This window comes from Corythoichthys intestinalis, chromosome 12, assembly GCF_030265065.1.
Source record: "Corythoichthys intestinalis isolate RoL2023-P3 chromosome 12, ASM3026506v1, whole genome shotgun sequence".
In the NCBI taxonomy this organism is placed as follows: Eukaryota; Metazoa; Chordata; class Actinopteri; order Syngnathiformes; family Syngnathidae; genus Corythoichthys; species Corythoichthys intestinalis.
In genome coordinates, this window is record NC_080406.1 from 30700902 (window position 1) to 30989259 (window position 288358).

General features: G+C 39.3%; 13 protein-coding genes across 22 annotated transcripts in view; 8 read left to right on the forward strand and 5 right to left on the reverse strand.

Annotated features, from left to right (window-relative positions):
- hcn5 (hyperpolarization activated cyclic nucleotide-gated potassium channel 5) overlaps positions 1–9564 on the forward strand; it is a 20024-nt gene extending 10460 nt beyond the window's left edge. Inside the window, exons 8-10 of the mRNA XM_057853198.1 lie at positions 1195–1341; positions 1436–1673; positions 7956–9564. Coding sequence (XP_057709181.1) covers positions 1195–1341; positions 1436–1673; positions 7956–8122 — 552 coding nt within the window. The 3' untranslated portion in view covers positions 8123–9564. The remainder of the gene's footprint in view (positions 1–1194; positions 1342–1435; positions 1674–7955) is intronic.
- Positions 9565–17176: 7612 nt separating this feature from the next.
- Positions 17177–20276, reverse strand: LOC130927385 (immunoglobulin lambda-1 light chain-like). The gene is made up of 4 exons (XM_057853190.1): positions 20237–20276; positions 19833–20163; positions 18613–18659; positions 17177–17496 (listed from the first exon to the last, which is right to left on the reverse strand). Exons 1-4 carry the CDS (start codon positions 20274–20276, stop codon positions 17177–17179), a joined length of 738 nt encoding a protein of 245 aa, XP_057709173.1.
- Positions 20277–26992: 6716 nt separating this feature from the next.
- ska3 (spindle and kinetochore associated complex subunit 3) lies at positions 26993–35328 on the forward strand. Its single transcript, XM_057852731.1, has 11 exons — positions 26993–27356; positions 27447–27508; positions 27930–28101; positions 28202–28622; positions 28689–28744; positions 29992–30188; positions 30255–30440; positions 30569–30688; positions 33356–33396; positions 33522–33643; positions 33745–35328. The coding sequence occupies exons 1-11, from the start codon at positions 27242–27244 to the stop codon at positions 33903–33905; spliced, it is 1653 nt and encodes a 550-aa protein (XP_057708714.1). The 5' UTR covers positions 26993–27241; the 3' UTR covers positions 33906–35328.
- A 9389-nt stretch (positions 35329–44717) lies between these two features.
- LOC130926569 (uncharacterized) lies at positions 44718–53635 on the forward strand. 2 transcript variants are annotated; one of them, XM_057851512.1, is made up of 2 exons: positions 44718–45006; positions 50025–53635. In XM_057851512.1, exons 1-2 carry the CDS (start codon positions 44829–44831, stop codon positions 51269–51271), a joined length of 1425 nt encoding a protein of 474 aa, XP_057707495.1. In that variant the 5' UTR covers positions 44718–44828; the 3' UTR covers positions 51272–53635. The 2 variants fall into 2 exon arrangements, with proteins under 2 accessions (XP_057707495.1, XP_057707496.1); XM_057851513.1 differs by having other exon boundaries at positions 44859–45020.
- Positions 53636–58209: 4574 nt separating this feature from the next.
- lats2 (large tumor suppressor kinase 2) lies at positions 58210–83927 on the forward strand. 2 transcript variants are annotated; one of them, XR_009066390.1, is made up of 10 exons: positions 58210–58390; positions 62300–62918; positions 75204–75336; positions 75459–77017; positions 78252–78479; positions 78571–78925; positions 79680–79862; positions 79948–80054; positions 80401–80969; positions 83610–83927. XR_009066390.1 is itself a non-coding variant. In XM_057853026.1 (9 exons), exons 2-9 carry the CDS (start codon positions 62556–62558, stop codon positions 80902–80904), a joined length of 3432 nt encoding a protein of 1143 aa, XP_057709009.1. In that variant the 5' UTR covers positions 58211–58390; positions 62300–62555; the 3' UTR covers positions 80905–83927. The 2 variants fall into 2 exon arrangements, 1 of the variants encoding a protein (XP_057709009.1); XM_057853026.1 differs by having other exon boundaries at positions 58211–58390; positions 80401–83927.
- Positions 83928–88329: 4402 nt separating this feature from the next.
- xpo4 (exportin 4) lies at positions 88330–151430 on the forward strand. Its single transcript, XM_057853125.1, has 24 exons — positions 88330–88456; positions 95200–95305; positions 97277–97418; positions 97496–97634; positions 97717–97833; positions 101738–101891; positions 115481–115593; positions 122598–122755; positions 127625–127799; positions 127911–128087; positions 128166–128308; positions 129645–129790; positions 129871–130048; positions 130125–130284; positions 131278–131447; positions 131504–131678; positions 139843–140049; positions 140122–140208; positions 140286–140466; positions 141504–141625; positions 141707–141837; positions 141929–142046; positions 142112–142204; positions 150263–151430. The coding sequence occupies exons 1-24, from the start codon at positions 88391–88393 to the stop codon at positions 150458–150460; spliced, it is 3456 nt and encodes a 1151-aa protein (XP_057709108.1). The 5' UTR covers positions 88330–88390; the 3' UTR covers positions 150461–151430.
- Positions 151431–156189: 4759 nt separating this feature from the next.
- eef1akmt1 (EEF1A lysine methyltransferase 1) lies at positions 156190–165263 on the forward strand. 3 transcript variants are annotated; one of them, XR_009066435.1, is made up of 7 exons: positions 156190–156315; positions 156407–156562; positions 156657–156739; positions 159940–160220; positions 161120–161254; positions 164318–164436; positions 164815–165263. XR_009066435.1 is itself a non-coding variant. In XM_057853327.1 (6 exons), exons 2-5 carry the CDS (start codon positions 156413–156415, stop codon positions 161251–161253), a joined length of 648 nt encoding a protein of 215 aa, XP_057709310.1. In that variant the 5' UTR covers positions 156190–156315; positions 156407–156412; the 3' UTR covers position 161254; positions 164318–165263. The 3 variants fall into 3 exon arrangements, 1 of the variants encoding a protein (XP_057709310.1); XR_009066436.1 differs by having other exon boundaries at positions 165050–165263; XM_057853327.1 differs by having other exon boundaries at positions 164318–165263.
- LOC130927468 (uncharacterized) lies at positions 164933–170164 on the reverse strand. 3 transcript variants are annotated; one of them, XM_057853325.1, is made up of 4 exons: positions 169364–170164; positions 168291–169274; positions 166260–166379; positions 164941–165357 (listed from the first exon to the last, which is right to left on the reverse strand). In XM_057853325.1, the coding sequence occupies exons 2-4, from the start codon at positions 169191–169193 to the stop codon at positions 165205–165207; spliced, it is 1176 nt and encodes a 391-aa protein (XP_057709308.1). In that variant the 5' UTR covers positions 169194–169274; positions 169364–170164; the 3' UTR covers positions 164941–165204. The 3 variants fall into 3 exon arrangements, with proteins under 3 accessions (XP_057709309.1, XP_057709308.1, XP_057709307.1); XM_057853326.1 differs by lacking the exon at positions 168291–169274 and having other exon boundaries at positions 164933–165357; positions 169413–170164; XM_057853324.1 differs by having other exon boundaries at positions 168291–170164.
- A 2988-nt stretch (positions 170165–173152) lies between these two features.
- Positions 173153–191386, reverse strand: LOC130926982 (intraflagellar transport protein 88 homolog). 4 transcript variants are annotated; one of them, XM_057852382.1, is made up of 24 exons: positions 191159–191386; positions 191010–191081; positions 190778–190837; positions 190648–190701; positions 190449–190512; positions 190286–190355; positions 186263–186353; positions 186085–186189; positions 185916–186018; positions 185510–185856; positions 185374–185444; positions 185228–185314; positions 185031–185130; positions 184869–184955; positions 184615–184801; positions 184442–184550; positions 183475–183625; positions 183249–183364; positions 179897–179949; positions 179761–179826; positions 179593–179699; positions 178081–178147; positions 177919–178014; positions 173153–177841 (listed from the first exon to the last, which is right to left on the reverse strand). In XM_057852382.1, exons 1-24 carry the CDS (start codon positions 191237–191239, stop codon positions 177720–177722), a joined length of 2466 nt encoding a protein of 821 aa, XP_057708365.1. In that variant the 5' UTR covers positions 191240–191386; the 3' UTR covers positions 173153–177719. The 4 variants fall into 4 exon arrangements, with proteins under 4 accessions (XP_057708365.1, XP_057708364.1, XP_057708363.1 ...); XM_057852381.1 differs by having other exon boundaries at positions 190449–190515; XM_057852380.1 differs by having other exon boundaries at positions 173153–178014.
- A 1464-nt stretch (positions 191387–192850) lies between these two features.
- il17d (interleukin 17d) lies at positions 192851–195541 on the reverse strand. The gene is made up of 2 exons (XM_057852384.1): positions 195068–195541; positions 192851–193842 (listed from the first exon to the last, which is right to left on the reverse strand). Exons 1-2 carry the CDS (start codon positions 195394–195396, stop codon positions 193527–193529), a joined length of 645 nt encoding a protein of 214 aa, XP_057708367.1. The 5' UTR covers positions 195397–195541; the 3' UTR covers positions 192851–193526.
- A 46-nt stretch (positions 195542–195587) lies between these two features.
- LOC130926983 (intraflagellar transport protein 88 homolog) lies at positions 195588–227674 on the reverse strand. The gene is made up of 24 exons (XM_057852383.1): positions 227504–227674; positions 227332–227394; positions 227099–227158; positions 225794–225841; positions 225657–225720; positions 225502–225571; positions 225332–225422; positions 223597–223701; positions 223419–223521; positions 222511–222857; positions 222373–222443; positions 222224–222310; positions 222006–222105; positions 221606–221692; positions 219742–219928; positions 219556–219664; positions 216349–216499; positions 216091–216206; positions 215977–216029; positions 213848–213913; positions 213666–213772; positions 201785–201848; positions 197138–197248; positions 195588–197068 (listed from the first exon to the last, which is right to left on the reverse strand). Exons 1-24 carry the CDS (start codon positions 227582–227584, stop codon positions 196947–196949), a joined length of 2463 nt encoding a protein of 820 aa, XP_057708366.1. The 5' UTR covers positions 227585–227674; the 3' UTR covers positions 195588–196946.
- Positions 227675–228354: 680 nt separating this feature from the next.
- cryl1 (crystallin, lambda 1) lies at positions 228355–271752 on the forward strand. Its single transcript, XM_057851484.1, has 9 exons — positions 228355–228482; positions 228610–228717; positions 233031–233157; positions 233324–233485; positions 237638–237733; positions 238069–238167; positions 263162–263270; positions 271336–271442; positions 271545–271752. The coding sequence occupies exons 1-9, from the start codon at positions 228457–228459 to the stop codon at positions 271647–271649; spliced, it is 939 nt and encodes a 312-aa protein (XP_057707467.1). The 5' UTR covers positions 228355–228456; the 3' UTR covers positions 271650–271752.
- An 11819-nt stretch (positions 271753–283571) lies between these two features.
- Positions 283572–288358, forward strand: part of gjb8 (gap junction protein beta 8) — a 13516-nt gene continuing 8729 nt past the window's right edge. The window contains exon 1 of the mRNA XM_057853503.1: positions 283572–283773. The gene's annotated coding sequence lies outside the window, so the exon portion shown is untranslated. The remainder of the gene's footprint in view (positions 283774–288358) is intronic.

A 288358-nucleotide genomic window follows, 5' to 3' on the forward strand; every position in this document is an offset into this window, starting at 1 on the left:
AATCGACAGTCAGAGAAGTTGTCTACAAATGAAGAGAGTTTGGCACCAAAGATGACACCAAGAGTTCAGCATAGAATACTCAGTGAGGTAAAAAAGAACCCTAGCGTGTCTGCTAAAGACTTACTGAAATCACTGGCAGAGTCCAATATCTCTGTGCACACATCAACTCTATGTGAAACTATGGCCAAGAATAGTGTTCATCGGAGGACTCCACAGAGGCAGCCATTGCTGTCTAAAAAAAAAAAAAACATGGTTGCTCGTTTAATGTTCGTAAAAAGGTACTTGGACACTCCACAGAAGTTTTGGCAAAATATTTTGTGGACTGTTGAAACCAAAGTTGATTTTTTTTGGAGTAACACACAACGTCATGTATTCATGTATAGAGGAAAAATGGAACAGCTCACCAACATCAACACCTCATCCCCACCGTGAAGCATGGTGGAGGGAGCATCATGATTTGGGGCTATTTTGCTACCTCAGTGCCGGGACAACTTGCAATCATTAATGTAAGAATAAATTCAAAGGTTTATCAGGAAGTTTAGCAGGAAAACCTGAGGCCCTCTGTCAGACAGTTGAAGCTAAAAAAAAAAAAAAAAAAAGTATGGATACTGCATAAAGACAATGATCCAAAACACAGAAGTAAATCAACTTCAGAATGGTTTCAGAAGAACAAAATACACGTTCTGGAGTGGCCAAGTCAAAGTCCACACTTGAACCCAACTGAGATGCTGTGACATGACCTAAAGACAGCGATTAATGCCAGACATCCCCGTAATCTGACTGAATTACAGCAGTTTTGTAGAGAGGAACAGGCCAAGATTAGTCCTGATCGATGTGCCAGACTGATTTGCAGCTACAGGAAGCGTCTGGTTGACTTTATTGTTACTAAACACAAAATATTAAATGTGATGGTTCACTTACTTATTTTTCACCCTTCTATCATTGTTTGCATACTATCATCATTAACATATGAAAACCTATAAATGTTTGGGTCGTTTTAGTTAAAGCAGACACTGCTTTTCGTCTTTGTGATTTTGACAAAGAACAGATCACATTTGATGGTGATTTTATGCAGAAATGTGAGAAATTCCAAAAGGTTCAGATACTTTTTCAAACCACTGTAGAGGAAAGATGTACAGGTACAAGAAAATGTAGTCTGTTTTGTCTGAAGGGATAGTATATATGTTTTGACAGATGAGCCGCTTGGAGCACTACATGGCTTTCATGAAACTTCCACCAGAGTTGCAGATGCGGATCAGCAACTACTACCAGGCCCGCTATGGAGGTAAATGGTTCGACGAGAAAGAGGTCATGCACACCGTATCGTCCGCCTTGAAGGAGGTAACAACGATGACAGTTCGCATCATTCGTTATCTACCAACCCAAAAGTAGGTTCACCGGACCACCGATTTCCTTCTGGGTTTATTTTCGCTAGCAAATCCTGACGGTGATGTGCAGTCGTCTGCTCAGGAACATGCCACTGTTCCGGAACAAGGATGAGAATGTGATCGTTAGCATAGTACAAAAGCTGGACTATGAAGTGTACCAGGAGGGCGACGTCATCGTGCGGGAGAACGCACCCGGGGACCGTATGTTTTTTATAGAGCACGGACAGGTTTTGGAGGAGAACAATGACTTCAGCAGGGAACTCTGTGACGGTGACTTCTTTGGAGGTACAGTATGTTTGCATCGCTTAGTTTTTAAACCAGTAATTACAATTAAGAGAAACACATACCCAGTTACACACATGGATACACATAAAGTACAGAAACAGAAATGGATGCAGTCAGTGGTAGTAGGAACATACAGAACTACAGTACAATGTAGAATCAGATAACAAAGACATGTATGGCGGTAGATAAAGAAACATGTACAGGCACAGGTTGGGGTACAAGTCTTGGTAGAGAAACAGTATGTAGAAGTATATTTAGGTGGAGCTATACACTTACAAAAAAGTCACTGATAAAGCAACGGATACAAAAAACGATGCAGAAACAGATAAGGCAACAGGAACAGACATAAATATGTGTCTACAGGTACAGAAACAACAATAAAGAAACAGGTATAGTGGGGCAAATTAGTATTTAGTCAACCACCAATTGTGCAAGTTTTCCTACTTGAAAAGATTAGAGAGGCCTGTAATTGTCAACATGGGTAAACCTCAACCATGAGAGACAGAATGTGGAAAAAAACAGAAAATCACATTGTTTGATTTTTAAAGAATTTATTTCCAAATTAGACTGGAAAATGCGTATTTGGCCACCAAGAAAAAAGCAAGATTTCTGGCTGTCAAAGAGGTCTCACTTCTTCTAACGAGGTCTAACGAGGCTCCACTCGTTACCTGTATTAATGGCACCTGTTTTAACTCATTATTGGTATAAAAGACACCTGTCCACAACCTCAATCAGTCACACTCCAAACCCCACTATAGCCAAGACCAAAGAGCTGTCAAAGGACACCAGAAACAAAATTGTAGACCTGCAACATGCTGGGAAGATTGAATCTGCAATAGGTAAAACGCTTGGTATAAAGAAATTGGGAGCAATTATTAGAAAATGGAAGACATACAAGACCACTGATAATCTCCCTCGATCTGAGGCTCCATGCAAGATCTCACCCCGTGGCGTCAAAATGATAACAAGAACGGTGAGCAAACATCCCAGAACCACACGAGGGGACCTAGTGAATGACCTACAGAGAGCTGGGACCACAGTAACAAAGGCTACTATCAGCAACACAATGCGCCGCCAGGGACTCAAATCCTGCACTGCCAGACATGTCCCCCTGCTGAAGAAAGTACACGTCCAGGCCCGTCTGCGGTTCGCTAGAGAGCATTTGGATGATCCAGAAGAGGACTGGGAGAATGTTTTATGGTCTGATGAAACCAAAATAGAACTTTTTGGTAGAAACACAGGTTCTCGTGTTTCGATGCAAAAGAATACTGAACTGCATCCGAAGAACACAATACCCACTGTGAAGCATGGGGGTGGAAACATCATGCTTTGGGGCTGTTTTTCTGCAAAGGGACCAGGACGACTGATCTGTGTAAAGGAAAGAATGAATGGGGCCATGTATCGAGAGATTTTGAGTGAAAATCTCCTTCGATCAGCAAGGGGATTGAAGATGAGACATGGCTGGGTCTTTCAGCATGACAATGATCCCAAACACACAGCCAGGGCAACAAAGGAGTGGCTTCGTAAGAAGCATTTCAAGGTCTCGGAGTGGCCTAGCCACTCTCCAGATCTCAACCCCATAGAAAATCTGTGGAGGGAGTTGAAAGTCCGTGTTGCCCAACAACAGCCCCAAAACATCACTGCTCTAGAGGAGATCTGCATAGAGGAATGGGCCAAAATACCAGCAACAGTGTGTGAAAAGCTTGTGAAGAGTTACAAAAAACGTTTGGCCTCCGTTATTGCCAACAAAGGGTACATGACAAAGTATTGAGATGAACTTTTGCTATTGGCCAAATACTTATTTTCCACCAAATAAATTCTTTAAAAATCAAACAATGTGATTTTCTGTTTTTTTTTCCCTCACATTCTGTCTCTAATGGATGAGGTTTACCCATGTTGACAATTACAGGCCTCTCTAATATTTTCAAGTGGGAGAACTTGCACAATTAGTGGTTGACTAAATACTGATTTGCCCCACTGTATGTACTTTATACAGGTGTAAAAGTAGGGAATGTAACAAAACCAGGTGTAGTAGCGAAACCTGAACAAATATCTACAGGAACTGCTCCACAAATACTTAGATACAGAAACACCCTCTCTCTTTGGGAGCAAGCATGATAATCCAGATTGCCATCTGAAGAATTTTTATTTCATTGTTTTGCAGTTGTTGTTTGAATGCGTGTGTCGTGTCATGTCCAAATTTTCCAATCTGTCATCTGCCTACCCTCAAATTGTTTCCAGCAAAACTCTTTGCTAATCCTCAAACACGGCCGTGATTGAAGATGTGAACAGCAGGATTTAATGGATTATCTTCTCCATTGGAATGTTGTTCCTGCTGTTGTTGTCATATGACAAAGAGCCTTGTTGTTTTGGGAGGTAAATTAAAATCAAAATATAGTTCAATAATTCAATAAAATTAAAAGTTAAAATATAAAAAAAAGGTGCAGGAACAGCTACGAAATCAGAACCCACCACAGAACAAGATATAAAAATAGACAGAGATATAGAAAAAGATACTGAGGTATACAGATACAGGTACAGAAGAAAAACGACACAGAAACAGGTACAACTGAAACTGCTACAAATTTATATAAAACAGGGACAGAGACAAATAAACCATTACAGACATAAATAGGGTACATAAAGAGAAAGGTACAAGAACAATTATGGTGTCCAAACAATTTTTTTTAAATAACAATATGGAGGGAATAAAGGCAGGAACAGAAACACATGTGCAGAGACTGCAATAGCTACAGTAACAGGTACCAGTGGAGAGACATATACAAAGAGGTGCATGTACTGAAACAGGTATAAAAACAGATACTGGTAAACGTAGGTTTTGAAAACAGTTACAGATGGATGAACCCATACAGAAAGATTTCACTTCAGTTGACAGGACACAGGGCTTGAGGCCGATCTGTAGAGGGCCTATTTTCCAAAACTTTAAATATTTTCAAAACCAAAGCCGCTAGCAGCCTAAAACCAAAACAGGCACCTCCCTTAGGCATATTGTATATGAGTCTCCATGAGCAGCGACATCAAAAAATTCAAAGTCGTTCCATAATAAAATCCCGATTAATTATTTTTTTGTATAAGTACTGGTATAACAAAACTTAAAACTGCTATACAATTCTCAAATTTTACACTAGATGCACAAAAATCACCAAATGCAGAGATAATCACCTGTATTTTCAGGATAAATAGCAATATTTAAAATATCATATAAGTTTTTGCCCAAAATAGCGACTAAGGTTTTATTTTTAAATTTTGTACTAGGTTTCAACAGCTAATAAATCATTCAATTTTCACATCAGAAACTTAATACTTGAGGAAAGCATGCAGAATCATCTTAATTTTACTTATGAAAAGCAAAATTTGCATTTTTCTATATATAATCAAAACTTATTTAGGTTTCATTCCGATGTTACTACTGCCTCAGCATGTCTTACAGGCTATCTGGACCTCGTCGTTTTTAGATTGAAATGTTACATAAAATAAAACACGTAAAAGATTAATTCTTTTTTGTATGGACGCAGAAATGTCTAAATCACTAAGTTTTTGCCAAAAAACGGGCAATTGGCTGAGAATTACTTGATCATTTGAATGTAAAGTTACGCTATTGTGTATGGCGGCCATCACTAAACAAAGAGCATTCTATGTTGAAAGTTCTTGCAAATAAATGCGTAAATCCCAGAATTTCTATAGATATGAACGTAAAACAGGCTAGATTCTTGGTTAAAAGCAAAAAAAAAAAAAAAAACAGGCAGTTACCATTCATTTTACGTAAATATTTCAAGCTGAAGTCACGCTAATTTTTTTCCCATTCATTTTTTTCACGTTTCAAAGTGCATGCATGGTGCTTTTTTTGTATAATAATTACCTTGAATCCTCAAACAAATAACCAGGGGTGAAAGTGGCCAGAATTTCTTGCCGAAACTACCCGACGTGAAGGTCGCCACGGAGCCAGAAATTATATTTATTTTTTTATTTATTTATTCATTTTTTTCCTTTTTGGGGAGGGGGCAAACCTCTTAAACTACTTAAATGCAAAGAAAGCTGTTTTAGCACAGTTATTGCTATAACACATACAAAAACTGATTTTCATTCAAAATTGTATTTTTTCAATGATTTGCAAAATAAAATTTAACAAAAACAGCAATAACCCCAACCTACATCTCCTAATTTTTATTTTCCTTCATTTCCTCACACACTAAATGCCAAATCTCAATTTTAACTACATAAGAACATAGGATATAAATTAAAATTGAAGTTAATGTAAACATTTTTTTTCTTTTTTTCTTTTTTTCTTTTTTTTTTTTTTTAAATAATAAAGATATAAGTAACATACACTGAGAAAAATAAGTACAAATGACTTATATTATGCAGATTGAAATGGAATATATTTTGAAGACTGCGCAAACATTGACTTTTTTAAATCATAAGGAAATGAATAAGTAGCCTAACATAAAAGAACATATATAAGTCCAAAGCGCACATTGACAGCCAAGATGTTCTGAACCTCCCCATCTGAGTAAATCAAACTAAATACGATAAATAAGCCTCCTCAACTCTTTCGTTGTTCTTAAATGGTAAACGGACAGTACTTATTTAGCACATTTATCTACATGGTTACCATGCCCAAAGCGCTTTACATTAGCACACATTTACCCGTTCATGCACACGCCAATGGTGCTGCTGCCATGCAAGGTGCTGCCAACCCATTGGGAGCAAATTAGGGTTCAGTACCTTGCCCAAGGGCACTTCGACAGTGGGCAGTCGTAGTCGGGAATCAAACCACTGACCCTTCGGTCCAAGGACAACTCCAGCTACCAACTGCACCACGGCCGCCCGATAAAGATTTGATCCATTTTATGTTCCATTGCCCTTTTTTTGTTGCATCAATTCAACAAGCTTTTTTTTTTTTTTTGCTCTTCCAGAAAACATGCACATTTGAACCAATCAGAGCTAACCATCTCTGCTAATCACATGTCAGTATGTCAGCCAATTGAACGGATAAATGAGTCCAAGCGTTTTGATTCGCTGCGTGCATTCGCATATTGACGTGACTCATCATCGTCAGACTCAGATAACTGCAGCAGCTGGGGAAACCTCCATGCCGTCCGTGGAATAAAATCAATAATAAATATTGGTGGAAACGGATTACGCTACACAAGCACTTTATTATGCTTGTTGTTAACACTTGTATATGTAAATCTGATGTTGGTAGATTGTTTTCTTCTTGGAGCTGAAATGCATGTGTGGCAGCTTAGCATTTTTTTTTTTTACATAGCGTTTTGACAGTTGCTGTCATATTTTCAGAATCAAAGCACCGTTTACCGTAACAGCATTCCGGCCCTTAATCTTATACCGGAACAGCATTCTGGCCCTGAATCTTATACCAGAACTGCGTTCTGGCCCTGAATCTTATAACGGAACTGCGCTCCTAACCGTTCTGGCCCACTTTCACCCCTGCAAATAACTGTTGAGACACTTCTGCCGGCTTGTATGCAGTAAAGGTTTCGTCCTTTTCCAGCTAAATCCGGCGTTTGAACGCAGGGTTTGTTTGAGTTTATAGTAGTGAAAGCTACACGACACTCTGCCTGGCCCGACCTACGGGAAGGCTTGGTGCAATGTCTGTAGGAGCTGTCCAGTCAACTGATGGTGAAATCTATGAGATACCAGAGTAGGGATGGATAAAGAAACATACAGTATATGAACACATACAAAACCCAATGTACAAATTGATATATAAACAAACACAACAATAAAGAGCTACACAAACACACACCAAAAAATGGTAAATATAAATATATTGTAACACATTGAGAAAGAGGAATGGAAACAGTAAAGGTGTACAGAACCAGGTACAGGTACAGATATGTGTTATGTTTTAAGGAACAGGTCAGTTTTTTGGGAGAAATATTTGAACTTATGATCCTGATTAAATAAGGCATTAAATGATAATTACAACTTCATAATGTATTGCACAACTAAATGGTGTAAAGAACACTCACGTACTGTAATGTGGAAGTCATCCTATGCAAGTGGCTATGATGTGAGCATCTGCTCAAAGCTAAATAAATACCTCATCTTTCCCAGTCGGAGGGCGGGGGTGTTATTTAATTCTCAGACTTTAAGTCCTTCTTCTAGTTTAGCAGGCTTTCCACATTAGGAGAAAAAAAGTTATTTATTTAATTTGGGATTAATTGTCAGTTCTGCTTGCCCGTCAGTGCTTGCTCATTAACTGTAACTCGGCTTGTGTGTGTGGTGTGTGTGGAGCAGAGGCATGCGTGCTGACCAGAGGCAAACATCTGGCCACGGTGAAGGCTCTGACAGACTGCCAGTGTTTCAGTCTGTCCTGGGACGACTTTCAGGAGGTGCTGCAGGCCTATCCGGACGTACGCAAGGATTTGGACAAGATAGTGGAAATGGATGTGGGATTTGCGTGAGGAAACAAGCAACATCAAATAACATTTTACAGCAGGGGTGAGCAAATTTAAGTGCTCAGGGGACACATTTTAGATTTTGAAAACGGACTGATTCATAGATGATTAAAAAAAGACTATGTCAGATATAGTGTATATTGTATATATCATAGATATATATATCAATTTGAAGATATAGTTGTATTGTAGTTTTCCTACACTTATAGATTAGTCAAAATTTTCTTTTATCCCAGACTCACAAACATAAAAGTACAGAAAGCTCATGCTCATATCACATGATGTCATATCACTCTTCACTAAAACACCCACACAGGCCACCATACATATAGTGCACGACAGGTTAATTGCAGACAGAACACTCAAAAAACACACAAATCTAACAGTACAGGACATCACTCAGCTACTTCATTTCATCACCGCTTCCACATACTTCCAATTCAGAAACACCATCTACAGACAAAAAGAAGGATTCGCCATGGGAGACCCACTGTCTGCCATCACGTGCGGTTTCTTCACAGAGGATTTGGAACAGAAAGCACAACAAAATCAACCCAGAAAACAAATGTAACTCCATATATGAAATTCCATACAAATCATGCAATAAATCATATATCAGAGTGACAGGGAGGAGCTTTATTACAAGAAAAACAGAACACAAGAATAAATGTGAAAAAGAGACAACAATGAGACAAACAAGGGCAATAAAAGAACAAGCACAACAAGAACATTACAAATCAACCATCACTGATCACTGCAAAAGTGAAAACCACATCATGGACTGGGAAAAGGCCGGAGTCATCCACACCGAAGAAAACAAACATCAGCGCTGGATCATGGAGGGCCACTGAGATCCGCAAGCGGGGCCCGAGGACCATCAACAGGGACGAGGGGGTGTACATGCTCTCTACGACCTAGACCAAGAGTGAATGGTCAGCAAAGGGCGGGACTTGCCTGTCAATCTGACAAGTGAATCACGCCTTCATCCATCAGCTGATAAAGACGCGTCACATCAACACCAGTGACCAACTGACAAAGGCGGAAGTGTTTGCCTAAACGTGTCAGATAATTAAATCACCTACTATTGTCTGGGATAAAAGAAAATTTTGACTAATTTGAAGTTATGTATCGGGAAAATCTACTACAAGAGCCCTATAGACCAAAGCATATTCATTCCATTATTTTTTTTCTGCATTTTTTAAGGGGTGCTGGAAAATGCTTATTGGAGGTACAGTATAATCAAGAATTATTTGGCTTTGAAAAAAAGTTTTTCCTATGCAATTGCAATGCAATGTGTTAATTATTTGTGGGTTTTCGCTATTCCCACGAATAGCCGGAAGTCCAGTGTAAATACATATATTTTTAGCATACAGTGTATCACAAAAGTGAGTACACCCCTCACATTTTTTCAGATATTATTATATTTAAGTATATCTTTTCATGGAACAACACTGACAAAATGAAACTTTGACACAATGAAAAGTAGTCTGTGTGCAGCTTATACAATTTATTTTCCCCTCAAAATAACTCAAAATATAGCCATTAATATCAAAACCCCTGGCAACAAAAGTGAGTACACCCCCTTGAAAAAACATACATCCCTAAATGTCCAAATTGAGTACTGCTTTCATTTTCCCTCCAAAATGTCATGTGACTCGTTACAGGAGTGCTGTCAGCATTGCTGCAAAGATTGAAGAGGTGGGGGATCAGCCTGTTAGTGCTTAGACCATACGCCGCACTCTGCATCAAATTGGTGTGCATGGGTGTCACCCCAGGAGGAAGCCTCTTCTGAAGACGGTACTCAAGAAAGCCCACAAACAGTTTGCTGAAGACATGTCAACAAAAGCACATGGATTACTGGAACCATGTCCTATGGTCTGATAAGACAGGCAGGCTTTCTTTGGTCTAAGCACTAACAGGCTGACCCCCCCACCTATTTAGGGATGTACGTTTTTTCAAAGGGGTGTACTCACTTTTGTTGCCAGGGGTTTAGATACGTATTACTGGCTATATTTTGAGTTATCTTGAGGGGAAAATAAATAAACTCTAATTATATAAGCTGCACACAGACTACTTTTCATTATGTCAAAGTGTCATTTTGTCAGTGTTGTCCAATGAAAAGACATACTTAAATATCAGCAAAAATGCGAGGGGTGTACTCACTTTTGTGATACACTATACAGTATATATATATATATATATATATATATATATATATATATCAGGGGTCGCGTTAACCGAATATTTTCCAGCGTTGACCGATTTTTTTAAACGGTGACGGAAAAAACTGAAGTCCATCCATCATTTTGACAGGTTGCAATTCACACCCCAGACCACAGGGTGACGAGTGAGCATATTAATTAGCTATTGTCTCTCTTGATGCATGACGTCATTGGCCTTACTCTGAAAAATGTCAAGGCAACTGAGTGTCCGAAGTTTCTTCAAAAAGCCCCAAAACGACGATGGTGTTGATAAAAGAGGTGAAAAAACAGGGACTGCACAAGCGGGCACGCAATTCAAGTCCATGCGCACCAGGAGGAAGGTGTGAAACTACGTTCAGGCCACAGCAGGTGAACTGTTAATTTCATTGTTCCATATGCTACATATGGTAGGCTACCTACCTATTGGGGCCACAGTCTGCTGTTTTTGTCACTGCGGAGAAAAACTTACATATTCATCTGCTTGATGTGTGATGGCACGGTGTGGATTCTCTGTTAAGCTTGTTCGGACAGAATATTAATTTAAAATGAATGAAAACTAAATACTATTGAATATGTTGAAGCGGTATGCAATGTTAAGAGTCTTGTTAGCTCGAATTGCTGTGTCCAGCCGCTGTAGCTCTGCGGCTCTCTGTGTGAACTCTCTATTCAAGCCGGAACGCGCGCGGCTCTTAAAGTGATCCTCGATTTTAAAGACATGTAGGCTCTAATAAATCACAATTGTTCTCTTGTATTAAAATATGTCGTTAGAAACACATAAAATGTTAAATCAATGGAAATATTTTATAATATTTAGTGCATATTTTGACCGATAGTTGGCGCCATGTTCTGCGGGCGCGGAGTGATGACGTAGATGATATTTTTCCAATCGTGTAGCGTGTGTACAACAACTGTGTATTACTGGCTTAACTCGCGAAGTAAAATGCCACGATTTGCTGCTTATGGATGCAATTTCGAGTCAAATGGAAACAAGGAGAGTGATGCGAGTCTCCACAAATTTCCTGTTGACAAGAAGAGGAGAAAGGTTTGGAAAAATGCCTGTAGACAAGCAAATCTCCCCAAACAACCAAGGCTTTGTTGTCGCCATTTTTCTCCTACCGCGTTTGAGGATTTTAGTAGATGACAACTAATGAAAGATCTCATCGGAGCGGCTAGATATAAGCGCAGACTAAAACCAAATGCTGTTGCAACTATTTTCCCGCACAAGAAGCCTCAGCCTGCTCGGATATCGAGTGAAATGCGCGCAATGAAGCGAGACGGACGAGACACTCTGGCCGCCCTCTTAAGCACCCAAGCCGCTCCTGTCGCTACAGTGGGAGGCGAACCTTCGGGCGTACCGCTAGTCACAGAGGAAGCTAATAATTCACCTCTACTGTCAGTTCATCAGGCAGTGTGTGTTCAGTATTCAGCTAATATGAGTGATGCTGCCACTCAAACTGATCAAAGCACGTCCAATGCAATTCATTCAATGCAACACAAATGTCCCAACCCCATTGATAAAGCAATAAATTCTCATCGCCGGAATGGCATACATGTGAAGTCAAAATCCATTTTAGGGGACTCCCTCTGAAAGCTCATCGCGAGAATGGCAAGAGTGCCAAACAGTAATCAGAGAAAAGGGTGGCTACTTTGAAGATACTAGAATATCACACGTTTTTAGTTATTTCACCATTTTTCTAAGTACACAATACACACGTGTGCATTTGCAGCAAGTTATAACAGAATTCACCGGCGGAAATTATGTTGGCACATTGTGTGGTTGGGGGGGGTACTTTGTGAAGGGAACCGCTGGAAATAACTGTTACCTTCCGCGGGTCGCATGCCAGACAGACATTGCTATTTCTTGCAGCCTAAATGTCAATAAAACAACGCGGATTAGCTCCGTGGTTTGATACTCCGCATCCTTCCCTAGCTCGCCACACATTCATAGTTTTATTGCCTTCAGTGAGAGTTTATAATGTCAATGGTCAAGAAAATAAAAAGGCACGAATGCCAATGTGTTTTGGCTTGTACTGTATGTAAAGCATACGACAGCTATGGATGCTAACAATCTACACAATTATATTGGAATGAGTTTGATGACGCAATAACTCACCTTGAAGATCTGCTGACAAAAACCTGAGTTCTCGACAACATACGCTCTCTCGCTCCGTTGTCATCGAGATGCACTTGCCGCAAGTACACCAGAAGTTTAGCCCAACTCTTGCCTCATCAGGTATTTCTTGCTCTGCATTTCGCCTTTGCTGCTCGTCTTGTGAACGACCGACAGTGCTGTCCTGCTCTTCACTTTTCCGCTCTGGTTCAAATTGGAAGGGACGAACTGACGAGATGTTGCTAATGAATGACACGCTGAAGTCGAGAGAAGTCCAGCAGCGGGATTTGTGACGTCACAGCACTGCGACGTCAACAACCATGGCGAACAATCAGTTAAAATAATTTTACAAATTTTATTAAAACGAAAACATTAAGAGGGATTTAATGTCAAATTATTATAACTCATACTAAGATGTATCTTTTAAGAATTACTTGTCTTAAAACTAGAGGATCACTTTAAGTGTCTCTGTCACGTGACTGTGTCGTAGCCGCTAACGAGCTCGGCCAAATGGACACACAAGTACGGAAGGTGAATTATGCCAAACAAAGGGTCACCACAATGTCATTATCATCATTTTAAAAATTTAAGTGACGGGTAAGAATAGATTATGACCGGATTTTTATGACCCTGTCAGTCAAAATGACAGACAACGAAAAAGTCTAGCGCAACCTCTGATATATACATATATATATATATACACACATATATACATATACAGTATATATATATGTGTGTGTGTGAGAGAGAGAGAGAGAGAGAGAGAGAGAGAGAGAGAGAGAGAGAGAGAGAGAGAGAGAGAGAGAGAGAGAGAGAGAGAGAGAGAGAGAGAAATAACCCAGAAATCTGATTTCATTAATAGTTCATTTTGGATTTACCAATTATTTTAAAATCTATTTTCAAATTATTTAATGTGTAATCAGGTGTTCATTTTTATGATAAAATCCAGTTTCATCCTGAAGCGTCTTGATTTACAAGTGTCCCAATTTACAAATGTTATGAGATGCTAAGCAATGTATAGTGTAAGTTTTTACCTCATAATATTTCTCTGCAGCGGGCCCTACTTTGCTCACCCTGTTTCAAATGCATCCATCATTTCACTCATCACAGCAACCATAATCAATAAAGACCATCAAAACTCTCTGTTCCCTCGTGAGTATTGCTGTCTTTTTTAACAAACATGCACAGATGGCACAAACTATTTTGGGTAAAATTAATAAATAAAAGTACACAAACACACAAACTGGGCACTGTCAACAATTAAAGGTAATATGGACCTTAATTGCTTGGTAATATTTTATGCAGCAGGGACAGACCCTTAAAAATGTGGAATAATTCAGAGTGCAGGTAACATAATATACAACAAACATACGTAGTATGAAAATACAGTAGTATATACTAATTGTTTTGATGTAATTCCCATTGTCAATACAGTATTCAAAATGGAAAATGCATTTCATTGCCATTAAAATTTGAAGTGTTCATGGAGTTGACTGTGAATTTAAACATATACAGTACAGTATACAGATAATACAGTGGGGCAAATAAGTATTTAGTCAACCACCAATTGCGCAAGTTCGCCTACTTGAAAAGATTAGAGAGGCCTGTAATTGTCAACATGGGTAAACAGAATGTGGAAAAAAAACAGAAAATCACATTGTTTGACTTTTAAAGAATTTATTTCCAAATTAGAGAGGAAAATAAGTATTTGGTCACCTACAAACAAGCAAGATTGCTGGCTGTCAAAGAGGTGTAACTTCTTCTAACGAGGTCTAACGAGGTCTAACGAGGCTCCACTCGTTACATGTATTAATGGCACCTGTTTTAACTCATTATCGGTATAAAAGACACCTGTCCACAATCTCAGTCAGTCACACTCCAAACTCCATTATGGCCAAGACCAAAGAGCTGTCGAAGGACACCAGAGACAAAATTGTAGACCTGCCCCAGGCTGGGAAGACTGTAATCTGCAATAGGTAAAACGCTCGGTGTAAAGAAATCAACTGTGGGAGCAATTATTAGAAAATCGAAGACATACAAGACCACTGATAATCTCCCTCGATCTGGGGCTCCATGCAAGATCTCACCCTGTGGCGTCAAAATGATAACAGGAACAGTGAGCAAAAATCCCAGAACCACACGGGGGGACCTAGTGAATGACCTACAGAGAGCTGGGACCACAGTAACAAAGGCTACTATCAGCAACACAATGCGCCGCCAGGGACTCAAATCCTGCACTGCCAGACATGTCCCCCTGCTGAAGAAAGTACACGTCCAGGCCCGTCTGCGGTTCGCTAGAGAGCATTTGGATGATCCAGAAGAGGACTGGGAGAATGTTTTATGGTCTGATGAAACCAAAATGGAACTTTTTGGTAGAAACATAGGTTCTCATGTTTGGAGGAGAAAGAATACTGAATTGCATCCGAAGAACACCATACACACTGTGAAGCATTGGGGGTGGAAACATCATGCTTTGGGGCTGTTTTTCTGCAAAGTGACCAGGACGACTGATCCATGTAAAGGAAAGAAAGAAAGAGACTTTGAGTGAAAATCTCCTTCCATCAGCAAGGGCATTGAAGATGAGACGTGGCTGGGTCTTTCAGCATGACAATGATCCCAAACACACAGCCAGGGCAACGAAGGAGTGGCTTCGTAAGAAGCATTTCAAGGTCCTGGTGTAACCTAGCCAGTCTCCAGATCTCAACCCCATAGAAAATCTGTGGAGGGAGTTGAAAGTCCGTGTTGCCCAATGACAGCCCCAAAACATCACTGCTCTAGAGGAGATCTGCATGGAGGAATGGGCCAAAATACCAGCAACATTGTGTAAAAAGCTTTTGAAGAGTTACAGAAAACATTTGCCCTCCGTTATTGCCAACAAAGGGTACATAACAAAGGATTGAGATGAACTTTTGGTATTGACCAAATACTTATTTTCCACCATGATTTGCAAATAAATTCTTTAAAAATCAAACAATGTGATTTTCAGTTTTTTTGTCCACATTCTGTCTCTCATGGTTGAGGTTTACCCATGTTGACAATTACAGGCCTCTCTAATATTTTCAAGTGGGAGAACTTGCACAATTAGTGGTTGACTAAATACTTATTTGCCCCACTGTATGTGTCCATCCCTTTTCGCATTTCCTTGTAACAACAACATCCGTGTCAGCCCTTGTGCATTTGGTAAATGTAATATTATTTGGAATTTCACCTCATTTTGGTCACTCAAGTGGCCGGTGTACAAATTTACACCTCACGTTAACACAGGTTGTTATAATTTTGTCCACCAATGATCAACGAAGTGATAAGAGCAAACATACAATCTTTTAGGTGGATCCTTAGGTACATCCTTAACTTATTGTCTGCAGATGGTATCAAGGCGTATAGCGAAGTAAATCCACACTGGCGCTTTGAAGCTGGACGCTGTTTAAAACATTCGACTTCCAACCATATATATAGGCGCTTCCAGGAGTTCACGCACAGCATAGAAAGTCTTAGAGTCTCATCCACGTCGTGCTGAATCCATTTTTGGAGGTTCCATGGGTTCCTCTAGTTTGTTTTTGCAGTTTTAACTTTGTCAATACACTGCTTACTTCAACCGTACTTTATGTTGTTCTCTCTAAACCGGAAGTTCGGAGCAGAAATTGTCAAAGATGGCGCCGCCCATGTTTCGCTGAGGAAACGTCTGTATCATAGTTTTTAAGTGTGAAAATACCTTTACCAGCATCCTACCCGCTCATCTGGAAGGGCCCGCGAGTGATGAGCTACTAATATATTACTTTTTTTGATTAATATATTTTGTTTATTTAAAAATAAAATAAAATAGAATACATCATCATACAATTTAAAAAAGCTTTTATTAATTAACATAGTCATTTGTCCTAATTAGGGCTAAACATTTTTAAAGGTCTTTTTTTAAGTTCAGTTTTTATGGATAACTTTTACTTTAACTACTACTTCTACTTTAACTTTTGCTAATTTTTCAACACCCATTTCCGTATATTGTTGTAGCAAGCCTAAAAAAATATTGTTTTCATTCATAAACAGATCAAATAAGGACATAAATGGAAAACTTATAATTGTTAATTTTAGGTCTTGTTTGCTCAGGTTTATGAAGTAAAAGTATTTTTGAGCCTTCATATTTATCATAATTTGTCTTTTTAAATTAAATAATTTTAGGAGTTATATGCAAAGTTTCTTCCATTCATAAATGCAAAAAAGTCACATGACAATTTTGTTCATTCATAACTATCTGAAGCGTTCATTCTTAAGACTAGATATTCCTATTTTTAGTAAGGCTTTTCTGTAACAGTGAATGCTGTGAAAGCAAAGTATTCATGAATAAAACATCATACATGAAAGATTAAAAAATGTTCAACGTTGTCGACATTAATTAATAAAACAATTACATAAATTATTAATCATTTTTGTCAAGAAGTATTTTATATTTTTTAGCTTGTCGAGTTGTCAGTGCAGCACATCAATCATTTTTAGCTGGGTGTGTTACATCATTCCAGGGAACTGCTGACTGAACATACACAAAATAGCATTTTGGATGAATAATAGTGCTTTATTTTGCATATTTGCAAAGTTCTGTGAGAAAATAGGCTCAAATCTGAACATACTCAGTCCAAAAATTGATGATGAGATTTTTTTTAATTGAAGAACATTGATGCGTTCTAGTAAGATCAGAGTAGAATACATAAGAAAATACTACTACAAGCATGCATACACATCATTGGTATGGTGTTGCTAAGTTGCACACTTGGACTTGCTGATGGTGTTTTGAGCAGACTGGGAGCCCAAAGACACATTACATGTGTAAGAGACGTCCGAGTTCCATTCAGACGTCTGCACAGTGAGATAGCTGCTGATTTTGTAGGTGGCGTCTGCTTGTCGCTCAGCGGGACCGGTGGTGATGACGCCCGGTGCCAGAAGACCTCCAACCAGCCAAGTGACTTTAGCATATGGGAACGACTGGGTGGCCACGCAGACTAGCGTGGCCTCTTTGGATTGGAGCTCTTCTTTGGCCGGGGGGAAAAGAATCACCACAGGGGGCGCCAAGTCAGACCCTGGAGGAATCCGATCCGTTCGGGTGGGTTAGTTTTACAGCACCAGGACTCAAGTACTAAGGTTAATCGGTAGATTTAATACAGTAATGCAATGCCATAATGTTATGGCTACAAGAAACATTTTTGGCCCCTGAACCACAGTTTGAGAACCCAGGCTCTAATGAACTCTCAAGGCTGTATAAATTCATGTTCAGCTTCATCTTATCTTCATCTAAATAGTTTTCATTTAGACAGAAATGTACTCATTCATGTTGAGAGGCATTCTGAACACTTTGTCATTATAAATTTTGAAAAACACAAGAACAAAATCTTAATTTTGGACATAGTTTATAATAAATATGGCATAAGTAACCACACCACTAACACAAATTTAGTCAAGATTAAAAATTAGATTAAGTGGAAAATATTTAAAGACTAGAAATAAAATGTATTGTTATAATTAAATAAATATGGGGAAAAATACATCTATGTATATACTGTAAACTTTATATACTTTATATATCGTGTTTACTGTACCTGTATTACCAAGATATAGTACAAAAGAAAAAGCACTACTAACTTGAAGGAAGTTAATATTAAAGAATATATGAACAAGAAATTTAAAACTTGAAATAATAGTAAAATATGGCACATAAATAAGAGATACTGTATATTGTTATAATTTATAGTTATGGTAACCAAACTTTTCATTATGAAAAACACTGAAGAGAAAATGTGTAAAAATCAATAAATAAATAAAGTTATTGTGTCACTTACTAAATATGGTCTCATTTACAATTATGGCAATCATACATATTAGTTTTTTAAAAATGTGGAAGAACAACATTTAATTATGATATACATAAATTAATTGTGTATCAAAGATTGTGGCCAAAAGCTGAATTAAAAATGATTTTTGTAAAAAACATATTAGTTACCTGTAGGCTGTAAACATTTTATGTGTTTTTTTGTGTGTTTATCTACTCATTAGCTTGCAATAAGATGAACTATCAAAACAGTGGAAACTGGAATAAAACCAAAAATTAACATTATTTCCACAAATGTATTCAATTAGACATTTATAGACTGGTCGATGCATAAATGTACCTCATTTGATGATGAATTCGAAGTACTTACTTGTCACAAGCAGCTTGGTGCCTCCACCGAATACCACAGTGGTTACGCTTGTACAAAAACTGCTGAGACTGAACACAACTCCTTAACGTTGGCGCTGGAGTTCTTTTGTGCTATTTTCTTTGAATTCTAAATGCCAACATTCACTCCTGCGTTTTTTAACTCCTCGTCTGCGGTGGTGCTGGAACATCCACATGTCTGTCAAGTGGCTACCGTGATGGAAACGTCCCTGGGAGAAGCCTCGGGAAGACGGACCTTGCAAGAAGAACAAGTCAACCGATTAGAAACAACAATGACGCATTAAAGCATGAGGAAAGCCCTGGACTGGTTACTGGTCCATGGCAGGATGAGCAGGTAACAATATTAACATTTGGTACACAAGTGTGGCCTACCGACATGACCCAATATGTGGATGCCAGGTCTCAATTAAAATTTTATTGTTGTTTTATTTGATTTTATCATCAATCATTATTGTATTTTTAATATGACTGCATTTTTTTTAATAGTCATAAATGAGTAAAATTTTAAAAACAACATTAATAAAAATAATTTGAATTCAAACAGATAAACACTCCATAAATATAAATATTGTCAATGACGTTCAAAAGTTGATCTTTTTTTTTTTTTTTAACTTTCATTGTATTTAAATTATTTTTTTGCCATTGACAACAAGTGTTTATTTAAACTGGTTGAAGTGGCTATGAATCATCAAGATTGAGTGCTATCAACGGCACTGGAAGTCCAATCCATTTTGACTGGGAGGGTATGACACGATCATTCACTGCCAACCCTGTCAAAATGAATTGAATGACCAGCTAGCACTGTCAATGTCAGCCAATGAGTGTCCTATTTAGGATTAAGAGGCTCGAAAAAGAGGACTTTTCGATCAACTCTATCTCCAAATAATTTATCGACTATTAAAATAGTTGTCCATTTTTTTGATAATTAACAAGTTCATTGTCAATTAGTCGATTCATCGCGATAGCTTTAGTTAGCCTTCCGAAGGAAACCAGTAATATGATGTGGCCAGCGAAAAACATGCGTTCGACACACCTGGATCAGGCAAAGTCCAGTGTCTCCTTTAAAAGGTTAAAATATCCCCAAATTGTACATTCTATCATTCTAAGCAGCATTCCCTCTTCTGCACAGGTAACAATCCAACGTGTCGACTCAACACAAAAGCAGAACTAAGAGGAGTCGGTTTTTGTCACAGCGTAAATCACTGTGATACTGTTTCACGAACAGAGCTATCCCATGCGCTACAATAATACTCAGCAGAATCTTCTGCTTCTGCCGTTTTAATGATTAATTGGTAATTTACATTGGAAGTCGTTTTGGCGCCAAACCGACCAGAGGAGAATCCATCTCCAAAGCTAGGTGAGGAACTTAAATGGTAATGCTGCAGAATAAGCTGAGGAGTGTCTTCAGGAAACTGTCTATAAAAGCTTACGCTACTCTCATCCCTCTGAACGTTGCAATTGAGAACAACCTCTTGTCCTTCACCAACTGTCAGAATCGCCGGCGTCTGGGTCACCACCTTGGCCGCTTCGCCATCTGTCAACAGACAAAAACAACAACCGTCAGTTGACTCGAACGCATGGAGGAAAGATGAAGAAGAGGGTCTCACGAGTTAGCACGGCGATGAGAAAGCAGAGACTCCCCAACATGGTGTCGCTGATTGTCAGTGAAGTAGTACTGAATGGGCTTCACAGCTTTTAAATTAGAAAGAGAGGAAGTAGTCAGGGGGGCAGGAAAGCAAGGGAAGCTTCATACGCCCATCTGTTTTCTTTTGCCTAACCCTTAATAGGGCAATTAACTACAGTTGGTAATTTAACTTCACTCCATTAAGACCGGATGTATGCATACGTGGACATCACATTTTGGGTCATGTAGGCCACAACATTAATATTTGGTATAAAAGTGTGGCCTACATGACCCAAAATGTGTATGTGGACCCCAGGTCTCAATTAGAATTATATCATTACAGGCTGAAGGCCTGTCAAGTCGCCACTCAGGTGGCTGTTGTTCTTTGGGACACCAACTTTGAAGTCCTACTCCCCTGTTATCCATGAACCGATCGTCTTGAAACTTGACGGCTCTAGTATGTAGCATGCGCATTTCTTTATCTATGTAACCCAGCGGTCTGGTTTCTTTTACTTTTTTTGCATCAGGACTGATTAATTAATTACATAATTATATTTTGTTTCACTGTAGGTTAATAGTTAGACAGTGGAGGGCATGCGCACTTAAGGTTAGGCTTGTCACAGCCTTCAGACTGTAGTGTGCTGCAGCACACTCGCGCTTATTTGGTTGATTATTAATTATGATTTTCACCCGTGCTCTCCCAGCGATTAGAAGTGGCCACCACCGCCAGCAGGCTGGCTTCATGCCGAACCGCTCCACATCACATCTCTGTCTGTCTGGTCATTGAGCAAGTCTATGAATTCTGGAAAGACCAGCATCTTTACACTGGATTCCTAGAACCTCAAAGCTTCATTTGATAGAGTCCACCAATCAACACTGTGGAATATCCTACCAGCCCTTGAAGGACCCCTGAGAATCACCACCCTCTTCAGGCTGCTTTACAGCATCGCACAGAGTTGTGTCCGAGTCAACGGCCGTGAATCTGAGTGGTTTCCCATCTCCTGTGGTATCCGACAAGGCTGCGTAGCTGCTCCAGACCTTTTAAATTGTGTAATCGACCACCTGATGTGCAGGGTCTGTTAGCGAGTACCCGGAGTGTGCCTTGGCAACTACCAACTGACCAACCTGGAGTATGCTGACGACACCATCTTGCTCAGCACCTCCTACAACCAGCTGAGGGACGCTCTGGTATATACAGTGAAGAGGCAGAAAAGCTTGGTCTCCACGTGAGCTGAGCCAAGACCAAATTCATGCATGTCAGTGGGGGACCTGATCCACCCCCATACTGCTTGGTGATGACACCGTAGAGCCTGTGAAGAGCTTTGTTTATCTGGGGTCCATGGTGACCCATAAGGGGTATTTTAAAGCAGAGTTTCTCCGCCGGACAGCCCTGGCAGCCTCTGCCCGGCAGTCTCTCGGGAAACCACTCTGGGGGCACCAAGCCATCTCACGGAAGACAAATCTCCAAATTTACAGCACCGCTGTACTCTCTATTCTCCTATATGGTTCTGAAACATGGCCCTTAAACAAGACACTGGCTGCAAGAATAGATGGCTTTGATAGCAGGGCTCTCAGAACCATCGAGAACATCAAGTGGCCTCAGCAAATCTCCAATTAAACCCTGCGAGCCCGGAAAAATCAGCGCAGAACCTCCCGCCTGGCAACACAGCGCCGCATCCGCTGGCTTGCCCATGTTCTCTGTCTTCCTCCTGACCACCCAACAAGAGCCATCCTGAAGTTTGACTCAAAGGCTGCAGGCTGGAGACGACCACAAGGAAAGAACCCGCACTCGATGGCTTGACAGCATCGTGGATGACCTCCAACAACACAGAGTTACCTTGAAGGATGCAAATATGCTGGCACAAGACCGTCAGTACTGGAGGGGTCTAGCTCAGGGGTTTTCAACCCAGTCCTCAAGGCACACTGTGGGTCCTGGTTTTTGTTCCAGCCGATCCAGCAGAGACAGTTGAACCAATGAGGCTTCTGCTAAAACAAGCCACACCTGACTGCAATCAACTGATTGCACTTGTAAAACACCAGATTGGGGAAAAAGTGTTGTCATCTTGTTTGGTAAGAATGAAATCCTGCACCCACAGTGTGCCTTAGTGGAATAGGTTGGGGACCCCTGGTCTAGCTCACCTGGTCAGCTGACTCGGCTCTATGCAATGGGACGAGAAACCAGCCCCAACGTAAGAGTCTTGATAATGATGATGATGATTTTCATGATTTTTTTTTTTAATCCTAAATTAAAGCCATTAAGTAATTATAAAAACAGAAATATACTCTGGTTATGACCTCTAGAACACTCCAAAGTTGATACATATTTTTTTTCTATTTTATTGTATGTAACTCAATGACTGCTGAAGAAAAAAAAAGAGTGGATTTACTCTTTTCACAGGTTCTTTCATTCTCTTGATGAATATGAGATGATGACACACAATTCAGGAACAAAAAGAAAGCAATAATCACCTAAGAGAAATACATTTGTTAAGCAAAGAATAATTAAAAACTGGCCAGCCAGGACAAATGTCATTTAGGGCCCCACCCAGCTTCCTTTGAGAAGATCCGCCCCGAACTCTCAACACATACACTTTTTGTTATTTCAAATGCGAATAGGCAGGCCCCCATGTGAACTCATGAAGTGGCTCACAAGAAACTAGAATTTTACAAGGAAGCTGTGTTATCTTTTTATGACCTTGCTTCAGAGAAGAAGCTGAGAGCTGCATAAATCTTATCGAATCAGAAAGACAAAATTAAATCGGAATAAATCTACCATGGAAAATGAAAAAACATATGGGAACAAGTATCTCTACACTGCCATTGACTGCCATTGATGGCAAAAGACATCAAATTCATTTATATTGGGAGGATTGGCTCTGATGCTCATCTTTCAGTGCCATTGATGGTGACCTTTCAAATCTATTATGACTGTGAGAGCTGGAAGCGACCATGAGTTCATCAATTGCCCTTTAGACAAGTTTCCTGAGCGAAACATGGGCGGCGCCATCTTGGAAAATTCCTGCTCGGACCTTCCATTTTAGACAAAACATCAAGAGTTGCCTTTGAAGTTAGCAGTGTGATGACAAAGTCAAAATCAAATCAAAGGAGCACACTGATTCTCCAAAACTGGATTCAGCACAACGTAAACGAGGGTCCGGGACTTTCTGTGCTGTGCGTGGCTGTGCGAACTCCTGGAAGCACCTAAATATATGGTTTGAAGGGGAATATTTTTAATCACCGACCAGCTACAAAGGGCCACTGTGGATGTAACTTGCCTTTCACCTTACATCCGAAACAAGCAGCAGACAATATTTCAAGAATGTGGATCGCTTCTCTAAACTTAAAGGATCCACCTAAAAGATTATAGGTTTGTTCTTATCACTTCGTTGATAAAGACACCCACCAAAGAACATTCTTTTCCGGAACTTTCGTTGTATTGTTGTAGTAGCAGCTACAGCAGCAGCAGTCGTGGTAAAAATTATTAAACTTCATAATTACAATCATCATCCTAATATCAATAGCAAAGGCAACAAGTCATTTCATGCGGCAGATTTTAGGTTTCGTGTTTTTGGAGAACGTACCTTCGATAACACAGCAGCAGCATGACTACACGAATACCCGCGATACATGTACAGCCTGCACTATCCATGCTTTGTGGTACAGAGCATTGAGGCACTGGCTTGGTTCCACATCTGCCTTCATGATGACAAAATTCCCATCTTGGTGTATGAGGACACATCCAACTTTGGGGCTGTGCAGGTACTGGAATGCCACAGAGCTTTTCAGGTTCCTGATGGCGTTTCCACCCACTGTCATAGAGTCAATAAAATAAAATAATATTTTACTTGTGGTCACCCTCGGCCAATTCTTTCAGTTCATCCCAGGATGAACCAATGCATTCTCAGCCCTGACAAGATATAGCCTCCCAGAGTGTTTTGGATTGTCCTTTGGTGGGTCATGCCTGGAATGCCTCACCAAGCCATTCTGGAGACCATAGGCGGAGCTTGACTTTTGGGGCGGGGGGGGGGGCACAACATGTTGATGACCCCGAAACGCAGTGTCAGCAATAAAATTAACCTACAAGAATATTTATAATAATATGTTGACAATGTGCGTTTTTTGTTTCCCATCATTCGTGAGGGGAATTCTGAATCAGGCTGCTTCGGCAATACTTTTCGCCAAGATCGTCAACCATTGAATATGGTACGCCCGCCGGTGTCGTGCCAATGTAGTTACTCCAGTCAAAAAATGTATTCCCCGGGCGGAGCCATATGTAGGTAGATTTGTGTCTTTATTATTCAATGAAAAAAAATGCTTCAATTTAAAAAAAAGTTGCTTAAATCAAAATATATATTTTCAATCCAAAAAAAAGTCGCTCCAATAAAAAAAAAAAAAGTGTTTGAATGGAAAAATAAATTTGAAACTAAAAAAATGCATGTGAAAGCCTTTTTTTTAATTGTTTTTTTTTTTTTTTTTTTTTTTTTTTTTTTGGGGTCAAGTTTTTTTGATTGAAGCAACTTTTTTGATTGAATTAATGTTGATTTGTGTGTGGGCCACATTTTGGCTAGGACATTTTTGTCTTTATTATTCAATCAAAAAAATAAGTTGCTTAAAAAATATATATATTTTCCAAAAAAATCACTTCAATCAAAAAATGAAAAATTTCAATCATAGAAAATGTTTTTAAATGCGAAAAAATATTTGAGAAAAATTTGCATTTTAACACTTAATTTTTCATTGAAAAATTTTCTTTGATTGAAGCAATCCTTTTGTGTTTGGGCCACTTATGGACAGGACATTTGTGTCTAAATCATTCAATCCCCAAAAAAAGTTGCTTCAACCAAAAAAAAAAAAAACATTTTCAATGAAAGAAAAAAATCATTTGAAAAATAAAATTCTTGGATCAGTTGCGTCCTTTGAGAACGCTTGGAACCCGTTTTTTGCATATGTCAGAAGCACAAATTGCCATCTCTGTGTGGATTCTTGAACTATGCCTGAAAAATTACACCAATATAAAGGTGTATATATATTTATATATGTGTTTTTTTTCCCGTTTCTTGGTCTGTGCTCTTCCCCTTTAAAGGGAAATAACTATATTAACAATATATTGCTTTTTGAGGATATGTGCTATGGGTATTGGTTGGGTGAGGGTTTTTTCTGTTGTTGTTGTTTTTTTTTATTTTATTTTATTTTTTTTTATTTAGGTTCAATGGGGGAAAAAAATGCTCGAATGTTGTTACCTCATTTGCTTGTACTATATTGCTTCAATAAACAAAGTTTTTAAAAAAAAAAAAAAAAAAGAAAGAAAAATAAAATTGCCCTCCCCTAATTTTTTTGGGGAGGGGGGGAATATATGCAAAGCAAATGATCGTCTAAGGTGCTAGTCACATGATCTGTTCGAAAAATAATTTTGATCCATTATATATATTTTTTTCATTTCATTGATTTTTGTGGTAGTTTTATTGCTTTACAACTTCTATATATATATGAAAGTCAATTTCATGCAATGACACTTTTTCGCCCACCAGGGGGCGCCTGGCCCCGCCTTAAAATCCGCTTATGCTGGAGACATTCTAACCAGATTCCCGAGCCATCATCAGGCTGAGTTCCTTCTGGAAGGTGGAGCTTTATTGCTTGTTTAAAAAAAAAAGGCAAATGTTTCATCAAGAAAGCAAGTCCCTTTTTCTTTTTAGAGTATCAAATGTCAATTACAATGCAAAACCCCCATTGGATATTCTTGGAAAATTGTCCATCTCCAAGCAAGAATCCCATTGACCTTCATGAGGATAAGCGGTTCAGAAGATGAATTAATTAATGAATAATTAGTCCCTTTGATTTTCATGGATATCACTGGACAAGTTAGTAAAAATGGCCTTCATGTGTTTTGTCAACATTATTCCATTTTTTAATTGTCTTTTGCAATTTTTAAAGAATTTTATTTTGAAATGCCACATCAGTTTTTCATAAGAGTACTTTAGTCTTGTGTTAGTCTAGTATGCAATATTAAATAAAGTTTAAAAATTACATAAACGCTGAACAGGCTATATTAAAGCAAAGTTGAATAAAATATCCTATCATTTGCATTTGCAATACATTTTTTGATGAAGAGCCTTTAAGGAAACCCTGTATGATTGTATATAAATTCTGATGTTGTTGCTAGATTGAGGAATACGGGTCTAATTAATAGAATATAGATTATTTTAGTTACACAAATAAGTGTTGTTGTTTTTTTAAATTTCTTTATAGTTACTATTGTTTTAGTTAAATCGAATACAGAACTGTAGTAGTTTCAGTGGGGAAGCAGTTTTGGGTTAGGCTCGAGATCAGCACTCCGTACCAGTTGGTGGCAGTAATGCACAATTAAATGGTCTGCCAACCGTCCCCCCAAAAAACATGAACCATAAATATCAAATTGTAACGATAGATGCAAGTACGCACGGTGAGCTAACGAAAGAATGACGTCGTCACTCGTCGGCCAGTTTGCATCGGTACCATTTGTAAATAATCTAAGGAGCGGGTACTATGAAATAGCCTGAGATTGCTCAATTTTTGACCGATTTTCAAACGGCTTGGTTTGTTATTAATGTCAGAGATGCAGTAATATTGCTACATGCTTTAGAATATTTATAACGTTTTCTCAACATACAGCCTGAATAATAACTACGTTAATATGGTTTGTTATACACCAAATTGTTTTTAAATTCGTCAAGAATCCAGCGAGTTAAGCGTATTTTAGTGAAGAAAATCAGAAAATTTACGTGCGCTGCTTTCCGACGCAAGATGGCCGCCAGTTACCTACGCCGCGAATCTTGACCATCTAACCTAATACGTTCTATCTATGACAAGAACAAGAAGAAGAATACGCTACACTTCCGGGTTAGCGGAAGCGGCGCCAAAAACGAAACATCGGTTTTTCTGACGTCAGAGGTCGGCGGTGGTAGTCAAATAGAATTTTTCTTGCATTTACGTGGCCGTGAATGCTGTCAGTATGGACCCAACGAAAGAGTTTTTCGCAAAGTTGAAGAAGTTGTGCGGGACTCTGGAAACGGAGACGGCCCGACTCCAGCAAACTTTCGAGAGCCGTCACGAGAGCGTCGACAGCGGTCAGTCACTTGAAAGAAATTTACATTGGACGCAATTGAGACAACAACATCGATAGATGGCGTCTACTGTATTTCCTTTTCTCCCCACAGATGTGGGAGCAAAGGCTAAGCAAGCATATCACGACATCAACTGTGAGACGTTGGACCTCAAGGTAAGAGCCAAAATATCCCCAGCAACGTCTTACATAATCTTTTTTTCTGAAATTTAAAACTTGATTTCCTTGCATTAAAAAAAGAGGTTGTGTTCAAACCTTTTACTCCAATGACCAACTGCAGAACATTTGAGAGTCTATGGCCACTTTAACATCTTAGACTATAAGTTATGAAACACTGTAAAGACATTACTGACCTTTCCAATATTATTAACAATTGAACACGTTTTAAGATTAAACCTTTAAAAAGGCAGGGATTTAACTCATTGGCTGCCATTGATAGCAGCGGACGTCCAATTATAAGCTGGCAGCTAAGGGCTGTCTCTGTCAAATGGTAACCAATGATTTAAATTTGAGGACTTTACACATTGTCATGTCACAAAAGAGTGAGTAAAGTGCTTTGTGTGGTTGTGGGTCGCAGAGTCAGCTGAAGGAATCGCTGAGGAAGCAGAAATTACATAAGAAAGACGTGGAAACTCTCATTCACACCTTCAGGGCGGTGGAGAGCACTGTTACCCATGATGTCCGCGCAGTCACGGAGCTCTTTGAAAAGTACGGATACCAAGTTCCCACAGGCTCACGCACGCCAAACGGTAATAGTGGCAGACATACAAAGAAAGCACAATCATTGCCCTGGTATGTTTTAGGTCATATTTCTTGTTACTTTAACTGATGTATGCATACAACTTGTAGCTGAAGGTGAGAAATTGGAAGACAAAGAGTCGGGCGAGAATGAGCCCGAAGGAGAAGGAGGCCAACATAAGGAAGAGGAGGAGAAGGAGGGAGGCAGCAGGCCAACATCACCGCCTCAGGGAGTGCCATCACCTGACAGTGCAGCCCACATGTGCACCCCAAAGCTTTCCGACTTTGGCCTGTGCGAGTTGCAGCTTCGCCAGAAACTTTTCGGGTGCAGCCAGTTGCCCGCCATGCCTGAGATCCACCTCCCCCGTGTAAACATGCGTACGCCGCTGCCCCCCTCGCTCAAATGTGCACTGCTCAAGGACGAGGATGAGCTGCAAATGCCGCAATTGATGGACTTCGGCATTTCCGAGGACACCTTGTGCCTGAAAAACGACTTCACCATGGATCTCTTCAGGAAGAAGGCTAACAAAAAGTATCAAAAGGCATTTGCAACTTTTAACACTTCCAATATACTTATTAACACTTTTGACTTATTCAGCTGTAGGCCGGCGGAGAACCAGCCAGTCATCAATGTGATTGACATACTGAAAGAAGGTAAGAACGCGCATTCACTGTGTGCCCTCACAGTTACTAGCAGTTCAAACCAATTTTAATTCACAGCAGAATGATGAAAAAGAGCCAGGTGATTGGACTAACTATTAGAATCTAATATCAGTGGAACTGAAAGAGCTAAAAAGTCAGAAGCTTAGAGAAAAGGAAATCATGGAAAATGTTGCATACTTTTGATTTTTAAAAACTGTTATAAAGGACAAAGGTCAGATTTTATTGAAAGACCCTATATTTCCAGAAAAAAATGGATCCCTCTTTTTCTTGAGAATTTTAGAAAATATGTTTCTAAATATATTTTATATTCATTCATTTTCCATGCCGCTTTTCCTCACGAGGGTCACGGGGGTGCTCGAGCCTATGCGGGGTACACCCTGAATTGGTTGCCAGCCAATCACAGGGCACAATGAGACATACAACAATTAACGAACACACTCATACCTTTGGACAATTTAGAGTGTTCAATCCTCCTACTAAGCATGTTTTGGATGTGGGAGGAAACCGGAGTCCCCGGAGAAAACCCACGGACAAAAGATGCAAACTCTACACAGGAAGGCCAGAACCCAGGGGTGAACCCTTGATCTCAGAATAGTGAGGTGGACATGCTAACTACTCGGCCACCGTGCCTCAAAATAATATATTTAAGGACTACGAATTCTTATTGTAGGAAATGTGTTTAAGAACGCATATTTTTAAAGAAAAGCATGAGAAAAGTTTGTCTTATCACCAGTAAAATCGATTGTTTTGAGTTTTTTTTTTTAAATAGTTTTTTTCTTTTAAAAAAAAAAAAAAAAAAACTTTTTTCAGTAAAAGAGTGTGTATTTTCTGTAAAATAATGATAATAAATCCTATACTTAAGAAACATGGTTGTATATTTTTAAGCCAAAAAGTTATTTCTGACTGGAAACCTTTTGTATATTTGTAGTGAGGAAAAAAGTTCAAGTGTGTCTAGGTGGCAAAAGCTACATTAAACTGTTGCAGAAATAAAAGTCCTATATTTTCGTGGAAGAATTCATAAAATTTAAGAAAAAGAGCTTGGATATTTTAGAGATTAAAATGAGGCAACAGTCCCCTACAAGTCTGCAGCGGCCCGATGCTCACTCATCGAACGGAATTTCGTTGCATCTGTTGTCATTTCTATGAGCTGATGTCAATGACAAATAAATCTCTGAATCTGAATTGTATTATTTTTCTGTTGTTGCTATTTTGAAAATGTTTTTTTCTATTATTTGTAGACAGTTTGGTGTCTCCTGAGCCACCGGTATTCTGCACACCTGGGCTTCAGATAAAAAAAAGAAATGGCCACTGTTCCCCACCACCACAAGGGGGCGACCACACCCAACTTCTGAGTGCCGCCCCAAAACCTATCACCATCCCTGAGGTGCCGGCCTTCCAAACTCCCTTCTTAAAGCGTATGCTCAGCAGCAAAAAAGTACAAAGAATCAAACGCACTGCCAACAAAGTTGCGCGGTTCGGTTCAGGTTGATTTGTATTGCAGCACGAACCCACGGTCGCCAAAAACGACCACAGCAATTTCATACTGCATTCCGAGACGCCTCACGACGGCTGCGTCAGAGACGGACGTCCGTGGGAATACGACGTACCGGAGTGTAACATCACAGGCGTGCACCCGATGCCCCTCACGCCCGACCTGAAGTCCACTCTTGATAATACTCCACGTACTGTAAGTCATTAATTTGTCAACACTTTTCGTGATGGTGTTAGTTTAAGCAATGGCCTTCAGATGAAATAGAAAAAGATTGCAGCTGCAATCATTTGTCTTCACTCCTCACTCACTCTTCACACCTCCAGTATTCGGATGGAGCCACACAGGACTACTACCTGAGCCCACCTCGATGCATGGGGGAACCCCATGAGATCGGTACCCCTGAGATGCCTGAACTCAGCTCCGTCACGCAGGACATCTGCAATGTAAGTACCCATCTGAGAAATGGTTATTATTAAAAAAAAAAAAAAACTCACAAAAATGATCAACTCATCAGTCTCCGAGGATGTTCACTTACAGTAGTTCTTTAATCGTGTAGGAGGAATAGAGCAGATCATTGGCATGACCCAAAACTAGTCATTTCAAATGGCAACTTTCTGGCTTTACAAAACACAAAAAGAAATCAAGGGAAAAAATTGTTGTGCTCGGCAACGTGTACTTTTTCTGACCAAGCAGAGAGAAACAATTATGGAATCACTCAATTCCACGAAAAATGTTATAGAAGCACTCAATTTTGAGGAAAATAACATGGCATGATCAAGCAATCACAGAACTCCTCTATTTTTTTGCAGCACCTCTGGCTTCCGTCTTTCAGACATGGACTTATTGAGTGAAAAAACATTGCTTTTCATCAACCTGGCTCTAACTTTCTCTGATTGCAGTTGCCAGATCAGCTTTGCATGTTGGAGCCTTGTCATGGACAGTTTTCTTTAGGGCAAAAGTTTTGTACCGTATTGGCCCAAATATAAGATGGCCCTGCTTATAAGACGACTCCCTATTTTTCAGGACTCATGTTTGAAAAAAGACTTTTTGAACACCAAATTGATTTTTATACAGAAAATAATTAAATCTGAAACAAATAATTATAACAGTATATTTCAGAGAAAACGCATGTTATTTTGCCTCATTCAAATCTTAATATCTGAACATTTAAATATGTAAACTAAAGTGCAATCACATTCGTAAAATAATGGCTTCAGGTTTTTGAAATGTAAATAAACCAATCTGTTGTGATAAAACAACAAAATTGCAATAACTGCATTAACCATCAAAGTGAGGTCTAACTAACTGTAGTCTTGAAACAAATCTAAATAAGGAAAAAAATTGCAATAAAATAATGCAAACTGGTTAAACTTGAGAGTAGCTGAGATCTGTCATGACAGAACATTACTCCTCAAGTTCAGCATTTGCTTCCATGATATCTGGCGCCATCTAGCGTCGTGAATGGGTATGTCTAGACACTGAATATAAGACGACTCCTACTTTTTCAGTCTTATTTCAATGCAAAAAACTCAATCTTATATTCAAGCTAATATGGTAATAACTTAGCATTCATATATTTTCTTTATTTTCATGACTATTTATACTGTAGTTTCTCACTGAATGGTAAATGGTGTAATACATATACAGTGGTACCTCTACATACGAATTTAATTCGTTCCAGGACCTTGTTTGTAAGTCGAAATGGTCGTATGTCGAGCAGGATTTTCCCATAGGAATACATTATAATTCCATTAATTCGTTCCAAAGCCTAAAAACATACACTAAATTCTTAATAAATACTGCTGGCACTGTTACAAATGGCAATTAAACATAGAAAAACAAATAAGTTATAAATAAATAATTCAGAATAATATAAGAAGAAGAAGAAGAATTAATAATTATTCCTGAAAATAATGTAACGAATCGGATTCTAATATGGCGGACACTTTTTACTGTCCCTGAACGCACCGCGAAGGTGACGTCTCCAGTGAGATAGGTCGGTGCGGTAGAGATAATACTTTCGTTTTCCTGAGAGCAGTCAACTGCTTAAGACAATGAGCGTTTTGTGTTGGATAAGTTCTTAAATAAATGATAAAAACGTGACAAAGCTGGCGATTTCCTTGGCAATGTTACCACAATAATAATTGTCACCTTAACTTATAAATAGTGGCGAACGGTGGTCATAAGAGGATCATGGAGCTGTATTGTTGAGCCAGTTCAGGGACGCGCACCCCAAGCTCATATTTTTCTATAACTTGCATCTTCATTTCAAAGGTAAGCATCACTTTTTTCCTTGTTTCTCCAACTGTATCAACTTTTTTTGAAAACTGTGTTGATTTCTCACATAAGAAAATCCACCGTGGGTTCGTTTGCAGTGCTGTCATGTCGTCGTATTTCGAGCAACTCGTCGGATGTAGAAACAAATGGCGGCTCAAATTTTACGTCGGATGTCGAAAAGATCGTGTGTCGAAGTGATCGTATGTAGAGGTACCACTGTATAGCGCTTTTCCACCTTTCAAGGCGCTCAAAGCGCTTTACACTATCTCGCCATTCACCTACGGTATCAAAACTATGAATAAACCTGTGTGGAATTCACTTAACAAAAAAAAGTTGAGATAACTGAAAACCTGTTTTATATTCTAGTTTCTTGAAAGTAGACACCCTTTGCTCTAAAGACATTTTTGCACACTATTGGCATTCTCCCGATGAGCTTCAAGAGATCGTCACCTGAAATGGTTTTCGCTTCATAGATATGCCTGATCAGGGTTAGTTAGCGAACTTTCTTGCGCTATCAAAAGTTTTGGGACCACCGTTTCTGTTGCATTGAATGCCATGTGTCCAAACTTTTATCCTGTGCTGTATTTTGAATTGAATTGAGGTCCGGAATGTGAAGGCCATTGCAATGGCGTTACGTGTGCACTCTCACCATTGAAAGTGAATGTTGCTGACTACCGCAATTTCCTCTTGATTTCTTTTTGTGATTCTTAAAGCAAGTATCATTTTGAAATGACTTGTTTTGTATCATGTCAATGTCTTGTTTTTTTCCAGGAGTTGTATAATCATGTATGATGACGTCTTTACTTGTTCAAGTATATGTTTTCTGTTTGTAGCTGGTGTTGCAGTCTCAGAAAAGAACAGTACCCCAAAGCAGGTACTTTAAACTCAACACCTGCACGTCTTACATCCAGTTTTTTTTTTTTTTTTTTTGATTGAGGGACGAAAACAATTTTTCTCCTCTGACGTACATGATGACTGATAATTGCTTTTTGAACTCAGATGTATGACTACGGTTTCTGAGCACGAGTTTCGCAGCTTGTCGGCATTTTTGAAGCAGATGACATTGAATGACCTAAACCAGGCAATCTTCAGCATCAACAATTACCTGGCCCAGTCTCCAGGTCGGTTTACGCTAAGCGCATCCACAAATGATTCTCCTATTCGACAGTTTCAATGAAACAAAGGCACTAAATATCCTCAAATGTAACTCTTGATTATTTAGGGGAAGACACACGTGAGTTTGGGCTAGAGGACCTCAAGATTATGACGAACGCGGGCATCACGGCACCAGTCTACATACTGTGCTTGAGTGCCCTCAGGAGGCTGGAACATATAAGGGGAGAGCGGAACAATGCTGTCTACAAGCTCAATTTGCACAGCTGAGGGTTGCTATAGTCATGACCGACACCTATTTAACACGATAGTTAATGTTTGTCCTTTGCACTAAAGTGACGCGCTCACATGTGTAAGTGTCCTGTAGAGAATATGAATGTGCCTACATGGTTCTTGTTTTTTCGAACTGTCACTTCTATTTCAAAATTTTGAAATATGACATTGAAAAAACCCATTTACAAAAGTGTTGTTGGCAGCCTTTTTCGGAGAATTTTGACAGATGAAGAGTTAATTTGCCATACCTGATAAAAACCAGTTGTGAAAAATTGATGACCTGATTTTTGCAATTTAGTCTTTGCATGAGGCAGCACCAAAATCTATTTTCGTCCAACATCTATACATGCTGTTTAAATCGTTTCAAATTTCCATTTAGTGGCAGAAGGCAAGACACCACAGGTGTTTCTAAGCAAAAACCATCAACTTTCATGCCAATTGGCGCAACGCATTCAGAGACAAGCACATCGCCGTGGGCTGACACAGCAGAGAAGCTAACTGCTTTGCAAAAACTGGACTATTGTTAAATAAAAGACTTATAAAAATGAACATTAACGACATGGAGGAAGTGGTCACTTTCGTCACGTGGAAGGTGAACCATTGTGAAATATTACCTCCAGGTGGCCAAAAGAGCACAGTTTATAGGCAGAAGAGCACCTAGCATAGCCTGTGACCACGACAACAACGCGTTAAATGGTCAAGCTGTCTTCTGAAGACATCGCCTATATAAATCTGAGTTTGTACTGTACTACAAATAAGGTCAAACAAGATGCGAAGTACTCAGACCTGACCAGTGAACAAAACACTTTTCTTCTGCAAAGCCTCATTTAAGTCTTATTGTGTGTATGAGAGTATTTAACCACTTTACACGTGTCTATTTTAGGGCTTATGTCAAAAATTAAATATTGTAATTAGCCCAAATTAACCAAGCTAAATTGAAGCTATTTGGCAAGATAAACTTAAATAATAGAATAAAAAACCCTAGCCGCGTTATAGTATTTAAAGAAATTACCGTATATCTTTTCTGTCGTTGTTTCTTTTTTAGAATTGGAATTTAAAAAAAAAAAATAATTGGCTCCTTTAATATATTTTAAAAGACATTAATCCAAAAATACTTTTCAAAACCTAAATTATGGTAAACCTGCAAACGTTTGCAGTTATGAGAGATTTATTTTTTGACATGAAATGCAAATGAACAAAATTTTTTGTTATATATATTTTTTAATACCTCAATTTTTATCAATAGTACGTAGTGAAACCACTCATTTTTACTTTCAAGTGTTATCTGTTTTTAGTAGAAACTATATAATTATTAAAAATGGAAAACTTTTTGCAAAAGAAATCTTCAGATTTTCAAGACATTAATCTACTAGCAAAATCAAACAAAATACCCAGTCTTTCCTAATGAGCAGTAGAATTTTTTTTTAAAAAAAAGTCCTTTTGAAAGCTGCTCATCTTTTTCGTACAGAAAACTTTTGACACCATAACCTCCATGTTTAGGGCTGAAAGTGAGATTGGTTATGCGAAGATGTTTTGTGCTGCTCTAAACTGGTGACATTTAGATCTCGAGATAAATAGTGTTGAAGTAGGGATAAGGAAAATTTGTGATCAGTTAAACCATTTATTAATCTTTAAGTGTTGAAATATTGTTAACTACTTTTTCCCCACTGTGTAGCAAATTCTTGTGAGTCAAGTAACAAATACAACATGACAATGACAACTTTTAACGTGTATTGATAGCTGTGCTTCATCCAGCTAAGACTGTAGTTTTTAACGATACACATTGCATGCAGAATTTGTTTAATCCAAACAAAGTGTCAAGCAAATTTGTGATGTTTTCAGATGACAGAGAATAGTAATGCACAAAATGTGTTTAAATGTTTATGGCAGAGTTCTTCGTTTTATGAATTTTGAGTTGATGCTAATAAAAAGGTCACAATAAATGTGGCTAGCATTTTCCCAGTTTTTATTCTCAGCTTAGAATTTTTCATACAAACATCTACATAATTATGACTTTACTGTTGTTACCTGTGGTCATGTTGCCATTGTATGATGGGAATTTGTCAAATTTAGGACACTTTGCAATAGAGTTCATAATGAGCAACAAAATGACACAAATGCCTACGAATGGTGTAAGGACTGTGCTCTGCCCCTAATTGGAAATATGAGTACATAACACAGCCCCTAAATGTTAACAACTGGCAATATTGAGTTAAAACTACATTTAACACAGTCATTTCAAACTGGTCTTCCAACATTACTCTTAAAAGGAAATAGATAGGATTACTGGATTGTGACTCCCGACGCCTTCATTTATGTATGTTGCTGGTCAAATTGACCTTGGAACTTTATCGCTGTTCCTAAGAAACAAAAAAGAGTGTTAATTGTAAATAACTTAATGAGCAGTTATTAGATTAATATGCATATTCCATCAGAAATTACGAGAATACAAGAACCTTTTGCAAATTTGACATAAATCATTTGGGTAAATGGTGAATATATGAGACAAACATTGATCAGGATTTCTCAAAAATCAAGGAAAAATGGGAAATTTCATCCAGTTGTCCTGTTTTGACACTTTTTTTCTCATCAACCAGAGTTTTCTGGATTTTAAAATTCTGATATTAGCTGCTCACATATTGGCCTAAAGAGTCTCACAGGGACTCTCTTGCCCCGGCCGTCCTGAGATTAGAGCCTGGGGTGGTGGCTTTTCCCCTTCTTTCTTTACATTTTCTGTCTCGCCAACTTCCTGGTTCCAGGCAAAATTTGCTTTCTCACTTTTTACTGGGACCGTCGAGGGCATTTCAATGTTAGGGTCTTTGTAGGTCTCAAGAGTATTAATCAAAGCATCCAGTAGGGTGTTTGAGAATTTCTTCATGGCTTCATTGAAGTACTCCTCCAGGATCAGTGGAGCCTTTTTCTGCTGTGTTTCGTCCCCCGAATCCTTGTGCATAACAATGTCCTCCAATGAACTCAAAGATGAGACTCCGCTAGATTCCTCTCGTGGTGATGATACTAAGCTTTGTACTTTTGATGGTATGCCTTCTGTCAAACAACCATCATCCACACGTTCGTTATCAGTTGAGACCTTGTCTATTGCTGCGATAGCCTGGATGTCGTCCTCATTAGTCTTGAGATTGCTGTTTGGTGGTTCAAGGACTTCGCCGCTCTTTTCTCGTGGTGGTGAACATAAGGGTTTGAGTTCAACATTACTGTTCTGATCAACAAACAAGTTGTCCTTACTGGGAGAAATCAGAGCAGACGTGACTGTTTCTTGTTCCTGTTGAGATTCTATTGATGGTTGGGTCAATGACTTGACTGCTGCGGTGTTGTCCTCTTTTTCAACTTCATGATCTGATCCCTCACAAATAACAGTAAAGTCTGTTGTGGAGCTGTCTCTGTGCTCTTGTGTTGTTGAAGAACACAAGGATTTGGATGCAGTTTCCGTTTCTTGTTCGAAATCTGTCACCTGATACAACTCTTGACAAGTGGAGAAAAATTGTGTTACCTCTTCAGGTTGCCCTTCTCCTGGAGCAGAACTTAAGGGTGTTGACACCAGCTCTTTTGGTTCCACGTCATCTTGCTTGTTGTCCATATCCCAATCACTACAAATTGGCTGGACTGTAGTCTCACCTGTACCCCCCTCCTCTGCCGATAATGAGCTCAAGGACTTTGATGCTTTGTCAGCTTGACCTATGTCATCTTCATTTTCACCTTGTGCCACATTATCTTGCGCAAGATCTAAATCTCGACATGTGGGCGTTGAGACTGCAGACACATCTGCGTCTTCCTCTTCTGGCCCTGATGGGCTCGAGGGTTTGTAAGCAAGGTCCCCGTCGGCTTCTTCCTCATCTTGAAGGTAGAATGCCTCACAAGCGTCTGCTGTCTCGTCTGCATTCTGGTCCTCTAGCGGTAAGAGGCTCGACAATTTTGATGCTGTACCTTTAACTCCGGTGTCATCCTGGACGTCTTCGTCCATGCATGCCGAGTTTTGGGAGAACGTCTGAAGGACCGTATCTTTTTCTGATGGGTCTGGGGTGAAATCCTTTTGCAAATCATGAATCTCCTGAGGTTCCTGGGTGGAATCCCTGCGCAAATACAAGCCATTCTCGTGGTCTGGGCTTGAATCCTTGCGCATATCAAAACCAGACTCATGGTCTAGGCTTGACTTATTGTGCATATCAAAACTAGATGCAAGTTCTGGGCTTGAATATTTGCAGACATCTGAACCAGACCTCGGCTCTGGGCTTGAATCCTTCTGCAAATCAAAACTCGACGCCAAGCAAGTAGAGGAGGCAGATTCTGCTGCTTTGTCTCCAGTCCGCTGGCCCTGTGGGGATGGGTTTAGTGATTTTGATACCACGGCTAAGTCTTGTTCGTTTTTAACTGCTTCAAGCTCCAGATTTACACCAGGGGCCGTTAAGGGAGATGGCCGAGCACTCTCAACGGCACCTCGCGCTGAGGTGTCCAGAGACACTTGGCCACTCGACTCGTTTTGTAAGGGCTTTCTGGTGGGATCAATGCACAAAACAATGCTACCATCTTTTATTGTTGGATCACTGAATCTGTCAACATGACGGACTAAGCCCTGGTATATGGTAATGGATGCCATTTTTATTGCCGCCTGAATGTCTGGAGTCAAGTGGATTGAGTTGGGGGAGGGAGGTGGAGAAGCCCCGTCATCTTCCTGTGAGGGTTTCCGAGTTGACTCCCTGCGTGAAGCAATTAGAGCAGATAGTTTTTCACTCTGCTCTTCTGAAGATAATCTTGAATAGTTTGACAACAGCCTCTCCAGTACCACGCCGCTATCCTCCGCTTGACTCAATTCTTGACTAGCTGAGCTCCAGGTGGCCCTGATGGCAGCGTGAATCTCATCCTCCGAACACGCTGTGCTGGTGCTGCCCACATCAGAGTAGCTCCCAGTCATCGAGGTTCCTGACAGGTCCGGTTGACGGACCTCCTTAGTGAGAGAGTTTTCATCACTCTCCAATGGGCTGGATGCCCCCTCGTTACAAAAGTTCAACCCATCCAGGAGCCCGGAAAGGAGCATGTTTGTAAAGTCGGTGGCGTCAGCAAAGAATGGATTGACATTTGGATCCATCACTCTCTCACAAGATTTTATCCAAAGTTCCTTGTACTCCTAAAGTATAAAAAACAATTAAATTCTGACATGCAATCAAAAGTTTTTACAAGCGCTGACCCCGAATGTTTTGCTAACATCCAGCCCCCCACAACTTAAGTCCATAACTTTATGACGCCAAACATCTATCCTTCGATGATGCGATGCCAACCTTTATGATTTGCCATATGTTGCCTTAGATGACCAGAGTTCAGTCATCATGACTTCGGCAAACGGTTCACGTCTAATGACCAGAGCCTTTATGACTTGAAACATTCACCTGTGACGGGCATCATCACGGTGACATCATGATCACCAAAACATAGATAGTGCAGTACAGTTGATCTGAAAATTCTTAAGTGTGCCTAACATATTCTAGGAATCAAATGAACTCTTATTGAATCCAAAATTTGAGCCGAGTGACATGGCCACCACCCAACTGTGATAAAATCCAATTGAGATTGTAAAGCTTAGCTTTTATTTCTACTCAAACCTCCCCCCAGCATTAATCGCACCACCATGCACAAGAATATTTTATTACTTTTTTTCTTCATAGCTAAAGTGAAAATAACTTTTTTCTTATAAATCAGGGGTGTCCAAATTCTTCAAGAGACGCGTTCAGAAAAATCAAAGGATGCAATGGCCAAGTTGAAATCCTTCGACTTTTATTTTGTTAAACAGAGGATCGGAATTGGATAAAAAAGATTGAGTTCTTAAAATGTGCTATTTTTTTTAAGTATCCATGACCATAGATGTCTAATCCATTTTGAATGGGAGGGATGGCAGACAGCTACCATTCCGCCCATTCAAAATGGATTCGACATCTATCTCCATCATCGGCAGTGAAACATGGTCACTCAATGCTACCCTTCCCAGTTAAAATGGATTTGATAACAACTGTCAGTGGCATTGATTGGGTTAAGAATAAATAATCCAGAGGTATAAGGATGTTGCAATATACAGTATATATTTACAATATTGAAAAGAACTTAATAAACTGCAGGACAAAGAGATGTCCAGCGACAGCAAAAACTCATGAAAATAACCAGATTTATCACATTGGATTTTTATTTTTTGTTTATGTCAAACAAAATTTGGAAATTCTACACTGTTTCCAGCACTGATTACAACATGTCATGGTTTTACCCTAAGCCAGGGGTCCCCAAACTTTTTCATGTAAGGGCCACATATCTTTTCCCTTCCCTGATGAGGGGCCAGGGTCAGTTTGTAACAGAAAATTGTGACGATTGCAGGAGTGCCTAAATGTAAAAAAGTATTGTTTTTCAGAAAGCCACAATCAAATAACCCTTTCTGGATTCTTCACAGAACAAAAGTAAATAAAATAAAAAATACATATAATATAATAATAATAAATAACAATAACACTATTAATTAAATTGATAATAACCAAATAACCCTCTCTGAGTTATTCACAGTAAAAGGCCAGGAAATAAATAACACTATTGAGAAGAAGAAAAAAAAATTCAAAATGCTCTCTGATATTGTTCAGGGGGCCGGACCAAATGTGGAGGCGGGCCTTAGTTTGGGGACCTCTGCCCTAAGCCAGTGGTGGGGTACTGTTTAAGTGACTTGCTCTATCAAGGGTTAAAACTGAGTAGTGCAACAATTTGAATTTAAGGTTCTTGTGCAGGCCATGTTGAATGATATTTTCATAATTTGCTGCTGGCCAATAAAAACTGCAGCAGGCCACAGTTGATCCGCAGGCCATAGTTTAGATATTTGTGTTTTAAATCAATTGCTTCTACTCCCCCATCTCCCTCCAACTAATGTTTTAAAATCTTGTTTTCAGGATGGCTGGTTGTCAGAGGTAGGTAGTAACGCGTTACATGTCCTCCGTTACATTTACTTGAGTAACTTTTTGAGAAAAAAAATACTTCTTAGAGTAGTTTTACTAAGCTATACTTTTTGAGTTGATTTGTGAAAAAAAAAAATGCTACTCTTACTCCATTACTTTGGGCTACACAGGAGTCGTTACATTTTTCCTCGTTATTCTACATATGAGATTTTTTTTCTGCCAGTGATGCCAAGAGTAGAGACGTGTCTGGTGTATTACCGGGCTACCTCTACAGATTTCACCAATCAGACGTCGCAGCAATAATCACATGACTTCATTATACTAATCAGACGCAAGCTTGCCATTCTATCTTCACACCAGCCTGTTCAATCATGTGGTGTCTTTAAACACTAGAAGTCCCAGAGAATTCTGGAGCATGAGGATTTGCCTTGGGAAAAGCCAAATCGGCCTCTGATGGGCATTAGCGCAGTAAAAAAATGAAGTATTTGATACAGAGCGCTGCCAACATGACTCAAAAGTGCGGATTTAAACCTCGCTCCCAGTTTTTATTTGGCACCGATAGACTTCGGAAAACCGGAGATATGATCCTATTAAATTCAAAATTCAGTGTTTTTTTATTTTGTTTTGTTTTTTTATTTACTTGACTTAATACACACAGACGGGGGGGAAGAACTGCAAGCCATTAACATCAGCTGCCTACAAAAGCCTGATCGTCGTTGCCACTCGTCGCCAGACCAACTCTTTCGGCATTCCCGTCAGTCACGTCCAGCACTCAGGTATTTACCGACATATATACTCCCGGCTAATCTGACCTTTGTTCCGTCCCAGGATTCCCCGTGCCTGCTCCCTGACCTGTACCGTTGCCTGAGATCACAACTACGCTTTCCAGCTAGCACCCAACGTGCACGCGCGCTACTGTGACCATCTGCGCGCACCTGACAATAAAACTTGTGAATAATTACAGTCATCCCCCTTGTCTGCTTTGGGGTCCAATTCCCCAGCACAACCTAACAGGGTTGTTATCCAGTATCATTATAACAGTCCATATAGATAACTTTGTGCTCAGAAAAAAATACCATTACTTGTGTTTTTTTGTTTTGTTTGTTTTTTTGTTTTTTTTTTACTTGTACTGTAGTACATTTTTTGGACCACTGCTTTTACTTGAGTAGTATTTCGAAGTAACGCTATTCTTGAGTAAAAAAAAAATTCTAACTCTACCCATCTTTGCTGGTTGGCATGTTGTAGTCTTTTACTATGGGGCACCGTTTGTAAAGCAGCACATGCTCAAAATTACGACAACATTTTCTCACATTTAGCGCCACACAGTGTTTAAAATGGTGTGAAATTTTTAGTCACACTTTTTTTTTGTTTTTTTTTTTGTTGCACATTTACAACATTATTTAGCAACTTAAATATTTTTATATAAGAAGTTTTAGACCTGATTGTTTAAATCCAGAACTAAATATTTAATTTAAATCTTAAACATATATCCTATATCCTAAATGTTAAATCAGGAAACGGTCGGAACTAAATATTTAGCTTAATATGCAAATTCACATGACTGGAGACCGGAAGTAACAAAATAAAAGCTGGTGGAGCAGCTCAGACTGTCTATTTACGCTGCTTGAAAATGAATAAAACCTGCTCAAAGGTGGCAGTCTTCTCTTGGACATGAGTCATTGCGATAATAACAATATATAGGTAAAATTCATATTTAGGAGAAACTATTTAAAGCAGGGGTCCCCGACGACCGGGCCGCGGACCGGTACTAGTCCGTGGCGCATTTGGTACCGGGCCGCGCAGAAATAAATAATTTATTAACGACTGTATTCTGGCCGATTGACTTTGACCTGTGCCGCTTAACACACCAATATCCCTGTCTACTCTAGATATACAACTACAGGATAGGAGGTCATCATAGAAATGCATTGATTGGACTGTTAGCAGTACATCTTGTTTTGTATAGGGTTAGGTGAGTGAAAGGATCCCTCCGATTTGAGGAGGGGAATGCACGGGCCATCCCTTCATTGGTCGTCTGGTAGCGAGCCAGCCGGCGACGCTTACCGTATCGGACTTCTGTCCATTGTTTGTCCTCCATTTGTGTTGTTTTTAGTCTTTAAATGTAGTTATGAATTGTTATTTGTATTTTTTATTTTAAAAAATTTTGAAAAAATGACCAAAAATTAATTGGCCAAATGTATAGTGTGTGCCTGACAACGTTTCGGCTCTGCAGAGCCTTCTTCAGGTCAGTGGCACACTAAGAATATTTATCTCAATTGTTTTTCTATTATATTTTCTTTAATTAGTCTTCTCCTGTTGTTTTCAATGATGTTCACTGTTTGGTGTCTTGTCTGTAACTGGGGTTAGGGTTAGGGTTAGTGCGCTTGGCCTCGATAATAACGTATGACGTACTGTAGGTCGTCGCCCATCACATTTGTTCTCGGAAATAATTAGCCCCCAAAATAGAATGACTGTTTTGGGACAGATTTTTTTACGGGGAAAAGGGAACCTGACGAGCCAGAAGATGAGCCTACAACCTCGAAGAAAACAAAATCTATGCCACTTCCCAATCACTGAAGACCCACGAACTGCGAAGGAGTGGATTCGTGACCCGTATGTGAATAAACCGAGTGATTCGAGCATGTCTGTGCTTGCAGCGATCACAAATGACAGCGACCTTAAACGTAGATTTGAGACAACAAATCTACCGAGGTTAAAGTCATTTCGGAATGTCCTGACATTGCTAGGAGAGCACTGCAAACTGTGCAACAATTTCCAACATAGTATGTTTGTGAAGCGGGCTTCTCTCACTCTCCAATCTCGGGAATCTCGTCGAAACGAAACAAGCTCAGGCCTCCCACTGATTCAGCGGGTGATTTTCCCTGCACATAACACCACAGGGCTAAAAACAAATGTTATTTTATATTTGCTGTATTTTTCTGCCACACATTGCCGGGGTTCTGACAAATTTGGCATCCGCGTAACGTTAAAAATGACTGCGAATGCAGAGATTCCAAAGTACACACTACGAACGTTCTTTAAAAGAAGGAATATTAACTTACGTTTGCCATGATAGCTGCAGACAACAACTGCACACAGCTCTCTCACTTAACGACTTTGCCGTGTCGTTAAGCATTAATTTACGCCATTTTCATGTTGCACATGTATGTTTATGATGTAAATAGTTTTTTTGTACCGTTGGATAACATTGAGAGTCCAACTGAATATAAAAGAGGGCTTTTTTCACAGCCACAAAAGCTTTGGGAGCAAACTTTTATAAGGGTGCAGAATTTGACAGAACACCGGTCCGTGAAAAAAGACGCAAATCACACCGGTCTGTGGTGTAAAAAAGGTTGGGGACCCCAGTATTTTGTGTGCTCCAGCTTTTATTTTGTTACTTCCGGTCTCCAGTCATGTGAATTTGAATATTAAGCTAAATATTTAGTTCAGACCGTTTCCTGATTTAACATTTAGTATATAGGATATAATTTTAAGATTTAAATTAAATATTTAGTTCTGCATTTAAACAATCAGGTGCAAAACTTCTTATTTAAAAATAAATATTTAAGTTGCTAAATAATGTTGAAAATGTGCAAAAACAAAAAGTGACTAAAAATTTCACACCACGTTTTAAACACTGTGTAGCGCTAAATGTGAGAAAATGTTTTCGTAATTTTGAGCACGTGCTGCTTTACAAACGGCGCCCCATATTTTACAACCATGCTTTGTCTTCGTGGGCGGATTTTTTTTAAAAAAATGCAACATAATTTAAAATGATTCGCGGGGTGTTTATTTATTCATTTATTTATTTTAATTTTTAACTGCTCACGGTTGACGTCATGTCATAAACCACTTCGCTCCGCCTACTCCCCCGATCACACGAATGGCCTCCATTTTGGGAGTCAAAAATACCAGCACCAGCAGCTAGCGTGTTAGGCAAGGCGTTGCTTGCAGGAGCCCTACGCACCCCCCGGGTGGCCTGGCTATGGTCCACACGTGTGTGGTGGCAGGCTGTAGGAACCGCAGGACGCCCGGCACTGGTCTGTCGTTCTACCGCTTTCCGCGAGACCCTGAGAGGAAGCAGCGGTGGATTGCGGCCGTTAACCGCCAGGGCTGGGCGCCTAACGACGGCAGCCGGCTGTGCAGTACTCACTTCATCTCTGGTGATACCTCAGCTGTACTGCATCCCTTTTATTGCTCCACTTACACGTTTTTTGTAGGCCTTTCCAATGTATTTGCTCTTGCAAACGCATTTCTTTGGGTTTGAACATTTTTATTTTTAATGACGACAGTCAGTGGCAATACCTCACCACAATTAACAAGTAGTTTCTCCCAGTATCCATAATAAGTCTTAGGTAAGCAAGCAGCACTTCCTGTGTGGGGGCGCTCAGTTTGCCATTAATATTTTTCCCATTCGTTATAGCACACGTGTTTTGAATACAATTTGCAGTAATAATGTTAAACACTGTTAGCATATTAGGGGGTGGCGCGTTTGACTTATTTTTGAGGTAGTGGGATCAAGTCAACTCCTTGTGTTGAGTTTGGTAGAGAGTGTAATGATAGGCAAAGCAATTATAGGTTCATCCACTAGATGGCAAATACCTTTCTGCATCATCTTATTCCATTGATGTAGCAGACAGCTTTGTTTTCAACTAAGGCCAAGAGCCCAAGACCATAGGCGGAGTTTGACTTTTGGGGCTGGTGATATGTTGATGACCCCAAAACGCAGTGTCAGCAATAAAATTTACTTATAAGAATATTTAAAAATAATAAGTTGACAATGAGCGTTTTTTGTTTCCCATAATTCTTGAGGGGAATTCTAAATCAGGCTGTTTAGGCAATGCTTTTCGCCAAGATCGTCATCCATTGAGTTTGGTATGCCTGCCGGAGTCGTGCCAATGTAGTTACCCCAGTCAAAAATTGTATCTCCTGGGCGCAGCCATATGGAGGTAGATTTGTGTCTTTATTATTCAATCAAAAAAAGTTGGTTCAATAAAAAAAAAAGTTGCTTCAATCAAAATATATATTTTCAAACAAAAAATAGTCGCTTCAATTAAAAAAAAAAAAAAATGCAAAAATTATTTTGAAATTTTAAAAAAATGCATGTGACAGCTGTTTTTCTTTGATTGTTTTTGGGGGGTGGGTTTGATTGAAGCAACTTTTTGATTGACGTAATGTTGATTTGTGTTTGGGCCACATTTTGGCTAGGACATTTTTCTCTTTATTATTCAATCAAAAAATAAGTTGCTTAAAAAAAAAAAAAAAAAAGATTTTCAAAAAGAAAAATCACTTCAATCAAAAAAAAAATTCAATCATAGAAAAAAGTTTTTGAATGCAAAGAAATATTTGAGATTGAAAAATTTGCATTTGAACACTTTTTTTATTGAAAAAAGTTTTCTTTGATTGAAAAAATCTTTTTTGTGTTTAGGCCATATTATGATTAGAACATTTGTGTCTAAATCATTCAGTACCCCAAAAAGTTGCTTCAATCAAAAAAATGTTATCAAAGAAAAAAAATCATGACTGTCTAAGGTTTTTATATTATATATATATTTGTTAATTTCATTCATTTTTGTTGCAGTATTATTGCTTTACAACTTTTACAGTGCCTTGCAAAAGTATTCGGCCCCCTTGAACCTTGCAACCTTTTGCCACATTTCAGGCTTAAAACATAAAGATATAAAATATTAATTTTGTGTCAAGAATCAACAACAAGTGGGACACAATCGTGAAGTGGAACAAAATTTATTGGATAATTTAAACTTTTTTAACAAATAAAAAACTGAAAAGTGGGGCATGCAATATTATTCGGCCCCCTTGCGTTAATACTTTGTAGCGCCACCTTTTGCTCCAATTACAGCTGCAAGTCGCTTGGGGTATGTTTCTATCAGTTTTGCACATCGAGAGACTGACATTCTTGCCCATTCTTCCTTGCAAAACAGCTCGAGCTCAGTGAGGTTGAATGGAGAGTGTTTGTGAACAGCAGTCTTCAGCTCTTTCCACAGATTCTCGATTGGATTCAGGTCTGGACTTTGACTTGACCATTCTAACACCTGGATACGCTTATTTTTGAACCATTCCATTGTAGATTTGGCTTTATGTTTTGGATCATTGTCCTGTTGGAAGATAAATCTCCATCCCAGTCTCAGGTCTTGTGCAGATACCAACAGGTTTTCTTCCAGAATGTTCCTGTATTTGGCTGCATCCATCTTCCCGTCAATTTTAACCATCTTCCCTGTCCCTGCTGAAGAAAAGCAGGCCCAAACCATGATGCTGCCACCTAGGCCTGTCGCGATAACAAATTTTAGTGTGCGATAATTATTCTCATAAATTATTGCGATATGCGATATTATTGCGCCCCCCCAATATTTTTTTTAACCAATTTACAATAACACAGTGAGAATACAGTATATATTAATAGATTAAGTACACCAATTTAAATGCGATAAATATTTACTCTCAAATTCAAAAATACTCTTAAAGAAATCACAATTAAAACAATAGACCATCCCTCTTAAGTAAAAATCAACAATATTGATACCGCACAGAAACACAGAATAAATAAAATGTGTTTTAAAAAAAAAAAAAAAAAATGCACTTAATAACTTAAGCATTTAGGCAAATGAAAACTTTTCCCGTCATAGCTTCTGCAATGGTGTTCCATAGGGATGCAACGATACAGTTATGTCAAGGTACGGTATGATTTTTGATACGGGGGACACGATTTTGGATCCGATTCAATACATTTAATGCTCTGTAAAAAAATAACAATTATATTTTTTGTTTCGTTTTGTTGTTGTTGTTGTTGTTGTTTTGGTTTGGGGTTTTTTTTGTTTTTGTTTTTTTGGGCTAACGAGCAAAAATTAAATTGCCATCATATAAACATGCATTTTAGTGCATAATATTTCTGTGCTTACTTTTTACTGATATGAAAAAAATTTATATAAAAGTGCTGAGAACAATCTTTACTGTTTGTAAAGTGAGGCAGGGCACACTGTTGATTGCTACAGCTCTCTTAGCAGCTAGGTTTACTACATGAGCAAGACATCCTATTTGTGGTCAGAATCCATCTGTGTCACGTACTGAATCAACAATATTTGCAACATTATCTATAGTCAATGGTATGGATTGATTTGGCCCTCTTAACTTCCATTCAGTCATGACAGTTTAGAATTCATCGATGTAGTATATGGACTACGTGTCCCATAATCACTCTGGGCTCACGTAGCCAATGGCATGGGACGTAGCACATCTAGTTTCTAGTGTGTGGGCGCATTGAAAAAGTTAGCAAGCGCAGCTGAAGTCACCTCTGCTCATTACTACTCACAACCAGCATTTGACAATCGACTTTCATAAACAGGACGCGTTTGAAGCACAGCGCTCTTAATTTCATTCAGCTGTTCGTTGTCAAAGCGATGTTGTTCGTCGCAGCCAAGTCGGCAACAATGTTTTGGCGGACTTTGTTGTAAATATCCGGCGTTGTGCTGAAAATTAGCCGCCCCGCGTGAAATGTCACTCCTGACGGGAGTGGCCACACGTCAACAGCACCGGCGCGCCGTAGATGGTCCACAGTCACTCCGGAGCACTGACGTGGCCGGTATACGTTGAACAATAGGATATAATGGGAACGATTGGCTCCGGCGCTAGTTTTTGCCGGACCTGGAACGAAGATGCATTTTGCGCAGTTGGTAACGAGGAATCCGAACTTTTAACAGCACGTCTGCCGTGCGTGCGCGCGAGGCGATAAATCGCAGCGGAAAAATTACCGCCTTCTTTTTTATATATCGCGCGATAAATGGAATTATTGCATATTGCGACAGGCTTACTGCCACCACCATGTTTGACAGTGGGGATGGTGTGTTCAGGGTGATGAGCTGTGTTGCTTTTACGCCAAACATATCGTTTTGCATTGTGGCCAAAAAGTTCAATTTTGGTTTCATCTGACCAGAGCACCTTCTTCCACATGTTTGGTGTGTCTCCCAGGTGGCTTGTGGCAAACTTTAAACGAGACTTTTTATGGCTATCTTTGAGAAATGGCTTTCTTCTTGCCACTCTTCCATAAAGGCCAGATTTGTGCAGTGTACGAGTGATTGTTGTCCTATGGACAGACTCTCCCACCTCAGCTGTAGATCTCTGCAGTTCATCCAGAGTGATCATGGGCCTCTTGGCTGCATCTCTGATCAGTTTTCTCCTTGTTTGAGAAGAAAGTTTGGAAGGACGGCCGGGTCTTGGTAGATTTGCAGTGGTCTGATGCTCCTTCCATTTCAATATGATGGCTTGCACAGTGCTCCTTGAGATGTTTAAAGCTTGGGAAATCTTTTTGTATCCAAATCCGGCTTTAAACTTCTCCACAACAGTATCTCGGACCTGCCTGGTGTGTTCCTTGGTTTTCATAATGCTCTCTGCACTTTAAACAGAACCCTGAGACTATCACAGACCAGGTGCATTTATACGGGGACTTGATTACACACAAGTGGATTCTATTTATCATCATCGGTCATTTAGGACAACATTGGATCATTCAGAGATCCTCACTGAACATCTGGAGTGAGTTTGCTGCACTGAAAGTAGAGGGGCCGAATAATATTGCACGCCTCACTTCTCAGTTTTTTATTTGTTAAAAAAGTTTAAATTATCCAATAAATGTTGTTCCACTTCACGATTGTGTCCCACTTGTTGTTGATTCTTGACAAAAAAATTTAATTTCATATCTTTATGTTTGAAGCCTGAAATGTGGCGAAAGGTTGCAAGATTCAAGGGGGCCGAATACTTTTGCAAGGCACTGTATATATAAATAGGAAAGTCAATTACATGCAATCACATTTTTCGGCCACTAGGCTGCCCCCCCCCCTTAAAATCCGCTTATGGCCAAGACTTCAAACAATTTGAAAAATTTGTGATTTTGTGTATGAACGGGTAAAACTATTACTTCAGTACACGTGTCTTGTCCCAATAAATTTTGAGAAACTACTGTGTTTATATAATTATTAAAAGCTACATTTGATTGAAGAAGTTTTGACACTTTAATTAAATTTTGTAAAAGTTGTGTTTGTGGTTTTAACAGCTATCAATTGATATTTCATCACTTCACTGGTCTCATGCCACACATGAGTCCTAGATTCAGCTAGCATTTCCCTATGAAAATTAAACAGATTTTCCTGTATCTGCTGTTTTCATGCAGGTAAACAAGTTAAGAACCCTCGGTCGGCGGACTATGTTCCCTCTGTATTTACGCCCCATTCCCCTAAGATGAAGGAGCCTGGTCCACCCGAGGTCCCTGACAAGCAGGAAGCCCGTGTAGAGGCGGCCAACGCCCTTCTCTTCCTGCAGCGCCAGGGCGAGTCCAGGCCAGAGGAGCCGATTGAGCCCAACGTTGAAGGAAGTGCGTTGTCACTAACAGATGATGAAAATGAATTTCTGAGTGACAGCAAGGATGAAACATTTTCACAGACTTCCAATGTCAGCTTCGATGATGTCCTCCAAGCACTCAGACAGGAAAATCGAGCATTGCGTGAGTCTGTAGAGAAAATGTCCCTGTCGGAGAACTCCTTTAGGAATGATGCAGAGAAAGTCAAGTTCTACACTGGCCTGCCCAACTTCTTTGTATTGGAGACAGTCATGCTGCTACTTGCACCACACATGGACGCCATCAGGAATGCCAAGCTGTCCAAGTTCCAGCAGCTTTTGCTCACGCTAATGCGTCTGCGCTTGGACCTTCGCAATCAGGATCTGGCCTATCGCTTCGGTGTGAAAGTGGGCACAGTGGTCCGGACCGTGCATCACGTGGTCAACATCATGTCTTCCACGCTGGTGCCCACTGCCGTTTTCTGGCCCTCGCGAGCCGAGCTGCGAAAAAATCTCCCGGCGGCCCTGCGCTCCTCCTGCCCCGACTGTGCGGTCATTGTGGACTGCTTCAGCGTGCCTTGTGAGGGACAAGCTGTCAGTGGCAATGATCAAGGGACGGCGACAACTTGCAACGTCTTGAACTATCTGATCGGTGTTGCCCCTCAGGGTGTTGTCACCTTCGTGTCTAGGGGTGTCCTAGGAGACTTTAGCCCTCGAAATTTGGCAGAAGGTTCAGGACTTCTGTCCAAGCTGCTTCCAGGGGATGTAGTTTTAGCCAGCAGGGATCTGGACATCGCCGATTCCGTGGCCGCCCATGGGGCTCGCTTCGGCATCGCCAGTTGTTTTCAAGACACCGCAAGTTGCAGGGCAGAGGGCCCACTACCCGACACGCTGAGTGTGAGGGCACACGTAGAAAAGGTAGTCTCCATGGTGAGGCAGAGGTACGCTATGCTCACCGGCCCTGTGGAGAGGCCGTTTACCACCGCCACAGAGCGTACCTCCAATCTATCCACTTTTGACAAAATCGTGCAAGTAGCTTGTGCCTTAAACAATTTGTGTATCTCTGCTGCACCTCTGGAGTGACTTCACACCAAACAAGGACATTGCCATCGTAGTCCATTGTAAACTGTATACGTAGTCAAGGAAAAGTTTATTTTCATTTAACTGTATGAATGGTGGTGTCACCATCTCTGAAGCGTTTCTGGGAAGGGTCAAACCTTGGAACTCGGTAAAATGTTCGGAGTTTCTGTGCAAACTTTCTCGGAATATGGACATAATACATTACTTGTTCCAAAGAGCCGTTTTTTTCATGCTCCGGTTGCTATCAAGAAAATCGGGGTTGTATCACCCCAGACATAGTTCGTTGTAATTGAACTCTAGTAACTGTTGGCTATGTATAAAGAACAGCAGCAGGGTTGAGGGAAGCCTCTAACATCGCTTAGCTTTGTTGCCAGTGTAGTTCGGGGAGTTTGTTTAGCTATCACAACATGTAAACATTTTCTCAAGGTATTAACTTGATTGCAGCTGGACTGTTCTGGTTGTTTTAGAAAGTTTGCTAGTGGATCGTCCTACCTGAACATTTTTACATGAACAGATTAAGGATACTCAGAGGAGAGGAGCAATGTCCTCTGAGAAACGGAACTGTCCAGTTGCAGTAGATTCAATAGCCTGGATAAAAGAAAATATTACAAACCAGGCAGTTGCAAGGTTACAAATTTCCATGCAAGATTTTCCTGGGTGAAGTGGTTTCTACATTTTAGGATCTGGACATCACCAATTCCTTACCAATCAATGGGGCGCTGTTTGTGATCACCTGTCACAAGGACAGTTATATCCAGGATGCACTGACTCACTTGAATTGAGATGTGTTGATTCACTATGATGGTATGAGTTGTGCCTTAAACAGCTTTTGTATCGCTGCTTTGCCTTTAAATTATTTTGTTGCGCCTTGGTGCAATTCCTTTGAGTGTGAACATAATCCAACTGGTTTCCCTGTCTTCGTCTAGTTCAGTTATATGGAGAAATCGATTCAATCCGTTTTCAAAAAGTAATATATGTTGGCTTAAAATTGAGTCTTACCGAACATGCCTTCTATATAGCGTTAGCGCAATTTCACCAGTCGGTACAGGAAACAAGAAGGTTCTCAAATAAGAGTGGAGGGAAATGTCACATACAGTGGGGCAAATAAGTATTAAGTCAACCACCAATTGTGCAAGTTCTCCTACTTGAAAAGATTAGAGAGGCCTGTAATTGTCAACATGGGTAGACCTCAACCACGAGAGGTTGTCAAAGAGGTGTAAGTTCTTCTAACGAGGTCTCCACTCGTTACCTGTATTAATGGCACCAGTTTTAACTCATTATCGGTATAAAAGACACCTGTCAACAACATCAGTCAGTCACACTCCCAACTCCACTATGGCCAAGACCAAAGAGCTGTCGAAGGACACCAGAGACAAAATTGTAGGCCTGCACCAGGCTGGGAATCTGCAATAGGTAAAACGCTTGGTGTAAAGAAATCAACCGTGGGAGCAATTATTAGAAAATGGGGGCTCGATCTGGGGCTCCATGCAAGATCTAACCCCGTGTCGTCAAAATGATAACAAGAACGGTGAGCAAAAATCCCAGAACCACACGGGGGGACCTAGTGAATGACCTACAGAGAGCTGGGACCGGAGTAACAAAGGCTACAATCTAACACAATGCGCCGCCAGGGACTCAAATCCTGCACTGCCAGACGTGTCCCCCTGCTGAAGAAAGTACACGTCCAGGCCCGTCTGCGGTTCGCTAGAGAGCATTTGGATGATCCAGAAGACGATTGGGAGACTGTTATGGTCAGATGAAACTAAAATAGAACTTTTTGGTAGAAACACAGGTTCTCGTGTTTGGAGGAGAAAGAATACTGAATTGCATCCAAAGAACACCATATCCACTGTGAAGCATGGGGGTGGAAACATCATGCTTTGGGGCTGTTTTTCTGCAAAGGGACCAGGACGACTGATGAGTGAAAATCTCCATCAGCAAGGGCATTGAAGATTAGACGTGGCTGGGTCTTTCAGCATGACAATGATCCCAAACACACAGCCAGGGCAACAAAGGAGTGGCTTCGTAAGAAGCATTTCAAGGTCCTGGAGTGGCCTAGCCAGTCTCCAGATCTCAACCCCATAGAAAATCTGTGGAGGGAGTTGAAAGTCTGTGTTGCCCAACGACAGCCCCAAAACAGCACTGCTCTAGAGGAGATCTGCATGGAGGAATAGGCCAAAATACCAGCAACAGTGTGAAAAGCTTGTGAAGAGTTACAGAAAACGTTTGGCCTCCGTTATTGCCAACAAAGGGTACATAACAAAGTATTGAGATGAACTTTTGGTATTGACCAAATACTTATTTTCCACTCTAATTTGGAAATAAATTCTTTAAAAATCAAACAATGTGATTTTCTGGGTTTTTTTTTTTTTTCTTCCACATTCTGCCTCTCATGGTTGAGGTTTACCCATGTTGAAAATTACAGGCCTCTCTAATATTTTTAAGTGGGAGAACTTGCACAATTAGTGGTTGATTAAATACTAATTTGCCCCACTGTAACTTACTGTGCCAACCTGCAGTTCATAGCAGTTCTCAGTTTTACAGTAGTTTTATCACACTGGCAAATGAAGTATCTGTGTAATGGCAAAATGGTATTACAGTGTGCCCACCACCAAAAAAAAAAAAAAAAAAAAAAAAAAACAGGCTTCAAATTTGGATAGGTGTCATTCATTTTTTGTCGGAAAAAAAGACTCGCTATAACTATGGTATTAATATTTTTTAGAATATTAAAAAAATACTTTCACTTTTTTTTAATCTGGAGAAAAAAATCAAGTCATAAGGCCGGTCAAAATTTTAGGACTGTTTTTTTTTGGGGGGGGGGGGGGCTCGGCTCACTTATATTGATGAATTATTTGATTTCATTCTTATTTCACAAACGCAAGATTGTTTTTTTTTTTTTTTTTTTTTTTTTTTTTTTTGCTGGTTCATACAGTATTCTTTCTAATTGTCCTGGTTTAGTTCATTTTCAAAACAGTTTTCCTGTTCTTGTGCACATTTATGTAAGAAGCACTGTTTTCAGGTTGATATCTCAGCTCTGGTGACTTACCTATAATAGGTTAAAGTAGTTTATAAAGGTTTAGTGTGCCTTAGATGCCTGCATGCTGCTTTAAACATATACAAATTGATTATTTTGTCACTGTAAGCAACTGTTGTTCCGACAACGGTGACAATCCATAGAAAAACTAATAGTAAGCGTTTGTGATTTGTAATTTTAGCGTTATCTAGTGGTAGACTGGAAGAATGCAGGGCTCAATTACTGTTCTAAATTCTCTCCTAAATTCTGACTGCTTACCCCCCACTGGATTTGCAACCCAACGTGACCAAATATATACACAGATCTTTTCATTCTGCACGCTAAACCTCAAGTCACTTTTTAGTTTTTTTTTTTTTTCTCCCCTCTAGGCACATTAGATGCTTAACGTTGTGTATTGACTGTTGTCACTTTTTAAAAAAATGTTCATTTGAATTAAACATCTTAAAATCCACGTTGTAGATTTATTTTGGCTCAAGTGATAAATGCTTCCTTTTTCCACCCGACAACTTGATTGTACTGTGCAACAATTAGAAACAATCTAGTGACTAATAAATTAACATTTTGCACCTCTTCTGCCCTCTTAAAATGTCAAAGTGAGACTAGATGCGTTGTTGAGCATAGAACCGCTGCTATTTATCAGATGGAAAATATTCATTACCGATCCCTCGCTCAAATCAGCCAATTTCATTATGTCAAATAAAACAATATTCTAATTCTTGATCCTTTGCAAAATATGGATATGAACATTTATAACTGCGGGGTGAAAGATACAAAATGTGTTATTTAATGTTAAAAAGATGAAACTGTCTACATTCATTTTGACGGTTGGGTTTAATGGAAAGTCGTAAATATACTGGTCCTTCTCAAAAAAATGGCATATTGTGATAAAGTTCATTATTTTCTGGAATGTATTGATAAACATTAGACTTTCATATATTTTAGATTCATTACACACAACTGAAGTAGTTGAAGCCTTTTATTGTTTTAATATTCATGATTTTGGCAAAAAAGTCAAGAAAAACCAAAAATCCCTATCTCAAAAAGTTAGCATATTTCATCCGACCAATACAAAAAAGTTTTTTAATACAAAAAAAGTCAACCTTCAATTAATTATATCTGCTATGCACTCAATACTTGGTCGGGAATCCTTTTGCAGAAATGAATGCTTTAGTGCGGCGTGGCATGGAGACAATCAGCCTGTGGCACTGCTGAGGTGTTATGGAGGCCCAGGATACTTCGATAGCGGCCTTAAGTTCATCCACAGTGTTGGGTCTAGTGTCTCTCAACTTCCTCTTCACAATATCCCACAGATTCTCTATGGGGATCAGGTCAGGAGAGCTGGCAGGCCAATTGAGCACAGTAATGCCATGGTCAGTAAACCATTTATCACTGGTTTTGGCACTGTGAGCAGGTGCCAGGTCGTGCTGAAAAATGAAATCATCTCCACAAAGCTTTTCAGCAGATGGAAGCATGGAGTGCTCCAAAATCTCCTGAAAGCTAGCTGCATTGACCCTGCCCTTGATAAAACACAGTAGACCAACACCAGCAGCTGACATGGCACCTCAGACCATCACTGACTGTGGGTACTTGACACTGGACTTCAGGCATTTTGGCATTTCCTTCTCCCCAGTCTTCCTCCAAACTCTAGCACCTTGATTTCCGAATGACTTGCAAAATTTGCTATCATCTGAAAAAAGTACTTTGGACCACTGAGCAACAGTCCAGTGCTGCTTCTCAGTAACCCAGGTCAGGCGCTTCTGCCGCTGTTTCAGGTTCAAAAGTGGCTTGACCTGGGGAATGCGGCACCTGTAGCCCATTTCCAGCACACGCCTGTGCACAGTGGCTCTGCATGTTTCTACTCCAGACTCAGTCCACTGTTTCTGCAGGTCTCCAAAGGTCTGGAATCGGCCCTTCTCCACAATCTTTCTCAGGGTGCGGTCACCTCTTCTGGTTGTGCAGCGTTTCCTGCCACACTTTTTCCTTCCCACTGAGGTGCCTTGATACAGCGCTCTGGGAACAGCCTATTCGCTCAGTAATTTCTTTCTGTGTCTTAGCCTCTTGCTTGAGGATGTCAGTGATGGCCTTCTGGACAACAGTCAGGTCCGCAGTCTTGCCCATGATTGCGGTTTTGAGTAATGAACCAGGCTGGGAGTTTTTAAAAGCCTCAGGAATCTTTCGCAGGTGTTTTAATTCGTTGATTCAGATGATTAGGTTAGTAGCTTCTTTAGAGTACCTTTTCATCATATGCTTATTTTTTTGAGATAGGACTTTTTGTTTTTTTCTTGACTTTTTTCCCAAAATCATCAATATTAAAACAATAAAAGGCTTGAAGTACATCAGTTGTGTGTAATGAATCTAAAATATATGAAAGTCTAATGTTTATCAATACATTACAGACGTAGGCGGAGTTTGACTTTTGGGGCAGGGGGGCACAACATGTTGATGACCCCAAAACGCAGCGTCAGCAATAAAATTGACTAACAAGAATATTTATTTATTTATTATTTATGAATTTATTCATTATAAGATGACAATGAGTGTTATTTGTTTCCCATCATTCTTGAGGGGAATTCTAAATCAGGGTGCTTAGGAAATACTTTTCGCCAAGATCAACCACTGAATATGGTACGCCCGCCGGTGTCGTGCCAATGTAGTTACCCCAGTAAAAATTGTATCCCCTGGGCGGAGCCATATGGAGGTAGATTTGTGTCTTTATTATTCAATCAAAAAAAGCTTCAATCACAAAAAAAAATGTGTTTGAATGCAAAAATAAATTTGAAACTCAAAAAAATGCATGTGAAAGCTATTTTTCTTTGATTTAATTTTTTTTTTTTTTTTTTGATTGGATTGAATTTTTTTTTTTTTTTTTTTTTTTTTTTTTTTTTTTGATTGAAGAGACTTTTCTGATTGAAGTAATGTTGATTTGTGTTTGGGCCACATTTTGGCTGGGACGTTTTTGTCTTTATTGTTCAATCAAAAAACAAGTTGCTTCAAAAAATATATATTTTCAAAAAGAAAAATCACTTCAATCAAAAAAGGAACAATTTCAATCATAAAAAATGTTTTTGGATGCGAAAAAATATTTGAGATTGAAAAATTAGCATTTGAACACTTAATTTTTCATTGAAAAAGTTTTCTTTGATTGAAGCAATCCTTTTTGTGTTTGGGCCATATTATGGGCAGGACATTTGTGTCTAAATCATTCAATCCCAAATACAGTTACTTCAATTAAAAAAAAAAAAAAAAAAATTCAATCAAAGAAAAAAATCATTTGAAAAATTGCCCTCCCCCTTTTTAAATTTTTTTAATTACATGCAAAGCAAATGACCGTCTAAGGTGCTAGTCACATGTTCTGTTCGAAAAATAATTTTGACTCATTATAAAAAAAAAAAAATGTTCATTTTATTCATTTGTGTTGCAGTATATATATAGGAAAGTCAGTTTCATACAATGACACTTTTCGGCCACCAGGAGGGCCTGCCATCCCCCCCCCCCCCCCCCCCCCCTTAAAAATCCGCTTATGATTACAGAAAATAATGAACTTTATCACAATATACTATTTTTTTAGAAGGACTATTAATGTTGTTCGCTGAAAAGTGTGAGATCCATAATCCAAACATCATGAAGATAATGCTACAATTTTACTTATTTTTGCTTGCCAAGCTGTTTCTGTCATCATGACCCTCCTACAAAGATTATTGCCATAAAAATGTAACTGCAGAGACTGAAATGAGTGGAATGTTAGTTTGCAAAGATGCCTTACTTTGTACGATAATGTATTCGCTCTAATGTCGGTTCAGTTAATATTTTCCACAGGTATTTAGTAGAGCATCTTACGAATTATCGACGATCTCTGCCCGGCCCCGCTGTGACGCGCGTCGGTGCGTCACGTGACCTGTGGAATGTTAACAATGCAGCGAGTGTCCAACTTTTTTTTAACTTCACTTTCAGCCTGTTGGAGAAAATGGAGGCTTCTACCATCACTACTTCTTCTCCCCCTCTTGTAGTCACATCTGAATCGGTAGGAGGGCTCAAGTTCGTCGTGAACTTTTAAAAAGAAGATTTAAGTTCTGCTTTTACATCACATGGTAGGTAGACTGTACTTTATGGGCAGGGGTTTGTGGTGGTGGTGGGCTTCTTTCACGAAAAAAAGTGACAAAATGGCGATTCCGCGCTGCTTTGGTAATTGTTTCGGCTATTAAATCTGCTTTTTAGAGGCGAGGCGAGAAGCTTGTAAGAGAACCGAACTTGGGGTTTCGCATATTTTCCACCATTCTGCGTGAAGAGGACGGGGGTGAGTTAGGGTGGGCTAGTTAGCAACCTAGCCCACTGTTGTTTTTAGCTTCTGTGGCCAGTATGATCATTGTATACCTCTAATAATATCATCTTGTTGTTAAAGTTCATGTTTTAACATAATTGTTAGGGTTGACATCCTGGTTTGTTTCAAAAATATTTAAGAATTTTTTAGGGGTACACTGTGTAGCTTGAACCCTAATAAATAGCCGTTTCCCCTTTTGGCCATAGAAAAGATGGAAAGAGCACACTTTAGTCCAAGAATTTACCCTTTACAGTACAACATAAATAACATTTGTTGGAATGTTTGTTTTTTTTTTTTTTTCCTCAGGCAAAAAAAAAAAATGTCTGAAAAAGTGCAAGTTTTTATTTTTATGCCAACTCCATGTAGTCACCGGTAATTATACTTTTGTTACATTTGCTCTGATACACTTCAAGAACATATCTGTAACTTCTTTGGATAAAAATAGAAAAAAAAACTTTATAGTAAAATGTTTATCTTTACGAAGGTTTATAATTGACCCCTTTGTTTGCCTTGTTTCATGAAAAAACATGTTTTCAATTCTTTGAACGGCATCCCTCAAGCTATCATGATATTTTGGGAGTACATACACACTCCCATGAAAAAAGTCAGTTTTTGAAGAACGCCAAGTTCTAGTCACATTTCGCCACTTGGTTTAAAAAGGTTTGCAAACTTAACTGTTTCCTGTAGCAATGTCCAAATATAAATTGGGGACTTTTTTTCATTATTTTCATTGCAAAAATCCATTGGTGCCTAACTGCAGACATGAAAATCTCTCACCTTTCGGCGAAATTCGCCGTTTTGAAGTCACAAAGGGTGACCTACGTGAATTGTGTAGATCCGAGGAGAAATTTTTTAAGAGGGGGTCGGGAGATTTTTTTTTTAATGTCGGACGCTTGGTATGCAAGCGGGGAAAGTGGCACAAAGCCAAAAAAGCGCACAAGAGTGGCCAAAGCATTGACTTATTCAGTGAAACAAAGGAGGGTTCACTTGTCCTGTCTCTTCAATGCCAAGCTTGGCTGCAAGTTGGCCGTGAATGAACACCTAAAGCGCCGTCACCCAGTTTGTAAGTCCATCTAACTAACTAACAACATGTTTTATTGACGTTGGTAAGCCTGTCGCGATATGCAATGAGTCCATTTATCGCACGGTAAATAAAAACGAAGGCGGTAATTTTCTAGGCTGCGTTTTGTCTTCGCGTGTGTGCCTACATACATTTGTGCGTCTTGATGACATATGAGACTCAAGTTCCTTTCACAGAGGTTTATTGGTTATCAACACGTCGTAGAATTAAAGTTCAAACGTACAAAAATAAGGAAACGTGTATATTAAACACTGTATACATTAGCATTGCTACATTGAGGCTAATGGGGAAAAAAGACAACCTACTTTAGCCTGCTATAAAACATTGGCAGTCTTCTACAAAACACAAACTTGCGGTTAAAAGGTGACACTTCAAACATGAAAAATCGCTGGTTAACAGCATTTGCAAACGAAAAAAAGATTAGACAACACATGCAACGACAAAAAGAGTTTTTTTTTGCGGAGTATAAAGCTAACTGTGAGCGGTTTAGTGAACGTACTTCCAGTAAACATTTCAAAATAAAAGCACGTCATGTTCGTCATATAAATAACGATTTCTGGAGTTAATCCCACATACAGAGCTTCAGAATTCAGATTCTAAACTAAGAGTAGCTTTAAAATGACACCCTTTATGAAAAATCTGTTTGGCAATGATTATAATACTATTGTAGCATACTGTAATATTAATGCTAGATATTTTTTAAAGAATTGTTTTGAATCATGTTGGAAAGGCGAAGTCAGTGTTCTGAATCTGTACATTCAATTTTTTTGCACGAGTTAATGCTATCAGCATTTGACCTCATTGTTTATTTGCGATTTATTGTTGTTATTTACGTGTTTATTGGTACTTAAATAAAGAATTTAAGTGCTCCAAAATGTTTTTGTGAATTAATAAGCGTCATGTAAAATTTCATTGCTGAATTAGTGAGAAAAAAGGGGGGGGGGGGTATTGGATTAGTCGACTAATCATAAAAATAGTCGGCTGAGTAACTGGGAGAAAATTTGTCGTTTGGGACAGCCCTTGTTGTACAGTGTACCGGTCCGGAACATATTTCCTTCACACCCTTTTCACCTTTTTAACCCCTAACCCATTTTCGTGCCTGTAACTGGAGTTGAGGCTAAATTAATCGAGAAGTGTCACATGCCACTAAGTTTAAGATAAACATTTTACGTTCTCATAAGCAGAAATGTATGCAAAACAGTTAGCTTTTCTTGCCCACATGCAAGGGAGGGCATTACAGTGCCATAATATCACTGGAGCGGTGACTGATCTAAAGCTTGCTTAAATTATGATTAGGGTTGAACAATTTAGAAAAATATTTAAATGCCCCTCCTCCCCCAAATTATGCGATGTTGTTTCCTTTGAACTGTTGTTTGACAATTATGTGGACAGCACTTTTTAAGCAGTCAATTTAATCATAAAATATTGAAAGCCTATTGGCTAAAACACGTATTTTTTTTCAATTCACAGCTTTTGTGCTTTTATTTTTTTTTTTTTGGGGTGGGGGGTCAATTTTTCCCCGTTTTTAAGTTTTCTAGCGCGCAATTGGTAGCTTTTCCCGAACTTATTCAACAGTTTTGAGTTTTAAAACGAAAATCTATTATTTATTTAGGTTTCCTACTATTAGCTAGCATTCAGTTATGTAAATTCTTGATTATTCCTACTCATTGCTGTAGGAAATTCCCGGAATTTCACTGCAGCGTGGCACATACAATCCAACACAAGGTCTCCTGGGACCACCGCAGTGACTCGCAACCTTGCCACCCGTCAAACAAACGGAAACATGTTTTCCCCCCACATTTGTTCCAGAAAGGGGAGGGGGGGTGTCCTTCTCCGAAATGGCCCGAAGCAATGGGAGCAGCCTGCGAGGAGGGGGCAAAGGCTCAGTGTAGTTCAAGGGCCTCTTCTGTGTTACGATTGCCCTCCACCCCACACTAGCCGGGCTAGTCTAGATCACCTCTGGCTGACCCCCCCCCCCCCCCACACACACACCTCTGTGTTACAGAAATAATAATACCAGACTTTTGTCCCTGGCTCTTATTACGGCTTTACGCATTCCATAATTATGTCAGCAAGTATTTTTATTTCGTTTTTTAATGTACACTCATAAGAGCCATGCTTCCGAAGATTTTTTTTTTTTTTTTTTAATACTTATGAGCTGTCACTTTGTATTGTCAATTTCGAATGTCATTTCAATGTACAAATAAAAAGAGCTTCAGTCTTGCTTAGATTGGAACAACTTCAACTTGTAAATTAAGCTAGTGCTATATTTAAATGATTGGTTGTACATCCAACTCGTCGCATCCTCCAGTGGGGGTCGTCGGGTGTTTACCGATGACCACGCAGCACAAGTATGCAGTGACACGCTGACTTGTGCAATTGTGTTCTGCGCTAACGGCGGGTTAGGGCGGGTGACTCCGCTGGGGTGGGGGCCACCAAAGGCAGACACTCAGCATTCCGCAGGCACTTTCCATTCCATCTTTTGCTGTCTTTATCAAGATGGATTCTGCTCCCGTGTTGTTGTTTTTTTCCCCGTCTTTTTTGACGGTGGCAACCAGATCTGGCACTAACTCCTTGCTGCCCTCCTTACTTCTACAGGAGCAGATTGCCAGCATCATGGTTTGGTTTAGCAGCAGTCTTACGAGCGGCTGCATTTCCTGGAATAAGCTGGAACCCGAGCCTTGAAAGTCACACCATGGAGCGCCTGTAGAACCCCCACCGCTACCCCCTCCTGAGTCATCCGACAAACAAACAAGGAAGATCAATCTGATCTGCTGCGGGAGAGTCTTTATTATTGTTTAGGTCCAACACCAAGGGCAGTAACTGGACTGCTTGACCCCTAGGCACCGCGGCCATGAGGCCCAAGACATTTCCGGCGGCGCCATACGTGGGCAACACACGCCAGAGGCTTCAGGAAATTAAGGAGGGCCTGAAGCAGCCGGCCAAGTTAGTGAGCCAGGCCCTCCACGGGGGCAGCCAGCGGGCCGAAGGAGCCGGCCGCCCTGCTGACTGCAAGGGTAGTAAGGATGCGGCCGGTCGGCAGCAACCTGTGCGGCCGCCGCAGAAGTTCAACAACTATCAGAGCGCCTTGCGGGAGATCCGCAAGTCGCTCATGCCTTTCGCCAACGAGTCAGGACCTTCATCCGGGTCGGGGCACCCAGCCGGCGAGGTCAATCGGCAGATGCTGCAAGAGCTTGTCAACGCTGGATGTGACCAGGTGAGATACCCACTTACTACACTTGGTCGGCCACAAAGCTGTGACTTTCAATGAAACTGAGTCAGTTTTTTTTTCTACTCTTTCAGTAGTTTAGGACCAGCATTCTCAAATATGGAAGAATTTTTTGCAAGGACCCCCACATAGTCCCTCGGTTAACTCTCTTCCATCTTAGGAGTCCTTACGTTACTTATGTTCCTTACCCGACACACTAAGTCAAAACATACATTATAAAATGCATGTTTTTGTCAAATTTGCAGTAATATTAAAGTCTTATAAACATAAAAAACAAATATATTTAGTCATGTAATTTATTGAGTATGAGGAAAAGTGATGAACAACACAAAAATTAATAAATAATAATAAAAGCATTTTAAGTAAATAAAGTAGAAATTATCAAAATAGTGGAGTGTTACCATAAAGAAAATTTAAAGATTAAATCAGACGTATTCTCAAATATTTTACAGACCCGAAGTTTAAGAACTGATTTAGGTTAGAAGTAAACATGTGCCGAATACCGGTTTCAAGGCATACTGCGGTATAAAAACGTCAAGGTTTTAAAATCGCAAAAATGTTCTGTCATGCTGTCTCGAAGGTATTGGCTATTTTTTATGTCCCAAAAATGCATGGAGAAATCCCTCGCTTGCAGCTACAAGGCTCAACCCTCCCCCACCGGTTTTTGCTCAGTGTCAGTGTGTGAGCTGTGCTACACGATGGCTGGAGGAGGGGAAACTCATGACTCCATCCCCGCCCCCCATCGAAGAAAACGCAATCGCTGGTATGAGAATACTTCTGCTCCAGAAAAGTTACTGCCGCGGCTTAGAGGAGATATGTCAAACATGTTTGTGGAGGGTGGCCGGCGCCGCCAAGCAGGCAATACCTCCAATATGATTTTGCATTTATACAAAATTAAAGGTTTTTATGTACCGTTATGAACGTTTCCCACCAGCTACGAGAGTTAACTCCAGCGTGTTAAGTGATTTAATGATTTGATGTTTTAAACATGATACGAGTCATACACACGTGCTTTTTATGGAAAATAATTATTTTTGTTGTGATGGTAATAATCATAGGCTACAGCTGTGGTTTTAGGCTCACCTAAAGGACTTCATTTATTTGTATTTTATTTAGAATATATATATGTATTTATATATATATTTTTTATTTTAACATAATATAATACTTATGTTCCAATTTGATATGTTTTGAGAAACATAATTCTGTTCAATGGAAATTTTTTTCTTTCTTTTTTTTTTTTTTTTTTAAGTCAAATATCTCAAAGTAACACATTTTAGAGCTGTAAGTGCAATACCGTGATACTTTGAAACCGTGATATTTTGTCTTAAGGTTATCATACCGTCGGAACTTGGTTCCGCGGCGAAATTATTTAATATCATGACGAATACAATTTTTTTAACAACGTTTATTTTTTTTCCCAAGAGGAACCATAACAAAGACCTATTTGCAAAGTTTACATCCTGCCTGCACTTAATTTTCCTAGATTTTTTTAAAAAACAATTTGAGGGCTCTTTCATAAGTGAAATCAGCAATCGCTGGTCACATTTATAGCCAATGTGAGGCATGCTTCCAGTCCCCTTGCAGTCTGTTCCTCAGGTCTGTCTTCATCTACACAAGAATAAAAATTACAAAAAAAAAAAAAAACGAGATCTAAGAAATGAATACATTCAAGCATCCCTAACTGACATTATACAGTTCTGTACATTGTACAGTTGACCAAATGTTTTACTCTGTTCATTGCAGAGAAATATCTCTCACAAGCAAGGGTACAGGCCTCCCCATTCATCAGTCAGTGATGCTATCTTTGACATCATGCTGACCTGGTCCATATTCTGAAACACATTCAATGGATTAGCCATTAGGACTACACTGTTTCAATCTCATGTTTTCACAGATTACATTAAATTAATTCAATTTGAATTATAACTGAAGTGTCTTTGTGGGAGTTACTTTTGTCATTGTTTTAAAGTTACTCCCTAGTGCAAACTGATATTTAAAAAAAATAATAATAATGATTTGTTTTAATGAGATTAAAAATACTTATTTCGCCATCTGTTTTTTTAGTATTTTGGGGATAAGGAATATGCCAATTTATAAACAATTAAGCTTTTTCAACACTCTAACTTGGGTTAAAACAATACAATTATGATGAACAAAAATAATAGTTGCACAATTCTTAATACTCACCTTGATTTGTATGGTACAGCCAGGGCTTGAACTTTGCCATTTCTGTCCCTGTTTGCTTAGTTCTCCTTCCCTGGACTTAATGCGCCTTCCTGAACTGCATCTTCAGCTGTGATATTGCCTCATTCAGTTTTTAAAAAGAACGTTATTTCAACATTAAAATACAGTACAATGCTTGCCATAACCATTTGGTTATTTCTACTCCTCGGAATGTGAGAGCTAAATGCATTCAGAGCTGAAGGGCACCTGGGAACGTGAGCCTCACGTTACAAAATATTTAATTATCACGCTAATTAAATATTTTAGAACGTGACGGTCTACACCACAATGACAATAAGTATTTTTGTTACCTGACCCTCCTCTTCAGGAACTTTTCTCTTTCCAAAATACTCATCTGAATTTTCAACAAGTGACTGCAGCAATGAACAAATGCTATGCTAGGACGCAAGGATTCGGGTCAAAGACACACCACAAAGTACTTAAAAGTTACGTCAATGTACATGTTCAGGTTGTTTTCACAGGCTTAAACCAGAACTACATTCATTAAGTTGAAATACCTTTTGCGGATTTTTCTCCCTATTTCCAACTCCGTGACGACGTAATCAGGCGCAAGCACTACAGAAGAACCGATGTTATTTTGAAAACAAGGCATGTGAAGGAACAATTTGTATTTGACGTGCTATTTCAGACTTATGGCGAACAATGCTTAAATAATGAGATATATATTTAGATGTTCTTATAAAATTAAACAAAATAAAAAGTATCTTTAAATCTTAGCAAAAAAAAAAATTTCATTTGCAATGTGTGGCGGGGCGCCACAATCTTTTCTATGTAGGGGAAACCTTGCCTAAGTTATGATAAAGCTATTTAATGGTAATGTTTAAATCTGTTGATTTATATTTGACTGTTGTTAATGTTAAATTGTTGGTGAGTTCAAGATGATGGTTTACAGTGATAATTTACAATATTGGCTAGCAGATTGGAATAGTGTTCACCTCTGGGTTACAGTTATTTAAACACAGCAAATCTTCAAGCTAACTATTGAAGTGCCTCCTTATTCATATGATTATACAATGGAGGCCGCTTCCTGGCCCACTTTGTGCTGCTGCCGCCATTGTCAAAGCAGGAAGTCCACATTCAATGGCAGTAGGGCGGATCAGTTCCTTGTCGTCGTCACCAGCGCCGAACCGGCACCCGACCCGTGACTCCCTCTTGTCTGTGTGCGGGACTTCCAGGCCAAAACAATATCTTCATATAGAACAGTACCGCATAATAGCAGTAGAACAGAAAACAAGCTTATGTGTGTGTGTTCTCATATGTTTTGTGTGGTGTGTTAGATATTTGTTTTGGTGAATTGCTTGCAGTTTTCTTTGTTTTGTATATGTGCGTGGTTTGTATGTTCGTTATGCATTAGGTTTTTGTATGTGTTGTTTATTATGTATTTCATTTGCATTGGGTATGTTGTGCACGTGAATGTTGACTGTTGTCTTCTTATGTATGTGTTGGGTTTTTTCTTGTGTGCGCTTAGGGTCAATTCATTTTTGTCACTTGTCTCATGTTTGAAGGCTTTAGTTCTCATTATCAGCGATATATGTCCCAATCAATTTGAACTAGGAGGGTTCGCTGTCACCCCTCCAATTTCCAATGGAATGGACATCTACTAGTGATAAACTAATTGAAATTCACTTCAGAAGGAGGAACAGAGCCACATGTTTGGACGTCCATCATCGTCAGTGGCACTGAAAGAGTTGAGCCTTAAAGTGCACGTGTGTATGTGTGTATTCGTACTGAGTGTCAATATGGTCCTGTGGAGTCTTATCAGCCCAGGTCGTCTTCTGCTCGCTGGACTTCTCCAGCTGCAAATTAGCCGGCAATGTGGCTGGTTGCATAACCAGCGAAGAGGAAATGTTTTAGAGGGGGAGAGAGGGGGGTGGACGGTGGGAGCGGTATGCCACGCATTGACAGCACAGGAAAAACTGTGTTTCTGTACCATATGTACGTGTGGCTGTGTGTAAAAGTGTTTAATGAGCGGCTACGTAACTGTTTTAAGTGTGGATGCTTTTGTGTGATTATAAAGTGTGTCATGTAAAGGTCTATGTGTAATGACTGTATTCTATCCATCGCTATCAACTTGTAAAAAAGTTTATTTGTAACAAGTGTAGATTTTGTGTGTGTAATGAATGTGTCTTCAGTGCTAATGTGTGTGTTTATTGTCAATAACTGTAAGAATATATTAGAGCTGAAACGAATACTCGAGTAACTCGAGTTTAAAAACTGATCCGAGTAATTTTATTCACCTCGAGTAATCGTTTATTTTGACAGCTCTAAGCATCACGTTTTGCTCGGACTACTTTTAATGCGGGACAACGCGCTGATGTGCGTAGAGGAAGAAGCAAAAAAAAAAAACTTACTGCAGCCGACAGCCGCCACAAACAACGCCGATGTTGCTAAATACTAGCCCGCACGATGCTACGTTGGTAGCAGGTAGCGTCTGATGAGTCTCATAGAGATCACATGTATGTTGAACTAGATGCGAAATTACAGACTCGGCCGGGTCTGGGCAGCGTTAGTAAACAGACGCCATCTTAAAGCAGTAGAGCGCTAAGTGCTAATAAAGAGCGCTAAGCGCTAATAAATAAGATTAACGTTACTGTCACTAGCTCAAGTAACGTTAGCCCTGTGGAGGGCTAGGTTTCTATTAATTATGACCACTTTCGATGCGTGGCTAACGTGTCTTACATACAGGCTTTAACATAGCATAGCGTTGTGGAGTGATGAGGGTGTAAAATAAAAACTCAATAATGCTAACTATCAATTTTAGCTCAGTAGTCATTGCTGGATAAAACACCAAGTAGCACTGGTCCCTAATGTGCTCCAATACAGCCTGTATCATACATTTATTTTGAACACTGCAAAAACTCAAAATCCTATCAGGACTTACAGTTTAGACTAACTTAAAACTTAACTAGAACTTAAAAATGGCTTGACACAAATAGAAATTCAATTGAAACACGTCAGAAAAAAGCCTAACTTTTAAGTGATATGTGTTATCAAGCGTAACGGCATTTTTAGGTGTGTATATATATATATATATATTTTTTTTTTTTATAAGATCGAAAGGTTTTTTGAGTGAAAGCAGTGAATTAGTCTTTTTTTATTCTAGTTACATCTGAGATGCAATTGTTGGCTGTTTTCAACAATATACACCGAAAATAAAGACATTGATTGACTGAAAATGGTTCAAGATTAGATGAAATGGCTTGTTTTCGCATGGATATTTATAATTGCTCTTCACCTAAAAATATATTTCTTTTATCCGATTACTCGATTAATCGATAGAATTTTCAGTCGATTACTAAAATATTCGATAGCTGCAGCCCTAGAATATATACAAACCAGATTGATTCAATTTGCTGGGGAGCATAAATATTGGTTTCTGGAGTAATGGAAGAATGTGTTCAGATGTGGTCTGATGAGTCCAGATTTACTATCCTGTTCCAGAGTAATGGGCGCATCAGGTAAGAAGAGTGGTAGATGAAGTGATGCTCCGATCACTCCATTACATTCACTTATAGCGTTAGCATTAGCGTACCGGTGGATAGCAACGTGCTTCTGTTTGATTTTCTGATAGCCACTTGACTTACACGTAAGCATACTGGCTGTACTTTCTTAAAGGGGAATGGACATAGCCGAACAACACATCGTCAAAGCGGGCTGAAAAGACTTACATTATTTCATTTAATTAAAATACCGAATTTACCGACATGGCCAAAATTACTTTGGTCATCATTAACCATCTCAGTCACGGTAAATTTTCGGTAAACCACCCGGCTCTAATTTCAACATATGAATATAATAAATATAAATGACAGTAAATTTGTATTTTTGCTTCTATACTTAATTACATAATCACATAATTAATCCATTTATTATGAATCTAACTGCAGTGTCAATATAGACGTGCGTATGTGTGTTGCAGTGATGTGTGATTTACACTTCTGTTTTTGTAAATGGTGTTATATATTCATGATGTTACTATTCGTGTATTTGTTTGTGTAGTACATTTTCGTGTGTGAATTTCTAACGGATGTTAACGTAGTGGTTACATTTGTGTATCATTCTAATGTGTATGTATTTTTTCCTATGGATTCTGTATCTGTGGCACTTATGCAACAGACAGGATGTGACTTGTATGTGAGTGTTTATTTGCGTGTTGAAAGCTTACGTAAAACTGCCTGTACATTTTATTAACTCACTGGCTGCCATTGACTGCGCGATACATCCAATCCATTTTGACTGGGAGGGCTGACAGCGAATGATCGCTACCAACCCTCCCAATCAAAATAATGTACAGTGTATTGTATGACTAGCGCCGTCAGTGGCATTGAAAGATGAGCATTCACAGCCACTCAATTGCACCTCAATTGGGTGTCTATCATTGTAAATGGGAGGCAATGAGTTAATTATAGTGCTGTTATGCAAGTTTAACCTTGGATGAAGATTGGGTGTGTTGGCCTCCATCTTGAAGGGGGCACATAGTCCCTTGTGACATTAGCATTGATACTGTGCTGATGGGAAATATGTGGACCTATTACTGCAAGGTGGGGGCAACATCTGTCGCCATGGTAGCAAAATGGCAATACAACCAGAGTTGAATCACAAAAGTCTGTTTTTATTACATAATGCAATGCACAATGCTCTGTTAGGGTTAAAAAATCATGGAATTGTCAAAGGTAATATATATTTTTTGACCGACAACAAATTAATGAATCGGAATAAAATACATTTTTAAAAATTAATATCAGATTTTTATTGGAACTTTCATATGATTTCTATTTTGGTATATTTTTGCCCGAACAGTAGTCATTAAGTGCACTAGTATCTTCACTTAAATCATTTTTTGTCATATCACCTAGTTAACATACACTACCACTTGAGTGAAGTGGGGAAAAAAGTGTAAGAACAATTGTAGCTTCTATTGCCCTTGCATGTTTTCGTGTGAATATATGCTTATGACAAAACACACTATGATATTGTTCAATTTCCCGGCATATTCCATGAAAAGTTTCCATTTTGAAATATTTATCTCAACTTTATAAAATTGCCATGATTTTTCTGTTTCTAGGTAGCCTTACTGTTCAAGGACTTAGTCCTACAGTCAAATACAATAGTGAGTCTGAGAGACCATCAGTTGTATGGTCTGTATTTGTTTTTATTTCCCAACTCTCCCCAAAAAAGTGTTATTGAGACAATTTTGAAATTCCAAAGAACATCTGGAGGGTGGCCCTCCTCTGTGCCTCACTTTCAATTATGCACTTCATACATGAAGCGTGTGTGTTGTGTACAATACAGCAGTCACTACAAACACTCTGCTGGCAGTCACGTCAGCTGATCTCCATTTGCTGTTGCCAAGGAGATGTTTGCCAAAAATAAAAGCATCTCAAATTGAATCACTTGATTTTTTTAACATTATTGATTACAGTATAAATGGTCTGGTTTGTTTTGAACTAGGGCTTCAGCTATCGATTATTTTAGTAGTCGATTAAGCTATCAGCTAGTTAGTTTGAATAATCGAGTAATCGGATTAGGAACATTTAATGCAGAATCAATTTTGGGAGATATAAAACAAAGGCTGGCTTGGAATTTCACTTTCATTTAAAAAAATATCCAAGCTTACTCTCAAATGGTATAAAAAAATGAATAAATGAGCATCTAAGTACAACAAAAAACAATTGGCTAACTTGCATAGCAAAAGTCGGCTATCTTAAATGCTAGTGTTTTTTTTTACAATGCTTTTCACAAATCGGTTAATGAAGTTATACTTGTATAGCGCTTTTCCACCTTTCAAGGCGCTCGAAGCGCTTTACACGACATCGCCATCCACCTACTGGTGACGCAGCACCAGGAGCAAAGTGGGGTTCAGTATCTTGCTCAAAGATACTTAGGCGAGTTCATCAGGGCAGAGAATCGAACCCACAACCTCTGGGTTGGGGGACAACCACCATTGAGCCACGCCATCCCCAAATCAGTCAAACACATTCCTACAAAAAATGCCTAAATATACCTATAAACTAAATTACGAATGCATTAAAAAACAAATTAAGGCTAATTAAAACTTACCTTATGTTGGTCTTAACAGGGAGCTGCTGATTTCTGCCATGTTAAATGAGTTGTGTCATATTCACTGTTGCCACTAAAGAGCAGGGTATCCATCCAAATCAATATAACTAAATGTAAACTCTTTAAAGTGATCCCCTAACTTAAATACATGTAGGCTCTAATAAACCACAATTGTTCTCTTGTACTAACATATTTTGTTAGAAACACATAAAATGTTAAATCAATGACAACATTTTATAATATTTAGTCCATATTTTGACCTGACCATTAGTTGGCGCCATGGTTTGCGGGCTCGCAGTGATGACGTCATTGGGATCTTTCCAAATGTGTAGCGTGTTCAACAATTGCTTATTGCTGCCTAAACTCGCGAAGATAAAATGCCACGATGTGCTGCTTTTCGATGAAATTTCCAGTCAAATGGAAACAAGGGGAGTGACGTGAGTGGTCAAGGTGGAATTATTAGTTTTAGTGAATAAATGTGCATAAGTGGAAGCTTCTCCCCCTTTTTGGTCCCTGTATGCATGTATCCTACCCACCACGCGTTACAACTGGCGCCCGAACATTTTTCCTGGATCCTCAGTGAAGTAAGGGATCCATCTATTTTCTGGATCCGACGGTCCCACCGCGTCTGCAATATTGGTTTCGGATCTGTCCATTTTTATGATTCATTGGTCCCACAGCGGCTTTTCGGATCAGTCTGTTTTGTGGAATCGACAGCCTGATCGCGGCTGCGACATTGCCATGGGCTCGGTCTAATTCCTGGATCTTCGAGTGAGTAAAAAACGCGGATTTGGATTACTATTAGAGCTAGGAATCTTTGGGCACCTAACGATTCGATTACGATTCAGAGACTCCGATTCGATTATAAAACGATTATTGATGCAACCCCGTCCTTTTTTTTTTTGTTTGTTTTAATGTTTTGTTCATTAGTTCCAAAATTGTTCAAAAATACTCTCAGGCTAAACCAAACTACTATTTCAGTATCAAGTTAACATATAGCAGTAAACAATTATACAAAAATAACAGTAAATAAAAAACTCCAGTCCCCATTCTGTATCAGCAGCTTTAAACTACATTCAATTCATTTAATGTTGTGAATCAACCGTTAAAGTTGTTAAAATTGCTCCCGTTATTCCATAATTTCCCTTTTGTCTACTTTCGACATGTGAAAGTTTTAAAACTATTTTAAAGATCGATTCAAGTCAATATTTTACCGATTTAGGAGTATTTTAGATAAAAAGTTGATTAGGTTTGTTTGGAAGGTTCGCTACAACAGCCTTGCAGGGAAGTGTACTGCTTTAAGATGGCGGCCGTTTACTAACGCCCGCATCTAGCTTTTTGTAGGTGTGCTGCTAACGCTACCGAATCTATATTGCATCTAGTCCTATATAAATGATATCTACCGCAACATTATGTGGATGTACTTTGTAGCAGCTTTTCGCCAGCAGTCAGGTATGTTGTTGTGTTTTTTTATGTCGTGGCATGAGTTGAGCTAGAGCCGTGAGTTGAGCATTGGCTTTACCCGAGGGGCCGGGTAATGAGAAGCATGATGTTTAGCTACTCTCGCTCCGTTCCTCATTGACCGCGCGGCGCGCTGAGTGTGTTGTACTTCCGCTTTACTTGGCATATTTCAATAATCAGAATTTGGATGTTTGTGAATCGTTCTCGAATCTTCCACGGCCGAATCGCGAATAATCTAAGAATCGGAAATTTTGCACACCTCTAATTACTATTGCTATCTTTTATGTTGACTATTCTTCGTGGGTTTTCCCCAAATCATACTAAATAAATAAAGCACTATGGCACGCTACAGTGACGACGGTGACTCTGACGTGGACCTTACAACAATGTTGGAGTTGGTCAGGGAACGCGTGTTTGCGTACTGCTGAGCTCCCGAGTGAAGAGTGGTCAAGGTGGAAATATTATTTTTTGTGAATAAATGTGCATAAGTGGAAGCTTCTCCCCTTTTAGGTACTTTTATACACGTATCCTAGCTACCACGCGTTACAATGTACAAGACATGGATTACACAAGGTGTGCTATTTGGCCAGTACTGTATGTAAAGCACACGACAGCTCTGGATGCTAACAATCTACATAATTATATTGGGATAAGTTTGAAAACGCAATATGCTTACATTGAATATCTGCTAATAAAACCAGAGTTCCACACAGCATACACTGTCGCTCCCAACCGGAGTTCCCAAAAGCACTTTCTCGCATCACCAGTTTTGCCCAACTTTTGTCTTATCAGGTATTTGCTGCACGCAATTTTCCCTGAAGCTAGTCTTGTGAACGACTGACAGTGCTGTCCTGCTCTTCACTTTTCAGATCTGGTTCAAATAGGAAGGGTAGAACTGATGACATGTTGGGAAAGCTAACGAGTGACACGCTGGAATTTCGGCAACGGGACCAGTGACGTCACGCACTGCGACGTAACAAGAATGGCGACCTATCACTTAAAATAATTTTACAAACTTTATTAAAACAAAAACATTAAGAGGGGTTTTAATATCAAATTATTATAACTCATACTAACATTTATCTTTTAAGAATTACTTGTCTTAAAAATAGAGTATCCCTTTAAAAACAATCCATTACAATAACCCTCTGATTAAACGAATACTCGAAGCGGCAAAATTTGGTTTGAAGCTTTTTTCTAATGTAATTACTTGATATAATAGATTAATCGTTGCAGCACTATTTTGAACACTAGTGTTCAGCATGTGCATTTTCTGTTGTGAATTGCGACCATACAAGAACACAAGTAGGTCACTTCTGTGCCCAAGTTGGAAAAGTATTGGAAGTTAATTGGATCTGAGCAAGTAGCAAAAGGAACGATGGCTGTTGTTCCATTAAACTCTTCAAGAATGCAGACTTTCTCTTGTCCTGCTCGCCAGGACTTGTGAGATTCTTGTCAAATTCTTATCAAATTCTTGTCAAAATTGAAGGTTGACGAGGTGAGCATATCTAACATTTTTCCCCACGGTTGACTGTATATCGTGACGCTTATGCAAGAGTCAAACAAAGGAAAAATGGGATCCGGTCAACATATTTTATATTATAGCTGAATATTTTGTGAGGTGCGTCGTTTTTAATGTCAGGAAATTCCCATTTGTACAAAAGTGCAGTGTTGGCCGCCTCGCAGGAATCTGTTGGGTGGCTCTGCACTCCCCCCCCCCCCCCCCCTCTCTCCTTGGACTTATCAGATCTGGAATGTAGCAAAAATATTCAGGCCACATTATCTCAATGTTATCCAGGAATGACGGTTATGATGGTCAAATCCAAATGTTAATGCTAACTCCGAGACTGAAAATAATCCATTATAGGGAATGTTTTTCCCGCCACGGTTATGGACCGCGCCCCGCCGAGTCGCTCAGCTGTGACGACCGTTGCACATGTGTCATAACAACAGCTATCATCAGCGTGACGATTTCTCTTGCATTCAAAAAATATATATAATTTTTTTCTTTTTTGCATTTTCCTGACACAGGCCATGGATCAGTTCATTTTTCAGCAATGACCCACATTTAAATGGAAGAAAGATCATTCCCAACCCGCAAATTATGCGTCCCGTCTTGAGCCGTTTGACCCACTTGTGCTGTTTGTGTGTTTCCTGGACCATCTGTTGCTGATACACGCTGATTTGGGGAGTTCTCAGATGGATACAGGAATGTTTTTATCTCTTCCCCAAACATTCCAAAACCTTCTGTGCTCTGGAAGCTGTTTAGATATATTAAATTACAGCTGTAAAATAGACATTAAATGTGACCTATTGTAAACATGGTAATATTTCTTTAATGAAGTATCATTAATATGGCACGAAATAAAGATCCAGTCCAGGGTAGAAGCTCAACTTTTGCGGGTCTGCCACGTTAACTGGTATTGGCTCCAGCACCCCACGACTCTGAACTGGATAGAATGCATAGATTGAAGTTAAGGGCTTCCTTGTATTTTGTGTTCACAGGAAATGGCCGTCCGGGCATTAAAGCAAACCGGAAGCAGGAACATTGAAGCAGCCCTTGAATACATTAGTAAGATGGGCTACCTGGACCCTCGCAACGAACTCATTGTCCGTGTTATTAAACAGACTTCACCAGGTATGCATTTGTGACTATTGTGCTACAATTGGAGCATCTTAATATTTCCCATTTTCTCAATGAAATTGGCATTAAACGTGAAACATCCATTTTTGATCACCGAATTGTTTTTATCCTGTTAGGAAAAGCTGGCATGCCCCCCTCAATGGAACACCGCCCCCCACTGGAAGCCTCAGGTGAGGCTGCGGGCGCCATGCCCCCATACCACCCCATGTATGAGGGCGTGGCCGGATACGGTCCGGAAGGCGAGATGGCCAGACCATACATGAGTGCTCCCCCTGTCATGAACTACATGATGCCGCCCTCTGGGGCAGCACAGGGTCCACCCATGGGAAACCCAATGGGTCGACCGCCCAGCATGGGTAATTACCCACCAGTGATGGCCCCTCAGAGTAACCCAGCAACTGCCATGTACCCACCGGGCTCCCAGCAGAAAGGCTATCCTGGTGGCATGGAGCAGCACGGGCCATTAATGAGCTACAATGTCGCCGGTCAACCGTTGCCACCTGGGGCACCAGTGCCGGGACCCCACTATGATTACGGCCCTCCCAGGCCTCACTTAATGGAGCCCACAGGCTATGGAGTCAAGAGAACCGCATCTTTTCAGAACAAGATGGCCCCACCCCCCATGGCGCCCCCAGACAATTATGTAAATATGCAAGGTAAAGGGCCAATGGGCCAGAATGTTCCGGTAGCAGGTGGGGGGGCTTACCCCACAAATCTATACCTGGCCACTCACTCGCATCCACGTCAGGCGAGCCCCACCTCCCACCAGGTTCACATGATATCCCGTTCTCCGGGCGGGGTGCCACCCATGGGCCCAGACTTCCCTGATCTTCCACAGGGGTTGATGACGCCATCCAGAGCGAGCCTCAACCTGGACTTATATGATCACCACTGGGCGGGGCCCCAAGGTCCCGAAGGAGCCCCCCAAGCCAGACAGCCTCAACCTCAGGGGCCATTCAGGGGTGAGGTCCGGGTGCCCAGCAGAGCCAACTCCTTCAACAGCCGTTCCACTGTGTCTAACGGTGTTCGGCCTCCAATGAGCGCGTCTCAGGATCCTTCCTTGGGTCCTCCTAACACCATCACAGCTGTCACTTCTCCTCCCATCCAACAGCCAGTCAAGAGCATTCGGGTGATGAGACCAGAACCCAAGACAGCGGTGGGACCATGCCACCCCAGCTGGATGGCAGCCCAAGCTCAGGAAACGTCAGAACCACTGGCCTACATGCCTGAGGAAACGTACACCCTAGAGCCCCCCCAGGAGCCCCGCTGTCCGCCGCCACCTTACCCCAAGAATCTCATTATCCCAACTTGTGAGACAGGGGCCCTGGAAGGTGGCGGAACCGCTGGTGGGGCTCAAGATCTTGGTAGCCCCAATATTCGAAGCACACACAGTGGGAGTGGCGGCAGTGGAACCACAGAGGATGGATCGCAACAGATTAAGGAGAAGACAAAAGGCAGCAAGACCGAGAAACCAGTCAAAGACAAAAAACAGATCCAGACGTCGCCCGTCCCCGTAAGAAAAAATGGCCGCGACGAAGAGAAGCGTGAATCCCGGATCAAGACCTATTCGCCCTTTGCCTTCAAGTTCTACATGGAGCAGCACATCGAGAACGTCATGAAGACTTACCAGCAGAAGCTCAACCGCAGACTTCAGCTGGAACAGGAAATGTCCAAGGTAAGCAATCGTTTTAGTTGGGGGGGGGGGGTCTCATGAAAAATCGCTGGGTGTCACTTGGTGCTGTTTAGGTTAAACTGAAAAGGTGTCAACCGGTTTAATGTTATATTACCACCACATTATTGAATATATTTATAATCTCATCTCAGAAATCACTTTACAGGGCCTTTAAAATGGATTTAACTATATGGAGACTCTGTATACTAAAGAGTGCTGTACACAATTCTCAACATACAGCCTGTACTGCATTACGAGCTAAATTTAGCCCTAAAATTATGGGTATATAAAATACTTGAGTTCAAAAATTGCTGGAGGGTGACCATGTGTGAGCCCTACAAAGCAGGGCTTTAATGTTATTAAAAGTCACATCATTTCTTCACGCTTTGACATCGCACATAAGGCATATCTGACATTCTGAACGGCCATATCCAGCGGCGATGTTTTATGGCAAGACTAACGCCATGATTGGTTTGCCCCCTAAAGCAGGATTGTTTAGAAATGGTGCAAATTACTAAGCAGATGATCTACAGCCTTAAATTTGGAGAATTCTCCCCTAGGGAGTTTGTTTTAGACAATGAGATTTTTATCTCTAGTGAGCATACCATGAATTTGCCCTGTACCCTTTTAAACTCTTCCAGAGGCATTTTTAGCATCAGACATGGGATTGTCGCGTAAACAAAACTATGTTCATATTAAATAGTATGTACTTAGAACAGAGGGGTATTGAATTCTATTTTTTTTTCCAGAAGTCAGCATGTTCTTGCCAAACTTGAGGTTATTTCTTATTTTTCATCCCCAATTAGAACGTAACATATTGTTCCTCCGCCACATAGCAAATTTTTGTGTCATACTTTTTCAGTGGTTTCCATTTGTGGGCATGAGATTCTGACCATTGAGGAGAAGAGGTCTCCTGGATATGTTATGGGAAGCTGAGTAACACAGCTTTTTGTTTTGAGGAAACTTTATTTCCTTTTTTTCTGAATATAACTGTTTGCGTAACTTTATACTTTAAGCATTACTGCTGTCTAGTGGTGTTTACGGCATAAGACATTTATTAATAAATGCATAATTGTTTCAATTTGATAAACTGAGATATTGGCAGTACTTTTCTTGCACTGGTCCTGTATAACGGCATCCTTAGATCGTTAACACCTGGAGTCAACTTCTGGCGTTTTTTTTTTTTTTTTTTTTTTTTTTTTTTTTTTTTTAAACTCTTCCGGTTTCTTTGTCCTAGGCTGGCCTGTCCGAGGCAGAGCAGGGTCAGATGAGGAAGATGCTTAACCAGAAAGAGTCCAACTACAATCGGTTGAGGCGCGCCAAGATGGACAAGTCCATGTTTGTCAAAATTAAGACACTGGGCATTGGCGCCTTTGGAGAGGTGTGCTTGACACGCAAGGTGGACACGTATGCCCTTTATGCCATGAAGACTCTGCGCAAAAAAGATGTTCTCAACCGAAATCAGGTTTAGAGATTCATGATATCCTTTATATTTTGTGAGTAGTGTGTTTTTTGTGGATTTGTCATGGTATGTATGTGAAATGACATGGACACAGGTGGCCCACGTGAAGGCAGAGCGTGATATCTTGGCAGAGGCCGACAACGAGTGGGTGGTGCGCCTCTACTACTCCTTCCAGGACCGCGATAGCCTATACTTCGTCATGGACTACATCCCCGGTGGAGACATGATGAGCCTACTGATCCGTATGGGCGTCTTCCCCGAGCCTCTGGCCTGCTTCTACGTGGCCGAGCTGACGCTGGCCATCGAGAGTGTCCACAAAATGGGCTTCATCCATCGCGATATAAAGCCCGATAACATCCTCATCGACCTGGACGGACACATCAAGCTGACAGACTTTGGTCTGTGCACTGGCTTCCGTTGGACCCACAATTCCAAATACTACCAGAAGGGTACGTCATTGAATATGAGAAGATTTACACCGGTTATACACCAGGTGCATCTGCGGCTCTTCAACGTTGCAGGCGCATCAACGCACCGCTGACGCTCACCCCCAATTTCCATAGGATGTGTGGCGCAGTTCAATCGGTTCACGTGAGGATTGCAAGATAGCGCGAGAATTGCGGATATTTTGAGATGGCAATACAACAACCGTTGCCTTTCAGACCCCGCGTGTTAGTCAGCCTTCCTTCTGTAAGAAAAAAGAAGTCCTGTGCCTAAGAGAAAACAATTGCAATGACAAAGATCAAACGTGTGTTACAAATAAAATGCTTCAATGAACCATTTTTTTCATAAGAAAGATTTTACAAAGCTTTATTGATGAATTTTCTCTAGTTAAAGCGCCATGCAGAAATTGATCAAAATTATTTGCATGTTATTTTTAAAATTGACCGGATCCACCGTGTTTTTACACGAGTGACTTCCGGTCTGCCTGATCCTAACTAGTTCAATTGAAGCAGGAGGGTTGCATCACTCGACAATTAATAAACTCTGTCGTTAATTTCGGGTTAGACGCGTTAAACCACTTCTGGGGCGCATCTGAAACGTAGCCGCTCTGCAACTGGTGTACACTGGCTGCTTGACTTTAACGGCCGTGTTTCACTGCATTAACGCGGCGGCAACTGTGACACGCCGCAGATGCGCCTGATGTATTCCAGCCTTTGGAGACAGTCACGTTACTCACGTCCTTCTCATCCCTCCCCACAGGGAGCCATGTAAGACAGGACAGCATGGAGCCTAGCGACTCTTGGGATGATGTGTCCAACTGCCGCTGCGGGGACCGGCTGATGACACTGGAGCAGCGGGCCAATCGTCAGCATCAGCGCTGCTTGGCCCACTCGCTGGTTGGCACACCCAACTACATCGCGCCCGAGGTGTTGCTGCGCAAGGGTGGGACCTTCGGACCCAGAGAACCATTCTTTTCAATGTAACGTAACCAAAACACTGATCGATAGATTCTTTTGTGTGAGTTCAGGGTACACCCAGTTGTGTGACTGGTGGAGTGTCGGGGTGATCTTGTTTGAGATGCTGGTGGGTCAGCCGCCATTCCTGGCACCCACTCCAACAGAGACTCAAATTAAGGTAAGTACATGAAGGCCGCAAGGATAGGTGGGCGAAACAGTGAGACATTCAGTTGGAAGTATGAAGCTGCACTATAACTCGAATCTGTTCAGAAATCGGAATATTCCATAGTCAATCATTTATATTAGCTAAAGCAGTTGCAATTTGAGATCCTGGGTATTGAACAGCTTTAATATATACAATTCTCAGCTTTCAACACACCCGACATAACTGAATAATAATTCTTATTAATGACTCTGAAAACACAACACTGCAGCATAATCATTCTCAACGCATATGACACCACAAGAACAGTAACTCAACACATTTCACAAGCTAATCACTCCGAACAATGATGCGTTTGCAGGTCATCAACTGGGAAAGTACACTGCAGGTACCAGCCCAAGTCAAGCTGAGCCCGGAAGCCGTGGACATCATTGGGCGCCTCTGCTGCTCGGCCCAAGACCGCCTGGGAGCCAACGGCGCCGGCGAGATCAAGGCGCATCCTTTTTTCGTAAAGGTGGACTTTTCCAGCAACCTTCGTCAGCAGCCAGCCCCCTACCGGCCCAAGATTGCCCACCCTATGGACACGTCTAACTTCGACCCGGTGGAAGAGGAGGGCGGCCCCGGGGCTTGGAGCGACAGCGGAGACAGCACCCGGGCCTTGGACGCCTTGTGCTCACCACACGGCAAACACCCGGAGCACGCCTTCTATGAGTTCACCTTCCGCAGGTTCTTTGACGACAACGGCTGCCCTTTCCGCTACCCCAAGCCCCCCGAGAGCGGCCCAGAGGAAGAGGACGAAGATGAACAAGATGATGATGACGACGACGAGGAAGCGGGGGAAGGGTGTGAGCCAGTTTACGTTTAGAACGATCGTCTCCGAGACTGACACCGCTCCTGCCCCCTCGCACGGGACCAAGAAGCAACATTCGGGTAAGAATGTCAAAAAGCTGCAATACCCACGTGACCGCTCCCGCTTCCATTCCTTCCTTTCGTCTTACACAACTGAAACACTCCAAAGTGACTTTTACGAAGTGTTTTTTTTTTTTAACACTGAAATATCACATGTGAAGAGGGAGTGTGCTACGTTCAACAGGATGTGGAGTGTGCGGAAGCAGGAACCAAAACGACTCAGAAAGAGGCTGACAAATATCCTAGGAAGTTTAGGAGAGGAGGTTTAGTTGGATATAGTGAAAGTGAGACACTTTCAATGGGAAGTTTTGATATGCTCAGATTACACCGAACAAATTCCCCACCAGTGAGCATCATTAAAAGTCAAGTGGCAGTCTACTATTGTAATTACACATACACTTTAACTTAAAAATGAACTGTTTAAATACCAGTTTTCTTCTACAAAAAAATGTACTTTTTGTCTTTTCTAACTTATCCTGCATTCAAATTCCGTGGAAAGCTTCCAGTTTTGATTTTTTTTTTTTTTTGGTCAATTTTATAATTAAAAAAATCTAATTATATAAGGGTATCTTTAAAAAAAAAAAAAAACACATGATTTTTTTTTTTTTAATTTTCAGGCTTTTTCTCTCAAAAGAACAAAATTAAAACATGGCCAAACGTACCCATTATGACCTAAGTGCAATACAATGTGTGTCCTTTTTCTAAACACTATCCATTTGAAAGTATTGAAAAGTGCCATGTACAAACATTGCTTTATATACCATGTATACAGTTACAGTATATACACTATACTGTATCTGTGTGTGTTTCACTTATGACAAGCTGCTTTTTAGTATTATTTACCTTTTATTATCCCCCATTTTGCTGCGGCGTAGAAATGATGATGATGAATGTGGTACATGGCTGGCCGGGGCTTTGCCGTCCTCTGTCGGGGCTGGCCCCCGAACGCAGCACGGCCGAGCGCTCGGAGAGGCCTCGTGGTAGATAGACGGCAAGTTTGAAAAGAATGAAACGCTTTGTCATATTTTATTTGGGGGGTGAGGCCACATGGGTTTCTATTTGTGCTTGGGTTGAACAGAAACATCACAAGTTTTCAGTGTGATCCCAAAATTATCAAGGAGTATAAAGGCCACACTACTGGGGAAAAACTAAACAACTGGAAGTGTTTGTTTTCTCAGTGTCAAAAATGTGACGCGGGTAAAGTCATAATTTCCTAATTAGTCTTAAGTATGAAGTGAATATGTGGGAGGTGTCATTTTATGAGCCAAAACCAGTTGAAATAATAGATTTAAAGGAATAAACATGAACTGTTAAGTGGCAACAAAAAAAAAAATCCCAATAAAATAAGTCTTGAGGGGAAAGGAGTTAATTACCTGCAAATAAAGTCATCATTAGATTATACAGCTAAACAATTTAATTGAGATAAAATCTTGTACAAGAAAAATAGTTTACTTGAAAAAAAAAAACTAATTTAACAAGATTGTAATTGTAATGTGTCAAGTTTGTAATGTTTTAGAAAATCTCTCATAATATTCGGAACTTTACAGCTTGTTGCTAAAAACATTGGAACATTTGCTGTAATACAAATTTATTTTTGTTGCATTATGATTTACTGCACGTGACCATTGAACTATTCTAATTACTTTTTCAAATTTTACACTTTTTATTAATCTTTGTAATATTGCAACATTTTCACTTGGAACTTAATAAATTAATAACGTAATAAATGTTTCATAATGTTACTTCATTGTCCAAACATAATGACTGCTGCACTGCTCATACAATATGACTTTTTGTCATTCTCATAGCATGACAGCTTTATAAAATCATTTTTATATGCCAAAACTTAATTATTGTAAAACTATGACTTAATTTCCAGAATTTCATGGATTAGCAGTCTCAAAATTACAACTTTATTCTTGTAACATAATACATTTATTCTCGTACTTTCCCAAAAATATTTTCGTATAATATTTCAAATAATTCTTGTAGGTCAGTTGTTTTTTTTCCCACGTGTGGCCCAAATACTCATCCGCTGATAATTTTGTTTTGTTTTTTTTCTTTTTGTTTTTTTTTTTAAACATATATCGCAAAGCCATGGTCAATTGCAATCATTTTATCTTAATTTGAAGATGTTGCCAATTGATTGATGGTTGACAATCTGCGGAAGCAATTGAACTTTTTCATCAGTATTTCTGACTAATCCCTCTCGTGTGACTGGTTGAATGAAGTGGTGTGTTGTTTTTCAATATTATTCTGTTAGGACAATGACTAACTTGTTAGCCTGACTAGCGCAATTGCATAAGGCATTTATTTTTAACTTACTGATACCAAATCAATAAAAGAAAATTATGTTTTCTGAAAACTAAATGACTTGTGCAACTGCGCTATTGGCTTTGCGAAATGTGCCTTGTGTGTGTTGTAAAGCGAGCTCAACAATCCCGACATTTTTTCTCTGTGGCCTTTTAATTTTTGTTGTTACCGCACTTAGTGTAACAGGGGCAGAAAGCACAAAAAAATATACCTGTTCAAAATTATTTTTTGCCATTTTAGCAGTCTAAAAAACATCTAGTTCAGTAACGTTTAAGACAAAATGGCTGTTTTGGAAAGAAAAAACAAAACAAAAACCTGTTAGTAACCAAGTTTTATGTTTTTTTTTAGGGTTACAAAGTGACTGACAATCCTTGACTGATCCCCTCCCTCCCCTTTTGAAATGTATGCATTTGTTACCCATATGGAGCGTGTGTAATGTATATTAATCATGAATTTATATTTTTACAAATATATGTATTTTTTGTACCCACCCCCCACCACCATTTCTTTTTCTTTCCCACTGTGCTAATGTCCAAAACTCTACGCAGTATTATTATTTTTATTTTTTTTTTCTACATTTTTGTTTGAACAGAGAATTTGTCAATGTGGCTGTCGTTTTTTTGTGTGTGTCAAATGTTATGTATAAATTAAATTAACCCACTTGGATTCCTGACTGCTTTTTTTCATGCACTTGCTCATCCACTACATATTCCATTTAAAAACAATGTATAGCTTAACAATAGAGTTAGTTGGTTCCATTAGGTGTAAAAAACAAAAAAACAAAAACGAATTATTTAACTTTGTTAAGAAAAAACAAAGCTAATAGGAACAAATAAGATACGAGTCAGTGTATAAATTTTTGCATATTTCATGACTAATATAAGTATATACTAGTCCTCAAAAAATTGGCATATTGTGATAGTTCATTATTTTCTGTAATGTACTGATAAACATTATAGACTGTCATATATTTTAGATTCATTACAACTGAAGTAGTTCAAGCCTTTTATTGTTTTAATATTGATCATTTTGGCAAAAAAGTCAAGAAAACCCAAAAATTCCCATCTCAAAAAATTTGCATATCATGAAAAGGTAGTCTATAGAAGCTACTAACCTAATCATCTGAATCAACGAATTATCTCAAAACCCCTGCGAAAGATTCCTGAGGCTTTTAAAAACTCCCAGCCTAGTTCATTACTCAAAACCGCAATCATGAGCAAGACTGCCGACCTGACTGCTGTCCAGAAGGCCATGATTGACACCCTCAAGCAAGAGGCTAAGACACAGAAAGAAATTTCTGAGCGAATAGGCTGTTCCCAGAGTGCTGTATCTCAAGGCACCTTTGTGGGAAGGAAATGCTGCACAACCAGAATAGGTGACCGCACCCTGAGAAAGATTGAGGAGAAGGGCCGATTCCAGACCTTGGGGGACCTGCAGAAACAGTGGACTGAGTCTGGAGTAGAAACATCCAGAGCCACCGTGCACAGGCGTGTGCTGGAAATGGGCTACAGGTGCCGCATTTCCCAGGTCAAGCCACTTTTGAACCTGAAACCCCGGCAGAAGCGCCTGACCTGGGCTGCTGAGAAGCAGAACGGGACTGTTGCTCAGTGGTCCAAAGTACTTTTTTCAGATGAAAGCAAATTTTGCATGTCATTCGGAAATCAAGGTGCCAGAGTTTGGAGGAAGACCAGGGAGAAGGAAATGCCAAAATGCCTGAAGTCCAGTGTCAAGTACCCACAGTCAGTGATGGTATGGGGTGCCATGTCATCTGCTGGTGTTGGTCTACTGTGTTTTATTAAGGGCAGGGTCAATGCAGCTAGCTATCAAGAGATTTTGGAGCACTTCATGCTTCCATCTGCTGAAAAGCTTTATGGAGATGAAGATTTCATTTTTCAGCACGACCTGGCACCTGCTCACAGTGCCAAAACCACTGGTAAATGGTTGACTGACCATGGCATTACTGTGCTCAATTGGCCTGCCAACTCTCCTGATTTGAACCCCATAGAGCATGGGTGTCCAAACCTGTCCTCAAGGGCCGCTGTGGGTCCTGGTTTTTGTTCCTACTAATCGAGCACAGACAGTTTAACCACTGAAGTTTGTGCTAAAACAACCAACACCTGACTGCAGTCAACTGATTACACTTGTGAGACACCAGATTGGTGAAAAGATGTCGTCTTGTTTTGTAGGAATGACATCCAGCACCCACTGCGGCCCTATGTGGAATAGTTTGGACACCACTGCCATAGAGAATCTGTGGGATATTGTGAAGAGGAAGTTGAGAGACACCAGACCCAACACTGTGGATGAGCTTAAGGCCACTATCGAAGCATCCTAGGCCTCCATAACACCTCAGCAGTGCCACAGGCTGATTGCCTCCATGCCACGCTGCATTAAAGCAGTCATTTCTGCAAAAGGATTCCTGACCAAGTATTGAGTGCATAGCTGGTATAATTAATTAAAGGTTGACTTTTTTTGTATTAAAAACACTTTTTTTGTATTGGTCGGATGAAATATGCTAATTTTTTGAGATAGGGAGTTTTGGTTTTTCTTGACTTTTTTGCCAAAACAATCAATATTAAAACATTAAAAAGCTTGAACTACTTCAGTTGTGTGTAATGAATCTAAAATATATGAAAGTCTAATGTTTATCAGTACATTACACAAAATAATGAACTTTATTACAATATGCTAATTTGTTGAGAAGGACTAGTATATACATGATAATTCGGAACAGTATTCTATGATTCGTTTTTTTGGGGGCGGGAATACTATGGAACACTATGGAAGCCCTTCATAGTGTTCTACAAAGTTTTTGTTTTTAATCACGGTTTGTATTTTATTTTTATTTTTTTTTTAGGGATTGAGGTTTTAAAAAAAGTGTTTAGATACAGTATTGTAATTTTGTTAAGGTTAAATCACAATCGTTGGTGGTTTAGAACATGTTATCATCATTATGGTGTTGGACAGTTTTGGAAAGTTGGAAAGTGGAACCAGCGGCGTAAGTAGCGAGCAGCCATTTTACGTCGGAGAAATTGAGGCAAGGGATTTTCTCCACTAAAATAATTTAACTCGCTGGATCCTTGACGGATTTGCAAATGGTTTAGTATAACAAACCATATCAACGTGGTTTAATTTTGGCTGAACACTGAAAAAACGTTTTAAGGATAGAGTTAATTTACTGCATCGCTGACGTTTATGAAACATCAAGGGGTTTGAAAATCTGCCTTTTTTGAATGTATTTATTTATTTATATTAAACAACAAACATTACAACATAAGTGGCATGGTACAATGTTAAACAACTTTAAACGAAACAGAGAAGCCTAATTAATAATCATGAATATAACATCAGAAATTACAATTGCATATAACTGCAAAATAAAAAAAGAGAGAAAACTGAAAAAAAAAAAAAAAAAATTCTTGGGTCTACTAGCCAAGTCAAGCTCTTCAACAATTTCACACAATTTCAAAGCATTTTTTCCCTTCATATATTTAAAGAAGAAAAATAATGATATAATTCTTTGTGAAAAATATTAAAATTTGGAATAGATTTGAAATATTTATTCTTATGTAAGAAAAAATTTCCAAGACTTATAATTGTGTTGATGGCTAGGTCGTGCGATGACTCTAATACAGAGATACCATACAAAACATTTGTTCTTTGTGAAACTAATAAATTTGCCAATTTGGGAAATAACCCGTGATACAAATCTTCCCAGAATTAATTAATAAATTTACAATCAAAAAATAAATGGTCAGTCGTTTCAATGTCTTCATTACAAAAAAAATACAGTTCTTGCAGTTCAAATTAAAATGGAGCCTTAAAAATTGTGAAGAGGGGTACACTTTGTTAATTTTATAATGGACTTCTTTTGCCTTTGGTAAAATTGGAACCTTAAAGAATTTGGATCTCATAATTTCAACATCTTTTTTTAGAAAAAAAAATTGCATGATTGAAGTTCTGTTCTACGAAATGGATACACTTCGTCCACAAAAAATTTCCGAATTTTGACATTTGGTAATTTACAATCACTGATATTGTGTCCATTTAACAAAAGCGAAGGAGGTGTTGACTCTAGCTTCATTTGAAACAAATTATGAGACATCTTAATATTTCGACTGGGGTATTGCTAAGATTTTGATACTGCTTTTTATCAATCCAATTATGTTCGGAAAATAGGCTTTCAAAAGATGCTATATTTCCAGAATCATCCGAGAGGTGCATCACTGACCAAATTCCTACCTCTAACCAATTTTGATAAAGTATTGATTTATTTTTTAATAGAATACATCGACAGTTCCATAATGGGGTATTGTGGGGACTGAAATTGTGTTTATAGATCATTCTCCAATACTGCGGAACCTGTTGATGGTACGTAGATAGTTTCATGGGAATATTTTTAAGGTCAAATCACATCTCAAAAGGAATTCAATACCTCCTAACTTGTTAAAAATGTAGTTTGGGATGTGAAACCATAATTTGTTCTGGTTCTTCAAAAAGGATCACAACCAATTAATTTTAATAGTCCCATTAATACAATCAATATCAATAGCTCTAAGGCTCTAAGGCCTCTTTTCTCATAATCTTTAATCAAAGACATTTTCGATACATTTTCTAATGTAGTGTGCTTTTCTATTTCAAATGTAATTGAAATTAGCCTGATTTATTGATTTGATCACTTTTTTTGAAAGTGGTAGAGAATAGGCTGGGTAAATGAATTGAGAGAGGCATTCCATCTTCTTGAGAAATATTCCACTTATGATAGAGATGTCTCTTTGAGACCAGATATTTGAAAGTGATCTACATTTTTCTAAATTGTTCCAGATATAAAGCTTATTTAAAATTTCAGCATCCTTCGAAATGTGTATTCCCAAGTATTTAACTGTTGAATTTACTGGTATGTTATGAATTATTTTCAGATGAGAATCATGAATTGGCAACAAATCACATTTTTTAGGTTTAATATTAATCCAGAGGCCTTTGAAAAGAATTTAATTGTAAAATCACAATCTCCATTGACTACACAGTGACGCACTCTCCATGACAATCTGACGGCAGGGCACATCGGGCAGAAGCATGTTACCCACAATGCCCTGCGCGTTTACGTCATCTTTAAGGGCCCGGCATCCATGATGGCGGCGCTGGGTGCAGCAGAAGTCATCACACAGCTGGAAAGCGCTGCCAAAGTTTTAATGGTGAGACGTGATATGTTTTCATCACGGCCGACGTGACGCGAACTTTGCTCAAATGTTTCGAGGCTAGGCTAGTCTCGCGAGGGTTCCCTAATTGCCATCTTTTAATGGCGAGACTTTGAACCTGAGCGGGAACCGGAGCGATGCGTGGTCAAGCTGCTTCTTTTCACATTTTCCATCCCGAATTCTGGCCACGATATTCGGCCTTGGCTTGAGTTCAGACCCGCCGATACTATACCCGTTTGCCTGATTAACCCTTTGCCACCTAAGCCTATTTTGGCCGAATTTGCATGGCTCTGATGTTGTTTTTATATTTCAAAGAAAAAAAATGTTCACTATGGCCAGGTTGGGTCCCTTTTTTCAGGACACCATAACCTTCATGTCCAAACTGTTGCTTTCTTCACTGACCAATTATAATCAACATTTTGGACCCAAAAATTCCCAAAATCTTTTTTAAAAAATGTCCCATTGACAACCAAACATGCTCGACCAACCGTTTTGAAGCTTGATGATATTTATTCAACTTGTCAGGATAAACATTCAATAGAAAAAATAAGACTGAACAGTTTTATGTTTGACAATTCAATACAAACAGCAGGTATGTTCATATGCGGTTTCTTTACACATACTATGGCCAAAACAGGTTATATACAGTACAAAATAGTGAAAAAAATAATATATGGCGGAAAACACTCAGGTGACTTGAAGTTCCGCTCTGAGACACCCAATTTGACCAGAATTCAAAATTGTCCGATATGACGTGTGATACATCATTGGAAAGCTTAAAATCTCACTTTTCTTGGGGAAGAAAAATTTTGAACAGGAGGGCATTTGGAAAAAAAAAAAAAAAAAAAAATTAAACAGCAAAACCCTATCTGGTGGTGAGAACACGTGAGAGCAGAATTACAGACGCCATGACTTAACGAGATATTATCGCGTACTTATCTTGTTTTGATCCGAAAACTCCACGTGGCATGTATCACTGAGTGTCAAGACACAGCTGTGAATGGCCAAAGCTGGATTTTTGGGGGATTGTATGTGTGAAACATGGTAATATAACAAGGGTCGCGATGCAGAAATCGCAGACATCAAGGAGTAGTTGAGATGTTCTTTTTCATATATTTACCCTTTTAAATATTGTTTTTCAATTTTTCTTTGTTTGGATCGATTATTTTTCATCTAACATATCGGAGAAAATGCGATAGTAACAATAAAAATACAATTAACCGATAGTTATGAGGAAGATATCCGTGACTTTTTTACAGACACCAATTTTTTCATTGTGACATAATTTTTGTAAAAGTTTAAAATATGCGAGTGAATAATTTTTTTTAAGTCGTTTATTTTTTTAAACGAAATATTTGACATCAATTAATGATTCTAAGCTAAAAATGACATTTTGAATAATAAATATGATTACTTGTTTTCATGGGTGGGTTGAAACAAAAACGGTTGTGCGATGTCTGTAAACGGGGGTTTTCAGGGTAAAACGGGCAAATTAAAAATAGTTCTGGAGCTTAATGTGCCATGAATCTGCTATGGCAGCATATAGACATATTGTTCTATCAAACACAACAGTTGTTTTGGCTTAAAATACAGCAGTTTCTTTTAAAGAGAAGTGCAAGAGCAGAAACTGCTTTTTCAGTCTTGACTGTGTTTTCCGCCATATATGTTTGAGCGGGGCATGTGCGTTGTGCTGTATTTTAAGCCAAAAGAACTGCTGTGTTTGATAGAACAATGTATATGCTGCTAGAGTAGATTCATGGCGCATTATGCCCCTGAACTACTTTTAATTTGTCCGTTTTACCCTGGAAAACCCCGTTTACGGATGTCGCGCAACCGCTTTTGTTCAACCCAGCCATAAAATGAAGGTAATAAATTATATTATTCAAAATGTATGTGATTTTTAGCTTAGACACATTAATTGATGTCTAATATATTGTTTAAAAAAAGACTTTAAAAAATTATTCACTCGCATATGTTAAACTTTTATACAAATTATGTCACAATGAAAAAAATGGTGTCTGTAAAAAAGTCACGGATATCTACCTCATAACTATCGCTTAATTGTATTTTTTTTCTTACTGTTGCATTTTCTCCGATATGTTAGATGATAAATAATCGATCCAAACAAAGAAAAATTGAAAAAAAAAAGTTTAAAAGAGTAAATATATGAAAATGAACATCTCGACCACTCCTTGGTGTCTGGGATTTCTGCATCGCGACCCTTGTTATATGACCATGTTTCACCAATAAAATCCGCCAAAAATCCGACTATGGCCATTCACAGCTGTGTCTTGACATTCGATGATACATGTTACATGGAGTTTTTGGATCAAAAAGAGGTAAGTACGTGATAATATCTCGTTAAAATCATGGTGTCTTTAATTATGCTCTTGCGTGCTCTCACCTTTTGTTAGGGTTTTGCAGTTTAATTTTTTTAAATGCCCTCCTGTTCGAAATTTTTCTTCCCCCAGAAAATTGAGATATTAAGCTTTCCAATGATGTTTCACACATGCATATGGACAATTTTGAAATCTGGCCAAATTGGGGGTCTCAGAGCGGAACTTCAACTCACCGGAGTGTTTTCCGCCATAGATGATATATATATATATATAATCTAACACAAAAAGGGTTTGGAGGATATATTTTTATCTTTTTGTACCCATCACCTAACCAAAAGTATATACATGCAATCAAGCTTCTCGAACACTCATATCTATATACAAATTGAAAAGTTTGTTAGTGAAGGAAAAAAATCAAATATAACATTGAAAAAAAGTATTTTCAAAAATATTGACAAACTACTTCAGTTCAATTTTTTCAGGAATGCGACTCAAAGTCTCTTCTTGAACAGGACACGGAGCTACGTCACACAGCCCACACTTCCGCCGTTTGCGCACTGCTGTCAGCCTGTCACTCTTCTAACTCGCCAACTCATCTGAGGAAAACAGCGACAAATGCGGCTCATCCTCTTCCTTGAGTTGATGAAATAATACGTTTACAGCGTTTGCTTGTGCTAAATTTAGTTTTTGATTCATTTCGCACGTTTCAAAGTTGCTCGCTCAATCCAACGGGCCGTCGCTCGCTCCCATGCCTCCCTTTCCTTAGATGGTGCCTCGCTCGGCAAGTTATTAAAAATTTTCACATTCGGTTCGTCCTTCTTGACCTCACAATGGCTCCTGGGATATGTAGTCTTTCGTGCGGCTTTCGGTTTGGAAAATGGACAAGAAATGGTGGAAATATGGAGATAAACACATGGTCCATGCAGCGTTTTAATGCTTATTTATTAGTGCAATAAAACTATAAAACTCAAATGACATTATCTCCCGTTTTACTTGGTCGAGATTGACTTCAGATAAAAACTGGTGTGGACCTCAACTTCCGCACTTTCAAATGAGACCAGCCAGCGGCATGTGGGTGACGTAATTACAGCGTGACGAGGCTTCGGAGATGATATGCATAAACGTGTCACCGCCAACACGTTCGGTGTTAAAGGGTGAAACATTTAGTAGATACTTAAGTATCCTGGAGACCTCGATGCTAACCGTTTAGAGTTCTAGACGTCCATGGAGCATCCCAAAGCTAACCGCATGCTCCCCTGAACTTTCCCTAGGTATCGCCACCTTTTCATATAGACCAGAACAAAGTCGCTCCCTCCATAAAATAGCAATATACTGTAACTCCCTAAGCTAATTATATATACCTCCCAACACATGTCAGCTTTTCTGTGAGAGAAAAGTCAAAACATCAGAAAATAGAATTTAGTGTCACACAGCATGATAATTTTAATCTTATCACATGATCAAACATTTTAATGAGCTTGATTTAGCATTCTAACATGATAAATTTTATGTGTTAATGTGTTATAACTAGGGCTGTCAGCGCGATAATTCTAACGGGCGGTAATTAATTTTTAAAAAATTAATCACGGTAAAAAATTTGACCCAATTAACGCAAATGCCCCGCTCAAACAGATTAAAATGACAGCACAGTGTCATGTCCACTTGTTACTTGTGTTTTTTTGGTGTTTTGTCGCCCTCTGCTGGCGATTGGGTGCGTCTTATTTTATGGGTTTCAGCACCATGACCATTGTGTAATTATTGACATCAACAGTGGCGAGCTACTTAGCTAGGTCTAGATGTTCAATGTATTTCTTGTTGTAGTTTGTGTTTTTCTTTCTTGTGATTCTTTTCTTCTGCTCCCCCATAACCCCTCCCTGTTCGCTGCTTTGTCATAATAAACGAGGTTTGTTGAGTGATCACAATGGGAGTATGTCAGACTCTCAATGTGAAACATTAAAACTGTTCTGACTATCCGGGCACTTAGACTTCCATACTCTGTGTCAAACAGTTGAACAGGACAGGTTTTAAAAAAAAAAACAAAAAAAACAATGGCGAGCTACTTTATATTTTTTCATTGAAAATTTTACAAATTTTATCAAAACGAAAACATTAAGAGGGGTTTCATATAAAATTTCTATAACTTGTACAGTACTAACATTTATCATTTAAGAACTACAAGTCTTTCTATCCATGGATCGCTTTAACAGAATGTTAATGTTAATGCCATCTTGCTGATTTGTTATAATAAACAAATACAGTACTTATGTACAGTATGTTGAATGTATATATCCGTCTTGTGTCCTATCTTTCATTCCAACAATAATTTACAGGAAAGATATGGCATATTTTATAGATGGTTTGAATTGCGATTAATTACGATTAATTAATTTTTAAGCTGTGATTAACTCGATTAAAATTTGTAATTGTTTGACAGCCCTAGTTATAACGTTACTATTATACATCAAGTACAGTACATGTGTTTTTCTCGAACGATGCTGATACCGATTAGTAGTACGTACAGTGGGGCAAATAAGTATTTAGTCAACCACTAATTGTGCAAGTTCTCCCACTTGAAAATATTAGAGAGGCCTGTAATTGTCAACATGGTTAAACCTCAACCATGAGAGACAGAACGTTGAAAAAAAACAGAAAATCACATTGTTTGATTTTTAAAGAATTTATTTGCAAATCATGGTGGAAAATAAGTAATTGGTCAATACCAAAAGTTCATCTCAATACTTTTTTATGTAACCTTTGTTGGCAATAATGGAGGCCAAACGTTTTCTGTAACTCTTCACAAGCTTTTCACACACTGTTGCTGGTATGTTGGCCCATTCCTCCATGCAGATCTCTTCTAAAGCAATGATGTTTTGTCGTTGGGCAACACGGACTTTCAACTCCCTCTGCAGATTTTCTATGGGGTTGAGACCTGGAGACTGGCTAGGCCACTCCAGGACCTTCAAATGCTTCTTACGAAGCCACTCCTTTGTTGCCCTTGCTGTGTGTTTGGGATCATTGTCATGCTGAAAGACCCAGCCACGTCTCATCTTCAATGCCCTTGCTGACAGAAGAAAATTTTCACTCAAAATCTCTCGATACATGGCCCCATTCATTCTTTCCTTTACACAGGTCCCTTTGCAGAAAAACAGCCCCAAAAGCATGATGTTTCCACCTTCATGCTTCACAGTGGGTATGGTGCAATTCAGTATTCTTTTTCCTCCAAACAAGAGAACCTGTGTTTCTACCAAAAAGTTCTATTTTGGTTTCATCTGACCATAACACATTCTCCCAGTCCTCTTCTGGATCATCCAAATGCTCTCTAGCGAACCGCAGACGGGCCTGGACGTGTACTTTCTTCAGCAGGGGGACACGTCTGGCAGTGCAGGATTTGAGTCCCTGGCGGCGCATTGTGTTACTGGTAGTAGCCTTTGTTACTGTGGTCCCAGCTCTCTGTAGGTCATTCACTAGGTCCCCCCGTGTGGTTCTGGGATTTTTGCTCCCCGTTCTTGTTATCATTTTGACGCCAAGGGGAGAGGAGGGAGTTGAAAGTCCGTGTTGCCCAACGACAGCCCCAAAACATCACTGCTCTAGAGGAGATCTGCATGGAGGAATGGACCAAAATACCAGCAACAGTGTGTGAAAAGCTTGTGAAGAGTTACAGAAAATGTTTGGCCTCTGTTATTGCCAACAAAGGGTACATAACAAAGTATTGAGATGAACTTTTGGTATAGACCAAATATTTATTTTCCACCATGATTTGCAAATAAACTATTTAAAAATCAAACAATGTGATTTTCTGTTGTTTTTTTTCCCAGTCTGTCTCTCATGGTTTAGGTTTACCCATGTTGACAATTACAGGCCTCTCTAATATTTTCAAGTGGGAGAACTTGCACAATTAGTGGTTGACTAAATACTTATTTGCCCCACTGTAGTTCAGGAGGCTCATGATGACCAGTATTTGGAGTCGATAGTCATTTTCAGTGAAAGTGTGAAAAACACGTTGAAGAATATGAACAGTTTAAATGGGTAAAGCATGTTTATTTAACCAAACAAATTATTGATTAAAAAAAAAAAAAAAAACTGCAAAATGAGTTAAGCTTGCAGCAACTTTTGTAAAGTTGCTTTGGTAAATAAGCTAGTTTTAAACTGATGTACCTTCAAATTTAAAACTAGCCCGATGTGCATTAGAAGTGCAAATGTTGGCCCCTAGATTCAGCCCATCACAATTAGTATGTCCTGACGTGAAATTGGTGGTCTCAGGATGTTGGAATGGAACTCTATTGGAATTTCGACCAATATTTGTGTCTTTTATCCTTCCAAACTTTTACATCTTAATTTTTATAACTTAACCACTTTTCTCAAGTCATTTAACCAAAACAAGTTGTTTTTTGTGTTTTTCAGGCACCACCGTCAATGGTGAGCACAGAACAGCGCCAACAAGCCGAGCATGTCTTCCTCTCCTTCAGAAAGTCCAAGTCACCCTTTGCCATTTGTAAACACATCTTAGGTGAGGCGGCATGATTATCTTCTTATTAATATACCAACTTCAGTGTCAAGCAACTCACGAAAAAATATTTTTCAACTGTTGGTTAAAAATGTTTGAATAAAACAGAATATAGCCCTTTTCAAGTATTTTTTTATCTGACAAAAAAAAAAGGAAAACTATAAGTAGCCATATTTTTTGAGGGGTGGGGGGAAAAATAGTTTGGAACCCACTACAAAAAAACTTCCACTTTTAGGTTTCCATGTTAGTTTTTTGAGCATGCTTTTATTAGCAGACCCCTCATAAGATTTGAGGAAAAAAGGCAAACTTGAATCAAGTTGTAAATTTTTAAAATGTATTTTTATAACGATAGTCATATTTATATACAGTATGTTAGTAATCTTTTTGTAAAAGATCAAGTCATTTGATTTACCAAAACATGCTCAAAATCTTACTTGAAGTCATTTTATAAAGTTATTTTTCCCAAGTGTTTTTTTTGTTGTTGTCATTTTCGTCCGGTATGTTTTTTTTTTTATTATCGAAAAAGTCATATTTGTTTTGTTGTACGGCTGTCAAACGATTAAAATTTTTAATCGAGTTAATCACACCTTAAAAATTAATTAATCGTAATTAATCGCAATTCAAACCATTTATAAAATATGCCATATTTTTCTGTCAATTTTGTTGGAATGGAAAGATAAGACACAAGACGGATATATACATTCAACATACTGTACATAAGTACTGTATTTGTTTAAAAAGACGATAAATCAACAAGATGGCATTAACATTATTAACATTCTGTTAAAGCGGCTAAATGGCTAGAAAGACTTGTAGTTCTTGAAAGATAAATGTTAGTACAAGTTATAGAAATTTTATATTAAAGCCCCTCTTAATGTTTTCGTTTTAATAAAATTTGTTAAATTTTCAATTAAAAAATAAACTAGTTGCTCCGCTCGCTCGCCATTGTTGAAGTCAATAATTACTAGGGCTGTCAAAATTATCGCGTTAACGGGCGGTAATTAATTTTTTAAAATTAATCACGTTAAAATATTTGACACAATTAACGCACAAATGCCCCGCTCAAACACAATAAAATGACAGCACAGTGAAATGTGTACTTGTGTTTTTCGGAGTTTCGGCGCCCTCTGCTGGCTCTTGGGTGCGACTGATTTTATAGGCTTCAGCACCCATGAGCATTGTGCAAATTATTGACATCAACAATGGCGAGCTACTAGTTTATTTTTTGATTGAAAATTTTACAAATTTTACTAAAACCAAAACATGAAGAGGGGTTTTAATATAAAATTTCTATAACTTGTACTAACATTTAACTTTTAAGAACTACAAGTCTTTCTATCCATGGATCGCTTTAACAGAATGTTAATAATGGTAATGCCATCTTGTTGATTTATTGTTATAATAAAGAAAATAAAAGTACTTATATACTGTATGTTGAATGGATATATCCATCTTGTGTCTTTCCATTCCAACAATAATTTACAGAAAAATATGGCATATTTTATAGATGGTTTGAATTGCGAATAATTACGATTACTTAATTTTTAAGCTGTAATTAACTCGATTAAAAATTTTAATCGTTCGACATCCCTAATAATTACACAAGGCTCATGGTGCTGAAAGCCTGAAACCCATAAAATCAGTCGCACTCAAGTGCCAGCAGATGGCGACAAAACACAAGTAACAAGTGGCCATGACAATGTGCTGTCATTTTAATCTGTTTTAGCGGGGCATGTGCGTTAAATGCGTCAAATATTTTAACATGATTAATTTTTTTTTTTTAAATTACCGCCCGTTAACGCGATAATTTTGACAGCCCTATTTTGTTGTAGAAAAAAAGTTGCACTTTTAGTAATCATGAGTTTAATATGTATTATTTTCTTCCTCTTTTTTTCCCCCCCTCAAATGAACACTCATGTGATGTTTTCACGTCTATTGAGACTCATTTTTGGGCGTGTGCGCTTGGTGTTTCAGAGAGCAGCAAGGTGGATTACGTGCTGTTCGAGGCAGCCACCGCTATCATGGAGGCGGTGGTGCGGGAGTGGATCCTGCTTGAGAAAGCTGCCATCGAGTCCCTGCGAGCTTTTCTGCTCACATACGTGCTGCACAGACCAAAGTATGGAGGCACTACCAAAAAGATCCAGATGTGTTGTTAATATGGAAACTCAAAACAATTTTATGTTGTTGATTCAGCTTGCAGAAGTACGTGCGTGAACAGATGTTGCTGGCGGTGGCAGTCATCGTCAAGCGTGGCACCCTAGACAAAACTGTCAGCTGCAAAAGTATCTTCCTGGAAGTGGGCCAGCTCATCAGCAGCGGGAACCCTAATGTGGTAATGCCCACTGCAGTTAATCGGATGGCCACTAGGTGGCGGCGCAAGGTTGGATTCTGACTGTGTTTTGGTTTAATTGCAGCAAACCCTAGCGTGTTCCATTCTGACCGCCTTGCTCAGTGAGTTCTCCAGCTCCAGCAAGACCAGCAGCATCGGGCTCAGCATGGAGTTCCACGGAAGCTGCAAAAGACTCTTCCAGGTTCAAATTCATTCAGTCATTTAAACAAAGCAAATCAACATCTTGATATCTTGGGCACTAAAACAACTGCAAAGTGAAGTACATAGGCAGGAACCAACAAATTAGTTTTATGGGTGTTGTGAATTAAAAATAAAGTTCATGTATTTCATGAAAAAGATAAAAACAAAATACTTAATTTAAAAATATATCAAATGTTCATTAAAAATCAAGATATTTTCAAAATAAAATTAATTTTAAAGATACTTAAAAAAATTTTCAATTGAAAATATATACTCTGTAAGCTGTAGCTAAACTGCGGGCCAAAAGTATTGGCACCCCTGCAATTCTGTCAGATGTTCAGTTTCTCCCAGAAAATGATTTCAATTACAAACGCTTTGGTAGTAATATCTTCATTTATTTTGCTTGCAATGAAAAAACACAAAAGAGAATGGAAAAATCATTATCATTTTTGCGCAAAACTCCAGAAAATGGGCCAGACAAAAGGATTGGCACCCTTTGAAAAATCATGTGATGCGTCTCTAATTTTGTTAATTCACAGCACCTGGTACTTACCTGTGGCACATAACAGGTGGTAACAATAACTAAATCACACGTGCAGACAGTTAAAATGGATTAAAGTTGCCTCAACCTCTGTCCTGTGTCCTTGTGTGTACCACATTGAGCATGGAGAAAAAGAAGAAAGAACTGTCTGAGGACTTGAGAAGCAAAATTGTGAGAAAACGTGGGCAATCTCAAGGCTACAAGTCCATCTCCAAAGACCTGAATGTTGCTGTGTCTACCGTGTGCAGTCTCATCAATAAGTGTAAAGCCCATGGCACTGTGGCTAACCTCCCTAGATATGGACGGAAAAGAAAAATTGACGAGAGATTTCAATGAAAGATTGTGCGGATGGTGGATAAAGAACCTCAACTAACATCCAAACAAGTTCAAGCTGTCCTGCAGTCTGAGGGTACAAAACGGTCAACCCGTACTATCCGTCGGCGTCTGAATGAAAAGGGGCTTTATGGTAGGATACCCAGGAAGTCCCCACTTCTGACCCAGAGACAATGTTTTGGAAGAATGTTCTCTGGTTAGATGAGACAAAAGTAGAGCTTTTTGGGAAAAGGCATCAACTTACAGTATACAAGGAAAAAAAAAACGAGGCCTTCAAAGAAAAGAACAAGGTCCCCACAGTCAAACATGGCGGAGGTTCCCTGATTTTTCACGTTTGCTTTGCCACCTCTGGCACTGGACTGCTTGACCGTGTGCATGGCATTATGAAGTCTGAAGACTAACAACAAATTTTGAAGCATAATCTAGGGCCCAGTGTGAAAAAGCTGGGTCTCCCTCATGGGTCTTCCAGCAGGACAATGACCCAAAACACACTTCAAAAAGCACTCGAAAATGGTTTGAGAGAAAGCACTGGAGACTTCTAAAGTGGCCAGCAATGAGTCCAGACCTGAATCCTATAGAACACTTGTAGAGAGATCTGAAAATGGCAGTTTGGAGAAGGCACCCTTCAAATCTGAGACCTGGAGCAGTTGGCCAAAGAAGAATGGTCTAAAATTCCAGCAGAGCATTTTAACAAACTTATTGATGATACCAGAAGTGGTTGTTCGCAAATATTTTGTCCAAAGGTTGTGCTACCAAGTAATAGGCTGAGGGTGCAAATACTTTTGTCTGGCCCATTTTTGGAGTTTTGTGTAAAATGATAATGATTTAATGGTTTTTTTTTCCATTCTCTTTTGTGTTTTTTTTTTTCATTGCAAGCAAAATAAAGATATTACTACCAAAGCATTTATAATTGCAATCATTTTCTGGGAGAAATTGAGCATTATCTGACAGAATGGCGTACCGCACGCATGCTATTTCTAGACCGTGACGTCGCATCGTAAAGCGGAAGTAATGCCCAAGTGGGACATTATAGACCCGCCCTCGCATAGAATTAGAAACAACGTAATTTGTGCTACTTTTCACCGTTAATCTTTCAAAAACGAACATGCCGATCACGCATTGCTTTTTTGGAACTTGTAGAAACGACTCTAGACATTACGACACATGAGGATGTTTTCTTCATATGTTTCCGGAAACCAAAAACTCGGGAGGAAAAAATGTGAAGACCGAATCAACTTGCGCGGACTTTAACACCAGCTCAGTGAATCCATTCACATTTCATATGCAGTAAACATTTTGTTGGGTTGGCATGGTCTTTCAGAGGACAAAGAGGTAAGCCATTTTTATATTTTTAACGTATTTCTTTAGCGTAACGTTGTGCCGTACTGCTTCTGTCTGACAATGAATGACCTGAAAAGAATTACAATGGTATCTTACTGCCACTGTTACCGTTTCTGTTGTGTGTGTATATATATATATATGTATATATACATAAAAAACAACTTTAGTAAGTGGGAAGTGTAAATAAAGAATTAATATTTGTTATCAATGAAAAAATTAAAAGTGTTCGTTGGCTGTCACTGAGTAGCATTTGCGATCGCTACACAAACCTAACTAAATTACCCCCAAGAACGGTCAGAGACGTAGGACAACCAGAGGATATATAAGAAAGACAGGGCTGATGGTAAAGGATAGCTTGTTGAAACAGGAGAATGTCATTGTCAGTCGCGTCGATAAAAAACCAAGGCTATGCTTAGGTCGGCTCGTTTTTTTTTTTTCGTCTTTTTCAGCCTTTGACACTCAAGCCATCTCTTTAACTGAACATTTTTATGTTCTTCCACATCTTTGCCAGTGAATTTGGCACCAGGAACATCATTTTCGGAGAGAATTGGTAGGTTTAGCTCTGTAAACATCTCCTTCGTACACGATTTCCATTCATTTCCTATTAGGGACGAACGGTGGCTTGTCCCTACTTAGCAACAGAAGCTAATGTCATGAATATTAATGAGCGGAAGTGACGTGTTGCTTGCGGTACGCCATTGCAAGGGTGCCAATACTTTTGGCCAGCAGTGTAAAATTATTTGTATAACTATTATTAGTGTGTAAAACAATATTATTTAAATGATAGAATCTACAGTATGCATAAATTCAGTCAGAAATTTCTGATAAAATGTTTTTCTTCAAGGAGTGGCGTAGCTCAGTGGTAGAGTAGTCGATCCCCAACCCAGAGGTTATGGGTTCGATTCTCTACCCTGATGTAAGATACTGAACCACATCACCAGTAGGTAGATGGCGCTATGCAAGTGTAACTTTGTTTATCATTTTCTATAGCTAAAAATGCGTTTCATCACTTTTAATGAACATTGAACGACGTCTTTACATTTTGTGTTTAAAAAGTCGCAAGTAAAATTATTGGTACAATAATATGATCAAAAAGATGTTTAAAAATGTACTATGTATTTAATTCCTACTTTAATTTAAAAGCATCGAAAAACTCAACAATCATTATTCATGATTGAAATTCAGATTACATTACAAATGATTTTTAAAAAAATAATTGTAATTACCAGTAACGGGTAATGAAAATAAACATTTTGTTTAGTGGTGTGATAACATAAAAAGTATTATTCTAGTTTATTATGTTTTAATTTTTAAATTTATCTTAATATATCTAATTTATCTTAATATATTCAGTCAAATAATATCCTGAGAGCAAAATAAGTTTGTTTTTTTTATTTTCTGTATTGATATATTTTTTAAATTCTTATTTCCTATATCTGAGGCGTTGACTTAAAAATATTAGTTGTGTTATATTATATTTGTGTGTTTGTGATTGTAATTTAAAACAACCCTGAATTGGAGCAACTCCCCTCCTACCGCATGGTGTAGGCCTACTTGTGCATGCTTGTGTTTCTACCTGATCCAAATATTTGGGTAGTAATTGTATGTGTGTCCTGTATCCACTAATGCTGCTAAAACAATGCAAATTTCCACATTGAGAGACTAAAAATAGGTTGTCTTGTTGTAACAGGAGGAGGGCCTGCGTCAGATTTTTGCCCTGACAATGGAGGTTCTGCAGGAGTTCAGCCAGCGGGAGAACATCAGCGCTCAGATGTCGTGCGTCTTCCAACGGTACCTGGCCTTGGCCAATCAGGTGCTCAGCTGGAACTTCCTTCCGCCCAATTATATCCTTTCTTTCGTTAGCCTTGCATTTCATATCAGGCCAAAGTAGTTGAGTGAGGGAAAATGCGACGTTCATGTTAATTATGGAGATATGAAACCATACAAGGCACAGTGGTTGAGTGATTAGCAAGTTCGTCTCACAGTTCTGAGATCATGGTTCAATGCCGGGCACCAACCTTCCTGTGTGGAGTTTTCATGGTGTTCTCGTGCCTGCGTGGGTTTTCTTTGGGTGCTTCGATTTCCTTGCACATCCCAAAAAATGTGTTTGGTTGGAAGATTAAACACTCCAAATTGTCCTTACCTTTGTGTGTCTGCACGAATGGTTGTTTGTCTCCTTGTGCCCTGCAATTTGTTGGCAACCAATTAAGGGTGTACCCACTTACTGCTCATAGATAGCTGGGATAGGCTATAGCACCCCCATGATCCTTGTGAGGATAAGTTGCATGGAAGATGAATGAATGATGACATGGTTATGGCAAATACTGTTGCGCGTGAAGTGGAGTGAAAGTAAAAACATTTTTTGGGTGGTGTTTTAGAGGGAAAAAAACTTTATATGAACCATTTTTATCTGGATAAACAAATTAATTGCCAAAAATAAAATCCTATTACAGTACAGGGCAAGTGACTATTTTTGATAATTAAAAACTACAATATTATTACTTATTATATATATTTTGAATTATTTTCATTATTACTGTAGTTTTGATTTTTTTAAAAAATACGTTTGTAAAAAAAAGTTTTAAAAAATAGAAAAACATTTAAAATAAATAACAGAAACTGTCGTTATGGCTCCAACAACAGTCTAAAGATGATAGTTTTAATTTTTTTATTTTATAGTATTTAAAAACATCTGGTTGTTTTTGAATGTCGAGACGAGAATAATTTTAGATTAAAATGAAAAAAAACGTACATATGTTTGAATATTGTAGCATATAAATAATGTTTTCTTTGGCGTTTTGAATGTCAATAGTAAGATAATGCATGCTTTTGTTAAATACATTTGGAAAAACTTCCAATATTCTTTATACAGAGTGATTCAAAAAGAATGTGCCAAAACTAATACTAAAAAAAATAAAAACAATAACTGTCTGGATTAGGGCTGTCAAACGATTAAAATTTTTTAATCAAGTTAATTACAGCTTCAAAATTAATTAATCGTAATCGCTATTCAAACCATCTATAAAACATGCCATATTTTTCTGTAAATTATTGTTGGAATGGAAAGATAAGACACAAGACGGATATATACCTTCAACATACAGTACATAAGTACTGTATTTGTTTATTATAACAATAAATCAACCAGATGGCATCAACATTATTAACGTTCTGTTAAAGCGATCCATGGATAGAAAGACTTGTAGTTCCTAAAAGATAAATGTTAGTACAAGTTATAGAAATGTTATATTAAAACCCCTCTTAATGTTTTCGTTTTAATGAAATTTGGAAAATTTTCAATCAAAAAATAAACTAGTAGCTCGCCATTGTTGATGTCAATAATTACACAATGCTCATGGTGCTGAAACCCATAAAATCAGTCGCACACAAGCGCCAGCAGAGGGCGACAAAACACCAAAAAAACACAAGTAACAAGTGGACATTACACTGTGCTGTCATTTTAATCTGTTTGAGAGGGGCATGTGCGTTAATTGCGTCAAATATTTTAACGTGATTAATTTTAGAAATTAATTACCGTCCGTTAACGCCATAATTTTGACAGCCCTAATCTGGATACAAGTATTGTATATAACTTCAAGTTTTAATTTCACGCTTTATAAGTGCTCAATGTGACCACCACCAGCCGCACGAACAACATCAAGCCGATATGAAAAACAACCCAAACTAACTAACGTCATTTCGCCATTTCGAGCGTAAATAAACGAGTGATTTTTCCGACAAAGACAACTTGAAATTGACACCCAGTAAAAACATGGATAATTCATCTATCAAATGACCATTAATTCATTCTATTTCACTGATTTTAAAATGAATAAATGTGTGGTGATTTTGGCACATTCATTTTTAATCACCCTGTGTTTTCAGTTTAAGAAATGCATTAAATACTACAAATATACCCCCAAAACTACTGTATATTCAAAATGATTTTTTAGTAACTTTTAATTCATCTTAAACTCTTCTTAATTGTGGATAAAAATGTCAATTACTTTTTCTAATATCTGAATTCATTTTTAAATTTTATTTTAGATTTTAAAAAATCAATAATTTTCTGCGACTATGACATCAATGTGGATGCACAATTGATAGCATTTTACAAAAATTCCAATAATGTGTAGTTGTGTGTTTGTGTGTGTGTATTAGCCAGTAATGTGTGCATGTACTTTGTAGTGCGTAACTTGCATGCACATGTGTTGTCTTTGCAGCTGGCCTCATGTTGAGAGCACAAATCCTAAATCCTAACCAGCCTGGCATATGACGGGATCTAGATCACTTTCAAAGACATGTCCACGTATGTGTGTGTGTGTGTGTGTGTGTGTGCGTGTGTGTGCACACATCATTCCTTAGATTACACCCTCTTTTTCCAGGCTCCCCTTGGTATGCACGGCGCTTGTGTGTGTGTATATTTGTATGTGTTTCATCTTAAAGACAAACTTGAAAAGTCATCCGCATGTCTTTGCATCCACAGTCAAGGACATCCTCTCTTGTGTTCAAGTGTACTTATAGTACGCATCCAAAGATCACCCTTTGAATTAAGTTTTATTCTCTGAACTTATGTATAATATGCCCCCAATTTTTTGGTATTATCTCCATAATAAATAGATTTCTAAATGAAAGCAATGTTAATTAAAGTTAATTAAATTAAATTAAAATAAATACAAACGAATACATTTTGGGTAAGGCCTTAAGTAACTCTAAAGAAGTTTTTTTTTTTTTTTCATAATAGGACTTGCAGTTAATGCTCATCTTTCACTGCCATTGACGTTGCTAGCCGTCCAATCCATTTTGACTGGACGGGGCACCCTATCCATTCAAAATGGCTAGGACTGCTAGCAACGTCAATGGCAACCAATGAGTTAGTTAAATGAGTACACTTTAAGATGAAAGAAAAAGGTCATAATTAGCGCTGCAGCTAGCAATTATTTTAGTTGTCGCTTAATCGATGAACTAGTTCGAATAATCGAGTAATCAGATAAGGAACATAAAAAATTAAAATACCTAAGCTTAGCCTCAAACGGTACAAAAAAAAAAAAAAAGATGATCTAAGTACAACAAAAGAACTAACTTACATAGCAAAAGTCCGCTAGCTTAAATGCTATAAAATGCTAACTTTTTTTATTTTTATTTTTAATTTTTTTTAACAGTGCTCCTAACAAATGGTTCAAACAGATATTCCCACAAAAACGGCTAGCTTGAGTTGTCCTGGTACCGAAGGGTCAGTGGTTTGATTCCAGGCCACGACTGCCCACTGTAGAATTGCCCTGGGGCAAGGCACTGAACCCTAATTTGCCCTCAATGGGCTGGCAGCGCCTTGCATGGCGGCAGCACCGTTGGTGTGTGAATGTTTGCATGAAAGGTTAAATGTTGGCTAATGTAAAGTGCTTTGGGCATTGTAACAATGTAGATAAATGTGCTATATAAATACTGTCCATTTACCTATAAACTAAATTAGGAATGCATTAAAAAAACATTATTTCAAAGAAAAACTTGGCTAATGTTGGTCTAAACAGGGAACAGCTGGATTCAGCCATGTAAAATGAGTTATGTCATATTCACTGATGCCAATAGAGGTTATTGTATCCACCCAAATTAATGAAACTAAATGCAAACACTTTCAAAAGAAATCATTACAACGCCACTTTAAATAAACGAATACTCGAAGCAGCAAAAGTTAATTCGAATCTTTTTTCTAATCGATTAATAGGTGCAGCACTAGTCATAATTCATGCATGAAAAGGTTAACATTATATACAGTAAGTCACTCCTGAGTATGAGTCACATGCCCAGCCAAGTACCGTATTGGCCCGAATATAAGACGGCCCTGATTATGACGACCCCCTCTTTTTCAAGAATCAAGTTTGAAAAAAAGACTTTTTGAACACCAAATTAAATTTTATACAGAAAATAATTACAGTACATCTGAAACAAATGATTATAACAACTTATTTGAGAGAAAAAGCATGTTATTTTTGCCTCATTCAAATCTTAATATCTGCACATTTAAATATGTAAACTAAAATGCAATCACATTCGTAAATGAATGGCTTCTGGTTTTTGAAATGTAAATAAACCAATCTATTGTGATAAAACAACAAAATTGCAAGAACTGCACTAACCATCAAAGTGAAGTCTAACTGTAACTGTAGTCTTGAAACAAATCTGAATAAGGAAAAACATTGCAGTAAAATAATGCAAACTAGTTAAACTTGAGAGTAGCTGAGAGCTGTCATGACGGAACATCGCTTCAATGATTTCTGACGCCATCTAGCGTCGTGAATGGGTATAATGTCTAGACCGCGAATATAAGATGACCCCTACTTTTTCAGTCTTATTTCAATGGAAAAAACACAGTCTTATATTCGGGCCAATACGGTACATTCATTTTTAAAATTTTAATTGGCTTTTCATAAGAATACTGTTCTGCGTCTTCAGGAGATGATAGAATTGCTCTCCCCAGTTATTCATGGTATCTGCCACCTTGTCCAATGGAAATAAACACAAGTGCTGTTGTTTTAAACTAGTGATGAGCGTCGCCACCTGTGAGTCTATGAGCATCAAGGGAGTTCCGCAGTAATTGTCGACAGGCGCCGCCCTTCAAACACCAGTAAATGCGCTCCAGACGAGGGGGACATGTCTGTCTTCGTCCCTTTTTGCTCAAGTGGAGGTTTAGCATGTCCCCCCACGTGTCTGCACCACGCCGCGTCACTCGTCACCGGGCTTGACTCGTGGCCTCTGGGAGGGTGGTGGTCAGGTGACAGAGCAGATCATCCTCCCCCACCATGCCTGTCACATATCTGTGATATGTAGGCCCGCCATCTGCTTTGTCGTAGACAGGATTGCATGCGTGTTTGATATTCGAGCGTGACGCTCCCTCTTTGGATCTTTCCACCTTGCCAGGTAGCGAAGCCTCACTCTGGTGTTTAGCAAGGAAGGATCGGGCCTCACATTCCGGTATTCTCGTAATGAGTATTGTCATTAGCGTTAGCTTGGGGGGCAAAAGAGGTGAAGGGGTCATCAGAATCTTCATCCGCTTCAGCCCATATTCACAAAAATGTTTTGTTTATTTTTCATGCTCCTATCAAGACATTCTATCCCCTGATTAGAGACAAAGCTTCTGGGGAGCCGCTGACAACAGGAGACGGGTGCCGGATTGTTATTCCATATGGCAGGATTTAAGGCGGGATGCGTTCCTTAAACCCCAGCACGCGTCCTAGCATAGCGCCGCGCGACGGCAAGGCGGCCGCCGGGATCAAGCGTAATGAATAGAGGATACAGTAGAAGCTCGCTAATCTGTTACCCGCACACACACACATACAGAGCACACCCGTGTGGAGATTAGCCGGCTAATCTGTTTGTTGGCTATTTGCAGCGGCAAATAGGACACAATGAGAGCTTGTATGAAGATGTCCAGCTGCTTGCCGTTTAGCTCCTTTTCATATTCAACACGTATAGAATGTCTCAGGGCCGTTAGCGCTTTGCTGAATGTTGGCGGGTGTTTGTTTGGGATCCCCGGTAGGCATGGTTACGCGGCTATGGAAGTGGAAAGCTGTTATGCAGAATAGAAAATTAACACAAAAAAATTGAAATCTTACACGCAGACACAAACATTTTTTTGATCAACATTTTAATCATTATTGAGGTGCAACATTTAATCGATTAATCGACAACTAATCGATTAGCAAATTAATCGATAATTATTTTGAAAACCTATTACCGCATTTTTCAGACTAGAAGTCGCACCTGAGTATAAGTCGCACCAGCCATAAAATGCCCAACGAAGACGAGAAAAACGTATAGAAGTCGCATTTTGGGGGGAAATTTACTTGATAAAATCCAACACATAGAACAGATATGTCATCTTGACAGGCAATTTAAAATAAATATACAATAGAGAACAACATGCGGAATAAGTGTACAGTATGATAATGTTACATGATGCATTAACAACGAAATGCAAACGTGGCCGGTATGGTAACGTAACATAGCTATTAAGAGTTATTCAGATAACTATGGCATAAAGAACATGCTAACAAGTTTACCAAACCATCAGTGTCACTCCAAAACATCAAAATAACATATGACATGATATAATAATGTGTTAATAATTTTACGCATATGTCGCTCCAGAGAATAAGTCTCACCCCCAACCAAACTATCAAAAAAAACAAACTGCGACTTACAGTCTGAAAAACACTGTAATCGTTTATCAGCTTCACCTTAAATTTGTCTCAATTCTTGAAATTATACCATGCATATAACATATAACTTCTCATTTGTAAATATTAGCAGATTTTGTCATTATATTTTTGTTAAGTCAAAAGTAGGACAATTACAAAATTCTGCTTTTACTTTGGAAAACAACAATTCACATTTATGCCAATTTCCAGACATCTTGCGGTCTAAACTAGCTTATTTAATACTGCAACAACTAATTGATTAAATCGATTAATAGATTAGTTGCCAACGAATTTGATAATCGATACAGTTGTAGACTACAGTTAAGTCAGGAAGCTGTAATAAAATATTATTTTTGAAGGAAATAGTCATCAATTTTATCTTCATTGTTACTTACAACATGCCTAAAACAACTTCATGGTAAATTTTGAAGGTAATTTAAAAAATAAAATTATCCGATTAATTGATTGTTTAATTATTCGTCTCATTAATCAATGTTGAAAGTAACCGTTAGTTGCAACCCTAATTATTAATCGCAATTATGTGAAGGGAAACATCTGTAAAATGAATTGGTCAGTAAACTTTGAATTAAATTTTCATTTTATAAAATGAACTACCCGAGAATTTAAAAGTTGGCGAGCTCTAACTGGATATATATGCTATTGCTTGACTAGACATGTGGCAGATTAGGATCTATTCAATCATAGCAGCATGAATCATGATCACGGTTAAAATTCGATTCACTTTGCAGCCCTAGTTCATACTACGATTATGCACTCATTTCCTCCTCTTACATGAACTGATTTACCTAAAATAATAATCTTAATCATAATAATAATAATAAAAAACTCAAAACGTGCACAAATCGTATATCTAAAGTGATACCATCTAAGACATGACAGTGGTTCACAAAGCTAAATTTTACAAACAAGCTGGACAACACCCTCTTCCAGGGGAAGTGTGTTGCTGTCACACCAGTTCAATGTCATGTCACATTATATTTGCACTTAAATTGAAACTAAAGTTAAAACGCGGCATTTACCCCATTTAAGCACGAAACATGGCACAGTAGTAAAATGTAAAATCTTCTACATTAAAACAAAAAAAAAATACTTATCATTAGAATGTTAAAACTTGTGAGTTAAAAGTTGAAAGTCATCCCAATTACAATAAAACATGAAACATATCACTTTAACAAAATTATGTTTGAATTTTTCACACTAATATGTAAAACTTGAGTTAAAATATTAATCACATTACAAAATGAAACTAATATAAATTAACCTTGACTACATGTAGAGCTGTTTGCATCTGAGCTTTAAGTGCACTTGGCTGCTAATGTAGTTTGTGTGTTTGTGTGAAGAGGCTTCTAACATGTTAATGGCTCGTGCTTGTGTCCTCTTCACTTGTTGACCTGCATTTACACATTTGTGTGTCCGTGCCTGTGTGCGTTTGTGCGTAAAAGTGAGGCGTCACCACAGTTATTAGCAGCCCGTGGGCTAGAAGCAGCAGCAGCAGGTGATGTCTTTTAAAAAGCTGGCAGAGTGTCGCCACATGTCTTCGTCACTCCCCTCGCGCTCATTCGTCATCCGGCAAACATGCGCATGACATACATAGGCACACACACGTCCTCCATTTAGGGTGTCCTTTGTTAAGTCTGTGGTGGCTTTCTTTAATGCAGGGATCACAAACTCGGTTTATCCCGGAGCCCCTGGGTGAGTGTAGGCCACTTCAAGTCTTCCACAAAAAGAGGTTTTAAATATTTTAGGAAAGTACAAGTAATCCAGTCCCCTCAATCTTTATGAATAACAGTTGAGAACATGAACGGTTGTTCAGAACAACAACAACCGTTCATGTTCTCAACTGTTTTTCATTTTGAAGTAGATTGTAGATATCTCTTTGCTATTTTACATATTCCTCAGCAGGTCTAGTTGAGTAGTGATATTGTATTAGATTGGTATTATAATTCTGCACTGCAATTTTCTGTGCAGTAATGCACATTAGGGTTGTGATGCCCTTGTAGCCAACTAAAAAAAATATATTCTGTCGCTCATTTTTCCTCTAATTGGCTACGTTGATCGCCAACATTTGTCTTCATGACAGGAATGACTAGGTGACTGGATACATTTTCCTTCCACCTGGAGTCACTTTGGAATTTGGGAGATTTTCAATCGAGTAACGGCTGCTAATTCACTTTGGTTTCTTGACAAACACAGTTGAAAACTGTCATTAGTCTAAGCTATGCTGGCTTGTAATGCAAGCGGTTATTTTTTTATTTTTATTTTTTTTAAGCCAAGATAATGATGCACAGGCTGCACAAACACTTTGCCTACATTCACGCTGTTTTTCCTTTGCCTATATGTGAGACATAGCAGATTTTTTGTCCTACTGTGTGGACACTGACTTTTTTGTCCTAATCCGATTTGGGCTCATTCGGATGGCGATAAAAATCAGATATTCATCCAAAACCTGGAAAGCGCACAAAATACCTTCTTGATACTCCACGTGTAACTATTAGGTTAATAAAATGTTTGCTCTAGTAGCATAAATACCTCAAAAATTGCCACTAAAACACGACTGTGGACAGGAGACCTTCCAAAGTGACCATGTCGCAGTGCTCATACGTGTAACTTCATGGACGCATTCTGATCAAATTGCAATATGAACGTCTACACAAAAATATAATCTGAGTTAATAAAAACGCTGAATTGCGCATCAAGCCCTGCGGTCTGACCGTCGTCTAAGATGTAAAGGAGCACAAAATATTGCCCTGTGGGCTGCAAGTTTGAGACCCCTGTTTTAAAGCATGCTTATTCCTCAACCACACACATAAAGAATGTGCTTTGGCCGACATCCACACACATGAGAGTTACTCTAAAAAATCTTTTTTCCCCCCAAACTCTGGAAGTCCCCCTAAAATATAAGTCCACATGAAAGCAAATGTGAAGTGTGTTAAAGCAGCAGTTGGCACCAGGCCCTTTCAGCCAATCAGAAGCATGAAGAAAGTGATTTTATGGAAAAGGTGCAAAAACCTTAACCCTACTCCATATTGTGTGTTGTCTTCATTTATACAACAGAGCATCACAGAAAAATTGCATGATGTGTTTAGCATTCCTCCGCTCCCCCGAGGTTTCGTCGGACTCGTGTCGCCACCGCGCTCCTTCCCGGGGGAGTGGTCTAAAACGAATCGCATTCTTGCGTCTTCTCCCGAACGGAGCATCTTTCCATTGCCCTCATTCCGTCCCTCCCCGCCAAAGTTCACAGTGAGGTCTTCCGCCTCCGCCGTGGCTATTTTTATTTCGCACTCGGAGTTAGACAGGTGCCAACTTGTGGGCCCAAAGAGCATTGCGGCGTGCGGTGTGGGGCGTGGGCGGCGGCAGCGGCCGGAATTTGCCGGCGACCCAGCCGCCCTCTGCCTCCTGCCGCTCGGCTTTGATGGAGCATTCCTCTGCTGGCTTGTTTGTGAAGTGATGCACATGGAATCTCAACACAGGCCAGCGGTGACAAACTGGCTTGGAGTGCTTTAGACACTTTGATTGACAGGAGATTGACACTTTATTTTTATTTTGGAGCAACTGTGACATGCATCTCGTTTTCCAACTTCCATCTGCGCTTCAAAAATATTCCAAATTTTTAGATTTGTACGAGGGCTTGGCTAAAATGTATTTTCGGAGACCGATGCAGATTCCATTATTTGGCAGGAAAATGTTTGCACGTCATTTTCTTGGTCCTAGTGTTGTCATGTGTTAATGTGAAAAAAATCCAATGTAACAAAATTGGCTGATATTGGCCGATTAAATCTGGTTTTCTGGACTATAAGTAACATGTTTTTATTTAGTTTGGCAGGGCCTGCGACTCATACATAGACATGAAAAATAGTCTTAGATATAATTTAATCAGTGTTGTTAACAGGTGTTAGATTATTTTGGTAGATTATTTTAGTAGTCGATTAATCGATGAACTAGTTAGTTCGAATAATCGAGTTATCGGATAAGGAACATTGAAAATTAAAATACCGGAGCTGAGCCTCTAACGGTAAAAATTTTTTAAAAATTTAAAAAAGGATCTTTGTATAATAAAAGAACAATATGCTAACTTAAATAGCAAAAGTCCGCTAGCTTAACGTTTGCGTTTTATAGCATTTTTTTCCCCCCACAGTACTCTTAACAAATGGTTCAGACACATATTCGCACAAAAAATGGCTAAATATACCTATAAACTAAATTCCGAATGCATTAAAAAGAACATTAATTCAAACAAAAACTTAAGCATAAGTCGATCCTAACATGGATAAGCTGGATTCAGCCATGTGAAATGAGGCAGACTATTGAGGCAGTGTTTTCACCCAAATCAATAAAACTTAATGCAAACACTTTCAAAATAAACCATTACGCCACTTTAATCAACCAAATACTCGAAGCAGCAAAATTTAATTCAAATCTTTTTTTCTAATCGAATACGCGAGATAATCAATTACCATAATTTCTGGACTATTGGGCGCCCCTGATTACAAGCCTCACCCAGTAGATTTTTAAAGGAAAAACCATTTTGTACATACATAAGCCTCTCCTGCCTATAAGCCGCGTGTGCCCACTTAGTAACAAGAGACATTGACAAAGAAATATACAGTTTTCAAAATTTTGATAACACACCTTAACCTTTCGTTCCAAACAGCGCCGGCAAACACGGCAGTTATATAGCAGCGGCACGGAAGTTACATAGCATCAGCATGGCGGTGCAGCACTAATTGTGCTGGTTAATAAAAACATAAAAGTCTTTGTTAGCAATCTTCATCTTCCTCCTGTGCATTAGAACCATGGAAGTCTTCACCCTCGGTGTCGGATATGAAGACGCTCAGATGCACTTCGCCACGCACCTACTCAGTCTCTCCTTCGCTGTCGCCTTCAACGTCTCCCTTAATGAGGCAAATTCACTCCTAGCCCGTGCTGTCCTCCTCGTCACGCAGCAGAATGGCCCCTTCGAAACCCGTTGGTTATGGCGGACTCTTTCACAGCGCTTCACGCTACCAGGCTCCCCCGGCAAACCTGTGCAAAAGCTGCTCTTTGCATGCGGCGAGTCTTGGCATACGATCTCTCGCCGCTCGTCATCAAAGCTTCCCATACAACTCTGATGGCCAATTTAATTTCTTCGAGCATTTTCCATGATGCAAGTATGCCAATTCTACTCATGCACAAAGGCGGATGCACAACGCACAAACTTCAACTACCGGTAATAGTGCAAACTAGCGTCTTCCTCCACACATATATTCCACTTGTCTCACTCCCACATTCCATGCTCGAGCGCCCCTGGCGGCCGTCAGAAAAATACACAAATTGGCCGCATCATTGCACACGCCGCAGGACCCAAAATGAGGGAAAAAAGTAGCGGCTTGTAGTCCGGAAATTACAGTAATTGTTGCAGCTCTAGTCGTTAATAACGGCGTTAGAATATGACAGTGTTGCTAATGGCGTTTTTTTTTTTTTTTTTCTTTCTTTCTTTTCTTTCTTTTTTTTTCCAATTGTGAATAATCAATTACTTTTCTCATCTTGGCAAAGCCGTTACCATTACTGAGGATGGAAAGGCATGCGTTTAAATGCATCACTATGTTGGTTGAATGATGCGAGAAAAGTCTGAGGGAGACGGACTCATGGAGACGACAGAGCAGAGCAGCAGTGGGGAGGAGTCAAGGAAGTTGAGACGCTGTTGCAAACGCGATGCTAGGTGGCTCCAATAATACCTGACTGTAGCCGATAGCCTACAAACTACGCCCACATGATGCTACGGTAGATACCACATACTAGATGCGAAATAACAGACACGGCGGCGTTAGCAACATGTGTAGAGAACTGGATGTGTTAGTAAACAGCCGCTATCTTAAAGCAGTAGACTTCTAAGGAAGGCTCTGTTGTAGAGAACCTTCCTTGCGAACCTAAATAACTTTTGATCTAAAATATCCTAAATCAGCAAAATCTTGACTTGAAACTATCTTTAAATGATGAATCAGCTTTAAAACTTTCACATGTCGAAAGTAGACGGAAAGGAACTAATGAAATAACGGGAGCAATTTTAACAACTTTAACGGTTGATTCACAACATTAAATGACTTCTAAACATAGCAAAGGTTACTATCTAGTTATCGCAATATCCGCAATACCCCTGTGTCTAGTTAAGTTTAGGGTAAAGAAGAATTGGGCTAGGGCCAATTGTCCCAAAAACCCTTTAAACTTCACATAGTTTGACCTGTTTTTTGTTTTGTTTTGTTTTTTTGAGGGAAAAAAAACCCATGAAAATTATCACCAGTTACTTTGCCTAGTAACTAAATACTCTTACATTCAGGTAACTGAGTTACCAACACAATTACTTTTTGAGAGAAGTAATCTGTAACGACCATAATTAATTACTTTTTAAAAGTAAGATTACCAACACTGAAGTTAATAGGCATGGGACGTTACCAGATTCTGACCGTACGATAACCTTGAGTAAAAACATACCGGTATGGCAAAATTAAGTGGTTTTACTAACCGTGAATTTATAAAACCACGGTAAACCTTTAAACCCGTTGTCGACACATGCCAAATTCCTACATAAAATTTAACATTTTTATTCCATTGGAAAATAATTTATTTTGGTAGGTGCAATTTTTGCTTAAATGTCTATCCACTTAAACATTCACATTTTCAACTATTAGTCATTTTAATAATATTTAAAACAAATATGAGAACAATATTAGTAAATATTTTTTCTCCCATTTTGTATTGTAGATATGAAAACGTAAAGATTTTAATTTATGGACACACATCCATCCACTTATACCACGGCCAACAAAAATGAAAACATTAAAGAAAACATTTGTTAGAACATTTATTTACAACAAAGTTTATTTTTCTGTCCTTCAGAGTGTATCAGAACAGATTAAGTCACACAAGAAAAAACATTGTCTGCTTTTACTTACCGGAGTGAATGTTTGAAACCGGTTTTGAATAACTCATAACGTTTACATGGAGTGGTTGGATTAAGAATATCCAGTATGTAGCCAAGAAAGAAAAAAATGAGCGTAGACAAACAGAGTGTCAGCTGATTGGTTGAGGAACGAGGTGGGGGGTGTGTCCCGGTAGTGAAGGAGTCTGGTGGCTGCTCCTTTGTGCACATTTGCGCCGGGCTCGTCTCCCGAGGAGGCAGAGGAGGGGAAGCCTTTACGCTGTGCTTATGCTGCTGTTGGCCTTAACGGGCTACGGATCACTGGGGCGGCACTACATCGCCATGTTCGAGGCAGCGCAGAACGTCATGCTCAAGCCCACCGAGACCTGGAGGGAGGCGCTGCTGGACACCAGGGTCATGGATCTCTTCTTCACCGTGAGTACACACCAACTTCTACTACTGCTGTCAAAGTCAAAGGTTTGCATGCAAATGAATGGCAGTCTTTCTGAACTTTTGAGACTCATTTGGAATTTGCTGTCAGCTCTTGGTGAGATGTTTTAGTTGTATGGGGTTGAAATGGAAGGGACATGTTCGTATGCCGGCAGATATCTGTTTCGTTATTTAGCATACTGTACTTTTGCATATGGTCTAAATTGGCTGTTGTAGAAATAGAGCATGTGATTGTCCCTTCATGAAGTTATTGTATTTAGCAATTATTTTTTCTTAACTCATTTACTGCCATTGATGGTGGTCAGCATCCAATTAATTTGAACTCGTAAGGTTGACAGGGAATTATCATGTTTCAGTGCCATTGACAGCAATAGGCGTCCAATCCATCTGTACTGGGAGGTTGTGCAGTGATCATTCACTGGCATTGAGTTAACTACTACAATCGTATTCAAACTCAACTTGGGTGCCACCTAAACAGGCTGTGGGACAAAGTGAAATCATGGTTCTATTTATTTAGTGCAGTTTGGTTTATTAGTTTAACTCATTGAATGCCACTGACCACAATAAACATTAAATCCATTTTAAATGGGATGGCTGACATTGAATTATCATGTAATTGCTATTGCTATTCACAGCAATAGATGTTCAATCCATTTGGACTGAGAGGGCTGGCAGTCATCGTTTGATTTTTCTGTCACTGTCAATGACAGCTGACTGGTTATTATATCGCCTTACTTTGAGTGCTGTAAATAGTAAAATGCTGAAGTTACTGTGTGCTCAATGTAAAACAGCTCAATTGTAGAGCAGCTTTGATTTGATGGAAGCCAATGAGTTAAAAATATTTGGCATACAGAAAGAACAGACTGTATACCCGCTGTAAGACAAGCAAGCTAAGAGCTACACTGCTAATGATTCAAAAACTCTGAAGGTCCAGAATGCTAACAATGCTAACTTGTGCTAACGTGTGTCAGGTTTCCGCCTCGTCGACCGCTCTGGTATTTCTAGTAGCCCAAATGTTTGTTGTTTTAGATGCCCTCAGCTGTCCAACTGTGTGTGTGTTTGGCAGGGGTGGGTCATGTCAGACCCTGGGGGACTATGTCAATGTTGGCGTGTGTGCTGTCTCCATGTTGTATGTGTCTTTAATTTAATGGACTCTACTGCTGTCTCCAACATACGCACAGGCGGCAGGTGTGTGTCAGAATGTGTATGTTTGGGGGGGTGGGGGTGTTTGGACACACAAGACAAGCCATTGGGACCATTATCCGTTGGCAGGCTTGGAAGTTGAAGCCAAGATTAAGGCCCCTGTTAACAGCCACATAGATGCACCTTAACACTTGATCCACAATCTCCAATTTGCTGCAGCACTTCAGAAGTTTTTTGTATGCCATTGTGATGTTTGATGATAAACTACTAAATATGAAAATGTATTTTAACCTCCGCCACAGTCTCCAATTTGCTGCAGTGTGGTAAATTTGCCATGCTGTCGTCGTAAAATTTAAGAACACTCATAAAAAAGACAACCACAAAAAACCCTCATGCTAATGTTTGCCTTTTTCTTAGTTTGTACTTAAATGGTGTTACCCTTGTATAGTGCCTTTCCAACCCTCAAGGCGCTCAGAGCGCTTTGACACTATATCCTCATTTATCTACTGATGGTGCAGTATCAGGAGAAATGTGGGGTTCAGCATCTTGCTCAAGGATGAGGTCACCTCAGGTCACTCCAGGTTGGGGAACAACTACTCTAACACGGAATCACCTACTCTCCACCCCACAATACTCTTTTTTTTCTCACTGGCGTCAGTCTCGTTCCAGAAGAAAATTCTATGTTGTTGAAATATTTGATTATATGCAAATAGAAATGACAAAAAATAGACATTCAGTACACAGATTGCTGCAGCGCTCACGTTTCTCACAACCATTAGTCTCTTCTTAGGTTTAATTGCTGCATAAAATGTTAGTCTACAAATCACTCATAATTTAAAAAATATGCAAAAAAGTTGTTTTAACCTTTTACAGTTTTGTAGTTGAATGCAAAGTCTCCGCATTGGCTCACACTCATTTTCTTGAAGCCCTTAATCTCAACTTGGATAAAAGTGCAGCATGGTCTTCATAATTTGAGGATGCATTGCTTTACATATTCAAATAGTAAACACATGCTAACATTACCTTTCCCACTCCCCTACTCCAAAGGCTCCCTGTAGGTGCAGCATTCTATTCAAGGGCGTAGGTATGCATAGGGACGGTAGTGACATCACACTACCTCACACTAACTTTTCAGGATGCTTAAATTGTCCCCACCAACTTTTAAACAACCTTATTTGCATTATATAATTTGTTTAATTATATATGCAATTTAGATTGTCTTCCCATATATTGTAAGGATAGAACTGACCCTACCATTATAAGCTAATTATTTTCATTATGTTCAGGCTTACATTTACCCCTTTTCACTTGCTGAGTGTGCCAGTTCATTTTACCCCTCAAGGACACGTTTGATTGGCTGATTACTTAACTCACCCCCGCCACACACACACGCTCACACTCACACAGCACCGACAGAAATACATGTTGACAACATGCAGCCTCCTTCGAAGAGGAGGGATAGCAGATATTAGGCCAGCAGCCGCCACTGTAACTTAAAACTGTAATGTAAAAAGACGTCAATGTTTCGGGGATGGGAAACACAACTAATTTCACTACTGAAAGTCTGACCTGCATCAGAGTTAGCATAACATGAAAATGTGTGAACTTGCTAACCTGCAAAACTTGAGTAGGAAGCTACTTGGAGAGAAGTGTCTTTCTGTTAGTGTTTTCTACTGTTCACGTTAGTTAACCTACGAGAAATGTAGTAAACTCTGCTGGAAACTATAGAACCAGAAAAACTTTAGCAAGAAGCTGCTTCGAGAGAGAGAACCCGGTTTGTGTTTCAAAGGAAAGTGTTGACAGTCAAAAAACACACATGCTGATGTTTTCTTCTTGTAAACAGCCTGGTTTAGAAGGAAAGAAGGCTAGAGCATGTTGTGACTTTACACTTTTGAAACTCACTACATACTACTGAATTTATTTATTAATTAAAATGTATTTATTTTCTACATGATTTATTTAAAAATATTTTTATTTGCAGCCTATGCAGACATTTTTTTCAGATAATCCTACATTAATCATAATCGAGGTAAAAGGTTTAATTAATCCTGATTTACATTTTTTCCATAATTGCTCAACACACTGATGCACTTAGAGATGCTTGTGAAAAAATGCAGTAGTGTTTTACCTGAAGGAAGGTTCCATTTTTATTTATTTTTGTTTTTCCCTGAATAAGTACTTTTTTTCTGTTATATTTAATTTGTTTAATTCGACAATCAATTTGTTAGGTTCATATTCGTGAGAAATGTAGCCCTGACCCACGTTCACCCATTCTATTTGGTCTTATTAATGTCGCGTCCCCAGCAAAAAGTGTACATGCAGGTTATGCTCTTATATCGTCCTTACCAATGTTGACACCAAACATACGCCCTTGGTTCCTTTCATACCTTTGTATTACAAAAAACATTTCCAAAACTAACAAAGTCGCATGAATTTTCATGATTTTACGAGAGTCTCGACGAGGAGTTTCGGGCAGAAAAGGAAAAAAAACATAAACAACAGCGGAAGATGCGGTGTCACTTCCCAGAATACTCATTGTAACCCCTTTTTGGCTCATTGAAGATCATGCGACTTTTCCCCTTGGCAGTGTTCGTGTCTCTTGAGGTTCTTTAGTTTGTTTCCAGTAAATAGATGGATGTCTCCGAGCTGTTGTTTATGTGCACAGTCAACAATCAATTATCAGTTCATCGTTTATTTTGATGTTTCTCATAGCGGAACACTAAAGAAAGCATGTTTGTCCAGCACCCAATCGTTATCCTCAGATTATCACATGTCCGAGACCAAGTACAATCTGGTAGGAGTTGTACCCCAAAAAATTAAATAAAACTGTAAAATAGTGTTTTAAGCCAAAATGTCCCTTCTCAGGCATGGCTTCTTCACTGTTTCTTCACACTACCATACCAATTTTATAGCTATGACGAAAAGCCATCAGATGTTGCCGTCATGCTTTGTCCAGACACAACGACAAATACTGACAATCTACGATTTAGCTTTGCAAATTTGTCTAGTATGTCAAATTTGGTAGCAATCAGACATGCAGGAAGTGATTGATCTGAAATCCAGCGCAACATAACAAGGCTAATTCAGACCAAAATGGCAGGGTTCACGTGTCTTTTGGACTTCCTGAGAGCTTTTTGATCGTCATTTTGCCAAGTGAAAATAGCTTGGGGATTGGTTTTCCAAACAATACAAATTCATTTTTAGTACTTAAAATACTGCTTGAAATGACTTTTTTTCCCCCCAATCAAATTGACTGACCTATATCTTTTGCGGCATAGGGTCTTGAGGCTTTACAGTGGCTCTGCTCATGATAGACATGCCCTCTCATATTTCGTGTTCAGTTAATCATGCATTTTTCACTAATGCAGACCTACAATACATTTAAAGCCCTTTTCTCATATACAAAGACATCTGCCAAGGTCAAACAAGAGTGTGTCAGTCAGCACATGTTGTGATGGAAAGACAATAGGCTGCGAACAAAGTGTTGATGCGAGACAAACGATGGGAAAGATGAGCCTCAGAGGGAACACACAGCAGCCAGGCTTTGTCTCCCTCTATAAATAGCATCCTCATCTCCACTCTCTCTCCTCCGTTACTACCAGCCTTCCTTTTGTTATCCCTGTCGTAAAAGCTGTCCTATTCTTTTGTGGTATCAAATGTTGTTTATAATAAACCCTCATAACCCCCAAAGATTGGCTTGGAATCTTTTTGAAATTCAGCCCTCGAAGCCAGTTTCACTTTGCCATGTGAAAAGTGGTAGGCATGTCTATCATGAGTAGACACACACACAAAAGTCTCTAGAAGCAATGTTTGAAAAGACACAAGCGGTCAGCCATTTTGCTACAAAGCTGACATTTAGGATGAAAATCAAATGGTAATAACATAAATGCATTCTTTCCAAAATTCAGCCCTGAAAGAGTTTAATTAAAACCGTTTTGGTCCAAATTTTATTAGTATTTGAAAATACGGCTCCCAAAGCCAGTTCTACTTAGCAACATATAAATTGATATGCATGTTTATCATGAGTAGACCCACAAAATGTTTCAAGGGGCCACAACTAAAAGCACACAAAAAGTCTGCCATTTTATTGTGAATTGACCATTTAGGAACTTGTTCACATTTTTAACTTGTTTTTTCCCCCCACTTCTGTTTGTACTTTTGGTGTTTATGGCAATTGCTATGTTAGCTTTTCGCACTTCTGGTATGACCGTTAATTATGATGCGTACATTGCTGCCTGTGAATAAATCATGACATCAGATCTCAGTGAATTCCCTACTGTTCACGAACGCAGCATTAGCATGGAATTGGTTACCCTGACGATGGCACAAACAACCCTTCCGGGACTTTGGCGTTTATTGATTAATTAGTGTGCATTAATACCGTCGTTAAGTTCCGGTTTCTCTCGCACGTATACACACTAACAATAGTCAGACATGAGCGGCATGGAACACATCATTCGCTAGTGCAGCTGCTTTGTACCCTCCCTCCCTCCGCCTCCCTGCAGCCTCACTCCAGTCGATGACTTCACATCGTAGAAGCAGCAGGAGCAGGAGTGCAGCGCTACAGCTGCTACGCCGCGTTAGCATCTTAACCGTAAAGGGAACACGGGAAGTTGGGGCCATGTGCTGGTAAAGAGGCGGCAGAGGTCCAGATGTGCGCGGCGTACTTTCAGTGGAAACACATGTTGCTGAGTTGGCCGTGACCAAGATCTCATCGGGATGTTTTTTCCGCTCTGGGTTTGATTGAGGCTGCCTGTGGGCTGGAAGAACTCAGTGGAGGTGTTTGTTTGGGTGAGAACGACTGGGGTTATTCTCCTCAAGTCATCTGAGGGTGAGGCAGGAAGTTTTGTGCTTGAGCATGTGCTTGTACTGCAGATTCTCTTAATTTTGATCAGTTTTAACCTTTAACTCATTGGCTCCTATGAATAATAGATATTAATTGGACGTCTATCAGCGTCAATGGCAGCAAATGAGTTAGTGGACATTTGGCTCTACTAAACTTTTTTTACTTTCTATCTGCAATGGCTGTGTTGAATTAATACAGGTCAAATTTGGCAGATTCATTATTACCGTATTTTTCGGACTATAAGTCGCAGTTTTTTTTTCATAGTTTGGCTGGGGTTACAACTTATACTCCGGAGCGACTTATGTGTGAAATTATTAACATAACATAACACTTCACATGTTATTTTGGTGTTTTTGAGTGACACTGATGGTTTACTAAACTTGTTAGCATGTTCTTTATGCTATAGTTATCTGAATAACTATTCATAGCTACGTTACGTTAACATACCAGCCACGTTCGCATTAATGTTCATGCATAATCTAACATTATCATACTGTACACTTATTCAGCATGTTGTCTTCTACTGCATTTTTTATTTTAAATTGCCTTTCAAGATGACATATCTGTTCTATGTGCTCGATTGTATCAAGTAAATTTCTCCCAAAAATGCGACTTATACTCCAGTGCGACTTATGTTTTTTCCCTCTTCGTTGGGCATTTTATGGCTGGTGCGACTTATACTCAGATGTGACTCATAGTCCGAAAAATACGGTAACTGATTGGCTGCCGTCTGCAATGATAGACTGCCAGTCCATTTCAACTGGGGGAGCTGCTGGCGATCATTCGCTGCCAGCCCCTCCCAATTGAAATGTACTGGAGTTCTATCACTGTCAATGCCGGTGAATGAATTTAGAGTTGTCATCAAATTCCATAAAAGCAGCACAAGATGCCACATTTGTATCTAGTCACCAAAAAATGTCCTATTGAAAATGAAAACACTAAATGAAGTAATTTTGAACCATGACAACTGTAATTGTGGTCTTGGATTTTTTTGGTCCAGGTCCACAGAAAGATCCGCGAGGATTCCGACATGGCCCAGGACTCGTTGCAGTGTCTGGCTCAGCTGGCATCCATGCATGGGCCCATCTTCCCTGACGAAAGCGCCCAAATCTCCTATTTGGCCCACCTGGTTGAGGGCTTGCTCAGCATGATCAATGGGTCAGTAGCTTCTGCATGATCAATATACAATCACCTCAAACTGATGAAACTTATTAGTGAAGATTTAATTTGGTTACACAGTAAAACTAAATATGTTAGCATGCCTTATGAGAATAATATTTTAAGAAGATGAAATTTTTAAGTTGTCCTAAGTAACTTTTTATTTTGAATGTTCTTAACTCATTTTACCAAGTTCATTTTGTGAACTTGATTAAATATGTTAAATTGTGTTATCAGGTTTGGAGTAAATTGAACTTGAAATGATCGTTTATGTAATTTAGCCGAGTCTCACAATGCATTCAAAAGCTCGCCCTGGCAGTCGGCTAGGGTTTTCAAGTGTCTCCATGTTCCGCTGCCATTGTGGTGGCTACGGTTCAAATCCTGCTTGGAGTATCTTATTTATTTAAACTGAAGTACAGTTTACTTAAAATATTGGGTTTAAACTACTTAACGGAATTCCAGTCAACTTAAAATGTTGTGTTTTTACTGAGAACTTATTTTGGTGTTTTTTTCCATCAAAACTTAAAAATTAGAATGACACTTGAAATTAGTCAACTTAAAGCTTTTATGTCTTTTTTTTTTTTTTACAGTTTGCAATTTAAATATCAAGTAAAAGTTGTTTCATTTGGCAATTTAACATAAAAGATTAAACCAACAAAACTGTATATGTCAATTTGAATGTAATGGCTCATGTCAAGCATTTCATTTTTCAGCTTATTATAACCACAAACTTAAAACAAAAACCAAAAAATCATTTGAATACGATGGACAGCTTCAGTTTTGTACACACTTGCCACATGTGTAATTCAAAAAACCCGCAAAAGATTCCTGAGACTTTAAAAAGCTAGTCTAATGTACAAGATAAAATTAAAGCGAGAACCCCAAAAATAAAATGGTAACTCTACACAGAATCCGTGCTTGAGCCCTTGATCTCAGAACTGTCAGTGGACATGTTAACCACTCTTCCTCCGTGCCTCCCTTTTTACAAGTTATTTGGGGAAAATTAAATTCATCTTTACAAGTGTAGAGTAAAACTCTTTTCTTATTTCTAATTAGGTTTAAATTTGATGTACATTGGTCAACTCCTGTGCTAATGGGTGAATTTAAAAATTAAAATATATTATTTTTGCATTTAAAAAAATGCCACTAATTGCAAGTTTACTATTAATAGCATGCGATTAATCGCGATTAAGATACGATTATTATTACAATGTTTCAATACGGTAGGTCATGATATATAGTGGGTCCGGTCTGTTGCATGAAACTCCCGGGCTGAAAATGAGTCTCACTCAGGCCCTGGTAATTACTACAGTATTTTACTATTTTGTTTGTGTTTCCTGCCATTTTTAAGTGTCTTGTCTGCAATAGCTATAATTTATTTTGAAAGGTTACCGTCTTGAGTTTAAAGAGGTCTCACTCTTCTGTGTGAAGTAGGGACATTCGGTGAACAAGTGGAGGTCCCGCTCCACCTCCTTCTTTCATCCCTCTTCCACGTTCGCACTCTCTCCCAGTCCATCTGTAATCACCTATTCTTGGAGCTTTTTTTTTTCCGATTGCCTCATCGGAAAACCATGCGTAGCCAAGCTGGACGGCCGATCTGCGCTGATTGAGCACTTCTGCTCACACTTTGGCCTTTTTTTCCGCACCATGTGTGACCCGGAATGTCGATTTTTAGTGGTGCAGAATAGTCCAAATTGTTGTAGAAGGGGAAAAAAACTTTACTTTTTGTGTCTTTGATGTTTTACTTGCCTGCAGTTCATTATAAGGCAAAAAAGAATAAACCCATGACTTTTTAAGTTCAGTGATGAAATCCCAGAGTGAGGGCGAATGAGGGTCAGCTTTCCGGTTGAGCCAAAAAAGAGTCCTCGAAAATTGTTCCCCAGAATCCAGCATGAGGAAGCCCCAACCCGCGGCGATTTTCCACAGCTGTGCGGCAGTGTGGAGGTCCGAGTTTCACGCAGTTTCCCCCCTACGGACACACTGGAAATGGGGGCATTGCACGCCTTTCCAATGCATTGTGTTGACTCATGGCTTATTTATAGTTTTAATCGGCCATTTTAACGCGGCCTGGCATCTTTCCATGTGCCTTTTGGTCAAGGTGACGAGGACAAAGCTTACTATTGTGTAGCAGCGGCTGGCTAAAAACAAGACTTAAAACAAATTGTAATCGTATTATTTGTTACTATAAGTGGTACAAAACAGGAAGTTTACCGCCACAAATGCTTCACAAGTGTAAAAACTGGTGAAAATAATTCTGATAGGCTTTTTAGATGGAGCAGCGCTAGAAAAATGCCATGACCATTTTTTTTTCTAAATACCTGCCCTGTTCAGCTGTTAAGACATGGAAAATAGGAATCTGAGTGTCCTTATGGTCTGAACAGTTTTAATGTATCACATGGGAGTTTGTACAGCCTTATTCAGGCTCTCACTGAAAACCAGAATTAGTGTGTAGGTGCTCAAGATGAAAAATATTTACAGTGCAAAATGAAGCGTGCGTGACTTAAGAGGCAGGCTCACGATGGCAGGGCCCACCCGCCAGAAGGGGCCCAACCGCCCCAGACCACACCCAGTGCCCCCCCCCCCCCCCCCCCCCCCAGACAACCACCATGCATCCCCCAAGGTGTGCCGCAACAATTCGGCAGCGGCCTTAACCAATTTTCAATGGACAAATCCCATTGAGATAGAAAGTGATGCTAATTTAATTCACTTAGTTTTTTTGTTTTTATGTTGAATATTTTCTATTTAATCAAACTCCTTACAGCTACGGCTATTAAATTATTACATTTTTGTACTTAATTAGCTATTATTTGTAATTTATAATATTTTAAAATGTTCAATTTTTTTTATATACATAAACAGCCCTTAATATAATTTTTTGGGAGCTGTCAGTAAAATTGGCTTTCATCCATTTAGTCAAGAAATCACTTTAAGAAGTGACTATTTCTGGTAAAAAGAAAAACGACAATCTCGTGTAAAAAATTTGACGTGTCAAAGGAGATTTGGGTTAGCTCAGTAATATATACATATATACATGTATATATGGCGGAAAACAGACAAGGCTGAAACAGCAGTTTCTGCTCTTGCACCCCTTTTTAAAATAAACTGCTGTATTTTAAGCCAAAAGAACTGTTGTGTTTGATAGAACAATATGGCTATATGCTGCCAGTTTCATAGCGCATTAAGCCCCCGAACTATTTTTACTTTGTCCGTTCTACCCTGGAGACGCCCGTTCACAGACATTGCGCAACCGCTTTTGTTTCAACCCTGCAATAAAAAGAAGGTAAGTAGTTATATTTATTATTTGAAATGTCTATCATTTAAGCTTAGAATCATTAACTGATGTCTAATATTTAGTTTAAAAAAAAAAAAAAGTTAAAAAATTATTCACTCGCATATTTAACTTTTAAACAAATTACGTCACATTGAAAATAAAAATTGTGTCTGTCAATAAGCCACGGATATCTACCTCATATCTATCGTTTAATTGTATTTTTTTTTGTGCCACTGTCGCATTTTCCCTGATATTTTAGATGATAATCGATCCAAACAAAAAAAATTTTTTTAAGCGTACAGAAAATATTTGAAAAGGAAAATCTCGACAACTCTTTGATGTCTGCGATATCTGCATTGCGACCCTTGTTATATTACGATGTTTCACCAATAAAATCGCCAAAAAGTCCAGCTGTGGCCATTCACAGCTATGTCTTGACCTTCAGTGAAACATGGACTTTTTGGATCGAAACAAGGTAAGTACATGATAATATCTCGTAATGGTGTCTTTAGTTATGCACTCTCATGCTCTCACCTCGAGTTAGAGTTTAGAGGTGTTAATTTTTTTTTTTTAAATACCCTCCTGCTCAAAATTTTTCTTCCACCAGAAAACTGAGATTTTAAGCTTTCCAACAATGTATTACATATGCTTATAGGACCATTTTGAAATTTGACCAAATTGGGGGTCTCAGTGCGGAACTTAAAGCCACCTGAGTGTTTTCCGCCATATATATTCATTATTATTGTAGTTTTCATATTATTTAACCCTCCTGTTGCCCTCATTTTCTGTATACATTCTTTGTCCTCTGGGTCAAATTGACCAGTCTTCATTAAACCCCAATTCAAGCAGTTTAATTGAACTTTAAACACCAAATTTCATATTGCTTGAACCAACATCTTGTCCTTTGCCACAATATGTGTAAATACTCTCCAAAACATAGTGACGTGTCATCTTGACCCAAGGAAAAGTATTTAACTTATTGCTTGCCATTGGCAACGATAGATGTTCAGTTCATTTGAACTGGGAGTACTGAAGTGAATGCTCATCTTTCAATACCATGGGATAATTCGCTATCACCCTCTCCCACCAAAATGGAGTGAATGAAGGGTTAACTTATTCACAACTTTTAACATAGTGGTACTTCTGTCCCTCATTTTTGATGTGACGAACGGAGATTGACCACTTAATCCTTTATCTTCTACTCAACATTTGTGCTGAACCAAATCCAAAGTGATACATTGGCACCATCTATAGGGATCTTTTTCAGTAGTGGTTTACGAACCTAAATATCACTGACAAGCTGGCCAAGAACTTTTTCATGTTTAGCCATAGAAAAATGTACTTGAAGAATATTTTTGTTTATTAATGTTACAATTTTAAGAATATATATTTTTCTTTAAAAATATATAGAATAGTCTTTGTTTTTTTCTTGATGCATAGGACACAATGGAAATGGACATTTTAGATTTGACACTGCTTTGTTTCTTTGCCAGTATTGAAATTGAGGACTCCGAGGCAGTGTGCATCTCCCTTGATCCATAGGACACAATGGAAATGGACATTTTAGATTTGACACTGCTTTTTTGTTTCTTTGCCAGTATTGAAATTGAGGACTCTGAGGCAGTGGGCATCTCCAACATCATCTTCAACCTGATCACCATGTTCCCCAAGAGCGTGCTGACGGCGCTGCCTAGTGAACTCTTCACCTCCTTCATCAACTGCCTCACAATGCTCACCTGCTCCTTTGGTCGCAGCGCTGCACTGGAGGAGGTGGTGAGTGACTACCGCATTTGAAATTGTCACCGACTTGAAGTGTGTTTGTTACACGGGTGATCCCCTTAAAGCTACATTGTAATGGTCACCATGGTTTGTTTGTGCGCACAGTTGGACAAGGACGACATGGTGTACATGGAAGCCTACGACCGGCTGCTGGAGTCGTGGCTGAAGCTGGTGCAGGACGAAGAGCATTTCCCTCGTGGCTGCTTCGTCCAGCCCGCCGTGCAGGTTTTCAACGCCTACATCCAGTGTCACCTTGCTGCGCCAGACGGCACCCGTAACTTGGTAGGATTCGACCCTCGAGGCTTTAAGAACCTGCTAGTCACCCGCGCTAACGTCTTTAATTCGCCTGGCTTTCCTCAGTCGGGGAACGGCCTGTCCACTCATGACGAGGACGAGATTAACGAGCTGCAAGAAGATGACAGAGAGCTGTTCTCAGACCAGCTGTCCAGCATTGGGACGCTAGGCCGTGTGGCTTCAGACCACTGCATCCCCCTTCTCACCAGGTAAACTCAATCATAATACCAAAACGGTGACAAAACATTCCAGTTATAAATTCTAAAAATAAATAATAAAAAATAAAACTCTTTCACTGCCATTGACTACATTGACTACATTGTAATCACTAGTAGACATCCAGTCCATTTGAAGTAGGAGGTTGGCAGCGAATGAGCGTTCGTTCTTTAGCTGCCATCCCTCCTACTTCAAATGCATTGGATTCCAAATCCATTTTTTTAACCAGTACCGTAATTTTCAGACTATAAGCCGCTACTTTTTTCCTTCATTTTGATACCTGTGGCTTATAGTCCAGTGCGGCTTATTTGTTGATTTTTTTTTTTAGGTAACACTTTATTTGACAGCAGTGTCATAAGACTGTCATAAGATCATCAAAATTATGACATGACACTATCATGGACATTACTGAATGTTTATATCATTAAGTGTCATTTGGCAAATTATGTCACTAACTCAATTTTTGTCTTGGATCTTTTGCATCCATTCAAAAGTGAGATCATTTGCCGGATAACACTTAATGACATTTGTTATAAGCATTAATGAATGCTCAGGACAGAGACATGTCATAATTATGATTGTGTAATGACAGTCTTATGGCACCACTGTCAAATAAAGTGTTAGCAAATAGCATAACTAGCAATTGATGAAACAATTGGAACAGTAACTGAAGAAATTTTTAGCACAGAACATGATTTTTGATTGTTATTTACATCTGTAGCACTGCAATGCATGCTAAGAGGCATGTTGGATGTCAACAGCAGGTGGCAGCAGAGGTTAACTGTCTCCCCCAAGAGAGCAGTGATGGCCAAATGAAGCTTCTTGAAGCAATAAAGCTTTGCAGTAATTGGTTCAAAATGTAATGATGGTTCATTTGGTCTTATGACAGTCGGTCGTATGAAAATAAAGTTGTACCGGTTAACATCTTTTGGTGTAAATATCCCATGATACAGTGAGGACAGGTGCGGCTTTTAGTCCTGTGCAGCTTATCTATGAACAAATGCCGTTTTCGTGCCAAATTTGGTGGGCTGCGGCTTATAGTCAGGTGCGCCTTATAGTGTGAAAATTAGGGTATTTGTTTTACTTATAAACATTTGGGGGGGATTTTTCATGATCCCCTTAAAGCTATGCATACAGTATTTTGATTCATTCATACTTGTAAGTTATTTTTATTTCTAATCCACTGTAACAAACATTTTCTATCCGTTTCCATTCTTAATATTTACATTTTCTATGTCTTTTTTTATCCCTAATTTTTCATTTCTTAAAAAATAATGTATATATTTACTTTAAATGAAATGAGGTAATAACGCATGTGTTTAAATTCAGCCTCCTGGAGGAGCGTGTGACTCGGCTGCACGGTCAGCTGCAGAGGACACAACAGCACCTGATGTCCTTGTCAGACCCGACGTCCGTCGATCACAAAGTTCTTGACGATCTCTACGAAGACATCCACTGGCTCATCCTGGTCTCGGGTCAGCGACCCCACCGAAAGGATGAAACAAACGTAGCCTTAAGACGCACTGTGTTCCAATGTGTTGCGCTTTGATTTTAGGTTACCTCCTGGCGGACGACCCACAAGGGGAGACGCCAATGATCCCTCCCGAAGTGATGGAGTTTTCTGTCAAGCGCTCGACTGAGGTGGACATGAACACCACTTTGCAAATCTTGGGCTCGCCGGGCGAGAGGGCCTCGTCCATCCCGGGCTGCGACCGCACCGACTCGGTCATCAGGTAGTCATGTCGAGGCATTCTTTTTCCTTCTCTGCGGACAGTCGACTGTATAAAGGCGTGCCCGTGTGTCCGTTAGGTTGCTGTCAGCCGTGTTGAGGACGTCCGAGGTGGAGTCGAGGGCTAGCAGGGCCAGTTTAACACAGCTGTTGAGTCCTCAGATGGGCAAAGACGTGGTTTGGTTCCTGAGACGCTGGGCTAGAACCTACCTGCTCATGGACGAGAAGCTTTACCAGCAGGTAACGCCACGATCACCTGGAAACGACAACTAATCGACTATCAAATGAATTCACAACTATTTTGGTCGTAAATTTTTTTAGAGACATTGTAAAAAAGAAAAGATCAGAACCCTCTTTTTGAGACTCATTGGCTGCCATTCAAGCCGATAGACATTCAAATGAATTAGATGTCTTCTAGTGACCTACCATTTAAATTGACAGCAGAAGGATAAAAAAAAAAAAAATAAATAAATAAAAAATAAAAACATGTTCGGATGTCTGTCATTGTCAATGGCACTGAAAGATAATAGGAAATATTCTCATATTTTTCCTTTGAATTTTATATACTTTTTTAGATAGTATTCTTTTTATAATTTTTATTTTTTAATAAAAGAAAACACTGACAATACAAAAATTACAAAAATACAATTTAAATTTAAGTTTTTATAAAACAACAGAAAATAATAGTCTGATTTCTGTAGTCCTCAATTTCTTATTGAACAGTACAGAATTTTAAAATTTCATTTTAGCAAAAAATAGTTTTCAATTTGCATTCATTTTTTTTTTTTTTTTTTTTTTTTACAATTCATCGAAACAAAAAGGGGTAACGGTAAATATTCCCTTTTTAAATTTGTTTTTTTAATTTTTCAAAATGTTTTTGACAAGACAAAAACAAAGGAACAAACAGTAAATTTTTTTTTTTTTTAAATTTGAAATATATATTTTTTAATTTTAAAATTTAAAATATATTTTTTAGAAAATCCTTAATTCTTTAGTCCTCAATCTCTAAAGACTATGAAAATGTTATTTAAGTTCTATTTTAGCACACACACAAAAAAGTCGAGGGACATGATTTACTTTGGCGAGCCACACAAAATGACGTGGCAGGCCGGATCTGGCCCCTGGGCTGTAAATTTGGACCTGTGGTTTAGAATCACTCCAACACCAAGTGTAGTCACGAGCAAAGATTTCGTCGATGAATTGGACAAAAATCTCATTTTATCCCTCGGTTAGGTAAGCGTCCCGTTCAGCACGGCGTTCGGCTCCGACACAGAGGGCGCCCAGTGGATCGTGGGCTACCTGCTGGAGAAAGTCATCACCAATCTTTCAGTATGGAGCTCCGAAACGGAGCTGGCCAATGACACGGTGGAGCTGCTGGTGACGCTGGTGGAGCACCGGCAGAGGTAAGGAAGGAGGAAGTGGAAAGACGGTGCCGTTACTGACACGTGCCTCCCCGCAGAGCCAACATGGTGGTGCAGTGCGAGAGCTGGTGGAACCTGGCCAAGCAGTTCGCAGGACGCACCCCACCGCTGCACTTGCTGTCCAGCTCGGTGCAGAGGACCCTCATGAAGGCTCTTGTGCTGGGGGGCTTCGCGCAAATGGATGCTGACACCAAGCAACAGTACTGGGCTGAGGTAACTTCTTTTTAAATCATAAGCTGCCATTGAAGAAATAAACTGTTTTTACATTTACCACACAGTAATTTTGGAACAAGAGCATTTAAAAGACTAAGGCAGCGCAACAGCAACCTTACTTCTGCTCAAAACAGCTTTAATTTTATTTCATGAATTAACCTATTGGTTGCCATTGACTGAGATAGACGTCAAAACTATTTGGATGGGGAGGGGCTAGCAGCGATCATTCGATAATATCAAATTAAATGAATTTAACTGTTTAGTATAAAGTAAATTCTAATTGTGGGGAGCCTTGCTTTGCAAAGTTCCCCACATAGAATATTGGAATTTTTTTCCCGTTCACTTTTTCAGCACACTGGACGGCCCTCACGCTTTGACCGTTTCTCATCATTCCAACCTCGCAATGTTCCAGAAATTCACGCGACAGTCTCTTTTGATTTCACACGTAAACAGGCCCGAAAAGGCTAATTGGGACGAGTCCCGGTGGACGGGCCCGTTAATACGAATATATTTTTTTGTTTGGTATTTATTCATGACAGTGAGTATTACTTACATGCTGTTACCGCTGTCCCTGTGGGACGTCTTTAGAAAAAAAAAAGGCATCCTGACGTGTTCGGGCGAAAAATAAAACATGCAGCTCTCCCTGCTAATCGGAGTCTGTTTGAGCCATATTAGCCACTAGCTCGGGGCACGAATCCTGGATAAAAAGAGCAAGGGGGCCGAAAAAATAAGAATTACAAAGAGAAAAGTACTCTTAAAAGAAACTGAAAAATGTGCAAAAATAGCGATTTTTTTTTTTTTAATTCAAGGAGCTTGCGGCCTCAAACGACAGGAATGTAATTTGCACCGGGTGATATAACAACACGTAACTGTGGAAACTGGCTTGTAGCTCCTCACAGGTACAGAGCAGGCAGGTAAGATTGCAATTTTCAGTGAGTGAATATGAGAATATCAATTACGTTGTCATATGCTGCATATGTGCAGTAACTCTGCGGTGTAGGTCAACTTTTTTAATGCGCCGAAAACACTCGCGCACCTCACACTCGTTATCATAAAACAGCAACCTAGATGTACTAGGTTAGATCCCCCCATGTCCCATGCCATTGGCTGCGTGAGCCCAGGATGATCATGGGACACGTAGTCCATATGCTACATACATATACTACGTTTTCTGATTTTCAGGGCATTTACATTTTACAAGTCACTTGCTGTTCATTATAGACTGGGAACGTTCGTTCATTCGAAACCAGAGCATTCACAGTCATTCTGTCCGTTTTTAAGAGCATTTACAGGTCACTCGCTGTTCATTTTAGGGCATTTACAGGTCATTTCCTGTTGAGTTTGAGTCACTGCCTATTCATTTGAGTGATTCCCAGGTCACTTCCTGTTATGTAACTCAAAATAGACAGGAAGTGACCCATAAAATACCCCTAAATCAACAGACGGTAACTGAAAATCAACAGGGAAATGACCTTAAATGGCCCAAAATGACCTCATTGCCTGGCATTGGCTGCCACTGACGCCCATAAATGTTCAATCCGTTTGAAGATGGAGGGATGGCAGATTGGTTCATTCGCTGCCACCCTCCCAATTCAAATGGATGGACGTCTACTAGTGATAAACTCATTTCAATTCACAGCAGAGGCTTGTTTTTCTGTTTATTAGTTGTTTGTAGGATATATCCTTGAATGATTTCCTGACCAATGTATCGATAATCGTTGTATCACCATATCGTCAGATAATCGTTATCGTGAGCTTTGTATCGCATATCGTATCGTGAGGTCTAATTTTACTTATATCTGTGTGTGTATAAGGGGAAAAGTTAAATGAACAAAATTTGTTAAGTCCTGTTGTATTGAAGCTCACCTATACTTATAGCTTGTAGCTCAAGTGAAGTGTGGCGTCTCAATGGTATTTGAATACCGGCGTCTATTGTGCAGTTGCGTGTAATGCATACATGTTTCTTTGTTACAGTTTCACAAACTTAAATTACTTCATAGAAAAACAAGAAAAGACCAAGCCGTGTGTTTTATTGGAGGACAGCTAGGAGTTAGCTAGCAGATGGTTATTGCACAAAAACTTTGTTTTGGGCAGTACACTTACATATTTTTTAAGAGCTAAAAAGTAACAAAATCAGAAATACAATGGTATTTCCAAAAAACAAACAAAAATATACACATTTTATCCTCTTCAACGTTCCCAGAAAAAGAGGACGAGGAAGTACTGTAAGAAGTTTGGAACTTTTTTCGGTATCTGATCGGACTCTTTATTCTCAAAATTGGGTGACTCGGACGCAGGTGCCATAACATGCGATCGGGACATCCGTATTTTAAATAATATATAGTGGGCCCGTCTAAGGCATGAAATTCCCGGGCTGAAAATGAGTCCCACACCGGCCCTGCACCTTAACTTTACGATGGCGGCAAATGTGCATGTTTTTAGACCCCAAAAAAGCCGAAACTTTGCCATTTAATTATTCCACTGCTTCTAATTTGTTGCCGTAATTCCATTGAGTAGATATTGTGCATCTTTTTTATATGTATTATGAAGCTAAAATTTGCCCCCAGCACTCACAAGCCTTCTCCTATTGCATTACTTGCCTACATTGTCCCTATCTAATATTAGGCGTTAGCCCTATTGATAGGTTGACCCCCCAAAGATGTCGGAATTGTGTTTATTTCTCGCTCCCCGGTGGCTATTGTGAACGGACCAATGAGCGCGCCATGCCCCGTCAGCAACTCGAAGTATCAAACATGTCCCGTCCTCTAAACCCTTGCAGACTGACGGATGCGCTCCGTAATCCGCCTCCAGGGAAGAGAACTCGATCTTCGTCGGCATCCTGGAGGTCTTTTGTCCTAATCGGCCGACGGTAGTAAAAAAGGGGGCGTAAAGCCTCATGTAATTACCGAGGGGAGTCTGCAGCTGCCGGCTTTTGCAGCTGCCGCGTCGGGTCGGAGGGGAACGGGTGCGGCGAGCATCTTCAACTCATCGTCTGCTTGCGTGTGCAATGCAAACAAAGCCAAGCGACTTATTGAAGCTATGCTACATACACAATTATTCATTCATCTTCTGAGCCTCTCGCGAGGGTGCTGGAGCCTATCCCAGCTAACAGCAACCAGGAGGCAGGGTACACCCTGAACTTGTTGCCAATGCAATGAGATAAACAACCATTCACGCACACACTCACATCTACGAACAACTTGAAGTGTTCAATCTGCCTACCATGCGTGTTTTTGGGATGTGGGAGCAAACCGGACTACCCGGAGAAAAATGACGCAGGCAGGGGAGAACATGCAAACTCCACACAGGGAGGCCAGCGCCGGGATTGAACCAACAATCTCGAAATTGTGAGGTGCCCATACACAATCAATCTTGATTATTTAAACAATCCGACTAAAGATGGGACAGTGCTGATTTCATGGAATGTTAATTTTATGTCATGTCATCCAGTGGTGGAATATAACGAAGTAAAACTACTTCGTTACTGTACTTATGTACATTTTTGTGTATCTGTACTTTACTTGAGTACAAAGCATCACTATTTACTTGAGTACAATTTACAGCACGTATCTGTACTTTTTCCTGCACTTCTTTTCAAATTGTCGCCTGCATTACACATTACAAAAGTAATGAGTAAAATACTTTTAATTTTTACTTGTACATTTTATAGCAGGTATTTGTATTTTTACTTGAGTAATTTTATTCTTAGAAGTAAAAAATAAAGAGTACTTCATCCACCACTAACGTCATCAATTATATTAGATATAATTTCCCAATAAGGTTTATTATTCAATCAAAAAATAAGTTGCTTCAAACAAAAAACAAATATATTTTCAAAAGAAAAATCACTTCAATCGCGACGGGGTGTGACATGGGGATCTCACTAGAGTGCCCGCGACGATACGAAGAAGCGACGGGGCTACCCCGGCGCGGAGGCCGGCTGTCACTCATTCAAAGCTAAAGCGATGGGGCTACCTGCACGGACGCCGGTGACTCGCCGGCCGTCCACTCACTTACTCACTTACACCCCACCAGCCTCCGTGCTGGGGCGGGAAGTAATAGCCCCGTCACTTCCGCGACGCAGCGACCGGCCGGGGATGTGATATCGTGGTCCCACCAGTGTGCCCCGACACTCCGGCTGGGCTCCGATTGCCAGCGGTCACGTCAGTGCAGCGGGTGAAGTTTCCCGTGTTGAATCACATCAGGCAGCAGGCTCTCCTCTCGGATCATAGAAGCGCTGCCTCGCATCGAAGTCATCTGCCTTAGGTGCACAATTTCCAGCTTGGGCTCGAGCTGACGGCTGGCTGGGGCCCGACAAGTGGTGGCCATTATTCTTTCTTCATCATGCCTATATGGCTTACGCCAATAGCGTAGTCACTTGTCACTCAAACATGTCTGAAGTAGCGGCGAAGTTCGATTTTTTTTGTCAAAATGATTCATTTAAAAAAAAAAAGTGCCTTCATAACTTTTTCCACTTCGAAAAAAAGTGCCTTCAAAATTTTTTGCACTTAAAAAAATGAGTTCAAAACTTTTTGCTTTTCAAAAAAAGCAGCACTTCAATTAAAAAAAAAAAATCAAATACATTTTTTTTTTTTTTTTTAAATACCGTATTTTTCGGACTATGTCGCAGTTTTTTTCATAGTTTGGCTGGTGGTGCGACTTATACTCTGGAGCGACTTAAGTGTGAAATTATTAACACATTATTATATCATTTCACATGTTATTTTGGTGTTTTGGAGTGACACTGATGGTTTGGTAAACTTGTTAGCATGTTCTTTTTCTATAGTTACCTGAATAACTTTTAATATCTATGTTATGTTAACATACCTGCCACATTCGCATTTCGTTGTTCATGCATCATGTAACATTATCATACTGTACACTAAGAGTGTGACAATATCTCGATACGGCGATATATCGCGATATTTTGCAACCCGATGGGTTATCGATATGCTCCCGCCAAGGATCGATACTTTTATTTAACATATTGGCCATACAATGGAGTATGGATGCTGTAAACTGCTCAATGTTTGTTGAGCAATCCCTTGGCGGTCCACTAGGGGCGCTCGGGAGTGGCGGTGAGGGTAAAGTGCGCACAAGTTGTCTAGAGAAGAAGCTCCAAGTGGGTTGAAAAAATAAAAAAGCTACGTGAGAACGGTGGAGGAAAAAATGAGAAAAATATTGCTACAAATCACACATGGGGACACACTTTAGATTTTACACCAACAAGAAAGGAAGTAAGGTGAACAAGGACTTTGCTGTATGCAAGAATTGTCTAAGAAAAATAAGTTTCACTGGGAGCTGGTGACGTAGTGGACACTGGAGTTTGTGAGCTTCGCTTTCATCACTTGAGGTAAGAAAGTTTTGCAATGTAATTGACTTTTTAATTTACATATATTATTTTGATGACATTTGGTGTTGAATGATATAAAATAAACCAGGACCCTAAACTGGATGAAAATGAATATCGAACAAGCCCACATGAATTTACCGATTTATTTGAGAACCAATTTCCATCTAGTTTACTACACAAACTATTATTACTGTCATTTTGATACAATAAGCTATAAAAATGGTTTGAATAGGTTCCAAGATATATAAAGTGATGTGCATGATAATTAATGTAGCCAACATATTAAAAATAGGTAATTATTGATTTTTTAATTTCTGTACATTCAATTCATATTTTTTTTAAATTCAATACTTCCAACACACACAAAAAATCAGGATTTCAACTCAAACGCTATGAAGTAGCTAATAATTTTTGTTTTATTTTGTTGTTTTTAAGGTGAGGAAGACTGTGACTGAGCAAGTCTGACATCTTAAATGCTGAAGCAGATAGCGGAAGTGCTCAAACCAAGCAACCAGGTCATATACGAAGAAAAGACCCACCAATTTTATCATTGCCCCACTCCAAGCTCAACTGCTGACACCTACGGCACTTTTTATTCATTTATTTTTCTAAAGATTTAAAACTTTAAAGAAATTAAGGGTGCCATTCATCATGATCTCTCCAAGCGATATCAGTGGTCGTGGTTGGTTTCCTCAATATGTGCAGGGGCACAATTTGCAGTAGATTTACATTTTACAGCAATGTTGCACAGAAAAGGTGTCACTGTTTAATAAATGACTTAAACAGTATTTTTTCTATTTTCAAATCTTTTTTTTTTTTTTTTTTCCGTTTCAACAGTTGTATCGAAGAATTTCATGTATCCAATTTCTGACCAATATATCGATAATCGCTGTATCGTGATATAATCGTTATCGTGAGCCTTGTATCGCGAATCGTATCGTATCGTGAGGTGCCCTGAGGTTCCCACTCCTACTGTACACTTATTCAGCATGTTTTTCTCTATTGTAGTTTTTATTTTAAATTGCCTTTCAAGATGACATATCTGTTCTCTGTGTTTGATTTTATCAAGTAAATTTCCCCCAAAAATGCAGCTTCTACTCCGATGCAACTTATGTTTTTTTTTTTTCCCTCTTCATTGCGCATTTTTAGGCTGGTGCGGCTTACACTCAGGTGCGACTTATAGTCCGAACAATATGGTACTGTATGTATGTATATATATATTAGGGAAGGGGAATTTTATTTTGGAAAATTATTTTTTTTCTTTGATTGAAAATAGTTTTTTTTTTTTTTTTTTTTTTTTTTTTTTTTGACGCAACTTTTTCTGGGATTGAATGATTTAGACACAAATGTCCTACCCACAATATGGCTCAGACACAAAAAAGATTGCTTCAATCAAAGAAAACAGTTTCAATGAAAAATTAAGTTTTCAAATGCAAACTTCTGAGTCTCAAATATTTTTTCGCATTGAAAAACTTCTTTTCTAGGATTGAATTTTTTTTTTTTTTTTGATTGAAGTGATTTTTCTTTTGAAAATATTTTTTTTTTGGTTTGAATCAACTTATTTTTTGATTGAATTAAAAAGACACAAATGTCTTAGCCAAAATGTGGCCCAAACACAAAACTACATTACCGGTACTTCAATCGAAAAAGTTGTTTCAATCCAAAAAAAAAATTCAATCAAAGAAAAATACTTTTCATATGCATTTTTTGAGTTTCAAATGTATTTTTGCATTCAAACAATTTTTTTTTTTTTTTAATTGAAGTGACTTTTCTTTTGATTGAAAATATAGATTTTGATTGAAGCAACTTTTTTTTTGATTGAATAATAAAGACACAACTCTACCTCCATAACTCCTCCGTTATTTGCAGACAGATTAAAATGTCATCTGGTTGGTATATTCGAGGCATATATACGCATTGATCATCAGAGCCATATTTGGGATATTCTGTCATTTAGGGCTGATTTATTATATTTATGATCAATTGTGGTTCATTGTTGCTTGCAGGTTCCAAGTTAGCCAGTAGAGAGAGCTGGGCGGTCAAAGTTTATTTTGAATTTGTTTATCACTTTATTTAACATTTTCCAGCTATTTTGTTTTGATTTCGTCATGTTTATCAAAAAGTGTACTGGTTATTTGGTTCACTTTATATTTCAAATTCACAGTATTTGGATTTTGTCTTTTTATTGAGTGTTCTTTGTAACATAATCATTCTTTAATTATTTTTTATATATGTATTTTCTTCCTAAACAGTTAAAAAAAAATTTTTTACTTAGACTTTTAACATACCATTTACCATGCTTTTATATGGTTAGGCAAATTTAGTTCTTTTTTTTTCTGTATTTTTTCCAATTCTAAAGTGCATTCAATTATTGTTATTTTAGTTTTTAAGAAATTTTAAAAAGTCAACGTATTTTTTGTCTTTTTTCAATTTGTCATTGGTTTGTCTTCATATTTCCATTTAATTTTTTTTTTTATAATTTCTTTGTGTCTATCGCTTATTGTAAATCAACCCCCCCCCCCCCCCCCATTTTTTAAAAAATGTGTTAAAAATATATTCTGTTTAGAATTTGTTTTACATTTCAGAGCAATTTTTCCTTTTTTTAAAAAGTTGTATTTTATTTTTATTTTTTTTCCCCAAAAGTTTGAAGAAATTTATACATGTAATGTGTATTTATTATTTGGCATTTTATGTCCATTGTATTTTATTGCTTTTTAACTTTTAAGATTGAAGTTACAATCCTGTTGTCGTTATCCTCTTGATTGTGATGTTAACCACATGGTGCTGTCATTTTGTCTTTGTGTGGTTCAGGTGCTGCACCCTCTGCAGCAGCGCTTCCTCAACCTCATCAACCAGGAGAACTTTGCTCAGATGAGCCAGGAGGAGGCGGTCAAGCAGGAGATCGTGGCCACACTGGAGGCACTTTGCGGCATCGCCGAGGCTACCCAGATCGACAACGTGGCCTCGCTCTTCTCCTTCCTCATGGACTTTTTGACCAGCTGCATCGGACTCATGGAGGTCGGTCTGTCCGTCCGTCCGTCAGTGGGATCCCCTTCTCAAGTCCTTATCATCTCTATGCGCGCATCTCAGGTGTACAGTAACACGCCAGAGACCATCAACCTCATCATTGAAGTCTTCGTGGAAGTGGCCCATAAGCAGATCTGCTACCTGGGAGAGGTTAGTTACTCGGCGCAACACCAAAAAGGAGTGTATCCGAGTGCTCCAAATAACCCAACGCCGCATCATGTGCGCAGAACAAGTCCATGAAGCTGTACGAGGCGTGCCTGACGCTGCTGCAGGTTTACTCCAAGAACAACCAGAGCAGAAAGCGCAGCGACGCCGCGGCTGAGGAAGACCAATACCAGGACCTGCTGCTCATCATGGAGCTGCTCATCAACCTGCTGTCCAAAGAGTTCATCGACTTCAGTGACACAGGTGCGCCCCTCTTTCTGTCTTTGGGAAGTAGGCCTGCACGATATTGGAAAAAACTATTGTTGCAATTTTTTGGGGGTTTGCGATATATTGCAATATTATATTTCGATGTTAAAAAAAAATATTTTTTAAAATAAATTTTCACTAGATGACTTGAATAGCTGTTTGGAAAGACTTTGGATGACTCACCATCACGACAGTGTACAGTGATCCCTCGTTTTTCGCGGTTAATGGGGACCAGAACCCGCTGCGATAAGTGAAAAACCGCGAAGTAGCGCAGCCCCCCCACCCCCCTTTTTTTTTTTTTTTTTTGGTGTGTGTTTTTTGTGCTCAATTTATTTATTCAGATTTAGCATTGGAAAGAGATACATATAAGACATGTTTTTTTCTCACTTTTCCCCCCACAGTGATTTAAAAAATGTATATATATAAATGGTTTTCAAGCACTTCAAATGTCATAATTATGATCAGTTTTAAACATAACTGTCCAACCAAATCATTTTTTAACAAGAATAAAGTACTGTATTAGATAAATGCTTGGCTTTATTAAATACTTCTGTTTATCTACCTTAGCTGTGACCCTTGGAGTGACATGGAGAAATTTCAAACTCCTCGTGATCACTTCTGGCATTTATATGTCTCCAACGTCTCCACACGCACGCACACACACACACACACACACACACATTCATTCCACCGCGGCTTCCTTGCAGAAACTGTTTAACAAGTTAAACGATGATTGACAGATTGCTGCCCCGCTTCTTTGACCAGATCAAAGCCATCGTTAACTTTAATAAGCAAGTGCCACAGTGACTGAGAGGAACAAAGGGCTGGGAGAGTGAGGGTGTGAGGCTGTGCGCAGAGCAGAAAGCAAGGCGTATGTGGATTAAAAAAAATAAAAACTATCGCACGTGCTTGTGATGGGACTATCGCGCACGCGCACATCGCGATGGCGATGTTCAAACGATATATCGTTCAGGTTTACTGGGAAGATTTTTGTTTTTTTAACCTCGTGGATCACCCGCGTCCGCTTTTTCCAGACGATGTTTTCCGCAGCCAAGAGCAAGGCACGCCGACGTCCACTCGGCCGGTGTCGGCCGCCGACGTGGTCCTGTACGGCATCAACATCGTCCTTCCACTTATGTCTCAGGATCTTCTTAAGGTGTCGTATATTTTGTCTTACTTGATCGTCTTTCCTCCCAGCCGGCTAAACTTTTCGTCCTTCACCGCTTGTTTTTCACAGTTCCCGTCTTTGTGCAACCAGTACTACAAACTCATCACGTTCATCTGCGAGATCTTCCCCGAGAAGATTCCGCAGTTGCCCGAGGAGCTTTTCAAGAGCCTTATGTTCTCGCTGGAGCTCGGCATGACTTCGTATCCTCCTCACTTGACGGCCGTTTCTGCTTTTGTGTTGTCCCATACGATACGATATGATACAACGCTAATACTTAACGTACTCGTTCAGTATGGGTTCGGAGGTCAGTCAGCTGTGTTTGGAAGCTCTGTCACCATTGGCCGAGCAGTGTGCCAAAAACCAGGAGAAGGACACGCCCCTTTTCTTGGCTACGCGACACTTCCTGAAGGTATGCGGGCACTCAGTTGAAAATTATGCGTCAGTGCAGTTGTTAATGTTCATCGTTTGTTGCAGCTGGTGTTCGACATGTTGGTGCTGCAGAAACACAACACTGAGATCACAGTGGCGGCGGGAGAAGCGCTTTACACGCTCGTCTGTTTACATCAGGTTAGGTTCTTGGACCACTATCATTAAATTTGAATTGCCCTTGTATAGCGCCTTTTCACCTTTAAGGCCTTCAAATCGCTTTGACATGATGTCCTCATTGACCTACTCGTGACGCAGCACCAGTAGAGACTTGGGGGTACAGTATCTTGCCCAAGGACACTAAGGCTAGGTTCAGACTAGTGCTGCAACGATTAATCGATTAACTCGAGTATTCGTTTAGAAAAAAATATTCAAATTAAATTTTGTTGCTTCGAATATTCGTTTAAAGTGGGGTGCTAATGGTTTATTTGGAAAGTGTTTGCATTTCGTTTTATTGATTAAGGTGGATACACTGCCCTCTGGTCTGCCTCATTTCACATGGCTGAATCCAACTGCTCCCTGTTAAGACTAACGTAAGCTAAGTTTTTGTTTGAGCCCATGTTTTTTAATGCATTGATTCGTAAATTAGTTTAGAGGTACAGTGGGGCAAATAAGTATTTAGTCAACCACTGATTGTGCAAGTTCTCCCACTTAAAAATATTAGAGAGGCCTTTAATTGTCAACATGGGTAAACCTCAACCATGAGAGACAGAATATGGAACAAAAAAACAGAAAATCACATTGTTTGATTTTTAAAGAATTTATTTGCAAATCATGGTGGAAAATAAGTATTTGGTCAATACCAAAAGTTCATCTCAATACTTTGTTATGTACCCTTTGTTGGCAATAACGGAGGCCAAACGTTTTCTGTAACTCTTCACAAGCTTTTCACACACTGTTGCTGGTATTTTGGCCGATTCCTCCATGCAGATCTCCTCTAGAGCAGTGATGTTTTGTGGCTGTCGTTGGGCAACACGGACTTTCAACTCCCTCCACAGATTTTCTGGAGACTGGCTAGGCCACTCCAGGACCTTGAAATGCTTCTAACGAAGCCACTCCTTTGTTGCCCTGGCTGTGTGTTTAGGATCATTGTCATGCTGAAAGACCCAGCCACATCTCATCTTCAATGCCCTTGCTGATGAAAGGAGATTTTTCCACTCAAAATCTCTCGATACATGGCCCCATTCATTCTTTCCTTTACACAAATCAGTCATCCTGGTCCCTTTGCAGAAAAACAGCCCCAAAGCATGATGTTTCCACCCCCATGTTTCACAGTGGGTATGGTGCAATTCAGTATTCTTTTTCCTCCAAACACGAGAACCTGTGTTTTTCCCAAAAAGTTTGTACATGTTATGTACAAAGGGTACATAACAAAGTATTGAGGTGAACTTTTGGTATTGACCAAATACTTATTTTCCACCCTGATTTGCAAATAAATTCTTTAAAAATCAAACAATATGATTTTCTGTTTTTTTTTCCACATTCTATCTCTCATGGTTGAGGTTTACCCATGCTGACAAATACAGGCCTCTCTAAAATTTTCAATTGGGAGAACTTGCACAATTAGTGGTTGACTAAATACTTATTTGCCCCACTGTATATTTTGCCATTTTTTGTGGGAATATGTGTCTAAACCATATGTCAAGAGCATTGTAAAAAAAACTAGCATTTTATAGCATTTAAGCTAGCAGACTTTTGCTATGTAAATTAGCCAATTGTTCTTTTTTAGTACATAGATCCTCATTTTTTTTTTTTTTATACCGTTTGAGGCTCAGCTCTGGTATTTTAATGTTCCTTGTCCGATTACTCGATTATTCGAACTAACTAGTTCATCGATTAATTGACTACTAAAATAATCGATAGCTGCAGCCCTAGTTCAGATTGCAGGTCTTAATGCACGATTCCGATTTTTTCGTGTTTTTCCCGACTCGAGTAAGGCATTAACTTGACTGTCTGAATGGGACCATTTCAAATCTGATCTGGGTCACTTTCGTATGTGGTTTAAATCCGATCTGGGCCACATTTTTCCAGAATGTAGTGGCGGTCTGAACTGTCAAGTCTCCCAAATCGGAATTCATGCAGCAATTACGTCCGCAAAGAGTGAGAGCAGCAGCCAGGTATGTAGTTGTGCATTAGCATTAGCGCCAACCTTGAACTCCGCTTTTACGCAGGACACAGGCTTGACCACAGACATAAAAAAATAAAATGAAGAAAAGAATGAGCCTGTTAAGGCTCAATATTGTTTCTGTGTGCCAAATGAGCAATATTTCAGTATTGCTTGCATGGCCGAGTCGGGGCAAACTGACGCACACGCGTACAGCTTTTGTGCGTGCATGCGTTATATCAATCCATATAAACTTTAAAGAGCATATGACACGAGAAAAAAAGTCTTAAATGGCATTATTATGTGAATTATAATCATATTTTGAGACGATTCGACTATATACAACAATTTAGCAAAGCACAGATGACGAGAAATTAGTTTTTTAATCTGCCGGTTAGCCACGTCTACCATTATAGGGCTTTAGCGTCCCCAACAGGTGGATGACGTCAGCGGTAGACTGGGCTCATCGGTTTTACTATTCAGCCCATTGAGGGGGAATTATTCAGAACAAGGAAAACGCGACGAAGAGAGCGGCAAAATGTCATTGTTTCTGTCTCTTTACTTCAGTACTTCTCAAATAGTGGGGCGCGCCCCCCTGGGGGGGCGCAGAGCAATGCCAGGGGGGGCGCATGTGACCTCGGGGAACATGTTTTATGTGTTTTTTTTTTTTTTTTTTTTTTTTTTTTTTTTTTTTTGCCGTACTGGAATAAAGTGTACTTGCACATCCACTCAGTAGGTGGCAGTGGCGCTCTCATTTTCAGAGTGCGCGCAGTATTTTTGAACTAAGGAAGAGCACTCAGCACACACAGACAACAGATATGAAGAGCAGTGTGCCACCGCCGTTTTCGAAAGCAGTTTTCCGACCGGACTCACTCACGCAGCGACCCACTGTCTTGTCCGGTTCTCACGTCGCCGCCCGAGAAGTGCCATTTTCGGCTTGGGATCGTCACGACGACTGCCCTCACCTACGGTTCTACCTCGGGCGCCGTGAATGCGCTTTTTTCGTACCGTTTGCCTTTTAGCTTTGACTTTTAATACAGTGGGTGATGATGAAAGACCACTGTTTACTGTGTCTAAAAATAATTATAGCAGACAGCAAGAAGCCAAATCAATCATTGTTAAGCCGCTTGATTTTTTCAGTGAAAACGTGCCGTATATTGCCGACAATCGTCCTGCTTTGTCAGTGTTATATCAGTAAGCATTGTTAGCATGCTAATTGAAAAATAACTCCACATCATTGCAAAGGAGGTAAATACTGTGAGCAGCAAAAATAAAAACTGTCCTGTCCAAGGACACTTTTCCCCCCCCTTTTATTCAGATTTGTTTTTTCGGTCAAATTTTTTGGCACATTGTCCTCATGAGTGAATGTTTCTAATCAATTTTAATTTGGTATTATTTACTGATTTTATTACATTTTATTTTTCTGTATCAAATGGTCAAAAATGTACCTTGAGTGTATTTTTTAGTTTGGATGTGAATTTTTTTTTTTAAATTCAGGCAAATTGATGCACATCAAGTCTTCTCTGTTACAAACAAAACAATGTTTATAATAAAGTTATACTTTATTATAAGTTGATCTATGTTACTTTTTTTCTTTATTAGAAAAAAAGGACACAATGTTAGGCAGATGCGTATTTATAATAGTAATTTTATAGACAAATGATACTATTTACAGTGGCGGCAGAGAGTTTGGGGGGGCGCGAAACATTTACGTCTTCCTTGGGGGGGCGTGACAGAAAATAATTGAGAAGCACTGCTTTACTTCAATATTTTTACAGGATATTCTTTTTATCCAAGTATTTTCCCCAACTGCTAAATAAATGGCATGGTCATGACAAATAACAGTCTTGTGCTGAATGGAATATGAAATAATAAAAATGCATTTATTCAGGACGACATGGCAAAATTACTCCATAATGGTCAAAACTGTCGACTTCACCGTTACTGTCGCACCTCCCGAACGATATTTTATGACACCTAAATCGGACATATGTCATTTCCATTCCCCGGCTTCGGAGAATGTAAACAAACCAGAAGGCGTATCAGCTAGCCGACATGCTAACCGGAACCGAGTGATGTTTCAAAGTCTTCGAAGCGGAAAATCACACATAACTATCCTGGATTATTTGACATGACGACCCGGCTGTCGATTGTGTTTGCGGATCGGCAAACCGCCCGGCGGAGAGCAATTTACAGTTCGTTCCCCGGAGGAGGGTGGCTGGAGTTGTTGTGCAGCTAACGTGCTGCTGCTAATGAGCTTTTTACATGCCTATCAATGATCAAACGTAAGTAGTCCTTCATTTAAAGGAAGTTTGTAGTGTTTACTTTGTAATCGCTGTATTCGTATTTGACATAATACAAAACAAGATATTTACTCACTTCTTCGTAAGTCCAATGGTCCCACAGTAAATATCCACGGTGAATGGGAACCTTTTGAAACTCCAAAAAGGCGCATACGCCTCTCCCTCATACAGAATGATTTTTCTGCAGCCGTTTGGCTGGCGGGATGCGAAAAATAAACGTATTAATCCGCAAAATCAGCTGAATCCTTCGTCCTCATACACAACAGTACACTGTAGCGTGAAGAGGAGGTCTTCTACCGTACACGTCACAGCGCCCTCCTCCTCAATGCAAGACCGAAGCCGGAAGTCACTCATTTTCATGGCGCGGGATTAAAAAAACTAAATAAAAATAGCGATGCCTTCCACACACATTCTAGCGGCCCATATCATTCAGGGGCATAAAATACCGCGTGTATTATGAAATAAACATGCTTTTTCGTGTCACAGGCACTTTAAATATAAGACTGAATGGGGATTATTAATGTCTGTTATTTGGGTCCTCTTTTTTTCTTTTTTGGAAATCAAACTATGATCACCCTGAAATGACATAATGCCAGCATGTGTAGTCATTTGTTTTGATGCTTCTGCGCATGCGGGGTCAGTCTGCTCGGCGCGTGTCGGACTGCGAATTAGTGTGCATGCTGAATACTTGAACGGGCTCAATGGACAAAGGCAGCTCGAACAGGCACGCCCAAAAAAAAGATGACAAAAAATCGGAATTGTGCATTAAGACCTGCAGTATGAAACTAGCCTTAGACGAGGTCACCAGGGTGAATTGAACCCACGACCTCTGGGTTGGTAAACGACTACTCCACCACTGACCCACGCCGCACTGGATAATTTCTCTTGTGATACTAAGCATAGTATTGAACCAGTATTGTTTGACTAAAAATTTGGGTTTGCACTCAATAAAAAAAGTAATCTAGTTAATTAGAGTTGACTTGATAATTGGCTGTGCATTGTGATACCATCATATGATTTGCAACTGTTTCGGCTATCGATTATTTAAGTAATCGATGAATCTATCGATCAATTCGTTTGAATAATCAAATAATCGGATTACCAACATTTAATGCCTTGCACAGTAAATTTTAGATGTTAAACAAAAGAAACAAGTGTTTATGCTTGCAACAATACTTTTTGGGGCTTGCTAAGATTGCACGTTCTAAAGAGCATTAAATGCGAATACAAAATAAAATTCCTGAGTGCTTCTTTAATCTATGCAGAATTGCACTTTTATTTCACAAGAGCAAAAAATGTATTTAAAAAAAAAAATAGACATAATAAATGATGATCCTAGTACAACAAAAGAAAAATTGGCTAATTTGCATAGCAAAAGTCCGCTAGCTTAAATGCTATAAAATGCTAATTCTTTTTTTTTAAACTAAGCACTTAACAAATTGCTCAAACACACATTCCCACAAAAAAGTCAAAATATACTCCTAAACTAAATTACGAATGCATAAACTAACCCTGGGCGATAAAACGAGAATAATTATTGTCAAATAATTTTTGTCAACAGAAATAATAAAAAGGTTCGATAAAAGTCAATTGATTTAGACTGTAATTCTACCTTCTGACCACCAGAAGGTGCTGACGCAACATCAACGCTAGCTTTTAGAGGGTATTCAGTACAGGAGGGAACATTATTAAAGCCTGATTTTTCTGGCCTGTAACTTTTAAAGCAATGGCTGCCTTGTTTGTTTGTCATTTTTTTAAACCGAACATTTTCTCTTGTCTATTTTGTTGACATTGCCAGATACCTTAAGACTTCATGCACAAAATATTTAATCATGTTGCTGAATGTTAATTATTTTTTATTTATGGTTATATGCTGATGACCTGCAGCTTTATCTGCCCCTGAGACCTAACAAAAAAACTGCTCTTGCTAAATTGATAGGGTGCATATCTGATGTGAAGCAGTGGCTTGCACAAAACTTTTTACACCTTAACGAGAGCAAAACTGAATTTATTACTTCTGGCACACCTTCCATGATGAAAGCCCTTGAGCCCAACTCTGGCGCTCCGGCTGACATTTTTAAGACACACGTTAAAAATCTCGGAGTGATATTCGATAGCAGGCTTAACTTTGAAAAACAGATTAGTTCCGTTGTAAGAGCAAGTTTTTTCCAGCTTCGTCTCTTAGCCAAAGTGAAGCCTTTTCTTAGTCGGCATGACCTTGAAAAAGCAATTCACGCTTTTATAAGTTCAAGGCTGGACTACTGCAATGCACTTTATGTTGGCCTACCCAAGTCCTCGATCTCTCGGCTGCAACTTGTTCAAAATGCTGCTGCTCGATTTTTAACAGGTACACCTAGACGTGAGCATATTACCCCCATGCTATCATCACTCCACTGGCTTCCAGTCCATTTTAGAATTGATTTCAAACTTTTACTGTTTGTTTTTAATTCTATTAACGGCCAGGCTCCATCTTATCTATCGGAAATTTTAACTTTTCGTAACTCTGGCAGGACTCTTCGCTCGACCGGCCAGCTTCTTTTAGATGTTCCAAGGTCAAAACTTAAACAGTGGGGAGACCGATCCTTTGCAGTTGCTGCCCCCGGGCTGTGGAACAGCCTTCCCCCCGAAATCCGCACCACCACGGATGTAGGTCTTTTTAAGTCTCGGCTAAAAACACACCTTTTTAGACTCGCCTTTTACAAAGATTAGGATAGCCTGGTTTTATTAGCTTAAGGGCTTTTTTAATGTTTTTTCGATTTTATCGGTTTTATTGTTTTACTTGCTGGAATGTTATTGCGATGCGCTCTTTGTTTTATTTTATTTTTTAAAATGTCATTGTATAATATTTTCCTGCCTTTTATTTATCTTGAGCCATGTTTTGTTGTAAAGCACTTTGAGGGCCTTTCGGGTTTTGTAAAGGGCTATATAAATAAATTTTGATTGATTGATTGATTGATTGATTATTTATTTATTACATGTCTACCTCAGATTTTGTGCAATGTTCTGCATTTTATTAACTTTGTGCAACATTACTCATATTTGTGAAATGCTGTAGTAGTTTGTCACCATGCATGCATCTTCGTTCTGGCACTAAAGATTGGTTAAAGCAGCGTATGGTTTTGTCAACTTTCGCTCAGGGGCAAAAATCAGAAAAAAAAACATTTATCGCGATAAGTTTTTCTCATATCGCCCAGGTTTAGCATAAAAAAACATTAGCTCAAACAAAAACTTACAACCTTATGTTGGCCTTAACAGGGGAGCAGGAGAATTCAGCCGTGAGACAAGTTATGTTATATTCATTGTTGCCACTGGAGGGCCGTGTATCCACCCAAAAAAAAAAAAAAAAAAAAACTATATGCAAACACTTTCGAAACAAACCATTGCAATGCAACTCTAATGAAACGAATTCTAGAAGCAGCAAAATTTAATTCAAAGCTTTTTTTCCAAAATTAAATTACTCAAGTCAATCGATTAACATCACTACAATGCTTACAATTTATATCATAAGCCAGTTGTTCTGATTTGAATATTATTTGCTAAGAATCCTTAAATTAACAATATCATTTGTCAAGTATCACAGTACAGTCAATATTTTTGGCTGGATAAGCTGCTGCTATCTATATCATTGACAAGTATTATGATACAGTACTCTCAAAATGTGACATGGTCCCCATACTTTTGGCAAAGTATTGATTGTGAAAGCAAACTTTATTTAATCAGTAAAATTACTGGTAAGTACGCCGATTAAGTACAGGTACAGTTGTGTGAAGTATGGTTTTGTTGCACATCCAGGCGGAGTACTCGGATTTAGTGGAATCACTGCTGTCGTCGCAGCGCGACGCGGTCATCTACGGGCGTCTGGTGGCCGCCTTCAACACGCTGACAGCCAGTAGCACGCCACCCGCCATGGAGCGCAAGCAAAAGATGGCTTTCCTCAAGAGCCTGGACGACTTTGTGGCCAACGTGGGCGGCCTGCTCTGCGTCAAGTAACTGACGTCCGCTGTGAATTATGGGTAAAGAGTCAGGACGCTTATCACGGCGACCCGCTGAACTGTGATGCGGACGAACGGACAGCTGGGAGGTCACTCGACTACCAGGCAAAGCTGCTGAAACCACACACGTACACAACAAACTGTGTAATTGGAAGGTGACAAAGATTTTTGTTTTCTCCCTCAGTGTGACATGTTGAATGCCTTTGAACTTGTTAAAGGACCATTATGTTTAAAGAATGTACACACATTTGGATATACACACTAAATAAGTTGATATGCTTACAGTGTGTACTATATAGTCACACACGTACACGCACTCAAACACTTGCGCCAAAATACACACATTCTTAACCCACTGGATGCCATTGATGGTGATAGATGATCCGTAGTTGCTTTAAAAATGACTAACATTTTGCCACTGATTTACCAAATAGATTGGACGTCTATCGCCGTCAATGGCGCTAAAACAATGGATTCGATGTCTATCACTGTCAACGGCACTTAGAGACAACCACACTAAAAGATACAAGCACGTACATAGTAGAGTCACATAAACTTCTCCAAATCTCTCCAGAGTGCCTTTGTGTGTAGTAAAAATGTGTGTGGGTGCCTTGCATCACGGGTCGCCACGACAACAAAGGTTGTCCGGTTGTGGAGCAGCGAGAAAGCACGCGGATGCGGACATCCCCGTCTGCAAGCCTTGGACATTTTTCTTCTGTTTAAGGAACCACACGATACGTCCGACTGAATTTTTTATATACGCGAGCAGGTGAACTTTTTCTGCATGAGTTCAACTCGAGAAGAAAAGTTGACGGGCTGGATCGGGACGAGTATTTTTCTAAAGCAACACAACCTCAAAAGATACGTAAGGTGCAGAGACGCTTTAACAGCCTTCCTGTGTGTGTTGACCATGTTTTAAATTGTACATAAAATTGGATTGTATAATAAATCTTGTCTCTTTCATTCAAGTCTTCCACCTTGCATTTTAATTGTTGTCTTTTAAGTTTTGTATTGCCACTACATTTTTTTTGTTAAATTACAGTATTGCAAGAATAAATTAAGATTATGTGATTAGTACATTATGTGATGGGTTTCACATTCTGTGTTTTCAGATTTTACTGTAAAATCAATGTTTTTACAAGTATTATTTATAGGCTGAAGGTCTGTCAAGTTATGTTGTTGCTAGTAGGTACATTATCCCTTTTTATATTTTCCTCCGCCATTTAAGGATTGATCTCAATTAAATTTTGTATTTATAATGTAAGCACGTATACATATCGATCCTTGCAGCCCAATTTTTGTTTATTCACTTTTATACCAAAAAAATAATCTCTGATTTTGATTTTTCTGTAATTTAGGGATTAGCCAGTAGAGGGCATATCACAGCTTTCAATCTGGACAGTTTCAGGTTTTAAAATGTTTTTCGTGTTTTAACTAAATTTGAGAATGATAAACCGATACGACCGGATATCCGGTTTTACAGGCGAGAGATACAGCTGTATCGATAGTAAAGTTACCATTCGACAGTAATTAGCCATTAAATATTCAATGAACCGATAGTGGAGATAGAATTCTGCTATCGCGAGCACAAGAATCAGCTTCTAATGCCTCGTTCAATGCATTGCTTAATGGGATAATTAGGGCCCGAGCACTAGGCGTGCGAAGGCCCTATTGTTTTGCAAAGGATTATTTTTTATTTTATTTTTTTCCAGGGCAAATGAAAACGGCCAATTTGGAGGCCTGAACATGCGCGAAAAGTCACCAAAATTTGCACATACGTGCGGAAAATTGTAAATTTCGATAATTTAACAACGTTGCAAAAAAATGTAACAAAATGGCTCAGTGGCGCCCCCTTGAAATTTTAAAATTGGCCTATAACATTAGGGTTTGTCAGCGTAGAGCAATGAAATTTGGGGAGTCTATACCTTGTCTAAAACCGCTTCAAAAAAGCATTGGCACCCGTATTCCAAACCCAACAGGAAATCGGTTACTTTGGATCGAATATGAAATTTTTATCGATTTACAGGGTGCACATTTTAGACCTTTTCGCCGAGGGAGTTAGTTGGATCATCTTCAAAATTGGTGAGACTGTTCAGGAGACATATGAGATCTGAAGTTTCTAAAATGGTGTGTTTTCATTCACGGGTCTGACCTGGGCGTGGTGCCAAAGTCGGCCATTTTTTCGGCAAAACACCGAATTCAGTAAATGGCTAATAATTCCTTGATACAACTTTCAATCTTTTTCATATCTGCCATGTATATGCGGTATCCCAGCCTGAACACGACTGCATTGAAATATTACCCATTAGGCCTAGCGCCCCCTAGTGAGAACAGGAAATGCCTTTTTTTACGAGACAGGTTCCTCCAAGGGAAAAAAATCTGTTGACCTCAAACCTGCATCAGGGGAGCCTTAAGACCTGTGTTCAGGTGCCTGATGAAAAATATTGAGGTTTCGTTGAAGCGGAGGGGTCCAAACATGAAAGTGAAAATGATCGTCAAAAATTTGTCTCGCAAAATACTTTGAACAGTCATAACTCAGCAGATATACAACATATCTGCGCCAAACTTCCCATGCTTGTTGAGAGTCATACCCTGAAGGGTCCTGTAGGGGTCATTTGCATCAACTCTACAGTGCCAACTAGTGGCGACAGAAAGGAGTTTAAAAAAAGGCCTTCCCTATTGGGTTTTTTCAACGTAGAGCAATGAAATTTGGGGAGTAGATACCTTATGCCTAACTGCTCAAAAAAGCCTCTTGCACCCATATTCCAAATCCAACAGAAAATCGGTTATTTTGGATCGAATGTGAAATTTCTGTCCATTTCTAGTACAGTTTACATATGGAGGCCTGGACATGCACGAAAACTCACCAAATTTTGCACATACACGCGGCTTTGTGTGGATTTCGATAATCTTGCAACGTTACAAAAAAATGTAACAAAATGGCTCAGTGGCGCCCACTTGAATTTTTCAAAAAGGCGTTTCCTATTAGGTTTTTTTAACGTAGAGCAATGAAATTTGGGGAGTCGATACCTTGTGCAAAACTGCTCCAAAAAGTCTCTTGCACCCATATTCCAAACCCAACAGGAAATCGGGTATTTTGGCTCGAATGTGAAATTTTTATCAATTAACAGGGTGCACATTTGAGACCTTGTCACAGAGGGAATCAGTTGGATCATCTTCAAAATTGGTTAGACAATTCAGGAGACATATGAAATCTAAACTTTTCAAAATGGTGCGTTTTCATTCATGGGTCTGACCTGGGCGTGGTGCCAAAGTCGGCCATTTTTTCGGCAAAATGACAAATTCAGTAAAGGACTAATAGCTCCTTGAAACAACGTTCAATCTTTTTCATATCTGGCATGTATATGCGGCATCCCACCCTTAACACGAGTGCATTGAAATATTACTCATTAGGCCTAGCGCCCCCTAGTGGGAACAGGAAATGCCTTTTTTACGAAACAGGCTCCTCCTCCAAGGAAAAAAAATCTATTCACCTCAAACCTGCATCAGGGGAGCCTTAAGACATGTGTTCAGGTGCCTGATGAAAAATACTGAGGATTGGTTGAAGCAGAAGGGTCCAACAGGAGAAGTAAAAATGACTGAAGCCATTTCGTATCACCACAAGTTTTGAACAGTCATAACTTCTACAACATATCTGCGCCAAACATATCGTGCTTGTTGAGTCATAGTCTGAAGGGTCCTGTAGGGGTCATTTGCATCAACCCTACAGCGCCAACTAGTGGCAATAGAAAGTCACTCATTTTTTAAAATATATGTCCAGTTCTTTTCAGGTTGGTCATTGTAGTTTCAAGACCTTTTAAAATACTTATTTTACGGCCCATGTCCACATGTCTCTGTCTGTTGCTGTGATGACCCTTTATTCGCTCCTTTTTTGTAGTCCTCTGTCCAATAGGGGTTTTTATCTCTTAGGTGTGTGAATGTAAAGAGGCAACTTTTGCGCATGTTAGGTTCTAATGAGATGATTAGAGAGGACGACCTGCCACCACCCTGACCTGCACACTGTCCGAGTTGCATGACGTCCGAGTTGCGCTAGATTGCGAGGGCCCGTTCAGTCCTGCTTGCAGGCCTAGTTTAGCTTTTACTTCGCATGCTGCGCTTGTGTCATTCACCACACAGCGCACTTAGATTGAGACCGCACACATGATATAATATGGACAAGCACAACTCACAGTCGTGGTTGCCTCAACTTCCCATGCATTTCGGCAGAACCGCTACTAGTCGCCGTCATTACCCGATCGTCATGGGCGTGTCATAACAACGCGAGAGCTAACAAAACCACTGTAATGCACGCTCCGTCACGTTTTCTTCACAGCCCAAAACGAAACTACTAGTGGCAACGAAGCAACATGCTAAAACAATGGACAGTTTGAGCACCGACGTCCAGCGATTTATTTTCAACGCACCCAGAAAACAAAAGTCGGACTTTGAAGTGAGGAAGGCCGCCAGATTTGTTTGCATGAGACAGAGCTACTGTGAAGTGTGGAGTGGTACAGAGATCGTGAGTTTTTAACCCTGAAAAATAACCCACTACAATGGTGGAAAGGGCAGCACGACCCTCTGGAGATTTTTTTTTTTCACGAAACAGTCTACTTAAACATAAACGTGGATTAGTTGATCTTCCTCAAGAAAAAAATCTGCCCTTCAAAAAAGATATGGACAGTGATGAGGAGTAAAAAATGTGGAAATACAAGCATAAGTGAAAGACTTTGCTGTGTATAAGGTTAAAGTAATGATTATTGACCTGTCTGTCTAAAATGCCACATTTTTATTCCCCCAATTATACCAGTGGTAAAGCATAATTTATTATGTATTTATAATAACATTGCAGGTTTAATTCTTTTTTTCTAGAGCTGCTGCATATAATTAATATTTTTTGTTTGTAAGATGTTTACGTTCAAAGTTTGCACTTAAATTACCTCTTGTGTTCAAAACACCAGGAAATACAGTAATTGAATTACTGCACTTTATTGTTGTCTGTCACTGGAGATTTATTATCAATCCCATCCAACAAAATGACGGTCATATAGTAAGCCTTAATTATTTTTTTCATTAAAAAAAAATGAAACATAACATTGGTATGAAATTTTGTTGTTTAATTTTGCTATTAGAAATGTGGTCTTTTTTATATGTTTAAAATACTGTACGAACACACACAACAAATGTTTACTATCGTATCGTTTTCACTCTGTATCGAACCGTATCGTTCTTAAACTGTATCGAATCGCTCGGCCATAAAAACGTATCGTTTTTTTTAATCGAATCGTAACCTATGTATCTAGATACATATCGAATCGGCTTCATGCCAAAGATTCCCAACCCTAGTTTTAACGTGATATGGTTCGTGGCTTTTCACGTTTAACATTTTTAACGTTAAATTTCATGTTTTACGGTTAACATGAGAAGTTTCACAGTTCCTGTCTAATTGAAATGTAAAACTAAGTCAAAATCTTGGTCTTTATTTCGATAGAAAGAGATAATTTTTCTTTCCACTGGCATTACAGCGCCGCACAAATATGTTTAGTAAATTTAATTGCATGAGCAAATATGCAGGTTGAGTTTCCACCACTTCCGAAATGCACACATTCTCCAAGACAATGAGACATGATTTAAAATACATAAGTACAGTCATTTTATGTACTTTTATGATGTGTTTAAAGATAAGAGAATTTTCACATTATTTCCAAAGTAAACTACGATTTTTCTCGACGCTAATCAACGCCGAATTGAGTTCTACAATTTCATTGAACGCCACATCGACTCTTTCTCGAGTGACGTCATCACACAGCGACTCCCTACGCATGGCCATAGTGAGGAGACACCAGCCCGAGCCAGGTGAGATCAATTTTTTCTTTTAATAAAAAGAACAATTCCTTCACGTTCCCATTTTTTGAACAGCAAATAGTTCTTTCTTGGTTCTCCGTAGGTCAGCATGAGCGATAGTGACGACGACGTGCCGACGTTATCCGCTCACACGCTTGCGGCTCTGCGTGAGTTTTACGAGGAGAACCAAGGCAAGAACATCTGCGATGTCTCTACGCCCGCCGACCACTTCGCCGTGGGAGCCGTGGAGGAGGACTGGGTGAGCGCCCTTTTGAATTTTCAACAGCGGAAAGCCCTCGCTTTGTCCCGGCGTACCCTTTTAATTTCGGTGTTTTTGACTTTTGTTTGTGAAGAGGATGAGTCAATTCTGGTACACTGACGACACTGCAACACGATTGGCCGAGGAGCTTGAAGAACAAGCTGGAGAAGGAGGAAGGTAAACAAAATACCATTTTCCAAATCACAAACTCAAAAGATGAAAACGCATCTAGTAGGGCTGAACGATACTGGAAAAAACTAACATTGCGATTTTTGGGGAGGGGGTTGCCATATATATTGCGATATTAAAACAGGAAAAATTTACACTAGATTTGAATAGCTCTTTTTGGGTAGACTTTGATTGGCTCATTAAAACCACATTGTATTTATTAGAGACATCCCGATCCGATCACATGATTACAAATCAGGCCGATCGAGCCATTTTTCAGAGGATTGGAATTGGGTGAAAACGATAGGGCATAGACTTCATAATTGAAGCCACTTAGCACCGCCTTCAAGCAGGGGCCCATCCCACAATCCGCTTCAGTTATTCGCAGTCGGTCGCAGCGACACATGTGGCGATTCAACGCTGGATTTAGGATAAAAGTATGAAAGCTGTACCGCATACAAACAGGAATGATTGTCTCAGGAGTGATTTGTTCGAGGATTCAAGGTAATTATTATATTTTAGTACTATGCATACATTTTGAAACATGAAAAAAATCAATGGGAGAAATTAGCCGCTACGGCATTGGCGTCATAGCTCACAATATTTATGTAAAATAAATGCTAACTGCCCGGTTCTTTGGTCTTTTCACAAATAGTCGAGACTGTTTTACATCCATATCTATTAAGAGTTCAGCATGTATTCACAAGCATTTCAATGGAAAAAGCTCTTTGTTGTGGTAAGGCGGCGCCACACTGACTTAAAGATGAGCAGCACATTCGACATATTTACGTAAAATAAATAATACTGCCTTTTTTTTTTTAGTTTTGTTTTAACAAATAATCGAGACAGTTTTACATCCATATCTATAAAGAATTCAGGGATTTAAGCATTTATTCACAAAAATTTAAACGTAAAAAGCTCTTGGTTGTGGTAAGGCTGCACCACAGTGTCTTAAATGCTAACTGCCCGTTTTTTTTTTGTTTTTTTTTTTATGCTTTTAACCAAAAATCGAGACTGTTTTACATCCATATCTATAAAGAATTGAGGGATTTACGCATTTATCCACAAGAATTTTCAACGTAAAAAGCTCTTTGTCCGTGTCCACTTGGTCAGCTTTGACAGAGATAGGCCCCCTATTAATCGGCCCCTCAGTACCATTATGAAGTCTAAGGATAGGGTTATTAATTAAAAAATAAAAAACGATATCTATGTTTTACTGCTTCATGCTCGTACAGCCTCTCACCGTCCTTCCTTAAAGGGTATGACAACACCTGGGGAAATGCTAATATTCCATCATTTATCCATCAACGCATGCCTTTTGAATTCATATCATGCCACTTCGTGTAACTATACACATCGCAACACCAAGAAAATGATAGAAAATAGGTCGATTGTCAAGCTAAAACGACCCGCCCCCGAGATGCCAGAAATCTAGCATATTGTGTGCGTGACGTCACTATAAGGAAACAACCGGCTCAGTGCTTAGTACTGAATGGCGGCGATGATGGCGGACAATTTTGTTTCTAGTTGCAGCGACGAATCCGACGTAACGAACATTCTTCTAATGGTGACGAGGAGCGTTATGAACCTTTCTTTGGTGTTTTGGGTTATCAATTTGAGCCCAAACGAAAGCCAATGCAGCCTAATGAAAGGATCATTGAGAGGAGCAATCACACTGATGAAACACCGGCGGCAACAGAAACACCGAATGGTTTGTTTTGCATTTCTTTTTGTGAAGCTGATACATCGTGACAGCAAAATAAAGTAGTGTATAGAATAATTATCATTTATTGTGCCATCATCGGTTTTCGCTCTGCCAACCGACACAAATATGAATGGGATTAGAGGATTTGTTGTATATATTTTACGAGCGATATTTTATACATGTGTCCAGTCCTATATCCAATGCGTGATATGTTTTTTATTATAAAAGAGTACTCACTCTGGCCATTTTCCTCCTTTGCTTTGCCTGGGGTGGTGGGGTGGTCTCATCAGAGCCAGTCATCGTCCTCTTTCTTGATATCTCGGGACATTTAGGTGGCTGCGCGTGTAAGTGGGCACCGCATCTGCTTTCAGCAGCAATTTCTTAGCAAAACCTGATTTCATTTGTCCATAGTTCGAATAGCTTTCAGGTGTAAAATGCACACCACACAAAACCGTGCCGGAGGCTGGGTCTGCATAATTAGCCCTCTTAGCACTGATGAACTTTACTCATTGTCTGTGTAGTCCAGCTCTTTTTCTCGCGTTCGGGAACTCATGGGTACTACGTTGCGACAAATGGCTATTTGTAAACCACATAGCATGACAGGTTTGAACCATTTTAGCGATTTTTTGATAAAACACGAACGCAACTCTCTCGTCGATAAACAACGATGGCACCTGCCTCGACCTTTTGTTTCCTTGTTATGACGTCTCCGCCGCATTCGGCTGTTTCCGGAATACTTTCGGAAATGTTCATACTTTTCGATCTATTTTCGATAATTGCTCATGAATGCGATTTTTTTTTGTTTATTTATTAATATTTGTTATCTTGCCACATAACGGTTCTATTGATATCTCACAGCCACTTAGTGTTTTAATACCCTTTAAAAGCAGTGCGACCAAACTGTTTTTCTTGGTCACCAGTGCAGCTGGCGTTTGGTACTTGAAGTTAACGATGATTGACAGGTTTGTAGCTTTGATCTGGCCAGAGATGCCTCGGTAGTTCTATAATCAAAGGCACAAATGCGTAAACCATCGTTAAGCTTGGTACACAGTTTGAAATGTACTGTGGCAACTCATTCATTGTGTGAGAGGCTGTTCTCTGCAGCATTAGCGTCAAAAAAAAATTCTGTATCTGATTGGGAGACTCTCAAAATCAGGTGACTTGGACTCTGATGCAAAAATATGAGATGGGAAATTCTTAGTATTCATATACTACTGATTAATCCAGGCTAAGGGGGTTCATCTGTGAATGATGAAGATTTTTGTATATAAAATGGATCCAGGAAACCATGTCACTGCACAATTGCTGCTTTCATGAAAAAAGAAACAACAATCGCACGGACTGCAATGGGACTGTTGCGCATGCACACATTGTGATGGCGATGTTCAAACGATATATTGTGCAGGCCTAGCATATAGTCTACATTTGTACAACTGCCAATTATCGTTTTCAAAACATTACACATGTAAGGCCCACCTCTGAACTTCTTCTGTACATTTTGCAGAATCGCATGTGTTAGCGCCCCCAGCGTTTACCAGAAGCTAAAGCAGCTCAGCGGTGCCGTATCGGCAACAGTTTTCGAATATGACCGGCGCTTCGCGGTCTACGGCGACGAATTCGTCTTCTACGACTACAACGAGCCGCTGGGTCCGGCAGAACGCGGCGTGGAACCTTGCAGCTTTGACGTGGTGATGGTGGACCCTCCTTACCTCTCAGAGGAGTGTCTCAGTAAAGTGGCCCGCACCGTCAAGTACCTGAGCAAAGGAAAAGTTCTGTTGTGCACAGGTCAGAATTTACAGGTGTAAGAAGTCCAATCCATTGTGACTGGGAGTGTCGACTGGAAGATAAGCACTAAATGCCAGTCCTCCCAGTTTAAATGAATTGTTGAATGAGTTAATTTTCGTTCTGAATAGGGGTGTGACAAAATATCGAAATGGTGATATGCTCCTGTCAAGAATCGAGATATCGTTTAAAAAAGGTGTCAATTAAAAAATTTAAAAAAAAAAAAAAAAAAAAGGCTGCCATTGACAGTGCTCGACGCCCAATCCATTTAGACTGGGAACGTTCGTTCATTCAAAACCAGAGCATTCACAGACATTCGGTCTGATTTTTCGGGGCATTTACAGGTCACTTGCTGTTCATTTTTGGGCATTTACAGGTCATTTCCTGTTGAGTTTGAGTCACAGCCTATTCATTTGGGTGATTCTCACCTGTTCTGTAATGCAAAATAAACAGGATGTGACCCATAAAATACCCCAAAATCAACAGGAAGTAACTGATAATCAACAGGTAAATGACCTTAAATGGTCAAAATTACCTCGTTGCCTGGCATTGGCTGCCACTAACGGCCATAGACGTTCAATCTGTTTGAAGTAGGAGGGATGGCAGCGAATGAACGAACGTTCTTTTGCTGCCACCCTCCCAGTTCAAATGGATTGGACGTCTACTAGTAATAAACTCATTCCAATTCACAACAGAAGCTTGTTTTTCTGGTTATTAGTTTTTTGTAGAATATCCTAGAATGATTTCCTGACCAATGTATCGATAATCGTTGTATCGCCATATCGTCAGATCATCGTTATCATATCGTAAGGTACCAAGAAATTCCCACTCCTAGTTCTAAATGCGTCATGTTTGGATTCAGCTTAGCATATTATTGAGTATCAAATTTGTCTTGTTTTCAGGTGCTGTCATGGAGAATGTGGCCAAACAACTCCTGAACGTCGACATGTGCCGCTTCCTGCCGCAGCACCGCCGCAATTTGTCCAACGATTTCCGATGTTTCGTCAATTACCCGTCGCGTCTTCTCTCTGGCTGAGGTGCGGCAAAGAGGGGGCTGGACTATGGGATGAGATGAATCTCAAAATTTTGATGTTTACAAATCGTCAACCTCGTTTTTTCAAAAGGATTACAAATGTTTTGTCTATATATATATATATATATACATATATATATATATATATGTATATATATATATACATATATATATATATATATATATATATATATATATATACATATATATATATATATATATATAAACACGTTCACGTTTTTGGTTTCCTGAAAACTGAAACAGCAACTTTGGCCAATTATTTAATGGTGTCGAAATATACATTTCTGTGATGAAGGAATCCGCAAAAATTCTCACGTTTTTAAATGTTGGAACTAGGGCTGCAACAAATGATTATTTTCCTAATCAAATAATCTGATAAATGTCACTTTCAATTACCTTCACAATTTATGTTGAAGTTGTTTTTCGGCATGTTTTAAGTAGCAAAAAAGACAAAATGGATGACTATTTCATTCAACTGTGTCAATGATCAAATTCGTTGGCAACTAATCGGTCGATTTAATCGGTTGGTTATTGCAGCCTTATTAGGAAGCTAGTTTAGAGATGTGAACTGTTGTTTTTCCACAGTAAAAGCAGATTTTTGTTCATGTCCGACTTTAAAAAAAATATAATGAAGAAATCTGGTAATATTTTCAACTGAGAAGTTACAGTGCCCTCCATAATTATTGGCATCCCTGTTTAAGATGTGTTTTTTAGCTTGTAATTCTTTTCCCCCCAAATAATATGGGACCTTAATGGAAAAAAAGAGAAAAATCCAACCGTCAATACAAGTGCATTTATTCAGTGGGGGAAAAAATCCCACATAAAGAAATAATTGACATCGAATAATGTGTGTCACAATTATTAGCACCCCTGGTGTTAATACTTTGTACAACCCCCTTTGGCCAACAAAACAGCACCTAATCTTCTATAATGTTTCACAAGATGGGAAAAGACAGAAGAGCAGACAGTCCCAGTGCTTTGGTCAGATGAGACCAAGATTGAGCTTTTTGGCGACAAACACACTAAGTGGGTCTGGCGTTCCACGAAAGATGCGCATGCTGAAAAGCACCTCATACCCACTGTGAAGTATGGGGGTGGGTCAGTGATGCTGTGGGGCTGTTTCGCTTCCAAAGGCCCTGGGAACCTTGTTAGGGTGCATGGCATCATGAATGCTTTGAAATACCAGGACATTTTAAATTAAAATCTGTTGCCCTCTGCCCGAAAGCTGAAGATGGGTCGTCACTGGGTCTTTCAGCAAGACAATGAACCTAAACATATGTTCAAATCTACACAGAAATGGTTGACCAGACACAAAATCAAGCTCCTCCCAAGGCCATCTCAGTCCCCAGACCTTGTTTTGTTGGCAAAAGGGGGTTGTACAAAGTTTTAACACCAGGGGTGCTAATAATTGTGACACACATTATTTGATGTCATAATTTTTTCTTTGTGGGATTTTTTCCCCACTGAATGAATGCACTTGTATTGAAGGTTGGATTTTTCTCTTTTTTTCCATTAAGGTCCCATATTATTTGAATTTTAAAAAATATCCGAAGCTAAAAAACACATCTTTTTCAGGGGTGCCAATAATTATGGAGGGCACTGTATATGTACCTTAGCTGGGGATTTCCTTATTTATGAAGCAGATTCTAAAATATAGACTCAGGATATTCACAACATTATTCCAATTCACTATTACGTCACTTACCCGTATTGGCCTGAATATAAGACTTTGTTTTTTGCATTGAAATAAGACTGATAAAGTGGGGCTCGTCTTATATTCGCGGTTTAGACATACCAATTCACGACGCTAGATGGCGCCAGATATCATTAAAGCAATGTTCTGTCATGACCGATCCAAGCTACTCTAGAGTTTAACCAGTTTGCATTTTATTGCAATGTTTTTCGTTGTTCAGATTTGTTTCAAGACTACAGTTAGACTTTTCTTTGATTGTTAATGCAGTTATTGCAGTTTTGTTTCATCACAATAGATCGGTTTATTTATATTTCAAAAACCAGAAGCCATTCATTTACGAATGTGATTGCACTTTAGTTTACATATTTAAATGTTCAGATAGTAAGGTTTGAATGAGGCAAAATAACATGCTTTTTCTCAAATATATTGTTATAATTTGTTTCAGATGTACTGTAATTATTTTCTGTATAAAAATTTGGTGTTCAAAAAGTCTTTTTTTTCCAAACTTGAGTCTTGAAAAAGAGAGGGTCGTCTTATACTCAGGGCCGTCTTATATTCGGGCCAATACGGTACATCGTAAAGCTTTGACGAAGTGTTGGTAGCCTATAAATTGATAATGATTTGATGTAGATGAGCCAAAATATGAAGAATTTTCTTTTCCTGATTTGTAAAACATTCTAAAACACAAGATGCTTTTAATATTGTGGATTTTAAAGGAGGCGAAGCACTACGTGAAGTAAGTAGCAGTTTATTCAGCTACTTCTCGTAGTAATAGTACGAGGAAAAAGTCATACTATTACTACGAGGGGGAAAAAAATGGAACTGTTAAGAGTATGCTGTCGAGAACTCGTTTTTGTTAGCAGGTGTTTACGGTAAGCGATTGCGTGATCAAATTTATTCCTATACAAGTATGTAGATCGTTAGCATCCAGAGCTGCCGTGTGCTTTACGTACAGTACAGGCCAAAAGTTTGGACACCTTGTTGGATATACCTTTGTATTCTTTATTTTCATGACCATTCACATAAATTCTCACCGAAGGTAATAAAATTATAAATGTTAATATAAATTATGTACTTAGGAAAAAAAGGTGAAATAATGAAATACATGGATAATATTCTAGTATCTTACTTTTTTTGCACTTTTGCCATTCTCTTGATGAGCTTCAAGAGGGAGTCACCGAAAATGGTTTATGACTTCACAAGTATGCCTTTTCGGGGTTGGTCAGATGAATGTATTGCTTTATGGGGTTAGGACCTTCATTTAAGTTGCATTGAACTAGGTGTGTCCAAATTTGTGACCTGTACTGTATAATTAAGATGTACAGTGAAACAGCAGTTTTATTATTTTTGCAGATATCCTGTGGTACTTCGATGCGGTTTGCCTTAACAGAGACGTTTTTGTGGGCTGCTCTTGTGAGCCTCCATGACCGAGACAGTGCTTCCTTACCCAATCGGAACCGGAACTCCAATAGGTAGCCTTCTTTACACGCAAACGCGCTGTCCAGAATTTTTTGCATAGTTCCTCTGTCTGCGTGGGTTTTGCTGAATACTCCACCCACCTCCTTTTCTACATCAATAGTATGTTTATTTTAAAGTCGTCCGATGAAAACCAAAAAATTTTACTGTCAAGTATTAATCTGCATATGAAACTTTACTGTGCTACTTCAGGCAATGTTTGTAATTTATTAGATTTATGGTTGTTAGTTTACCTATGCACACAGTGAACCATACGGCACAATTCCATTTTACAGTTAAAAGCAAATGGCTTTTAGCATTACTTCATAAATTAACAGTAACATTTTTAAATGAATGCTTAGGTTGCAATTCTTAGATATGCTTTCTATCGCCAGTTGACGTGGTGGATGCATTGCAGACTGGTGAGAAAAATCCACAGTGATTCCTGCATGTGCAGTTCAAAAGACAATACAAAGGTTCAAATATGTAGAAAATGATACAAAAGTAGATGAATCATGAAGAGATTTTATTCAGAACTTTAATATTTTGTATTGGAATTTTGAAGTCACTGGATTTTAAATAAACGCTGGTGTGAACATTGAATTGAACACCTTTAATGTCATCATTCAGAATGCACAACGAGAAGAGAACTACGGCGGATGATGTTGAACATAGGTATGTAATGATAGGTGAACTACTTGTAACGTGAGAATTTCTTTGATCTGTGCAGTCTTTTCTTTTGGCGCCATATGAGTTATAAGTTCTGTAACGTCCCTGCCCGGGTTTTAATCTGATACAGAGGAGAGAACATCTGCCATCATAGCCATCATGTATCTGTAGTCCTTCTGAACAGCCGCTGGTCTTTCCCTCAATCTCTTCTGGCGCCATGAGATTTTGAACTTGGGTTCACTGACAATCTCCCCATCTTGGTTAACAGCCTGTTTAAAGACGTACATGGAAAAAGGATTAAAAAAAAATATGTGAGTATTATTTAGAAGATTTGGCATTTTGCACTTGATTTCAGCTTTAGTTTGTATATTGATTTTTAGTTGTATAGTTTAATAGGGACAGCTATAAAACACAGACCAACTAAAAGCAGCAATCCCACACAAGCATCATTGTATTTGTGCTAAATTGAAACACCTGTCTGTATTCTGTAGAGCGGCATTTGTAAAACAATAACGATAACATAAAAAGGTGAGCGAAACATAAGGATGAACTTGGCAAAAAGGTTAACAATATAACATACTGTAACAGAGTCGCAGAAAATTGTCACTTTTGAATGAATGTAAAAGATGCGGAATGGAGATAAATGGAGTTGGTGACAAAAATTTGCCAGATGACACCTGATGACATTAATACTCATGACAGTGTCATGTCATAATTATGACACTTTCATTACGCCACTGTCATAGTGGTACCAAATTTGTTAACTTATTGATGTTTTCTCTGGTCTGACTCAGTCATCTGCTTGCACATGCATTACTCCAATTGATTAAAATGGTGGCTCTGCCTTTTCTTTGCCTCTTGCTTTATTTTGACTCGAGTGTTTAAACTACTGTGGTTCCACAGGGACCGCGACTTAACCTGGGACACCACAAAAAGTATACGAATTTTCAGCACCATGGAAAGCGAGGTGACCACTACCTGTTTGTAACCTCCTCCTGCCCGTCTTCTTTCCAACCCCGGAACTTACACTACTGTCTGGAATACCACCCTGGGTTATAGCTGAATTCAAAAGGATTTAGTTGCTTTTTTAGAATTGGTAAATAAATGAGTTTTAAGTGATCACATAGTGAGATTTCAAGTGACATAACCGAGAAAATGATAGTTCACCCACCTGTTCCGCGTTTGCATTGTTGTTATGATCCAGAGCAGCAAGCATGGAGGCATGGATCATCACGTCATATCCAAAATGAGTTCTCTTTGGAAGGTATTTGAGGTACATGGAGCGGTATGCCTGAAACAAATTCAAATAGACCAGAATAGATACATGAGTCACATGCTGCCTTACAAATTATATTAATAAGGAATCTTTTTGAACATTTATATGTTTGAACTGGACGTGTGCCAATTACCGGTTTCAAGGTATACCGTGGTATGAAAACGTCACGGTTACAAAACCGCAAAAATTTTCCATCATACAGTCTCTACAGTATTAGATATTTTTCATGTCCCAAAAATGCATGGGGAAATCCCTCGCTTACAGCTGTAAGGCTTAACACTCCCCCACCGGTTGTTGCTCAGTGTCAGAGAATCAGCTTTGCTACACGATGGCTGGAGGAGGTGAAACTCCTGAACTTTTTCCCCCCATCGAAGAAAACAAAATTGCTGTTATGGGAATACTTTGGTGGCAGAAAAGTTACAGACGGCCGCGGCTTAGAGGAGGAGCGCCAGCCAACATGTAAAACATGTTTGTGGAGGGTGGCTGCCGAGGAGGCAATACCTCCAATATGTCGCATTTATACAAAATTAAACGTTAGTAATCACAAGGCCTGTCGCGATAAATTTTAGTAGTATTGTCTCATAAATTATTGCAATATGCGATATTGTTTTTTTTTTTTTTAACCTATTCAACCACACATATAGTGACAATACATCCTAATAAATCAATTGAAATGCAATAAATTGTTATTCTTAAATAAAACACAATGCATGAGTCATTTTAAAGCTAGTTAGGTGCAGAATATGAAATAGGTGAGAAACCCACTGTCATTTTTGTTGTCTGCCAATTACAGCCTATTAAAAGTGTTAATTTGATCCAAAATGACTGTCATCTTGTCCTGCAAAGTGTGCATGCAACAAATTTGAAGCCAAACCATCATTTATTACAGCATTGCCAATCAGATTTTTCATAATGGGTGTCATTTCAAATTTAACCTTAGTGTAGAATCTGAAGTATATGCAATTGCCTCCAGAAATCTGAACATGACATGCATTTATTTCGAAATGTTCAACGGAAGTACGTTTGCGAAGCCACTAACCGTAAGCTTTACACTCAGTAAAAAAACAAAACAAAATGCGCTTCTCTTTCGTCATGCATGTTGTATCAGTAATAGATTATAGTTTTTTTTTTTCTTTCTTTTGTTCGCATCGCTTGCAAATTTTTTAATCCAGCGAGTTTTCATGTTTGATGTGTCACCTTTTAACCACAATTTTGCATTGTGGAGAAGGTTGTCAATGTTTTATCGCAGACTAAATTAGTTAGTACATTCTTTTTTTTCCAATAGCCTCAATGTAGCAATGCTAACCTTTAACAATGTTTAATATCAAAGTGTTTCCTTACTTTGTATGATCTTTAATTCCATGAGGTGTTGATGGCCAATTAATCTGTGAAAGCTACTGGAGTCTCACATGTAATCAGCACGCAGCACACGCACGCACAAATGTATGCACGCACGCAGTGATAAATTGCAGCCTGGAAAATTACCGCCCTCATTTTTATTTACCGTGCGATAATTTGACTTATTGCATATGGCAGCAGGCTTAGTAAACACTGTCGTGAACGTTTCCCACCAGCTACGAGAGTTAACTCCAGCGTGTTTAGTGTGTCTAGCGGTAATAAAACGTGTTTTTTTTTGTCTGGCAACTGTCTGTGTTAAGAAAGTGTGTGTGTATAGTGTAAACATGATACGAGTCATACAAACTTTTATACGTTCAAAATTTTATTTAGAACATTTTGGGTTTTTTTTATTTTAACATTATCCTTATGTTCCAATTTGCAAATCTGTTTTGAAAAATAAAAATCCTGTTCAATGGATTTAAAAAAAAAAAAACATCTCAAAGTAACACATTTTAAAGCTGTAATTGCAATACCGTGATATTTTGGTTTAAGGTTATCATACCGGCACAATCCTAAATTTCAACATACCTCTAGTGATGATGTGTGAATGCACTTTGTCAGAAGATCCAGATCTCTCAAAAGCCGCTCGTCTTCAACGGTCTTCACAAGAGCTCGGTGGCCTTCGGATCCTGGCTGTAACCACCGCTTGCATCTCTGGCTTGGCTCATCCAGGGGCTTGTGAGCACAGCGGTGATAGTGTCTGTTCCCTGGCCAGTTGTGTTTGTTGGTAACGTGGTGTATCACCGACACCCACTTCTCTTTCAAGACTTGACTATCACCCCCACAGGTGTGTGCACTCCACCAGAAATGATTTACGATGGATGGGATCCACTCTCCGAGGCCCTCGCACCCCCTTTTTTTAGCGGCAGCATACAACTGTTTTGCCACTTCCTTTGCTACATGCCAGGGATTAAATTGATGGCATTTTTCTGAATTGGAAACCCGCATTTCCTTCACAATTTGTGGATGTCTATCAGTGGAGATTGTCGACACCTTCACTCCCTTTCCTTCGATGGTTTTAAGAGCTTCCTTAAAACCGTGAATCTCCATGGTATTAGAGCTAGAAACACTGGTGCAGTTTATTACCTTGAAATCAGCAACTTTATGACTATGCACATCTAAAAAAGTGTATGTGCAGTACTTTGCTGAGTGGCCAGGTGAGTCACGCCGAGCATCTCCACAAAGCACAACTTCATTTCTTGATTTCATGTTAGTTAAAACTGCACTTTGCTCATTTTCCCATGTCTTTTCAACTACGGGAAACAAAAATCTCTTCCTCAGTGTTACGTATGTGTCTTCACATATTGTTTTGAGGTTCATATTATCACAAAAACGTTTAAATTTAGCAAAATGGATGCCACTGAAGAAAACGGACGCTGCCAAAAGCAGGTTTCCTTTGCCCATGGTCCCAATATGAGTAGGCTGAGACATCCATCTGTAACAACAGCCCTTTGCACATGTAAGCTCAAATGCTAACTGTGAGCCTTCGTTTTGCAGATCTTCCACATGTTTCTGAGCAATCAGGGAACCACATTTTAAACAACGCTGAAGTAATTCTTTTAACTGTTCCTCAAAAACCAGGAAAACTTTGTCTGCGTTACCTGTGTCAGATGAAGCACGTGTGCTTTGAGAGGTCTCTGATGAACTTACATTGTCGTCCGGATCAGAATTGTGTGGTGGCTGACTGTCCTCATTCAATTCGTCATCTGACTGGAACAAATCCAGGGATCGAGTGTCCAAGTTGTTTTGTACATCCAACTGACGTCTATGTACGTAAGTGTGGTCCAAAAGTAAATCTCGGCGAGCATCAGCTGGCCACTGTACAGCTGCATCGTACTGCATCGTGTCTGAATCCGTTTGAGTGGCAGCATCACTCATATTAGGTGAATACTGAACCGACACACTTTTTTTCCAAGGAACTGACACAAGTGGATTGTTAGCTTCCTTTTTGACCGGTGGTACGCCCGGAGGCCCTGCAGGAGCGGCTTGGCCGCTTAAAAGAGCGGACAGAGTTTCTTGTTTTTGCCGCTTAATTGCGCGCATTTCACTCGCTATACGAGGTCTTTTAGGCTTCTTGTGAGGGAAAATAGTCGGAACAGCATCTGGTTTTAGTCTCCGCTTATATCCAGCCTCTCCGGTGAGCTCTTTCATAAGTTGGCGTCGGCTAAAATTTTCAAATGCGTTAGGAGAAAAATGGCGAGAACAAAGCCTTGGGTCTTTGGGAAATGATGTCTGTCTACAGGCATTTTCCCAAACTTTTCGCTTCTTCTTGTCAACAGGAAATCTGTGGAGACTCTCGTCACTCCCCTTATTGTTATTGGACTGGAATTTGCATCCAAAAGCAACACACCGAGGCATTTTACTTAGGGAGTTTGGAGAAATTGTTACCAGTCCAAAAGCGTCATCACTCCCAGTGTGCATTGCGCCCGGAAAACATGGCGCCCGTGTAGAGTTGCGACACTCTGTGATCTCGCCGCGAATGGTCACGTGGTTCACGTCGACGTGAGCAGAGCCGTGTAGAAAGAGAGTTGCGACATTGCTCGCGACCTCTTATTTACAGTTTATTTATTTAATTAACGATATGATAATGAACTGACAGACAATACAAACCAAAAACAGAACAAACCAAAAAAACAAAGTTAAACAAATAAGCCAGGGGCTATATATATATATATATATATATATAATTACGACAACATTTTCTCACATTTAGCGCCACGCATATGGAGTCACACATTTATTTAAAATAAATAAATAAATGAATAAATACATAAATAATTAAATAAATATAAAGAGAAATATATATATAAATAAATAAATAAATTGGTAAATAAATGAACGAATAAATAAATATAAAGAGAAATAAATATATAAATAAATACAAATATAACGGTATACTTTGTCATTGACATTTACTTTTGGTCATTAACAACCACAAACGGAAAAAACAATGACAATATTTTTTCATTGACTTTTACTTTCTGTCATTGAACACCACAAACTGAAAAAACAATGACAATTGTATTTTTTGGCTTTGCCTTTTCCGTTTGGCTTTTACATGCAGAGAAACGGTCTGTCAATCAAATTACGTTGGGCGGGGCTTTCCAACCAGGAATAGTAGTCGATAAATGATTTTTCCTAGTTTACCTGAAGGAAAGTGCCGTCGGTTATCGAGTTGCACGCGCAGTTTTTATGGATAGGATAGACTGGATAGATATGGATATGGATAGACTTTTTACGTGATAGATTCATCGATAGAAATACATTTTTCTAGACCGGTAAAAAAATATATTATAAAATATATTATTCGACACAAATGCCAGACCATTCAAAGAAGAATTATTTTCTATGTCCGAATCTTAACGTTTATAATCATGACGACATTGGAGGAAGTGGCGTAGTGCAGTCACACAAAACAGCCGCGGTCGCGCTTGGGTAGCCGTACGGCGCATGTGCGGAAAGTTAAACCAGGAATAATCAGTTATTGACTACTATTCCTGGTTGGAAAGCCCCTCCCAACGTCCCTTGATTGACAGACCGTTTCTCTGCGCATTTGCCATTTACATTCCCAAAGAGGAAAGGCGATCGACAAATGACAATGGACTTGTTTCTTCAGCATAGTCCACAAGTTCTCAATGGGGTTTAAGTCAGGACTTTGGGAAGGCCATTCGAAAACCTTAATTCTAGCCTGAAGCCATTCCATTACCACTTTTGTTGTGTGTTTGGGGTCATTGTCCTGTTGGAACACCCAACTGCGCCCAAGACCCAATCTTCGGGTTGATGACGTTAGGTTATCTTGGAGAATTGTCCCATTTACTCTCTGTAAAGCACCAGTTCCATTGGCAGCAAAACAGCCCCACAGCATAATACTACCACCACCGTGCTTGACGGTAGGTTGGTGTACTTGGGGTTAAAGGCCTCACCTTTTCTCCTCCAAACATATTGCTGGGCATTGTGGCCAAACAGCTCGATTTGTGTTTCGTCTGACCACAGAACTTTCCTCCAGAAGGTCTTATCTTTGTCCATGTGATCAGCAGCAAACTTCAGTCGAGGCTTAAGGTGCCGCTTTTGGAGCAAGGGCTTCCTTCTTGCACGGCAGCCTCTCAGTCCATGGAGATGCAAAACACGCTTGACTGTGGACACTGACACCTGTGTTCCAGCAGCTTCTAATTCTTGGCAGATCTGCTTTTTGGTGATTCTCGGTTGAATCGTCACCCTCCTGACCAATTTTCTCTCAGCAGCAGGTGATAGCTTGCATTTTCTTCCTGATCGTGGCAGTGACAAAACAGGGCCATGCACTTTATACTTACAAACAATTGTTTGCACTGTTGCTCTTGGGACCTGCAGCTGCTTTGAAATGGCTCCAAGCGACTTTCCTGACTTGTTCAAGTCAATGATTCGCTTTTTTAGATCCATGTATGTATATTTTTGACCCAGCAGATTTGATCACGTTTTCTGTTAACCCATAATAAAGTCATAAAAGAAGCAAACTTCATGAATGTTTTTTGTGACAAAGAAGTATCTGTTCCAATCGCTCTATCGGAGAAAAATCAGAGTTGTAGAAATAATTGGAAACTCAAGAGAGCCATGACATTATGTTCTTCACAAGTGTATGTAAACTTTTGACCACAACTGTATAATAGAAATTAAAATATATCTTCTGCTACTTCATTTTATAACACTGGCTATTAAGTGGTGCGAAATCTCAATGTGAATAAGTCATCCTGTTATATTGGTTATATACAGGGGTTGGACAAAATAATGTAAACAGCTTAAAAAAAATCAACAAACACAAATTTAATATGGTGCAGGTCTGTCTTTTGCGCCAATTACAGCCTCAATTCTCAGAGGTATTGACTCATACAACTTGTGAATTGGAATTTTAAGCCATTCTTTAGTTAAAATACCCTCTTTTAGAGAAGACGGCAATGGAAATCGACGTCTTAATTGAATCTCTAAAAGTGATCATAAATGATCGATAATGTTGAGGTCTGGGGATTGTGCCGGCCATACGAGATGCGCAACTTCATTAGAATGTTCCTCATGCCATTCTTTAACAATTATGTCCAATGATTATGATGCCGAAATGTTAGGCGTTTCCATTATTTTGTCCAACCCCTATATCTGCCAATCTTGAAAAAAAGTCCAAATATTGGGCCAATATATCTGCTGGCCGATATATTGATCGACCATTAATTACTAGACGTCCAATCCATTTGAAGTCCATTACAGTCAATGGCAGCCAATGAATTAAAGCAGTGTCTAGCCCAGCTGTGATAGTAATTACTTTACATTCAAGTGAGTACTATGCAGTATTTTTTTTTTTTTTAATTGATTTATTTTATTGTCTTAAATGGTATCGGTGACACATTACTCAATTCAGCCCCCGGTCTCATATTTTACCCGTACTGTGGAGATGCTGGTGTTTATTACAGATGAAAAAGTTTGAATGTGCTGCACGTGTTGCAAGTTCTGCAAAAACTGGCTCTGAAATACGGTCATCTACAAATTGCAGACAAAAAACAACAATGCAATGTTGTGAAATTTCAATATTGTATTCAAAATAGAACTTGGAACATAGAATTTTTATATTTATAGAACTTTGGAAATTTGGTTTGTACGTCAAACTAAGGTAGATGCCATATAGACTGTGAGTGATAGGCTAGAAAGGCTCTGACATTGGGTCCTTTGATTTACAAAGTATTAGTTGCTCATGATTGACATCTTTGGTCCAATCCATTGCTACGACTATTTGCAAACCATGCTACTATGCATCATAGACTTCACTATCAGTTGACGGGAAACGGGGCACAGGCTGTTCCGTAGGGGGCCTATGTAAAAAAAAAAAAAAAAAAAAACGTAAAATTCTAATTTTTTCCAAACCAAAGCAGCTAGCGACCTAAAGCCAAAACAGGCACCTCTCTTAGGCATATATGAGCCTCAATGAGCAACGGCATCGAAAAATTTGTTCGCTAATAAAATCTCAATTATTTTTTTATGTAAGTGTAAAAAAACTCAAAAGGGCTATAAACTACTCAGATTTGACGCTAGATACACCAAAAAAAAAAAAAAAAATCACCAAATGCAGAGATAGTCCCTTATATTTTCAGGATCAATAGCAATATTTAACATATATTTTTTTGCCCGCAATAGCGACTTAACTTTTTATTTAGTGCAATGGCGTACTGCACGCATGCTATTTTTAGACCATGACGTCGCATCGTAAGGCAAGAAGTGGGACATTATAGACCCGCCCTCACATAGAAACAACGTAATTTGTGCTACTTTTTGCCGGTAATCTTTCAAAAACGAACATGCCGATCACGCATTGCTTTTTTGGAACTTGTAGAAACAACTCTAGACATTACGACACATGATGTTTTCTTCATACGTTTCCGGAAACCAAAAACTCGGGAGGAAAAGATGTGAAGACCGAATCAACTTGCGCAGACTTTAACACCAGCTCGGTGAATCCATTCACATTTCATATGCAGTAAATATTTTGTTGGGTTGGCATGGTCTTTCAGAGGACAAAGAGGTAAGCCATTTTTATATTTTTAACTTATTTTTTTAGCGTAACGTTGCGCCGTACTGCTTCTGTCTGACAATGAATACCTGAAAATTACAATGGTACCTGACTGCCACTGTTACCGTTTCTGGGGGAAGTGTAAATAAATTATAGAATTAAGATTTGTCATCAATGTAAAAATGAAAAGTGTTCGTTGGCTGTCACTGAGTAGCATCGCTACACAAAGCTAACTAAATTACCCCCAAAAACGGTCAGAGACGTAGGACAACCATGGGATATATAAGAAAGACAGGGCTGATGGTAAAGGATAGCTTGTTGAAACAGGAGAATGTCCTTTGTCAGTCGCGTCGATAAAAAAGCTGAGGCTATACTTAGGTCAGCTCGTTTTTTTCGTCTTTTTCAGCCTTCGACACTCAAGTGATCTCTTTAACTGATCATTTTTATGTTCTTCCACATCTTTGCCAGTGAATTTGGCACCAGGCACATCATTTTTGGAGAGAATTGGTAGGTTTAGCTCTGTAAACATCTCCTTCGTACACGATTTCCATTCATTTCCTATTAGGGACAAACGGTGGCTTGTCCCTACTTAGCAACAGTAGCTAATGTCATGAATATTAATGAGCGGAAGTGACGAGTTGCTTGCGGTACGCCATTTATGACATAAGTTTTCAACAGCTAATAAATCACTCAATTTTCACATCAGAAACTTAATACTTGAGGAAAGCATGTACCGTATTTTTCGGATTATAAGTCGCACCTCAGTATAAGTCACACCAGCCATAAAATGCCCAACGAAGAGGAAAAAAACATGTATAAGTCGCATTTTTGGGGGAAATTTACTTGATAAAATCCAACACATAGAACAGATATGTCATCATGAAAGGGAATTTAAAGTAAAAATACAATAGAGCACAACATGCTGAATAAGTGTACAGTATGATAATGTTACATGATGCATGAACAACGAAATGCGAACGTGGCCGGTATGTTAACGTAACATAGCTATTAAGAGTTATTCAGATAACTATAGCATAAAGAATATCCTAACAAATTTACCAAACCATCAGTGACACTCCAAAACACCAAAATAACATGTGAAATGATATAATAATGTGTTAATAATTTCGCTCCAGAGTATAAGTCATACCCAGAGCCAAACTATGAAAAAAAAAACGCGACTTAATAGTCCGAAAAATACAGTAGAACCATCTTAATTTTACTCAACAAAAGAAAAATGTGCCTTTTTTCCATGTAGAATCACAACTTATTTAGGTTGAATGTCACTGTTGCCTTATGCCAGCTATCTGGCCCTTTTCATTTTCAGATTGAAACGTTACATAAAACATGTAAAATATGTTTGCTTTTTTTATTATGGGCGCAGAAATGTCTAAATTACTAGTTTTTTGCCCAAAAAATGGGCAGTTGGCCGAAAATTACCTGATTATTTGAACGTAAAGTTATGGTATTGTGTATGGTTACAAAATCCAGCACGGCATCCGTCAAAAAATCAGGAGCTTTTTAAGTTGAAAATTTTGTAAATAAATGCGCAAATCCCCAAATTTGATAGATATGAACGTAAAACAGTCTAGATTCTAGGTTTAAAAAAAAAAAAAAAGCAAAAAAACGGATAGGAATCATTCATTTTACGTAAATATTTCAAGCAAAAGTTACGCAAATTTTTTCCATTCATTTTTCACAAATTTCAACGTGCATGCATGGTGCTATTTTATATAATAATTACCTTGAATCCTGGACCAAATCACTCTCGAGAAACTCCTGCCTGCTTGTATCCCCTAAAACTTTTGTCCTGTTTCCACCTAAATCCGGCATTAGAACGCAACTTGTTTTGTTATCGCACTGAAAGCTACCACGACGCTCTGCCTAGCCCGTTCCCCTACAGCAGGGGTGGCTTAACTTTTTTGCAAAGGGGACCAGATTTGGTGTGGTAAAAATATGGAGGGCCGTCATTGGCTGACGTCCTTTACGTAGAACAATATATTCAAGCAAATTTTAGCAAGCCATTCTGTGTGTCACATTTGCTTTATTATTTTTTAAATTAATTTAAGGCTGTTAAAATTATCGCGTTAACGGGTGGTAATTAATTTTTTAAAATTAATCACGTTAAAGTATTTGACGCAATTAACGCACATGCCCTGCTCAAACAGATTAAAATGACAGCACAGTGTCATGTCCACTTGTTACTTGTGTTTTTTGGTGTTTTGTCGCCTTCTTCTGTCGCTTGGGTTCGACTGATTTTATGGGTTTCAGCACCATGAGCATTGTGTAATTATTGACATCAACAATGGCGAGCTACTAGTTTATTTTTTGATTGAAAATTTTACAAATTTTATTAAAACGAAAACATTAAGAGGGGTTTTAATATAAAATTTCTATAACTTGTACTAACATTTATCTTTTAAGAACTACAAGTCTTTCTATCCATGGATCGCTTCAACAGAATGTTAATGGTAATGTCATCTTGTTGATTTATTGTTATAATAAACAAATACAGTACTTATGTACAGTATGTTGAATGTATATATCCGTCTTGAGTCTTATCTTTCCATTCTAACAATAATTTACAGAAAAATATGGCATATTTAATAGATGGTTTGAATTGCGATTAATTACGATTAATTAATTTTTAAGCTGTGATTAACTCGATTAAAATTTTTAATCGTTTGACAGCCCTAAATTAATTATTTCAACAATCTCTCAACTAGCCTTTGTTGCGTTCTCTTTCGACTCTCGGGCTCTTGCGAAATACTGCTGCTGTAAACTTAAACTAGCTTCAAGTTACTTCAATTTCTCTTTACGTATCTTCCCTGTAATCTTGTCGTACATGTCAGCGTGTCTTGTTTGGTAATATCGCCTTACATCGAACTCTTTAAAAACAGCGACTGTCTCTTTGCTAATGACGCAGACACAGTTGTTGCGTATTTTAGAGAAGAAATAGTCCAATTTCCACCTATCCTTGAAGCGTCGGCCGTCACAGTCAACTTTTTTTTGTTGATTGTCGCCATTTTAGACATGGGGAATAAAGGGTAACACAAGGTAATGTTGCTTAGAGTGCTGCTGCCTTTGAGTGGGTAAATTAGGAGCAGCATTTAGTGTGTAAGCTACTTCATATGCTGGTAGCAGTACTGCTGACCAATTTATGAAGTCTGTGTGCGGGCCAGAGTTATTGATTTTATTACAAAGGCTGGGGGCCGGATGAAATTTGACCACGGGTCGCATTTGGCCCCCGGGCCGGACTTTGGACATGCCTGCCCTACAGGAAGCCGTGGCGCAATCTCTGGAGGAGCTGTCTCATCAACTGATGGTGAAGTCCATGTATTCACGTAATTCTTTGGATACAGATGGTGTCAAATGAATGTTCACTAAATGCAACTTAGGTATATGCACAACCCTGATGTGATTTTTGTTTTCTACTCAGGCAGCAGCTCATCGCCGAGGTCTTCTCCGGCGAATACGTCATCGTCCACGCGCTTCTTGGCGCCCATCCGGGGCAGGTCGGCAAGCGGGCCCAGCGGGTCCACGTAGGACGCATCTGCAAAAACACAAATTGGCCGCTTCGCTTAGGATAAGCACAGATCAGATTGGTAGAGAGGGCTAGCAGCCATTCACCCAATTCCTCTGGGCTGGCACTCTTCTCAATAGGCTCGCTGGTGACTGGAAGTGACATCACGGGTGCCATGGCACGCTCGCCCTTGGGAACGCTTTCTGAAATGAGAGAAATAAATCCATTCAATGGAAACCAATGTGTCAAATTTCCTTAGCATTACTGACCAGTGTTGGCATCAGCAGCGTCGGTCCTTTTATTCCTTGCGCTTCCTTCTCGTTCTGCTTTTGCTCTCTGGCCAAAAAAGGAAGAAAAAAAAAAAAGCTAAATGTTCTATTTTAACTTTATATAGACCCTACTCACATGACGTCACAACCACGCCTCCGCGCCATATTGTCTGTCAGCTCGTCGGGTTTAAGCATTACCGCTACGTAAATTCCTCCTATTATGGCGTGTTTTTCTACTCGTTAACATTAATAATCAAAATGGTGAAGGCGTGTGTGGCGGTTGGTTGCAATAACAGAGAAGATAGACGGAGAGACTTGGAAGTTCTACTGTACTCAGAGAGACCCGGAGAGGAGAGCGAGATGGACTGCTGCAATTCGACGAGAAAACTGGGCACCAAACGATCACTACAGATTATGGAGTAGTCATTTTATATCTGGTAAGATGCATTTAATATATATTTAGAGGGTTTTGGGCTGACAACCACAATTAAGATCATTGCGAGGCTAATCGCCGACAACATACAGTGTCAAATTCAGGATGCTTATTTCTTCCACCATCATTATTTTTTGAATAATATTTAGCTGGTACCAAGTGAAAGAAGTTAAAAAGGTGTGTCCAAACCTTTTGCAAAGGGGGCCAAATTTGGTGTGGTAAAAATGCGGGGGGCTAACTTGTCTGATTTACATAGAACAATATATTTAAACAAATTTTAGCAAGCCCTTCTGTGTGTCACATTTGCTTTATTAATTTTTTCAAATTCATAATTTCAACAGTCTCGTCTTTGTGGCGTTCTCTTTCGACACTCGGGCTCTTGCGAAATACTGCTGCTGTGAAATTAAACTAGCTTCAAGTTGCTATAATTTCTCGCTGCGTATCTTCCCTGTAATGTCCTACATGTCAGCGTGTCTTGTTCGGTAATATCATTATCGCGTCACATCGAACTCTTTGAAAACAGTGACTGTCTCTTTGCAAATGAGGCAGACACAGTTGTTGCGTGTTTTATTGAAGAAATAGTCCAATATCCACCTATCTTTGACGCGTCGGCCATCGCAGTCAACTTTTTTTTTTTTATTGACTGTCGCCATTTTAGAAAATTGGAAGTAAAGGGTCACACGGGGTAATGTTGCTCAGAGTGCTGCTCTTAAAGTTTTTCAAACTTTCGTGAGAATAGGCTGATTTTGTGTGGACAAGACAGTTGTAGATATCAGGGTAGCAGATGTCAGGCAGAGAGGGCGAAGACAGCGGGTCGAAAAATAGCGATTTAGGCATCAAATATGGATCTGGCGAATGGATTCCACATAACGCCTTTTATGCAACGCATCAAATGAGTTTACAGCGTCTGAAAGCACCAGGGCTTCCATGAATTGCACTATAAATTGCACGACAAATTGAAGCCATTGAGAATACGGATAAACAAAAGACGGACAATATGGCGGCCGGATACAGCGACACGTCATTCTGTGACGTTGGTGAGTAGGGTCTATATGGCTTACAAAATCCATTTTCCATACCTGTTCTCTGAGAGCCTTCATCTTCTCGACCTTCTTGAGCTTTTTACCATAGTCGTGGACTTCCTTGAGGCCCATGTCCTGACACAGCCGCACCAGGAAGCGAAGACCTCCACACAAGACCAACATTTGTTCAAGCGGCTATTGTGAAGCGCGAGGGTGATGACTTACATTGGGCATCTTCAGGGAACTTGCGGTGGATTTCTTTGTAGGTTTCCAGAGCTTTTTGACCATTTCCTGGAAAAAGAAAGAAGTTAGATGCAAAGCGCACACTAAATGGTTATTTGATATTGGTGAACTTTCTGACCGCTTCTCCTGTAACAACTTGCTACCATCAACTGCCACCGCACCTCGTTGGGTCTAAACAGACAAACAAAAAACAAAAAAACAGCCTTATTGATGGAATGTAATCTCATTGGCCACTAGTGCTGCAACGATTAATCGATTAACTCGAGTAATTAGATTAGAAAAAAAGCTTCGGATCAAATTTTGGCTGTTTCGAGGATTCGTTTAATGAAAGTGATGCTGTAATGGTTTGTTTTGAAAGGGTTGCATTTAGTTTTATGGATTTGGGTGGATACACTACCCGCTAGTTTCAATAGTGAATTTGCCATAACATTTCTAACCTGGCTGAATCCAGCTGCTCCCTGTTAAGACCAACTAAGGGTATGTTTGTTTGTTAATGCATTCTTTATTTGGTTTCAAAATCTATTTAGCAGTTTTTGTGGGAATATGTGTTTGAACGATTTGTTAAAGAGCTTTGTTGAAAAAAGTTGGCATTTTAAAGCATTTAAGCTAGTGTACTTTTTTATGCAAGTTAGCCAATTTTTCTTTTGTTATAGTTAAAGCTTTATTTGTTTATCTTTTTATATAGTTTGGGGCTAAGCTCAGGTATTTTCATTTAGTTTTAAATGCATTTAATGCTCTTATGAAATGAAAGTGCAATTCTGTATAGTTTGAACGAACAGGGATTTTATTTTGTATTTGCATGTAATGCTCTTTTGATCCTAGCAAGCCAAAAATATTATTGCTAGCATATGCACCTGTTTGTCTTACATATCCTAAAATTTATTCTGCAACGCATTAAATGTTCGTCATCCGATTACTCGATTGTTCAGACTAATTGATAGATTAATCGATTATTTACCTAAATAATCGATAGCTGCAGCCCTACTGGCCACTTTATTAGGTACACCTTGCGAGTACTGTGTAGGGAACACCTTTTGCCTATAGAACCATCTAAAGCTTTTGTGTCATAGATTCAACAAAGTAATGGAATGATTTCTCAGAGTTTGTATATTGACATTATAGCAACACGCAGATGCTGCAGCGTTGTCAGCTGTACATCCATGATGCAAACATCCCGTTCCGCCGCCTCTCACAGGTGCTCTCTTGGATTGAGATCTGGTAACTGTCAATTTAAGGCCATTTGAGTACAATGAACTCATTAGCATGTTCAAGAAATGAGTCTGAGATTATTTCATCTTGAAACGGTGTGCTATTTTGCTGGAAGTAGCTATCAGAAGATGGGTGCATTGTAGTAGCAAGTAAAGATGCCGATCGATCAGGTCCGATCACGTCATTTTCAAAGTATCGGAATCGGCAAAAAAATATCGGACATGCCTTTTTTTAATTTATATATATATTTTTAATTGAATCGTTTTCTAATTGTATTTAACGTTACAGACAAAATGTCTTACACTCATCCAGACTCTTTAGTTTTGGCTTAAAATAGGTCTATCAAATTTATCGCGTTAACGGCGGTAATTAATTCTTTTTAAATTAATCACGTTAAAATATTTAACACAATTACCGCATGCGCTGCATGACCCACTCACGCATTGTCGCGTTCAATCTATAATGGCGCCGTTTTATCTATATATTGAGGCAAAAGGCAGCGTAAAACGAGTAGAGTAAATTTTGGCAGTCTTTGGAGCCTTTTTTTGATTGGCTAAAGCCTTACAATTCCTCTCTCAACAATGGCGTACCGCATGCATGCTATTTTTAGACCGTGACGTCGCATCGTAAAGCGGAAGTAGAGTAGAAGTGGGACATTTTAGACCCGCCCTTGCATAGAAGCAATGGAAAATCTGCTACTTTTCTCCGGTAATCTTTCAAAAACGAGCATGCTGATCACACATTGCTTTTTTGTAACTTGTAGAAACGACTCTAGACATTACGACATATGGAGGAAGTTTTCTTCATACGTTTCCCGAAACTAAAAACTCGGAGGAGAAAATGTGAAGACAGAACCAACTTGCGCGGACATTTAACGCCAGATCGGCAGTAAACATTTATTCAGTAAACATTTCGTTGGGTTGGCATTGTCATTCAGAGGACAAAGAGGTACGCCATTTTGATATTTTTTACTTATTTTTTGGCGTGGCGTGCCGGGTGCTACTTCTGTCTGACAATGGATGACCTAAGAAGAATTAAAATGGTATCTGACTGCCACTGTTACATTTTCTGTTGTAAAAAAAACAGCTTTCGTAAAGGGGAAGTGTAAATAAGTTATAGAATTAAGATTTGTTAACAATGGAAAAAATTAAAAGTGTTCATTGGCTGTCACCGAGTAGCATTTCCGATCGCTACACAAAGCTAACTAAATTACCCCCAAGAACGTTAAGAGACGTAGGACAACCAGAGGATATATAAGAAAGACAGGGCTGATGGTAAAGGATAGCTTGTTGAAACTGGAGAATGTCATTGTCAGTCGCGTCGATACAAAAGCGAAGGCTATGCTTAGGTCGGCTCATTTTTTTCGTCTTTTTCAGCCTTCGACACTCAAGCCATCGCTTTAACTGAACATTTTTATGTTCTTCCACATCTTTGCCAGTGAATTTGGCACTAGGCAGATCATTTTTTCGGAGAGAATTGGTAGATTTAGCTCTTTAAACATCTCCTTCGTACACAATTTCCATTCATTTCCTATTAGGGACAACCGGTGGCTTGTCCCTACTTAGCAACAGTAGCTACTGTCATGAATATTAATGAACGGAAGTGACGTGTGGCATGCGGTATGCCATTAGAAATATCGTGAGAACCAATGTGGGGAAGAAGGGTAGTGGTTGATCTTTTTCTTAACACCTTATGTTATTTCCCAACGCAGAGAAGATATATCAATTGGTGCCGCTACGCACAGTCATGGTTGCACTTCCCATCATGCATTTGGGCAGAACAGTTAAATGGCTACAGTATCATTTACTGAAAGCTCAAGAAATACACTAGATGGCAATATTTAGTCACAATATACAAAGTCACATTTATCCTTTAAGAATTACAAGTCTTTCTATCCGTGGATCCCTCTCACAGAAAGAATATTAATAATGTAAATGCCATCTTGAGGATTTATTGTCATAATAAACAAATACAGTACTTATGTACTGTACGTTGAATGTATATATTCGTCCGAGTTTTATTCATTTTTTTCTTAATCCATTGCCAAAATGTATATGATTGGGAAAAATTATCGGGAATGATTGGAATTGAATCGGGAGCCAAAAAAAAAAAAGCAATCGGATCGGGAAATATCGGGATCGGCAGATACTCAAACTAAAACGATCGGGATCGGATCGGGAGCAAAAAAACATGATCGGAACAACCCTAGTAGCAAGTGTGCTAAGAAAATGTTTTTCGTATCAAACGTCCCCATTACTCACTGCACAAGTATTGCTCTGTCGAAATAGTGAATGGCCTTCTCGTAAAGCTGCGTCTGTACATAGTAGGCGGCTAACCACTCGATTACTTCCATGTTGCAGGGAAAGAGCCTGAAGGACTGACAGGAAGTGATGTCATTAAATTGTCGTTTAGTGATTCGGGAGTAGGGAGTGATGATTCTGAACGCAGCCGAATCACTACAAATTAGTGGTCTGCTTCCAAACATACCTCGCAGTAGTAATGCAAGGCTTGCGACTTGTCCCCCTCCAGGTCATGCAGATCCCCCAGTTTGGCCAAAGCTTTGGGGTCGTTGGGGACCACGCTGATGACCTGCATCAGCCACTCCACTGCCTGGTGGGGGTCCTCCAGTTGTTCATAGCTAACACTGTTAAAGGTGCTATGAAATACTTCAGCAGAACATTTTTTTTTTACAAAAATCCATCATAAAATATGACTTAATAATGAAAGCAGCTTCGAACTAGACCTCGGAATTGCTCTTTTCTCAACTGTGTTAGAAGTTGATGTCACAACCAGAACAAGCTGACATTTTTGCAGTCTGCTAGCATGCTATGTTTGGAGTTTCTATTCTTTTGTCAGTTTTACTGTTTGTTATTTTTGTCAATTATGTATTCTACGTACTAGGGTAACACGACAAAGGTATGAACGACTGGTCTTTCTGGTTGTGACATCACGACTAGAATCAGCTGCAGATTTTTGCAATCTGCTAGCATGAGATGAGATGAGTTTTCTATTCTGTTTTAAGGTTTTCACAAGTATTAAAGTATCAATATTGACATGGTCTATCCTGAGACTATATTTGATTGCAAACGTATGGAAACTCTTGTTTTTGCACTACCACAAGTCAACAGAAATGTGAGCAACTGTTCTGTCATTTTGTCGTCTGCTGGCACACTACACATAGGTTTTCTGTAATAATTGCAGCATGTGACTGGATGAAAAATGATATAAGTTCAGTAATTTCTATGTTTTAAAGTGCTCTGTATCTCTTGACACCATATAAAACCAGTCTGGTCCTCAAGAGCCTCTATCCAGCTTGTTTTCCATGTTTCCCTCCTCCAAAACACCTGAATCAAATAATCAGGATGGAGGAGGGAGACGTGGGAAAACAAGCAGGACAGGGATTCTCGAGGACCGGACTTCGGCACTCCTGATCTAGAACTTTGAAAAAGGATACATGTCCGCTAGCTGGTACATGACCTCACCGCTGTCCCTGAGAATGGCATGGAGCTTCAAGAAGCAGTCCAACGCATCCTCTAGACGGTTTAGCTTCTTATACGTTAGACCTTAGCGGAAGAGGATGTTTTAGGACGCGCTCAACCCTCGACGGTGTTTCTTTTCAGAGGTTACCCAAGTTCCTGAGCGCTTCGGTGCAAGAGGAGTCGTTCCTTAGAGCCTCTTTGAAGAACTCTGCCGCTTTGGCGTAGTCCTGCTTGACGAACTCAGTGTTACCTTTACACACGAAAGCTCCCGGGTTGTAGCGGTCCGCATTCACGGCCAGGTCGGCGTAACGCTCCGCCTGCTCGTAGTCCTTCTCCTGGAATCACAGTCGGCGTCAACTTTACTATAGAAAAAGTGTCTGAACACATAGGGTGGAGCAGTACCAGGATGAAGAGGCTGGAGAGGTTGTTGGCAGCAGCGCTTTTGACTTTGCTGTCCTGCTTAGCGACTTCTTTCAGGATTTTCATGGCCTTGAACAAAATCTTCATGTCAATCTAAGCTAGCTAGGCTAGGCAATGGCTGTCATGAGTTAAGGAGTGTGTGACCTGGTCAAAGTGCATCTGTCTGAAGAAGGTCATGGCCTTTTTCAGCTGCAGGTCATTGGCCAGTTCTGCATACGAAGAGTTCTTCACCAAGTCTACGCACCTTGTGCACAAATACAGTACAAAATACTTGTTGGGTAGTGCCCAAATGTCTTTAATACATGATGGCAGAACTGAATGTTGGGCGTAGTTGAACGAACCAGTCAAATCCGGCGGAGAAAGACGACTCGATGACCGGAGCGATGAGCTTGGCTGCAGTCATCACGTACTTCTCAGCCCGAGCTTTCCTGCCCCGACAAGTGAAGTTATTTTTCTGTTTAATTCAAATGTGCTGTTCTTTCCTTACAAGTCTCTTTCCATTTGGTACAGTTTGTCGTTTTTGATAGCCTCCATCAACATGTTGGATCTGATATCATCCTGAAACAGCGGATCGACAAATTCGGCACGTGCTTTATTTTTTGGACAGTCGGCGTTCATCTCACGTTAGCTGCGATGTACTTGTCTTCGTGCTGCACGTCCAAGGGTACGGCTAGTAGCTTGTGGAAGGCGTTCTTCATTCCCTCGGTGTCGCGGGTGGCGTAGTAGCACAGCACCAGGTTGTAGCCGGTCCTGACGTTGGCGCTGTTGCTCATGATGTGCTCGAAGGACGCCACCGCTTCGGAGTACTGGCCCAGCAGCATGAAGACGGTGCCGATGTTCTGCATGATCTTGATCCTCATCTCCTTGTAGTCGTCCGAGATGTGGTCCAGAGCCATGCGGTAAAACTTGATGGCCTTGGGGTAGTTCTTCTGCTTCACCCAGATGTTGGCCATATTCACCTTTAGGCGCCCTGAAAAGTAGAGTTTTTGAAAATTATGCAACATGGAATTTGCTAACTACGTCTTCAACCTGCGTTGGTGAACATCTTGTTCTTAATGATGACTAGGTAGTTGTTCAAGGCCTCCGGGTACATCTCGTTGTTTTCACACTGGTTAGCAAGATTGAGCAGAACCTGACAGAGAAGACCACATGTTCAAAGGCAAAATTGGCAGCAAGACCCGATTGTCGCCTCGCTCACAGAGTAGGTGAGTTCCAAATTGATTTGATCCGTGCTTCCAGACTGCTCCCTTTGTCTCACCAGCGCTCTTTCCTTCCTCTCAGCCTCTTTTGCCTTCTCCAGAGCCTGGCCAAACACAACAGAAACTCAAATCCAATATCGACAAACACTTTATTTTGGCTGATGAATTGAGTCTGACCAGTTGTGAGTTGCCCATGCTGTGCGCCATGCAGCTCTCTGTGATTAAGTCGTTGACTTTCTTCTCTAACAGCTTTATCTTTTCCTCGGGACTGAGGTGAGGACACACAGCGTCATGGCAAACGCTAGTTTTGTAACTCTCAAGATCAGTTTTAATTTTGTGTAAATTAAAACTCTTGAAATAAGTTTATCACTAGTAGACGTCCAATCCATTTGAACTGGGAAGGTTGTGTTAAGGAAAAAGACTTGGTTTTAAAAATACAGAATACATTCAATTTTTGTGTTACTAACATTCCACCACTCCTTTAAATGACTGCAAACGTATATTTTAAAAAAAAGCATAGACTTCACAATGATATTGACGGGACACATTTCCCAGACACTGCGCCACGCCTTCAAGCAGGGTGCCGTCCCACTCTCCACTTCAGTCAGTCGCAGTTATTCGCAAACACATGCAGTGATCCAATGCCGGATTCAGGTTGAAAAGTACAAAAGCTGTACCACATGCAAACAGGACGGATTGTCTCAGGAGTGATCTGTTCAAGTATTCAAGGTAATTATTATATTTTTCGTACCATGCATGCATTTTGAAACGTTGTGAAAAAAAATCAATGGGAGAAAATAACCGCTACGGCATTGGCGTCATAATTCGCAATATTTACCGTATTGGCCCAAATAAAAGACGGGTGTTTTTTGCATTGAAATAAGACTGAAAAAGTGGGAGTCGTCTTATATTCGGGGTCTAGACATTATACCCATTCACGACGCTAGCTGGCGCTGGATATCAATTAGGCGAATGCTGAACTTCAGGATAAATGTTCTAATTTGACAGACATCAGCTACTCTCGAGTTTAACCAGTTTGCATTATTTTATTGCAATGTTTTTCCTTATTCAGTTTTGTTTCAAGACTAGTTACAGTTAGACCTCACTTTGATGGTTAATGCAGTTATTGCAATTTTGTTGTTTTATCACAATAGATTGGTTTATTTACATTTCAAAAACCAAAAGCCATTCATTTATAAATGTGATTGCACTTTAGTTGACATATTTAAATGTTCAGATATTATGATTTCAATGAGGCAAATTACCAGGCTTTTTCTCTCAAATATATTGTTATAATCATTTGTTTCAGATGTACTGTAATTATTTTCTGTATAAAAATTAATTTGGTGGTCAAAAAGTCTTTTTTCAAACTTGAGTCTTGAAAGCGAGGGGGTCGTCTTATAATCAGGGCCGTCTTATATTCGGGCCAATACGGTATGTAAGATAAATGCCAACTACCCGGTTTTTTGCTTTTAACAAAGAATCGAGACTGTTTTACGTCCATATCCATACAAAATTCAGGGATTTATGCATTTATTCACAAGAATTTTCAACGTAAAAAGCTCATTGTGGTGATAAGGCGGCGCCAAAGTGGCTTAAAGACTAGCAGCACATTCGACATATTTACATAAAATAAATGCTAACTGCCTTTTTTTTTAAACCAAGAATCGAGACTCTTTTACCTCCATATCTATAAAGAATTCAGGGATTTAAGCATTTATTTATAAGAGTTTTCAACGTAAAAAGCTCGTTGTGGTGATAAGGCAGCGCCACAGTGGCTTAAAGACTAGCAGCATAGTCGACATATTTACGTAAAATAAATGTTAACTGGCAGTTTTTTGTTTTTGTTTTGCTTTTGACCAAGAATCGAGACTGTTTTATGTCCATATCTATAAAGAATTCAGGGATTTAAGAATTTATTTACAAGAATTTTTTAATGTAAAAAGCTCTTTTTGGTGATAAGGCGGCGCCAAAGTGGCTTAAAGACTAGCAGCACATTTGACATATTTACGTAAAATAAATGCTAACTGGCCTGTTTTTTATTTTGCTTTTAACCAAGAATCAAGACTGTTTTACGTCCATATCTATTAGGAACACAGGGATTTAAGCATTTATTCACAAGAATTTTCCATGTAAAAAGCTCTTTGTGTTTTCACTCGATCAGCTTTGACGGAGATAGGCCCCCTATTAATCGGTCCCGCTCCCCATGTCCCGTCAATATAATATGAAGTCCATGAAAAACGTTTTTTGTTTTAAAAATGTATTTTTATGATCTTGGACTCTGTATTGGTCTTTGAGTTCTGGTCTCGGATAGTGTGGTCTTAAACCTTTCAGGAACAGTCAAGACTTTTAACCCTTTATAGAGCAAGTAAGTATTTTTGGCATATAAAAAATATTTTTTGTGGGGCGACACTTCAAAATTTTAACCCTTCATAGGGCAAGAGACAGTTCAGTTCAGTTTAGTTTATCCAGACATCATTGAAGGTACACACGACAATACATGGTCATATACAAACAGTTCATCTGATAAGTTGTGCTTAATGGACACTCCAAAGACGCTATTTAAAGCTTTTAAAAGGGGCCCTGTTGGACAGCATACACAGACACACACCCATACATATACATACAATTAACTATTAAAATGTCAACATTCTGGTTATATTGGATTTTATATGAGATACCTTAGTAATGTTATTGAAAAGAATCAGCATATTAAACATACATTGCTAAGAGATGAGTTTTAAGTTTTTTTCTTAAAAATGGAGATGGAGTGTGACATTTTAAGTATTGCATCAAGTTCATTCCAGATCTGTGTAGAACTTCTTTCTGAAGTATTTCAAGCTTTTTTAGATAAGTTGGAAATGTGTTGCGGCATATGATATTACAGTATTGTAAATGTGGTTCAAATAAAGATTTATACAGAATAAGAAGTGCAGAGATTGGGATAAAATGTCGCAGTTTAAAGAACAGAGCAGCATATTTTGACAGTTTATGTGTGAGCTCATCAATTATGTTTTTTTAAAATTCAGGGACTCATCAATATGGACCCCAGGAATTTTGTAGAGCCGACTCTTTCAATGTTTTCTCCATTTATTTTTAGGCAGATTTGTTTAATGGCTTGTTTAATGTAATTTTGTTTTATTGATATTTATTTATTTTCGGTCCATAGAATGAGTTTGACTTTTGGGGCAGGGGGACACAACATGTTGACGACCCCGACACGCAGTGTCAGCAATAAAATGAACTTACAAGAATATTTATAATAATAAGTTGACAATTAGCGTTTTTTTTTGTTTCCCATCATTCTTGAGGGGAATTTGAAATCAGGCTGCTTAGGCAATACTTTTCGCCAAGATCGTCATCCATTGAATATGGTACACCCGCCGGTGTCGTGCCAATGTAGTTACCCCTGTCGAAAATTGTATCCCCTGGGCGGAGCCATATGACGGTAGATTTGTGTCTTTTTTAATTAAAAAAAAAGTTTCTTCAATTAAAAAAAAAAAAGTTGCTTCAATCAAAATATGTATTTTCAATCAAAAAAAGTCACTTCAATTAAAAAAAAAAAAAAAATGTGTTTGAATGCAAAAATACATTTGAAACAACAAAAAAATGCATGTGAAAGCTATTTTTCTTTGATTTTTTGGGGGGACTGGAGTCCATTTTTTTTTGGATTGAAGTCATGTTGATATGGACCACATTTTAGCTAGGACGTTTTTGTCTTTATTATTCAATCAAAAAATAAATTGCTTCAAAAAATTAATTTTTTTCAAAAAGAAAAATCACCTCAATCAAAAAAAAAATTCAATAATAGAAAATGTTTTTGAATGTGAAAAAATACTTGAGATTTGAAAATTTTGCATTTAAACACCTAATTTTTCATTGAAAACTTTTTGAAAAATAATTTTGACCCATTATAAAATGTACTTCATGTTCATTTTACTTATTTTTGTTGCAGTTTTATTGCTTTACAACTTTTATATATATGGGGAAGTCAATTTCATGCAATGACACTTTTTGGCCACCAATGGGGCCTGCCCCCCCTTAAAATCCGCTTATGTTTCGTTCCCAAAAAAATGATAACACTAGCATGAATGGCAGCCAGTGAGTCAAAGGAGTGCCTTGTAAGGGTGGAAGAAAAAAAATCATAATTTGTGGCAGAAAGGGTAAAGCACAACGCTAGCTAACATCACGTCCACTTACGTGTCTTCCTTTTTTTCCTCCAGCGGGGGTGCGAGACCTCTGGACTGGCCCAGAGAATCGAATGCTGGGCCTAAAATGCCAAAACGGCCACTTTTATCACAGTTATATAGACTTTTAAATATTTGTTATGAAATAATTTGAACTTAAATTGTGTTGGTCTCACATCGTGTGGGTGAGGAGGAATAACCCGCAGCACTGATCGCAGACATTGGACGAGGTGCTCCACTCTGCTATAGCCAAATGGTTACATCATTTTTAAAAGTATTAGCTGGATATTCTCCCGTGGGGTGCAACAAGGCTCCCGTTTAAGTCCCATCCGTATTTTTTGGGGGGGGATTTGCCCCCCCCAAGTGCAAGGTTACCTGCACTGTTGCAGTCACTGGTCGACTTACTGATGACGGCATGGGAGTACGAGACTGGAAATAGAAACGAGCATTAGTTTTTTTTTTTTCATGCTAGCACAAATGTGTCAAAATAAGACTTTTGACTTACCCCAGAGGAAGAAGTTAAAGGCCGCCCTCCTGGGGTAGAGTCAACCAAATGTCCGCCAATCTATGTGGAAAAAACGAGGACATAGCCATAACTGCATAGCACACATCTTAATTCATTTGCTGCCATTGACGGCGACCGTTTGCTGTCAGCCTCTTCCAATTCAAAATGATTAGACGCCTGTCGTCGTCAATGGCAGTGAATTATTATATAATGAAAATAGCATAATACAGACTGGTTGTAGGAGCACTCTCTTTCCATGACTGCTCTTGACTGCTTCTTGGAAGCTGGTGTCATTTTCCAACTCCTAAAAGAAATAAAATGAACTTCATCAAGTATATAATATGGTCATGATACAAAACAATAATGATAAGGAGAGCTCACCTTGAAGTCAAAAAGTGGATTATAGTCATTGTAGCCTGAATAGAGATCATCCTCCTTCACGCTCAAATGCCGATTGGTCATTTGTATCTCTTAGAGTTGAGTTAGTCAATTCAACATGAATGTAATGATTTATAATAATCAGAAATCAGAGGAAGTGTGGCAATCTTTATGATGTCATCAGTTTGAGCTGTGCACTGCTGTTGATGTCACATACAAGTTCTAGTGATGCAACCAGCCTGCAGATCAATCAGTGTGCTCAAATTGTTCAAGATCAAGTGGATAAAAGACCGATTTCCCATCTTCAAGCATACCACATTCACTTCAGTACACAACCCAGCAGCAGCGCTTAGTGGTCACAGTCAATGTAAGTATTGCTGATAAACGTTATGGGCCGGGGGTCAGCAACCCGTGGCTCTAGAGCCGCGGCTCTCTAGCGCTGCCCAAGTGGCTCTCTGGAACTTTTTCAAAACTGTTTGAAAATGGAAAAAGATGGGGCAGGGAAACATGTATTTTTAGTTTCAATATGGTTTCTGTAGGAGAACAAACATGACACATTCTTCTCATTAATATTGTGATTTAAAAAATTGAGGCGGCATTGTACAACAGTGTAGTCACGTGGTGCATCATTTTCTATAGGATGCACTGCAGGGAAAATACACATTTAGCATATTTTCCGCACAATAAGGCGCATTGGAGTATAAGGCACATCTTCAATGAATGGCCTATTTTAAAACCGTTTTCATGTATAGGGCACATTGCATTATAGGACGCAGTAGTAGTAGGAGTAGTGGTTCGCGTTGTGTGATGCATCCACAAGATGGAGCTGAGCTAAATGGAGTGTCATGCCATGATTAACCAATATTGATCCATATATAAGGCACATCGGATTAGAAGGTGCACTTCTGGCTTTTGAGAAAATTGAAGGCTTTCAGGTGCACCTTATAGTGGGGAAAATACGGTAATCATGAAGGCTCATTATATATTCGTAGCCAACTAAGTCATCTTGATAGTAGGCTAATAAAGCTAAAATATGATTAAAAAAAAAAAAACAGCATGTGTTGCCTTCATTATAAAGCTTTCATTTTTTTTGTGGCTCCAGATATATTTGTTTTTGTTTTTTTAGTTAAATATGGCTCTTTCAACATTTTGGGTTGCCGACCCCTGTTATGGGCAATATCAATATAAAATTTTGAAATAGGTGAAATAAATAAATGAATATAAAGTCTTGAATAAAAACTGATATTTGAATATATTCAAAATTGAAAACTTTAAAAAACTGAAGTAACAACTTACTACAGGCTAACTAATCACACTAAAACATTGCCATCAGATGACGTATTGAAGTAATTATATATTTAATAATTTACCATTTTAAGACTTTCAATTTGGAATTTTTAGTCAACATAGAATAGGAAAACTTTTATAAGTTTTGCTTCTAATATTTTGGACTTTCTGGTCTGGGAGGAGACTTAAGACTTGTAGAGAGGCGAATTTTGGCAGTGGCTAATTGCCCTATAAACCAGCGCCATTATGCAATGCTTCTTCTTTAGCAACAATAGAAACTGACAAGTCAACGTTCCTGCGAAAATCCAAGGTTAACAAATGAAAAGTTTATCTTTCAACGGGACCGCCAAAATGTCAATGTTAGGTGATGAATGTATTTTTCATTTCATATTTGTTTTGGTGGGAAAAGACTTGAGAGATCATTTTGTGATGGGTTAAAATTTAAAATATTTCTCAGAAAAAGAGCAGTCAGAATTGGAAGAATGCTTCTTTTTACTAGAAAAGTACTTATTATAGTAAAACAGCACTTTTTTTTTTTTAGGAGAAAAGAATTAAAAATGTACATGGTGGTAGTCATTATCATTTTGTCTATGAAGTGAAACAGTATATATGTTTATGACACCACGCCGCCCCCCCAAAGAAATGGGAGAAAAAGGTAAATCTTCCAAAATATTTGTTTTTTCTAAGCAAAGCTCTTGAAACATATAGACATCATTTTCATATACACATCTATCTTCGTCAATGGCACTGAAACATGATCATTACTAAATAGATGAATTCTTAATAAATGTACTTATTTAACTGGCTTTTTTTCTGAAGTCATACAAAACATATGATTGATATTCACATACGGGATCAGCTGTCCCGGTGTAGCTAATATTACAACCAGTAACAAAAAAATGCAGGTCGGTACACTCTCGGTCATTTCCTGCTTATCTTGGGAATTTACAAGTCACATCCTTTTGATTTTTAGCATTTACTGGTCCTTTCCCATTGATTTCGGTTCATAGACCGGTAAGTTCATGTTGATTTCGGGGCATATACGGGTCACTTCCGTTGATAATGAATGGATGATGACTTATCTTCATCCCCAAAAGCGTGCAGCTTTGGTTTTGGCCGTCCTCCAAGAGTCCAGAGTGCGGGTGGTGTTTTGGAGCGCCCGGTCCTTGTCCATCAGGGGGACGCATGTGCAGCCCACCGCCACGGACACATAGACCTCAGAGTACGAGTGCCGGCCCCCGACGCAAGAACCGGACCTCCTGAGGACCACGGAGGGAGCGTAGACGGGAGTGCTGCGGTAGTGCTGGCTCTCCTGCCGCTGAGGTCCGGTCAGGCAGCCTTTGCACAGGCAGTACGCTTCGGGGATGTGACGTGGGTACCTGCTTGGGTCGTACGAGATCCTGGAAAGACCAATTGAAAACACATTCAGTTAAATTTTTCTGAAAAAAAAAAAATAATACATATATCATGGACAATAAAGTTGGCTAAATAATCAATAGTTTAGCATGCTGATACAGTATTTTGCCTTAACAAAAAAAAAAAACTAGTATGAACTAAAAGGGAATCGCAGAACGCAGTAAGTTTTGTTACTTTTAACAAAGCTGTGTCAACTAGGACTACAGATATCAGAATATTTACTGTCAAGAACGTTTGTTCGCTGCCACCCCTCCCATTTCAAATGTATTGGATGTCTAGTGCAATTAGCAATTACTTAACAGTCAGGTGAATATGTTAAAATTTAGTATAAAAAATAAAAACTTAAAAACAAACAAACAAAAAAACACATCAGTACAGTAAAGGCTGATAATAATTAAATCGGTATTGGGAACCAAAAAAGGCTATCGTTTAACACTAATTACAAAACGCAGTGAAACAAAATATAAACTAGAGGTGCAACAATTAATCGATTAATCGACAACTTTTTGATAACCAATTAATCGTTTAGGACCGTCTTCACCTTAAACTTGTCTTAATTCTTGAAATTATAAAAACATATAACTTCTCAGTTGTAAATATCAGATTTCTTCATTATATTTGTGTTAAGTCAAAGTAGAACATGAACAAAAATCTTTTACTTTGGAAAACAACACTTCACATTTTTGCCAATTTTCGGACATCTCACTGTCCAAACTAGCTTTTTAATAAGGCTGCAACAACTGATCGATTAATAAATTAGTTACCAACGAATTTGATAACTGTAGTCTACACCTCTATCATTTAAGTCAGGAAGCTGCAATGAAATATTTTTGAAGGAAAGTCATCCATTTTGTCTTCATTGTTACTTAGAACATGCCTAAAAAAACTTTAAAGTAAATTTTGAAGGGAATTAACAAAATGTTACGTTTATCCAATTGAGCAATTACTTGTTTAATTAATCGATTGGGAAAATAATCGTTCCAGCCCTGATATATATATATATATAAAAACGTATTTACTCAAATATTTGACCGCAGCAGTCCCAATAGCTTTTGAGAAAAGTTTAGAAAGTACAAAAAAAAAAACTTGTTTTATTGCGATATTTTATGTTCCGTTATTGCCATCAATACGTTCACAAAATAACACCGAAATGAAACCATCTAAATACGGAGAAATATAACATGTATGTAGTAGTTTTTTATTTTTTACCTGTAAGCCCAGGGGGAGACGCTAAGCAGGTTGACCGGTAGTTTGCTCTTCCCGTCGCCCGACGCCGAGCGGACGGCGGCGGCGCTGGGGCAGCTCAAGTTGACTCTGTCGCGGGGCTCCAGCTGCAGGGCGTGGTGGAAGGCGCTCAGCACGCCGACCGAAAGGCGGCCGAACATCTGCTCCAGTATCTCCTCGGGAAGGTCTAGACACGAGCGGGTTCTGGCCGCCTTCTTTCTCACGCGGTTACCCACCGCCGCGCCACCTACGGCTAGGAGCAGAAGCGCGGCCGCCGCCAGGAGCGGTGCACGGAGCCCGAGCCCAGGGGGCATGACGAGCTGGCTAGCCGGGGACTGGAGACGCTGGATGACTCAAGCGGGAACACGTGGTCTCATCGCACACTCAGCGACTACATTTATCTTCTCTCCGCTCGGCAGCAGAGCCTTGCTAATAAAACAAACATCTCGCCTGAGAGTGGGAGGGTCCACACTGGGAGCAGCTGTGACTATGCACAAACAACTTCAAATCATTTAACATTGGACTTTCATGCTACTTTATTATATACACAATATAAAAATATTTTGAACCACCGCTGGATTAAAAAAAACAAAAAACAGCTCTTGTAAATATATAAACGGGTGCGAATGGGGTTGGTTGTTCCAAGGGTTGGCTGCCACACTTGCTACATTTCGACCACCAGAGGGTGGTGTTGCACAAAACAAGTATTGAAATGATCAGGATTGTGCCAGGAATACGTATTGGCCCGAATATAAGACGTGTTTTTTTGCATTGAAATAAGACCGAAAAGGTGGGGGTCGTCTTATTTTCGCGGTCTAGACATTATACCCATTCATGACGCTAGACGGCGCCAGATATCATTAAAGCGAATGCTGAACTTGAGGAGTCATGTTCTGTCATGACAGATCTCAGCTGCTCTCAAGTTTAACCAGTTTGCATTATTTTATTGCAGTGTTTTTCCTTATTCAGATTTGTTTCAAGACTAGTTACAGTTAGACCTCACTTTGATGGTTAATGCAGTTATTGTAATTTTGTTAATTTATCACAATAGATTGGTTTATTTACATTTTAAAAACCAGAAGCCATTCATTTACGAATGTGATTGCACTTTAGTTTACATATTTAAATGTTCAGATATTAAGATTTGAATGAGGCAAAATAACATGATTTTTCTGTCAAATATATTGTTATAATCATTTGTTTCAGATGTACTGTAATTATTTTCTGTATAAAAATTTGGTTCAAAAAGTCTTTTTTCAAACTTGAGTCTTGAAAAAGAGGGGGTTGTTTTATAATCAGTGCCGTCCTATATTCAGGCCAATACGGTACATTTACATTGTCTTTAGTTGGGTGCAGGTTAGTTCCACTTTCAGAAAAGGATGCAAGCGACAACATGAAATCTTTCCGCTTTCATTTATAGAAGAGGGAATCGGAATTGGGAAAACAAAAAATTGGGTTTTAAATTTTTTGGTAAGTATTAACTCATCAGCTGCCATTGACAGCAACAGACATCCAATCCAATTTGACTGGGAGGACTAGCAAGGATGTAAAATAGCCGACATCCTTTTGAATTTTGAGTGTGTCCTTGGATCCTTTTCTTTCATCCACCCAACTTTAAAACTAGCGACTCGGGATGACACTTTTTCACAAAAAGGCTTTTGCCTGCCTCAAACCAAAATTGCCTACTTCCGGTTTCATTTTGGACGCAGGTCCATTACAATATTTAACTTTTAAATTTTAACTCGTTTACTACCGCTGATGGCAATCCATTTTGATTGGGAGAGGCTGCCAACCCGGCCCAACGGATTGAACGTCTATTGCCGTCAATGGCAAGGAACTCAAGGAGTTCAAGCGTGCCACAAAGCTACTCAGGCAGCAGCTCATCGCCGAGCTCTTCATCGGCGAAGTCGTCATCATCCACCCGCACCTTGGCCCCAGTCTTGGGTCGCTCCGTCAGAGGCCCCAGTGGGTCCACATAGGAGGCGTCTATGCACACACATCTTTTGGCGAGTGGCGTTTTTTTTGTAAACAGAAACATACGGAGCGGCTCCTCACCGAGTTCTTTGGGGCTGCTCCTTTCGTAAGGGTCGTAAGAAGCGGGGAGTGACATCACCTGGACACCCAGACGTTCGCCTTTGTGGCCGTTGCTGCTGCTATGGCCGCTGTCTGCAACGCATTTGTAAATATGAGGCTGTTTGGTAACCATAGCAAAATTTAAAAAAAAAAAAAACATTCTGCCTTCACTCATACTGCCAAATTTCTGGCAAAAGGCTCCATAGTGAGAACTTCACTTGGAAAACGCAATCGCAAAAAGTTAGTTGAGTACTACCCACTTAGGAGTGACACACAAGAAGGATGATATACAAAGCGGACTCCAGTTTGTTGACTATTAAAGTTATTTTTGTGCTCCTTAAACCAGAGGTGAACTTTTTAAAGATAACAAAAAGGACACAGTATTACTTTAACTCATTCACTGCTATTAACAGCATACACATCAAATTAAGAGATGGGGTCGTTCAGGTATCGGTTTCGGGTACCAATTGGGTATATGAGATTCTGACGGTAAGATAACCTTAAGACAAAATATCACAGTTTCATGGTATTGCGATTACAGCTCTTAAATGTGTTACTTTATCTGGGTTAAAAACAAAAATTTTTTTCCATTGAACAGAAATGTTATTTTTCAAAACATATTAGCATATTGGAACATAAGTATACTGTACTGTTAAGTTAAAATAAATTTAAAAAAATAACTGAAATATTCTAATTAGAATTAAAATAAATGCAGTCATCTAGGTGAGCCTCACAGCTCAGAGCTCCACATTATTACCATCTGAACAAAAATAATTGAATTATTTTTCATAAAAAGCACGTGTGTATGACTCGTATCATGTTTACATTATACACACACTCTCTTTCTCAACAAAGACAGTTGCCAGAGAAAAAAAAGACACCATTTTTTATCACCGCTAGTCACACTAAACACGCTGGAGTTAACTCTCGTAGCTGGTGGGAAACGTTTATGACAGCGTTCACTAACCTTTAATTTTGTGTAAAGGCAAAATCATATTGGAGGTATTGCCTCCTCGGCAGCCACTCCCCGCAAACATGTTTTACATGTCGGTTGGTCCTCCTCCTCTAACCCGCGGCCGTCTAACTTTTCTGTAGCCGAAGTATTCCCATACCAGCGATTTTGTTTTCTTCAATGGGAGAAAAAGTTCAAGAGTTTCACCTCCTCCAGCCATCATGTAGCACAGCTGACTCACTGACGCTGAGCAACAACCGCTGGGGGAGGGTTGAGCCTTGCAGCTGCAAGCAAGGGATTTCTCCCTGCATTTTTGGGACATGAAAAATGGCCAATACCTGAGGGACTAACGGTATGTTGGAAAATGTTTGCTGTTTTGAAACCGTGACGTTTTCATAACCCGGTATACCTTGAAACCGGTAATGGCGTACCGCAAGCAACATGTCACTTCCGCTGATTAATATTCATGAAGTTAGCTACTGTTGCTAAGGGGGGGGGCACGCGACCGTTTGTCCCCGATAGGAAATAAATGGAAATCGTGTACGAAGGAGATGTTCACAGAGCTAAACCTACCAATTTTCTCCGAAAATAATGTCCCTGGTGCCAAATTCTCTAGCAAAGATGTGGAAGAACATAAAAATGTTCAGTTAAAGAGATGGCTTGAGTGTCGAGGGCTGAAAAAGACAGGGAAAAGAGCCGACCTGATCCAGAGGTAGCTTTTTTATAGACACCTTTTTCTTAACTCTTAGCTGACAATGACTTTTCCTGTTTCAACAAGCTATCCTTTACCACCAGCTCTGTCTTTCTTAAATCCTCTGGTTGTCCTACGTCTCTGAACGTTCTTGGGGTAATTTATATTGTTTGTGTTGCGTAGCGATCGCAAATGCTACTCAGTGACAGCCAACGAACACTTAATTTTTTCATTGATAACAAATATAATTTCTATAATTTATTTACACTTCCTGCTCACTAAAGTTCTTTTTTTTTTTTTTTTTACAACAGAAAATGTAACAGTGGCAGTCAGCTATCATTTTAATTCTTTTCAGGTCATTCATTGTCAGACAGAAGAAGCACGGCACAACGTCACGCTAAAAAATAAGTTAAAAATATCAAAATGGCTTACCTTTTTGTCCTCTGAAAGACAGTGCCAACCCAACAAAATGTTTACTGCATAAATGTTTACAGCCAAGCTGGCATTAAAAGTCTGCGCAAGTTGATTCATTCTTCAAATTTTTTTGCCTCCAAGTTTTTGGTTTCGGGAAGTATAAAGAAAACATCCGTCATATGTCGTAATGTCTAGAGTCGTTTCTACAAGTTCCAAAAAAGCAATGTGTGACCGGCATGTTTGTTTTTGAAAGATTACCGGAGAAAAGTAGCATAATTAACATGGTTACTATGCGAGGGCGGGTCTATAATGTCCGACTTCTGTTTTACTTCCGCTTTACGATGCGACGTCGCGGTCTAAAAATCGCATGCGTGCGGTACGCCATTGCAACATGTCTAGTCAAATAAAAGTTTAATTCACAGATCGGATCGACCCAACCTGTGAAAATTCCATGTGACATATATCTCGGAGTTCCTCATTCATGTTGCACGAATGTGGTCGCACTCCAAAATGCTCCACAGTCTTATTTCATTTTGTCAATAGATATGCAATGCTAATGTTGAGTTTGGGTTCACTTCATGATCAACAGTTATTTTATTTGTTTACAAGTCGATTAGAACCTACAGTTAAAGATGGAGTTGCCGCATACGGCGAACGTAGTCTCTCGTGGTAAATGGCTGTAACGGAATTTAACGTTCGACAAAGGATACCATTTCAGGCATTTTTGGTTAAAAAATGAGTTTCAGGACAATCAGGATTTTCCTCAGAGTTTTCGTCAGGAGACACGAGAACAAGATGAAAATTTGCCACAGTTTCTGTCATAAGTTCACTATGTGTGATATTTTCTTATCGGATTCGGATGTGTAGGTAGAACGCATCGTAGCATTGTTTGGTCGTGTCACTCATCTGACGTGCTTTGCCCCACCTCCCTGCACACACTACTCACCAGTGACCGGAAGGCAGGCTTCAGAATTGCCTTTTGTGAAACACATGTCAGGTGCTGCGTGGTAAGTTTAGCTTTCTTATTTTGATTCAATATGCCATGTTGCTTTAGCCTTTAAACGTCTGTGCTGAATGATCATCAAATATTAAATGTAACTTGTCGCGTTCGCATAGCATTCGCGTTAGCCTTAGCATTTAGCAAGATGAGTGTCATCTTAAACTCTGGAAAACATTTTACATCCAGTTTGTGGTGCCCGGGTGAATATAATGAATTGAAAATAATGCAATGTTTTCCAGCTAAGTGTGTAATATAATCACAAAGACTGTGACGTCCTAGTAGACTCTACAATACAATCATGTCATGTCTGTCAATGTTCATTCGAAATTGTTGGAAACCTTTTATTATTTTTTTTTATTTATTCATGGACTAAAACTTTTGAAGTTTCCAGACGAAAACATTTTGAGTAACTGTTGACTAAAACTCGATGAAGAAGAGCACATTTTGAAATGACTAAAATATGACTAAGACTAATAATAAGTATTTTCGTCCAAAAGACTAAGACAAAAACTAAAATAAAAGGGCTGCCAAAAATGCTACTAGTAATAATACCAGATGAAGCAGCGCTATAGGGAATTCCATGCCATGATTAACCATTATTTATCTATTTATAAAGCGCATGAGATTATAAAGCGCACTGCCGGCGTTTGAGAAAATTAAAGGCTTTTAGGTGTGCCTTACAGTGTGGAAAATACAGTTGTCAGCTTTTAAAATACGGTACAGCAAGTATAGGTTTGTACAATTACAGTATTTTTACAGCATTGATAAGAAGAATTAGGCTGGAATTCTACAAGAATTTTTACTATTTGTTCTATCTATGGTATACAGATTAGAAGAAAAAAACACCTTACTGTTAATTTTAGAAATTGATCTCATAGTTATATTCAGGCAAATATTTGATAGCTAACCTAAATATTTTAAGATTTCTAAATTTGACTACTTTGAACTTTTACTATCACTGTAAAGGGCACCTCAATTTTGTTCTACAATGACAATAAAAGCATTCATTCATTCAACGGAGAGGCCTAATTAATTCTAAATTAATACCCGCTTAAAACTAAAAAAAAAAAGAAACAAAACACGAGATTTGGCATCAGAATCATATCAGTATTGACATATACCCTGATTCAAGTATCAGGATCGGATCGGAAGTGAAAAAAAAAAAAGTGGATCCCTGTATCCCTAAATCAAATTCATTTCAACTGGGATAGGTAGAATTAAGTGCTCAGGTTTCACTGCCATTGGCGGTGATAGACGTCCAATCCAGGTTGACTGGAGGTCTGGCAGCGATCGTTACTGGCAGCAATATAGTTGAAAAGAAAAATGAGTGAATTTTCTTTCGCAAATTGTTGAAGTGTTGCAGTCTTTACAGAAAAGAGGGAAAATTCTCACGTCCATTCGAGGTTTCTCACGGCATTGTGAAGGTGCCATTAGGTGCGTGGGAAAAACGAGCGATGAGTATTAATCAGAGATGAGCCGTCACGTGTTCGCGGCATCAATCATCAGGAGGTTTGACTTCATGTTGACTTTGGGAGATGGATTTGCGCGCGTTTGGAAAAAAGTGGGACTCACCCGCACTTCCCGCGCTGCCCTCTCGCCGACCTCGCGAGCTGCCCTCTCGTGCCGACTTGACTCTCTGTAGGAAGAAGAGGAAAATGTTTCAGACTTTTTTGGGGATGTTACATCTGTTGCTGTTAAAAATATACTAGGGCTGTCAAACGATTAAAATTTTTAATCGAGTTAATTACAGCTTAAAAATTAATTAATCGTAATTAATCGCAATTCAAACCATCTATAAAATATGCCATATTTTTCAGTTAATTATTGTTGGAATGGAAAGATAAGACACAAGACGGATATATAAATTCAACATACGGTATAAAGTACTGTATTTTTTTATTATAACAATAAATCAACAAGATGGCATTAACATTAACATTCTCTTAAAGTGATCCATGTATAGAAAGACTTGAACTACTTAATAGATAAATGTTAGTACAAGTTATAGAAATTTTATATTAAAACCCCACTTAATGTTTTCAATCAAAAAATAAACTAGTAGCTCGCCATTGTTGATGTCAATAATTACACCATGCTCACTCATGGTACTAACCCATAAAAGCAGTTGGATCCGAGCGCCAGCAGAGGGCGCCAAACACAAAAAAACAAGTAACAGGCGGATATTACACTGTACATTCATTTTAATCTGTTTGAGCAGGGCATGTGCGTTAATTGCGTCAAATATTTTAACGTGATTCATTTAAAAAATTAATTACCGCCCATTAATGCGATAATTTTGACAGCCCTAAAATATACATCTAAGTAGAGCTGGGCGGTAAACCGAAAATTTACCGTCACCGAAATTCTTCACGATGACCGACGTAATTTTGACCATGTCGGTAAATTCGGTAAATTAATAAAACAAGAAAATAGTCTTTTCATCCCGCTTTGACTCTGTTGTTCGTCTATGCTCATTCCCCTTTAAGAAAGCAGTGAATGTACTTACGTAGGGAGTCACGTGATCATCAGGAAGCCAATCAAACAGAAGCCCGGTAAGCTAACGCTAGCAGCTAATGCTACAAGCAAAACGTGATGGAGTGTGGTTTAAGGGAGGTTCGCCAAACTTTCACCCGACATTTAATAGACTCTTGGTGGCATCCAGACGGGCTTTCACCAGCTGTCCTCCCTTGTTCTCACAATTTCCGGAGATGGTGCTTTCAGTGCTTTCTACCGGTAGCCAGGCCACAGGCTAACGCTAGCCGCTAACGCTAGCGGCCGCTAGCGGCTAACGCTACAAATGAACGTGATGGAGTCGAATAGCGGCTCTAACCTTATCGAAACGGCTGAATTTAATGAGTGGATTGGGCATGGACTGCATCTAGCAATTACTATGTCGCGTTATTTTGTATCTGACTGTGTGTGATTTCTCTGATAGCTTTTGTGATGGTAAAGCATTCAGCATAAAGCACAAATGGCCCCAGCTATTTTTCTGTATGTGCTTAATTCTGTGTCATTATTGCTATCATAAAATCTTAAGTGTTTCATTTGCAGAAGATCAATATAGCTTTAATGTGTGTCTGTCTGTCTTTCTGTTTGGGGGTTCATGTATGTGTGCATTTATTAAAAAATGCACTGGGGGGGGGGGGGGGGGGGAGACCCTGAAACCATAAAGTAAACACTTGTATTGAATAATTATGTCACAGCAGCTATTAACAATAAATAGTCTTTTTGAAGTGTACTGTTCGAGCTGCAAGTCATTTGTGTTACAATGACATGTTTGCACAGGCATATCGATTTTGACAATGTACATTGTTCAAGCCATACACTCTGTTATAAATGCTCATACTTGAATTCTTATTGTTTACAATTCATTTGTATAAACCTAATGTCTAGACTGCATGTACATTTGTTAAATATATCAAATTGAATGCTGGTAACTAAATCAACAAGAAACTGTTAATCTGTATTTCATGCATTGATTCAGATTTTCAAATTATATAACAGTCCGCTTGGACGACTTTATCGTCATTTATCGTTATCGAGATAAATCTGCTCCATTTATCGTGATACATGTTTAAGGCCATATCGCCCACCCCTACATCTAAGTAGAAAATATTCACCTACAGTGGGGCAAATAAGTATTTAGTCAACCACTAATTGTGCAAGTTCTCCCAGTTGAAAATATTAGAGAGGCCTGTAATTGTCAACATGGGTAAACCTCAACAATGAGAGACAAAATGTGGAAAAAAAAAAAAAAAACTGAAAATCAAGAATTTATTTGCAAATCATGGTGGAAAATAAGTATTTGGTCAATACCAAAAGTTTATCTCAATACTTTGTTATGTACCCTTTGTTGGCAATAATGGAGGCCAAACGTTTTCTGTAACTCTTCACAAGCTTTTCACACACTGTTGCTGGTATTCTGGCCCATTCCTCCAACCAGATCTCCTCTAGAGCAGTGATGTTTTGGGGCTGTCGTTGGGTAACACAGACTTTCAACTCCCTCCACAGATTTTCTATGGGGTTGAGATCTGGAGACTGGCTAGGCCACTCCAGGACCTTGAAATGCTTCTTACAAAGCCACTCTTTTGTTGCCCTGGCTGTGTGTTTGGGATCATTGTCATGCTGAAAGACCCAGCAACGTCTCATCCTCAATGCCCTTGCTGATGGAAGGAGATTTTCACTCAAAATCTCTCGATACATGGCCCCATTCATTCTTTCCTTTACACAGATCAGTCGCCCTGGTCCCTTTGCAGAAAAACAGCCCCAAAGCATGATGTTTCCACCCCCATGCTCCACAGTGGGTATGGTGTTCTTCGGATGCAATTCAGTATTCTTTCTCCTCCAAACACGAGAACCTGTGTTTCTACTAAAAAGTTCTATTTTGGTTTCATCTGACCATAACACATTCTCCCAGTCCTCTTCTGGATCATCCAAATGCTCTCTAGCGAACCGCAGACAGGCCTGGACGTGTACTTTCTTCAGCAGGGGGACACGTCTGGCAGTGCAGGATTTGAGTCCCTGACGGCAGATTGTGTTACTGATAGTAGCCTTTGTTACTGCGGTCCCAGCTCTTTAGGTCATTCACTAGCTCCCCCCGTGTGGTTCTGAGATTTTTGCTCACCGTTCTTGTTATCATTTTGACGCCACGGGGTGAGATATTGTATGGAGCCCCAGATCCAGTTTTAACCGATGAGTTAAAACAGGTGCCATTAATACAGGTAACGAGTGGAGCCTTGTTAGACCTCGTTAGAAGAAGTTAGACCTCTTTGACAGCCAGAAATCTTGCTTGTTTGTAGGTGACCAAATACTTATTTTCCACTCTAATTTGGAAATTACAAATTCTTTAAAAATCCAACAATGCGATTTTCTGTTTTTTCCCCACATTCTGTCTCTCATGGTTGAGGTTTACCCATGTTGACAATTACAGGCCTCTCTAATCTTTTCAAGTACAGTAGGAGAACCTGCACAATTGGTGGTTGACTAAATACTTATTTGCCCCACTGTATATATTAATACGGACAGAACTTCTGATAGGTTCGCCAAGTCAACATGTCAAAATGAACGTGGCGCTCCAAAAAGCGTCTCTTTTGCTAAAAATTTGACTGAACACGACTTGTCTGATGGCCCAAAAGCTCAATTTTGGTCTTTACAGACCAAAGAATCCTCTCCACATCCATATGCTTTTTGGCAAAGTCTAGTCGAAATCTAATTGGACTTCTCTTCGACAGTGGCGTTATGTTTGGCGGAAACCAAAACACTGCACACCACCAAAAACACACATCCCCACTGTGAAGCATGGTGGTGGCAGCATCATGCTGTGGTGATGTTTTTCAGCAGCCAGATCAGGACGGCTTGTCAGGATAGACAGCAAAATTAATGCAGCAAAATACACTGAAATCTCGAGTTTGCAAGAGAACTATGGCTTGGGAGAAGATTTATTTTCCAGCAAGAAAATGATCCTTGATCCAAAGTATACTGCAAAGGCTACACAGGAATGGTTAAATAAGAACCAAGTAAATGTTATGGAGTGACTGGCCGAGTCAAAACCCAGACCTCAATCCCATAGAGAATTTGTGGCTGGACTTGAAAAGGGTTGTTTATGCGCAACCTGACAGAGCTTGAGCAGTTTTGCAAAGAAGATGGAACAGTGGGCAGATGTACAAGATTGATTGTGACTTATCCACACGGACTCTGTGATTGCAGCCAAAATACTGACTTGAGGGGGTGAATAATTATGCAAACAATGTCACTTTGACATTAAAGAAGTTTTCCAATAAATGTTTGTGTTAAAAACAGGCTTGCCGCGGGTCATTAAAGTCTTAAAATGTCACATTTAAAATCCGGATAATCAAGGTCTTAAATTGTCTTAATTTTTTTAGAAAATTATAGTAGGTATTACATTTCTAGACGATATAGAGCCAGGGAAATCACTGTAGTCTGCCATAAAACGTCTAATGCTTTATTAAAGCAACACTTGGTAGTTTTTCAATTTTGGTTGATTTTAGCGACGCCGGTGGACAAAAGCGGTAGTGTTTTGCCTTTAGACTGCATTTCCCATGAGGACCAGCACAGCATTTCCCATTAGGACCACCGCACACCCGCAAAGTGTTGTAAAATCATGATAGTCGCCTGCAGATGGATTAAACAACATTTCTGTTTCCAGCATCACGCCAGCGAGTGAAAGCCGGGCCATTGTTTATTCTGTATATCCTGGTAGACTCCATTTCTTTTCAACTTTAGACAAAACCTTTTCTCTCTCTTTCCCTCTCATCTTTGCAGAATTCGCGCGAAAGCATTCGCATCGACTTAGTCTTTAAAATGAATGGGGAAAGGGTGAAGTGATGGATGCCGTAAAGCAGTCAGCACATTGGTAGTTTTTTGTGCGGCAGGGTTCCTACCACCCTCCTCAAAGTTTTAATTAGTGCCGGTGAAAGCCATACAGACCCCCTCAATATATAAAAAAGGTGTCATTGAACTAGTTGTCAGTCGACATATAATCACAAATGTTATGAAAATATTTTATAAAGGTTGAAAAGTTACCGTGTGTTGCTTTAATAGTTCTGCACTAAATATGAGTGTTTGGGATTAATATTTGTTTTCCGCAAACTCTGTGTTTATCAGCGACTTGAGTTGTTGCCTTTTCCTGGTTTATATAGGTGAGCGGGAATATGCATGGATGGGGAAGAGTAAATTTAATAAAAAATGGATGGAAGATGGTTTATTCAAGAGGTGGTTAGCCTCTGGTGAAAATAACAACAGTGCCCGGTGCAAAGTAGGGATGTGACAAGATATCGAAAAGGTGATGTCACAGTTATTTGTAGCCCAAAAGGTTATCGATATGCTTCCACCAAGAATCGTTTTATCATTTAAAAAAGGTGTCATTGTTTAAACAAGAAAAAAAAAAAGAAAAAAAGGAACCAACAGGTTGCTGTCAAAAACTTTCATTAGAATAGTGTCTATGTTGGCTCACTGGGTGCCATTGACTGCGCTCGACAGACATCCAGTTCATTTTGACTGGATTGGATGTCTCGCGCCGTCAATTGCACTGATATAAGAGCATTCTCAGTCTTTTGTGGGCATTTACGGGTCACTTCCTGTTCATTTTAGGGTATTTACATGTTACTTCCTGTTGATTTTGAGCAACTTCCTATTCATTTGGGGAAATTCTTGAGTCACTTCCTTTTCAGTAACCCAAAATCAACAGGACATGACCTGTAAATGCCCAAAATTTTGTCATGTAGATTTATAATTGCTCTTTACAGTAAACAAAAATATCCGATAAATCGATGGAATTTTCAGTAGGATACTCGATTCCTAAATTATTCGATTGCTGCAGCCCTACTTCATATCAGACATAAATTGTCTGTACACCCCAAAATAAATATTTTTTTTGCATATTCGGCCTGTGGCGAGTGTCTTTTTGAGCAACTTTTAAATTAGCGGTTGCTCTACAAAACCCTTAAAAAGAATTAACAACAGACACCTTAAACAAAACTTTTTTTTCCCCTTTTCAAAATATCTATATATTCGGGCAACGCCAAGAGTTCTGGTGCATATCTGAAAAGTGTCAAAGTGCTCCATGGCCTAATTTCTCTTGACCAACTTTGAAATGTTGATAAAGCCTACACCCTGGACATGAAAAACACTGGCCAAAATTGACCCCACCAATAAAGTGCTGTTTAGGCCACGCCGAGAGTTCTGATGCAGGTTTCTCCGCGCAAATCACAAATTTTGAAAGTGATTTTTGAGCAACTTTCAATTTTTGAAAAACCTTAAGAATTTCTGTGGCTTTTTAAGATGCTCATTTAACATTTTGGGGGAAATTTCAGCGGCTAGTCGCATCATGGTTTATTCATTGAAGGTTGTTCCCTTTGACAGTGACTATGTTACTCTCTGAAGACCAAATTGTCTTTGAAGGTTACAAAACCATCCGACGGTACATTCCCAAAGGCTAAATTGTCTATTACGTTAACAGTAGTGTAGCATGTATTTTCACAATTCGGAGACTTCAACAAACAAAGACCTAAACATTCTGTGTGTGCGGTCTAGAATGTGCACTGAAAGTAATGCAGTCAAAATGAGTTTGACACTTGATCTTTTTCCCCATTTATCACGTCCCAAAGTCTTTTTACTGGAATAAAAATCCTGAGACGTTAAGCAGAACCGAACATAATAAGTCAACATGATAGTTATTAAAGCCATGACGGCACTTTTGGAAGACTCCGCAGCACACTGTCGAGCTTCACTGATGACGTTGGAACGTCGCTCGTTTTGTTTTGAACGCTCAACATTTTGCTTAACCGTCCGAATCGTTGCGGTCGCACAGTTTGGACACGATTCTTGTCATGCGCACCCATGGGGTGAGCTCATTCAAGAGCAGCTGGTTATAATTTGACAAGAGTGCCTCGTACCAGTCACTTGCTCCTGCCTTTGCACATGTGTGCAAGACTGAGACATGTGGTGCTGTTATCCTACTATAATGAGAGCCTTAACCCTTTATAGGGCAAGTGACTATTTCTGGTCATTTAAAAAGCTTTCCCTCAAAGACCTGGCGTCCATATACTGTACGCGGGCATCACATTTTGGTTCATCTAGGACACAATATTAACTTTTGTTACTGTACAAGTTTAGCCAACATATTAGGGATTGGAGGGATCCGATCCAGTATCGGTTTTCGCCAATTGTGAATTACCGATCCGATTTCCGATCCATGAACGTGTGTCTGCCATGCTGTTGTTGAAAATGTGGAGTGGACTTCCTGAATGAATGTTATTTACTCACAGGCATAGTAATACCTGCACGTCAGTTCAAGAAGTCCGTTCCAATTTGCAGCCAGAGGTGGTCAGAGAGCAGCAGTACTCAGGTAAACCTCCTTTAACATGTCCAAGGTGTGGAAATATTTCACGTTGGAATAATGAAAAAAGCAAACCTGCAACACGCAACGTTTGTAAGGCCGTAATACTGTGAGGAGGAAGCAACGGCGCAAGCTTCAATACAATGAACTTAATTAAGATCCACAGTGCAGATCACCAGGATTTTTAAGCAAGGAGACAGAAGGACGAACGCAGCCACTGCGAAACACTTTCAGAGGCGTTTGAAAAGCAAGGCAAACTCCCATATGGCGGTGTAAAAGCCAAGGGGATTACAGACAGGTTGCTTAACTTTATTTTACTCCATGACTAACCATTATCCGTTGTTGAAAACGAAGGGTTTCACAGCCTCATTGAGCACCTTCAGCCCAGGTATAATATACTTTACAAATACAGTGGTACCTCTGCATACAAAGTTAATTCGTTGTAGGATCTTGTTTGTAAGTCGAAACGGTCATATGTCGAGCAGGATTTCCCCATAAGAATGCATTTTAATTCCATTAATTTGTTCCACACCCCAAAAACCTACACTAAATCCTTAATAAATACTGCTGGTACTATTACTAATGGTAATTACACATAGCAAAACAAATACATTATAAATACAAATCGTAATTTTAATATAATAATAACTCCTGTAATAATGTAACGAATCGGGTTCTAATGTAGCGGATGCATTTTGCGTGCTGTGCCTGAACGCACCGCGTGGCTGACGTCAGAGAGGTGTGGCAGAGATTTTACTTTCTCTTTTAACCTGCTCGTGTTTCTTGCATCAACCGCGGCGGACAGTAGGTATGATGTGTTGCACAAGTTCTGAAATAAATGATTAAAAACCTGACGAAGCTGGCGATTTCTTTGGCGATGTTACCACAATAATAACTGTCACCTTAACTTATAAAGACTGGCGAACGCAGGTCAGAGGAGGACCATCGTACCGTCGCCAAATTGTTGGGCCTGTTCATGGATGCGCACACCTCGTTCATAAATTTTCATTATTTCCATCTTCATTTAAATGGTAAGATTGAACCTTTTTTCATCACCTCCATTAATCTTCTTGGAACCCGTGTTGATTTCTCTCACAAGAAAATCCACCGTGTGTCCGTGTTGCAAGAAAACAAAGAAACTGTGGCGCTGTCACAAATTGTTGTATTTCGAGTATGTCATCGGTCCGGATGTAGAAACTAATGGTGAGTCAAATTTTACATCAGATGTCGAAAAGATCGTGTGCCGAACCGATAAGATTTTGAGGTACCACTGTACTTGAAAATTTGTTTTGTTGCTGCTCCATTAGCAAGAATAAGTTCAGCCCAATGAACAGTAGTGTTAACGTTTGAGTGATACACTGTAGTTTTTTGTTGTTCAGATACACAATGCCGGGTGTGTGTGTGTGTGTTTGATTTTTTCACAATATTTGATGTTTCATTTCTACACTTTATCCACTTTTATTTTGTATTTCACATTACCATTACACGAACCATTACTTCCTCTGTCTATCTGTATACTTGCCTCAACTCAAGCCTTTTGGGACATATTTGAATACCTTTGTACATAACATATTTGCCTGCAGTGAGAAGTTTATTACAGTCACAGATAAAATTGATAACATAATATTAAAGTACATAGAAAGCTGGTATTGGAATGGCATCCGTATCAGCAGTATTAAAATTCAGATATCGGATCGGAAGTGAAAAACTGTGGATCGGTGCATCCCTACTACATATACCCAAAATACATACAGTGGGGCAAATAAGTATTTAGTCAACCACCAATTGTGTTAGTTCTCCTACTTGAAAAGATTAGTGAGGCCTGTAATTGTCAACATGGGTAAACCTCAACCATGAGAGACAAAATGTGGAAAAAAAAACAGAAAATCACATTGTTTGATTTTTAAAGAATTTATTTCCAAATTAGAGTGGAAAATAAGTATTTGGTCAATACCAAAAGTTCATCTCAATACTTTGTTTTGTACCTTTTGTTGGCAATAACGGACGCCAAACATTTTCTGTAACTCTTCAAAAGCTTTTCACACACTGTTGCTGGTATTAGGGTTTGGTCACCTACAAACAAGCAAGATTTCTGGGTGTCAAAGAGGTCTAGCTTCTTCTAACGAGGTCTAACGAGGCTCCACTCGTTACCTGTATTAATGGCACCTGTTTTAACTCATCATCGGTATAAAAGACACCTGTCCACAACCTCGGTCAGTCACACTCCAAACTCCACTATGGCCAAGACCAAAGAGCTGTTGAAGGACACCAGAGACAAAATAGACCAGCACCAGGCTGAGAAGACTGAATCTGTAATAGGTAAAACGCCTGGTGTAAAGAAATCAACTGTGGGAGCAATTATTAGAAAATGGAAGACATACAAGACCACTGATAATCTCCCTCGATCTGGGGCTCCATGCAAGATCTCACCCCGTGGCGTCAAAATGATAACAAGAACGGTGAGCAAAAATCCCAGAACCGCACGGGGGGACCTAGTGAATGACCTACAGAGAGCTGGGACCACAGTAACAAAGGCAACTATCAGTAACACAATGCGCCACCAGGCACTCAAATCCTGCACTGCCAGACGTGTCCCCCTGCTGAAGTCAGTACACATCCAGGCCCGTCTGCGGTTCGCTAGAGAGCATATGGATGATCCAGAAGAGGACTGGGAGAATGTGTTATGGTCAGATGAAACCAAAATAGAACTTTTTGGTAGAAACACAGGTTCTCGTGTTTGGAGGAGAAAGTATACTGAATTGCATCCGAAGAACACCATACCCACTGTGAAGCATGGGGGTGGAAACATCATGCTTTGGGGCTGTTTTTCTGCAAAGGGACCAGGACGACTGATCTGTATAAAGGAAAGAATGAATGGGGCCATGTATCGAGAGATTTTGAGTGACAATCTCCTTCCATCAGCAAGGGCATTGAAGATGAGACGTGGCTGGGTCTTTCAGCATGACAATGATACCAAACACACAGCCAGGGCAACAAAGGAGTGGCTTTGTAAGAAGCATTTCAAGGTCCTGGAGTGGCCTAGCCAGTCAAAAGATCTCAACCCCATAGAAAATCTGTGAACGGAGTTGAAAGTCCGTGTTACCCAACGACAGCCCCAAAACATCACTACTCTAGAGGAGATCTGCATGGAGGAATGGGCCAAAATATCAGCAACAGTGTGTGAAAAGTTTGTGAACAGTTACAGAAAACGTTTGGCCTCCGTTATGGCCAACAAATGGTACATAACAAAGTATTGAGATGAACGTTTGGTACTGACCAAATACTTATTTTCCACCATGATTTGCAAATAAATTATTTAAAAATCAAACAATGTGAGTTTTTTGTTTTTTTTCCTCCTCATTCTGTCTCTAATGGTTGAGGTTTACCCATGTTGACAATTACAGGCCTCTCTAATATTTTCAAGTGGGAGAACTTGCACAACTAGTGGTTGACTAAATACTTATTTGCCCCACTGTATAGGATGTACCCTATGTGGATGCCAGATCGAACGTTCATTTGCTGCTACCCTCAAACTTCAAATGCATTGTACATCTAAGTGATGAACTCTATATTCACAGCAGAGGATTGCCCCACGATTGCACGTCTATCATTTTCTTGGGAAAGGCGAAAGGCGGCCATTTTCAGGGCAGCAAACGTACAGTTAGCGGGTAGCCATCTTGAGTAGCGGTTGATAACAAAATCTCTGAAGAATACATATTGTGCAGCATAGGCACGCACCTCTTAGTACTCCACGATGACATCCTTTTAGTGTTGTAACTGTACACATAGTGCAAGACTAATTATCTTTTAAAAGTATGAATCATTCTTTTCTTACGGATAAATAAAATTCAAAATTAATACAATGTTAATAAAAACAAAAGTATGGTTATGGTACCCCAAAACACTTTTAAATTGATAGGTTATAAATGCATTTAAAAACAAATAACTTTTCTTTTTTTTTTTTTTTTTATAATCCTATTTTTTTTAAACTGAATATTTAAACAAATATGAGACTCATTACTGTATTTTTTTTAATGTAAAGAACAAACAAAGTTTAAAAAAAAAAAAAAAAAAAAAGACAAAATTAAACATCAACATGACAGCACTTACTATTTACTCATTGCCTGGCATTGACAGCGACAGACGTCCAATTGACATAAAGCGGGAGGGGCTTTCATTCATTCGCTGCCACCCTTCCGCTTCAAATGGATTGGACGACTGCTCACGGTAAATTAATTGGTGCGAGGGTGCATCTTAGCCAGAGAAAGCACAAATTTCATTTTTTACTCTAACGACTTGACAGAGTTGAGAACAATCTCTTCCAGTCAAAATGGATTGCACATCTATCGCCGCCAATGCGGCCAGTCAGTTTACAACAATATCCCAATCGTGCAAGACAGGTGTTTGAGTGTCTGCTCTCCACAGAAGAAAGGAAAAAGTAGACAGCTGTTCTTTCTTAGCCAAGAGGCACACACAAAGAGGACACGTGTTTTCAATCAGGAAGGGCGGGAACAGATATGATCCACGGCATTGAGAGCGAGGCCTTTTTGAATAACGGCACATGCGACATTCTTCACCGAACGCGATTTTCCATACCTGTTCTCTGAGCTCCTTCATCTTCTCCACCTTCTTCAGCTTGCTGGCGTAGTCCGTGACATCCTGCAGGTCCATGTCCTGAGTCAACCTCACCAGGAAGCGTAGACCTGGACACCGAAAAATATGTCGTCTTTCCTCAACACTCAAAAGCAAAAATCTATTTAATTGGGACTGTTAATTACATTCCACATTTTCAGGGAACTTGCGGTGGATTTCTTTGTATGTGTCTAGAGCTTTCTGGTAGTTTCCTGAAAAGAACCCAGAAAAAAAAATAATGACCTTCTTTTTTAAGTATCGGAATCAACATACACATTCATAGAACATGTTCAATTATCTATGGAACATGCATTTGCTTTCTTAGAATTTTTACAAAGAAAAACAGTGAAGATGTTGCATATCAGAGCCACGTTTAGAATAATATCCAGTGTTTTTGAGGCAAATTACTACATTTTTTTCCCCGATCATCAGCTATATAACATTATATCGTAAATTGAATTTTTGTGTAAAATTATGTTACTTTCATGGCCAAGTGTACAGTTTTTGTTGATCTGCCACAAAATGTTGGAGTCAAAGTCACTCTTGCTTTTGGTTATGGAAAACTTTTTTTTTTCAGGGCAAAGAATTTAAATACAGTATTGCAAGATTGCCTTTTGTGAAAAGCAAAATGCCACATTCACACAGAAAAACAGAATGATCATTTGAACGCAGAATATAGTCTCCAACGGAAAAATGTTGAATGTTATTTGACATAATATTCTCATATTTATTTTTGTTTAAAAATCATATGCGGGGAAAACGTTTTATTTTTAAATTCTCTTGTTATTTTTCATTGTTTTTTTTCTAATAAAAGAGAAAAAAAATACTCTTTATTTTACATGTACTAGTTTGTAGTTTTCTCTCATATTGAAGTTAATTGCAAATATTGTTTTTGTTCATTGTGTTTTATGTATTGACACTTTCAATGAAAAAACAAAAAAAAACTAAAGGAGAACTTTTTTTTTTTAATTATTTAATTTTTTCAATAAATAAAAAAAGGAAACATTATAGATTCATTATTTCTTTAAAATAAATGTTCATTTATTCATTTACTGATTCTAAATTTTAAAAAGTAGCAAAAACTATATTCTCCAATTTTCTGTACTTTAATATTTTATCAGTTTCGAGACTTCGAGAATTTTCCAGTTTTTCCTAGTATCGCTAAAACAATATCCCAATGTTTTCTTTATTTCCGATGAGGCAAAACAAAATATGGTGCCTTCTCACAAGTACGCAAACGTCTTCCAAAATTATTTACAACCCCGGAGGCTCGAGAAATTTAGTTTGAAAGGGAGTGTTCCGGTGGCAGTGAGGATTTTGTGGCAAACTCTGACCGCTTCCTACAGCACACGTGCTGGCGTAGTGATATTTGGTGGACGGAAACACACAAGTCACAGCCGAGTAAACCTTGATAAATGTGCTTTCTTGAAGTTTGGGATACTCAAAAAAAAATGGCTCTCACTCCTACAACTGCTAACCTAAGTGATATCTGTCGATGTACGTTTGTGTGGTAGTGAAGTTCACAACAACAAAAAACTATTTCGTTCTCGCCAAAACTAGTAAAATTATTACAATGTCTCCTACTCCTTAAAAAAAGTGGCTGTTTTCTTGTGTAACAAGGGTAACCGATTGAGAGCCAGATGAGTAGGACAAGTCCTAGCGGCGACGGAGCCAAGCGAAGCGGCTCCCAGTCGGATTAAACAGTGACTGGCAGAGGGATGTGGAAATAGAGGGAAAAAAAGTGACAAAAGAATAACTGGTTTTGCTCCAAAAGTATTGCACTAAACCACAGCAAATGCACATGTATGCATTTAAATAATACTCTATTTGTATATCATCATACTCTGTTCGCTTGATTTAACTCCAAACTACTCATGCACGAACTCAAATGCACTGTACTCCAGGGAGCAACGATGTGATGCGGGACTTCAAGGGAAAGCAATTTCAGGTCGAGCGTGAAAAAGCGATGGTGCAATTTTATTTGCCTTCATTCAATAATTTATGTTTTTAGACAGGTTACTGATAAATATTGTGTCCCTAACACGTCCAAGCATTTTAAAGGACTTAATGTATAAATTGTATTTTTTCGATGCACATGATTTACTTTGATGGCCCACGCAAAACAATATAGCGGGCCAAATCTGGCCCCCGGGCCGACAGTTTCACACCTAGTCCTAAAAGGGTGAAGGAAAATTTTAACAATATCATGTCATCAGCTTTATTTTTTGTTCTATTGAAGGTTTAAAAATGTTAAGAACACCACACAGCTGCTTACCACTTCTCCTGTAACAGCTAGCCACCATGAGCTGCCACCTCACCTCGCTTGGTCTGAGGAACACAACATGTTTTAAACTCTACAAAATGAACATAACACATTTGGTCAACTCACTGCACAAGTATGGCTCTGTCGAAGTAGTGAATGGCCTTCTCGTAGAGCTGCGTCTGCACGTAGTAGGCCGCTAACCACTCGATCACCTCCATGTCGCAAGGGAAAAGTCTGAAAGACTGACAGGGAGTGAGATCATCATCAAGCCGTTTAGTGATTCGAGAGTATGGAATGATGAATGACTCCGAACGCAGCATTCAGTCATTCCCTGCTCCCAAACCACTACAATTTGGATTTAAATTAGTTTTCTCCCAAACATACCTCGAGGTAGTAATGCAAGGCCTGTGATTTGTCCCCCTCCAAGTCATGCAAATCCCCAAGTTTGGCCAAAGCTTTGGGGTCATTAGGGACCACGCTGATGACTTGCATCAGCCACTCCACAGCCTGGTGGGGGTCCTCCAGTTGTTCGTAGCTGACATAGTTAAAGATAAATTTCCTATTCCATACTGTGAGCAAATATAGTATGAGTAGTAATGCTATAGTAATGGAATAGCAAGGTTAGAACGGAGGTTTTTAAATGAATAGGGACGTCACTATTAATTAAAGAGTTATTCTGATAGTTGAATTATCTTCTACAGACATTGGTGGCCTAAGAAATGTTCAAATCCTCTTTTGGGAGCCTGTGAGTAGCAAATAAATTCTTATGTTTTTCATTTTTTATTTATTTGTATTTTTAATAAAAATTAAAAATAGAAATGGGGAAATATGTTAATATTCTTTTCATTTTCTTTTATTTAAAAAGGAGGAAAAAAACAGGATATATTTTTTTAAATACATTTTATTCTTCTATATGTTTGTATACATATGGCGGAGAACACTCAGTTAACTTGACGTTCCGCTCAGAGACCCCCAATTTGGCCAAATTTCAAAATGGTCCTATATGCATGTGTGATACATCATTGGAAAACTTAAAATTTCCATTTTCTGTGGGAAGAAAATTTCTGAACATGAGGGCATTTAAAAAAATAAAATAACATTTTAAATCCCTAAACCCTAACTCGAGGTGAGAGCATGAGAGAGCATAATTACAGACACCGTGATTTTACTGAGATATTATCGGGTACTTACCGGTACCTTGTTTCGATCCAAAAACTGTTGCATGTCTCACTGAATGTCAAGACACAGCTGTGAATGGCTGCAGCCGGACTTTTGGGGGATTTTATGGGTGAAACACGGTAATATAGCAAGGGTCGCAACGCAGAAATCGCAGACATCAAGGAGTGGTTGAGATTTTCTTGTTCAAATATTTACCCTTTTAAACATTTTTTTTTTTCTTTCTTTGGATCGATTATCATCTAAAATATCGGGCAAAATGCGACAGTAACAAAAAAAAAAAAATACAATCAAGAGATAGGTTACGGATATCTACCTGATTAACTATTTACAGACACTGTTTTTTCATTGTGTCTGTAAATGGGGGTCTCCAGGGTAAAACGGACAAATTAAAAATAGTTTGGGGGCTTAATGCGCCATGAAACTACTATGGCAGCATATAGACATATTGTTCTATCAAACACATTAGTTCTTTTGGCTTAAAATAGAGCAGTTTATTTTAAAGACGGGTGCAGGAGCAGAAACTGCTTTTTCAGCCTTGTCTGTGTTTTCAGCCGTATATATTAATTTTTATTAATTTAGAAAAATGTCTTTTAGAGTGCATTATTTCATATTGTGATTTTTTACATTTAAAATCGAAAAACTGGAAAACTTTATTCTCTTGTTTTTAATGTGTATTTATTAAATATGTATTTTTATCTATTATATAAAAAAACAGTAAATAATCTCTTTATTTAAAAAAATGTTTTAAAAAAATAAAAGTAACCCCCTCTCCAAAAAAAATTTTTGTTTTATTTTTTCATAAAGGAAAAAAAATCTCCTGTTGCCTTCAATCATTTCAATGTTTTCGCGAGAAGCATGAAATCGAGACACATGATTTGCTTTCGCAAACCAAACAAAATGATGTTCCAGGACAAATCTGGTCTGCGGGCCAGAAGTTTGACACGAATACTAAATTATGGTTTGTGATTTACTTGAAAAAAGATAAGAAGGGGAATATTTTTATTGTCCTATCATATTTTTTTCCATTATTGATGAATTTTTTCTGGTTATGTTTTATTTATTTAAATAAATAAATAAATAAAAACAGGGAAAAAGTTAATATGCTTTATTGTATTAGATGGGGCTTTGCAAGGCAATCGACCTTCAACTGGTGCCAAAGTAAGTCGATGCCATGACAGCCAATGTCCTCAAATCAACAGGAAATGACCTGATATCAACAGGACGTGTCCCCAAAATGTCCCCATATCAACAGGAAGCGACCCAATAGATCTGTATCTACCACAGCAAAGCTCTATCGTAATTTCTCCAGATATTGCAGTTTCTAGTTTATTTTGCTGTTCTATAATTAAAAACTAAATTTTATTTATTTTTCATTTTTTCAATTTTACCTTATTTTTACATAAATTAAAAATGGCAAAAACAAATATCAGATTTCTGTAGCCCCTTCTTTCATTCAGTGGATTTTCTTGAAATTCTTCTTTCTCTCAATTTAAAAATGATTTCCTTTTCTTCCAACAACAGCTCAGTTTTTTGTTTGCTTAACAACAAATGCAGCTATCAGACGCAAAACCCAAAGCTAAAATTGAGCACTACGTAAAGTTGAAATAATCAGTCGAAAAGGCAACAACTAAGAAACTTGAAATGTCTTCAGGCTACAACAAAAACAAAGGAATTGACCTTGCCATTCCAGCACTTTTTGGCAAAGAGCAGCACTGTTGGAAGTTTTACAAAATAGCTGCAGCTGACGTCCAGTCTGATTAGCTTATTCTTTCACACCATAACCCTCCGTGCATGGGTTAATCGAGTTTGCTTTATGCACTGGGATAATAAAAGAACCTTCCCAAAGCTGCTCTCCACAGTTGCCAAAGTAAAGAATTAAGTTTCAGGGTCAGTGCATTTTTGTGGTCTGCATGGATACTTCTTAATAGCATAGTATTTCATTTTTAAGACAAACTACCATTTAACTGCCAAATACATTAAGATTTTATATCTGTGATTAAAAAACAACATTTAAGATCAGCTGTTGCATTTTTTACAGGCTAAACGCCTGTCAAGTCGCCCCATATGTTGTTTTTGTTGTTGGGGGTGTGTGCACTACAATTTTTTATCTATTCCTCCGTTATTCAAAGACGAATCACAATGAAATTTGGTAGGTATATTCTAGAGATGTACATGCATTGACCTTTGTAGCCCTTTTTTTTTCCATCTCTGGGCTCATAGACCAATCTATTTGAAGTGGAGGGCAATGTTCATTCGCTGCCACCATCCCAGTTTAAATGGATTGGACATCTACTGGTGATCTCCTAATTTCAATTCGCAGCAGAAAAGTCACGGGATTGGACATCTATCACTGTCAATGGCAGCCAATGAATTCATTATTTTTCCTGGAGGTGAGAGCATGAAAGAGGATACATGTCGGCCAGTTGATACATGACCTCGGCGCTGTCCCTGAGGATGGCGTGGAGCTTCAGGAAGCAGTCCAGCGCGTCCTCCAAACGATTCAGCTTCTTGTACGTTAGACCTAACAAAGGACATAAAAGGAATAATCCCGTTTTTGTACACTCTTCGACCCAGGCGATGTTTCCTTTTGAAGTTCACCCAGGTTTCTAAGGGCTTCGGTGCAGGACGAGTCATTCCTCAATGCCTCTTTGAAGAACTCGGCCGCTTTGGCGTAGTCCTGCTTGACAAACTCGGTATTGCCTTTGTTGACCAGAGCTCCGGGGTTGTAGCGGTCAGCAATCATCGCCAGGTCTGCGTAGCGTTCCGCCTGCTCGTAGTCTTTCTCCTGGAACACGTGGCCACAACATTAGGTATACATACAACTGTATCCACTGAGAACCAATGCATGCACAGTATGTAGTTTTTAAGGTTAATATAATCAGTGAGTTTATTGTGTTTAAAATTATTTTTTAAAAATAAAAAATAAAGTATTTTCTCAAAAGTACAGCATTTATGCAAGGTATAATATTTTTTTAAAATATGCCTTGCTATGGAGACCCCCTAGTGGCAAATTAGAAACAAAATATTGGTAACCTGTATCCACATTTCAGTAATCTGTAGGTAGATTAGTAATCCGTGGGTACATGTTAGTATGCTGTGGGTATAGTTTACAAATGTGTACCCTAGTTTAAAAATCTACATCTCCAGTTTACTAACACTAGACAGTCTAAAGCAGTCATTTGGCTTTTCTGGTCAATAAATCTGAAGGGGGCCATTTGGCAAAATTGCCTAATAACCCACTTTCGCTGTGAACAGTGCCTTTTTTTAAATGTAAATGAGCAATTACTGGGAAGTACTGATTGACTGATTTGAGGTAAAGAAGGTCTGTTGTGCATTCACTCTTTAGGGAATGATGGCACATCACTCAAATCTATCAAAGTCTTGACATTAGAGTGACACAAACATTGGAGTGTTAGAATTGTTTGCTCATCTCCAATTTTGCTGATATTGCCAAACTTTGAGTGTCTGTTCTTCTATGATTTATCTGATTTTATTCAAACGTCATCAATCACATGACAGTTTTTGTTTGATAGCTCTGCCACTTTTCAAGTGCCTGCTCATTAGGATGATACAACCAGGTGTCGCCTATCTCTGCAAATAATAATAATAATAATTATAATAATAGATAAAAATTTTAAAAAGCAAATGGCTCCGGCTAGACTTTGTAAGCATAACAAAAAATCTCAGACTTAGTCCGTATTTGTACCTAAAGTTTAGCAATATTTGGTAAGATGTGAAATGTGGGTAGTTTACTAGTCTGTACCCACAGTTTAAATGCTCTGTACCTTGCTTCTGGAATGATCAGGACTTTTCTATTAAAATCAATGTTTCATTTAAAATAAAAAGAATGTTTTGTATTGTTTTCTAGAACATTTTTTAGTCTGTTTTAATGAGACAACATTATTTCTAGACATATATACACCGGTACTCTTATCAGTTATTTTGGGGGGGGGGAATCACTTTTTCATAAAATTAAGACATTTTTTAAACAGTTGCAATTGTCTTTGTTTTTTTGTTTTGAAGCAAACATTTTTCTCTTCATACTGAAATTTTGTTTCTCAGAATCATAAAATTACTCCATCCCAAAAATTCTAAGACATTTTCCCCTAAATACTATACCACTCTTTTAACAAAAAAAAAAACTTTCTCAAAAAGAACTTACTTTTAGTAAAAAGTACGTTTTTCTTATTTCCTCAAAATAAGGAGTTTTTTAAAAATTTATTTACACAAATTTTCTTCTTTTTTCATATAATCTAAATATACAATTAATGATTTTTTACAACTATGATAATAGAGAGAAAACAGCCATTGTGTGACATTAAAGTCACTCAAAATGGATCGGACGTCTACTGCCGTCAATGGCAGGGAATGAGTTAATGTGCATCGTTGAATGAAAGTTCTTTGCTTTTGAAAAACACAATACTCATTTCTTTTGACAGCTTGTCAGGAATATGAGACATACCAGGAAGAAAAGAGCAGAGAGGTTGGTAGAGGCTGCGCTCTTGACTCTGCTTTCCTTTTTCTCAAACGTCTTTAGTATGGCCACGGCCTGTCGAAAACGTCAAAAGATATCAATTTGGTTATTAATTCATTTGTATACACTATAAAGTGATTCATCAACCGAGTCCAAATGAAATGAAGGGAGCAGAAGGCACACATACCTCGGCCTTATGCATGCGGATGAATGAATGGAAGAGCACGGTGACAAAAGACAGAAGGAATGCAATCGATGAGAATGAGCTGCGAGTAGTTTGAAAGATGAAAACGCTGGCAAACAAAGCTAACAATGTAAATTTGATAGGCAGCAGCACACGAGGAGCAAAGCTAACACTTTGTTGGTTAAGGTTCATTTTTCCTCTCACCTGGTTGAAGTCCTTCTGTCTGAGGTAGGTGATGGCTTTGTTGATCTCCAAGTCGTTGGCCAGCTCCACGTACTGAGAGTTCTTCACCATATCCACACACCTGGACATGGAAATTAATTATTCTCAATGCATACATTTGGCATTAAGGATTGATCCTGAAATGAGTGCCCTTATCACGGGTTAACCACCCCTAATAGATAAGTCAAAAGGAAGCAAACCAGTCAAATCCGGCCGCAAACGACGACTCAATAACTGGAGCGATGAGCTTGGCGGCAGTCATCACGTACTTCTCGGCACGAGCTTTCCTGCGCCAACAAGTGAACGTGTTATTTTTCTGTTCTATTGAAATGTTCTGTGGTTTCCTTACAAGTCTCTCTCCATTTGGTATAGCTTGTCGTTCTTGAGGGCCTCCATCAACATGTTGGATCTAATGTCATCCTGAAACACATTACGGCAACTAAGTCGGCGCGTGTTTTAATATTTGGACAGTCGGCGTTCATCTCACGTTAGCGGCGATGTACTTGTCTTCGTGCTGCACGTCCAGGGGTACGGCGAGTAACCTGTGGAAGGCGTTCTTCATTCCATCGGGGTCGCGGACGGCGTAATAGCACAGCACCAGGTTGTAGCCGGTCCTGACATTGGGGCTTTTGCTCATAATATGCTCGAAGGACGCCACGGCGTCAGAGTACTGGCCCAGCAGCACAAAGACAGTGCCGATGTTCTGCATGATCTTGATCCTCATCTCCTTGTAGTCGTCCGAGATGTGGTCCAGCGCCATGCGGTACAACTTGATGGCCTTGGGGTAGTTCTTCTGTTTCACCCAGATGTTAGCCATGTTCACCCTTAGGCGCCCTGAAACACGTAAGAGTGGCAAAACTCAAATTTCTTATTTATAAAAAAAAACACAAAACAGTAGACTGGATCTCCAACATCACTTTTTGATGAAATAATGATGAATTATAGTAACATTTTAGGAGTATTGAAGCATTTTCTGTCAAGAAATGGAACAAGCTGTCTATGCTTTTATGAGTGAAAGAAAAGAATGAGAAAACAATACTTTTTTATACCATTTCAATCAGACTTTTTCAAAATTACCTACTAATCAAGAAAAAATTAATTCCTTTGACTTTCAGTTCTTTAAAATTCAAGTAAGATTAGCAAATGTCTTAAAAAAATAACACTACTCACTACAGAATTTCACAATATTTCAGCATACAAACAAGTTTATTCTTGTCATTTAAATCTTTTTCCTAAATTTTTTTCCCCCTCAAAATATGCCCAAAAATAAAATTTTATTTTAATTTGAAAATTTTGAATTTCGAATTTTTTTAAAAAATAAAGTAGAAAAACACAAAAGAAAAAAAAAAAAAAAAGTAACGCAAGTTTACAGGAAGTGATGAAAGCAAATTCTACCTGCGTTTGTGAACATCTTGTTTTTGACGATGAGTTGGTAGCTGCTCAGGGCTTCGGGGTACATCTCATTATTTTCATACTGGTTAGCCAGGTTCAGAAGAACCTGACAAGTGAAACAACAAGAATGAACTACCAACTGTGTTTGCATAGGTAATTACTATCAACCAGGGAGACTCACAGCGTAGGTGAGATCTATGTTGACTTGTTCTGCATTGCCAGACTGCTCTCTCTGTCTCACTAACACTCTCTCCTTCCTCTCAGCTTCTTTTGCCTTCTCAAGGGCCTGCCAAAACACACAAACACAACTAAAATCCAGTGTTATTGAACACTATACTTGTCCTTCTCAAAAAATTAGCGTATTGTGATAAATTTCATTATTTTCTGTAATGTACTGATAAACATTAGACTTTCATATATTTTAGACTCATTACACACAACTGAAGTGGTTCAAGCCTTTTATTGTTTTAATATTGATGATTTTGGCAAAAAAGTCAAGAAAATACTAAAATCCCTATCTCCAAACATTAGCATATTTCATCCGACCAATACAAAAAAAGTGTTTTTTAATACAAAAAAAGTCAACTTTCAATTAATTATATCAGCTATGCACTCAATATTTGGTTGGGAATCCTTTTGCAGAAATGACTGCTTCAATGCGGCGTGGCATGGATGCAATCAGCCTGTGGCACTGCTGAGGTGTTACGGAGGCCCAGGATGCTTCAATAGTGGCCTTTAGCTCATCCACAGTGTTGGGTCTGGTGTCTCTCAACTTCCTCTTCACAATATCCCACAGATTCTCTATGGGGTTCAGGTCGAAAGAGTTCGCAGGCCAAATGAGCACAGTAATGCCATGGTCAGTAAACCATTTACCAGTGGTTTTGGCACTGTGAGCAGGTGCCAGGTCGCGCTGAAAAATGAAATCTTCATCTCCATAAAGCGTTTCAGCAGACTGAAGCATGAAGTGCTCCAATATCTCCTGATAGCTAGCTGCATGGACCCTGCCCTTGACAAAACACAGTAGAGCAACACCAGCAGCTGATACGGCACCCCAGACCATCACTGACTGTGCGTACTTGACACTGGACTTCAGGCATTCTGGCATTTCCTTCCCCCCAGTCTTCCTCCAAACTCTGGCACCTTGATTTCCGAATGACAAGCAAAATTTGCTTTTATCTGAAAAAAGTACTTTGGACCATTGAGCAACAGTCCAGTGCTGCTTCTCTGTAGCCCAGGTCAGGCGCTTCTGCCGCTGTTTCAGGTTCAAAAGTGGCTTGACCTGGGGAATGCGACACCTGTAGCCCATTTCCAGCACATGCCTGTGCACAGTGGCTCTGGAATCGGCCCTTCTCCACAATCTTTCTCAGGGTGCGGTCACCTCTTCTGGTTGTGCAGCGTTTCCTGCCACACGTTATCCTTCCCACAGACTTCCCACTGAGGTGCCTTGATACAGCACTCTGGGAACAGCCTATTCGCTCAGAAAATTCTTTCTGTGTCTTAGCCTCTTGGTTGAGGGTGTCAATGATGGCCTTCTGGACAGCAGTCAGGTCGGCAATCTTGCCCATGATTGCTGTTTTGAGTAATGAACCAGGCTGGGAGTTTTTAAAAGCCTCAGGAATCTTTTGCAGGGGTTTTGATTTAATTTGTTTATTCAGATGATTAGGTTAGTAGCTTCTTTAGGGTACCTTTTCGTGATATGCTAATTTTTTGAGATAGGGCATTTTGGTTTTTCTTGACTTTTTTGCCAAAATAATCTATATTAAAACAATAAAAGGCTTGAACTACTTCAGTTGTGTGTAATGAATCTAAAATATATGAAAGTCTAATGTTTATTAGTACATTTCAGAAAATAATTAACTTTATCACATTTTTTTTTTAAAGGACTAGTTTATTTTGAATGATTAAGCGATGCTGACCAGTTGTGAGTTGCCCGTGCTTTGAGCCATGCAGCTCTCTGTGATTAAGTCGTTCACTTTCTTCTCCAACAGCTTGATCTTCTCCTCGGGCCTAAGGTGACAACATCACACACAAATCATTTGTGGGTCGATTTATTTTAAATCATGCGTGAATCCCATCTGTAACTCACAAATCCTCTTTCTTTTCCTCCAATGCTGGCGCAGGACCTCTGGACTGGCCAAGAGGGTCAAAAGCTGAGCCTGAGCATGAAGATGGAGTGAATTTAAAACCTTTTCAGTTGAAATGTTAGGTCTTTTGGCAATATTGCATGGTAAAAACACACACCACGCGCTCGCGACGAGGTGTATCCCGCTGCTCTGACTGCCGACATGGGCCGAGATGCTCCGTCCTGGTTTGTAAGCAAACATTTTAACATGAAAATTAAGTCTGTGCAATCAAATTTTTAGTCATGAGTACATTACCAGTACAGCTCCAGTCATGGGGCGTCCAATTGAGGAGGTCATTCGAGCCTAAGAACAAGTCAAGGGTCATTTGATTGTTGAAGGTTAACTCGTTGACCTCTAATTAATGGAGACACTTCCCAAATTCTGAGAAAAAGTACAATTTAAAACACTTCACCAAATGACTGAAGACTGTAATTTATGAAATTCTAATTCTGTCAAAGACACACAACTATTTGTGAACAGCGAAACCATTAAAAAGATTTTTTTCCATGTCCAAAGTCCGGCCCCGGGGCCAAATGCGGCCCGTGGTCAAATTTCATCCGGCCCCCAGCCTCTGTCATAAAATCAATAATGTCTGGCCCGCACACAGACCTAATAAATTGGTCAGCAGTACTGCAACCAGCATATGAAGTAGCTTACACACGAAATGCTGCTCCTCATTTACCCACTAAGAGGCAGCAGCACTTTAACCTTTTATTGCCAAATGTATCACATTTGACACACCTAAAATTTAATGATTTTGAGACTGATTTAGAATTTTGACATTTCTTTCTGAAAAAAAAAAAAAAATGATGGATGCAAGTCAACACATGCATCTGCAGGTTCCATGACAAAAAAAAATCATGATTTAGCATGGGTTTTAGATATTAGAGTGCTTATTACACTTACTCATTTTGACTTTTCTTTTTACAAATTTGAAAAAAAGGTTTCATTAGGATTTTATTTTTCAAATTTTGGGATTCTCTGATAATTGCTTCATGTTGCAGGTATTTAAGGGCTAAGCAACATTACCCCGTGTGACCCATTACTTCCATTTTCTAAAATGGCGACAACAAAAAAAAGAAAGTTGACTGTGACGGCCGACGCTTCAAGGATAGGTGGAAATTGGACTATTTCTTCACTAAAATAAGCAACAACTGTGTCTGCCTCATTTGCAAAGAGACAGTCGCTGTTTTTAAAGATTTCAATGTTAGGCGATATTACCAAACAAGACTATCTGACATGTACGACAAGATTACAGGGAAGATACGCAGCGAGAAATTGAAGTAACTTGAAGCTAGTTTAATTTCACAGCAGTAGTATTTCGCAAATGCCCGAGAGTTGAAAGAGAACGCCACAAAGGCTAGTTGCGAGATTGTTGAAATTATTAATTAAAAAAAATAATAAAGCAAATGTGCCACACTGAATGGCTTGCTAAAATTTGCTTAAATATATTGTTCTACGTAAAGGACGTCAGCCAAGGTCGGCCCCCCACATTTTTACCACACCAAATCTGGCCCCCTTTGCAAAAAGTTTGGACACCCCTGCACTAGGCTTACTTACCCCATAAGATGAAGCTAAGGGGCGCCCCCCTGCGGCAGTGCCAGAAAACTTTGCAGTCATCTGCACATGAAAAGTGGTTCAAGTCAACAAAATAATATGTAGTAATAATAATAATATAATATATATTGCTTTATGGTCGCACATAGCTCTTGTTTATCAACACTTTAGTCACACTATGTGCCACAATTGCTTAATAATGGCACCAATTTTGTCATTTTTTTGTTTAAACTCACCGGGGGTCTCCTTCCATGACTGGTTCTCACCGCTTCTTGGAAGCCCGCGTCGTTATCCAGCTCCTTTGATTGGTAAAGTCATCGTTATTGCGCACAATTTGCATTCCATGGGTTTTAAATTGTTTAGAGCGCAAGCTAACTCAATTGTAGCATGCTAAGTGATGTCTCTTACCTCAGTGTCAAACGTCGGGTTGTAGTCGTTGTATCCTGAATAAATATCGTCCTCCTCTACTGCCAGATGTACATTTTCCATTTTTTCTTGCGAAAAACAGCGAGTTTGAAACGTTAGTCGATTAAAAACAAAAGGTAATTAAGAAGAGGAGTTTGTTGTCAATCCCATAATTCCACGCGTCGTAGGTGGGACAAGGTTTGTTTCAAGAGCCATTATTCGCTCTTTACGAGTCAATCACCATCTAGCTTCATGCTCACTGGTCAAATCTATAGTTGTTGCTATGATACAAGCAAGAATAGCCAATTAATATAGTAACATAGTAAAATGGTTTTGTTTTAGTTTTCTACAAACATTTTTACAACGAAAGTGTATGGATATATTTAAATGATAATAAATTATGGATGGAAAGAAGAAGATTGTGGCCAGGGAGGTTTTGCTGTGGGATATTTTGCCTTGTCCTGATTCGTCACTTGCACGTCAATCATCACTTGCTTAAGCCCTCATTGGTCGAAGCGCAAAATGTTGCTAGGATACAAGTAGACGCCTAAACCTGTGCCTTATTTCAATTCTAATAATACAAAATTTTTAGTCTTTAACTAACTTTAAAACGTGACATGTGAAATTATACATTACCGTGGAAAGGAACGCGATAATTCTGTCATGTTACCAAGTACAATAAAGCGGATTTATTGTATTCATTAAAAAAAAAAAATTAAAGGATTGATTGATTGAGCTGTTCATCATTATTTTATCCCAAAGCAAAGTAAGACTTTAATCAATAAATTAAAAATATATACATTTAGCGAATAATGTAAATGCGTTTCGCTTGGGTGTTATTCTGATCCTTCCGTCGTGCCATAGAAGCGTGAGTGACGTATGAAGGGGCGGAGGGAGTTTTGACAAGAACTTTTGCACATTTCTAATCCAACATTAAGTAATTCATCTTTGCAAACATGAACATCATCACCGTTATCGGCAGGTGAGCGAAACATGTTTTCCGAGGACGCGATGGGTGACATGAAGCATTACACCATGCACGTTAGCATTAGCTCAACTTTCCTCATATGCATGAATTGAACTCGAACTCTGCAAATTGTGTATTACAGTGGCCTTATAGGTCGGTCGTGGGCGATGGTGTTCACCAGTGGAGGCTACAGAGTGAAAATCTATGACAACCAACCGGGACAGGCGGCCAGTGCCATGACTGAGATCAAGTTAGTACTCAAAAACATTTATTATATTAATGTGTGTGTCTGATACGCACTTTGAGCCAGTAGGGACGAGCGTCATCAGTTCGAAGAGAATACAATAAATGGATGGAGAATAGAATAAAGTGATCCCTCGTTTTTCGCGGTTAATAAGGATCAGAACCCGCCGTGATAAGTGAAAAACCGCGAAGTAGCGGCCACCCCCCAAATATTTTTTTGGGTGTGTGCTCAATGTATTTATTCAGATTTAGCATTGGAAAGCGATAAATATAAGACATTTCCCCCCCTTTTCCCCCCCAAAGTGTGATTAAAAAATGTATATGTATATCTTAATAAATGGTTTTTAACTCATTCACTCCCAGCCATTTTCACCGGTGCAACCCCCTTTGCTCCCGGCTGTTTTACTGGATTTTGACTGATTTTGCAAGCCCCACAGAAAATTCTGTTCTATTGTTCTATAAACATGGAGCCCACCAAAAGAAAGATTAGACTCTCTTCTTTCCGCAGGAAATAAATGTAAGTTCATATCTTTTTCCATTCTTTAGAAATCAGCATTAGAAAAGTTTGAGCAATTTTCCCATTTCTGATGAAAAAAACAGAGAAATTGAGCTTTTTGTGAAAGCATACATTTCAAACATAACTTCGACTTTTACACAGCTTTTTTTGCTTTAGTTACATCCCAAACATCGGAATAATGTTTTCCTTTTACAAAATAACATGAACAACAAGACAAATAGAGCTTTTGATAGCAAAGTAACGATTTATTTACACATAACTAACTGAGAGGTGAAGCTGTTGTGGCCGCGACAGCCCGGTAAACTTTTCCCTCATCGCCGCCTGTCTCATAAACATGGATTTTTTTTTAGTCTCTGCGGGGTCTGTTCGGCGAGCAGCACGGACTCAACGGCATCATCCGCTGCACTGGTGGTCCCGGTCGTTCTGCTCGGTCGTCTAGCGCCTGGCATCCCGGGCATCCTCTAGGTTGTTCTGCTCAGTCGTCCGCCACCTGGCATCCTGGACACCATTCGGTCGTCTTCCACCGGCGCCTCAGCCGTGCGGCCCGGCCATTTGTTGCCGTTGAATCGGGTTGCGGGTCTTACCAAATGCACTACTGCCCTCCAGTGGCCAGTTGTATTGCTTTTAAATGGACTTTCAGCTCTGTGCTTTGGAGCTAAGTTGAATCAGAACCCAGAGATGTCTCTTGTAAAAAAAATAAATAAAAAAAAACGTAAAAGATAGTATAAATACGTCTTTGGGACACTGAATCAATTAAAAATAGAACATATTTATACGTTTTTGGAAGCAAATTAGTTAAGCACTTCAAATGTAATAATTATGTTAAAGTTTTAAACATGTTACTGTCCCAGCAAAAAAATGTGAAGAATGGATCAACTTGTGCGGATGTTTAATGCCAGCAAGGTGAAGCTATTCACATTTCATATGCAGTAAAAAATGTTGTTGGGTTGGCATGGTCCTTCAGAGGACAAAGAGGTAAGCCATTTTGATATTTTTTTTAACCTATTTTTTAGCGTGGTGTTTTGCCGTGCTGCTTCTGTCTGACAATGAATGACCTGAAAAGAATCAAAATGGTACCTGACTGCCACTGTTACCCTTTGTGTTGTTAAAAAAAAACTTTAGTAAGGGAAAGTGTAAATAAATTATAGAATTAAGATTTGTTATTAATGAAAAAATTCTAACTTTTCGTTGGCTGTCAACGAGTAGCGTTTGCGATCGCTACACAAAAATAGCAATGTAAGTTGCCCAAAAGAACGTGCAGAGACGTAAAACAACCAGAGGATATAATATATAAGATAGACAGGGCATTAACATGTTAATGACAGACAGGGCATTAACATGTTAATGCTTAGAATTAAAAAAACAAAAAACAAAAGACAGGGCATATGGTGGTAAAGGATATATTGTTGAAACAGGAGAATGTCTTTGTCAGTGGCGCAAGAAAAAGGTGTCGATAAAAAAGCTAAGGCTAAACTTAGGTAGGCTCGACTCTTTTTCAGCCCTCGACACTCAAGCCATCTCTTTAACTGAACATTTGTATGTTCTTCCTCATATTTACCAGTTAATTTGGCACCAGGGACATCGTTTTTGGACAGAATTGGTAGGTTTAGCTCTGTAAACATCTTTGTAGACTATTTCCATTCATTTATTTACTATTGCTATATTTACAAGCTCCCGTTTGCCCCCCCCCCCCCTTTGCAACATCAGCTAACGTCATGAATATTAATGAGCGCAAGTGACGTTTAGCGTGCGGTACGCCATTCCGCTCCAGCTGCTCAGTTAGACACATTGAGTTGCCACAGCAAGTGTTTAACAAGTTAAACGATTATTGACGCATGTGGCGCGTTTGAAGTTCCTAACTCTGGCAAGATCAAACACATACATCTGTCAACATCGTTAATTTTAAAAGCAACTCCAGTGACAGCCTGACGAGCAGGGAGAGAGAGGGAGGGAGCGAGAGTGAGACTACGCGATTGGCTCGGGACAGCTCATGTGTATTTATTTATTTATTTATTTATTTATTTTTATTATTATTGAAAAAAAAATCCAGGATGGACTGAGGACGCGAAGTTTGAAGTGCAAAGTAGCGAGGGATCACTGTATATTATTTATATCATTTTTTTTTTTTCTTAAAAAAAAAAAAAAGAATCAGTAGTGAAAGGGTTAAAGCTTCACCATAACGTGCACCACATAAAAGAAAAGCTACATTGCAATAGGGATAATATAAAAACCCAGGTTACAGTATGCACAGATTGGGAATAAAATGAATAAGTGACTAGCAGCAAGTGGTGATGGAGTACTCAGTACAGTACTCAGACAAGTTGGGAGGTGGCTGACTTGATATGATAGTGCAAATGACAGTTTGTGCATTGATATTGATGTAACTGTGCAAATATTGCATGTGCAGTAGTAGCAGTACCCAGAGTGAGACAGTGTCTGAGAGATGCATGTGACAATGTTGTGGCGTTAGCATTGCAATAACAGTGACATTTCAGTGCAAACTTGAATTGGGTATGGTGACAACACTTGGAAAGAAACTGTCTTTCAGTCAGTTTGTTTTGACTGGTATGGCCTTGTAGCACCTGCTAGAAAGCAACAGGTGCGTATAGTCTTCTATGATTCTCCTTGTCATCCTAGGCACAGAGAGTTGTATATGGTGGACAAGGGCGTTACGGCCCTTTTGCGTCAGATCCGTTCGCTAAATATAACATTAATACTTTGAAATAGCAATAAATTGCAACTGAGTTTCAAACGGCTTGCTTTAAAAAAAAAAAAAAACGGAGATGTAATAATAAATACTTTAAAATTATTCTCCCGTTACCGTGAATCATAGCCACATCAATATTGTTTGTTATTAGCCAAACCGATTTTGAACCCATCAGGGAATCTGCGAGTTAAGAGTACTTTAGTGGAAAAAAAAATCACTCAATAGAACATGCCAGAGATGAGATGCCGTGAGTTACTTACGCCTCCATCTCCACTTTAAGACATCCAGCCTTATATTATGATATTTATGATCAAAACAACACTACAGTATTTGACAAAGTATGAAATCTTCGAGATGTCATTTTATTTAGTTTTTTTGGGGGGTAAACCTGTTTTTCAGTTGAGATTAGATAATACATGCTCCCACTCTGTTCTTATGTACACATAGTTATTAGTGACATTATTAAAGTTGGCAAATAAAACATACGCCTTGTATTTGTTTATTCAGATTAGATGGAAAATTATTTAACGGCAGAGGGTGGTTGTGTTTTGGATTGCACAAGGCAATAGTTGCTGCAAATATTTTTTTGTAGCTGATGTCAAACAATTGTCTCAAAAAAATTACATGGCTAGGAAAAAATGTTTTATTTCTGCGTCTTAACTGCTCTAAAATTTTAATGAAACCCTCAACAACATCTGATTTCTCTTTTTTTTTACACTTTTTTTTTTTTTTTTTTTTAAACACCGTCAGAGAGTAAGTAGTAAGTACAGATATGTTTTCAAATGTATGGAGGTAAGATAAAAGTAATAAAAAATATTAGTACTCAGTATAGTAACAAAATTCTTCTACATTGTTTCATCCAACAACCTTTGCCGCGTCTCATTCCTGGCTAGTTCTCTTACAAAAGCTGCAGAATAACAGGAGTGGAACATTAACAAGACACGCCGTCATTGCAAAAACACACATTGGCAGGCAGGCCTCACGTGATCAGCCTATAATGTTACTTTGAGTATAACAACAAACATTTGTATGCTAGGGGTGACATGGCTGGTTAAAGTTTACCTTACAGAGTGTGTGTCTGTATGTGTGCATACAGGAAGCAGATGCTGGAGCTACAGGAAGTTGGAATGCTGAGAGGGCAGTTGAACGCCACACAGCAGTTTGCCTTGCTCAGCAGTCACGACGACCTGCAGCAAGCGATGCAGGGGGCCTTCTTTGTGCAGGTATTTGCTATGCTGTAGCTTAGTAGTCTAATTAACATTTAACTCATTACCTGCTGTTGATGGTGATGGATGGGTTAATACATTCATAAAGTGTATTATATCTGCACAATCGCCTGTCAATCACAAGATCGTTTTCTTATGTATGTATATCTATATTTTATTTTAGGAGTGTGTCTTTGAGAAACTTGATGTGAAGCAGAACCTTTTCCGGGACGTGGAGCATCTGGTGGCCGGAGATGTGATTCTAAGCAGTTCCACTTCCTGTTTGGTGCCCAGCGCTGTCTTCTCGTTGGTTCAAAATCAGAGCCGCTGTCTCGTCTCCCATCCGGTTTGTGACCACTTTCAGAATGCAAATGAACACACTTGGAATTCACACAAGTATTTTCATCATTCTACCACTTGCACATTTCTTTGATTCAAACCAATTCCAAGAATTTTCAACTAGGAAACGTTTTTCCATGTATCCAAAGTTCCTACATATCAATTCTCATTAAAATGAATGGTTTCATTTTCCAAATTTAACTTACCATTTTACTGTATGTCTCACAATTTAGCCCCAAAAAATTTCCAAATTTGAACGTGAGCTCCTTCAGAATATACGTAGTCCAGGGGTAGCCAACTCCGGTCCTCGAGGGCCCCTATCCAGATTGTTTTCCATGTCTCCCTCCTTTAAAACATCTGAATCAAATGACCAGCTCATCAGTAAGCTCTGCAGGAGCCTGATAACGATCCTGATTATTTGAGTCAGGTGTGTTGGAGGAGGGAGACGTGGAAAAAAAGCTGGATAGGGGCCCTCAAGGACCGACGTAGTAAGATCCAGTGCTGGGCAAAATGACGATTTATATCATCACAACTATGGTAAAGTACATACAGTTAAACCTGCCTTCTGTCCTAATGACTATTGTCCCTTATTAATTTCATATACTGTATACTGTATATGAACTGTAAATATGTGACTCTGAGGCACTGACACTTTTAAAATCAGTATTGCAGAACGGCCACGAGATATCGCTACATTAACATACTGTGGGTGTGAAGAATCGCCACCCAGCACAAAACGTATGCTACATCCAGTAAAAAAAAGCAAACAGTTAATGAAAATTATTCAGTGAAGAGGTGGGGAACACAGATAACGACTACTACTAAACCGAGAACAAATTAGAAGCTAACAAAGACTAACAAATTTGATTATTATACCTGCCACCGCAGGCCAATTCCACACTTTATGAGTGATGCATTCAAAACAACTGGAAATAGTAGTGACTAAAAATCAATACATGTACCGGTAACTCGCACAGACCACCCAATTTGTTAAATTAATTATATTATACATTGATTAATTAGATAATGCTAGCTTTATTAAGTCTTCTTCAACCTTGGAATCACAACTTGGTCGTGAGGAGACATCGATTGATGACATTTATGTTTGTGTCCTACCATTCACAAGTGTTAGTAGTATTTTAGTGTTTAAGTATTTTTCTATCTTACCATACTTTAATTGTAGCGCACCCTGCATTGTACTGTGCAACTCCGCATTTGTCAGTTCACATTCATACACTGATTCTTTTGATTTATTGGCTGAAAGTATTGCTTTCGCACCATCTTGTGGCCACCTGGTGCACATTAACCATATTGAAATGAGTTGCTGTCTCCTGACAACCAGTAGCTCAAATTTGTCCTCTGTAGAACACACTGGAAAAGCTAAATATCTCCCACCTACTACATACAACTGAATTAACTATTGTATTTTATAGAGGACATTCGGAATCTCTCAAAATACTAATCATTTTAGCAGTTGGTAATACTTTGGTTTTATTGTGACAATTTCTGGTAATTTAGATAAATTTAAAAAAAAATGTTATCAAATATTATTGTTAGGGATGTCCTGATCCCATATTTTTGTAGCTGAGCCTGAGCCATCTGTTTTTGAGAACCTGCCAATACTGATCCGATACCGGAAAAAAAAAGGTTTTTTTTTATTTGGTTTTATTTGAACAAAAGTTCCAAACATGTTACAGTACTGTACTTTATACAGTACTTCCGCTTTTTCCCAGGAGTGTTACAGAGTATAAAACATATATATCTTTGTATGTTTTGGGAATGTTATTGTATTTCTGGATTATTTTGTTACTTTTTAACCTGTAAGAAGTAAAAAATGATATAAATTAGACCTTAACGATATTGGAAAAACATTGCGATGTATATTCCCAAGGCTTCATACTTACTTTTTTGCATTGGTTGCTCTGGTGCACCTTCAGCACAAAATGTAGGCAACCTCACATTTTTCATTGTGTCACCTTTAACGCCATACTTTTAATCACTCTCCATAACATTCATATAATTCATTCATTTTCTGCACTAAACTGTGAACCTGTACCATTACTCAGACTGCTTTTCTATTTATAGATTTTTTTAATTTATATTTTATTTTTGTTTTTGCACAAATGACGCTGCTAACTTCAGGACCGTATTGCACTATTCCTGTGTTGCACATACAGTATTTCAGTCCAAGCAAGCTAAAATTACTTACTTATAGCCCTGGAGTATATATTTTCCTATTTATTTATTTTATTTTAATTCAATACATATTTTTACTGAATGCCACGTCAAATTTCGTTGTTGACAATGTTCTTACTGACAGTGACGAGGAGCCTATCACAACTAACTCCAGGCAGAAGGTGGGGTAAATCCTGCAAGCCAGTTACAAAGGCACATATAGACACACAACTATTCACACACACATTAAAACCTACGGACAATTTGAAGTGTTCAATCAGTATACCATGCACGTTTTGGGATGTGGCAGGAACCCGGAGAAAACCCACACAGTTAGGCGGGAGCCGGGATTGAAGCTAGGGGTGCACGATATCCATTTTTTAAAACCGATATCGATAACTTCCTGCTCCCCAAGGCCGATGCTGATACGACAACAGATATATATATAATTTTTAAATGTATTGAGTTTTTGTACACCTGTAGGTCAAAAATACTTGAGGTGGATTCAGCATACGGTAGATTTGCCTTTGACCTAACCAGAAATTTCACAACGACATGAACATTATTATAATGAACAAAATAAAGACAAGAACAGTTTTGACTTCAAATAAAGTGCCCATATTTATTTTTTCAAATAATAAATAAATATAATTTGAGTCAATCACAATCAATCAGTCAATATCATTGACGATGTGTTCCCCTGAACAACGAGCACTGAACTAAAACAAACATAAACCCAACAGGTATTGTGCTTTGTCAGCAGATAAAACATTTGGTAAATGGTAAATGGTGTTATACTTATATAGTACTTTTCCACCTTTCAAGGTGCAACAGGAGAGGAGACTTTTGTGGTCTTGGCCCATGAAACAACTTTCTTAACAAGGGAATTATAGGACATCACCTATCCATAACCAAAAGACCTCTTAAAAACTTAACATAACACTGTAAAATGCAAACATTGGCTAATAGCCATAGTAAGGTTTATTACTCAGAGATGGAAAAATACGGCCTCTAGAACAGTAACAAAACTTTGCATACTGGCAACACAGGGGTGGAAACAAACGCACACATCCCAATCCACCGACACCGTGCCAAAAATATTGTATGTTATCGGGCCTATTAATAATATTATCGGATTTAATGGGATGACGTCATAATTCCTATTATCGGACAGATAATTATCGTGCACCTCTAGATTGAACACACAATCCCAGACCTAAACAAGAATAAGCACAAAAATGCTTGTCTTTATTAAATGCTTCATTGAATGAGTCCACTGAAATTCACTCACGCTTTGACGCTCACGCAACCGAGAACCTTCTCTCACATACACAATGAATGAGTTGCTACAGCACACTTAACGATGATTAACAAAGTTGTGCCTTTGATCGTAGAGCTACCAAGAAGACGCTGGCCAGATCAAAGCTACAAACCTGTCAGTCATCATTAACTTAAGTACAAAATTTTGGCCAGCTGCACTGGTGACCAAGGAAGTCGCAATGCTTAGTAGGAGGGAGGTTGAGGGGCTGTGTGGGCATGAAGCAGAATAACATTAATATATATTTTTAATTAAAAACCCAATCCTTTTCACCCGATTCCGATCCTCTGAAAAATGGCGCAATCAGCCTGATTTCCGATTACGTGATTGGATCGGGACATCCCTAATTATTGTTGTATAATTTTTGAATGAATGTTAATCATTGTTATTTTTTATTATTCTAAATTAGTACATTTTTAATAAAAACCTATTCGTGTTTCAGCGCCATCGACGGCGCTATATGTTCAATCTATTCGTTTACTCGTCCCTTCAGTCAAAACAGATTGGACGTCTAACATAGTCAATGGTGGCCAATCAGTTAAATGAGTGTTCTGTTACATGAAAGGGTTCATGCAAAAAAATATTTTGGAGGTTTCCTAACCAGTTTGAGAGTTATTGTGTAAATATTTTCTTTAATAAACACCCGTCATTGTCCAATGTGACTAGGTCAATCCGCCCTACTATGTCAAACTTGTGGAGCTGGTACCTCACCCCAACACGATAGCAGCTATCATGGACAAAACCCACGCCCTGATGACGGAGGTAAAATAACATTGCAAAATATTTGTCACAATCAGAGGTGGGTATAGTAGCAAAACAAATTGACTCTAGTAAGAGTAGTGTTACTTCTAAATAATATTACTCAAGTAAACATATTATGTATTCATTTTAAAGAATACTGTAATGAGCAACATTGTGAGTACCTGCTTTTAATGTCTGATTTTAAAAAAATACAGTAATTATTAGTGCTGTCAATTTTATCACGTTAACATTAAATTAATTTTTTTAAATGAATTGTGTTACTACCCACCTCTGGTCACAACAAGATTTGATATTCAACACACTCACCTTTGTTGTTGATGTTGTTTTGCAATCAGGTGGGTCAAGTGCCTGTGCGCCTTCGGAAAGAGATTGACGGTTTTACTCTCAACAGAGTGCAGGCCGCCATCATCGCAGAATCTTGGAGGCTGGTCCAGGTCAGTCCTAAATCTGTAATTATAGAGTTTGTTCCTCACGAGGGCGCCAGTGAGTCGCTTTCTAGTTATCATTGAACTCATTGGCACTGAACACTGAAAAATGTGTGCGCTTGTGTCAAAGCTTAGTTCTAAGTTCTGAATCTTGTAAAAGGAGACACTAAGTAGGAAGCATGTTGTCAACGAGGCCAAGTGAGTTTAAGCAGCTGATGACAGCAGCCTTCATTTAAACACATTCCGCCAATGCTTGTTAAGAACTTGGACTTTCAGTTGTAGGTTTTAAAGCGCCTGTGACACGAAAAAGCATGTTTATTTCATAATACACGCGGTATTTTATGCTCCTGAATGAAATGGACCACTTGGATGTGTGAAGAAGCGATCGATATATTTATTCAATTTTTTGAAACCCGCGTTACGAAAATGACAGACTTCCGGCTTCGGTCTTGCATTGAGGAAGAGGGCGCTGTGACGTGTACGGGAGAAGGAGTCCACTATGGAGGAAGTCGGTGTTATGTCACGATGACGTCACCTCGCTTAGCAACGTGTCGCCATTTTGCGAAAGGGGCACACACAGCTTAACATTCCGTAGACAAACGTCTGAAATTCATATATTTCAGGTGTGTTTTGAGTCTTTTTTTTTTTTTTCATAAAAACGTCTTAAACATGGCTTACTATTATCACGAGTCACTGCCGACAGACGCGAGGAGGCGATACAATTTAAAATTACCGTGTATTGGCTTGCAAATTTGCTGATACAATGTCGCAGCTAATAGCTGGATAAACAAAGGAATGGCCTACAGTGGAGTTCGGAAACATCTACAACTACCTCATAAAGTCACCCAGTAAGTTGACCTTTAGCAATTACGTGAAATATGTACTGTGCGGAACTGAGAAAATTGGTAGTATATACGAAGTGATTGTTTCTGCCGTAACCGGTAATTAACCTCCAAGCGTTATTTAGCCGTGGACACGTCACGGCAAAATAACCAATTCCCACCAGGCCAATAATATACCGATTGACTAATCACAGCAGTTCACAGCAAAAGAAAAATAACGCTTTGCGAGTTGCCAGTTACGGTAATAATAACCACTGCCTAGTCTATTGAATCATAGCAGCTAATTTGGGGCAAAAAAAAAAAATTTTGATTAAACTCACCAGTAATAAAATGTCGGCTGCAAACGTAAATGTGCTTGGATTTAGGGTCCCTCAGGCGAAAATAATCCACAGAACCGTCTTCTTTACTGTTACTCGATTAATTGCTTTCAGCCATTTGTTTCTTTTCTTCTCACGAGGAAGAATGAAGAACTTCAAATGCGGCTTCGAACTCTTCCTTGTGTGACAACCCGCAACACAGCAACTTTTAGTCATTCCGACGGAAACAAGACCACAAATCAGACGACAGTTCAACGCGTTTGTATTACAATGCACGACAGAGCAACTGCTTGTGAGTCGTCTTTTACCCCATTTTCAATATGGCGACGCTTTGTTGTGGCTGGTAACGTCATTAAATGCCCGGATGTCCGACTTCCTCTATACAGCCATACTGTTGTATGAGAAGCACTAAGGATTTAGCTGATTTGTGGATTAGTTCGTTCATTTTTCGCATCACGCCAGCCAAACGGCTGTAGAAAAATCTGTAGGAGGGAGAGGAGTGTGAGCCTTTTTGGGGTTTCAAAAGGTTCCCATTCACCGGTGGATAAAGCCCTACTACTGTGGGACCATCGGACTTTCGAGGAAGTGAGTAAACATCGTGTTTTGTATTATGTCAATTACTGGGATCATTTTAATATGTAGGTGGCTTGCATTTTGTGGCTGACATGCTCCCTGTCCCCTCGGCAGACGACCGGCGGCTTGTCGCACATCCCCCCGCCGGGAGAGCACTATACTCGGCTTATTGCCCTCTTCATGTGCCCGGTGTTCTCTCAAATTTTCCAACCGATCAGAAATTGCAACTTTGTGTTAAAAATAGTCGCGAATACAGCGATTACAAATTAAACACTACAAACTTTCTTTGAATAAAGGACTACTTACGTTTGAGCATGGATGGGCATGTAAAAAGCTTTCCTCATACACATAGGCTACGTTCATACTACAGGTCTTAATGCACGAATCCGATTTTTTCGTGTTTTTCCGACTCGAGTGAGGCATTAACTTGACGGTGTGAACGTGACAAGTCGCATAGAACGGGACCATTTCAAATCCGATCTGGGTCACTTTCGTATGTGGTCTAAATCCGATCTGGGCCACATTTTTCCAGACTGTCGCGGCGGTCTGTACTGTCCAGTCCCGCAAATCGGATTTAATGCAGCAATTACGTCATCAAATAGCGAGAGAGTCGTTACCGTAGCGATGCACCTGTGCGTTATTAGCGCCTAGCTTGCAGTGAACACGGCTTTTGAGGAAGAGCTGAGCTTGACAACAGTCATAAAATATAAAAATGGGTTGAGGATAAGCCTGAGGATGCTCAGTTTTCTCTCTGTTCCAAGTGAGCAATATTTCAACATTGCCTCCACGGCCGAGAGTCGGGACAAACTGCCCGTATGTGTGTGTGACGTGCACGGACAGTGCGTGCATGCTATCGATCCATATAAACTTTGAATATTTGCCTAAACAGGGATTATTTATGTCTGTTATTTGTGTCCACCTTTTGAAAAGCAAAATATGATATCCCTGGAATGACGGATGACGTCTGTCATTTGTTTTGATGGTTCTGCGCATGCGGGTCTTCTTGCTTAGCGGGTGTCGGACTGCGAATTAGTGCGCATGCGTAATACTTGAACGGTCTCAATGGATAAAGGCAGTCTGAACGGGCACGCCAAAAAAACGGATATGACAAAAAATCGGATTCGTGCATTAAGACCTGTAGTATGAACGTAGCCATATTGTCATGTTAGCTGCATAACAACTGCAGCCGCCCTCCTATGAGTCTCTCGCTGTTTACGACTTCGCCGTGTAGTAAAGCATTATTTTGCCATATTCGTGTTAACCATTTGGCAGCTACACACTCCTCCGATGTCAGCCGGTTTGTCTGGCGGTCATTGTCCTGCTGCCCGCAAACGAGCCCTCTGCCCTCAGCAGGGGACCGACGAGCTCCAACTTGTTCACCGCCAGGCGGGTTGCCGATCGGCGAAGAGAATCGACAACCCAGTCGTCACGTGATATGCTAGTTGATAGGCTAGTTATGTGCGATTTCCGCTTCGAAGACTTTGAAACATCACTCGGTTCGGGTTAGCATGTCAGTTAGCTGTCACGCCTCTTGGTTTGTTTACATTCTCCGAAGTCGAGAAAGGGAAATGACATAAGCCCGACTTAGGTGGCATAAAATATCGTTCGGGAGGTGCGATAGTAAAGGTGAAGTCGACAGTTTTGAACATTATGGAGTAATTTTGCCATGTCGTCCTGAATAAATGCATTTTTATTTTTTCATATTCCATTTAGCACAAGACCGTTATTTGTCATGACCATGCCATTTATTGAGCTATTGGGGAAAAATACTTGGATAAAAAGAATATCCTGTAAAAATATTGGAGTAGAGAGACTGAAACAATGACATGTTGCGGCTCTATTCGCCGCGTTTTCCTCGTTCTGAATAATTCCCCCTCAATGGGCTGAATAGTAAAACCGATGAGCCCATTCTCCCGCTGAAGTCATGCACCTGTTGGGGATGCTAGAGCCCTATGATGGCAGGCGTGGCTAACCGGCAGATTAAAAGACTCATTTCTCGTCATCTGCGCTGTGCTAAATTGTTGTATATAGTCGAACTGTCGCAAATTATGATTCTAATTCACATAATAATGCTATTTAAGACTTTTTTTTCTCCTTTCATACGCACTTTAAAGTTGCCGCCTTTCGAAAGAACCTAAACATGTTTTCCTAGTTTCTTTTCTCTATACTCGTTAGGTCAGTTTAGTTCAATGTCATTTTCCCCTCTGGGGTTTGCCCTATTGGCATGCTACCTGCTCTGTGAGGAAGGGGAGGAGACAGTCCATCAAAGCCTCCAGAGGTTCAAATGTCAACATTCATTTAAATAAAATGACTGGACGTTTTAAGCTTATTCAAGAAAGTGGTGTTGGTTGAAAAAATGCCTGACGCTGGACACAGTGAATCCCGTTTATAGTGTCGGATTGCAAAAAATATTAAAATATATTAGCTTGTTTTTTTTAGTTGCCTGTTTTTGGTAAATAATACTAATTTGTGCTGACTGGCTACAATGATGGGATTCCATATGCCATAGTAGTACCACCACTCAGCTACTCTCACTAGAGAATTTAAAATAGCAACACATAGAGTATAATCCACATTGAATACAATTCAGATGACGCAATTTGTTTCAATATTACTAACAACCCTTTCATGCACAAATTATGATTTTTTTTATTTTTATTTTTCACTCATATCAAACCGAGGTCTCAAATATGTGGTCCAAGGGACAATTGCAGCCTGCGGGGTATTTTGTCATTGGCAATTATTAGGGCTGTCAAACGATTAAAATTTTTAATCGAGTTAATTACAGCTTAAAAATTAATTAATCGTAATTAATCGCAATTAATCGCAATTCAAACCATCTATAAAATATGCCATATTTTTCTGTAAATTATATATATATTCTGTAAAATAAATTGTTGGAATGGAAAAATAAGGCACAAGATGGATAGATATATTCAACATACGGTACATAAGGACTGTAGTGGGCATTTCACTCTACTGTCATTTAAATCTGTCTATGCTGTCCTCACTCCGAAGCGTCTACTTTTTCCAAAGCTAGACAGCTAGTGAACGACGCCTTAATAATTAGACTTCTTCATTTTTCATCTGGTTTATTAATAAAATGGCCTCAAAACGTTGTCCTCTTTAGACCGTCGTAAAACTACAAAAAAAATAGTACACAAGCATTGCATTAGCAACAACGTTAGCTTAGCACGCTATACAGGTTCACTAAACATAAACACAAAGCGTCTCATACAAAAAATATAACATTTCGCTTACTAACATAATATGTACATTCTTTACACCAACCATACTTACGGACAAATCTTGTCTTAGGATCATATAAGCACAACATTATCAGCCCGAGACGTCGTGCAGCCATATTGAACTGGACTGAAAACAATAAACCATGTCGCAAAGCGACCACAAGAGTTCGCTGGTGGACAGCACAAAAAGCCTTGCTGTAAAACTTACCAAAAGGCAGAATACTTTCTGAGCGGGACATGTGCGTTAATTGCGTCAAATATTTTAACGTGATTAATTTAAAAAATTAATTTCCGCGCGTTAACGCGATAATTTTGACAGCCCCAACACACACATATATATAAATATATATATATATATATATATATATATATATACATACATACATAAATAATTTAAATAAATTGAACAACTTAATTGAAGGATCAATTTTAAGGGAAAAATCCATTATTTAATTATAAAGAAAAAAAAAACGCAAATTAAAATTAGATACATTTTAAATAAATTGAATTAATTAATTGAAGGATGTACTTTGAAAAAAACTTTTTAAAACTTTAAAAACAACGAAATGCCAGAAATCTTTTGTAACCGCACATTTTTTAACTCTTTGGTTGCCATTGACAGCAATTGATGTCCAATACATTTCAACTCTCATCGTTCTTTTCTGTATCAATTTCCCTTTTTTACTAACTACAACACATACTCTGTAACTGGCAGTGAATAAAATAATCTCATGATAACTTTTGAATAAATATCCACTGTAGGGCCCCCCCCTCACAGAAAGGGTTCATTAATTTATTATTTTCTGATATGACTAACTTAATATCAGAGGTGGGTAGAGTAGCCAAAAATTTTACTCAAATAAGAGTGGCGTTACTTCAAAATAATATAACAAAAGTAAAAGTAGTCGTCCAAAAAATGTACTCAAGTACAAGTAAAAAATTATTTGGTGAAAAGAATACTCAAGTAATGAGTAACATTGAGAGTAACTGCTTATATTTTTGTTGGATTTTTTTTTTTAAACAATGGTATTTTTTTCTGAGCACAAAGTTATCTATATGGACTATTGTTATAATGATACTGTACAATATCACATTAAATAACAACATTAAGCCAAAGAAATTAAAAAAAAAAAAAAAAATCATTGAACTCTGACGACAGAATTTTTTTTTTTTTTTACATAGATCATGCATTATTCGTCCAAAGAGCATGACTGCCCTCGGGTCGAGAAAATAGTTCTGAGTTTGAATAGTGAAGAGTTCCTTCATCATTACTATTTTGAAATTAAAATGATCATATCTCCGGTTTTCCGTGGTCAGTTGGTGCCAAATAAAAACTGGGAGAGAGGTTAAAATCTGCGCTTTCGAGTCATGTTGAGGGGAGCGTTCTTTATTAAATCATTTTTTACGGTGCTTTTAAAGACACCACATTGAACAGGCTGGCATGAAGATAGAACGGCAAGCTTGCGTCTGATTGGTATAATGGAGTCATGTGATTATTGTTGCGACGTCTCATTGATGAAATCGGTAAAGCTACCCCGGTAATACACCAGGCACGTCTCTACTCTTGGCATCGCTGGCAAAAAAAATAAAATAAATAAATCTAATATTTAGAATTAAGAGGAAAAATGTAACGTCACTTGTGTAGGCCAAAGTAGCGCAGTATGAGTAGTGTTTTTTTTTTGTTTTTTTTTTCTTTTCAGAAATCTACTCAAAAGTAAAAAGTATAGCTTAGTGTAACTACTCTTAAAAGTACATTTTTCTCAAAAAGTCACTCAAGTAAATGTAATGGAGTACATGTAACGCGTTACTACCCACCTCTGCTTATAATACAGCAGTCTTAAAAGTCAAACTACTACGCACGAGTATTAGTAGATAATTAGATATCTTTATATTTGAGCAAAAACATGTAGACTACTGTGCTGCTACTGTTTACTCTGGATAGTTTTAGGTTGCAGCACTACTTGATACATGTACCGTATTTTTTGGACTATAAGTTGCATCTGAGTATAAGTCGCACCAGCCATAAAATGCCCAACGAAGAGGAAAACAACATATATAAGTCGCACTGGAGTATAAGTCGTATTTTTGGGGGGTATTTACTTGATAAAATCCAACACATAGAACAGATATGTCATCTTGAAAGACAATTTAAATTAAAAATACAATAGAGAACAACATGCTTAATAAGTGTACATTATGTTAATGTTGCATGATGCAAGAACAACAAAATGCAAACGTGGCCAGTATGTTAACATAACATAGCTATTAAGAGATATTCAGATAACTATAGCATAAAGAACATGCTAAAAGTTTACCAAACACTCCAAAACACCAAAATAACATGTGAAATGATATAATAATGTGTAAAACATTTTACACATAAGTCGCTGCAGAGTCGCACCCCCAGCCAAACTATGGGAAAAAAACTGCGACTTATAGTCCGAAAAATAAGGTAATATATAATTTTTCACCAAATGATTAAAAATATATCATGCTTTATCAACATCGTGATATAAATGCAGTTGAACCTGAATCATTCACAATACTCTTTCAAATCCGACCTGTGCTTGCTTTGACCGATGTGTGAATCCTACTTTATCGTCAACACCCTACAGATCAGAAACAAGTTATGCAGGAGCAGGACAAAGACAGAGTGGCCTAAAAAAACTGTCCTGCCTGTAATGCATTGCAAATTGTTTTCTCGTGGGACATTACAAAGGATTCTTTACAGTATTTATAATACAAGACGTGTAAATGTACATATGTTCTCCGGCGGTCTGGCATTTCTGACTTCCATACATTGTCAAACCTGAGACATTTTTGTATTTCAGATTTTGTCGTTTACCATCCTCAGGTTCAGAAGGGTGACGTTGACGATGAGGATAAACTGGCATTAAAGGCTTTTCAATGGATTTTCAGTAAGGGAGTGGAAATCAAAGTTCTTATCACAAGGCAAACGTTTGTCACGGATGACCCATGTTAACAGTTAGACAAGGAACTTTGTAGACTATTTCCAAGTCACAATCAATTCATTGCAATGGGGAAATTGATTTGATACATAACTGATGTAGTTTCGAGCTCTATCTTTGCCTGTCTGCTACTCAAAAGTAAAGGTACTGCTATAATATTGACACAGACAGACCTGTCTCTTTGTTTGTTTTCCTGAAGTGGTTTCTTTGTGTCAAGTGTTTTTTTTTTCTTTTGCTTCACTGATGAGCCAAGTGCACTTGTCAAGCTTTTAAGATGTTAGAAAGACTAAAAAGAACACGTTGGAGAGATGGTATAGTACAGAAAAGTCAAGCAAAAGCTAGTGTTCGGTATCGGTACCGATACAGCGCTAAAAATGTCATCATCAGCATCGGAAAGTACTAAGATGGTCGCTCTACCCAAGATGGCCGCCAGCCACATATGCCACCATTAAAAAAAAAGGAGCACTTATCTATTCATGTGGCATCCAATCATTTTTCTGATGTGAATTTCAATGAGTTTCTCCCTTGTAGACGTCGTTCATCCACTGCCACCTTCCCACTTCAAATGGATAAGCCATCAAACACCGTCTATGGGAGACAATGAGTTAAAGGGAAAGTTAATAATTTTTTACATTAGGCTTAATTTTTGAGTTAGTGGGGTTTTAATTAGGCGGTGGAGTTGATTTCAACAATTTCCGTGCAGTTTGTTACATGTTAGTTTCAGGGCTCCAAAGTGGCTAAACTAGCGCGAGTCAATGGTCTCGTTTTAGCATCCCAATAAAATAAATAACATTTGAATGCACGAAAATCACCAATGACTCATGCAGTCAATAGTGTTGGACATGTTTTCAGGATAAAGTTACTAAAGCTTACCATTGCATGTCAATAACTGTAGTATGAACAGCAACATTTGTAATCCATCAGCTCTGAAGGGAACAGGCTGCCAATCGAAGTGATATTTTTTTTCCACCGGTGTGTTTATGTTGTAGCCTGCAGCAAGTAACCATAGTTTTATTGTTCTTTGTTCTTATTTGGGAAGTTGTGGACATTTTCATTTGCCCATTTCTTATGTCTGTTTCCACAACCTTTAATGCACATTTCACCATTTTGCCGTTCTTCAGTCAAGACTCAGTAGACTGACGCTACATTCGAGAAAGGTGGGAAGTCGCAGTTTTACAACGCCGGTCGAATTGGCCCAAGTCGCAAAGTCAGGGAAAAAAACAGTTCACGATTCGCCTTCACGAGTTGCTTTAATCTGTCGTCACTCGACAAAATGGCGCTGCCCGTTAAAAAGCGATTGTCAATAGTAAAACTAAAGAACGCCGTTTACGGTGTGTGCTATTTACATTAGCCGTCGTTTTTCCTCCACTATTCGATCGCTCATAAGAAGGCAGGTTTGCAGGTCAAAATGTGTTTTGTTGGCCAAAATAAAAAACAACTTGTTGTGATCAGCCATCTTGCTGATAGATTCGCTTGGAATGCTTTGAGGTCGCAACTGGTACCATCCAAGTGAGATAAGTCCAACTTCCCACCTTTCTCGAATGCAGCATGAGCACGAGAGGCCGAAGCACTCCTCTACATTATGGTCGGATTACGCATCTTAAAAAAAAAGTCCCTCAGAATGAAATAAATTACGGCAGTTTGGTGTGACATTGTTTTGGCCGCATGGGTATTTTGAACATCCATCTGCATTTTGAATTTATTTGACTACGTTAGATCTGTTATTATCATTTTTTTATTGGCGTGCTAAGACAGGAACATTGACTTGCGCCAGCTTAGCCACTCCGGAGCCCTGAAACTAATAAATAACTAACAAACTGCACAGAATTTGTTGAAATCAACTCCACCGACTAATTAAACCACCGCTAACTCGAAGATTAAGCCTAATGTAAAAAATTCTGAACTTCTGCTTCAATAAGCAGTGTCTGACAAAGTCATGACATCAATTACTTTACATTTACCCAGTACCCAATAATTTACTATTTTAAAAAATCATTTTTTTTAATTTTTATTTTTTTTATTATTATTATTATTTTTTTAAACATTGTAACGATACAATATCGCATCAGCTGTGTCATACTTGGTATTGGGAACTAAAAAAAAATAGTATTGGTGCCGCACTAGTAAATGCCATCTTGAGCAATTAAATACAAAAGAATCAGGTTACATTTCTTATGCCATCTGTTGAAATGATGTCTGGGGTTGATGAAACCCTTCTCCAAGATGATAATGCATCTTGCCATTAAGCAAAGACTGTGAAAACACCCATGTAAGGTCAATGTCATGGGCTGCTAATGGTCCAGATCTCAATCCAATTGAAAATCTGTGGTGGAATTTGAAGAAAATGGTCCATGACAAGGGTTCAATATGCAAAACTGGTATGGCGATAGTAATTAGATTAAGTAGGAGTTGATTTGATGAAGAGCACTGTTTGTCAAACATTAAGTCCAAGCTGTACTCCACTGTAAGCTTTTAGTAGAACCAGGGGTGATGGAACAAGTGTCTTTGGCAGCCCTTTTAATTTTTGTCTAAGTCATATGAACGGAAATACTGATTAGTCTTAGTCATATTTTAGTCATTTCAAAATGTGTTTGTCTTCGTCTAGTTTTACTCAACGAAACCTCATACAAATTTCGTCTAGTTTTAGTCGACAGTCACTCAAATTGTTTTCGTCTGTAAAATTCAAAAGTTTTAGTCCCAAAATAAATAAAGGTTTCCAACAATTCCAAATAAACATAGACAGACGAGCACATATTGTAGCGTCTACAACAGGGGTGTCCAAACTTTTTGCAAAGGGGGGCAGATTTGCTGTGGTAAAAATGTGGGGGGCCGACCTTGGCTGACGTCCTTTATGTAGAACAATATATTTAAGCAAATTTTAGCTAGCCGTTCTGTGCGTCACATTTGCTTTATTATTTTTTTAATAATTTATTTCAACAATCTCGCAACTAGCCTTTGTGGCGTTCTCTTTCGACTCTCGGGCTCTTGCGAAATACTGCTGCTGTGAAATTAAACTAGCTTCAAGTTGCTTCAATTTCTACGTATCTTCCCTGTAATCTTGTCGTACATGTAAGCGTGTCTTGTTTGTTATCTGTTTGGTATTGTTTGAAATCTTTAAAAACAGCGACTGTCTTTTTGCAAATGAGGCAGACAGTTTTTGCGTATTTTAGTGAAGAATAGTCCAATTTCCACCTATCCTTGAAGCGTTGGCCGTCGCAGTCAACTTTTTTTTTGTTGGTTGTCGCCATTTTTAGAAAATTGGGAGTAAAAGGTCACACGGGGTAATGTTGCTTAGAGTTCTGCTGCATTTTAATGGGTAAATGAGGAGCAGCATTAGTGTGTAAGACACTCTTATGCTGGTAGCAGTACTGCTGACCAATTTATTAAGTCTTTGTGTGGGCCAGACTGTATTGATTTTATGACAGATGCTGGGGGCCGGATGAGATTTGACCACGGGCCGCGTTTGGCCCCCGGGCCGGACTTTGGACATGTCTGGTCTACAAGGACAATGCCAACTTGATGATGATAATGCACACTTAGCAGGAAAACCAGTACAGTGATCCCTCATTTTTCGTGGATAATGGACCAGAACCCGCTGCAATAAGTGAAAAACCGCGACCCCCCCCAAAAAAATTCTTGTGTGTGTTCAATGTATTTATTCAGATTTAGCATCAGAAAGAGATACATATAAGACGTTTTTTTGTGGTTGTTGTTTTTTTTTTTATTTATTTATTTTTTATAATATATACACTATAATTTAAAAAAAACTTATGTATGCATATGCATTTTAATGAATTTTTTAAGCACCTGAAATGTAATCATTATAAGTTTTAAACATGGTACTATCCCACCAAATTATTTTTAAACAACAATAAAGTAGAAAAATGCTTGTCTTTATTAAATGCTTCATTGAGTGAGTCCACTCAAATCTGCTCAAGCTGCTCACTTACACACAATATGTTGCCACAGCAACTGTTTAACAAGTTAAATGATGATTGACGCATGCGGCGCTTTGACGTTTCGGCTTACAAGCTTCTCTGGCAAGATCAAACCTTAACGTCCGCCAATCATCATTAACTTTAATCAGCAACTCCAGTGCACTGCCTGACCAAGAAAAGTGGCAGGAGCAAGATTGAGAGACTACGTGATCGTATCGGGACAGCTCTATAAAATACTGCATTTATTTATTTATTTTTTTAATTGGGGGGGGGGAAAAGCCATGAAATGTATGTTAAAAAAACAAAACAAAAAAAAAAAGTTCTCCGAGCATTTTAGAGGATGCTCGCCACGCTAAAGTTGATGATAAAAACGCGAATACTATCGTAATGCGATAAATTAATGTTAGTGTGTGTGATGATCATGCAGCACAGACCTTTAAAGGCTACAACCACATTGCATATTCTCTCTTGCCAAGATAAGAAAACAAATCTTACCATGAGTTTCCAAATAAGCAAGATGGCGCGCAGCCTAGCTTGAAACACACCCTAAACTCTGGTGAGGAGAGTGAAGGAGAGGCGTAGCACATGTGACATGAGTGACACAACTCAAAAACTGCTACGATGCAAGCTTCGGTACTCGACGTACAATATGAAAATGTCACGCATTGTGAACATATGACAGGAACTATGTCACATTGTCGTCTCGTCAGATAAAAACTGGCAATTATCTCGTTCTGTTCTAATCTCCCAGGATACATTTTTAGCTCGTCATGTCATCATAAAAAAATTGTTTGCCGACGAAATATTTTTGTCATCGTTGTTGACAAAAACAACAATGGGTGAAACAAAGTAACAGCTTGTGTGTTTTCTTGATCAACACACAATTTTTTCCTTCAGAATTGAGTTATTCCATGACATTTTCCTTGGCTTGGCTATAAAGAGTAAACGTTACTGACTACCACAATTCCACCAATATCAACCCGAGCGCTACCATGTCACTCTCGCGTCACTTCCAAGAACTGAAGCTCACACTTCGAGGAATGCTGGCCATCTCACCTGACCTTAAACTGGCTGTCATACTGTTGTTTTCCTGGCTGGAATTTTCCAAAATCACACACAGCGCACGTTTCCTTCGAATCGAGTCTCCTCAGCAAGCTATTGCGGAATTCCTGTGTAGCATAGCATGTGAGAGGTGTCTTCACACCAGCCTGTGGAAGTTCAGGCTTTCTGCGAGGCTGCTGTTATGGGACTTAACCCTGAGCCTTCCATTAAATGACAACTGTTAAAACCGCCACCGTGCTGTTAAAAGTGCAAAACGTTGCTCGGAAGGTGCTACAACGTCACCTCTATGGCGCATCCGTACCTTGTATTATCTGAAAACAGATTTTAGAGTGAGTTGTTCTGTTGTGGTAGGATTCATTTCGACAAGAATAAACAGAGAATGTGGAAATGCAAAAGTCACACGTTCAAGGGCCTGCTCTATGAATGTATTTTATCCTAGTGTAAATGAACGTATTAGTGACGCCGCTATGAAATCGTTTTTTTACCCAGTTGTTTTCCTCCCAAATAGCACACACGATCGGAGTGCTTCGGAATCCTTTCATGAATATATAATATCAATACGATTGTTTAAAAAAAAATTTTTTTTTATGTTTTTAATTACATTTATTTAGGACAGGGGTCTCAAACCTGAGACCTAGAGGCCAATTGCGGTCCACGGGAAAATTATTTTGTGGGCCAACATCTAATTGTCGTATCAGTGTCATTTTCGTCAACGATGACGATAATGAAAATATTTCGTTAATGAACAATTTTTCTCATAATGATGACGTCACGAAGACGCGCTGAAAACGTGTCCAAAACATTAAGACATGGATGCCAGTTGTCGTCTGACGACACGAGAACGAGATGAAAATTCGGCAGTTTCAGTCATAAATTTACAATATATGATCTTTATTCTGAAGTAACACAGGGTGTCCATATCACACAAACCAACAGAAAAATTACAAAAAAACGCAGGACCAGAAACTACAAAAAAAAAAAGAACACGAAAAAGGCACAAACTATCTGTGCACAACAAATAGGCTTTTACGCCAATGGCGCCACATACTTGACCTACATCTATAACTATTTTTAAGATCCGTTATTTTCATTAAAATACTATTTTCGGACTCATTTAATCGACACATGAACTTATACATCAGATTTCTTAGTAGCGCTTTAAAGGTGGGTAACACAGAACTGACAAGTAATTGGCTGGCGCTGTACCATCTAGGCACCCGCAATAACAGCCTCAAGGCATCATTATAGGCTACATTTAGCCTCTGCATGGACTTCGCTAAGTACCTGGTCCACAGGTGAGCGGTGTAAAATGGTGTGCAATATGCCCTGAACAGTGATATTTTTACGTGAAAGGAACACATAAAAAAATTCGCTTAAGCATGTTTGCCTGTGCATAAAGTTTACTGCATTGACGGTGAATGTCCCTGTCATCTGACAAATCATCAGTTATAAAATGGCCGAGATATTTAGCCTCATTGCAGTCATTTAGCGCTTTTTTTGCCCAGAAAGAAGCGAGGGAATACAGCCCCCCTATCTTCTTTAGATCGTAAAAACATAACGTTACTTTTCTCTGCATTGTATTTGATGTCAAATTGGTCACCAAGCTGAGAACATAATGAAAGTAACTCCTGTAAGCCAGCACTGCATGGAGAGAGCACCACCACATCATCCGCGTACATAAGATGGTTAATGATAGTGCTTCCTACAACACAGCCAGTCTTACATCTATTGAGACGGCTGGACAATTCGTCCATGTATACATTGAACAGATACTGTATAGTGAGAGTAGTCCTCCCTGTCTCACACCATTACTTACTTTCAAGCAAGAAGAAACCGTGCTACCCCATTTAGTGTGAACAAGGGATGTCCCGATCCAGTTTTTTACACTTCCGATTCGATACCGATATTGTTTTCCACGTCCGATCCGATACCGATACTGGCCGATACCGATACCGGCCTATCTGAGCATGTGTTAAAGTTTAAAGTTATTTAGCCTCCTTACTTAGTTGTCAGACTCATGTTGAAAAGAGTTTTAGTACTCTTGATAACATCTAACCAGCTGAATTAGGTGAGTTTGAATAACACACAACGGTTGGTAACAAGAAACTGACCTGTTTATTCAATGACAAACACAAAACATTATAAATAACAAACAGAAATGGCATAGTCAGTCAGTAAAACGTGCAAATAATATTGTAAACTGTCTTGAAAAAGCAAAACACATAAACAACCTCAGAGGAAAATTCAACTAACCCCCCAAGCTATTAGATGCTTTTAATGTTTCGTGCATTAGTCACAATAATTGTATAAAAAGCCTCTCAGGTTTAAATAAACGACTATTTCAGTATCAAGTTAACATTTTAAAACAGTAAATAAAATACTCAAGTCCCAATTCTGTATCAGCAGCTTTAAACTACATTCAATTCATTTAATTTTGCGAATCAACTGTTAAAGTTGTTAAAATTGCTCCCATTATTCCATAATTTCCCTTCTGTCTACTTTCGACATGTGAAAGTAGAAACGGTTTAGAAGATAGATTCAAGTCAAGATTTTGCCGATTTAGGAGTATTTTAGATAAAAAGTTAATTAGGTTCGCTTGGAAGGTTCACAACAGCCTACTAGGGAAGTCTCCTGCGTTAAGATGACAGCCGTTTACTAACGTATCTAGTTTTCCATACTTCAATGTTGCTAACGCTGTCGAGTCTGTCATTTTGCATCTAGTTCTAAATACATATGATATCTATTATCTACAGTAAAACGATGTTGACGTAGTTTGTAGCGGCTGTCAGCAGCAGTCAGGTATTCTTGTGTTTTTTTATCCAGCGGCATGAGTTGAGCATTTGCATTACACGGGTCTATGACAAGCATGATGTTTACTCTCGGGACGCAATACGGTCCGTTTCTCATTGCGTCCCGAAGACCGCGCTGTGTATTACTTGCGCTTTACTCGACATATTACAATAATCGGAATTTGGATGTTTGTGAATCGTTCTGGAATCTTCCACGGCCGAATCGCTCAAGGATGTAATGACGGCTGGGCATGTTGTACCGTGGTTCTAAGTGTTGGATGTTGCGTCTTTACTCACGAGAGATAATGGCTCGTCATCCAGAATGAATTCTTCAGCAATGGCTCTTGTTATTCCCTGGGCTTTGGGACTGTCGAGTGCCAGTTTGTCACGCATAGCAAAAGTTTATGCCAGTGTTAGTTGCGTAGGACCTTCCTTTTTGTCTTCGGTTTTCTCAACATACGCCTTATTTTGTTTGTGGTGGTATTTCACTAAATGCTTGATTAGGTTGGTTGTATTAAAACTTCTTACAGCTTTACCACCACGCTTGACTTTATTGTTGCATATGTTGCACTCTGCCTCTTCGTCTTTGTCGTCCTTTAAGGTGAAATGATCCCACACAGCTGACATTTTTACCGATAAAGTCTCTCGGTAAATTGGGAGACCGTAATGTAGTGTGCTGAAGGTGTGCCGTAAAATACGGACCGGATTTTAGGGAAACCGAAGCAAAAACTGTAATGGATTATGTAAATCGGTGCGCTGGAAAACCCGGACCGACTTTTAAAAAACTGGATCGCAAGTCTGGATCGGAGTTTTTCCGTGTCGGCCGATCCGATACCGATGCGCATTTATTTTGCCCATATCGGCGTCCGATCCGATCCAAATATAGGATCGGGACATCTCTAGTGTGAACAAGTTGATTTGCATACCAGAAGACTAGAATACGGATGATATATTTGGGCACCCACCTTTGTGTTAACATAAGAAAGTTTGCTATGATTGATCCGATCAAAGGCTTTTGATGAATCAATAAAGCATAAAAACATTGTTGAGTTCAGGCCTTGATACTTCAGTAATAATTCCTTCAACGCAAATATGCACATAACAGTTCCATGTTTTCTTTTGAACCCAAACTGTTTGTCACCTGTGGAAATAAATGTAGCTATTCTATTCAGTATGATTGTCTCAAGCACTTTACACAGCACACTGGCCAGAGCAATTGGTCTGTAATTATCTTTACTATTAATTTTACTAGTCTTATCTTTTATAATAGGCAAAAGTTGTACTGCCATCATCGAATCGGGTAGAATGCCATGTTTAAAGAAACCATAAAAACAAGGCAAGGAGAGGAATTACCTTCTGACTGGCATGTTTTAAGTGCTCAGCTGTAATGCAATCAACACCACAGGCTTTGTTGTTTTCTAGCTCAATAATGGCTTGCAAAAATGACACTGCGTGACATTTTCTTATTGTATGTGTATTTAGAACGCATTTAGTAGTGTTTGGTCGTGTCACTAATGTGATATGTGCATTTTGCGATGGGCAATTTAAAAAAAAAAAAATCAATAAAATGAATTAATTGACGGATATATTTAAAAAAAAAAATAAAAAAAAACTCAATTATTGAGATAGTAATAAAGAATAAAAACAACACAAAAAAGCCATAAGTAATATGAAAAAAAAACAATCCAGACATACATTCATTGCGGCCCATTTTTTGTTGTTGTTTTATAAATCTTTTAACCTCACATAGCATCTCTTTTTGTTGCTATTGACGGCATTTGACATCCAATCCATTTCGACTCCCAGTTTTTACAAAGTTTTTGGCTTTTTGAATTGACGCTCATTTCAAAAACAAAGTACTGACATTTACAACAGATACCAAACATAACTAACTGGAGTGATCTTCTGGTTCTTTGGTTTTTCCTCGTTGGGGTGGACCAACGAGTTCCTCTAGATTGTTAGCCAACCTTGAGAATGCGGGACAGAGCTTTAGTGATGTCAATGTTGTCCCACCTGATTGTGTGTAAAATGAAACCAGATTCAACACTGCATAATTAAGAATGCGGACTCATTGGCGTGAAGGAAAATTCATTTGTTACTTCAAGAGTCGTTTTAAACTGGCACGATTCAATTACGGGCGGTGAAAAATTTCTCAGAAGTCAGAACATTCGTAACAAAAATGTAATGGGTTCTCTCTTGGTCAACTCCTTTTGAAACATTTTGTAGTCTTACGAACAACTCAACTTTCAAATGGAGCAAAACAATAACTATTGCCTTGAGGGAGGTAACACTAATGGTAAATGTAAAATGTCAGTAATAGGAGTGGGAACCTCTCGGTACCTCACGATACGATACGATTTGAAATACAAAGCTCCCGATAACAATGATCTGATGATATGGCGCTACAACGGTTATTGATACATTGGTCAGGAAATCATTCTAGGACATTCTACAAACAACTAATAAACAGAAAAACAAGCTTCTGCTGTGAGTTGGAATGAGTTAATCACTAGTAGACGTCCAATCCATTTCAACTGGGAGGGTGGCAGCGAATGAACGTCCCTCCCACTTCAAACGGATTGAACGTCTATGGCCATCAGTGGCAGCCAATGATAGGCAAGGAGGTAATTTTGGGCCATTTAAGGTCATTTACCTGCTGATTGTCAGTTACTTTCTGTTGATTTTGGGGGATTTTATGGGTCTCTTCCTGTTTCTTTTGAGTTACAGAACAGGAAGTGACCTTGGAATCACCCAAATGAATTACAGCCTAGAGATAGAAGTTTTCTTAATGTTTAAATAGTCTATCTATTTTTATGACCATTATAAATGCATTTACACAACGAAATAGTGCTGGAAAGGTTTGTTAGATATATTTCTGTGTGGGATATTGTGCTCACATGGACGCGCCTCTCTGACAAGGAGAGGAACAGCAGCATATACAAAAATAAACTAAAATACTTTTAAATAACATTCTTTATTTTAATGACTCGCATCAGAACACACAAAAGAACAACCTGCCTTAAGGAGCACTGAAACACAATAAATAAGAACATTTTAAGGAACACCACGATGTCCTGCTTAGAACGAAGATCCTTGCCTTTTTAATTACCCCGTCTTTAGTTTGCTTTTCACCTCTTGCTTCCGTATCTAAATTCGAAAAGGAAATAACAGGATGCAGAGTTGCAGACTCTCGGAGAGCGCCAGAGCGCGAGGGAAAGATTAAAAAGAGGGCGGGCCACGGCGTTCATGTGCGCAAACAATGCACAGGCTCTGCTGCGGCTCATGTTAGGGATTACCAAAGCGCCTTCTCTCTGTTTTACCTCTGTTTTAGTTAACTGAGACACCATTATGGTGGAAGATTTTGTTAGCAACTTCTTGGTTCTTTTTTTTTTTTTTTTTTTTTTTTTTTTAAGACATTGACACCTTTTTAAAACGATATCTCGATTCTTGGGAGGAGCATATCGATAACCTTTTGAGAAACAAAGTATCGCGATATATCACCATTTCAATATTTTGTCACACCCCTAGTCAGTAAGTGTTATGTAACATTTTGACTCAGTTGTCTTAGAACTAGGGCTTCAGCTATTGATTATTTAGGTAATCGATTAATCTATCAATTAGTTCGAACAATCGAGTAGTTGGATTATGAACATTTAATGCGTTGCAGAATAAATTTTAGGATTTGGCGGAAAACACTCAGGTGACTTGAAGTTCCGCTCGGAGACCCCCAATTTGGCAACTTTCAAAATTGTCCTATATGCATGTGTGATACATCATTGGAAAGCTTAAAACCTCAATTTTCTGGGAGAAGAAAAAATTTGAACAGGAGGGCATTTGAAAAAAAAGTAATTTTTTTTTAAACAGCAAAACCCTATCTGGAGGTGAGAGCACGCGAGAGCAGAATTACAGACGAGATGACTTTAACGAGATATGATCGCGTACTTACCTTGTTTTGATCCAAAAACCCCTTGTAGCATGTATCATGGAGTGTCAAGACACAGATGTGAATGACCACAGCTGGATTTTTGGGGGATTTTATGGGTGAAACATGGTAATAAAACAAGGGTCGCGATGCAGAAATCGCAGACTTCAAGGAGTGGTCGAGGTTTTCTTTTTCATAGATATTTCCTTTAAAAGTTTTTTTTTTTTCCAATTTTTCTTTGTTTGGATCGATTATTTATCATCTAACATATCGGAGAAAATGCGACAGTAACAAAAAAAATACAATTAAGTGATAGTTATGAGGTAGATATCGTTTTTACAGACGCCATTTTTTTCATTGTGATATAATTTGTTTAAAAGTTTCAAATACGTGTGTGAATAATTTTTTAAAGTCGTTTTTTTTTTTAAACGAAATATGAGTCATCAATTAATGATTCTAAGATAAAGACGACAGACATTTTGAATAATAAATGTAATTAATTACCTTCGTTTTATGGCTGGGTTGAAACAAGAGCGATTGCGCGACGTTTGTAAATGGGGGTTTCAGGGTAAAACGGACATTAAAAATAGTTCGGGGGCTTAATGCTTCATGAATCTGTTAATGCAGCATATAGACATATTGTTCTGTCAAACACAACAGTTGTTTTGGCTTCAAATACAGCAGTTTCTTTTAAAGAGGAGTGCAAGAGCAGAAACTGCTTTTTCAGTCTTGTCTGTTTTCCGCCATATGTAAAACAAATAAGTGCTTAAACTAGCAATAATATTGATTTTGGCTTGCTAAGATTGATCACTCTTTCAAAACAGTATTAATGCAAATAAAAATTTTGAGTTTATCAATATGTTTCAGCTTCTAGATAGGTACAGATAACCTTTAAAAGGCTGCTATCCATCCATTAATCAGACATGGTTGTCATGTATGAGAGTGTCAATTGTGAATATTTTCTAATACAGTAGTTTATTTTGGATGATGTGATTTTTGGTGACTTAGCAGCAATAAACCCAAACTAAGAGCTCAAATGTGGCTGACAGTGAAACTGGTGTTTGTGTGCGAGTGACCCTGTGATCCATGTTAGGTAACACAGACCCCCACCCATCCAAATTACACCGAGAGAAGGGGTCCTTGAGTCAAGGCCAGCAATGGAAAGCAGAGCGGCTGAGAAAGCGGATGGTGATCATTGTGGAGGAAAAAGTTCCGCCCACTCGGCCACTTAGCTAAGATAACAGGCTCGTTGTTGAATGGCAAACTTGAACAAAGAGCGGCCTGTCGAGACCCTCGCGTTCCCCCGCCGACCCGGTTTGCTTCCAGCTTTGATTTCCTTTGATACCACAACATCACCTGAACTCCATAACAAACTAAACTATGCTTCCTCCTTAATACTTTGGCTGCCGTTGATGTCGATAGATCTCTCTCATTTGAGGTGGGAGGGTTGGCAGCAAATGAACAAATGTTTGTTCGCTGCCACGCTCCCAGTTCAAATAGATTGGATGTCTAAAACAGGATTCTTTTGAAAATTCAGCCCCTGAAGCCCGTTTCATGTAGCTTCATGAAATTTGGAAGGTATGTTAACCATCAGTAGACCCACAAAAAAGTCTCACAAAGCAATGCTTAAAACTGCACAGAACTATGATTTTGGTATCAAAGAGACATTTCAGGCTAAAATTGTTAATATTATGAATAAGATTTATTTGAGCTACAGTGGTATGAAAAAGTATCTGAACCTTTTGGAATTTCTCAAATTTCTACATAAAATCAGCAAATGTGATCTGATCTTTGTCAAAATAAAACAGATGAAAAAACAGTGTCTGCTTTAACTAAAACCACCCAAACATAGGTTCTCATTAGGGCTGTCAAACGATTAAAATTTTTAATCGAGTGAATCGCAATTCAAACCATCTATAAAATATGCAATATTTTTCCGTAAATTATTGTTGGAATGGAAAGATAAGACACAAGACTGATATATAGACCCTGCTCACGTGACGTCACAGCTCCGCCCCCGCGCCATGTTGTCCTTATACTCGTCATATTAATGCATTTGCGCTTCGTAAATTCCTCCTATTATGGCATGTTTTTCTGCTCGTTAACAATAATCAAAATGGTGAAGTCGTGTGTGGCGGTCGGTTGCAAAAACAGAGAAGATAGACGGAGAGACTTGAAGTTTTACCGTATTCCGAGAGACCCGGAGAGGAGAGCGAGATTGACTGCTGCAATTCAACGAGAAAACTTGGCTCCAAACGACTACCACAGATTATGTAGTAGTCATTTTATATCTGGTAAGATGCATTTAATATATATTTAGAGGGTTTTGGGCTGACAACCACAATTAAGATCATTGCTAGGCTAATCGCCGACAACATACACTCAGACGTTGTGAATGAACTACCTGAAAATACATAATTATAAGGGGATAATAAGACAGTTGTCATACAATTAATTTACAATTTCCCTATTGAGGTCAAAAGCCAAAAAATAAATTCAACTAGGGACAATCTGGAGTAGTGCTATCGCACTTCATATTTATTACATATTATATATATATGTAGTAAGAGTGCTATCGCTAAACCATATAAACATTAAAAGCCCTAGCTCCATTGACAAATGACATGAAATACATTAGACTTGACAGTGGATGTTAGCAAGAACAAAAGATTTTGAATTGAAAATTTCGTAACTCACCTTCCCGAGCACAAGATTCCTGCCGAATTTTCATGTAGGAGGACCTGTTTCACCCAACCAGCAACGTAGCATTTATAAGCCTCCAAGCTCTTAAAAGTTTTTCAAACTTTCGTGAGAATAGGCTGATTTTGTGTGGACAAGATAGTTGTAAATATCATGGTCAGGCAAAGACGGCGAAGACAGTGGGTCGAAAAACATCGATTTAGGCATCAAATATGGATCTGGCGAATGGATAAACTGAAGCTTTTCCACATAACGCCTTTTATGCAACGCATCCAATGAGTTTACGGCGTCAGATAACACCGGGGCTTCCATGAATTGCTCTATAAGTTGCACGACTAATTGAAAACAATGAGAATAGGTCTAAAAAATACGGACAATATGGCGGCCGGATACAGCGACACGTCATTTTGTGACGTAGGTGAGTAGGATCTATACATTCAACATACTGTACATAAGTACTGTATTTGTTTATTATAACAATAAATCAACAAGATGGCATTAACATTATTAACATTCTGTCAAAGCGATCCCTGGATAGAAGGACTTGTAGTTCTTAAAAGATAAATGTTAGTACAAGTTATAGAAATTTTATATTAAAACCCCTCTTAATGTTTTCGTTTTAATAAAATTTGTAAAATTTTCAAACAAAAAATAAACTAGTAGCTCGCCATTGTTGATGTCAATAATAACACAAAGCTCATGGTGCTGAAACCCATAAAATCAGTCGCACCCAAGCGCCAGCAGAGGGCGACAAAACACCAAAAAACACAAGTAACAAATGGACATGACACTGTGCTGTCATTTTAATCTGTTTGAGCGGGGCATGTGCGTTAAATGCGTCAAATATTTTAACGTGATTAACTAAAAAAAATGAATTACCGCCCGTTAACGCGATAATTTTGACAGCCCTAGTTGTCATATTTTAACGAGGATAGCATGTAAACAATGACAGAAGGGGAAAAATAAGTTAACCCTCTGCCTAAGGACACTTAAAGAGCATTTGAAACCATTTTTTTTTTTCAAACAATTTAAGTCAGGTGTGTGCCCAATCACTGATGAGTCAAGCTGCCCTGCCCACTATAAAACACACACCTGGTAAGAAATGTCTTGATGAGAAGCATTGTCTGATGGCTTGGTCAAAAGACCTGTCTGAAGACCTGCGATCAAGGATTGTTGATTTGTATAAAGCTGGGAAAGGACACACAAACACCTCTAAAAGTCTGGATGTTCATCAATCGATAGTCAGAGAAGTTGTCTACAAATGGTGAGAGTTTGGCACTGTTGCTTCTCTCCCAAGGAGTGGCCGTCCACCAAAGATGACGCCAAGAGTTCAGCGCAGAATACTCATAGAGGTAAGGGGAACCCCAGAGTGTCTGCTAAAGACTTACAGAAAACACCACGGAGGAAGCTACTGCTGTCAAAAAAAAAAAAAAACATTGTTGCTCATTTAATGTTCGCAAAAAAGCACTTGGACACTCCACTTGGCAAATATTTTGTGGACTGATGAAATCGAAGTTGAATTGTTTGGGAGTAACACACAACAATGTGTGGAGTAAAAATGGAACAGCTCACCAACATCAACACCTCATCCCCACCGTAAAGCATGGTGGAGGGAACATCATGATTTGGGGCTGTTTTGCTACTTCAGGGCCTGGACAACTTGCAATCATTAATGGAATAATGAATTCAAAAGTTTATCAGGATGTTTTGGAGGAAAACATGAGGCCGTCTGTCTGACAGTTAAAGATAAAAAGAGGATGGATTCTGCAACAAGACAATGATCCAAAACACGTCCTGGAGTGGCCAAGTCAAAGTCCAGACTTGGACCCCATTGAGATGCTGTGGCATGACGTAAAGGCAGCGATTCATGCCAGACATCCCAGGAATCTGACTGAACTACAGCAGTTTTGTAGGGAAAAATGGGCCAAGATTAGTGTCAGACTGATCTGTAGCTACAGGTATCGTCTGGTTGAAGTTATTGCTCCCAGGGGGGGGGGCACAAAATATTAAATGTGATGGTTCACATACTTATTTTCCCCCTTTCTGTCATTGTTTTCATACTTTCCACATTAAAATATAAAAACTTTTAAATGTTTGGGTGGTTTTAGTTAAAGCAGACACTGTTTTTTTCATCTGTGGGGTTTTGACAAAGATAAGATCACATTTGATGGTGAATTTATGCACAAATGTGAGAAATTCCAAAAGGTTCAGATACTTTTTCAATTGGATGGGTATGTCTGTCATGAGTAGACCCACGAAAAAAGTCTAAAAAAGCCAATTCATTGAGCTACCTGAAATTTGGTCAGCATGTTTCTTAGTAGTGAAGGATTTTATAAACCCTCTTTGGGTTGTCTGGTTCAACCGGCAAAATCTTTTCACCAAGACATTTTGTCTGTTGTTGTTTGTACATGTACAAATATGTAAAATAAACAAAAATAATAGACTCACAAAAAAGTAAGATGCCTGAAAATGAGCAAGAAGTCTTATATTTTAGTTTGAACGGACATATTAGTGAATTATCACAGGATATATTTTTTCATTCTTGAGTATTATGTTGAACTCCTTAGCCAGCCACCCTAATAACTCCAATTGTCATTATTTACTTGAACATTTTGTAACTCACTTGTCCTTGCGCATCCTCAGGATGGCATTATATCCGTCCAGGACATCGACTTGGTGATGTCAGAGGGACTGGGAATGCGCTACGCCTTCATCGGGCCCATGGAAACAATGCACCTGAATGCACCTGAAGGTAATGCTGTCATTGAGCAAGCTTGTACATATTTCAAATTTGTTAGCAATCGTCTGGAAGGTTGTCTTTAACCCGTAATTGGGCACTCTTTTAACTCATTGGCTGCCATTGACGGCGCTAGACACCCAATCTATTGGAAATGCGAGAGGCTAGCAGTTAATTACTGCTGGTAGTCCATCCAGCTGTAATGGATTGGATGGTTAGCGTCTCCAATATGTGTTTTTGATATACCACAAATGTAATTTTTACTTTCTAAATACCACAACACATTCTCTGTTTATACTATGCATACTGTATACTTGGGTCAGCAGTGACTGAGTTGATTGTGAATATTCTTATTTATTATTTAATTTTTTAATCAGGTTTTTAAACGTGGAAAAAGGGCAACTAATGTAAATATTCACTTTTACTTTTTGTTATTTTTTTAAACATATTTTATAAACAAAATATTAAAAAGGAACAGTAAATGACAATGAAATGGCACTGAAACTTAAGCAATCACTGCCAGTCCTCCCAATTTAAAGGAATTGGGTGTCTATCGTCATTGGCAGGTAATGAATTAAATCCTATGAAATTAAAATAAAGAAATAAAACTAAATAAACTTTAGAGCTTTATTGGGGGTCATAACCACAGTGTATTTCTATTAATTTTACTTCTATTAAGTTTTTTGTTATCATTTTCGAATTTATATTTGTATTTATTCACAAAGAATATATATGAAAATATTGATTAATAATATATATTTTTAAAATTATTATACTTGAGACTTTGCATCTTCATGTGTGAACCCCCCATTTTGTGTCACATAAGCCACACTTGTACTAAAGGAAAGTAGTATTGTGGCCTACATGACTCCAGATGGGATGTTCAGTTATGTTTATTCGAGGTCTTTTTGAGGTTTTTGGGAAATTACCCAAAATTGTTACTTGTCCAATAATGGGTTAAAGTGCCTATGACAGAAAAAAACTTGTTTATTTCAAATTGCACGTGATATTTTATGCTCCTGAATGAAATTGACCGCTAACTTCCTGTTTTGAGGAGGAATGCGAATGTGACATCACCCGGCTTAGCATCTCACAATACAGCATTGCTTTATAGCATGCAGATGGACTGTGGATTCATCTGATTTTGCGGATTAATTCGTTAATTTTTTGCATCACGCCAGCCAAATGTGCTGCATTGTTATGTTGCTGCACCAGGGAAGAGGCGTGTCAGCCTTTTTGGGTTTCAAAAACCCCCACCCCGAGAGTGGCCAAAACAAGTCCGACAACTGTGGGACCATTAGACTTACGAGGAAGTGAGTAAACATCGTGTTTTGTATTATATCAAATACTGGGATCATGGCACTCGTTTTAATACGGAGGTGGCAAATTTTGTGGCTGACAATGCTCCTTGTCCACTGAGAATGCCACTCGGCCGACGACCAGCAGCTTGTCACACACCCCTCTTCACTTGCTCGCCGAGAGAGCACAATACTCGGCTTATTGCCCTCTTTGTGTGCCCAGTGTTGTGTCAAATTTTGCACCCCATCAGAAATTGCAACTTAGTGTTAAAAATGGCTGCGAATACAGTGATTACAAAGTAAATACTATGAACTTTCTTTAAATAAAGGAATATTTTCTCACATTTGATTACGGACGGATGTGTAGAAACATCCTCCTCAGACACGTCCTGCCATGTTAGCTGCACACAACAACTGCGCACTGCTCTCTCATTGTTTACGTCTTCGCCGTGTAGTTGAGCATGAATTTACGCCATATTCGTGTTAAACATGTATGCTTACGGTGTAACTTGTTTATGTAGCACCTGTGGATAACATTGAGAGTCCAACTGAATGTAAAAGAGGGCTTATTCACAGGCAAAAAAGCTTTGGGAGCAAAATATTATAAGGGTGAAAAATTTGGCAGAACACCAGCAATAGACCACTATCCTCGGGTTGGGCTCGTGCAGCTACACGTTCCTCCAACGTCGGCCGATTTGTCCGGCGGTCATTCTACAGCTTCTTCCCCGGCAAACGAGCTCTCCTGCCCGCAGAAGAGGAACGACGAGCTGTCACTTGCTCGCCGCCGGGGGGAGTTGCTGATTGGCGAAGACAATCGACAACCCTGCCGCTGTGTGACATGATCCGGGGTAGTTTTGTGTGATTTTTCCCTTCGAAAGGCAAGAATAAGACCTGGAAAAGCCGCTCGGTTTGAGTTAGCATGTCGGCTATCAGTCACGCCTCCTGGTTTGTTTAAGCTCTCCGAAGCGGGGGCAGGGAAAAGACAAAAGCCGGACTAACTCCGGTGGCATAAAATATCGTTCGGGAGGTGCAAGAAGTGGACAGTTTTGATTGCATTTTTAATATTGCATATTCCATTTAGCACAAGATTGTTATTTGTCATGACCATACCATCTATTTAGCAATTGGGAAAAATACTTCAAAAAAAAGAATATCCTTTAAAAATATTGGAGTAGAGAGACTGAAACAATGAAATTTTTTGGCTCTCTTCGTCGCATTTTCCTCGTAATGAATAATTCCCCCTCAATTGGGTGCATACTAAATCAGACCAGTACCTAAACTGTCGAACATCCCGAACGCTATATTATGCCGCTGTAGTTAGTCAGACTTTTGACAATTCCCTGCTCCCCACCCCCCCGCGCTTCGGAGAATGTAAACAAACCAAGAGGTGTGACAGATAACCGACATGCTAACCCGAACCGAGTGATGTTTCAAAGTCTTCGAAGCACACATAACTAGCCCGGGTCATGTCACACTGCCGCGGGGTTTTTGATTGTTTTTGCTGATCGGCAACCCGCCCAGCGGAGAGCAAGTTACAGCTCATTCCCCTGCTACTACGGACAGGAGAGCTCGTCGGGGAAGCAGCTGGAGAGTACCTCCAGACAAACCGGCTGACGTCGGAGGAACGCGTAGCTGCCACATGGTCAACATGAATATAATGAAAAATAATGCTGTACTACACGGCGACGACGTACACAGTGTAAACAGCGGCATGCAGTTGTTGTGCAGCTAACATGACAGACAGAATGTGTCTTAGGAGATCTTTTCTACCTACCCGTCCATGATAAAACTTAAGTAAATAGTCCTTTATTTAAAGAAGGTGTTTTCCTAAATTTCCAGGTTCGCAGTGAATCAGTAACAGGCACACTTTTGCTCAATAGATGATGTTTATTGATTAGAAAATGCAGAATAAATTAGATTTATTGATTACAATCCCACAAGAGCAAGCAACAAGTATCAAAAACAAGCAAAAACAATGGTAACGTGACGCTAGATTTGAGTTTGTCAATCCCAGAATCCCCACGTTATTGTTACAGCACAACTATGTTGTCCCTTAGCAATGAAAATCGCTTACCGTGACAAAATGAGTGGGAAGCCAGCAACACTCCAGTAAAGCGGCAAAAGGACAAAGCTGGGCGATCCGTATGTTGAAGTCCGCCAGAGGGTCACGTATGGATTGCCTGGCTTTGTTCCGTTGCTGGCTTCCCACTCACTTGTCACGGTAAGCGATTTTCATTGCTAAAGGGACATTTTGTTTTGCTGTAACGGGAACGCGGGGATTCTGGGGTTGACAAACTCAAATCTAGCGTCATCGTTGACATTTGTTATACTTGTTTGTGATACTTGTTTGCTTGCTCTTGTGGGATTGTCTAATTTAATCTGCATTTTCTAATCAATAAACATCGTCTATTGAGCAAAAGTGTGCCTGTTACTGATTCACCGCGAACCTGGAAATTTCGGAAAACAGAAGGTTTGTAGTGTTTATTTTGTAATCGCTGTATTCGCGGCTATTTGTAACACAAAGTTGCGATTTCTGATCGAGTGGGAAATTTGACAGAACACTGGGCACATGAAGAGGGCAATAAACCGAGTATAGTGCTCTCCCGGCGGGGGGATGTGCGACAAGCCGTCAGTGTTGTCGGCCGAGTGGAGAAGGAGCATGTCAGCCACAAAATGCAGGCCGCCTACGTATTACAATTATCCCAGTATTTGACATCATACAAAACACGATGTTTACTCACTTCCTCGTAAGTCCAATGGTCCCACAGTAGTAGGGCTTGTTTTGGCCAATATACACCGGTGAATGGGAACCTTTTGAAAGGCCAAAAAGGCTCACACACCTCTGCCTGGTGCAGCAAAATTTTTCTGCAGCCGTTTGGCTGCCGTGATGCGAAAAATAAACAAATTAATTCGCAAAATCAGCTGAATCCTTAGTCTTTCTCATACAACAGTATGGCTGGTGAAGAGGACTCCTTCTACCGTACAGGTCACAGCGCCCTCTTTCTCAACTCGAGACTGGAGCCGGAAGTCACTTATTTTCATGGCGCGGGATTCAAAAAACTAAATAAATATAGCCATCGCTTCCACACACATCCAAGCGATCCATTTCATTCAGGAGCATAAAATACCGCTGAAAATATGAAAAAAACATGCTTTTTGCATGGCAGACTTTCTATTTTGGCTTTTTGAGACTTTTTTGTGGGTCTAGTCATTATGGATTTTTCTACCAAATTTCATGTTGCTAAGCGAAACAGTCTTTAGGGGCTGACAATCCAAAAAACGTAACAGCATCAATCAAACATGTACTTCATGAACTGTGTGCACAGTGTGAAATAATCCTAATAAATGCAGACTTAACATGCATCTCAAATATCATGCCTCTGCATACATTACATGTTATGCGCAGCGGCGAAGCTGAGAGTGAAATGTCAGGTAGATGGAGAATGTCAACTGGCGGTGTGAAAGCCACACAGTCGCCAGGCCAGCTAGCGGGAGCGCTTTGGGGGGGACCAACAAAGGTGTCTTTTGATAGCCGACCTCCCTCACACTAGTCATCCAAAACTCACATGCTGTCCAAAGCGGCGGTCTAGAACCTTGTAGAAGTCCTCAAATAGGACTAACAGCACCTGCCGAGAAAACTCTTAGGTAGCCACACCTCCTTTTTACCTTAGCATGGGTGAGAATTTGGTAAATGATTATCATAGCTCATAGTTTATGTACTGACCTCATCAAATTAACCAGCAACTTTATCACTCTTATGGTCACATCTTTACAGTCAACAACAACAAAAGGATTATTTTGTCTAATCATTCTTAGATGTTTATCACAAATTCAGCATGAACGGCGAGCAGCAAAGTTTCCTGGTGCTTTAATGGTTACAAGATTTATTGGCGCTTGAAATCAATCATTCGTCAAGCAAAATGCCCGACGCCTTTGTCATGAGGAAATGATTACAAACAGCGATCGATAACGGCCGTGACGAGAAGGAAGCGTGAGAAAGAGGTCACCTCCTACTTCATTATTGTAAAAAATCTTTGCAACACAAAAATTGATCATTTTTTTAGGGGTGCTTAGACTTTTCTAACCTGTTAGAGATATTAGAGAAACTCTCATTTTCAACAACAACAAAAAAAGTCATAGTGAAACCTGCATTTTCTTGCACTATCACAATAGTTGTTAATTAGTTTAATAATCAATTATTCCTCAATATTTTAAGATAGCTCTAGCTCTCTGACATAATGACCTGTTGAAGGAAACCATAACTTTATCGTGGCCTACAACAAAGATAACAAGTGTGGTTTTGGGCTGCCCTTTTGTTATTGTCTTAGTCTTTTGGAAGAAAATACTTATTAGTCTTAGTAATATTTTAGTCATCTCAAAATGTTTTCGTCTTTCGGAGTTTTAGTCGACGAAATCTCATACAAATTTTGTCCAGTTTTAGTTGACAGTTACTCAAAAAGTTTTCGTCTGTAAAATTCAAATTCAAAGTTGTAGTCCAAAAAATAAAGGTTTCCAACAATTTCAAATGAAAATAGACGAGCGCATATTTTAGCGTCTGCAAGGGGAATGCCAACTTTGTGATGTTAATACGCACTCAGAGGAAAAGCAGCACTTAATTTTCAATTAAATCTACCTAAAAGCCACAAACTGTATGTAAAATACATTAATAAATAAAAAGTTGTCCGAACGTTTAACATCCTCTAGACCAGTGTTTTTCAACCACTGTGCCAAAAGTTAGCATTTTATAGTGTTTAAGCTAGCGGACTTTTGCTATGTAAGTTAGCCAATTGTTCTTTTGTTGTACTTGGATCCAAATTTATTAATTTTTTAATAGTTTGAGGCTTAGCTCTGGTATTTTTAATTTTTTTATGTTCTTTATCCGATTACTCGATTATTCGAACTAACTTGACACGACTTTATAATGTTAATATAGTCCACAGAAATTAATCAATTTTTTTTTTTCTGGTGCCGTGCCTTGAGATATTTTTCATGACTAAAGTGTGCCGTTACTCAAAAAAGGTTGAAAAACACTGCTCTAGACTTACTGACAGAAAAGCTAAATGGCCAGTGTTATAAGACGGCATGAGCCATTCTGAAGCTAATGCTAACGTGAATGACACGCTAACGCAGTGGTTCTTAAACTTGCTAAATGTACCGAACCGCACGAGTTTCACATGTGTATTCACCAAACCCTTCGAAATTTAATAATGAAGCTTTTTTTCCCCCCTTCAAATTCAAAACCGATATAGCTAAGCTAACAAGCAAATTCCCGTTGAAATTTATTCAAATTTCACATTTGCCACATATGAATTTGGTGTTTTGCAGTTAATTTTCACATTGGAAAATGACATTGTTATGTTTACGTTCGCATTTTATGGTCGCATCCTTGCATCATTATTTTCATGGCCTAAAATGTGACGCAAATTTTTTTTTTTTTTTTTTTTTTAATTAGCTGCGCAGTGCACACTGCCTGTAGGTCTGTTACTCATACCAAGAGTGAGTCAACCTTCCACTAAGCAAACCACTTTCTCCTCCCATTAGATAGAGGGCTTGGAGTTGAAAGAAATGGAATAAAGCCTGTAAATTGGAGGCAACCCAGTCCAAAACCTAGTTTAAAAAGACACTTGGCCTTTAGTCAGGGTATGAAAGTAGGGCCCTGTTGTCTTAACCTTAACCGAACCCTTTAGACCAGACATGTCCAATGTCCGGCCCGGGGGCCAAATGCGGCCCGTGGTCAAATTTCATCTGGCCCCCAGCCTCTGTCTTAAAATGAGTAACGTCTGGCCTGCAAACAGAATTCATAAATTGGTCAGCAGTACTGCAACAAGCATATGAAGTAGCAAACACACTAAATGCTTCTCCTCATTTACCCGCTAAAAGGCAGCAGCACTCTAAGCAACATTAACCCTGTGTGACCCTTTACTTCCAATTTTCTAAAATGCCGACGTCAACAAAAAAAAAAGAAAGTTGACTGTGACGGCCGACGTTTCAAGGATAGATTGAAAATGGACAATTTCTTCACTAAAATACACAACAACTGTGTCTGCCTCATTTGCAAAGAGACAGTCGCTGCTTTTAAAGAGTTCGATGTGAGGCGATATTACCAAACAAGACACGCTGACATGTACGACAAGATTACAGGGAAGATACGCAGCGAGAAATTGAAGCAACTTGAAGCTAGTTTAATTTCACAGCAGCAGTATTTCGCAAGAGCCTGAGAGTCGAAAGAGACCGCCACAAAGGCTAATTGCGAGATTGTTGAAAGTATGAATTAATAAAAAATAATAAAGCCAATGTGACACACAGAATGGCTTGCTAAAATTTGCTTAAATATATTGTTCTACGTAAAGGATGTAAGCCAAGGTCGGCCCCCCACATTTTTACCACACCAAATCTGGCCCCCTTTGCAAAAAGTTTGGACACCCCTGCCTTAGACTTACTCACTGAACCCCAAGGGTTCAATCAAACCCAGGTAAAGAACCACAACGCTATTGCTAGAATGACATTTAGCATCTGATGATCACTCAACACAGACCTTTAAAGGCTAAAGCAGCATTACATATTCTCTCCCATACTTTCGTTTACGTCAATGTCGACGAAAACAAAACTGCTGCAAACCTAATTTACAGCTAGATACTCTAAGACATTTGAAGTCTTTGACAAACATATCCCAAAAGGAAAAAAATCAGTTAAAATCTGGTTTCAGTCGATGTGCTAACCTTGTATTCATTGCACTTTTAAGTGTTGCTCGTCTATATTTGTCGTCCTTTTATGGTCGGTAGGTCTTGGAGACTATCTGAAACGTTACGGTGAAGGCTTCCAAAGGGTTTTGAGGTCCTTTGGGCCTGTACCGGACTTCTCTGCTGAGGATGCCAAGAGCGTGGTTAGCGTATGTATCCACCAATACGACAAATTGATGGCGACTGGATATTTATCAATTTATCGCCATTAATGTCAGCCAATGAGTAAATGTGATTTTCTTCCAATTCAGGAGATGTGCGAGCTAATCCCCAATGACGAGCAGCACCTGTCGGCCCGCCGAGAGCGGCGAGACCAGCTCCTCATGGGCCTGTCCCGCCTCAAAAAAGACCACTAAACACATCATGGCTACATCAACTTGTCATCCGAATTCATTTCAATGTTTTTTTTCCCACAAATTCAAATGTCTCACTTGGAAATAAATCAAAGAGGAACTGTTAGCTGTTTTGTGATGTCTTTCCATAACTTAAAGTAAGGCTTTGTTAGCTGTTAGCTAAACCGTTAGCTAGAAACTTAGCTGTTTTTGAATCTTTCCATGAACCTGAATCATCTCATTGTGTGGTGTTCTGGTAGTCAGGGCTGTCAACAGACTTGCAGGGGCTCGGGGACAAGAGATAATTATAGGGTCCCCCCACCCCACCTCTGCCACCGGCTTGTCACGCGGCATACGCAGTACTTTAAACGCTTTGCAAGCAATGACAAGTGTAAATTTTCAATTTATTTAATTTGAGATGGACAGTTAAATTTGACAAACTGTAATGTGATGTGACACAATATAAAGAAACAATTTCCATCTATTACAATACTACACAATATAACTGAGAGTGCTATGCCTGCCTGCTAAGCAACAAAACAGTATAACTAAACATCTTGTGCCTGCCCCCTCCACATCCCTGGGGTTATCAAGCCCTAAAACAGTGATGCGCCTAGATTTTTTGACAGCAAAGTCATTTATAACATCAGTGAAATCCAGTTTCTGACCAAGCTCACGCTCAATGGAGAGCATGGCTAGGTTGTAAACAGGTTCGTTTGTGCTGTTTCGGTGATGGATTCGTATTAGCGTTTACTATAATACACAGTGTGTTGTAAACCCAAGATGAATCCAGTCGCCGGACCTGATTCTGTTCAGCCTCGCTCACCTGCTCCCCACAGACTAACATATATCCCTGATCTCCCATCACCTTCTCTCTCTTCGGCTCAATGCAAGCAGCAATGTCTTGTCACACCACAGCTCAATAGGCTGCACGCAGCCTGTGACAGACTCGAATCGGGCTTTGGTCACGGTGATCGTGAGTGTAAACCATTCAGTGTTAGCGCCTGTTGTTCACTTACTGACATCACTGTCCACAGCCAATTCTAGCCCTAATTCTCTGGCTTCTTGTCCCATTTTTAAAAACTTCATTTTTTTTCTCGTTCACCTCTATGATCTTCATCTCTTTTTCGATTCTTATCTGAGCACCCGATTTATGACGACTCGCCATGTATAGAGTTTATACCAATGGCAGATTTTAATTTCCCACTTCAGGGCACGTACGTAGTGTAGCCTTGAGTGCGCCAGAGCGGGTTCAAATCATTCTCTGCTAAGACAGAGGGGGGTTGTGCAAAAAGAGGAAAAATATATATTTGAAATATTTAATATGTTAAAGTTTTAAACTCATTTGCTCCCAAAAACATATAAATACATTCTATTTTTATTTGTTTCAGTGTCCCAAAGACTATTTATAAGTCTTTCACGTTTTTTTTTTCTTTTTTTTTTACAAGAGACATCTCTGGGTTCTGATTCAATTTAGCTTCAAAGCACAAAGCAGAAATTCCTTTTTCAACCAATAAAACTGGCCACTAGAGGGCAGTAGCGCATTTGGTAAGACCCGCAACCCGATTCAACGGCAACGAACGGCCGGGCTGCCGGCGGAAAACGACCGAATGGAGAACAACTTAGAGAACACCCGGGATGCCAGACGCTGGACGATCAAGCAGAACAGCCGGGACCACCAGTGCAGCGGACAATGCCGTTGAGTTCGTGCTGCTCGCCGAGCAGACCCTGCAGAGACTCAAAAAAATCCATCTTTATGAGACAGGCGCCGATGAGGGAAAAGTTTACCCGGCTGTAGCGGCCACAACAGCCTCATCTCTCAGTTAGTTATGTGGAGTGTTGGGAATAACGCCGTTATAAATAACGTCATTATATAACGGCGTTATTTTTTCAGTAACGGGGTAATCTAACTATTTTTTCCGCCGTTACCGTTACTGACGGTCAAAAGCGGAGCGTTACTTACTCTGAATAAATTGAAGAAACTATCAGCTGTAGCGAGTCTACTCTGCTCTGTTTATTTGTCATCTAAGACTTGGGGTGCGTTCAGGTTCGAGAATAGCGCACGTGTTTTGTTTTGTGCTTTTTCTTAGCAAAGCTATACCACACAGGACGTGCTGGCACTCTGTTTCTTTGATAGCACATATAACTTTAACATAACATTAACACAAACGTACGGCTTTCGGCAGGCCGTGTCTCTAACTCGCTCCCGCATCATGTGAGCAAAACAATATTGGTGCCGTGTGCACTTTAGGGTGCCTCGGATAAGTCTGTATCAGAATATTACAGCACGTACTTCTTATTCTTGCTTCCATCTTGAGGACGGCAAACGCTTTGAGGGTGGCGGGAGGAGTAGGGGGACGAGGCTACCTAAATGCACCACCTGGATAGATGCGATGGAAGTGATTGTGATTGGCTGAGGGTTAGAGTCATGTGTCATGGTAAGCCAATCAGTGTTTTCACACACAAACCGGAACAGCGCGTGTGGCAAACACACTCACGCAAAACAGATGCAGAGGGATATGATGGCAGAGCATTCAGAGGAAAATTTGTCCTTTACGAGGTGGAGATATAAACACTATTATAAGTCAAAATACTTGAAGTACAGTAGGCTATTTCTACTTGACCAATTGTCTCAGGTTGTGAGAGTTAGATTTAATTGATTAAACTCACTTTATATTGTTTACTGCTGATTGTTATTTTTTTATATTTGTAGGCTAGTGATTTAAATACGCCACCAGATGTCATTGGCGAGTTTTTGATTAACTGGGAGATAAAGACAATTTGTGCATTTTGACCCTTCACTGACGCCGTAGCTTCCTCTGCCTTCCAGTGCTGGCGTCATTGGGCCTTATGCCCCATTGTATTTCATGAAGGTTGGTGAAGAAGTTGTTGCCGAGTTTCTTGTGCCAATAAACGGCGTGGTCCAATCTGCAAATCAGAACGCCCGTGCCCACTCGTCCTTTCTGCCATACACCCCGTCATCACTGAACCAACAAAAATACACAACGCAGAGCATCGTGGTGTACAGAGAGGGGTCGCACGGGTCGGGTTACATCTTTGGTGCCGTGACCCGGATTTGTGGCGCTCCAGGACCGAAGAGGACAAGATCAACTTTTTCATCAACGTTGCAGCAATAGACTTGCACCTTGTGTGTGTGCGGTGTGTCAGCAGAATTATTGAGGTACCCATTTTCCCATTGTGTCTATTTGAAACAAGGTAAATTTAGTTTTTCTCATTGGGTGGAGACCATTCCTTAAAAAAAAAAAAAAAAAAAAAAAAAAAAAAACTAACTTGGGAATGGTAAACGTTTTGTGGAAAAAAAAAATATGAAAGTGATGCTGGTTTAATATCACAAGCGTTGATAGTGTATTTAATTCATATCTGTGATTTTGAAATTGAACTTTATTGTGATATTGGTGATATATCGGTGTATTGAGCACATTTTAGTGATACGCACACACATTTATTTAGCTGTTGAAATAATTACATAGCTAAATAGATAGCAGTTGAAAATGATGAGTAACAGTGCAGACACCCAATTAAAGCAACAAGGCTCCTCCATGGCCACAACAAGTCACCAGCCCACCCTTGGGCCTGGTACAAGCCTCCACCATGACTCCACAAATCAAACCCAGCGTTGGAAAGAGGGGGAAATGGCTCGTCCCAGCACAGCTCATCAGCAGCCAGCAGTGAGGCCTGGGCCAACAAGTCAATTTCCCAGATTCAACGCCCCCCAGCAGCTGGGCTATAACATTATTCGTCCACCTCCTCGTCACCCCACGGACACCAGTTTAGCCCCACCGCCTACCCCACCACCCTCTATGTTGTCGCCGTATGTTGATCCTCGTGTTTCATTGACTCATGTGTCCACAGTAACAGCCTCTGGGACCCCAGCGCAGACGCCCATGAGACCGATCTTCACATCTCAGGCTACTGGACCTGGGCCTACACCCACTTCTCCGCCACAGTGCCCATCACAACTCGGCGTGTCACCGGAGAAAGTTGTGCAGCAGTCCCCTGTGAGCCACATGGGTTTCCCTCCTTACCCCATGCAAACTGCTATCTCTAGCCTCCATCCTCACACCAGCTATGCGTATTCCACATCCATGCCCCAAGCTTCCACACCACGGCTGCAAACAACACAAAACATGGACAATATGCATAGACCTCCCGCAGCAGAGCAGGCTTTCCAAATCACGGAAGATGAACATGTTCCCCAGTTGCAAATGTCGAATGCTTTCGTCCACCACCCTCAGCCTCCACTGCACCCATCTTCTACAGGTGCATGGGGCCACAGTGTGCTCGCTAACCCAAACCCCCCACCAACTACTTATGGCGGCTTCATGCAGACACATCAGGTGAAAAATGTCCAAGTTTTCACTGGTAATGCTGATAGTAAGATGCTTGTGGAGGACTGGATTCGTGACATGCAATATCTCCTGGAGGCCATAGAACTACCTGCACACCTCCGTTTCTCCACAGTGGTGCGTCACTTGGGCGGTGAGGCCAGAAAATTAGTACTGAACCTGCCCACCTGTGACCAAACTCCAGCGAAGGCATTTGAAGAATTGAGAGCAGAGTATGGTGACGCACAGGGCTCTTTAGACCCACTGGCTGACTTCTACGAGCGTAGCCAGAAGCCGGGGGAGTCTGCATGTTCTTACGCCATAGCTCTGGAAGCCACGTTGCGAGCTGTGGAAGAAAACCAAAGAGGTGGCGAGGCCTTCCCTGACCGTGACAGTAAACTCACCCGTCAGTTCTTGAGAGGCCTTATCGATGAGTGGGTGTACACGAGAATTGCACCAATGAAGCCACGGCTGCTCAGCTTTCGAGAGCTTCAGGCTGAACTCAGGAACCTGGCAAGAGAATCAAAAACTTTCCAGTCCCAAAGCAAAGCAAAGAAGACGTTCACTCAGGTTCATGTCGCTTCAGAGTCTAATTCAAATGCAAGGACAGAGAAGATGAAGCAGGCTTCGGAGTGGATGGAGCTAACCGAGTTGGTCAAGAAATTAGCCCTTAACCAAGAGGAGCAGATGACCAAGTTGACTCAGCTGGAATCTAGGATTGCTACGCCTCCTGTAGCTCCACAGCAGAGACTCCGCCCACCTCCTGGTCCCACACCCCCGATTTCAAGTGTCACATGTTATCGGTGTGGGAAGCAAGGACACATAGCTCGAGTCTGCAGAGCTGTGTTCCTGGAATCTGATGCAGCGTGGGCACGCCAACCTCGGCCAGTAGTTCCGGCGGAGGGAAGCATGCTACAGCCAGCCCAGCCTTTAAACGAATAGAGCCCATGGTAATTGGGGCTACTATGGGCGAGCAGCAAAACCCCCCACAGCAAGAGAACAATTCTGTAAATGAAGAAGAGGACACTCCCCTTGTGGGCCCTAGGAATGAGGGTGAGGTGGAGGTCGATGGAACAAAGTGCATGGCGCTCCTCGACTCTGGCTCTCAGATCACCAGTATTACACACAGTTTCTGGTGCAACCACCCCGTCCTTAAAAGTCAAAAGCTACAACCATCTAAAATACCCATTGAAGGTGCAGCTGGCCAGAGTGTGACTTACCATGGTGTCCTACAGATTAGCTTGAAAGTTCTGGGTAAAGAATTCAAAAGTGTGCCAGCTTTTGTTGTTGCTGACTCGTCATATCGGTCTTCTGTCCCTATGCTGGTGGGGACAAATGTCATTCGCGCCGCTAGAACCCACCTAAAAGTGACATATGGCCAACACTTCTTGCACCAGATTAAAGAGAGCCATCCAGAGTGGTACACTGCTCTATTGGATGTTGGAAACACTGAACATTGCAGTATGGATGGCATGGTGGGCCCTGCGGTGTACACTGGTCCCAGAACACACATTCCAGGGGGAAAAGAGATGGATTTGATGTGTAGGATAAAAGCTGGTCCTCAAAGGAAAACTTACACAGCCCTGATTGAAGGCCATTCTGCAAGACCACACCCACAAAATGTCCTGGTGGCCAAAGTTTTTGCTGATGTAAAGAAAGGAAGTGTCCCCGTTCGAGTAATGAACCTGTCTCAGCATGAAGTCATCATAAAGCCTCATACACATCTTGCTAATGCCTTCTTGGTGGAAAACGTGGTGGACTTTTCTGACAAGAACCAGAGTGGCATTGATGATGGTGATGCCAAAGAGGTATGTCAGAGTCTGCATCAAGTAGTGGCAAGCAGTGGGGTGGATTTGAGCGAAGCAGCGGTGGAGAACGAAAACCAGCGCACTCTCCTTAAAGAACTGCTGGAAAGGAATGCAAGTGTGTTTTCCCAGCACCCCATGGATTATGGACACACAAAGACGGTGCAGCATGAGATCCCTCTGGTCGACTCTAAGCCATTTCGACTCCCCTATCGCAAAATCCCCCCATCACAGTGGCAAGATGTGAGAAAGTTGTTAATGGAAATGGAAGCATCAGGAGTCATCAGACCCAGCAAGAGTCCATATGCTTCTCCAGTGGTGATCGTAACCAAGAAAGATGGTTCGTTGAGGTTATGTATCGACTACCGAAAGTTGAACTCCTGCAGCACAAGAGACGCATTCCCCCTTCCCAGGATTGAGGAAGCTTTGGAGGCTCTGGGACAAGCAAAGTACTTCTCGACACTCGACCTCACATCTGGTTATTGGCAAGTGGAGGTAGCTGAGCAAGACAAGTACAAGACAGCATTCAGCACCCCCATGGGCCTATTTGAAGCGAACCGTATGCCCTTTGGGCTGCAGAATGCCCCCTCCACGTTCCAGAGACTTATGACATGCTGTTTTGGTGATCTGAACTTCACTCACCTCTTAATCTACCTGGATGACCTGATCATTTTCTCTAAAACCTTCGATGAGCATCTAGAGAGATTACAGCTTGTGTTCGACCGGCTACGGCAGCATGGCTTGAAGCTGAAACCCTCCAAATGCCAGCTGGTGAGGAAAGAGGTGCAGTATTTGGGCCACTTGGTGTCTGCTCAGGGTATCCGGACGGACCCGGAGAAGATCAGTCGAGTGAAAGACTGGCCGAGACCAACAAACCGGAAGGAAGTGCTCCAGTTTCTGGGATTCGCTGGCTATTACAGGAGGTTTGTGTGCGGATACTCAACGTTAGCCGCCCCATTGTATCGCCTCACTGCTGGAGACCCCAGAAGGAAAAAAAGTGGAGTAAAGAAACGTGTGGAGCCTGGCCTTCCTTTCCTGTGGACTGATGAATGTGAGGAGGCTTTCCAATCCCTGAAAGAAAAGCTGACAACTGCACCCGTGCTGGGATATCCAGATTTCAGTCTGCCTTTTGTCCTCCAAACTGACGCCTCAGGAGAGGGGCTTGGCGCGGTGTTGGTCCAGGTCCAGGATGGAACTGAAAGAGTTATCGCCTTCGCCAGCAGAGGTTTGAGTCCACCTGAGACGAGATACCCGGCACACAAGCTCGAGTTCCTTGCGTTGAAATGGGCAGTGACCGACAGGTTCTACGATCACCTCTATGGGCGAAAGTTCTCAGTCTTGACAGACAACAACCCTCTCAAGTATGTGATGTCTTCAGCAAAGCTGGACGCCACCGGTCAAAGGTGGGTGTCTCGACTGTCAGCTTTTGATTTTGACGTCCAGTATCGGCGGGGACAATGCAACACAAATGCCGATGCCCTCTCTCGTATGTCTAACCAAGAGGTCACTCAAGCTCTGCAAACATGCCCTCAGCAGGTGAAATCCAGTCAGGACATGGGACCGCCAGCCCAAGTGCCAGACTGTCCCAAAGACCTGTACACGTCTACCCCACAAAAGCCTCATTCTGACACCCTCAGAATTAAGGTGCCATATCAAGACGTGGGAATGGAGTCACTGCCGGCCATGACAAAACAGGAGATCCGTGCGAGTCAGAAAGAAGATCCCGTCATTGGGCCTGTCTTGCACTACAAAAGTCTGAACCGCAAACCAAATCGCAACGAGAGAATCAGCGATGGTGGCCTAGTGGGCCTTCTTTTAAAAGAGTGGAAGAGGTTAGTGGTCAAAGATGGTATCATGTACCGCCGCATTCGAGACCGCCAAAGGGGAGTAGTGGAGCAGTTGGTACTTCCAGAGAAACTCCGAGCATCAGTCAAAACTGCGCTCCACGATGACTCAGGGCATCTGGGTTTTGAGAGGACAGTGCACATGATAAGGGAGAGGTTTCATTGGCCACGAATGTTCCAAGAAATAAAGGCATGGTGCGAAAACTGTGAAAGGTGTTGCCTCCGAAAGACCCCAACTGCAGGTGTCAAAGCTCCCATGGTCAGTATTCACAGCAGTGCTCCCATGGAACTCGTATGTGTGGACTTTTTGACTCTGGAGAAGTCAAAGGGTGGCCTAGAGAATGTCCTCGTCGTCACTGACCACTTCTCACGCTATGCACAGGCATACCCCACCAGAGACCAAAAGGCCAGCACTGTGGCGAAGGTGCTGTGGAAGAACTTTTTCTGCCGGTTTGGTTTCCCAGCGAAATTGCATGCAGATCAAGGGCGCAATTTTGAAAGTGCAATTGTGAAGCAGTTGTGTAAGTGTACTGGCATCCTCAAGACCCACACAACCCCCTACCACCCCCAGGGGAACGGGACCACTGAGAGGTTCAACCGCACTCTCATGAACATGCTGGGGACACTTGAGCCTTCACTGAAACCCCGCTGGCATGAGTATGTGGATGCGATGACACACGCCTACAACTGCACACGCCACGATTCAACAGGGTACACGCCGTACTACCTGATGTTTGGGAGGCATCCCAGGCTCCCTGTTGACTTGATGTTTGGTCTCCCAGCCACCCATGAGCCATGTGGGTATAGTGAATATGTTCAGACGCTGCATGATTCCCTGTCCAAAGCCTATGCTCAGGCTAATGCAACTTCTCGTCAGGCAAAAGGGCAACAGAAGAAGTATTATGACCAAAGAGTACAGAGCCATGCTTTCAACCCAGGTGACAGAGTCCTGGTCAAGGTTTGCCAAGTGGAAGGTCGACAGAAACTGGGTGACAGGTGGGAGTCACGTCCATACATCGTGGTGAAGAAACAACCAAACTTGCCTGTGTATGTGGTCCGATCAGAGGATGGCGAAAAAGAGAGAGTGCTCCACCGCAACCTCCTCACCCAGTGCATGTTCTTCCCAGCGGAAAGGTCTGATGGAGTGACAAGGGAGGAAGTGGATGCAGACACGTCAAATGGTTTGGAGATGGAGGACACTGATATGATGGAAGAGCATACTAGTCAAATGACAGCAGAAGAGGATGCTCCACTTGCAGCAGAGAGTGTGGAAGTGGAGGATACAGCAGAAACTGTGGAGAGCTCTATTCCTGACACAAATGGACAAATGGAGCACACAGATGGAGAGGAAACAGTCGTGGAAACGGAGCAAAAGGATGATGGAAGGATGAAAAAGAGGACTGTAAAAGGGACCCACTCTCCTGATGGAACCGTTGTTCCAAGGAGGAACCAGCCAAGGAACCGACGTCCCCCCAAGAGACTATCATATGACACAAGAGTGGTGGAGTTAGATGAAGACCAGCAGAAAATACAAAGAGGAAGAGAATTGTGGGAGAAGGCCAAAGCAAGAAGAGCTATAATTCACACATAGTACAGATAAGCTAGCACACTCACATAGATAGGGCTTCCATGCACGAATTTTGGTTTTGCCACAATAGTTACCTATGCCTTATCTGACACTGTCTACTGCGAATCTGCAAAGTGTGTTGTGTTTTTGTTGTGATGACTGGGACGCCATCATTTAAACAAGGGGTGGATGTAGGCTAGTGATTTAAATACGCCACCAGATGTCATTGGCGAGTTTTTGATTAACTGGGAGATAAAGACAATTTGTGCATTTTGACCCTTCACTGACGCCGTAGCTTCCTCTGCCTTCCAGTGCTGGCGTCATTGGGCCTTATGCCCCATTGTATTTCATGAAGGTTGGTGAAGAAGTTGTTGCCGAGTTTCTTGTGCCAATAAACGGCGTGGTCCAATCTGCAAATCAGAACGCCCGTGCCCACTCGTCCTTTCTGCCATACACCCCGTCATCACTGAACCAACAAAAATACACAACGCAGAGCATCGTGGTGTACAGAGAGGGGTCGCACGGGTCGGGTTACATATTGTTTACTGTTTATTTTTGTTGCACTTCAAGTGTAGGATAAATCTGTTGCTGGTGAGGTGCAATAAATATTACAAGGTTCTATAACACAACTACCTGTCTGTTCTTCTCTATTCAACTGACTCGAATACTGCTCAGAAAATTTCAAATTCTTTGACATACAACAACGTCTTTTTAAAGTAACGGAAATAATTACTTTCCCTGATAACTAGTTACTTTTACTACAGAGTAATTCAGTTACTAACTCAGTAACTTTTTGGAAGAAGTAGTGAGTAACTATAACTAATTACTTTTTTAAAGTAAGGTGCCCAACACTGGTTATGTGTAAGTAAATTGTTACTTTGCTATCAAAAGCTCTATTTGTCTTGTTTGTTATTTTGTAAAAGGAAAACATTATTCAGATGTTTGAGATGTAACTAAAGCTAAATATAGCTGTGTTAAAGTCAAAGTTATGTTTGAAATGTATGCTTTCACAAAAAGCTTAATTTCATTGTTTTTTCATCAGAAATTGGAAAATTGCTCAAACTAAGCTATTTTCTAATGCTAATTTCTAAAGAATGGAAAAAGATATGAACTTACTTTTTTTTTCCTGCTGAAAGAAGAGAGTCTAATCTTTCTTTTGGTGGGTTCCATGTTTATATATCAACAGAACAGAATTTTCTGTGGGCCTTGCAGTCAAAATCCAGTAAAACGGCCGGGGGCGAAGGGGGTTGCACCGGTGAAAATGGCTGGGAGTGAATGAGTTCAGTATATATTGAGTAGAGCATAATATTTAATCAGACAATGATTTAAATAAAAAAGAAATATTGAAGGTAAAGTAAAATAAATTAAGGGTCATTCAGGGGTCCCTATGGTCCTGAGGCCCGGGACAACATAACCGTTTGCCCCCCGCCCCTTGTCGACGGGCTTGCTGGTAGTAAACTTTTTTTCTCCGGTTGAATTATTACACATAGATGAATTAATCATGAATAGGCGTGTCCATCACACATGGCGTCGTGTTCGTCAAACGGCTCGAATCGTTTTGCGGATGTTAAGGAAGGAACGGTCATGAGTGTGGCTTTTATTTGCTGTGATGTAAAGCATCTGTTCCGTTCACTCGCTCTCAAACATGTGACGGTCTTTAAATCTTAGTCATAGAACCTAATGTAATGATAATTGATCATCCAAATCCAGAATTTTAGCCTTTTAACAGGAAATATTCTCCATTTTTGTAGTACTTTATGAAAGAATATTGTTTAATGTTTCATCACAATATGATAACTGCAGCATTTGCGTTTATTTTGGAAACGATGTTTCAATTTTTTGTTTTCTTACATGATACAGACCAAACAAGTAAATGAATTATAGTCAATTTATACGTTTGGTCATTTTCGGCAATGTCAATTTGAAATAATGTCCTGCTGTTTTTGAATACAGGATGGATTTTTTTTTTTTAACCTTATTCATTGGTTAATTTGAATAAATACTTGACAGATGTTGTAAAATAGTGTAAGGTACGGGACGCAGGAACCAGTTGCTACTAGAACCAGTTACTACTGGCTTCAGTTGAAATACACTTTTGTGGCTTTACCACATTTTTGTTTCTAAAGTAATCCGTTCTTTCTTTAAATGCAAATCAAGAAGGGAGATAGTCAATTCTTCACATTAAATTAATTACATCAGGCAAATTTTCACCATATATACATAAAAAATAAATATAGCATGTTGTGTGTCACACTCCCATGTTCCTTACTGCTTACACAAGTGTGTGTAAGTGTGTGCGCGCTTTGTGTGGCCCCACCCTCTCTTGCATGTTGATGACGATGATGAGCTTTGAGAAGTTTCAGGTGTCTTTGCTTTAGGTTTGTTGCTCATCACAGCAGCTCCTCTCGTTTCTCTCATTTCATTTTATATTTCATTCTAAACAAAACAAAACAAAAAAACTGAATCTACACGCTCAAACTAAGGAGTACTTTTGGGGAAAAACTTTATTTTAATTTGTTTGTTTTTTTTAAAAATTGGATTCATTTATTTTAATTGTTTTTATTGGGCTCGACTGTCGACTTAAAGGTGAGTTATCTCATTCAATGAGTAATTCGGAATAGAATTTAAAACAGGGCAAATTTATTTCAATTCACCATAAGGTAATCCATTTTAAAATCAAGACAATTAAAAACTCAAATAGTCAATTAAAATTATGAATTGAGTCGCGTAAAAGGATGTAAAGCATGAAGTGCTTTAAAGGAAAACGGTCAATTTCAATAGGAACCAGAAAGATGCGATTAAAAGGCACAAAGGTCATCAAATAAAAAAGTGAGCAAATTGTTCTTAATTTGTCTTTGAATGGTCTCAGAGTACATGCCACAATCCAGCACCAGCTTTGCTTCTTGAATTTAAAAAAAAAAAAAAAATTTTCACTTTCAAACTGACTTTGGCACACGCTTTCCCAACTCTTCCTCACTTCCCGCTCTCAAATCATATTCAAGCCACCGGAAATGAACAGTACCCTTAAGCCATATTGTATCTTGAACTTTTTTTTTTTATTGTCTTTGCCACTATGGTGACTACAGGGTCACTACCATGTGTTTTTAAATTGTATTTACTCTGTTTTATTTCAGCTAAAGTTTAATTCTTACATTGTAATTTTGTAATTTGTTAGTAATTTAAGTTCTTGTTCACTTAACCTAATTGCTATGTAATACGACACCACCATCTGGTGGCTTTAGGTGCAACTGCAGCACGACCGTGCAATCGTTTCACGCAAATTTGTTTAAAATCTAGTCCTTCGTTTTAAATTGGGGTTATAAAGGATGTCTACAATATATTGAATTAAAAAGAAAAAATATATACCACATTTGACGGTAAATCAAACACAACCACGCTTCAAAGTGGATGAAATAAGTAACCCTCCCTCATGTCTTCATTCGGGACACATTTTAAAAAGATTCAATGTAAAACGCTCACTTTTGATTGACACTGTCGAGCTAGCCGTAGAATAATATATCATTATTAATATAAAGATAACAAAATAATGCACACCTCCTGATGATCATGTGGTAGCTGTTCATTTACAGAACATTTCTAGCTTTTTTTCTTCTTTAACAAAATTTCACTTACTAAATTGACATAACGGTCAAGTTGTTTTGATAATTGCTAAAATGGGAATATTAAGAACAGCCGTCAATATGATGACACCGATTCATTTGTTTTGCGTACATCCGTTAGACATTTTTTTGTTGATATGCCCACATGTTTTCAAAATACAGATGATTTAAAGAATTATTCTAGCAACGTTTTGTAAACTACAAAGACAATGAGGTCTTCAAACGACACAATTCAAGACATCTTTGGAACAATTTAACACAATTTTATAAAACGTAAAATAATAACTATCTTGGCGGAAGACATTAAAACAATTTAGTCAAAGCCAAATGTGTTTACATAAAAATTTAACTCATTTAAGAAATTTATATTTGCCAAAATAAACATGTTTTCCTCTACATGGGGGGGATCCAATTTCATTGCTACTTTTGGCCGATCCAGTTTCATTGCTACTTTTGGCGTAAAATGTCTGCTTGACGTTTTTGTGTGCATTTTCAGGCATGGCTTTTTGACTTTTTGTGGGTATTCTCAAGATGATAGACATACCCACCAAATTCACGTGGTAAAATAAAACTGGCATCGGGTGCTGAATTTTCAAAGCTTACCAAATACCTTCCAAATTTCATGCACTGTATACAGTTGTGGTCAAAAGTTTACATACACTTGTGAAGAACATAATGTCATGGCACTCTTGAGTTTCCAGTTATTTCTACAACTCTAATTTTTCTCCGATAGAGTGATTGGAACAGGTACTTCTTTGTCACAAAAAATATTCATGAAGTTTTTCTTTTATGACTTTATTATGGGTTAACAGAAAAAGTGATCAAATCTGCTGGGTCAAAAATATACATACAGCAACACGAATTAGCAATTTCTTGTGAGTGATTATTGATTTGAACAATCATTGACTTGAACAAGTCAGGAAAGTCACTTGGAGCCATTTCAAAGCAGCTGCAGCTCCCAAGAGCAACAGTGCAAACAATTGTTTGTAAGTATAAAGTGCATGGCACTGTTTTGTCACTGCCACGATCAGGAAGAAAACGCAAGCTATCACCTGCTGCTGAGAGAAAACTGGTCAGGAGGGTGAAGATTCAACCGAGAATCACCAAAAAGCAGATATGCCAAGAATTAGAAGCTGCTGGAACACAGGTGTCAGTGTCCACAGTCAAGCATGTTTTGCATCTCCATGGACTGAGAGGCTGCCGTGCAAGAAGGAAGCCCTTGCTCCAAAAGCGGCACCTTAAGCCTCGACTGAAGTTTACTGCTGATCACATGGACAAAGATAAGACCTTCTGGAGGAAAGTTCTGTGGCCAGATGAAACAAAAATCGAGCTGTTTGGCCACAATGCCCAGCAATATGTTTGGAGGAGAAAAGGTGAGGCCTTTAACCCCAAGTACACCATGCCTACCCACAAGTACGGTGGTGGTAGTATTATGCTGTGGGGCTGTTTTGCTGCCAATGGAACTGGTGCTTTACATAGAGTAAATGGGATAATGAAGAAGGAGGATTACCTTCAAATTCTCCAAGATAACCTGACGTCATCAGCCCGAAGATTGGGTCTTGGGCGCAGTTGGGTGTTCCAACAGGACAATGACCCCAAACACACATCAAAAGTGGTAACGGAATGGCTAAATCAGGCTAGAATTAAGGTTTTCAAATGGCGCTTCCCAAAGTCCTGACTCAAACCCCATTGAGAACTTGTGGACAATGCTGAAGAAACAAGTCCATGTCAGAAAGCCATCAAATTTAACTGAACTGCACCAATTCTGTCAAGAGGAGTGGTCAAAGATTCAACCAGAAGCTTGCCAGAAGCTTGTGGATGGCTACCAAAAGCACCTAATTGAAGTGAAAATGGCCAAGGGACATGTTACCAAATATTAGCGCTGCTGTATGTATATTTTTGACCCAGCAGATTTGATCATTTTTTTTCTGTTCATCCATAATAAAGTCATAAAAGAACCAAACTTCATAAATGTTTTTTGTGACAAAGTATCTATTCCAATCACTCTATCAGAGAAAAATCAGTTGTAGAAATAACTGGAAACTCAAGAGAGCCATGACATTATGTTCTTCACAAGTGTATGTAAACTTTTGACCACAACTGTATGTAAAACAGGCTTTAGGTGCAGCGTTTTCTAATTCAAATATTAGTAGTAGACTTTTGGCTTAAAATGTCTGCTTTGAACCAAAACTGAGTCCTGTACGTTTTCGGTCTTTGCTTCCTGAGACGTTTTTGTGGGTCTACTCATCGTAGAAAATAGACATGTCTACCAGGTTTCTTTTTTTTTTCTCCAAGGGCCGCTTTCAGAACAATTATGGGATGCAAGGGCCATAATCAAATCCTTCTAATTTATCCAATTTGTTAAAAGGAGGATCAGAAACGGGTTAAAAAAAAAAAAAAGTAAGGTTTGTGCCTAATGTATTTTTAAGTATTAACTTATTGTCTGACATTGACGATCGAACAATTGCTGGCAGCCCTCCCAATTAAAACGGATTGGATGTTGGTCTCCGTCACTGGCTGTATATCATGATCACTCATTGCCAGCCTATCCAGTTAAAATTGATTGGATGTCTGAACCTGTCAATGGCAGTGAAGGAGTTAAGGGCTATGAGCAACAAAATAACAGAGGTATAAGGATATTTCAGAATACATACAGTATATATACTAGTATTAGTGGTGTAACAGTACACCTGTCACGGTTCGGTATGTACCTCGGTACGGGTGCCATGGCTCAGTAAGGGTTCGGTACAACGGGATGACAAAAAATTAATTATTCTATTGGCTAAAACGAAAAAGCAGCTCTTATTAAAGTGGAAAATGAATAGAAGAAAACATCAAACTTGTGAATTTGTGTTGTCATTGTTTAACATTCTTTAATTCACAGTTTATGAGCAAACATGGACAACACATCCTTTTTTGTAGGGATCTACTGATTTAACAGTTAGTCAGGGTGCACTCGATCGCCAACTGGCAACCTTGGTAACTGTTTTTTTAATGAAAATAATGTTGGATTACACAGTTAACTGTAAACCATTACAAGTGAACATACGCTCCCACGTAAGATAAATTTTTTATCGTGGCTAAAATAAAATCTGCAAATAGTTCCAAAACTGAAAAAGCATCTTTTGATAAAGTGCAAAAATAAATAATCAGTGTTTCAATGAAGTCAGCCTAGGGCTAGTGCAAAATAAAAAATCCTGATTTGAAAAAATAAAATAAATACACTTCAAAAAGTGTTAGAAATATTGCATTTGATCTGTACGTTCGTCCTAACTTTCATAGTAGTAATCAATGATAACTGCTTCTTCGTCTGTTTTAGTCAGAGGTGGGTAGAGTAGCCAAAAATTTTACTCAAGTAAGAGTAGTTACTTCAAAATAATATTACTCAAGTAAAAGTAAATCATCCAAAAAATATACTGAAGTACAAGTAAAAATGTATCCAGTTAAAAGAATACTCAAGTAATGAGTAACAATGTGAGTAACTGATTTTTATTATTTTTTTAAACAATGGTATTTTTTTCGTCTCAGCACAAACTTATCTATATGAGATG

Excerpts from the sequence above, each read along its gene's own strand:
- LOC130927385 (XM_057853190.1), bottom strand. The coding sequence starts at position 20,276 with ATGTTGGGGAGTCTCTGCTTTCTCATCGCCGTGCTAACTC. Across the intron at positions 20,164-20,236 it reads TCTCATCGCCGTGCTAACTC|ATGGCGAAGCGGCCAAGGTG; the intron begins GTGAGACCCTCT and ends GTCTGTTGACAG. Across the intron at positions 18,660-19,832 it reads GTTCGTGAAACAGTATCACA|CGTAACCACTGTGGTATTCG; the intron begins GTGATTTACGCT and ends TTTTTGTACAAG.
- ska3 (XM_057852731.1), top strand. The coding sequence starts at position 27,242 with ATGGACCCAACGAAAGAGTTTTTCGCAAAGTTGAAGAAGTTGTGCGGG. Across the intron at positions 28,623-28,688 it reads AGGAAGAAGGCTAACAAAAA|CTGTAGGCCGGCGGAGAACC; the intron begins GTATCAAAAGGC and ends TGACTTATTCAG. Across the intron at positions 30,189-30,254 it reads GTATGCTCAGCAGCAAAAAA|CACGAACCCACGGTCGCCAA; the intron begins GTACAAAGAATC and ends TTTGTATTGCAG.
- LOC130926569 (XM_057851512.1), top strand. The coding sequence starts at position 44,829 with ATGGTCCACACGTGTGTGGTGGCAGGCTGTAGGAACCGCAGGACGCCC. Across the intron at positions 45,007-50,024 it reads CAGTACTCACTTCATCTCTG|GTAAACAAGTTAAGAACCCT; the intron begins GTGATACCTCAG and ends GTTTTCATGCAG.
- lats2 (XM_057853026.1), top strand. The coding sequence starts at position 62,556 with ATGAGGCCCAAGACATTTCCGGCGGCGCCATACGTGGGCAACACACGC. Across the intron at positions 78,926-79,679 it reads TTCCAAATACTACCAGAAGG|GGAGCCATGTAAGACAGGAC; the intron begins GTACGTCATTGA and ends CCCTCCCCACAG. Across the intron at positions 80,055-80,400 it reads CAACAGAGACTCAAATTAAG|GTCATCAACTGGGAAAGTAC; the intron begins GTAAGTACATGA and ends ATGCGTTTGCAG.
- xpo4 (XM_057853125.1), top strand. The coding sequence starts at position 88,391 with ATGATGGCGGCGCTGGGTGCAGCAGAAGTCATCACACAGCTGGAAAGC. Across the intron at positions 101,892-115,480 it reads GAACTTCCTTCCGCCCAATT|TGGGGCGGCACTACATCGCC; the intron begins ATATCCTTTCTT and ends GCTACGGATCAC. Across the intron at positions 142,047-142,111 it reads CTACGCGACACTTCCTGAAG|CTGGTGTTCGACATGTTGGT; the intron begins GTATGCGGGCAC and ends CGTTTGTTGCAG.
- eef1akmt1 (XM_057853327.1), top strand. The coding sequence starts at position 156,413 with ATGAGCGATAGTGACGACGACGTGCCGACGTTATCCGCTCACACGCTT. Across the intron at positions 156,740-159,939 it reads CAAGCTGGAGAAGGAGGAAG|AATCGCATGTGTTAGCGCCC; the intron begins GTAAACAAAATA and ends TACATTTTGCAG. Across the intron at positions 160,221-161,119 it reads AAAAGTTCTGTTGTGCACAG|GTGCTGTCATGGAGAATGTG; the intron begins GTCAGAATTTAC and ends TCTTGTTTTCAG.
- LOC130927468 (XM_057853324.1), bottom strand. The coding sequence starts at position 170,120 with ATGCCTCGGTGTGTTGCTTTTGGATGCAAATTCCAGTCCAATAACAAT. Across the intron at positions 166,380-168,290 it reads TTCACACATCATCACTAGAG|GCATACCGCTCCATGTACCT; the intron begins GTATGTTGAAAT and ends AATTTGTTTCAG. Across the intron at positions 165,358-166,259 it reads ACAATGCAAACGCGGAACAG|GCTGTTAACCAAGATGGGGA; the intron begins GTGGGTGAACTA and ends GTCTTTAAACAG.
- LOC130926982 (XM_057852379.1), bottom strand. The coding sequence starts at position 191,239 with ATGACCAATCGGCATTTGAGCGTGAAGGAGGATGATCTCTATTCAGGC. Across the intron at positions 191,082-191,158 it reads ATCCACTTTTTGACTTCAAG|GAGTTGGAAAATGACACCAG; the intron begins GTGAGCTCTCCT and ends TATTTCTTTTAG. Across the intron at positions 183,365-183,474 it reads CCTTGCATTACTACTGCGAG|TCCTTCAGGCTCTTTCCCTG; the intron begins GTATGTTTGGAA and ends ACTTCCTGTCAG.
- il17d (XM_057852384.1), bottom strand. The coding sequence starts at position 195,396 with ATGCCCCCTGGGCTCGGGCTCCGTGCACCGCTCCTGGCGGCGGCCGCG. Across the intron at positions 193,843-195,067 it reads GTCTCCCCCTGGGCTTACAG|GATCTCGTACGACCCAAGCA; the intron begins GTAAAAAATAAA and ends TGGTCTTTCCAG.
- LOC130926983 (XM_057852383.1), bottom strand. The coding sequence starts at position 227,584 with ATGGAAAATGTACATCTGGCAGTAGAGGAGGACGATATTTATTCAGGA. Across the intron at positions 222,106-222,223 it reads TTTGCGGCCGGATTTGACTG|GTGTGTGGATATGGTGAAGA; the intron begins GTTTGCTTCCTT and ends TTCCATGTCCAG. Across the intron at positions 197,249-201,784 it reads GGGCAGCGCGGGAAGTGCGG|ACAGCGGCCATAGCAGCAGC; the intron begins GTGAGTCCCACT and ends AATGCGTTGCAG.
- cryl1 (XM_057851484.1), top strand. The coding sequence starts at position 228,457 with ATGAACATCATCACCGTTATCGGCAG. Across the intron at positions 228,483-228,609 it reads ATCATCACCGTTATCGGCAG|TGGCCTTATAGGTCGGTCGT; the intron begins GTGAGCGAAACA and ends TGTGTATTACAG. Across the intron at positions 233,158-233,323 it reads AGGGGGCCTTCTTTGTGCAG|GAGTGTGTCTTTGAGAAACT; the intron begins GTATTTGCTATG and ends ATTTTATTTTAG.